A 279,047-nucleotide genomic window follows, 5' to 3' on the forward strand; every position below is an offset into this window, starting at 1 on the left:
TTTCATGGACTCCCCTTTCCCTCTTCGTTGAATGCTTTTTTTGCCCATGCATCAGTTACCTACAGCTGAAAGGCAAATGGTATTATCTCGGGTAGCTTCTGAGGGTGAAGCACTGGGGAGTGAATGGGGGGCGGGTGGTATTCTGACACAGGGTCTCTTCTGAATCAAGCTGCCGGGCAGGGGCTGCAGTTACCTGGAGGCTTGAGTAGGTGAGGATCTGGCTCTTGACAGGAGGTCTCATGTCACGTGGGCTCCCCAATGACAGGACAGCTGACTCCCCAGAAGTAAGTGGAGGGAGGGGGAGAGGCAGCGAGACTGTATTGGTTACTGATACTCTATACTGTATAATAAACGACCTCCAAACTGCTCCAACAGTCGTTTTCTCGCACTGCCTGTGGACCAGGAGTCTGGCAAGGCCTAGCTTGTGTCTCAGGCACTGGGTCTCTAAAAAGGCTGCCATCACGGTGCCACCTGGAGCTCATGTAAGATTGTTTTTTAGCAGTTTGTGATGAAAGCTGTTGTGAGAGAACACAAAAACACAGAACCCTTTGCAGATTTGTGTGCCATCTTCGTACGGGGGCCATGGTAATCTCTGTTACCATTCCAGTTTTAGGAGACGTGTGGCCGAAGTGAGCAGAGTCTAAGATTCTTAGGTCTCACCTGGGTGATGCTCTTCCCACACACCCCTGTGGGTGTCAGGAGGACTCAGTTCCTCAGGCTGTTGGACTCAGGGCCTCAGTTCTTTGCTGGCTCTTGGCTGGAGGTCTCCCTCAGCTCCTTGCCATGAGGGCTTTTCCAGCGGGCAGTGTCCTTCTTCAGAGCGAGTGAGCAAGAAGGCAAGAGAGTGTGAAGCAAGATGGAAGCTGTGGTCCTTGGTTTCCCATCCCTTTTGCCGTTTTCTGTTCCTTAGATTCGAGTCACTTGGTCCAGCCTACATTCCAGGAAAGGGTTGTACAGCAGGGCATGAATCCCAGGAGGTGGCAGGGATCCCAGGGCCATCTTAGGAAGCAACATGCCACAGCAACTAAAACCCAAACTGTAGTGCCTTTTCATAACCCACCCAACGAATGACACGTCATCATTTCTGCTGTATTTTAACTGGTTGCACAGACCAGCCCTACTACAACACGGGAGAGGACTACACAGGGGGTGAATTCCAGGGGGCAGAGGTCAGTGGGGGCCATCTTAGAGGCCGCTACCACAACCCAACCAGTGAATTTCTTCTCTTCATCCTGCACGGAGACCCCAGAGGCTGGTTCATGTAGACGCAGCAATGGGCTCTCTGTCTCTTGGGCGGATGCAGCCAGTGGGGAGCACCGGCAGGGATGGGGTGAGCTCGGGTACTTCTTGCTCCAGCTCCCTCATGGCAGGCTGGCTGCACCTTCACTCAAAGGCCACAGTCATCTGAACTGTCCTTCATGAGTTGAGCGTCATCTGATCCATCAAATTGGATGCACACAGAGACATCCCATTGTAAAAAGGAAAGCAAGTGTGTCTACAGGAATGAGCCTGAAGATTCCCAGAGCACCTGCTTTGATGGCACTGTTGCCTCGTCCCCGAGCCACACCCACAGACTCAGGAGATTTCCCCACGTCCAGTCTCTGACACCTGTGTAATAGGCTAGCACAAGCCAGTGTTACAGCCTTGCCCGGGTGTGGCTCTGAAAAAGTAGTGGGATGTCCCTGGCCATCTGATGGTTAAGACTCTGTGCTTCCAACACACGGGGCACAAATTTGATTCCTGGTCAGGGACATGCCACATGCTGTGCAGTGCAGCCAATAAATAGATGAACTAAAAATAAAAAATAAAGATATAGTTTTTAAAAAGACAGTTTCAAAGGGGAATCGGCTTAGATGCTAGAACTCTCAGTGGATGACTGGCTTACCACTTAGGTGAGTAGAGATGGCACAAGGGACTGATGGACACGGGCTAAAGGGTTGACCAGTTAATCAGGGGCTTAGAAGGAACAAGATTAGAGGTTAGGTATGGTGGTCTGGTGGGGAAGTATGTGGATGAATTCTTCTGAATGGGCACATAATGTGAAGATATTTTGCTCCATGTAAACACCCCTTAGAAGGCATTAGGTGGAGAGGAGGTCTTTGTAAACTGGGGATGTTGGCCTTCCCTCCCCCACCCTCCAAGTCCCCCAGTGCTTGTTCAAAGAAACCATACACAAAGTGGCTACAGTAACAGGCTGGAGGCTATGAGTGGGTTCAGATACATGGGCTGTCTTTCATTAAGGCTGAACTGGCTAGCTGATTACCACTACCGAGGACCCAGCTGACAACAGAAACTGACTTTGAAGACTCTGATGGTCAGTTCAGTCACTCAGTCGTGTACGACTCTGTGACCCCATGAACTGCAGCATGCCAGGCTTCCCTGTCCATCACCAACTCCTGGAGCGTACTCAAACTCATGTACATCAAGTCGGTGATGACATCCAACCATCTCATCGTCTGTTGGTCCCTTCTCCTCCCACCTCAGTCTTTCCCAGCATCAGGGTCTTTTCCAATGAGTCAGTTCTTCGCATCAGGTGGCCAAAGTATTGGAGCTTCAGCTTTATCATCAGTCCTTCCAATGAATATTCAGGACTGATCTCCTTTAGGATGGACTGGTTGGATCTCCTTGCAGTCCAAGGGACTCTCAAGAGTCTTCTCCAACACCACAGTTCAAAAGCATCATTTGAGGACTTGATGGGACACTAATCTTTGAGGTGACCCTGTGTCCAGCTGGTGGCTGGTGAATTGCATTTAACCCCCGGGTGAGTGAAGTTGCTCAGTCGTGTCCGACTCTCTGTGACCACATGGACTGTAGCCTACCAGGCTCCTCCTGGAAATTTTCCATAGAATTCCATGGAATTTTCCAGGCAAGAATACTGGAGTGGGTTGCCATTTCCATCTCCAGAGGATGTTTCCGACCCAGGGATCAAACCCAGGTCTCCGCATTGCAGGCAGGCACTTTACCATCTGAGCCACCAGGGAAGCCCTTTAACCCCTGAAGGAGGCAGCAACATGCCCATCAACTATAGCGTAACCGTCCAGACAGGATGTACGCTCCCTGTCTACAGCGCCAGCATCTGTGGACTTAGGGAATGCCCTGTCCATCTCCACAGTACATAGCACCTTCTCTAACCAGGGAACACACTCAGCGAAGAGTGACAAGGGGCTCATACCTTCTGGGGGCACGTAGCACAGAGCCTTACACTCCGTAAGCGCTTGATAACTAGCTGTGGGACGGACTGGTTTAGTCCAGTCCAGACTGGTTTAGTCCAGTTTCTCCGGAAGCAGAACTTCCCTTTACAGCATCGCGGAAAGGAGTCACAAGAACAAACCGAAGTTTGTCGGCGCTCAGGAGGGAATGAAGGAATTCAATGAATGGCCTTGCTCTTCTCTCTTCCTCCGACTCTGGCCAGCTGGGGGTGCCCTTTTCTGTTGGTCCTGGCTGTTCCGTTCCCGCGCCCGCTCACGGTTCTTCGGCTGCCTGTGTGGAAATCCCCTTCGCTCCACCAGGAGCCAAAGGAGAGTCAGCGTTCTAACACTATAAGGGCCCCCGCGGGCCACTGTAGCCGGCCGCCGGCTTGCGCTCCGGGCTCGTGACGCCGGAGCCACCATGTTGTCTCCGGGCACTTCCGCGTTCCCGCCCCTGGGCGCGCTTTCCCGGGTGCGCGCGCACCTCCCAGGTGCGGCGGGAAGGCGGGGCCTCGCGTTGTGCTCGCGGCAACGCTCTAGGCGCGCCGTCTCTTTATTTGCTCCTCGAAACAGTTTCGGAGAAAGAAGAGGCGAAAATCCCTGTGAGCGTGTTTCGTGCACGTTTCCCCGTCCCTGGGTCGAGAATGGGGTTGGGGGGGATGGGAGGGGAGGTTAATTGTTTGCTTTCGAATCGGCCAAGCAGTCCAAAAAAGAAAAGCTTAATATTTAAAACTGGTTTGAAATTGCAGACAAAAAAGTAGGGTTATGATTACGGTGAAGCTATTGATTTAAGGAACTGAAAACATAACTTTCCTTTTTCTTGTAAAGTTAAATTTAAGCACTTCAGTTTGTTCGTTATTTCTGTGATTCCCAGAACTCCTTCATGGTTGTCAACTGCTACCTTTATCTTATCATGTCTCCCTAAAAGTGAATGAAACTATTTTGAAGTCCTGCTGTCCTTTAAGGAGGGTGAATAATGGGGCTCTAAAGCCAGATACCCCAGGATGCGTGGGGCTCTTACTTTGTGCCTGTGTGACCCAGATTGCGTTCCTTAACCTCTCCAAGCCTCAGGGTTTTCCTCCGAAAAATGCTAATAATCCCCTGGAAAGGTTCCTTTTGTGAGGTCAATATGAGGTCAGGTTACACAGAAATGCCTAGAGTGTGCTCGACATCTAGAGAGCCTTCTGAATTAGAACATAAATGGTATTGATAGTTAATCATTGTTCTTTTGTTCCACGACCCTACAAAACCAAACTTTCAAGCCTTCAAACTACTGAGGGCTGCTGGTGGGCCCTCCCCATCTCCTGTTCCACCTTCCTTCACCCCCAGTGAATTCTGGCCAGTATTCCAAGTATCTCAGACTTTGCAGATCTTTTCCACTGCCCCAACTCTCAGAAAACGCCCTCTCTCTTGCTTCAGGCCATTAAATAGGAGCTTTCTGAGTCTCAAAACTCCCAACTTTTCAGCTTCAACACCTTTCCTTACCTTATAGTTCAATGTAAGAAGTACAACAGTTGACCCTTGAACTTGAGTTTGAACCAATATGAGTCGTCATACCCCGCCCACCAAAAAAAATGCTGGCTTCCCTGGTGGCTCAGTGGTAAAGAACCCACCTGCCAACACAGGAGACACAAGAGGTACGAGTTCGATCCCTGGGTCAGGAAGATCCCCTGGAGAAGGAAATGGCAGCCCACTTAAGTATTCTTGCCTGGGAAGTCCCATGGACAAGGGAGCCTGATGGGCTACAGTCCATGGAGTTGCAGAAGAGTCTGACACGGCTTACAGACTAACCCGTAACGTGAAGGAGGAAACAGATCTGGGCTCTGTCTCAGGCCAGGCTGCGCACATCAGGCTACACGCGTAGTCACCCTCCCGATGGACTCTGAACTCTGTGCCCGGTGTCTATAGAAATGGCATACCAATGGGAAACCAGACCCCGGATAAAAGAGCCTCAGGACTTGTACTTGGACTCTCCGTCACCTAAAAGAGTATGCTCATTATCTCTGTAACAGGACAAAGTGGTAGGTTCCATTCTGTTTATTGGGATATGACCACAGGCCTATTGATAAATATCCACTGTTTAGTCTTGTGACACATGAATCATGGATTAACTTTGATCAAATCTCTCTTTTACCTTGTCCAGACTAGTTTCAAGGAATTTGGGAAGGTGGGTTTGAGCAAGTACACTTAGGGTATATAATGTTTTCACAAAAACTGGTCGGGGTCCTTGGCTAAGAGGAGACTCTGCCTTGGGCCCGCTGGTATAATAAACCACACTCCACCATCTGCATTGTCCTGAGTGAGTTTGTTTTCTGGAACGCGTGGCTACAACAAACAGCAATAGCATACGACAGTACTACACTCTGGGGGTGGTTGAATTTGCAGATGGTTGATTACAAAGTTATATTTGGATTTTCTGCCGAGTGGTGATTAGTGCTGTGACCCCCCAACCCCAGTTTCTTTGAATTGTCCTGGGTATAACATGGGATTTGGGGTAGCCTTGAAGAAAGGTGAAGACAGAGTCAGATGGAAGAAGAGCCGGAGAAGCTTTCAAGGCAGTGAATTGTGTCTCTGAAAGCAGTGAGGTGGATCTCCTCCAGGTGATTTTGAAGAGCAGTCATGGTACCAGTTTAGCAGGAGCTTAGGCTCCTAGGGGTTCTCTGGGAGTCCCAGAGGCCCAGCTGATAATTTTTCGGTTGATGATGATTGTTGTTTGCTGTTGGAGCAGATCCAGGTGAAGGTATTTTCACCCCAAGTCAGAAAATCGTAAGAAGTACCCCAGTATTGGACAAACCCAGTAAACGAAAAAGAGCTCTCTGGGTCCATGTTTACTCAGGGTGTCCTCAGCCGCTTCAGTCGTGTCCGACTCTGCACCCCGTGGACTGCAGCCTGGCAGGCTCCTCTGTCCATGGGCTTTTCCTGGCGAGAATGCTGGAGCGGGTTGCCATGCCCTCTTCTAGGGGATCGTCCCAATCCAGGGATGGAGCCTGAGTCTCCTGTGTTGCAGGCTGGTTCTTTTCTTGCTGAGCCTTGGAGGAAGCCCCCAATATCTACTCAAGATGTTTATAGTGATGAAATTCTGATGCAAATATTCAAAAAATGTGAACCATAGCTCTATTTTTAGAAATAGTCCTTAGTGTTACCTCTATTAAACTCTTCAAGAAGCCTGCACTTTATGTTGGTCACACAAAATAAGCAGAGGGTGGGTGAGAATTTGAAAGCAAATGATTACCCGAAGCCTCCTATAGGATTTCCATGACTGACTGGTTACATAGCTTGGCTCAGCACCCGTTTTGTAATGAACCTGCAAGATGACTCCCATTTGGCACATTTACCTCTAGCCTAAAGGTTGATTCTTATCACTTGGGAGAATTGATTCCTGATGCAAAATGCTAGACTGTGGAGCCCTCCTTCCTTGGCTTCACAATCCAGATTCTAGTATCTTTAATCCCTGGTGGGAAGAAACAGAAGCGTTCCAGGGCTTGTGACAGCACCTTGAGAATGAAGAACACTGATCTCCAAGTGGAGATCATAGGTTATTCTGGAGTGAGTGACCTGTATACTGAATTTGGCAAGAGCACCCTGGCCTTTTCACCACCATACTTGGTTGGGAGGTTTAGATTTCTCTCCATGTTAGACTTTCCCTTCCTCATATTTATTGTAAACACTTTCATTATAATTTGATTCAACTTTTGAGGCTGGGGAATTCCCTGGCAGTCCAGTGATTAGAACTCCATGCTTCCATTTCAAAGGACACAAGTTTGATCTCTGGTTGGGGAGTTAAGATCCTGCGAGCCATATGACCCCCCCAAAAAGTTTTGAGGCCATTTTTTTTCGCTTTCTCCTTTTTTTTTACCCCCACTATTCAGCTTGTAGAATGTTAGTTCCCCAACCAGGGATTGAACCCAGGCCTTCAGCAATGAGAGCAAAGAGTTCTAACCTCTGGACTGCCAGGGAATTCCCAAAGTCAAATTTCTGATAATTTAAAAATTTCGAGAGTTATTTCTCCCTATGCATCCTACTAATGAGCTTATCTTAGCCGCTAATTGATTGGATGGTAAATCTGTACTGGTCTTTAAATATGGAACATTCTCTCAACTTTTTTTGATGGTACCATTTATTTGACATGACCTTGGGGGCTTCCCTGGTGGCTTAGATGGTAAAGTGTCTGCCTGCAATGCAGGAGACCTGGGTTCGATCCCTGGGTAGGGAAGATCCCCTGGAGAAGGAAAAGGCAACCCACTCCAGTATTCTTGCCTGGAAAATTCCATGGATGGAGGAGCCTGGTGGGCTACAGTCCATGGAGTTGCAGAGAGTTGGACATGACTGAGCGATTTCACTTTCACTTTCCTTTTTCTTAAGATGTTAGACTCTTCTGAGGTCAGAGAAAACATGTGTGTATAAATGGCCTAATAGAACACTGCTCTCTGTAACCATGAATGGGAAACCACCATGTCTTTGGATTCCCAGTCACGGAAGGGGGCAAAGTAAACCTCAGAGGGTTGCTGGTCTAGGGAGGAATATGTGGGCTAGGGAAATCTTTTGAGAGGATTTGTGACTTAAGTAGGAAAACATATCAACTCAACTATCCTTTTTTGGTTTAAATATAATTTATTTTTTTGTTGTTGTTATAGTCATGTCTGACTCTTTGTGACCCCATGGACTGCAGCATGCCAGGCTTCCCTGTCCTTCACTATCTCCCAGAGCTTGCTCAAACTCATGTTCATAGAGTTGATTGTGCCATCGAAACATCTCATTCTCTGTCATCCCCTTCTGCTCCTGCCTTTAATCTTTCCCAGTATCAGGGTCTTTTCCAATGAGTCGCCTGTTTGAGTCAGGTGGCCAAAGTATTGGAGCTTCAGTATCAGTCCTTCCAATGAATATTCAGGGTTGATTTCCTTTAGATTGACTGGTTTGATCTCCTTGCTGGCCAAGAAACTCTCACGAGTCTTCTTCAGCATCACAATTTGAAAGCATCAATTCTTTGGTGCTGAGCCTTCTTTATGGTCCAACTCTCACATCTATACATGACTACTGGAACAGCCATAGCTTTGACTAGACAGACCTTTGTCAGCAAAGTCCTGTGGTCACTGCTGAGTTTTACAGATTTGCTGGGGCTTCCCTGGTGGCTCAGATGGTAAAGAATCCACCTGCAGTGCAGGAAACCTGGTTTTGATCCCTCTGTTGGGAAGATCCCCTGTAGAAGGAAATGCAACCCACTCCAGTATTCTGGCCTGGAGAACCCCGTGGACAGAGAAGCCTGGTGGGCTACGGTCCGTGGGGTCACAAGGAGTCAGACGTGACTGAGGACTAAGACTTTGAGTGCAGCACTGTAACAGCATCATCTTTTAGGATTTTAAATGGCTCAGGTGGAATTCCATGCCCCCCGCCCCCCACCACACACGCACTAGCTTTGTCCGTTGTAATGCTTCCTGAGGCCCACTTCACACTCCAGGATGTCTGGCCCTAGGTGGGTGATAACCTAACCATTGCGGTTATCTGGGTCATTGAAACTTGTTTTGTGTAGTTCTTCTGTGTATTCTTGCCACTTCTTCTTCGTCTCTTCTGCTTCTATTAGGTCCTTGCCATTTATGTCCTTTATTGTGCCCATCTTTGCATGAATATAGCTTTATAATAATTCTTGAAATCAAGTGATACTAGCATCTCTGACTTTATTTTTCTTTCTCCTTTTGGCTATCTTAGGTCCTTGGCATTTCCGTTTGAATTTTAGAATCAGTTTGTCAGTTCTTAGCATAAAAAAACCCTATGAAATTTTGATCGTGAATGTGAATCTATAGATCAGTTTTATCTCCTTCCCCTCTGCTGTTTTGTATATAAAAGGGTGGCCACCACACACAGAGTTCTGTACCTGCTCCTCCCACGTCACGATGAACTATGGAGATCTTATTCTCTGGTATCTCTGCTGTAGTTTCATGTCGTTCTGTCGTCAGCACGTACTTGACTTCATTTAACCAGTCCCCTGTGACGGATTTCTAGTCCACTGCCAGTGTTTTACAAATAGTGCTGCAGTACATGGTTGTACATGTCATTTCCCCTGTGGGAAAAATTTAGCTGCAGGATAAATTTGAGAAATGTGAATGCTAGGTCACAATATATATATATTTGAAATTTTAATAGATATGACTAAGTTGCTAAGAGTTTTAGCAATTTATATTCCTACCAGTAATAAAATAGGGGGTTTGTTTGCCATAGTATCAATATTGCATTGCCAGCCTTTTTCTTTTTTGCCAAGTTGATAGGTGGAAGTGGTCTACTAAAATCATTTTGATTTGGATTTCTCTATTACAGATACGATTAAACATCTTTTTGTGTGTATGAGAGCCATTTGTACATCTTTTGCTGTGATTTCTTTGTGTGCTTTGCCCATATTTTCTTTTTTCCTGTTGGATTATTGGAGTCTTTCAGATCCAAGGAAGTCTTTATTAGGATAATTACCTTTTTGATGTGAGTTGCAAATATATTTTTATCCACTTTACCATCTATCTTCTTGTACTTTTTTTTTTTAATAAGGAAGGCTTTTAGTCTTTTTTGTTTTGGATGTGCCACCGGGCTTGTGGGATCTTAGTTCCCCTACCTGGGACTGAAGCTGGGTCCTCAGTGAATGTGCAAAGTCCTACCCACTAGACCACCAGGGAATTCCCTAGTCTTAATTAGAAAGCCTTTCTCTACTCACTGTATATTTGAATTTTCTCATGTTTTTCTTCTAGTGGTTTTATGAGTATTTTTACATTTAAATCTTTTATTTACTTGAAATGTATTCTACTATAGTGTAAGGTATTCAATTTGTTTTCCTGTTGTGCCAGTACAGTTAATTAAAAAGCCTGTCTGTCTCCCAGTGACCCTTTGATATCACCTTTATGTGTAGTAAATTTCCACACATGTTTGGAGCTATTTCTGGATCTTCTAAACTGTTCCATAGAATGTATAATCATGCATCAGAATCACATTGTTTAAATTGCTTTTTAAATTATGATTTAATATATGGTAGGGGTAGTCTCTCCACATTGCTTTCTCTTTTAGTTTCCTGGCTTTTATTGTAATAATTTTTCATGTGAACTTGAGTCTGTCTATTAAAGAAAATTACTGGCATTTTTATAGAGTTCATATGCCTTTTATATACTAGGAAGACTCTGCTCTTTATGGTGTTATAACTTATCCAAGAACACAGCATGCTTAAGTATTGCATAGTAATAGTTAAAGCATGCTTAACTATTCAGTTGCTTAACTATTCTTCTGAATTCACTACTAGTTTAAAGCTTTGTTCATATAGGTCTTAATTGTAAACTTTATTCCTCAGTATTTTATCCTTTTTTTTTTTTTTTTTGAAGTTGTAGACATAGTTGGGGAGAAGGAAATGATGACTCCCTCTAGTATTCTTGCCTTGGAGGGTCCCATGGGCAGAGAAGCCTGGTGGGCCACAGTCCATGGGGCTGCAAAGAGGTGGACACGGCTGAGCGACTCAACAACAGTGACGGCAAACATTCGACCTGGAACAGCACAGGTCTGAACGGCACAGGCCCACTTATAGATAGATTTTCTTTCGGTTAATACTGCAGTCAGTACTGCACGGTCCATGGTTGGTTGAACCCATGGATGTGGAACTACAGATACGGAGACCCACCTGTCAGGTTTTATGGGCATTTCCAGCTGTGCAGGGGCTGGCCTGTCTAAGCCCTGCCTTGTTCAAAGGTCAGCAGTACTGTCTTTTCCCGTTATATCTTCTGTCTGTTGTTGCTGATAAATGAAAGTTATCCTTACGTTTGTTCTGTTCCCACTATCTTGTTGAATTCTTACTGTCATAGTTTCTTTCTTTTTTTTGTCATAGTTTCTTTAGTTGACCTTCCTGTGTTTTCCAAAAATACAACCGTTATCACCTTCAACAATTACAGATTTATTTCCTTTCCCACAATTATTATGTATCTAACTTATTTATTCTTTATCTAATTGTATTCAGACTGTTTTCCCTCTTTAAACTTCTTTCTTTTTGTGGATTTGCTGTTATTTTTTGCATTGTGTTATTTAGAATTGCTTTCAGCCACAAGTAGCAGAAACCCTAACACAGCTTAAACAAAGAAGGATTTATTGTTCTCATACGGAAGTAGTCTGGAGGTCAGTAGTCAGTTAGCAGTTCAGCTATGTCAGTAATCTAATCTTCCCTCTGCCGTCTGTCAACCCAAGTTGACGCATAAAATTAACCATCACAATGGGTATGAAGTTTTCTTCTGTTGTAATGAAAATGTTTTGGAACTTGATCTATGTGGTGGTTACACAGCGCTGTGAACTACTGTACTAAATGCCTGAGTTGCACACTTTAAAATGGTTACTTTTAAGTTACATGAATTTCACATCAACTGAAAAAATACTAGAAAAATGGATTTTCTTTTTATACAAAACAAAAACAACGGTAAAACTACCATAACTTTCAAGGTTATAAGTGCTTATTTTGGAATCAGTTTAAATGTCTTCTCTGCATATAAATATGAAGAAGTAATGATGCCTCTGATGGACACTGCTGATTGGGTAACTCACTGTTCAGTCCCAGTGTGATGGTTAATTTTATGTGTCAATTTGGGTAGGCTGCTGGGGCCACTATCTAACATCATACACAGAAATTAACTCAAAGTGGACCAAATTATTTGAATATAAGACCTGAAACCATAAAACTCCTCAAAGAACACGCAAGTGGTAAGTTCTTTGATCTCAGTCTTGTGATAATTTTTTGTTTTTTGATTTGACACCAAAAACAAAGGCAATAAAAGCAAATGCAAACAAGTGGGACTATGTCAAATTAAAAAGCTCCTGAGCAGCAGAAGGCATCACTGAACGGGAGAGAATATTCGCCAATCATTCTCTACATGGGTTAGTATACAGAATATATAAAGAATGCATACACTTCAACAGGGAAAAAAAAAAAAATCACCCAAAAAACAGTTAAAAAATAGCCATTTTTCCCAAAAGAGACACACATAGCCAACAGGTACATGAAAAGATACTCCACATCACTGATTGTCAGGAAAATGTAAATCACAGCCTCAATGAGATACCACCTCACACTTGTTGGAATGGCCATTGTCGAACAGATAACAAAGGCTGGCAAGGAACAACACCGCCCCCACCCCACACACACAGTCAAAAATCTGTGTAACTTTCAGCTGGCCCTCTGCATCTATAGGTTCAACTGTCAAGACCATACAGTGCTATAATGTATTTATTGAAAAAAACGTCACGTATAAGTGGATTCATTCAGTGCAAACCTTTGTTGTTCAAGAGTCACCTGTATTGATACTGTATCCTGCAACTTTACTATTTTTTGTTTATTAGTTTTTACAGTTTTTTGGGTGAGTCTTTGAAGTTTTCTGTATGTATATCACACCATTGGCATCGACTCATTGGTTGTTGAGTAGCATTTTATTTAATGTTCACATATTTGTGATTTTTTTCCAGTTTTCTTCTTGTGATTGGTTTCTGGTTTCATACCACCGTGGACAGAAAAGATGCTTGGTATGATTTGTCACCTTAAATTAAGAAGACTTGTTTTGTGGCTTAACAAATGATCTACCCTTTAGAAAGTTTCCTGTGCACTTAGGAAAAACATGTATTCTGTTACTTTTGGGTGAAGTGGTCTGTGTGTGTCTGTTAGGTCCCTTTCCTTTAACACATTGTTTAAAACAAATGTCTCCTTATTGGTTCCCTGTCTGGGTGATCTATCCATTCATGAAACTGCGGTATTGAAGTTGCCTACTAAGAGAGATCGAGCTAGGGCAGTGGGACTCTCGTCATCTGCCTTCACGGACTGGTGCCTCTTGCTGTGCCCTGGAGGTGGGAGCCGGTGAAAAGCTTTCTCTGTTGGTTACAGTCCTGTGGGACCTACTGAGCACAAGCCCCACTTGGCACCACAGCCAGATAATCGAGGGCGCCCCCTAAGCTGTAGTCACGAAAACCAAGGTACCTGATGCAAAGCCGGATACCAGATACATGTGGAAGCTCCTTCCTGGGACACACTGGTGCTCTAGACTGCGGCACAGGGAGGATGTAAAGATGGTGCTGACTGCGGGGAGAAAAGGAAACCTCGATTAAAAATAAAAAAGATGGTGTCGGCCAGCCTCTGCGTGGGAGGGCGCCCCAGCAGGCCCCTAGACGGGCGTTAAACCAGACGCCTGCCCCTCGGACCGACAGGTGAACATAAGCTGTGAGCCTCTTACATAAAGTCCGGGTGCATCTCTGTCGGCTCCTTCTCCGCTGGGCCCTGGTGCGGGTGAGTCTGAAGGTATGAGCTCTTTAATAGCAATTTGTTTGCTGTGACCTTTGGGTCTCATAGATGTGAGTCCCGTTGGCTTTCAAAGCTAGATGTGTCCAGGCCTTGTCTCAGATGCAGGTCTTAAATGTTGGGATGCCTGATGTGAGTTATAACCTTGTGTTCCTTGTGGAGCAGCTCTGAGTTTAGGGTACCAGCGGTGGGCTTTTCAGTAAAATTATGTCTCAGCTTTTCCCACCGGTTGCGTTTTGTGCTTTTCCTTGAGTCCCTTAGCAAGCTGTTTTGATTTATTTCAGAGGAAATTGTTCCATATATAACTACAGATTTGGTGTGTTTGCAGGCGGAAGTGAATTCAGGGTCTTCCTATGTCACTATCTTAAACTGGCCTCATTTTATGACAAAGTAGTATTCCATTATATGGATATATACCCCATTTGTTTACCTGTTGGTGGATATTTAGGTTGTTCTTGCTGCTGTTTAGTCACTCAGTCGTGTCCGACGCTTTTGCAGCCCCACGGACTGTAGCCCACCAGGTTCCTCTGTCCATGGGATTGGGAGTGGGTTGCCATTTCCTTTTCCAGGGGATCTTCCCAACCCAGGGATCGAACCAGCGCCTCCTGCGTTGGCAGGCGGATTCTTTACCACTGAGCCATCAGGGAAGTCCCAGGTTGTTTCTATCTTTAAGTAATATCTTTTTCCTTTTTTTTTTTATTTTTGGTTGCACTGGGTCTTCGCTGCCGTGTGCTGGCTTTCTCCAGCTGGGGTGATGGAGCTTCTCGCTGCGGCGGCTCGTGCTGTGGCAGAGCATGGACTCCAGGGTATGTGGGCCCAGCCGTGGCACACTCGGGCCTTGCTGCCCCGTGGCATGTGGAGTCATCCCAGAGCAGGGTTGGAACCCGTGTCCTCTGCGTTGGCAGGCAGATGCTTAACCACTGGGCCACCAGAGAAGTTCCTGTTTCTACCTTTTTGGCTATTGTAAATAGTGCTTCTGTGGACATTCAGGTGTTTAAGTATTTGAGTACCTGTTTTCAGCGTTTTGGGATATACGTATATACACACTACACACACCTAGGAGAATTGCTGGGGCATGTGGTAATTCTGTTTAACTTGTGAGGCGCTGCCAAACTGTCTTCCATAGTGGGTTCAGTGTTTGACATTCCCATCTGCAATAGATGGGGGTTACAATTTCTCCATATTTTTGTCAACACATGTTATTTTGTTTTAATAGTCATTCTAGTGGGTGTGAAGTGGTATCTCATTATGGTTTCAATTTGTACTTCCCTATTGAATAATGATGTTGAGGATGTTTTCATATGCTTGTAAGACATTTATAATCTTTAGAAAAATGACTATTCAGGTCAAGGAAATTATTTTTACAGTGTTTAAGGGCCCAGTCCAACCTCTGCTTCTTCCTGGAAGTGCTGTTTTCCTCTCAGTGTTTGGTCAGGCCTTTCTGTATTTATAAATGCACCACAAGTTTTATTGCAGCTCTAACTTACTAGCAGATTCTGACAAGACTTTTAGAAGCTGTCTTAAAATTTTCCTAAGCTTCGTTCACATCATATGAAGGCAGCAACTGTTAAAACATATTTAGGTTCCATTAGGGTACATTTTGCTATCACGTTGGAGTCTCTTAAGAACCATTTTATCTCCACCAGTTATCTTTACTCAACAGTTTCCAGTCCTGAGCATCAGCAAGAACCTTTAGGTGGTGCTCTTTTGTTAAAAACATTTATTCCTCACCAATTTAAATACAGTAGTATATCCTAAGGAAAAGTGGCCTTTTTTTTTTTTTTTAAAGGGGACCATCTCCCAGGTCTGCTGAGATTTTCTCATGCCATTTCTATTACAGAGGCTAATAATCTGTCCTATCTCCTCCCCCGGCCCCACTTCCAGTGGGTTGCCTTGATGCAGACATGAAATTCTGCTCCGGAAGCAGGCTATCTGGTGTAGGATAGCAGACAGCTGGATCCTAATTTCCTACCTTACAAAACACCCCTAGAATGAGAACTCTCTCATCACCTGCTACTACTACTGATACCGCCCCCAAAAGTCCTCCACTTCTGTCTTCCTTCTAAGAACCTCCTCCTCTGTAAAGTAGAGGGGTCATTTCCCTAATGGGGTCCCAGCCTGCCTTCCTGTCCAGGAGCTGACCACCTGTTCTGCAGCCGTGCGTCAGACTTGGCTCTCCTGGTCCCTACCTGCTCTCCTGCCCTTCAACACCCTGATAATTTCCCTTTGCTTATTTTTCTGCCAGCCCTTCCCCCTGTATTTCTGGACTGCCTACCCACTTCCCAGCCCCTGCTTTTTGGTCAGGGGTTACCATTGCTTTTATTCCACCTCCAGAGAGCTGAGGTCACTTGGATGAATTGTGCCCCTTCTCATATCCTAAGATGCACTCTCCCTGGATATAGTTGTTCTTACCAACTGTTAATCCATACTCTGACTCTGTAGTCGGAGCCTCTTGTCTCAGCCACTTCGCCCCTACACTTAGTACCCCATCTGCAACTTACTTCTCACCACAAAGGATCCCTGTGTTCCTTTAGAAACCACGCAGGCCTAGATTCCCTATCATCTGCCCCACTCTAAAATAAAGAACTTAAAAAATACTTTAACAGATTGTACTTCCCCAAAATTTTACCAAAGTGTTTATTTTTTAAACAAAAATATACATTAATCTCAGATTTACAGAATATAGAAATAATTTATCCAAAACAATTTGCATTTTAAAACTAATATTGCACCCAACCATGGAAGTCTTTGACACATTTACATTGTCGACCTTTCCCACAATTCGCAAAACGGGAGAGAAATCTGAAACTGACAGAATTACACAAGCTAACTTTTCTTTACAAAAAAACCTTACAATTTTTTTTTATTTACAAGATAAAAGTTGTAAACTTCCAGAAATTTACTTCCATAGAATAAAGAGCTAAACATTCTTTGCTTATACCTGCACAATGAACTATTTACACACTGCGATTTCCTCATAAGGAACTCGAATGAATATTGTGAACATTCACAACCTAATGGTAAAGAACAGAATTACTGCAGACACTTCTGTGTCTTCACTGGAATACGAAAATGAGTGTGAAACACAAAGAATGAGAAAAGCCCCTGGATAAATAACTCTTATCTCTTTGAGGCCAGTTTCCATAACTGCCAAAGTCATCTTCAATTTTAAAAGGATACACTATTAGCCTTAGGAATATAGCTACGAACAGCCGTTAAGATCTCTTAAGTAGAAAAGAATGAGGTCTCTGTTTTATGTCCCTTATAAAAACACTTAACACATAGGCAGGCACAAAAGTTTGCTTTTCAAAAGAAAGCTTTGCAGAACATTCTGCAATTTATCACTGATACCCTCAGTTTTTAAAAGCTTTAAAAAAAAAATCCATAAATATTTAAATGCATCGTTTTTTAGACAACAGACAATAAGCTCACTTGGTTCTACAGGAAGTGGCTGAAATAATACACAATAGTAAGAGTAAACGTAGGTAATGTCCTTTTTTCACCTGGTAGTAGACGGAAACAGACCCAGACCTTGTGTTTATGAAATGTGAAGTCACTTTTGTTGATTGAGCTGAATTAAATCCACATGAGAACATGAAATCATGCGGTCCCATTATCAACTCTGAAAAAGGCAGACCACTTAGCTTTTAGGAGATGAACATTCATGAGTCTTCTGTCATTACTATTATAAGGTCTTTGTTATAGTAAGATAGACTCCAGGGGGAGAAAAAGAGCCTCTGGGAAATTCCTGACAAAGATCCCAGACAGGAAGAGCTTCCTAATTTTATAAAACGATACCATTTGAACTGAAATAGAAGACGTTTTCAAATTTTCTTGTCCTAGATTGAGACGGGGTTAAAAATGTTCACTTTGAATCATAACAAAGCATCAGCATCTGAATAATCTGACTTTTCAAAAGGTCTTCTTGGGTTGGATGACTGCCACAGCAAAAGCAAGTCGTTTGCTGAAAAGGTTCTTGTCTTCAGCATCCTCGTGACAGGTTCAGTTTTCTACAGAAAGTTCCCAGTCTCTCATTTAAAAAAAAAAAAAAAAAAGACAGAGGCGTTTCCTCCGTGTGACTGTTTTTCTGCAGGTCCCCCGGGAGCCGAGGCCTCAGCTCTCGGCGGTGCGCCGGTACTCCGCCGAGCCGTCGGCGATGACCCCGTCCAGGGGCGAGCGCTTCTTGCGGATGCTGCGGCCCGAGGAGATGAGGTCGGCGTAGCCGCGCTGGTGCGAGAAGGCGTAGGCCGAGCGCCGCGTGGACACGTCCCGGCGGAACACGTGCTTGCGCCGCTGCCACTGCGTTTCGGCTTTTAGCTGCTTGCGGTGCTTCTGAATCTGCAGCAGCGGGAGAGGCAGGGTCAGGTGAGGGACAGCCGGGAGGCCGAAGGGAAACGCGGGTCTGCGCCCGCAGAGGGGGCCCCTCGGACTGACCGGGGCCCTGGACCAGGCTTCCCCACGCCCGCCTCCCTGAGGGGCTGGCATCTCCATCTTGGCTTTAGAGAGGAGGAAGCAAGGGCAGAGGTTCCAAGAGGCCTGCAAGCTCTCAGAGCTAGAAACAGGCCTGCAAGCTCTCAGAGCTAGAAACAGGCCTGCAAGGTCTCAGAGCTAGGAGCGGGGCCACCAGGACTCCCACTCCTCAACCGGCGCTCTTTGCAGCCCATAGGGCGGACTGGCCCAGGTGTAGCAAAGACCCTTAGTGCCTCTGGGTGTTGTGATGCACACACTGGTCAGTGGGGGTGGGGGGAGATACAGAGGACATGAAGGCTCCTTGCCTGCCTGGCAGCGCCTCTCTCTGTTCTGATGGAGATGGAGCTTATCCAGGTGCCCTCCTCCTCCTGCTCACAGCTACACTCCTCCCGGGATGTGGACTGCACCCGCAGGGTGGGGCCGATTGATTTCCCTTGTTCTGGACTAGTCTGGGAATGGGCATGTGCCCTAATTCTGGCTCAGGAGACACGAAGGAAGTGTGCTGAGCCCTCCCCCAAAGTCCCCAGGCTCCTGAGGGAAAGCTCCAGGAGACTCAGTCTTGAATCTTCCCCTGGATACAGACTTGGCAGGGTGCAGTGTCAGGAACTGCTGTAGCCATCTTTCAGAAAGACAGCAGAGGGGAGAGCGAGAAAGAAACCCAGGCCACTGCTCATCACCTGAGCCTGAAGCCCGTTCTGTGAGTGGAGGTGGTATGTGATCACTGAGCCCTTTTGAACCGTATCTTCCTGATACTTGCAGCTCAAAAAAAAAAAAAAAAAAAGTGAAGTCGCTCAGTCGTGTCCGACTCTTGGCGACCCGGTGGAGTGCAGACTACCAGGCTTCTCCATCCACAGGATTTTCCAGGCAAGAGTATTGGAGTGGGTTGCCATTTCCTTCTCCAGGGGATCTTCCCGACCCAGGGATCGAACCGGGGTCTCCCACATTGCTGGCAGACGCTTTACCGTCTGAGCCAAAGGATCCTGCTATAAGAGGTGACATTTTTCTTTAAATGGAAAAAACAAAATCCTAACCTGTATGCAGGGCAAAATACTAATAGTATAATTGCTGAATATATAATTGCTAAATTGAGAGGGTAGATGTATATACTGTTCTTCCTTTTTTATAATAAAAAACAAGCAAACAAAAATTCCAATCCCAGGGGACTTATTTGCAAGGTGGAGTTAAAGAGTAATCCTAAAAACAGACCAAACTTCCTAAGAGCTAAGAATTTTGCAGGAAAGCTGCTTTGGAGAAAGGCTCTGATTTCTGTGAGAGGCACTCAGAGTTAGGAGAAGTCTGTTTTTGTCTATACCTTGTCGCTTTCTGATGGCCAGATGGTCATTGACAAGAAGCGAATGGCAATAATGGGCAGCAGGCACACAGCAACGGTCAAGATGATGGTCAACCAAATATACGGCTGTCTCAGAGCATTTGAAGCTGTGCCTGGAGGAAGCACAGAGAATGACTCACAATGGTCCTTTCATCCCAAGGAGGGGAGGGCATGGCTAATATTCCACAGTCCACAAATGGATTCTCTCCGGTAAACTTTTACAACCAGATTGCCCTCCCCAGAACATCCCATCACCATTCAAGGAATAAACATTTTAAAACCAGACTAAGCAAAGCAGAATAAGGAACATAAATTCTTTGGAACAAGGCAAATGTATATAAGTGACTAAATAAGGAAAAAAGGTACATTTGTTGGCACTGAAGTAATTAGAAATGCAAAGATAGGCAATTTATACTTGGATTTTTTTTTTCAGGAACCTAAAAAAGCACTTTCCTATATATACCTATGGCTGATTCATGTTGATATATGGCAGAAATCAACACAATACTGTAAAGCAATTATCCTTCATTTAAAAATAAATTTTTCAAAAAAGCACTTTCCAATTTATACCTTTGGTTTGAAACTCCACATATTAACAGCAGGCAGTACTATTTGTGGGTAAGCCTTATGCTAGGTGTTTTATACAAATCATGCAGTTTACTCAGTTCTGAGAGGTGAGTATTGCCGTCTTTACTGCGTGAAGAAACCAAGTAGTGGAGCAGTATTAATAAAAAATTGGTCCAACGTAACAGAACTAGCTATGCAACTCCTGAATTAAAATCCATATCCATCCAGCTGGAGCTTGGCTTTTTCTACTGAACTCAGCTTCTAGTTTTTTATGTCAGAGGAAGTAACAATTCAATTCTCTTAATACAACCAGGTAATCATATATACTACTTAATTTTAAAACTGAGCCAAATTTGTTACAATATTTTCTGTACTTAATACTGTGAGTTTATAAAAATAATAGTGTTTATTTTTTAAATGTAGTTTTAACACTGATAAATGTGTATGGGTTTAAAAAACACTCCCTATGGGAATACCCTAAGTAACTGAGTACTAAAATTTTAAAACACAGTCACAGTAAGGAAGAAGACAGACAAAAAAAAAAAAAAAAAAATGAGCTCAATTCCAATTAGAAAAGGGTTATTACCACATATGTGCTCAGTTGTGTCCAACTCTTTGTGACCCCATGTACTGTAGCCTGCCAGGCTGCTCTGTCCCTGGAATATTCCAGGCAAAAATACTAGAGTGAATTGCCATGCCCTCCTCCAGGGGAACTTGCAGACCCAAGGACTGAACCCACATTTCCTGCATCTCCTGCATTGCAGGTAGATTCTTACCACAGCTACTGCCTTTTATAACCAAACAACTGGTCATTAAAAAAAAATTATTTTACAGGGAAACAAGTTTATGGGGCATTTTTTTTTTCCATTTTGAATCCAAGCTACACATCCATAGTAAGTTCATAAATTCTAATTTATGCTATAAATTTTATGATATTAGTTCATTCTAACATTTGTCCATTTGTCATATTATATACAGCTGTAAACTATTGTTTTTTATAAGTTTACTTACTGCTCTGTGTGCATATTTCTGATGATACAAATCCACTTTTTTTCCCCCATTTATTTTTATTAGTTGGAGGCTAATTACTTTACAATATCGTAGTGGTTTTTGCCACACATTGACATGAATCAGCCATGGACTTACATGTGTTCCCCATCCCGAACCCCCCTCCCACCTCCCTCTCTAACAATCCACTTTTAAGTTCTAGAATTCCATTATAATTTCTTTTGCTAATTTGATACTCTTATGTCTTTGGGTTATTTCCAGTTTTTAAAAGACAGAAGTATTGTAGTGATACAATCTTTTTACAGATTACCTTTCCAAAATTTGGTGTGTTTCATCTTAGGGTATATTCCTCATGTGGAAATAACTAAATCAAAATGTACCCCAAATTTTATTATGTATTTCTAGGTAGTATTTTAGAAAGATTAAACTATCGTACTGTATTGGGAAACATGTATCCCTAGTTTCCCAGTAACCTTCCAATATTAGATTTTATGGAAGAAATAAAAAGCACAGTTATAGCTTAAAGTTATTTAATTTGCTTTCCTCCCATCATGTTACCCTGCTTCCAACCCACTAACCACCATTCAGTCTCTACTCAGGACATTAATTTTCACTCACAGTAATTCACACTTTGTGTTTTTACTTACCCTGAAGTTATGTCAGAATCTAAATTAATGACATTTTTCTATTAATTTATTTTTGGAATTTAGAAAATACCAACCTGTAAATTGAAATGAAGATGGAAAAAGAACATGTATCCCAGCACTATGAAAGTCAAACATGATGCCAAAATAAAGTGCAATGCTTCCAAAAATTGAAAAAGCATTCACAAAAGTCCAATAAGAAGTATCCAAGCCAATCTGTTGGGAAACCAGAGAAAAACAGAGCATTCATTTTGGGGAGTTAGCAAGAAATAAAGGATCTAAGGATTCTGAAAATAGAATTCAGCAATTTAGGCATGATTTGGCTTCTGAACAATCAGAAGCTGCTCTTGGCTCAGGCAAGAAATGGGAAATACGTTTGTTGCAAGAGATGAAAATAGCATCCATTCATACTTGCAGAGCGGCAGAGGCTCGGCTGGAGGGAGACTGGGAGCCAGGCAGATGTGCCTGCTGGTCTGCGCACAGAAATGGATGCAGCGGGCACTGGACACGGTCAGCTAAAGCCACATACCTGGAAGTTGACTGTTATTATGAGAGCAGAGGCGATCGTAACCGCGAAAGACTGATAGTCCGAGGGCGCCTCTCCGTCCTGCCCCATGGTCTGCGTGTAGGCTCCGTAAGGTATGAAGAAGAGGACCAGTGACGTTAAAGCCCCGTGCAGCAAGCTGACAAAGAATCTCCTGTAGTTGAAGAGCAGGTCTCTCTGTCCCACCACGTATAAGCCGGGGAAGCGGAGGCTCAGCTTGTCACTCACGTCCTTGAGGGGAAAACACTGGAGTTGAGTGTACTGCCCGCCAGGATCCAAGAACTCGGATACATTCGTTACAACTTGTATCTCACAAAGAATTGCGACTTGTTAAGTTTTCAGGAAGGCAGAAACCAAAGAGAAATCCTGAATAATTTCATTGTGCAGACAGCAGCTTCAATACTGTGCTAAGTTGATTCAGTTGTGTCCAACTCTGCGACCCCATGGACTGTAGCCCGCCGGGCTCCTCTGTCCATGGAGTTCTCCAGGCAAGAATACTGGCGTGGGTAGCCTTTCCCTTCTCCAGGGGATCTTCCCGACCCAGGAATTGACTCCAGGTCTCCCACATTGCAGGCAGATTCTTTACCATCTGAGCCACTAGGGAAGTACCCCACCACTATTTGATATTTAATTTTGACAGACTAGGTAAACTACTATTTTCTACTTACAGAAAGCAAATTAGTAATGTTTAAAAAAAGTATAGGAAGCCTATTTTTACTTCCTGAGAGATTATTGTTTCTCATTCTTTGAGAAAGCATTTTCACATTCATGATGAGCTAATTCCAGATTATTCTTTTTATTCTTTAAAGCAGCTTCTATAAAAATTGCAACTACAAAAAAAAGAAATAAAAAAAAAATTGCAACTAGATAGAATGTAGATTTAATTAAACCAAGAAGTTTGGGGAGGTATTAAAATAATTTAATGTAACTAAAAATGTAATGTAACTTACATTACATGTAAAGTTACAAGTAATGTAACTTTAAAAATGCCTAAGTCATTATCATAGAGACATACTATATTGTTAGGTATCTAACAAGAAAACCTCAGCATCCAAAATGAGGATAACAAACTCTCTTATTGATGGATTCAACCCAGGCACAGAAATCTTCTTTTCTTACTATAAAACCAGAAGCACAACAGTTGTTGCCTGACAGCAGAAATATAATAGGGCTCACTCAGAAAGAAGTGAAAACCAAGAGAAGACACTGAAATATGTGCTTTGATACAGGCGCTCAGCCTGTGCAGAGCACCCCTGTCCACACCGGGGTCCTACCTGGTCGAGCAGCCCCATGAGGAGCACGGGCAGGCTGGAGTAGAGCACGTTGTACAGGGTGATGAACCAGTCCTCGTACGCGGTCTGTGAGGAGATGACAGGGTCTGTGTCACCAACCAAGAAACATTGCCAGGCTAGTCAACACGCATGCACCTGCCCTCTCAAAGCAAGGACATCCCCAGGGAGAGGACGCCCGCCTCCCCCATCAGCTATGCCCGCAGTAGGCATGAGTTTGTTTTTATAGAGTGGGCAGAATCAAAGGGCTTCTCACAGTCCTCTCCCTCCTCAAATAAGCAGGGAAAAGAATCTGGTCTATTTGAAAAATGCTGGAAAACATATCCATGTTCATCCTCTTTTATTAATGAATGAGATTACATCCAGCTGGCTCAAAAGTACATATGTACCATTCAGATTTGCTTTTATCTTGCTGGTCCAGCATTTCCAGTTAAACATTATCTAAAACATTTTGAACATAAGAAAGAGGCTTCTGAAAGGGATAAGCAAGACTGTGCACACACGAGTCCTCAGGGGGCGGGGGGAGGATCAGAATGGGTTGAGGAAACGGGCTGACTTGGCACCAGCATTGATGCACAGTCCTGCACAGAAGCAGGAAGAAGGATCCAGTCTTGCTCAAGACCTCTTGGCCCAGTTTCTACATCGGCCCTCCTCTTGTTCCAGTTGTCTGTGGCATAGCATCAAAGAGGTTTGGACAAGCACGGGCATTGGCTTAGGTTCATATTTTACTAATGGCATTTTTCTGCCATGTCACCAATTTGACATGTTAGATATGTTCCTATTCCTATTTCAGCAAAAGACAAAAATGTAAAACCCAACAGCAATGGAGACATAATGGGTCTATGATCACCTGAAATTTATAGAATCCCTTTAGTCACAATATAATTTTATACTTAAATCTGAAGAGTTTGTTCAAAGCTGAACAATTTCTTAAAGGTAAGATGACTTGGGAAAAAAAAATCTAAGGTGAAGGCAAAGACACACGAAGTCAACAGGCCAGGAACAAATCCTGCCTTTTTTAAAGGCAAAGTAAGTTCAAAGCACCAGAAACATTTTAGAAAATTCATAAACTTAATTGATCTACGTCTCAATTACTAAGAGACACAGCATCAAAACTGTGAACACGGAAGGGAAAAATAGAAATTTTTTTTTCAGAAGTAGTTTTATTCATGTAAGAGAAGAGCATTACTCATTTAATAATAATGATGGTGGTAGTATATTACCTGTGCAGAGTACCCATTGAAGAAGGAGTACCAGAAATGAACCAAAGTAAATGCAAAGTTTTTATAAAAGAAGTATCGCAGGAACTTGCACATCCTTATGTAAGACCACCGGCCATGCACCAACAGCAGTCTCTGCAGGTATCTGAACTGTGCAAAGGAGTAGTCACTGGACATGACAGCTTGCATGCCTTCTTGTCCACTTATCCCAACACCGATGTGGGCAGCTATGGGGTGAGGAAGCAGACACTGTGAATCGTACGCTTATTTTAAACCAAAACATTGAGACGATAAAAATGTTTCTATGGCAATACAAAAAAAAAAAAAAAAAAAAAACCTGACATTTATGAACCAATAAATGTGAAAGCTATTGCTCACAATCCTCTACCCCAGCTTCTGAACTCAAAGTCACAGGTACAGGTTGCTATACAGAGCACATGGTTGGGCCTCCATAAATATTTGTGTAAGGATCTCAATGGGTGATGAACTCCATTTGGATTATCTGCCCAGCTCATAAGCCATCCTTCCCAGCCACAGGGCAAGCCCTAAGCACCCATTTATATACCATATCTCCCTGCCTCCCTGGCCACAGCTGAGTCAGCTATGGGCAGATATGTAATCTGTGGTAGTTACTATGAATTGGCTCTCATCCTTCATTCTAAAATTTTACTCTAATTAGAGAGGTGGGAAAGCAAATAAACCCCCTACATTGCTCAGACTCTCTTGCAGCTAGGTCCTCTTCGTGAATTAGGTTCCACTTGTTTGGACTCACTTGTGACTTGGAAGCAGAAGTAGATGGGAGCCCAGCATCCCTTTCCTGTTTGGCATTCCTGCAGCAGACTCTGTATATCCATTCTCCAGCTGCCTGGATGCTGATAAACAACTGCAAGGGCTTCTCGACTGGACAGCTCTTCAGAGGAGCCTCAACTCTAAAAACTCCTCTGGCAAGTGACCCGGACTTGGAGACACCACCCAGAACCAACCTTCCTCGGTCCATCGAGAATTTCTATGAGCACCTGACCCCCTGTATTAATCACTTCCCACTTAGAGTATCCGTAGGGATTTGTTTCCCTCAGTCTCTCTCTCGGTGTTTTGGAATTAGGATTTGGGTGTGTTGGTCTGGAATGTTGGCATGTAAATTCTTGAGTTGTGGGATGGATGTACTTCTTTCTGAGGCACTGAGAAATAGAGTAATCTAGAGAAAGGATGAGAGAGACAGACTCTGGGTTCTTGGTACTGCTTCTTGGTTCTAGCATTATCCAGAGGCCTGGCTCCTTGAGCAGCACATATTTGTAGCTTTTTAAATTAGGTTTCTTTTTCTTGTATGCTAACTTTAATTGTTCTCCAAGACTTGCAATCAAAAGTGTTTTAACTTAGATACGATTAAACTTTCAAAGGCTTATTCATGGCCCACTGAGACCTGAGGGGGGGCCAGTTGTTTTAAGGGGAGGAAGGTTTCCAGAATGGATAAAAATAATAGTTCCAATTTTATCCATCTTTCCAATAGTCATTAAATTATATGTTCCACTTAGAGAATTATGAGTTTGATCTAGGTCTTAAAAGTCATGGAAGACCAATAGTGAGATCATTTTGAGAACATGTGTTGGAGAACACAGTCTACGGTTGCTCAGACCCTGAGAAGTGTCTGCCAGTTCAGCAGAGTTTCCAACTAAAAGCTCCAAAACCCCTGCCCCAGTTGCAGAATATAAGGTCTGACAAATTCAAGACGTTAACACAGTGACTTGTCCGAAACCTGTTTTTAAATAACACTCTGCAACTCTAAAAAAAAAATATAGAATAAACTGCATCTCGATCAATATTTATGACCTCTCTCTAAACACATAAATAGTTCTTAATGACCAGTCATGGTTGCCAGACTGCTCTTTCCTACCAAACGGTGGCCTTCTTTCCTGAGCAAGTAACGGAAATGTTGCGATTCTTTCAGAGCCAAGGTCGAGGAGTCCCTGAGCCCCTGTGCTAGGCCATGACATCCAGGCCAGCCTCTGCGGTGCAGACCAAGGACAGTATGTGAAGTGAACATTGCCCCAGTTCACAGGGTGACTCAAGGCAACTAAACAGATGGACTTTATAAGACCACACTGCTTGTGTTTTCCTGAAACCTAAATATAGACACCTAGATTTTCCTGAAGTTTCAGATGTGGTTTTAAATGCCTTCCAAGTAGATTGCTTCATAATTCCCTAACAAACTGATAGTTTCTTCCTGCCACTTTAATGCCTCTTGTTTATTCTCAGGGTTTCAGCCAAGTAAAGCTCCACCTACCAGCCCTCTTCAGGCACAAAGGAGGACGAGGGCAGCCTCTCAGGGTCGCTGGGTCCTTACTAGGGGCAAACTGGTGGACTGCAGTTCCTTCCACTTCTACTGGCTACACCACTAACCATGAAACAAGTTAGGAAATGGTCAGATTTTTTTAGACACAGATCCCACTGTACTTCACAAACAACGATTTCTGTGTATTGTTCCTGATGCAGGTAAAACAACAGTTTTCACAAAGTTCAAAAGGTGCTTAACAATACTTGGATTAAGCTACGTTCTTCCAAGGAGACCTGAGATTCTCTGATTTTCATCCCAAAAGGATGCCTCCTACATTATATATAAAAGCATCTACCATATAACACAGCTTAATAAAATGCTTAAAACCACTTAAGAAAAAACAGTCTCTAGGAGATTCATGTATGCTGACTCTGTGATCCCTTTTGCTATCAACTAGTGAGCCCAGAGCAACAAGAGTCTTCAAGTCTCTTTCACATAGTCAGATGGTAAGTCTGTAAAGGAACCCCCCTTTCTCCAGTATCTAGAAGTCTTCGTTATAACTGAAGAAAAATCATGTTTGAGTTACTTGCTTTTTTGGCAGAGGCATTTATGTTAAGGTACGTAATGGAAAATAAACTAGAACTGGCTGCAGAGGAAAGAAACATCTGATTCAGAGCAAGAAATGCCATTCGCATGGCAGGATGAGCGTGTGCAAAACTGCGGAGAAATTAAACCGGTAGAGGCCACAGACATACACGGGGTAAAGAAGCAAGAAGACGTACATTACAGAGCCGAGTCCTGTTGAGGAAGATAAAGTTGGAATATTCTTAGTATATATCAAGGAGGAGGAGGAAGAAACTCTAAGGAAAGAAAGAGACACATGAGTTAGAAAATAGGTTGAATTCAAAGTCTAGTTATATATATAATCCCTCTAAGCTACCCAGCACCTACAGGACATGTGCATACGTGCCATGGATTGTTCATCTTAAGAATAATATCACAAAGCTAGAGATGACATCAGAGACAATTTTCTTGTTCTCAAATGAGAAAGCTGACGCCTGAGCATGAGCCCAGGGTGACACAGCATGTTGGTATTAGGATGAAGGCAAGTATTCAGATCTCATTAGTTCAGGCATTTTCATTACAAGATACCCTATACAAGTTCTACAGGGAAACAAAAGGACCAGGATTCAGACATACTGATACAGATTTGGTTCCGAATGCTTTAATACCAGCAAAACTGTATTTCCACAAGATAGGACTCAATCCTTTCATTTGTGGGTACCTAGGGTCCTCCAACAAGCAAAAAGACCTTGGGAGGTCAGGAAAATGTTGTGGCCACATTGGAACTTTGCTTCAATGCCAAGTGTTACTCTGAGCTCACACGAGGTCACCCAATGGTGAAGTTCAACAATTTACCAACAGCAGGAAGAAAGCCCCAGAAAACAATGCTTAGGTGTGGGAGAGTAATATTCCCCAAACAAATAACAATTCAACAATTTATGCCAAGCTCAGCATAGATTTTTGCAAAACTTATTATATGGTAGGGTTTTCAGTAAACCCTAAAGAAATACAGGAGGAGAAGCAGCAAGAGAAAATAAAAAGCTAAGTCCAAACATATGCAATAGAAGGAAACAATGATAAGGTCACCCACATGAAACTCATCTCCTACTGAGCCAGCTAAAAAGTTTGTGTGGGTTTTTCCATTAGACATTATGGAAAAGTCTGATCAAGCTTTTTGGCCTGTTTGGCCAACCTGAAACTTGGCACCGTGCGTGGCATAGTCATGCCTGCTGCACTCTCCTCCTAGAAGGACTGGAAGCTTCCTGAGGGCAGGGTCACGGGTGTCGTCATCACAGGCAAGTGCCTTTGCCCAAGGTCTGCTTCATGAGAGCCCAAGCAGTGAAGGACTACCCCCGAAAGGGTCCCGCCGTTTCCCCTCTGGCAGCTGGCGGCCCTGGCCTGTGGGCGAGACTCACTTTTGATCATGTTGACGTCGTTGGCGCCGTCCCCGATGGCCAGCGTGATGGCCTTCTTGTAGCGCTTCACCAGGTCCACCACCATGGCCTTCTGCTTGGGGGTGACGCGGCAGCAGATGACCGCGCTGCACTCGCAGGCCAGGTCCACGAAGTTCTGCTGCTGCTGCTCCTTCTTCACCTCCAGCTTCCTCATGCTCTGAGTCCGCAGGCGCCTCCCCTCCTCCGTCCGGGGGAACTTCAGCTTCAGAATCTTGCTTCTCTTGGACTTCTTCTCGAGGAGGATTTCATTCTGCGAAATTAAGGAGGGGAAAGGATTACAGTCTGTTTGGGGTTTCATATCAAGAGTGCCATTCCCAAGATTTTAACCATCTGAGGGATAATTTGGGGGCTGCGTCACTGATGATATTGTTCTGATTATAAAATATTTACTATAAAATTATAGAAAGCTTTTAAATGTACAGTGAAGAAAATTAAAATTTTCTGTTGACAAACTAGTAGTAACCACTGCTACCAGTTTATATCATATAATAATAATATTACATATATATGATCATATTGTATGTAGCATATATATATCACAATATTATATATATCATATATTATATGTATCACTTATTTTATGTATCATATAATATTAACTCTCAGGCTTAGGAAATCGTCCTCTCATTTATAGGCTAACAGATTTTCACATTGGTAATTAATATGAAACTGTCTAAAATTGGTTCAGAATGACCTGCTTTAGTTTGAGCCAAAGGGAGAGAAGCTAATGATACGTACCAACCAAGAACCAGTGATTATTAAGGCACGGTTTCCACCAGATGGAAAAAAAGGTTCATACACTCGGGGTACAAATTTTGCATAGACTCCTCCTCTATTCCTCTGGTTTTCCATCCTTGTATGAAGAAGAGCGCTGGGGGAAAATTTAAGTGTGTGTAAGACCATGAACACACCCTTGGCTGGGAGATAATTTTGACATATAATCTTTTTAAAATAACAATAAAAAACACAGTAGCATAAAAGTTATCACCTTTAACTATATGAGTATACAGTTCAATAGTATTATGTATATTCACATTGCTAATCTCCAGAACTTTTTCATTTTTCAAAATGAAACTCCATACTCATTAAATAACAACTCCCCATTTCCCCTTCCCCCAGCTCCTGGTAACCACTTCACTTTCTATGAATGTGACCGCCCCAGATAACTCACATAATGGAATCATACAGTACATGCCTTTTTGTAATTGGCTTATTTCACTTAATAGTGGCTCATTTCACTGTTCTCAAGGTTCATTCATGTTGTAGCATATGTCAAAACTTGCTTCCTTTTTAAAGCTGAATAATATCCTGCATTGTAGGCAGATCCTTTATTGTCTGAGCCACGAAGGAATCCCCAATATTCACTGTATGGATATACCACATTTGTTTGTCCATTCATCTGTCAGTGAACCCTTGAGTTGCTGCCACCTCTTGGCTATTGTGATTAATGCCACTGTGAACATGGGTGTGCAGATATCTGTTCAAGTTCCTGCTTTTCATCCGTTGGGGTATATATATAGAAGTGGGATTGCTGGATCATGATAATTCTATTTTACAATGTTTGAGGAATCATCATACTGCTTTCCATAGTGACTGCACCATTTTATATTCACCAGCAGTGCACAAAGGTTCCAATTTTCCATATACTTGTACAAACACTATTTTCTGTGTTTTTAAAATAGTAGTCATCCTAAATCAATATTAGGTGAAACTGTGGTTTTAATTTGCATTTCTTTAGTGATTAGTGATGTTGAGCATTATTTCATATGCTTATTGGCCATTTATATGTCTCTTTGGAGAAATATCTATTCAAGTCTTTTGCCCATTTTTTAAATCAAGTGACATGTTACTAAGTCTTGATTCCTCTACCATGGAGGCACCATGTTCTGGGTACTTTATTATTTGCCAAAGGTGGCTAAAAGAAGATACAGTTGAAAATGTGTTCACAAGCAACAGAAGGAAGGCAACCTTAATCAGAATTATAGTATATTGGGGTGAACCCTAGTGTGCTATAAACATTAGTGACCACTGTTGGGCAGAAAAAAAAACCAACTTATTTCCACATAAAGTTATGTCTGCCTTTGAGTTATTCTGCATGCTTTATATTAACAAATTATTGAGAAGACCACGTACAGCTCACTCATGTGATATAAAAATGAGTCATGGAATTCTGGAGTAAAAAGGACCATAAATACCCAATCTCTTCATGTTAACAAACAAGGAAATTAAGTCCGAGACAGATAATGTGATTTGCCTGCAACAAGCTGATGGGGAAAATGCAATGAGGACTCAGGTCTCCTAACTCTCAGCCAGGATTTTCCATCTTACACACATAGAGCCTTTAGTCTTCACCTTCAAGGATGGGTTTCTCAACCTTGGCGGTACTGATTCTTTGTTATATGTGGCAGTTATAGGTACTGTAGGCTGTTTCGCAGCACCCCTGGCCACTACCCCACTAGAAGCCAGGAGCACCCCAACTTCCCCACTGCGACAACCAAAGACGTCTTCAGACATCGCCAGATGTTCCCCAGAAGGCAGAGGCCCCGCCTCCCCCACCCTGCTTGAGAACCACTGCACGAGGAGATGCGATAGTTATTGTTCTTTTTCCACATTAACTTCTCATTTTCAAGTTGAAAATAAGGAGTAATCAAGACAAATCACTAAAGGCTGGGAGAGACAAAATATGAAATCTAATTCGTAATTAGTCAGTGATGTCTCAAGCCCACTTCCTTTTTCAGCAGGCAAGCGCTGAGGGCTTCCAAGGGATACAGAAAAACAGCCCCTGAAGGGGCAAGGCAGGCCTCAAGTTTCTCTACAACAGAAGGTTGAAGTGTGGTGACTTGGAGCTGCCTGCTGTCTCCTGTTTCACTTAGACTTGAGGAGACTGTCGCAGGTGACACGTTCTAGCTCCATCTCTCTGTCTGTGTCTACTGTCCAGTCTTGTTTTTATAAAAATGAGATGTTACATATTCTCACACTGCAGGCCCTTTACTCACCTGATATCTTCCCCGTAGCAGATAGTGGTATCTTCAGTAAGAAGTTCACAGGCAAATCCTATATTTTCAGCAGTTTCTACAACAGAAAAAAAAAAAAGTCAAATGTCATTCCTACTGATGAATTTAATAACGGCCTTCATCTAGTAACGATTTTCTCAATTAATAGGACAACCAGATTCAATCAAATACACTTTTTGATTTTTTTGGTAGCAATGTCTAGACATCACTAAAGGAAAAAAATCCTTTTCTCTGTAATAGGTCTAATAAGTCAAAGTCTGGTCGAAACGTTTTTAATAATGAAATATGCTATAATATCAAATATGTAAGCTGGTTATTTAATAAAATCAATGTTCATTGAAATACTGAACACATCTAGTTCATGTGGTTTAATCTGGGTCGGGAAGATCCCCTGGAGAAAGGAATGGCAACCCACTCCAGTATTCTCGCCTGGAGAATTCCATGGAAAGAGGAGTCTGGTGGGCTACAGTCCATGGGGTCGCAGAGTCGAACATAACTGAGTGAGTGATACACACACAAGGTGGGAAGGATAACCATTTCCACAAACCCTCACACGTGGCTCCTGGACATTTTCTCCCCTTTTCCACCACCCCCACCATTTGTTTGAGGTCGAGACTTAATTCCTTAGCTTATCTGAGTGTGTAATCCATCAACAATGTCAGGGTAAAACAAATGATCTAGTTTCCCATGGAAGGCTTCTGGAGTAAAAAAGCAACAGAAACATAACACAACATTCAACTCCTTGTTGAGCTCTGAATTTAAACATTAGAATCTTCCCGTGGGGATAAAATGACAATTTTCAAGCAATAAAAGAGGTAAGAAAACCAAAGCTGCTATTCAGCATGTTATGCTCTTTTGCTGTCTGCCCAACAGATGGTAAAGTGCTGGGGAAGACAGAAGGGACCAGAGGGCTGGCCCTTTAGGACAGGAGCCCATGTCGGGCAGAGAGATAAGACTGAACACAGCCAGCAGGACATAAATAGGAGCTCAGTTACAAGGAGTAAATTCTGCCACCAAGGGAGTTTCAGGAAGGAGGCAGTCAGGGTGGGCTGGAGTAACACAGGATTTCTCAGGGAAAGCATCTCTGCCCTAGAGAAATAGACAGTGCCTGTGCAGGATGGGAAGTCTGAGAAGGTCACCTTGGGCAGGGGAGACAGGAGCTGTGGATATTTGTGAATTAACAGATAACGCTTCCCTGCACACTGACTTACCCTTTTTGTCTCCAGTGAGCACCCAGATCTTAATGTCAGCTTTTGAAAGTTTTGAAATGGTTTCTGGGACTCCATCTTGTAGCTTGTCTTCAATAGCTGTTGCTCCTAATAGCTGGAATGTACATTCACAGAAAGGAATTAGCAAACAAGCCAAAAATGTTCTGTATTTGCAGTCTGCCAAGCTGTAAAAAAGCAGACGGGCTAAGTACACCCCAGCCGCTGCACCACAGGGGCCAGCGGCCACCGTTAACTGGGAAGGCTGCCGTGTCCCACATGCACCAAAACCAAGCGGCCAAAGTCTTTTTCCTTACAGTAATTCACCAAGACAAAAATGGAAGTACCAATCAAGGACATTAAAAATATATAATTTTGTTGTGTGTATACTACTTTACATGGATACAAACCAGTTTCTTTTGCTAAAAGTCAACACTCACTATCTGTTAAACATTTCCTTTCCATCAAAACTCTACAAACAATAAGAATTAAACTTTGGAAAGTCTCTATGAGTGGTGTATTTTTCTTATTTCAAGATTTTGCACAATATAAATCATCTCAGTAATTCTCATAGTGTAATAAGTATATGCTGGCTTATTATTGTATAAAATGAATTGTAATAAGTGATATAAAAATAATAGAATCAGAATCTCACAGTGTTTTCTGTCTTTTGGTTTCTCATAATGGCCACTGCTATTTTGCTTACTGAAAAAAATTCAAATGACAGAGTTCCACTGTACTAGTTTCAAATACTACAGTTTGAATTGTATTTCAAGAGTGAGATCAAAAATGTAATAAAACTTAGTAAGATTTCCAATTCTGTTCAGAATATCAAGGGAAAAGTTACAAAGGTTAAAACTCACAATTAAATCTTTTTCAATCTCCTCATATACTTTATCCAGAGCTTCGTCCCGGTTGGTTGAGGCTACACTGGCAGCCATAAACTTTTTATTCCATTCTTCAAATTCTTTTTCTTCAATTTCCTTATAGCAAAGGCACAGTGTTCTAAGCGTCTCACTTGCAAAGATCTATTAATTTAAAAGACAATCCAACCACCCAAAGAACAGTTATTTTTATGTAAGTTTGAAATCTCATTTTGCAGTAATACAATAAGATAATTTAAAAAGAGACTGTGAAATGATTCTGTACACATACATTCCATAGAGGAAAGTAAACAAATATTAATACTTTGTTTTCCTAAGTATTCTCAAAATCTTAGGACTGTTTATTTGTAGTTCCCTAATTAAGGGGAAAAGTATAACTTTCTTCTAAATCAAATCATGAGAATGAACAAAATACCCTTAACAACTAAGAAAATAAGAGACCAAGGATGGTGCCTTGTGGTATAAAGGTTTTGTAAACCAGACCTGACAACTTTACAATTTGTTCCCATAAACGTTCAAAGACTATGAACTCTCAACCAAGCATTATTCCCTCAAACCAGTTCTGAAAGACACGAGCCACTGTTAAAGCTGAGATAAAACATTTTCATGAAAAACAGTCTGTAAATTTTAATCATGGTGAATAGATTTAAAGCCATTTTAAATAGCTTAAATGTGAGCCAGTAAAAATGGTTCATTACTTCACAATCACATCTTGTCTAGTCAAAATAGCAGAACTGGTTCACCCAAGTGAGGGTTTGCTTTCAAAGACTCTTTGGCAAGTTCTGCATGTATTTGATTAGACCGCCCTCGTTCAAATTCTCATGAGGAATTATCCACTGTAACTGCTTCAGCAACACATATATAACCTTAAAATGTGACCCCACTTAGTAAACAACATATTCATCGGACTTTTTCTGAAGGAGCTTTGGCCTGCAAACTCACACGCTTCAAGTGGAGGGAAAAAAGACCCCTTTATTGAGTGCCAACTAAGTGCTGGGCACTGTGCAACTATCCCCATGCGGGGATAGTTCATGCAGGCAATTAATGATTCATCCTCCAGGCTTCACTGCCCCCATGATATAAAAACAAAACAATATGAGGGTGGGTATACAATTCTCAGATTTCCAGAAGCATTCTGAAAAACCACAATATTACTGAACTGAGCACATGTGTGCATGCTTAGTTGATCACCCCTGTCTGACTCTTGCGACCACATCATCCCCTAAAATAGCAAGTCTGAAGTAACGAAGACCAAACTGATTCTCTAACAAAGACATCGATTATCCCGTGCACTGCTTTCTCATGCCCCATCCTATAGGAATGTTCTCTTGACTTCACTGTACGTAGGACACTGGAATTCTTGGAGGCCACACAGATGCTGAGACTAGAACACAGGATGGTTATGGAACTCGCTGAAGGTCCCCGGAAGAAAGACCAGCCTTTCTCCTGGGTCAGTCCTGCAGGTCCTGCCGACCTAGATGCACCGAGCTCGCTTCCTAGGAAGTCAGCCTCTGTGGCAGGATCAGAACCAGCCTGCCGTATTCCTACTTGGGTGCTCTTTCCTCTCAACCACACCTAGACAACAGAAGGGTCGACAGGTAGCACAGAGCTTTCACTCTGGCTTCAGAGATAGTACCAGAAAATAAGTTTGGAATCCGTGGCATAAAAAAGAGTGGAAGTGAGACTTACATCCAGGGCATCCTGCGTTTCTTGTCTCGTAGGATTCGTTCGATGTAACCGTTCATAAATCACAATGTCGGCACCCTTACAGTAAAGCCTGATATTGCCTTCTGGGGTTCTTACTAGTAGCAAGAGAAGGAAAAGCCAATAATCAAGTTAATGTTTGATTTCTTAAAACTATACAGTTAATCTTCTGAAGGGTTACAGTGCTAATCATTCCTAATTAGTTTAAAATAAGCAATGGACCTAGAAAAATGTTGCTCTCAACACTGGTAAGCCTACATAGAATGTAGTAGTGAAATATGAAAAGATTCCTTTAGTCAGCTCAGTTTTCCATATGCTTGCTTATTCTTTCAGCAAATATTTGTTGGCTCCCTACTGTGTGTTGGAGAAGGCAACGGCACCCCACTCCAGTACTCTTGTCTGGAGAATCCCATGGACGGAGGAGCCTGGTAGGCTGCAGTCCATGGGGTCGAGGAAAGTCGGACACGACTGAGCAACTTCACTTTCACTTTTCACTTTCATGCACTAGAGAAGGAAATGGCAACCCACTCCAGTGTTCTTGCCTGGAGAATCCCAGGGAGGCTGATGGGCTGCCGTCTATGGGGTTGCACAGAGTCGGACATGACTGAAGAGACTTAGCAGCAGTACTGCGTGTTGGTTTTCTCCATATAGACTACTTTGTCCATGCCAGCCAACAGAAATCCTTCTTATCTATAAATCCACAACACTCACTGCCTTTAATTCTCAGGTCATTAACACGACTCCTTATGACCATTTTCTTGGCTTTTTTGATCTCCGAAGTACTTTAATTGCATCACGTGTCTCACCACTAACTAGATTTTAAGTTCTCTAAGGTAGACGCCAGGCATGATCATCAGCCCAGATCAGTGTTAGGCCCACAGGAAGCACTCAGTAAAATGAGACTAATCATTTAACTCAGTAATAGTATCAGTAAAAAAATGACTAAGTCAGGAAGCAGTTAAACCTATACACTGGTTAAAAAGTCAATCTCAATTCCTGCCCTGCAGATGGAGCGGGCCTGTGGACGTGGTGGAGGAGGGGAGGAGAGGGAGGGATGGACTGGGAGCAGCGCTGACACGCACGCCCTACCGCGGGTACAATGAACAGCTCGCGGGAACCTGCTGCACGGCACGGGGGCCTCAGCTCTGCGCTGACCTCGGCGGGGGGACGGCAGGGTGGGAGGGAGGCCGAGAGGGAGGGGACGTGTGTATGCATGTAGCTGAATCACACGGTTGTACAGCAGAAGCTAACGAAACATTGTAAACCGCTTATACGCCAATTTAAAAATAAAATTTAAAAAGTCAGTCTCATGGTGGAAAATCTTACAGATGTCACTTAACCAAGTGATCCAAGCTGATGTGACCTGCAATCACGTCCCTTCTGATATGCTGTTCTGGGAAGGTCACGGCACCAATCTAGGGATCGTTTCTGCCGACAGGGCACCGTCTGTACCTAGTCATGAGGGAACATCAGACAGGCCCAAACTGAGGGACTTTCCGCAAGGTAACAGCCCTATGCTTTTCAAAAATGTCAACGTGCAAAAGATCAAAAACAGGTTGTGGAACTCTCACAGAAAAAAGGAGACCAGAGTAATGATCACTGAATGCAATGTGGCATCTTGGGTAGAGTCCTGAATCAGAAAGAAAATCCCTGGTGAAATTTGAAAGCGCTCTGTAGATTAGATAATAACACTGTAATGCTGAGTTTTCTGATTCTGATCAGCATACTGGACATAACAGTAAGTGAAGTTTCTTGATCTTAAGAAATACCTACTTAAGGATTTGGGGGAAAGGGACATTAGACCTCAATGCCCTTAATCAACTCTCAAATGATTCAGAAAACAAGAACCCATAAATGACAATGACAAAGAACTTGTGACCAGTGCTGACAACTGGACATGGAAGAAACTACAGGATTCCTTAAAGCGTTCTTGCAAGTTTTCTGTAAGTTTGCAATGATTTCAAACTATGAATTTAAAACATTTCAATATCAGGAAGTGATCATTGTTTCTACTTGGGTTCCTGTTACGTTGTGCCTGAGCTGGAGGGAGGAGTTTCATTCATAAGCACAGCCTGGCTGTTCTCAGAGCTCCTCTCCTGCTACTCTTTTCCCTTCCCTGACATCCCGCAAGGCCCCAGCAGAAATGCATGGAGCAGCTTATGGTAGAAAAGCTCATGCTGTGGGTCTACCAGCCACGGAGCCGCCACGCAGATTTCACAGCTGACAGCCCACATCGTTCAAGACGTGATGCAAGGTTCAGATCTACTGCGGTTTGTCCCTTTGAGTGATGGACATTGTGTAGAATGAAGCAAGGAAATACTAGTTTCAACAAGTCTGCGGAAGTCCTCCACGAGCCAAGGGGCTCATTCATTGCCTGTTTTATCCTGGTGTTGCTAAATAAAATGTGCAAGAGGCAGCATCTCAGTGAAAGATTGCCAGACATACTCTGAGGGAGACCTACCAATTATAGACATCCGCTTCCGGTCACTGTTGAAGTCTAAAAGGGCGAGAACATGGTAGGTCCTCTCTGTGCCCAGCTCACTGATGGTGATCGTGTTCTGGGTCCTGGCGAGAAAGACAAAGCCGAAGTTCCTGGCGGCGCTTACAAGAGCACCCTCGTCAGGAGAGGCCGCCTGGTAGTTGAGTTGACCTAAAAGAAGAGGCAAAAGAGAAAACCAGAGCTGAGCTGGCCAGCAAGTGTTCATCAGGGTGGTTCACATGGGGGGTGAGGATGTCCAGTTATCCCTTGAGACCAATGGGGGATTGGTTCCAGGACTGTCCGCAGATAACAAATGCCATGGATGCTCTGGTCCCTTCTAGGATGTGGCAGACTATAGTAGATACAGTTGGCACCCTGTATCATGGACACAGAGGGCGAACTCTGTTGCAAAGCCCAAAACATCCCCAAGAAAACACATCACTGATTCTTAAGGAGTGTGCCAGCGTTCAGAGTTTTTAAACTTTGATTTCTAATTATAAACAATATAAACTAGAAGTGGAAAAAAAAAACTGGCCAAGAATAGGGAAAAAACAAAAAAAAACCTCATAACCCCACCATCCAGAGGAAGAACAACACTATTCATAGCTTTTTATAATTTCCTTCTGTCCTTTGGAAATGCCTGTTTCTCTAATAGTTTCTAGCATGCTAAATATACATTTATATCCTGATTATTTTAACAATGTATTTTGAGCATGTTATCACAGCTTTAAAAATTCTTTCTATGCATTATTTTAAAGAAATGTAATCTGTGAATGTAATGTGTGACTGCTTTCCTATTACAGGCCCCAGGTGCCTTTCCATAATATTTTTACTCCCCAAAATAACACTGTAATAAGTATTCTATACGTGTATAAAGGTTTTCCTATTTTCTAAGGATAGCTTCCTAGTAATGAAAGCACTGAGGTTAACAACACTGATAATTTTTAAGCCCGCTGTCACATGTATTACACACTTGTTTTCTACAAGGGTTATATCAGGTTATCTTTCCTCTAGAACCTTCTTCACTGTAGTTATATTCTCCTAATTTAAAAAAAAAATCTCAAAATGTATCAATCTGTTCAGTATCTTGATTTTGAAAGTTAAATAATGGGAGACCACATTGATGTCACAACTTGCTTCACAACAGAAGCAAACCTCTCAATGCTGAGGGAAGAAGCCAGACACGACAAGTACATAGCCACGTAATTCCATTTACACGAACACCGAGCAGACAAAGCTAACCCACACTATTCCAAGTCAGGACAGCAGTCACTTCTGGAGGGGCAATGACAGAGAGGGAACAGGAAAGGGCGTCTAGGGGATGTATGATGTTGCATTTGTAAAAATCCAGGCGTTCATGATAAGGGAGTATTCAGCTGGTGAAAATCTACTGAGCTATATGCTTATCTTTGTACGTCAGTTAAAAAAAAAACAAACACACACACATTTTTTTAAAAAAGCTCTGCCTATCCAAGAATTTGTGTTTTTTGACTCTTCATTCTTCCACCTCCAAGTAGAATGAAAAATATGTCTATGGTCAGACGAATTTTCACAGGAAAAGGCATTTCATTTTCCACCACGGTTTGTCCAGGCTGCAGCCCACAGACCGGCAGATCTTTACACCATCTGTCCACAGGGGAGGGCAGATGCTCCAGGGTGAAGGGCTGTGTGCTTAATCACTCAGTCATGTCTGACTCTTGGCGACCCCGTGGACTGTAGCCCTCCAGGCTCCTCTGCCCTGGGATCCCCATGGGGATTCTCCAGGCATTCTCCACTGGAGTGGGCTGCCATTCCCTTCTCCAGAGGCTCTTCCCAGCCCAGGGATCGAACCCAGGTCTTCTTCATTGCAGGCGGATTCTTTACCATCTGAGCCACCAAGGAAGCTGGCTAAATGCCCCATCCCTACACTCTCCTCCCTGGACAGACATACTCAGATGGTTCGCTCTAAGCCAATATTCATCACTCCCAAATACTAATTAAAGATGAGGCTGGTATCTGCTTGTTCACCCAGAAAGACACACACCAGAAGTTACAAATGTACTTGCTAAATCCAGTCGTTCTACAAACACACATACATGCCAGAGGGTAAAATATTTAACCAGAGCTGAACAAGCAGCAGTGAGAACACAGTCCCCTACCTTCGGCAGGTTTCACTGGTGGGGATATATTACATCATACTGAAGGCAAACTTACGCCAACAGAAAAAAAGGAACAAAATGATAAAAGGTGGTAAAGTTCCCATGAGTAAAGACAATCCTATCTGGAGCAAACACTGATATTTTTATCATGAAAAGAAAACCCTTCCATTTTTGCTCTAGTAATGGACTCACAGAATTGCTGACTGACAGAGATGGGAGGAACTTCAGAGATCTGGTCCAAACTCCAACTTGATGTTTGCAGGAGGAAATCCAGACTAAAAATTAACCCCCTGAAACCTTTCCTGTAAGAAAACTCACTATTTATCCCACACCGAGACACAACCAAAAAGACTTTCTTTTCTTGTACAAGCTAATTTGTGCATCACGGAACTGATTCAAATAAAAAAGATGCTCAAACAAACCCCACCACTTATTATCCTGATTGCATAGCTTTCTCTGGCTGATAATTCTAGTCACCAGTCTTAAAGCAAGTTAACTCTCAGACTGAATATCTCCCTCATTTGTAACTTGCTCGTCCTTCCTAAAGACTCCTACTAATCCAGGTCCTAAGTTTCCTTACTGATTTGATGTGTCCTGGCTCCAAACTTCTAAAACTCAGCCCTCATGGTGCATCCATACTTCAGGCCTTCAGGAGAAGACAATATCTCCAAGCCTTTCAAACGCTGGAGATGGCAACTCACTCCAGTATTCTTGCCTGGAAGATCCCATGGGCGGAGGAGCCTGGCAGGCTACAGTCCATGGGGTCACAAAGAGTCAGACACTACTGAGCGACATCACTTTCTTTCTTTGTTCTTTCTTTTCAAACTCTGTTCTCAGCCTCTGCAAGGGCAGGAGTCTATGATGGCCCACACCCTGCCCCTGTGTACACACACACTTTCTCCCAGTTATTCAAGCAAACTCTAATCACGGTACTGCTGGGAAGGGATTTTACAGATATAATTAAGGTTCAAATCTGTTGACTGTAAGATAAGGAGATTATCTGAGTGTTCCTAAACTAATTGGGTTAGTCTCAAGTTCAGTCAGTTCAGTTCCATTCAGTCAGTCAGTCAGTCGTGTCCGACTCTTTGCGACCCCATGGACTGCAGCACTCTGGGCTTCCCTGTCCATCACCAACTCCCAGAGCTTGCTCACACTCATGTCCATTGAGTGGGTGATGCCATCCAACCATCTCCTCCTCTGTCCATCCCCTTTTTCTCCTGTCTTCTATCTTTCCCAGCATCAGGGTCTTTTCCAGTGAGTCAACTCTTCGCATCACATGGCCAAAGTATTGAAGTTTCAGCTTCAACATCAGTCCTTCCAATGAATATTCAGGACTGATTTCCTTTAGGATGGACTGATTGGATCTCCTTGCAGTCCAAGGGACTCTCAAGAGTCTTCTCCAACACCACAGTCCAAAAGCATCAATTCTTCTGCGCTCAGCTTTCTTTATAGTCCAACTCTCACATCCATACAGGACTACAGGAAAAACCATAGCTTTGACTAGATGGATCTTTGTTGGCAAAGTAATGTATCTGCTTTTTCATATGTTGTCTAGGTTGGTCATAGCTTTTCTTTCAAGGAGCCAAGTGTTTTTTAATTTTAAAGTGAAGTGAAAGTCGCTCAGTCATGTCCGACTCTTTGAGACCCCATGAACCATGGTCCATGGAGACCCCATTCTCCAGGCCAGAATACTAGAGTGGGTAGCCTTTCCCTTCTCCAGGGCATCTTCCCAACCCAGGGATCGAACCCAGGTCTCCCACACTGCAGGCAGATTCTTTACCAGCTGAGCCACCAGGGAAGCCTTAGTCCTCAAAAGGGACTGGCTTCTTCCCAGGGACAGAGAGATTGAAGCATGAAAGGGGTTTATGGGAGGGAGATTCTCGGTTGCTGGTTTTGATGACAGGGGGAACCACGAGGCAAGGAAAGAGAGAGAGGCCTGTGGGAGCAGAGAGCAGCCCCAGCTGACAGCCAGCAAGGAAACAGAGACCTCAGTCCTGCGGGCCCAGAGCACTGGATCCTGCTCTCAGCTTGGAAGAGGTTGCTGATCTCTGGACGACAGAGTGGCTGGACCTGATTTTAGGGAGGTCCTTGACAGAGAACCCTGTCATGCCCTGTGCAGACATCCCATCTAAAGAGCTGTGAGCGAAGGAATGGATGATTCAAGCCACTGCGTTGTGGGGATCTAGCGTAGAACCATAGAAAACCAACACAGCTGCTCCACACTCAGCCTCCACGTGCCCTCCTACACATACTCAACACGTGGGCCACGCCCACTGTCTCCTGAGCGTGCCTGAAAGAATTCTGTCCCCTCGTTGCTCACATTATGCATAATGACCGAAGAGCCAATCTCCACTGTTATAAAAGCGGGAAAACGAGAGTGGAAAAGCAAAGGCACGCCAGCCTGGCAGAGCGAGAGGACTCGGCTAAAATGAGTTTTAACCCGTCGTCCAAGCTCAGGGAGGTATTGGGTGCTTTCTGGAGCTGAATTTCCTCAGCTGTAACATGGGGAGGAGTTATCCCCAAGGTCCCGTCCCATGGACCCTTCCAAGGTGCTTTTATCAGTTAGAGCCAAAATCAGCCTCTCCTTCCTGTGCTTCAAAATCCAACTCACCTCCACTTTCAGCATCCACAGCAATTTGCCTGTGATGTGCTGAGTGGGGGAGGATGCCTCAAGGTGCACAATTCTGCCGAGGAGGACAGTGGGACAAAGAGCTGCACCATATCAGGCTGGAAAGGACTTTGAACTCCAGCCCTCCTCCCGCGACATGCAGGAAGACGCTGCCCAGCAGAAAATGCTGGTCTGTCCTGTGTGTTATGGCAAGAACCCAGATGGGGACGGCCCACTTCCAGCATAGAACCCAGGAGTCTTCCCATGAGATCCCAGTGGAGAGAGAAGGAAATGGAGACCGTAGATGTATACACATTTGCTTAAGTTGGCAGGTTAGCTTTCAAAATAATACCACCACACACTCCAAAAAAAAAAAAAAAATGTAGAATAAATTTACAAATGAGCCAAAAACTAAGAGAACCCAGTTGCTTAAAAATATCACACTTGATTTATATCATACGAGTAAAATGTGCTTAGCTAGTCAAACAGATTTCGACCTCTGCTTCAGTTATTCGTGACCTGATCTTATCCTTTTCTATCTCCCTGGTTTGGCCTGTTAATAGCCCCTTCCATGTATCTACCCCAACCAGAATTCTGCTGTTATCTCAGCTTTATTGCACAATTAAATTCATCCTTGGAGAATGAGTGTCTTTGAAATTTGCTGCAAGATATACACATAGCTTCTATGCATTTAGTTTTTTATGTCTATTTCTCCTCTGAAGATTTCATCCTCTACATATGAAACCTCAGAATCAGAAAACAGGAAAGGACATTTGTTCATATGCTGGGCTGATTAAAGTGGAGAATAAGTAAGTGACAGTCACTCAGACAGGTCCGACTCTTTGTGACCTCATGGACTGTAGCCCACCAGGCTCCTCTGTCCATGGGATTCTCCAGGGAAGAATACTGGAGGGGGTTGCCATTCTCTTCACCAGGGGATCTTCCTGACTCAAGGGTCCAATCCTGGTCTCCTGCATTGCAGGCAGCTTTTTTACCATCTGAGCCACCAGGGAAGCCCGAAAGTGGAGAATGCACATAACAAAGGGGCACTTTTGGCTCTTTCCAGAACGCACATATGTATCTGTGTAATGTACCATTGTGTGAATAGGTGATAAGATACCTAGCTTTCATTGATACTGGACCATCTTGCTGTGACAAAGCTGGCACAAGCTGCACTTAAGAATTCTGCAGACATGGAAACAACATAAATGCCCGTTGACAGATGAATGGATAAAGAAGATGTGGTGTGTACACACACACACACGCCAGAATACTACTCAGCCACAAAAAAGAATGAAATCATGCCATTTGCAGGAACATGGATGGACCCAGAGGTTGTCATACTAAGTGAAGTCAGTCGGAAGAAGGACAAACAAATGTGGTATCACGTACATGTGGAATCTAAAATACAACACGAACGTATCCAGGAGGCAGGAACAGACCCACTGAGAGAACAGACTGTGGTTGCTGAGGCAGAGGGAGTGTGGGGGAGGAATGCATTGGGAGTGTGGGGTCAGCAGGTACAAACCGCTCTATAGGATGGATAAACAACCAGGTCTGACTGCATAGCACCAGGAACTATATTCAATATTCTATGATAAACCATAATGGAAAACACTATGAAACATAAAAATGTATATACACGTGTATCACTTTGCTATACAGCAGAAATTAACACAACATTATAAACCAACTATACTTTAATTTTCTTTAAAAGTTTACAACAACAAAAAAAGGAATTCTGCAGAGGAACCTACAAGTCAACTTCCCATGCAAAAGCATATGAATTACACGCCTTCAGATCAAAAAGGTACCTTCAGGAGGCCTAGGTTTGGCGGCTATTATTTCAAATGCCAAACATATCTGAATCTAGAAAACAACTGTCTCTAAAATTATTTCGTAGTAAAAGATTGTCCAAGTTTAAAGTCCACTTATGATCCAGATAAGGTTTGACTCTTCATTCTCCATAAATATGAAGTCCTCAGATAGTGAAAAGATTTTGATTCTTCTGTTATAATGCAAGAGTCAGTCACAGTAAAAAAAAAAAAAAAAATTTTGCTGATAAAAATTTCCAAAGTGATACACACATCTGGAGCTAGAATTACAAAGGAGATGAATATTTCCAAAGGCCAGGAGCCTGTTTCATGGTCTGCTGTCTCCTATACCACACAGTGCAAGGGGCCCACAGAGAGTCATCACTTGGGTGGAGATTTGACAAACTTGTCATGCACACAACTCTATTTTCATTCTTCCTTTGGACAGTAATTGTTATTGTTACAGGAAATATACACATGCCTTATTATATCTGTATTTTTGAATTGATTTAGCGATCATGCAATATGATATGTGGATTCAGACTGCAATCATTTGAAATCTTACTTGATGCATCTCATAATTCACATGATCCTACGATTCTAAAGTTTAAATCTCACCAGGTTGAGATGGGAATTTTCAGAAGTCATTTAATTTGGGGGTGTTTGGGTTCTGTGAAGGACTTCACGACAGTTGGACTGCTATCCATTCAATCCTTTTCTCCAGGTGCAGGGAGAAAGGAGTCGGTGACCTGGTCTAATTGTTTTGTCCACTAGCCTTCTGGGTAAACAGACCAATGACATTTGCTAGGAAGAAGAAGCCTTACATCCGAAAAGCCTTTTGCAGGATATCTACGGCAAAGACCTGCCTGTAGGAAATAGAACCCAGGATCTAGAAGGCAAGTCTCCCTGGAGGAGGCCACGTGAGCCAGGTACTTCTCTGGGGTATAAGATGAAGACGTGTCAGGAATTGAAACCTAACTCAAACACCTCTAGCTCACACAACTCTTCATGTGCATTCGAGTCCCAAGCATGAGTTCCCTGTCAACTAAAAAAAGAAAAACCGGTCTCCAGTGTCCGAGCCGCGACGGCCACACTCACCATCGAGCCTGTCCGCCATGACCGTGTGACATACTGCCAGCAGGAAGAAGAACTGCTGCACCTCCGGCTCCTTCCCCGACTGGATTTGCTCAATGAGATAATGGTCGTAAAATGCAAGCTTCCCATCGGCGAACGTATTCCAGCTAAAATCCACGGGCTGAAGAAACCGAGAAGGAAAAACGGTCATTTAAAACAGACGACTCGGGCTTCACAAGTGATAGGACCTGTTCTCGGAAGCTGAGTCTTCATGCAAACATCACTTGAGGATTTTAGTATGTTCTGAAGTGTCAAGAAGCTCATATCCGTTTTTTTTTTTTCATATTTGTTTTAACATAGCCTGGTGTGAGTCAAATTGTGTCCCCCCCAAAAAAGATATGTTGCAGTCCTAACCCCTGGTACCTGGGAAGAGGACCTTCTTTGGAAATAAGGCCTTGGTAGATGTAATCAAGAGGAAGTTTATACTGAGCACAAGGAACTATACTAAATACTCTGTAATAACCTAAACGGGAAAAGATTTTGAAAAAGAATAGATACATGAAGATATATATATATATAAAACTGAATGACTCTAGTACACCTGAAACTAACACAACATTATTAATCAACTATACCCCAAGATAAAAAAAAAAATGAGGTTAAATGGATTAGAGAGACCCTAATCTAGTGACTAGGGGCTGGTCCAGTGGCTCAATGGTAAAGAGTCCACCTGCAATGCAGGAAATGCAAGAAATGTGGGTTTGATCTCTGGGTCAGGAAGATCTCCTGGGAGAGGGCATGGCAACCCAGTCCAGTCTTCTTGCCTGGAGAATCCCATGGACAGAGGAGCCTGGTGGGCTACAGCCATGGGGTCGCAAAGAGTCAGACATGCCTGAGCATGCACACAGCACACACACACACAGTCCACTGAGTGTATCTTTATAAAAGGAAGGGGATCTGGACACAAACACACAGGGAGAAGGAAGGCCATGTGATGACAGAGGCAGACTTCTGAGTAATGTGTGTGCCAGCCAAGTGCCCAAGACTGCAGGCAAGCACCAGAGCCTAGGAAGAGGCAAGGACGGATTCTGCCCCAGAGATTCCAGAGGGAGGGTGGGCCTGCTGACTCCTCCATTCAAACTTCCAGGCTCCAGAGCTGTGTGGAATACATTCCTATTGCTGTAAGACACCTATTCTATGGGAGCTTGTCACAGCCCAGGAAAGTCATACACATCCCCAAACGACTTCGTCAGTGAAAGGACTCACCTCTATTTTGCTGTGACTGTTCTGAGAAGCATCTCGATGGTCTCCTGGGAACAAACAGGACAAAACAAATTGAATCAACAGGTCTCATAGCCCGTCTGGGCAGCCCTTGAGTTAAGAATGGTTGTCACATTTTTCAAGAGTTGTCAACAAACAAACAAAGCATAACAAGGGAGACTATTTGATACAGACCATATGTGGCCTGAAAAGGCTTAAATATTTCCTATCTGGCCCTTAACCAACAAAGTTTTCTGGCCGCTGGTCTAGAGGTTAACATACTGACGCGCGTGTCCCCCTGCGTTGTGATTTCCTCTGGGGCCAGGACCACGTCCTGTGAAGGGCTTTACCCCCGTCCTCCCCCAGCTCAGAAGAAACCACCACGTATGGCAGAGCCCCTTCCTCAAGCCCTCAGCATCCCGCCTTCCTCACTGACATTCTGTGAACGTGCAGCTCACAGCAAAACGTTTCCTCCAAGAGGGAAGTTCATGATGTTCTCATAGCTTTTAAAATAATTATACTGTTTTTAAATATTTAAATGTTAGGGGCATCCACTTTGAATGCAGCCCTAGCCTTGTTATTTTGACAAGTATATAGCACATTTCAGAATATTAGAATGGGAATCAATTTTTTAAATATAATTGTGATGAAAAACAAAGTTTACCATCTCAACTATTTCGTTGTTTGTTTTCTGGCCGTGCCTCAAGGCTTGTGGGATCTTAGTCCCCTGATAAGGGATGGAATCCAGGCCCCCAGCAGTGGAAGTACGGAGTCCTAATCACTGGACCACCAGGGAATTTCATCCCAACTGTTTTTAAACAAACACTTCAGTGACACCAAATGCAATCACACTGCTCTGCAGCCTTCACCACCATCCATCTCGAGGGCTCCTTCATCCGTGAAAATGAACTGCTATTTTCACTAAACACTAATTCCTCATTCCCTTCTTCCCTTAAACCCTGGCAATTACCGTTCTACTCTCTAGCTCTCTGAATTTGACTTCTCCAGATACTTCAAAGAAATGGAATCATCCAAATGTTTCCTTTTGTGTCTGGCTTATTTCACATAGCATAATATCCTCAAAGTTCATCCATGTCATAATGTGTCACATTCTCCTTCCTTTTCAAGACTGTATAATATTCCATTGTGTGTATACATCACATTTCCCTTATCCATTCATCCACTGATGGACACTCCAAGTTACTACTACACCTTCCCTATTTTGAATAATGCTACTACGGACATGGATGTACCTATACCTGTTTGAGTCCCTGCTTTTGGTTCTTTTGGGTGTGTAACCAGGAGCGAACTTCCTGGATCACATGGCAAGCTAACTTTTTGAGGAAAATATACCTAAGTCTGACTCCTGACCTCCTCACATGTGTGGTCTCAGTGCACCGGTGATGCTGCTTGAGAAACATCAAGAATAACCACCAGAGCTTTGCGCTGGCAGAGGACCACTCCAGGGAGGCAGCCTCTGGTCACACACGTCCAGAGACAGAGTAGTAGATTCTTCTCACCGTAAATCTGCCCGTTGATGCAGCACTTCTTAAAGGTCATGACGTTCTGCGTGAGGGTCCCCGTCTTGTCCGAGAAGATGTAATGGATCTGCCCAAGCTGCTCATTCAGCGTGGTGGTTCTCGCCTTTGCGGGCGTGTCCTTCTCAGGATAGTACATCTGCAGGTCCCAGTTGATGAAGTAACTCTGGCCAAGACGAATCACCTCCACACTAGCAAGATAAAAGATTACTTTCGATGGAGCTCTCAGATATGAGCGGCAGGCAGTAGATTTGTGATAGGAGCAAGCTACTTATCTACAGGGAGACCAGCCCTGCAGGGATCCCTGTGCCCAGCCTCCGGGTTCTCCTGACCAAACACATCTTTCTCCTGCTTCAAGGTCAAAGTGTCCTCTTGAGGTGATTTCCTACAAACTCCTGAGCACATCCAGCCACGGAACCCTCTGTTCAGAACATACAACCCATGTGGGTGACAAGGTAGCTAACCCTGCAGGGGGTACCCCGCCATGGGACATTATTTCTACCCTCTTCTCTCAGTCCCCATCGCACCCAGGGACGACGGAAAGGTGTGTTCAACTCTGCCCTCAGTTGGAGGCAAAAGGAGTGACAGTCACTAGATTATGCACCCCTGTGTGCTCTCCAATAGCACAAAGGACTTTTGGCAAATAACCCATAAGTTGTCATTTCATACTGTTAAAAAATAATTCTTTTTTAAAATATTTTTTAATTGAAGTACAGTTAATTTACAGTGTTGTATTAGTTCCCAGTATATAGCAAAGTGATTCAGCAATACACATTTTTTGAGGAATGTGTACATATATATATATATTTCTTTTTCAGATTCTTTTCCATTAGAGGTTATTACAAGATATGGAATATAGTTTCCTGTGCTAAACAGTTGGTCCTTGTCGTTTATCCATTTTGTGAGTGAAAGTGTTAGTCGCTTAGTTGTGTCTGACTCTTTGGGACCCCACGGACTGAAGCCCACCAGGTCCTCTAATTCTCCAGGCCAGAATACTGGAGTGGGTTGCCATTTCCTTCTCTTCCCAACCCAGGGCTCAAACCTCCATCTCCTGAATTGCAGGCAGATTCTTTACCATCTGAGCTACCAGAGAAGTCTATTTTGTATATAGTCCTAAATTCTTATAAGATTATAGAATGTCCAAAATATAGTACTCTAAAAGGATCATTCCTATTTGAAAACTACAATTGATTAAATCTATCTCAGTTTTAAGGAAGGTGCTTACACATCCAGCCACTGTTCAGTGGGCAAAGGATGGAACTAAACAGATGAAAAAATAACTCCCTTCTTCTCTGCTCCCTTATATGCTTCGTGAGTGCCTAGTATTACCAGACATCATCCTAGTGGGATACATTAATAAATAAAAGAGACGAAAATCCCTGCCCTCAAGTAAACATATACTATATTAGATGGTGAGAATTGTCTGCAGAAAATCAAAGTACCGTGAAGAGAGGCAGAGACCGACAGGCAGAGGAAGTGATATTTAAGGCAGAGAGGGCCAGGAATAGCCAGGGGCATAAGGTGAACTTTGAGCAGAGATCGAAAGGAAATGAAAGAGCAACCATGTAGATATGGAGGGGAAAAGATATTCCAGGCAGAGGTCAGAGCAAGTGCAAAGGCCCTGGGGCAGGTGCTGATACTGAGACATTCAAGGAGGCTCAAGGCGGGGGAGCCTGGGGAGTGGGTGGAGGTGCAGGAGGTCAAGATGGGGCATGCAGGGCGGTGCGGTGGGTCCCATGGGCCTTGTGAGCACAGTGTGACCTTGGTGGGTCTATTCTGAATGAGACAGAAAGCTACTGTAGGGCTAAAAGCAGAACAGAGATACTATCTGAAATGACCTGACTGACTTAAGCTTCAAAAGGACCTTCGCCTCCAAGGGAAACAAACCAACAACAAAAAAATCCTATTAATCACATGACATGACTTTTTAAAACCTAAAACTCCATATATGGTTTATGTATAATATACATGTGTGAAAGTGTCAGTCGCTCAGCCATGTCCAACTGTTTGTGGCCCCTTGGACTGTAGCCCGCCAGGCTCCTCTGCCCATGGACTTCTCCAGGCAAGAACACTGGGGGCTTCCATGGTGGCTCAGACGGTAAAGAATCCGCCTGCAATGCAGGAGACTCAGGTTCAATCCCTGGGTCGGGAAGATCCCCTGAAGAAGGGAATGGCAACCCACTCCAGTATTCTTGTCTAGAGAATGCCGTGGACGGAGGAGCTAGTGGGATACAGTCCATGGGTCACAGAGGCATACAGGACTGAGCAGCTAGAACTTCTACATTCAAGAACAATGCAGTGGGTTGCCATTTCCTTCTTCAGGGGATTTTCTCGACTCAGGGATTAAACCGGGGTCTCCAGCACTGCAGGCAGATTCTTCACCATCTGAGCCACCAGGGAAACCCTAATACATATGTACAGATACAGACAAAACAGTCTGTGTAATAGTTCCCCTAACAAAGGTAAGTCATCTCAGTTTTTTTTTTTTTTTCCAGAGTAACTGCAAACACATGGCTCCCCAGGGCTTTACTTCGTGTGAAAAGAGCAATAGTAACTACAGCTAATAAAATAAAAAATAAAACAAATTCACATGTAATAAAATTAAAATAAAACAAATGCTTCTAATTACAGGTTTGCATGTAGTCCTATATGCCTCTGGGCTATTACTTATTGGAACCAAGAGCTGACTCTGGCTGCTGGGTATATTTAAGGCACAATTTCTCTCCCAGTGGTCTAAGTTCAACTGACCAGAGACAGTGAAACTTGATATTTAAAAAGTAAAAAAAGGAAGAAGTATCAGAAAACAAGGTGATGACCATCTGTCAGATATATGACCCTCTTTTATTACTCTTTTATCACAGTTGGGGTTGACACGAGAAAGAGAACACTTTGAGAGGCTTAAATAGGGAAGGCAGCATTCAGGAAGCCCAGAGAGTTTTACAAGCTGGAGGTACACCAGGTGGTAATACAGAAGACTCAGAAAAGAGGTTAGGACAGCCCCTGAAACGAAAAACAACTAAGTTATCCCATGACATCTAAATCTTCATCCAGCTCTTTCTGATGCTTGAGCTCGAGCTTTGGAAGCCAGTCAGAAGGAGTCCTGCCAAGAAAGTGACTGCAGGAGGAGAGTCTGACCTCTGAACTCCAGTAGCTTTATCTGCCAAGAGGTTCTGTGCCTAGCACAGGGCAGACATGCAGTATCAATTCCCTTTGCCCGGATCACCCTCAATTCTGAAGTGAAAGCTCTTTTCTTATATGTTCCTTATGACCTTTAAAACAAGTATTGCTAAAATTGAAGGTGCTGAATTGGCAAGGTGTACCAAGTTCTCTTAAAGCAGAAGGCCAAAGAGAAGACAGTCTTACCTGACATAGAGAGAGATGGGCACCAGGGTGTTGAGAACAATGATGTAGCCCCAGAAATTTAGGAATCCACGGTAGGAGGGCGCAGAGTCTTCTCCATCATAGAGGTACCAGGAAAAATTGCCAACTTGAGCTTCCCAGTAAGCATGGCCAATGGCAAGACCCGCAGAAAGCAAGATGAGAACAACAAAGATCTGAAAGACACACAATGGTTAGGTTTAACTCTAAGGACACATTCCCAATCCCATGCATTGTATAGACGCTGATTTACTTTACTCAATACTTTACATGTGTATGATAATTTAGTACTCTGTAAAAGCAACACGAAAGATGCTGATGCTGGAAAACTGAAAGCAAGAGGAGACGGGGATGGCAGAGAATGAGATGGTTAGATAGTGTCACTGATTCAATGGACATGAACATGAGCAAACTCTGGGAGACAGGGGAGGACAGAGTCCATGGGGTCACAAAGAGATGGACACAACTTAGTGACTGAACAACAACAACAAACACGCTTAAAATAGAAACACTGCCATAACAACACCTTGAGGGGACTTTTCTGATGGTCCAGTGGTTAAGACTCTGTGCTTCCACTGCAGGGGGCACAGGTTCAACCCCTGCTCAGGGAACTAAGCTCCCGTATGCCCCATGTGGCATGGCCAAAAGGTAGATAAATAGAAAGAATGCTTTGAAAGCCTATTTATTTCTGTGGTTGATTAATTTATCCTACCTACCATATACAAGGTAAGGTTTTATTCCTAAAATTATCTTTCAGAAGAGAAGGTGGTATTTTATATTCAAATCCTTAAACATTCTCATAATATGGAACATTATCTCCACAACTTTTCCTTTGAGCAATAACATAATGTTTGGGGAAGATAACCTTACTTTAGCATGAACAATTTTAAAGAAGGCTAAATTGGGCCACTTATAGAAAATGTTCGATGGAAATGATTTAAAAAAAAAAAAAGAAGGCAAGGAAATTTTACGCAAATTTGGGTAATTATTCCTGAAGGTTTAACGATCACTTAACATTTAAGATCCTTTAAGAAGCAATACAATAAGTATTCTGTTGTGGAAACTGAGTATATACCTAAGGAATGAATAAAAAAAGTCAACAGCCCTAGGGCTATTTGGGTATTTAAGGTAACTGCAAACACTGGGTATCTGTGAGGAGGAAGAAAATTTCCAAGGCAAATTTAAATTTCTGGGCACAGATTACAAAAGCGCTGTATTTCAAAAGAACTTGGCACAGAGGAGAGATGACAAACTCCCTGTGAGGGCCCAGCCATAACCAAGATAGTGACATGGAAGATGCACCAGAAAAGCTCCAATGAAGATTTCATGAAATGTGAGAGCAGGGAAAAAAGAAATTTTTCTTAAATTAACACATTGCTATTATATGCTTTTGACCATATAAAAGTACTGGAAGTATTATAAGTCCCTAAAATGTTTTGTGTTCAAATTAAACTGGATCAGATTGGTTAAGATGCTGGAGTAGACAGACAGGGACATCACCTCCTCTCGTGAACATATCAAAACTAAATACTTGAAAAAAACCCTTACTGGCGAGTTGGAGGACTGTCTAATATTTAGGGCCACTCTATGTGCAGAAGAGCGGACACAGCAGGTTTAAGACTGCCATCCTTAGAGGCTTGTTTACACAGTGGGCCATTGGCTGGCAACAGGAAACAGATTTTGGAAGGGCTTCCTGGTTCCTTATTTCTTATTCTCTGATAAGAATGACTCATTATGCCCAACTGTTTGTGTAAAACAATATGGTTTATACTGACTACCCAGATTCCTTTAGGGAGTCTGGAATTTTGGTACACGCCAGGCAGACAGTGCCTACATGGCCAGACCCCAATAAAACCCAGGCAATGAGTCTCTAATGAACTTTCCTGGAGAGCCAGCATTTCACACTTGCTGACACGGATTGTCGCTGGGAGGATTCAGTGAGTCTGTTGTGAGTGACTCCACTGGGAGAGGACTCTTGGGAGCTCACCCCTGGTTTTCTCTGCACTTTGCCCCATGAACCTTCTTCCTTTGCTATCTTGCTTTGTAATAGGTGATACTTATCATAGTAAGTCCTAACTATGAGAACAATTATAGACTGAATTCAAGTCCTCCTCATGAATCATCAATACTGGGAGTGGTCTTGGAGACAGACCCTTGACTCACCTTACACCTAAACTTGCCTTATAGTTGGACTTACACAGTATATTTTGGGGGATAAAGGTTTGCTTTTAAGAGAACTATCCCTATGGGAAATTAACAGCAGTAAAATCAATCCTACATTGACTTCAGGGGCGTAGTCCTACAAACTTATCTAAGACTCCCTAGTTTCCCAACTGATGACTCTATAGGGTGAGCAACTCAGGTGTCAACTCAGGGTACCCTACAACTGGGATTCACATTCCCAGAGAGATTCTCCTATTAGAAATGTGGCATTTCTGAGAAAAGGTGAGGGAATCTCTTCTCCCCCACCTTGTGAATTTTTCTACTTGGCCCACAGAGGTAAAATTTCTTTGCATTAGAAAAACATACAAGAAAACTAGAGCAAAAGATAGCAATCTACCAAAACAGAAAATAAATACCGTATAAACCATGTAGTTCATCAAGTAATCAATTTTAGTTCTTTTAAATCTGGTTTTCCCACTATTCTTCATTATTTTAGAGTCAGCACCTGGAAATGAATAATTCAATCTGATCAACGATTGGGAAAATCAATTCACTAGCATGTCAATAAAATAATTCTCTTGGGTTTCAATAGAGAAAGGACAATCAATTTCCTCATTTACATCTTTAATGAGCCTACAGATCAATTTCCCAAGAGACTTCAAAAGTACCTGCAAAAATGACCAATCCATGGCAGAAATCGGTGTTCCTGATGACACAACCACGTAACAAAATTTTATCAGCGTCCAAAGGAAAACTTGTGTTTTTCCAAAATAGCGTTCCTGTAAACTTATCTAGTCGGTTATTCGGTTCCTCACATTCAATAAAACCTTTTAAAAGAGATATGATTCACATAAGTACTCACATATGAAAGGTTTTCTGGTTTTAATTAATATACAGACTGAACCAAGCAACGAAAATTTAATACAAAGTAAGACAAGTTAGGGTTTTCCTGGGGACTCAGTGGTGGAGAATCCCCCTGCCAATGTAGGAGACGCAGGCTTGATCCCTGGGTTGGGAAGATGCCCTGGAGAGGGAAATGGCAACCCACTCCAGTACTGTCGCCTGGGAAATCTCATGGACAGGGGAGCCTGCCAGGCTACAGTCCACGGGGCTGCAAAGGGTCGGACACAGCTTAGTGACTAAACAACAACAAAAAGACATATTTGCACAAACCATCAAATGCTGCCAATGAATTTTCTTCTTGGAGATATTGGTGTGTGACTTCAAGTGCCATTTTGAACTTTAAGTTGGTTTCTCTAAAGGGAAAGGAAAAAAGAATTAAATGAGCAAATTTCAGAGTTGGAAAAGGAATATGAAGAACACTGTATGAAGTAATATTAGGTATACCAGGAAGTGAAAGCTAAATAATCAGCCTTTTCTGTTTTCAAACTCTCTGTTCTCCTTGGAACTTCAGGTTTGGATGAAGTTATCCCCGGAACAAGAGAAAAACTCCTGACCCAGGAAACGTTGGCTCCCTTTTACTGTTTGTTACTATGAGGCAACCTGGGTAGGCCTGAGGCACCCAGAAGCTTCCTGTCTCTCTCCTTCCTAACTTAATTCTTACCACCAGCCCGGACTACCAAACTGCTATTTAAAACTTTCTTTCTAACATTTAATCACACTAAGATAATTCTAGGATACATATTTGTTACAGAAAGGGTTAAGACTCTATCAACTTAATATTTCCCAGAGTGAATAACCGGATCCTACGTCTGTGAAAGATGAATTCTCTCTAAGGAAGGAGGTGGTCCCCTTACCCCCAGGACTGAGCATGCGCCCCCTGCACACTGTGGAAGGCAAAACACAGCCAAGAGGACCCCCAGGGCCAGGCTGGGCACACGCCCTCTGGGGAACAAGCCACGCTTCCTGCGGTGAGTCAGTTTTCAAGCCCCACGAAGACCGACTGGGGATTCTCATCTACTAAGAACTAGACCCGCAGTTCTCAACTTTCCATTCTGTTTGCTCCGACAGGCACGCTAGGAGTTTATACCTCTGCAAAACTTCAGGATCTTCACTTGTGGGAATAAGAGCTGTTTTACAGTTTAGGTTGAACGATCAACTGATTGATTTATAGACCAAAGACAGACCTCGCTGTTACTCGGATGATCTCAGCTCTCCATAGAAGCTTATGCTCGTTGTGGGTGTGAGAAAGGGGCTGACGCCAAGAGAGGAACACAGGCAGCGGCCTCGGGAGTGAGCAGAGGGGAGCAGCGCCCCAACTCTGCCACCCGCTGTGTGATCTTGGGCAGGTGACCTCACCTCCAGGGCCTCAGTTTCCTCACGGGTTACATCAAGGTGATAACACACATCTCATAGGGTTGCTGTAAAGATTAAATGAGGAACTTCCCTGGTGGTCCAGAGGCTGAGACTCCAAGTCTTTAATGCAGCGGGCCTGGGTTCGGTCCCTGGTTGGGCAACTAAATCTTATGTGCTGCAACTAAAGATCCCTCATGCTGTAACTAAGACCTAGTACAGCCAAATAATAATGCTTTTCTTAACTTAAAAAAAAAAAAAAAAAAGGATTAAATGACCTACCATGTAAAACTATTGCAACCTAGTAGGTATTCCATAAATGTACTGAAAACTGGTCAAAATGGTCAAAAAAATCCTTTCAAGTGGTAGCATAGTAACAAAAACCAACAAAGGGAGAAAACTGTCTACTGGCAAAGACTTTAAAAATCTATTTTTTTCCCCCCAGTTACTAGCAGCCATTTGTCGGTGTCTGACACTGCTCAGCAGCTGGTAAAGGGCTCAGGCGCACATTCTGTCATCAGAGCTTTACTTTCCCTGAAAGACAGGCTCACAAATACAGAATGAGGCAGGGAAGTTGGCCTACTAGGGAGTCAGACCACTGCCATCTTCCTGCTTGTCCTACCGGGTACTCACTAGGAAAAAGGCAAAGACAGAGAGGCTGGTCTCCTACAAGGAGAGGCTGCTGGATATCCAGGGGTGGAAGTAAGGCCAGACCTCAGGGCTTCCTGTCCAAGTGCACAAGTTTCACATAACAACGGTCAGCCTTCCACAGGTAAGCTTCCCAACCTGCCCGCCTAAGGCCCACTCACCCATCCAGTTCGGCCGTCTCCACGTAGCAGAGGCTGTTGGGTTCGGAGCTCGACAGCAGCAGGATGTCAGCCTGTTTGAAACGAAACACACCAGTAACACAGACCCCCAGGCCCACGGCAGAACCGAACGCCAGGTCAGAGGGAAGGGTAGGCAATGAGACAGCAGAGCTTGAGCCCACTTACTGGGATGAAGTCATTTTTTTTCAGGCGAATGACATCTCCGACTTGAATGTCTTTCCACTTGGCAACTTTGAACCTGAATATAGAAAAGAATGATAGTTCAGTGGCACTCTTCAAGTTACTGGCAGGGGATTTGGAAGACGCTGTCTGGGAGCCAAAAATTCTGGGAAAACATGCACATCCCAGGGCAAGGTCAGCCAGCTGATGATTAAGGGGTCATGAGGCTCATCTTCTCCTCTGGAGGAAGAAACAAAGGCGGCGCTAACTTTGGTGCGTTCCTTTCCATTCTACATTGTATAATCGGGGGTCAGTGGGGGCTCCTTAAACGTGCAGGAAGGAGATACACGCCACCCCTTTGTTTTTGCTCGTGTCCTGCGTTCCCAGTCATTCTGCTTCCTTCCACTCAGCTATCCATCACCTGCTGATCCCAGGAGAGGGAAGCATTATGGATCCCACATAGCCATCTGGAATGCTCATGATGCTTTAGTTTTTATACACATTTGGCTGCATTGGGTCTTAGTTGCAGCACTTGGGATCTTTGATCTTTGTTGCAGCATGCAGGATCTTTAGCTGTGGGATGCAAACTCTTAGTTGCGGCATGTGGGATCCAGTTCCCCAACCAGGGATCGAACCTGGGTCCCCTGCATTGGGAGCCTGGAGTCTTAGCCACGGGACCACCAGGGAAGTCCCCAACTCTAGTTCTTGTCTCCTCTCTATTGTTTAAACTTATCTTTCTAATGAGTGTATCACTTTTCTAATAAATCACATAAGAATATTGATAAAATAAAAAGATTGCTTCCTTTGATATTAAATTCTCCTGGAAACACCCGTTTGACTGTCTAACAAATGAACATTTAAAAAAATTTAAAATATAGCATGGGCAGACCTCAGAGATACTATAGATGATGAGATTCCTATACAACTAATTCTTTTTTTTTTTTTGAGATTCCTATACAACTAATTCTAATAAAACTCAGCTCATAACAAGAAAGATGAAAACAAAAAACTGTGAAAGCCCAGCAAAGGGAGAGACCACTGTGGCTGGGGATTCAGGAAGGGTTTCAGGACGTTCGGGTAAATCGCTGGGGGAGAGCGGAGATGGAGTCGCACACTCCTGGCTGAAGGAAACCCAGGCAGGCTGAGGACACAGACCTCCAGCAGGCAACTGCCTGGACTGCAACCTGGGGATAGCCTCATCTTCGGAAGTGGCGAGAGGCCTTTACAAGGAAGAGGTTAATGTGCCGTTAGATTTCCAATTTCAACTAGTTATCTCTAAGGTTGCTTCTAGACACATTTGTACGTTACCTCCTTGGTGAAAAGTCACACGTTCAGAAAGGCACATACCTGCCATCCTTAATGACTTCACACGTCCTGTTGTTGATTTCCTTGTCCATTTTATGGCGCGCCTTGAGAGAAGGGATGGGGAAAGGTTATTTTAATCATCTCAAAACGGCGAGTTATGAATGCCACTAGAAAACACGCTTGCTGTAGTGAGGAGGCGGTTGCATGAGGAATCCTTACCACATCATCCACGAGGTCTTTGATGGCCGTGATGCCCAGTACCACAAGCAAGGGCACCAGCGTGGTGTACCATGCCAGGGTCGAGATTTGAGGGATTGCCTGAAAGAGATTAAATAAAGGCAGGCGTGTGTGCCCAGGAAGACACAGCAGAGCTACAGGCGACCGCTGACGCTAAGCCTAATCTCCACCGTCATCCAGCTGGCGTCCTGCACCGCAGGCATGGAGCGGTGCCGAAGCATCCAGCTAGCCCTTCTCCTGCCTCTCTCTCTAGCTTCTGGCTTCCTGGATCAGAGCCTAGAGACAGAGACAGACGTTACAGAAAAACCCACAGGAACTTTTCGGCCAACCCAATCCTTAATCCCGCAGACTATAAGAATTACGTGAAGAAAGAGTGTGAGCAAAGGGCTAAGGCTGTTGCCAGCATCCTCACCTGGATCTCTGTGCCTTCAGGAAGGATAACCAAGGTGTGGGGAGATGGGGGGAGGAAGCTCATGTCCCACGTTACTGTGACTGTAATAAGGTAGAACACCCCTTTTCCTTCTAGAAGGAAGGAAGGGAAAGTAGCCCATTCGTCATGCAGCAGTGCTGTAAGCTTGGCAGTGTTTCTCTCTACACGAGCCTGTCCCTAAGGTCCCGCTCGACAAGACCACCTTATGATCACGTCAGCAGGTCTCAGGTTCCACTAAACCTGCTGAGGGTCTAGTTCTCCCTCCTGCGTCTTCCCTCCACCTGTGCATCCGCCATCTCCACTCAGACACACAGGTTACAGTTCCACTAAACTACACTGGGCGAATCCCAGCAGGTGAGACTATTTTCCAAATCAAACACTTGACATAAAGAATCTGATGAAACCAAGTGGAGATGCCATCCTTTGAAACCGGCATATCAAGGCTAAAGGTGGAAACTCCGAGTGGCAACTAGAGGGTGTATAGTTTCTTTGATCGTAAAACAGTTCCGAGACAGATAAAAGTAATGCCCTCCAGATTAAGTGGACTTCTTGACCAAGTAGGAAAAGAAGAAAAAAAAAATAGGCCTTTCTGGTATAAAACCAGGTCAGAAAAATAATTATGAGAATTATGACCAAAATCCTAATAAAAGTCAATGAACTTTTGGCAACTAAATAAAAAATAAAAGCCAAGCATAAAAAATAGATTTAATTTTAAGGTACAACTGTTTCACAAAGTGAACATTTGAACTTGACTCACTTGGGGAAAACCAGTTTTAACAATGACATCAGTATGTTTTAACTCTGACATCAGTATGAAACTGAACTTTTTAAAATACAGAAGTAAAATAACATTCACATGTGCTCAGGTTCAGTGTTCATGTAACACTGTTCATGAAGTGATTCTGGGTATTAGTCTCTTACATCCAGAACCCAGATGACCACATAGAAAACTTTCAAGATTTTATATACAATTTAAACACCAACAACCTGAACGTTACTGAGTCATCGTAATTCAAAACAGATTTAAGATATCAAAGGGTATTATTACCTGTAAGATGAGAAGGACCAGGAAATAGAAATTGGCCGCTCTCTTAAATTGCTCAAACAAATTCATTGGTAGAAAGGTCAACGCATTGTACTTGTATGTTTTAATTGCATTATTCTGTTGAAAAAAATGAGAAAATCATTCTAAACGGTCCCACACTTACCACAATACACAATGTATGAAGTGAAAGTGAAAGTCACTCGGTTGTGTCTGACTCTTTGTGACCCTATGGACTATATAGTCCATGGAATTCTCCAGGCCAGAATACTGGAGAGGGTAGCCTATCCCTTCTCCAGGGGATCTTCCCAACCCAGAGATGGAACTGGGGTCTCCTGCATTGCAGGCGGATTCCTTACCAGCTGAGCTACCAGGGAAGCCCAGACACAAAAATCAGCCCTGTGACCTACAGGCACACTAGGATATAATTTGTTTGAAAGATACTGAGATTTTCTTTAAGTTTTTACTTTTAACTGGGCCTCGAAATGACACCTTGGAGGCTTATGTCAGAGAAAGTCACAAGACACAGACATTTCACCTCAGAGGCCTCTTTGGCAACTCCCACTGTGAGCAAACAGATCCTGCTGTTGGTTCCTTGATCTCGTAGGGCCTCTTAGAAAACAGGGCAAAGATGAGCAGTAAATGAGAGGTGTCAACATGGGTGGAAAAGGAACATTCTTATAAAAGCAATGGAGGGTGTGTAAGAGTAAAAGACACGGGTGTGGGTTGAATTGTGTGCCCCGCAAAGATACACTCAAGTTCTGACCCTGTGACCCGCGACGGTCATCTTACTGGGTTGGCCAAAAAGGTAGTTCGGGTTTTCCCATCAGATGGGACGGAAAATATCCGAATGAACTTTTTGGCTGACCAAATATTAGGAAAGACGGTCTTTGCCAAGGTGATCAATTACAGTGAGGTCACACTGGCTTAAGGTGGGTAAGGCCTAATCCAATGATTAGACCTGCTGGCCTTCGTAGAGGAAAACTGGGCACAGAGAAATATACAGGGAGACAGAGACTGGAGTGGTGTGAAGCCCAGGAGCATCCGGGGCTGTCAGCCAGAAACCAAGGAGAAGTCTGCAGCAGTCTCTCCCGCGGATCCCCCAGAAGGAATCAGCCCACCGACACGTTGATTTTAGACTTCGGGCCTTTTCAATTTGTAAGAGAATAAACTTCTGTTGTTTTACACCGCCCAGTTGGCGGTATTCTGTGGAACAGTCCCAGGAATCTAACAGACCACATTTCAGCCCAGACTTGGCTCCTGTTCTTTATATTTCAATGGTAATAAGCATTTTTGGGGCGAAAATATCTTCAAAGTCTCTGAATCCATCATAGGCCAAGGATGGAGAGATAAGTTACCAAGATTCCTTTCAAATTCTTATTACTGTCAAAAAGCAAGGCATCTGTGATATTACTGTATGTGCTTTTATAAAATTTTTTAAAAAGAGCTTTGTATATTCAGAAGGAAAATTTCAGTCAACTTTGTTTTGTTTCACATTGCCCCATACACCCTTAAGGTAGTTCATCTTACTGTGATGAGAAAAAAGGACATTCTAGGAAATCTGAAATAAGACACAAATGACCTTATCTGTGAAATAGAAACAGACTCACAGACATACAGAACAGATTTGTGACTGCCAAGGAGAATGGACTCGGAGTGTGGAGCTAGCAGATGGAAACTATTATATATAGGATGGATAAACAACGAAGTCTTATTCAATGTCCTGGGATAAACCAGATGGAAAAGAATTTTTTAACGAATATATATATATATGTGTGTATAAACTGAATGACTTTGTTGTACAGCAGACCCTGATACAACATTGTAAATCAACTACACTTCAATTTAAAAAATGACATTCTAGAGAAGTAACAATGACTGTCAGTGGCCCCCGGCCAGGAGTTACCTGAAAGGCAGATGTCACACAAAGCAAGTAAGCAGCATGGCTATTGGGGGGGAAAAAAACTGGCTTTTAATAAAGCTAACTGATTAAAATCAACTTACCGCATATTTGCTCTCCTTAATGCAAAAGAATACTGTGTTCATAAACTGAGGTTGTTCATGGAAGCGTCGATCATTGGCTTTGACTTGCCATGTACAGTCTTTAAAAAAGAAAGAGAAAATTAGCCTGTTGCTATGGGTTGAATTATGTCTTTGCTAGATTCACACATCAAAGCTCTAACCCCATCCTGTACCTCAGAGCATGACCTTATTTGGAAATAGAGTCACTCAGATGCAATTAAGTTAAAGTGGGGTCATTAGAGAGGACCCTAATCCAATATGACTGTTGTCCATATAATAAAAGGAAACCAGGACACAGAGATATCCACGGAGGGAAGACAGTCAAGCCAAGGAGAGAGGCCTGGACAGACCCTTCCCTCACAGTCTTCAGAAGGAATCGACACACCACAACACACCGATCTCAGACTTCTAGCCTCCCGGACGGTGACATAACACACTTGTGCATTCAAGTCACTCAGTTTGTGGTAATTTGTTAGGGCGGCCTGAGCAAACCAATGCCCATGTTATAAATTGACCACTGTTCATAGAACATTTGATTCTAAAAGAGAAATCCTCATTTAAACATGGCCTGAACAAAAACTCCAGAGCCCCACAAGGTCACAGCCAAATTAAGTTAAATTATTTCTTCAAACTCCTTCACTTGGTTTATAAAATGTGTGTGTGTGCTGTCGTTTCAGTCGTGTCTGACTCTGCGACCCTATGGACTGAAGCCCACCACGCTCCTCTGTCCGTGGGATTCTCCAGGCAAGAAGACTGGAGTGGGTTGCCATGCCCTCCTCATGCTATTTTATGGTAATCTGCAAATTGTTAACAGTTTCATCTGGCTCTCAGATGACTCGTGACATATCCCTGGTCACCAGTGTTCTAGAACACCTCTGAGAATTGCTGTTTGAAAATTCAGGAAGGTCGAAAAGAAAAATCATTAAGATTCCTTAAAAAGGGAGAAATGATCAATGAGAAGGGATAAAAACCAAAGTCAGAAGTGCTCAAGAGGAAAAAATAAGCTGCCCTGTTCATGCACTGGATTCTTAGCCCCCCTTGTGGCTCCTTAAATTTGCTTCATAAATAAATAAAAATAAAAAATAAAAATTTGCTTCATAATTAAGTCCTGCGGCCAACGGTTCCTCTGTCTCCACATGACCCCCTCACCTCCAGCCCGGTTTGATTGGGATGCTTCAGACTGAAGGTGGTATCTGACCTCAAGTAGGGCAGTGGAGGTCTATCAGAAATGACCTTGGTCTCTTAATTTTACACTGTGAATAACACCTTGGAGAGCTTGGAGAAAGTAACTGGTGTCTTCGTCTGCTGCACCCTGAGCTTAACTATAGCAGCATCTGTAGTTAATTTCAGAAATCTGATTACTGTCAAGTAATCAAAATAACTATTTCTAATAGGGTTCCTCATTTGGCCTAATTCAGACAAATTTGGCCTAATTTCAGTTGAAAAAGAAACCAGTTGCTTTCCGTGATGCTTTCCTGAGTTTCATGCTAATTGCTTGAGGAGCAGTTCAATGAGAGACCATAAAAAAAGTGAAAACACAGGATGGGGAACACAGTAAATCCATGGCTGATTCATGTCAATGTATGGCAAAAACCACTACAATATTGTAAAGTAATTAGCCTCCAACTAATGAAAATAAATGAAAAAAAATTAAGAACAAAAAAAAAAGAAAGTGAAAACGGTTTCTGTGGTCAAATACATTTGTGAAACACAGTATCCAACATCCTCCTCTTGGACATTCAATGGACCCACTGGTGTATTAAAGTCTCTGAGAAGTCCTATAGTAAAGGACTTATTTAATTTTCTTTAATCCAATCTTTTCAAAATTAATGTGACCAGGGGCACATTTAAAAAAAAATCACAGAACACCTATTAATATCATTTGAGAAGTGTTGTGTTAAGCACATGCCTTTAAGAAAGGTGGCAAAATAGCACTTGGAAATATTCACGTTTTGGATCAAACATTTACTAAGTACCCAGTTAAAACCGAGAACCTTACTGGACACTTGGACCCCAAGGCTAATTTATAGAAAAAGTAGAAATCTTGTACCATTTTCTAGAATGGAAATATTGACCAAGAAAACAGAAGTAATATACTAACCAACAAAAAAATTCACCTTCACCTGATGACCCTTTGGTTAAAAGCAAGAAGGAAATTAATTCACAAGGGTTGTGCCTAATAAAATCTTCAATGCATTTACCATCAGCCACTGGCTCAAAATCACCTGAAAAACATGTATTTAATACATGTAAATATGTATTTAATACATGCAAAAATGGCCAAATGATGTTAGGTGTTCTCAGGGTCACCAAGTCCTTTGATCATCAACATCTGGCAGAGAAAGTCAGTTTTACCTGACCCCTCATTCTGAACTCTCGATTATAGACAACTTTGCAACCAAAAACCTGTATTAGTTGGTACAGGCTACAGCAAACCAGGAGAGTTAAATGATCAAAATTTAGCATCAAAAAACAAACAAAACCAACCCAAGAGGGAAATGGGTAAAGAACAAATAGACCATTCATACAAAGAGAAATTCAATGGCTCTTAAAAATATGAATAGATACCCAAGTTCATCAAAAAACAAGGACAGTTCTTCAGTGAAGTACCCATTTTCATCCCACAAAGGCAAAAGAAACAGGCCCTCTTAGGTGGCCTCTGCAGAGGACAAGTTGGCCGCATCTATCAAACTTCAACAGACATGCTCACGAGCGTGTGTACACTCGGATAAAGAAATAACTTGTCTCAGGGCTATTCAGTGCAGCCCTGTTCATCAGGGAGATTAGAAACAGCCGAAATACCACTGTGAGCAGCTGGTTAAACATCCACACGATGAAAGTCTGTGTGGTCCACAGACAAGAATGAGGGAGCTTTATACGTACATCATGACAGGGGAGATCGTCAAATAACCCTGGCCACGCAGGCATGTAACACACAACATAAGTGCACAGTAGGGGTGCAGGCATGCACACACAATTGCACACGTGTGACCATGTGTATATGTGTCTATGGGTACGTAAGGTCTTGTGTTTGTAAGCAACCTTTGCACAAAGTGGTATGTGTATATCTCCAGAAGGACACAGGAGAAATGGGCAACAGCAGACACAGAAGAGGCAGGGTGGGGGAGTTCATTTTCTTTCTGTCCCCTTTTATCAATACTATTACCTTTGGGGAAAAAAAATCCTTTGTAATTCAATTCTTTCCCTTTATTGGATCACAATAAATTTGTTTATAATAGGTTAATTAAATAATAAATAGGTTTAAATCAATATATGTAAGTTGCCCGATTTTCTTATGGTCATGATGCCATTATGTTTAATATTTTTGAAAATATTATTCAAGGGAATCCCCTGGCAGTTCAGTGGTTAGGACTCCAAGTTTTTGCTGCCAAGGGCTCAGGTTCAATGCCTGCTTGGGGAAATTAGATCCCGCAAGCCATGTGGTGCAGCCAAAAAATAAGTCAATTAAAAAAAGTATTATCCCAAAAGACAATGGGATGGTGGATGGGAATAAATCAAGAGAGGAGAAGACAGGAAAAGATGGAAACTTATGCAGTCATGGGGAAGAAACACACCTGCATCCAACAATGAGTAAATCTTAAAAGTTTATCTTTGAATAAGTCCACATACATGCACAAATACATGCTGCATTCCATTCCGAATCAAACATGCAAATAAGGCTGCAAGCTGCACGCAGCCGTCTCGGTCGGAGAGGAAGACAGGGCCCAGTCACTCGGGCCTGAGCCACCAGGGGAAGCAGGTGGAATCAGATCCCAGGGCAGGGCAGTCCTCTGCAGGGATGGAGATGGGCGAGAGGAGGAAACAGCAGCAGAGCGGCAGCACTGGGAGGAGCCCCTGTTTTCAGCCTAAATTGCTGGCGTGGCTCCCCAACGCCCCCAGCAAAGTGTCCAAAATCTTCAGCAGGGGCATCGCCCCACCCATCATCAAGCTCCAAAATGGCTCGAAGCTTCCTGAACTCTCAGCCCCAGGGAGCCCTCCTTCCCGCTGCCTCACCCTGGCACGCCCTGCCCCTGAGACCACACGGGTCAACTTGCCGCTCGCCTTTACTCAGGACTCAGCACAGGTGTCCTCACCTCCAGGAAGCCTTCCTTGACCAGGGGAGGCCTCACCTGGTTCCCCATTCATACCTCTGCTGAAGCTTCTCCTGCTGTCAGTCACAAATGCCCCCCAAGCCTGCTGCCCTGACACCAGCTCAGAACAAATAAGACAGGCTGGACCTTGGGTCCTTGGAGCACTTGCAGATTAGCTGGAAGAAGGGCACTGTACAACCTGTGTGAAATAAAAACCACTGGTTGCCAAGTCACACTGTGATGGATGCTGAGAAGGAAGACAGTGAGATCAAAACCGTCCTCTCCCTATGAGGGCCTCACTCCCCCAGGCTGAATTCCAGCCCCTCCACGTGCCACAGGTGTGCACGCTGCCTCCTGCCACTGGGCAGCCTCCTTCCTCTCCCTGCCCCTAATTAACGCCTCCTCATCTTTCTCTTGGCAGCTCAGGCATGCCTTTCCACTAGGAAGCACCCACTGACTCCCACCCAAGGGTGGCTCTTTCGTCACAGCTCCTGGAGAGGAACCACAGGTCAATCCATTAAAAGACAAAGGCACTACATGACCGAGACTCTTTTTGCAAACTTTAGCTTTGTCCCTGTCATTTAAAATGTGCACAGAGAGACTTTTCCATCAATTCAGCTGTCTTCTCTGTTTGAAGACACTGTGCCTTGCCCTCGTGCAGGTGAGCTGAACGACCCAAGACTCAGTCTAAGGTTTCATCTGAGAAGCCGGTGAGGTACGGGAAAGCCTGGGGGTGGGGTCAGCAGGACGGCCACAGGTCTGCAAAAACAGAGAAGGCTGGAGAAGGCTGAACCAACAGGAGAGGCTTCTAAGATGGCAGAGGTAGGGAACACACTAAGTCACCGAAAGTTTCTTTACATATGTGGGTGAACTCATTGCTGAGAAATTAACTGTTCTTCAGCCCATCCATCTCTCCATCCGTTCACTGTGCTTAGACTTGAGGATGGAAGGATCCGTTAAAAAGAATGACCCAGCAGCTTCAGCCTGGGGGTGTTCCAGGAGAATCTGAACACCCCAAAGGGAAGCAGAAGGGTCAAGAAGATGATCTGATGGTGGAAAGATGAGACAGGGGATGACAGGTGGGGGTGATAACAGCCAGTATGGACTGGGCATTTATGGCATACCTGAAACTGTTCTCATTCCTTCCCACTTACTTTCTGATTTAATCCTCAAAATCAACCACCCGATGAGATCAGTACTCACATTAGGTCCATTTCACGGATGGGGACATTGAGGCACAGAGAAAGAAGTCCTTCCCTCAAGGTCACAAAGCTAGAAAGTGATGAAGCCAAGGCTGAAATCCTCACAGCCCGCACCCAGCATCCTCCCTGCATACCAGCACATTCACCACCTCTCCGGGTCACAAACAGAGACGCAGTAAGTGAAGAGAATGAGCTTGCCACAGGCAGCCCTGTAGACAGAGAAGGAAGCGTGACCGGGAGTGGGAACACCGTAAAGGTGGGGTGGAGAGTAGCCGAAGAGAGGAGGAACAGGAGTGTCGGGGCCAGAGTGCAGTCCCGTCAGGGAGGCCCGTTTCCCGAAGGAGAGGCTGTCCAGGTCACATGCTTCAGAGCAGACGGACGCGGGAAGAGAAGGTTGACAAAGAGCCCCTGCACTGGGCTCTGGGGTTCTTGGTGATCTTGCCGAAAGCGTCATCCTTAGGGAGCTGGGGTGTCCCCCGGAGGGGAGGGACCGGGGGAACAGAGGGCTGTGATGGTAGAGAAATGGGTTTGCAGAACAGGAGACAGGACAGCCACCCGAGGCAGAAAGCAGGATCCAGGTAAGAGTTTGCTGCAGGAAAGGGACGCGGTTACATTCGTTTGTAAGCCAGCCAGTGCGAGAAGAGGGCAGGGTTAACTCACCAAGCCACACGGCCTCGGAGGCAGGAGACGGCTTTCTCGTCCCATCCCCAGGCTCAGAAGAGTGAGCCAGTGTGTTCATTCCCAAGGGCCTCCATCTCTACGCTGGTTCCCGACTGGCACAGAGCTACCCAAGGGGGTGACCTGGGGCTACCAGGAGGGTGGAGGGGTAAGCTACATATGCAAACAAGCCAACAAACCACCCAGAGTCAAGGAATTTCAGGAACCTGCGACTGAATAAAATTAAACTGGTTTCTTTAGAGTCAAAGCTTTCTGGGATTCTTGTATGCTAATGGATAAACTTAAACTTCAACAGGATAAAGAATTCTGGGTTTCCAGTCTCAGGGACCAAAGAATCTCTGTGTCCAGAAATATCTGGTAGAAACAGTGTTTCCCAGAACATACTTGGGACATACCATTCTTGTGTGTTCACAAGAGAATGTCCATTCCATTGCATGGAAACATTCCCCCTTAGTTTTGTCAACAGTTGCACAAAGGAAACCAAGGGTACACGGATATTAGTAAAATCTGTGGGTTTTTCTCCCTTCAAGGCACATTCTGACAGCAGGCTTACATCTGCTCTTAATTCTTGCAGCACACAAGAAATGTCCTTCAACTGAAAAGTACTTGCAATGGGCCTCTCAAAACACTTGCTTACTAAAGTGGGGCTAAGCATCTTTAAAAAAAAAAAAAAGAGAACCAACTTTCTGCACTAAAATATGGTTAAGAAAAACGAACGTGGTTCACACACTCTTAGACACTGCTCTGCTGGAAGAGGCCCAGGTCCCTGGTATCACTCAGCTGGAGGGCACTTCAGAGTGACTCACGCTCTTTGTTCTAAAGAAGCAAGCTCTTTGAAGAAAATTGTCCTTCATGTAAAATGTCAAGACAGACAGATGACAGTTAAAAAGGAAGTCAAAAAGACAATGATCTGTACTGGGAAAATGCCCAAGTAGGAATATGGGGGAAAATTAAGAGGGGGAAAGAAGGACAAAGAGGAAGAAGGGGGTGGGGGGAGAGGAGAGGACGCGGACTGGTTGCTGGGATGCAGGGTAGAAGCAGGAGCGAAAGGAAAGGGGTCAAGCACTTCCTGAGTGTCCTCTGTGTGTCTAGGAAGGGCATACAGAGGGGTCAGAATAATAATGCTTGGGAATGCCACTGGCTGTCCACTGGTTAGCTCTTGGCATCGCTGGGGCCTGGGTCCCATCCCTCGTCAAGAACTAGTGGTCTCTTGGTCAAAATAATAATAATGATATATTAAAAGTCACTTGAAAGGGATTTTGAGAACCACCAAATTCCCCTATCCTTGGAAAAGACTCTGAAGAGCCAAGATCAAGTCTGAGCTCCCTGCAATGCTTGTGTTCTGAGGGTAGCAATCTACGAGAAATGACCTGGGAGCCGCATGACCAGCAAAAAGCCCTCGGCAGTAGAATGTGAAGGCAGAGCTGGAAAAAAACAGAGGTGAGCGTTTCCACCCACTACGTGCCCCTCCGACAATTCCACAGACACCCAACCCCGTCCATTTCCTTGTCCTGGACCACACATCTGATAATATGGCAGCAAGCCCAACAGCAAAGTTCACCCCTACATGCACCAAGCCCATTTTCAGCCAGCTCATCAGATACCTACATAGGGTAGATTCCATGATGGTTATATAAAACTCAAAAAGTACAGTGGGAGAAGGAATGAGGAAGAAACACGTTATTTACTATCTGGGCAATCAACTAGAACTCCCCGTGCTAACTCGTTCGGCGACTTCTGCCTTACTTACCCCCTTTCGAACACTATCCAGTCTGGACCTGTTATGACAGAGGCCACATTCCTCATCAGACTGGCAGTGATTCCATTTCAACAAAGCTCAATTATAGTGATTTCAGTGCCTTCTTAGAAGGCACTGATGCTCAATAGCTTAAAATCACAGCCAGACATCCACAGGAAGACCTGATGCTGCTCAGTGTTTGATGCAGAAAGCTGAGGAGGGGAAAATGATGTAGTTGAGCAGATGGCCTCCCTAAGTTTCGGAGCCTGTGGTGGGAGGCAGTCCTCGTGGGTACACGTCCACATCACCTCCCCATCAAGACCTCCCCACACAGCGGGGCAGAAGATGGACACCATCTGAGCAGAGTAGGAGGACTCACTACATCAGTGGGATTTCATGCTGTACCTGTTTTTCTACAGGTGAAACCTCTTTGGAAAACAAACAAACAAACAAATCAGCTTAACAGGCAGCAGAATCCTGCAGGGAGAGACCATGGGCAGGGAAACGTAAGGGAAGCAGGCTTCTGGCAGGCCTGGAAGGGGGGTCGGCAATGACAGGGAAGCCAGACAAAACCAGAGGTTATTCTGACTGAGGCTGGAACGAGGTGTAGCGGGAGAGGCAGAAAGAGAACAACTTCCTGGCGATTTCTGTGAATGGGAAACCAGTTATGTCACTGGACCGGGGAGGAAAACATTTTCAACTTGAACTATGGTGTAAATCTGGGGTGTAAAGACCAAAGGATCGGCTTCCTCCTGGAGCGGAAGCGCTAGAAGAAAAGACCGCATGTGTTCGCAGGGTGGGAGAACTAGTAGGAAGTGAAATAGAAAAGTCATGGGAGAAAAAAAGCACAACCATGAAAGTCAGCTACATTCTATAACCCCAAATGACCGGTTGTCCATGGCCATTTTCAAGAAACATCAGCGGTAAGTTGTGACAGAGACTGTATGAGCCACAGAGCCTGAAATAGCTACTACCTGTCCCTTGGAAAACGTCTGCCAATCCGTGGTCCAGAGCCGGCCTTGAAGTGGCCCTGATTCGGGGCAGGGAGCACTCTTTGCTGCATCATAGCCCCTCGTGACAATCAGAGACCTACACATTCTGCCCCTGTTACTAAAAAGTCAAAACCATTTTATATTCACAAAGGACTGAACAAACGTTACGGTGACTCCAAGTTTCCTGGGTGTGGCAACAAGCAAATTCTTCCAGACTCAGCTCCTTTCTAAAAATAGAGACATGAAGCAAGAACCTTCCGTTTTCTCTGCAGAGCTTGATAGCCACGGTCCACCAGCCTACCACACTGAGGACAGCGTGTACTTGTCCCAGCCCATCAAGTTTCATCCGAAGCTGAAAGAAAGAAGATGCCTCCCGGAGCATCCGTCCTTTGTACCTGTTGCTACTGCCCACACGAGGACAGACGGGTGCCTGGCCTCCAGATCCCAGCATGTTACCTTTTTTGAACGGCTCCCGCGTTTCCTCCGCTTCCTTGTTAACCCGATTCTGCTGTGGTTCCACGGCAGGTTCCTGGTCATCAAGCTCATCTTCTGTTTCATCGTCACTGTAGGGAACCACTTCATCGTTAGGCTGAGAATCCTCATCAAACGTTGTTTCTGAGTCTCTTTCTGTACTCATTCTGCTGGCAAATTGGAACTACCTGGTTTAAAAGAAAGGGAAACCAGGGTGAAATAGGACCCGTGCCTAGTTGTCGGTTGAATTCTTCCTGCATTTGCTTATGACGCTTTTGACAGAACGTTATTTACCCACATGGAAATAAGACTGATGAAGGACCCCCAAAGTTCAACTTATCATGCAAATAAGAACAAAACCATTCATTACTGATTAAATGCTTGGGTGAGAATTTACAACAACAGTAATGTAGCAGCCAACTTTTTTTTAAGGGTATACAAGCTTTAAGGTTTTATTTCAAATTGTGTGTCTCTACCAAGCAAGTTTAATCGGTTCACAACCAACATTAAAATAAAATGAAACAGATTTAAAAATATCAGAGTACAGCAGGCATGGAAAGTTTTTTTCGGCTAAACACAAAGATGACACAAACATACGTTTATTTGCATTGGGGGTCTTATTGGAATTGAATTTCTCTTGGGAAGTGTGCCCTGCTTTCAAAGTTTGAAAACCACTGTCTTACAATATCTGGTTGCTATTAACATTAATATTCTGAGCTTTTACTGTGTGATGTACTTTAAATACCAGCTTAGTCCTCAAATTTTCCTAATGGCTTCTTGAAAACGCATTCTAGCCTATTTTCCTAACTGTCACCACCCACTCCATATATTTAGAATTTGTGTTTGTGTATACACCACTGCATAAAGTGACACTATACAAGTTCCAAGTGCAACCTCAGTTATATACAAATTAGGAATATATTTACACTAATACTTTCTGGCATTATTTACTGATACATAAGCATCATACCTACCTACATGTACTCGATATCATTAATAATGGCAGCTCACATTTATTTAGTGTTAACTGCATGAGGGACTCTGAATGAAATGGTTTATAAACACTGACTCCTTGAAACTTTCAGCATAGTGAAGGTATTATTATTCGGAGGCTACAGAGGAGAAAACCAAACCTTTACAACACTGGACAACTTGTAAAATATTTACTGAAATTTGGAAGCAAGAACAATTGCTTTCCAAGGAGATATCTTTTATATTCCATTTTCATGTTATAGTTTGTTAGATATTTTTATCAAGGTGAGTTGCCTTGAGTGGAACTATTTAGCTGGCTGCAGGCTTTATACCAAATCTAGCATCTTAAACATCTAAATTTTTATAATCATAAGTGTACATCTAAGAAATGTTCAAATATTTAAGTGAGGATTTTGTCCAATATTATTTAAAATAAATCCCAGAAGCAACATGGATATCCAACGATTATTGCTGTTGTTTAGTCGCTAAGTTTTGTCTGACTCTTACAATCCCATGGATTATAGCCCATCTGGCCCCTCCAGTATTCTCCAGGCAAGAATACTGGAGAGGGTTACCACTTCCTTCTCCAGGGGATCTTCCCAACATAGGAATTGAACCCACAACTCCTTCATTTGCAGGCAGGTTCTTTACCACTGAGCCACCAAGGAAGCCAGGTAAAATACTAGACTACTGCAAAACATGAGTAGCCTTAAGGACAGGCAGCTTCAGGGTTAAAACCTTTAACTGCCAAGTAAAACATTTTCTCTCTTTCCTAATTTTCTATGGGTTAGTAAATGGCTGTTTCTTGAGATTTTACACTTGCTTAATGGGCCTTACTTGCAGCTTTATGGTTTGAAGTGAAGTGAAGTCGCTCAGTCGTGTCCGACACTTTGCGACCCCATGGACTGTAGCCTACCAGGCTCCTCAGTCCATGGGATTTTCCAGGCAAGAATACTGGAGCTTTATGGTTTAGCTAGTATTTAAATTTAATACACTCCTTAGGGCTTCCCTAGTGGCTCAGATGGTAAAAAATCCGCCTACAATGCAGGAGACCTGGGTTCGATCCCTGGGTCGGGAAGATCCTCTGGAGAAGGGAATAGCTACCCACTGCAGTATTCTTGCCTGGAGAATCCCATGGACAGAGGAGCCTGGTGGGCTACAGTCCATGGGGTCGCAAAGAGCTGGACACAACTGAGCGACTAATACACACACACCCCTTAAAAAATTCTCAAACTCTTAAGGGCAGACTTTCATCAGAAATCTTTCAGAACAAAAACAATAAAAGTGGTGACCATGTACTGGACACCTATTTTATATCAAGCAGGACAACCCTGGGAGGTAGACATTATCTACCCATCTTTCGCATGAGGATACTGGGGCTCAGCTGGTAAGTGACAGAATCAGGATCTCATCTCTCCATTACAAGGGCGCACAAAATAGAGCAAGGTCTGAAAGCACCACGGAGAAAGTTTCCTTATTGTGTTAATAGTAAGTGTGTGAAAGCGTGTTAGTCGTTCAGTCGTGTCCGACTCTTTGCGACCCCATGGACTGTAGCCCACCAGGCTCCTCTGTTCATGGAATTCTCCAGGCAAGGATACTGGAGTGGGTAGCTATTCCCTTTCTCCAGAGGATCTTCCCAACCCAGGGATCGAACCCAGGTCTCCTGCATTGCAGGTGGATCCTTTACCATCTGAGCCAATAATATGGGAAGCCCATATTATTAATAATAAACACACACAACATACATTTACCATTTTAACCATGTTTAAGTATCCAGGTTAGTGGCATAAATGCACTCTATAGAAACACTTCGTAAGTGACCATTTTGTCATCATTAGTGCCAGTGTCTGTGTGTTTATTTCCCATGTTAAGATTGGATCCAGTCCTTTGAGTTTGAAGGAGACAAACAAAAAGGCATAGACTCAATAACCACAAGCCATGTGATCCAAAGAAAATAAGCCATTGCACAACCCACCCACTCACCACCCAAACATCCACTCCAGGCCAGATCTGTGTGGCTGCCTTAGAAGGCTGGGCGGGGAGCTCTAAGCTGAGCAGGAAGCTCTCTGCTCTGTGTGTGTGTGTGCATGATATTCAGACACTCAAAGAACAGTTAAGCTCTGTCGTCTTAGACTACCGAAGAAAAATTAATTAGAAATCATTTCCTTGAAGCCCTTGGTGACATCAAGCAACTTTCCAGGTCTAAATCATAATCCTTGTCAGGCAGGCACTACGTAAAATACACATTTGGAAATTTTATGTCTCTCCCCACCACTCCAGCCCATCACAGACACCTGTGCATTTATTCAATCTTCACTGGGCATCTGCTAGGCACACAGTGTGACCTTAGACACTGGGAACTGAGCCGCCACCCAGGTTACTGAGGGATGAAAGTGAAAGTGTTAGGCACTCAGTCATGTCTGACATTTGTGACCCTATGGACTGTAGCCCACCAGGCTCTTGTGCACGGGATTCTCTGGGCAAGAACACTGGAGTGGGTTGCCATGCCCTCCTCCGGGGGATCTTCCTGACCCAGGGTTCGAAAACCTGCGTCTCCTATGTCTCCTACCGAGGGATACAGATAGGTAAATTATGTGTGACAGCTCTGAGACATTTCTCCCCACACACACGCCTCCAACCCACTCCCTCCTCTTCACCCCCGCAGCCACCACCGTGACGCAGGACGCCACAGTCCTGCTCCTTAGACACCGCAGGTGGGATCCAAGAGGACTTCCCACCGTCAGCTGCACATGTCCATCGGAGTCATGCCTCTCTCCTGCTTAGACCCTTCTTGTGGATCATGGACTGAGCCGCGTCCGCCAAACTGAAAGGTCAGCCCTAACTCTTAACGTGACCGCACTTGACGACAGGGCCTTTAAAGAGGTGCTGTTGCTTAGTCGCTCAGCCATTTCCCACTCTTTCCGACCCGCCAGGCTCCTCTGTCCAGGGGACTCTCCAGGCAAGAATACTGGAGTGGGTTGCCATGCCCTCCACCAGGGGATCTTCCTGCCCAGGGATCGAACCCATGTCTTCTTTAACTCCTGCATCGCAGGCGGATTCTTAACCCACTGAGCTACCTGAGAAGCCCTTTAAAGAAGTGACTGAGGTTAAATAACACTGTACGGGTGGGGCCCCAATCAGACAGTTCTCGTGTCCGTATAAGAAGAGGAAAAACCACCTAAGGGCTCCTTCTGTGTCTGCACAGAGGAGAGGCCCCGTGGGGACACTGCAAGATGAGGGTCAAAGAGAGAGTCCTCCCCAGAAACCACACAGGAGGCGCTTCTGTCTCTGCCGTTGAGAGCTTACAGTCTGGACAGGAGTCAGCAAGTGACAGCCTGAGGGCCAGATTAATCCGTTTGTGTAAATAAAGTTTTATCAGAACACATCCTTGCTCATTCCTTCAGGTACTGTTTATGGCCAATGTTACACAATAACAGAGTTGAATAGTAGTGATAGACAATGAATGGTAAAAATATTTACTATCTGGCCCTTTACACACAAAAAGTCTGCTGACCCCTGAACTAAAACCAAAGATAATAAGAGAACAACAAAATAAGTGATCAACAACAAATGCCCACAGCCAGATATAATTATAACTGACCTGGCAACATCATGCATGTTTTTTGAAGATGTGAAATAAACTACCAGGGCCAGTGGTCGGAAAACATCCCTAAACCATACAGTTGCCTTACTGATTGTTAACGGTACTCTTTCAACTGCAGCGTGGCTGTGTAGCTGGAGAAGACACACAATCCAAATACTGAGGGAACAACACACCGTCATCTCTGGCTTCATGTGAGGAAGCAGTGGTTATGTGTCTTCTCATACCCAGTCCAATACAGCATTTCATCATCAATCCAGGTGCTTATAATCATGGCATCAGATGGAAAGGTGAATAAATGTTGGAGCAAGGCAGCAAAAATTTTATCAGGGTTTTTGAAAACTTATCAATGTGATACAGCATTCAAGGATTTTTCTGGTCACATGATCTTAGGAAAACATCCTTAGTTCCTGCTCAGGCTGAGAAGCAGCTTAATTTCATTGAAAAGAACATAGGTCTGTATTCAAATCGTGGCTCTGCTGTTCACCAGTTTATCACTTGGGTGGGTTGTTTAACATTTTGGAAAGGAAGGGGAGAAGATGTTTCATTCTCCGTCCTGCCTTCCGCAGTATTCAGCCCTCTTGGTCATAAACCCCAGAAGACAGGAGGAGTAAATGGCAGGATTTCCAAACTTGAACCCCTAACATCTATCATTTGTCATCTTTGAATACTTAGCTATGAAATACTTGTCACGTGACTGAATGCCTGAAATTCTCTGTTCCTTTTGTAGGGGACGAGGTGCTAAAGGAGAGAGAAAAAGGGGACTCAGGCGCAAAGAAATACCTTTCTGCCCTTGCAATAAAACTCTGAAGTCAGAAGCAATGAAAGCACAAACTTTCACTGCTATCCCAAGGTTCCTAGATTCAAATGAGGGGAAAGGAGGAACAACGAGTGTTCTGACACGGCCAGGGTCTGATCTGTACACAGACACACTCAGAGGCTGGGGAGGCAAGAGTCCCTGGTCAATGACATCTTTGTGGTATAAATGGATTCATGTCCACAGTGACCCAGCCTAAAACAGGAAGGAAGACTCACAATAGTCGTGTTTGTTCATTCTTCATCTTTTTTATGGCTCCGTAAAGTCCTCAGCAAGAAAGGGTATTTCTGAAATGGATTTTTCCTCATTTCATTTGCCTATTTATTTATTAAAGACAAAGCAAAATATTTAACATGAGATATTATCATGATATGGGGATTCCCCGGTGGTTCAGCAGTAAAGAATCCATCTACAATGCAGGAGCTGAGGGTTTGATTCCTGGGTCAGGAAGGTCCCCTGGAGAAGGAAATGGTGACCTATTCCAATATTCTTGCCTGGGAAATCTCACGGAGAGAGGAGCCTATCAGGCCACAGTCCATGAGGATACAAAGATTAGACACAACTTAGCAACTAAACAACAGAGAGACCCTAAAGCAGAGGACACAGGTAAACAGTGCTCAGATTTCTGATTCACAAAAGTCGTGAGATAAGTTTAAGCTGCTGTTTTGGAGTCATTTGTTATGTAGCAATAAAAACTAATACATGTACCATTAATCACAAATAAGGAGAACTCTATGGTGAGATACCTAATACGGCTGCTATTGTTTCCATTTATTCCAAGAGGAGCCCCATTAAAGAGGCAGCAGGAATCTTTATCACCTGAGTCAGTCCAGACACAGGCCACACACCCTATCTGGAATCTGCTCAATACTGTTGAGAGCAAAATCTGACAAGCTTGATGACCGTTGTAACTAGACAAGAATAATCTCATGAACCAAAAGTAATAAAACCTATCTAAGATCTAGATTAAATTCAAACTTTACACTGTTCTAGAAACAACACGATTATCGTTCCTAGGACAAACAAGGTTATAGTTTTTATTTTCTTCCAAACTGAAGCCTAGAAAACCCAGACGTTTGGGACAACTAACATAAAATTGTGCTCAGTCGCATCCAATTCTTTGCAGACTGTGGACCATAGCCCGCCAGGCTCCTCTGCCCATGGAATTTTCCAGGCAAGAACACTGGAGAGGGTTGCCATTTCCTACTCCAGGGGATCTTCCCAACTCAGAGACTGAACCCACGCCTGTTGTGTCTCCGGCGCTGGCGGGCGGGTTCTTTACCACTAGCGCCACCCAGAAGCGCCAACATAAAACTAAGGGCCCATCAATCTCACCGTTGTGGGGACAGCTCAGTCAGGCTTTTACTCATGATAGAAAAGGCTTCTCTGTGTCCATGGCTTCGTCCTCTGTTCCTCGGAAAGCCCACCCCAGAGCCCTTTGTCACAAAGGAAGACTGACCCCCACTTCATATCACACAACTGGGACGACTGCATTAAAAAAGGTGCAGGGTGGAGAAGGAAATGGCAACCCACTCCAGTATTCTTGCTTGGAAAATCCCATGGACTGAGGAAGCTGGTGATCTACAGTCCATGGGATTGCAAAGAGTTGGACACGACAGAGAGAATGAGCATACACATGCTGCTCCTGGTTTAAAATCCTGCCATGGCTCACCACTGCCCTCAGTACAACTTCTTGGCCTACCCATTGGGTCCTCCAGCATCATGTTGGGACATTCCCATCTAGAACCCTCCCAACAGTCCTACTCAAAGACCCTGATGCTGGGAAAGATTGAAGGCAAGAGGAGAAGGAGGCGACAGAGGATGAGATGGTTGGATGGCAGCACTGACTCGATGGACATCGAGTTTGAGAAAACTCCTGGAGATAGTGAAGGACAGGGAAGCCTGGCGTACTGCAGTCCATGGGGTCTCAAGGATTCAGATACGACCAACCGACTGAACAACAACAGTCCTACAAAGCCACTTGGAACTCCCTCATTTCCCTACACCTTTGTGCTTGTGATTTCCTGTTCCTGGGGGGCCCTCTCCTCCCTCATCTTTTGGTGACAAGCTCCCGTTATCCTTCAGGTGGCAGTTCTGCTTCCCTTGCAGGGAAACACTGCCTCCTTTCATGTGCCCAAACTCGAGATTCAGTGCTGGAGGGACAGGTTCTCAGGGTCACAGGGTGGCGGGACAAAGTGTCTCTGTCACGTCCCCTTTGGGATCTCTGGTGACCTCGGAATGGTTGCCTACAGCTGTGGCCCAAGTCTGTGCACAAATGCCCAGCAAAGTGGACCCTGGCTGGATCTTTCCACAATGGCAAGCCGCTGGAAAGTAAACCCCTCCAAGTGGTGGGTCCTGATGCTGTCGCAGGAGCCCTCCCTCGCACCCCTCCTGCTCCACCCTCCACTGGAGGGGTCTTTTCTGCAGCTCAAAGGCTGGCACACTGCCTCCTGATGGCAGTTCCATTCCCTGCCCTTGACAGAGTGCACTCTACATCCTATCAGAGTCCCTGCGTGAATTAATGAACTATCTGGCATCACCATGCCTGGTCTCCCTGTGCCCTTGCTGCCTTCATTCAGGGGGGATACCATCGACCTCTCGGGGGCACCCCTGGCACTTTGACGTCTCTGAGGTCAAGCCTTGGAGAGGCAGGCAGTCCATGTCCACTAGGTTCCGGCATGCCCGCCCCAGCAAAAGGCTCATCCCCTCACATGGCAGTCCTGCTGCGCCACACACGGCGAGCCCCTTCCTTCTCGGTGCTCCCACCACCAGTCCACTTCTCGTCCTTCAATGCCTGGCACTGATCACACTTGCGACGACGAGAATTCTCCCAGAGGCGAGAACCACAAAGGGTCCCCGGTAATCAGCCGAGGTGTGAAAGCGCCCAGTGCCTGCTTTTATAGGCCCTGCTTTCAACTGATTGGGCACCTGACACAAGCCCACCCATGACTTCATCGGCAGCCTATGAGGTGACTGAGAACAGAAGCTCTGGCCAATCAGGGAGGCCAGACCTGAACTGGCCAATCAGGTTTCTCTCAGTCGGCTTTTGAATACAGAGCAGGAGGGGAGCCTCTGGGAGCAGGTGCCACGTGGAACAGGGACAGGAGGGACCGAAAGGGGAGTTAGCAGAGGGTGTCTGGGCTCCTAGTACGGATGCGCCTGCTCCACAGGGGATCGCTGCCTTCACTCAGGATTCCTGTTGCTTTTATGTCCAAAATAAACTCCCCCTTTCCTGAGGACATCTGAATCTTGGATACTTACCACCGAATGGCTTAATTACCCGCCTGTTTCTCTTCCTGCCTCCTGTCTTACAATATGCTGTGTGTTCTGAACATCTCAGTCCTGAGGAGAGCACCAGTCCCAAACTCAGTGCCTGCAGCTGTGCTGTGGGTCCGGGGGCAAACTAGGGAATCTCTCTGCGAGTGATTTTCCACTTTGCAAAATCCTACTAGAGGTTACATTTCTCAGGTCTTGATCATCGTGTGAGGTATATACATATATATATATATATATATATCTCACACACGTGTATATGTTTGTATACTTTAATGATCTGTGTGTATCATTATTGTTTACTTAGTATTTTTCTTTAAATCACTTCAATTTTTGTTTCAATACTTTTATTTAAGGAAAAATCTTTGTTGATTCTGTAAATGGAAAAACCAATATTCACTATAAATAAAAGGCAATAGCACAAAGTAAATACAGTAAAAAAAAAAAAAAAAAAAGGCGCAGGGGAAACCTCGAAATTTTGCCCTCTCAGAGAAAGACAGTTTTGTCAGTTTCCTGATAAAACTTAAAAGGATTTCTTGGTGACACTGTCACCCCAGCTCTGTCACGGGCTCCCTAACATATCCTAGTAATGGCGGCTACTTCCTGTTAATATGAGGCTGCCCCTTGCCCTTCACTCCCAAGTATTTGTGTACACATCGTCCTGCACAGTCGTCGTGGAATTATTCTGAGACAGGTGGTCGGGTGCTACCATTGCCTTTTTGCCAAAGAGAAAACTAAGGTGCTTAAGGAATCTTCCCGAGGTTATTTAGCTCCAACTGGATTCACCCGCTCAGCACATCCCCAGCTCTGTGCTAGGTGCGGTGCAGTATACGCATCGAGGCTTCAGACTGGAATTGAAGAGCCATCCAGCAAGCATCAGGCTCCCTCGTTGGCTTAGTAGTAAAGAACCCACCTGCAATTCAGGAGACTCGGGGTTCAATCCCTGGGTCGGGAAGATCCCCTGGAGGAGGGCAGAGCAACCCATTGCAGTATTCTTGCCTGGAGAATCCCATGGACCGAGGAGCCTGGCGGGCTACAGTCCAAGGGGTTGCAAAGAATCAGACATGACTGAGCACGCACGGAAAAGACTCTGATGCTGGGAAAGATTGAGGGCAGGAGGAGAAGGGGACGACAGAGGATGAGATGGTTGGATGGCATCACCGACTCGGTGGACATGGGTTTGGGTGGACTCCGGGAGTTGGTGATGGACAGGGAGGTCTGGCGTGCTGCGGTTCATGGGGTCGCAAAGAGTCGGACACGACTGAGCGACTGAACTGAACTCAACTGAGCACGCACACCAGGAAGCATCAGAGCCCACTTCCCAACTGCAAGTGGCAACTGCTCTCCTTGTCTACAAACCAACTTAGCGCCTCCTAAGTCACAGGAAAAATGTAAGCAAAGGATACAGACAGGTTTCTCCTATACCACCGAGTTGCAAAAATTTAAAAGCTTTGCCCTTTATATCATGTTCAAGTATACTGAAATCAATAATCATTTCCTAGCTGTCTTGAGCTGGGCAGGGTATGTGGGAGTCACAGAGCAGATCAGGAACTCAGGGTGGATGGAAGAGAGATTTTCAGAAATGAGGAACAGCTGGAGTGAAGACCCAGTCACAGGAAAGTATAAGATACCCACCCAGCTGAAAGGTTTAGGGGGCCGGGCTCATGAGCATCTGGCTGGAGTCCACTCCCCCGGCCTAAGAGGACCTGACAAGGACTTCAGTCTAGCGACTGGAAGGAAGCACTGAGCATATCTACAAGGAGAGACATCTGATCTGCCCAGTGCTTCAAGAGGATGAATCTGATAGCGGAGAGGGCGTGGGTGGCCAGGAAGGTGACAGCCGGGCAGGGAGACCATCCCGAGGTCACACTGGACACCGAGCATCTCACAGTTCTGTCGCCTGTAAAACCAAGCAGCTCGGCCCGATGACCCCTGCAGACACATTTAGCAAGAACACTCGGTACGTGGATGTAGCTGCAGCAAGAAGGAACACACGCCTAACTTAGGGTGGTGGCAACTAGAAAAATGTGTTTCAAATTAAGATCGGGTGGGGCTGCCATTCTTTTGTCTGGAAAACTAAGGGGGGAAAAAGTAAAATAAAAGCTAGAATGGATTCTCATAGGAAAACAATGCCAGAATTCCCCAAATGTTTACTTTGGAGATTCAGTTTCAATCCACAATGTGTTTTTATAACACATACTGAAAGTTACCAGGAGAAAAGCATGGTTATTTTTACATTCAAGCTTCATCCTTGCTTATTAGAGACAATGGTCCCATTTTACTTCATTACTATTGCTTCTATGATTAGGTTTTTCAATTATGTTCATGTTTGAGTGATATAACATCATTGCGGCTTTACAACTGACAGTTTGCCCGGAAGCCAAAGCTCCAAGGTAAAATAAAAAGTTAATCTGTTGAGTTGAATTCATTTTAATATTTGAAGAATCACTAGCCTATTGATAGATGGATGCAATTAACAAAATGATTACACTATAGAAGGCTATAAGAATCCACTTCATTTTGCAAAACTGAACATAAATCTTAGAAAGTTTGAAAAGAGATGATTTGTATTCCCCATTCAGATTCAAGAGGAACTGTTTGTTTGAATAAAAGGGTGGGAAAAGGGCAGATATGATAAGTAAATGGGAACAAGCACACAGGAAAAGATTACTCTTGCAAGTAATCAAAGGGCATACTGATGAAACGGTAAGACACCATTTTATGTCTATTAAGTTAACAATATTCAATGACTATATCTAATGCTGGGCAGTGTAAAGCTCTCTCTCACACACCTACATACACACACACACGCACACACACACAACCACGGCTGCTGGCATTGAAACTGATACATTCCAATGGGAAACAGGAGGAGAAGGGGACGACAGAGGAGGAGATGGCTGGACGGCAACAATGGACATGAGTTTGAGTAACTCTGGGAGTCAGCAATAGACAGAGAGGCCTGGCATGCCGCAGTCCATGGGGTCGAGAAGAGTAGGACATGAATGAGCCACTAACACTTTCACTTTCCTGTACCAATACACTAAAGATACAACATGTGACCCAGTAAGCTCATTCATAGAAACTGCCAACAAAAACAATTCAACAAGTAAAATAACCACTCACAGAAAAATTTTAGATTGTCGTTGTCAGCTATATAAAGCCGGGATAGAAACCACCTGAATGTCCACCAGTATAATAGTTTTATAAGTTATGGTTTTAGAGTAGCAATAAAAATGACAGCCCTAGAAACACAGGAAATGCCTTAAATACAATATTAAGTTGGAAGAAAGACTGAAATCAGAATTGTGTCCTATTATAGAATCTCTATAAATAATGCATACATGTATATTTTGGAAAAGAATGTTTGCTCTGGAAAAAACACCCAATGTGTGTGTTTATTTTTCTAGAATAAACAATCAATCAAGGACTTCCCCGGCGGCTCAGTGGTAAAGAATCTGCCTGACAGCGCAGGATACACAGGTTCGATCCCTGGTCTGGGGAGATCCACATGCCGCCGGACAACTAAGCCCACGTGCCACAGCTACTGCGCCTGCGTCTAGAGCCCAGGAGCCGCGCCTACTGACGCCCACGCTACCCAACAAGAGAGGCCGCCGCAGTGAGAAGTCCATGCACCCGCAAACAGAGGGGCTCCCGCTCGCGACAACCAGAGAAAAACCCAAGCCGCGGTGAAGACCCAGCACAGCCAAATAATAACTCAACAATTGATGATACCTACCCACCCTTATAACTGAAGACCATTCAGCAGTCACCCAGGCGCTGGGCTCTATTCCCGAAAGCCTCACGATGTAACTAAAAAGCAGGAGTTACCCTCATTTTGCAGGCTTTACAGGTAACTGCTCCAGGGTCATAAATGAGATTTCAATCAGACGTTTTGCCCTCAAATCTCTTAAGATCTGTCTCAGACCTGGTCAAAGGCAGAGAAAAGATGTGTCAGAGCGCCCACCCATACCTTTTTTCTTACTATCAATCCTACTTCTTTGCAAATGATTGCAAAGCCAAAAGGGGCAGCATGAAAGGAGGTTGCTTTTACCCAGAGGCAGTCTGAGACCAAAAGAGGGATGCTTGGCATGTCAGGGCAGGAGACATGAAACCTACCTTTTTATCTTTCATATCATAATCGTAATCACCTTCCCAGTGCATTAGTCAACGTAAAATCCCAATTTCCTCCTAAGGATCGTGTGGGTGCATGCGTTAGTCACTCAGTCCTGTCTGACTCTTTGCGACCCCATGGGCTGAAGGATTATGGGATGTCATGACATCTAGTCTAGGTCCTTCTTTTCCTTAGAGCCCTGGCTGACCTGTACTCTGCAGGTGGAGACCCCAAACCACCAGCCTCACTAAGCTTCCAGGCTTCCTGCAATAAAAACAATAGACCTCAAGAGCCCTGGGCAGAGCTCCAGTGACAAGATGATTTAAAATGTTAGTTGTTCCTCATTCCATTATAATCCACATCTGAAAGGTCTGTTGTTCACTCGCTCAGTCGTGTCCGACTCTTTGCGACCCCATGGACTGCAGCACGCCAGGCCTCCCTGGCCTTCACTGTCTCCCAGAGTTTGCCCAAACTCATGTCTATTGAGTCAAGTGATGTCATCCAACCATCTCATCCTCTGTTGTCCCCTTCTCCTCCTGCCCCCAATCTTTCCCAGCATCAGGGTCTTTTCCAATGAGTCGGCTCTTTGCATCAGGTGGCCAAAGTAGTGGAGCTTCAACATCAGTCCTTCCAATGAATATTCAGGACTGATTTCCTTTAGGATGGACTGGTTGGATCTCCTTGCAGTCCAAGGGACTCTCAAAAGTCTTCTCCAACACCACAGTTCAAAAGCATCCATTCTTCAGTGCTCAGCCTTCTTTATGTTCCAACTCTCACATCCATACATGACTACTGGAAAAACGATAGCTTTGATTATACAGACTTCTGTTGGCAAAGTGATGTCTCTGCTTTTTAATACACTGTTTAGGTTTGTCATAGCTTTTCTTCCAAGGAGCTTCAACTGAAAATACAAACTCCCTCCTGGTACTTTTTTCTAGTGTAAAGATGTCATAAATTTTCCAAATATTCATATGTAAAGATGTTTCAAGGTTTAGTAGATGGTATGTATGACTGACACATCAAGGATGATCAGTCCCATGTTTGGTATCTTTTCTAGATACTCATGGTTTCATGAATGTCTGCACTTGGTCACAGAGTCTTACTTCTTGGTCCATTTGAATGTTAACATCTTCACAAATTCTGGGTCCCAGAAGTCTAACGGATGAAGGCCACACCTGATATTTAATCAATGTCTCCTGTACTATATTTAAAGTCAGCTTAGAAGACTCAGCTTAGATTACAAACTCTACTCAGCTGAATTCACACCCAAAGCTTGGGACCAGGATTGTCCTGCAAACATGTGGTTAATATTTCACATGTCTCCCGGACACTCATTTGGTTTGAACAATCTCCAGAGTTTCCTACAGACAGTCAGCTATACTATCTGTTCTGGCTTTCAGATTTTTAACAGGTCAACTAACAGAAGAGTCTAAGTTTCTACATATTCAATAGGTTTAAGGATTTATGAGAATATTTATAACATTGTTGTTGTTCAGTCACTAAGTCATGTCCGACTCTTTGTGACCCCATTAACTACAGCATGGACAGGCTTTCCTGTCCTTCACCATCTCCCAGAATTTCCTCAAACTCATGGCCATTGAGTCGGTGATGCCATCCAATCAGCTCATCCTCTGTCGCCCCCTTCTCCTCCTGCCCTCAATCTTTCCCAGCACCAGGGTCTTATAATATAGAGCTTCTGTTTTCCTGAGATGATGCTGGTGAGTGTTTAAAAAGACACTACACATTCTATAAGGGCTTCCTCAGTGGCTCAGTGGTAAAAAAATAAAAAAAAAAAAATCCACCTGCAATGCAGGAAATGCGGGTTCATTGTCTGGGTTAGGAAGATCCCTTGGAGGAGGAAACGGCAACCCACTCCAGTAATCTTGCCTGGGGAATCCCACGGACAGAGGGGCCTGGTGGGCTTCAGTCCATGGGGTCGCAAAAAGAGTCAGACACGAGTGAGTGATCAAAAACAAAACAAACACATCCTGTGTATCAGGCAATGAGCTGAATGCTTGGCAAGTAATATTTTATTTCATTTGCTCAGGGCCCAATTATTAGCCCCATTTTACAGATGAGTAAACTGACAGAGACGTTAAGTTCCCTGCCCAAGGGCACATGGGCAGCATGTGGGATCAGAATCCTCGTTGAAAGCCTATGCTCTTAGTCACAACACTCAGTGCCTTAATTGTGCCTAATAACATTACCATGGGGTTAAGCCGGAGAAGAGATAATTAATCCAATTTATAGCTGAGGAGACACATAACTAAGAGACACACAGTTAACTTTGTGCTGGAGCTAGAATGGGAGCGTGTCCAGTCTGGATGCCCTTGACATCCTCTGGTATCTCCGCTCAGGGTCCGACTTCTGTGGACACTGAGCAGGGGGAGCAGCATAAACCAGAGGTCGTTACGAGCAAGCAGGGTCCACCCTTGCCAGGGAATCCTCAGTGTCACCTAGAACCCAGGTCTCTGCCTTACATGGACTGTCTTTTGCCCCCCGTTCACCTGGAGGGAAGCAGGTCTTGGAGCTGCCTGTTTCCCGCCCTCTCTCCTGCCCAGCTTCCCACGCCGGTTTCCCCAGGGTGCCCACTGGCAGCGTCCTGAGCAGAGCCCTTGGGGCAGCAGGAGCCAGCAGTTTGGCTGCCATCTCTTTTAAATCTATGGTGCACAATAGAATTTTTATTTGAAGAACTATGGCTTTCAAAAAAAAAAAAAGATATAATGGCCACTGCCCTGCCCATTCTCCCAGAAACTAAGAATGAGAGATGTGTGTGATAGCGTGACTTAAATAATAAGAAGTAGCTCTTTGGTCCTTGTCCTATTCCTGGTATTCAGTTCAGTTCAGTCGCTCAGTCGTGTCCGACTCTTTGTGACCCCATGAACCACAGCACGCCAGGCCTCCCTGTCCATCACCAACTCCCAGAGTTTACTCAAACTCATGTCCATCAAGTCGGTGATGCCATCCAGCCATCTCATCCTCTGTTGTCCCCTTCTCCTCCTGCCCCCAATCCCTCTCAGCCTCAGGGTCTTTTCCAATGAGTCAACTCTTCGCGTGAGGTGGCCAAAGAATTGTAGTTTCAGCATCAGCATCAGTCTTCCCAATGAACACCCTGGACTGATCTCCTTTAGGATGGACTGGTTGGATCTCCTTGCATTCCTGGTATAGATCTCCTAAAAACTTGGGATTTCCTAAGTGGTAAGAGTTACAAAGTATCTTTTGCTATTTAATGAGGTGACTTTCAGAAAGCATCGATGGATTGGGGAAGGGGCTGATCGTTGAATCAACCACCAATAGCAGTGATTTAACCAATCATGCTGTAAGATGAAGTCCCGTAAAAGTCCTAAAGGAGATGGTCTGAAGAGCTTCTGGGTTGGGGAACAGGTGGACACATGGGGAGGGTGACGCACCTCATGTCTTGCCCTGTGCATCTCTTCCATCTGGCTGTTCCTGAGTTACAGCCTTTTGTAATAATCCAGTAATCTAAAATAAGTAAATTATTCCAGTCCTGTGAGCTGTGTTAGCAAACTAATTGAAGCCCACAAGGAGGTCGTTGGAACTGCCCATCTACAGCTGGAAGGTCAGAAGCACAGGTGGCAGCCTGGACTTGCCTCTGGGGTCTGAACTGGAGGAAGAGCCGCCTTGCAGGGCTGAGCCTGTAACCCGCGGGATCTGAGGCTCTCTCCAGGGAGATGGTGTCAGAATGATGCCAAACTTCAGGACGGCCAGCTGGGGTCAGAGAATTGCTTGGTGGTGTGGGAAAAGCACACACATTAGAATTGGGTGTAGAATCGTCTAATGTGACTCATCCAAGTTCCCACAGCTAGTCAGGGGCAGGCTGCAACCGCAGAGACCTGCAAAGGGGATGGGTTGGTTGGCCCAGCTTTCAGGTAACAAGGAAGTGTATTCCCTGTAGAAGATTCAAAAACAGTATCAAAACCAACTAAAAAGTCATAATTTTTATTGCTTTATTATTGCCTTGAATGGATGTTAGTGATAAAATACTCCTCAAAGATCTTTCTATTGTAGTTCCTGCTCAATTTTAATTATTATAGAAGTAAACATTTTAAAAATACTTTTTCTACAATAAATGTGGGATTCTGGGGGCTTTCCTGGTGGTAAAGAAGCTGTTCTCTTCTCCAGCGGATCTTCCCAACCCAGGAATTGAACCTGGGTCTCCTGAATTGCAGGAGGATTCTTTGCCAGCTGAGCTACCAGGGAAGCCCCCCCAAAATATAGAAGTAAACTTTAAAAAAAATAGTTTTTCTTCAGTAAATGTGGGATTCTGGGGGCTTCTCTCTCATGGCTCAGTGGTAAAGAATCTGCATGCCAACGCAGGGGACATGGGTTCCATCCCTGATCTGGGAATATTCCTCATGTCACAGAGCAACTGAGTTCAAGCACCACAACTGGTATTTAATGTAAATAAGGGCAGCCTGCTCAAACAGAAATGACTAACGCAGGCCTTGCACAAACAGCTATTCTGATTTGCGTTATAAGAGAAAACACCAACCCATAGAGGCATTCAACACTTATTAAAACAGCCTCAAAATGCTCCAAGGTTTTAAAAAGTACCAATTAAATAAGCTCTCCACTCCATCTCCTAAAAAACATGGCCCCAGGAAAAATGCCAATTCTTTCTGAAGCTTTCCTTTCCCCTCTCGATCAATACTTGCTTCTCTTTAAAACCTCTGTGTACCTTCTGAGAGCATGCACACACAGCGACCAGGCCGGCGTCTGACTTAGCAATGCCTGCCCCGCTCCCTTTCTGCCTTCTCACGCTCTGGCCACCTGATGTGAAGAACTGACTCACTAGAAAAGACCTGATGCAGGGAAAGATTGAAGGCTGGAGGAGAAGGGGGCGACAGAGGATGAGATGGCTGGATGGCATCACCGACTCGATGGACATGAGTTTGGGTAAACTCTGGGAGTTGGTGATGGACAGGGAGGCCTGGCGTGCTGTGGTTCACAGGGTCACAAAGAGTCAACACGACTGAGAGACTGAACTGACTGACCCCACTCCCGCCTCAGCCCCAACAGAAAGGCATTGTAATACAGAGAGAACATTTCCTTTTTAAAACACTGAAGTGAAATAAAAAGTCAATACATTTGAATAGTTTTTGCTCTTTCCCATGCCCCCTGCTCTGAGGGCCCAGAGTTCAACCCCCACCTCCTGCAAGGACTTGCCCTAATGAACAGAAAATTCACTTCCTTAGGCTTGTTGTTATCAACATACTATTCACAACTTTTATCATACTGCTACTAATGCTAATAAAGTTTTGTAATAATTAATGTGTGACTTCCCCTGGTTTAGGGGCAGGCCTCCTTTGGAACTCTGAGTTGAGGCGGGAGGATCGTTCCTCTATTTAGGAAACAAGGCTCATGGCCAGTGTCCCCTCTGGGTCTAGGGAGGAAGCAGGCTCTGACTGAGATGTCCAGAGGACTCTCTCCATCACCTCCCACCCCCACCTCCACTCTCCAGAGTAGATCCTCAACTGTCCATCATCAACAATGATGGGGATAAACACCCAACAACTAGCAAATCTCACTGTCCTGAACTTAACATTTCAACCCCATAATCCTTCGAACTGCCCAGAGCTCTTTAAAAGAAAAGAAAAAAAACAGTGTAAGAATGAAGAGAAGAGCACCAATCATCAATCACTCAATCAATGAGAGGCTTAAATAACCCATCAATCTCCATAGCCAAGTCAGGAATGAATATGTGAACGTGGTACACAATCCAAGAAAAAACTATACAAAAGCCTTTCAATACTACATGGATTTGAACTTTAGATATCTGGAACAAATTAAGATCTTTTCAAAGCATGTTTTTAAAGCACTCTATAAGCCTGTGCTCTGGATTTACAATCGGCCAGTCCTTAATATTTGAGTTGTGACACATGCTCAGTCATCCTACAGTCAACGAGAAGCCAAGCTACGATCAAGACCCAAAGTTGGTTGTTGGCCACAAAACAGGCCACCTCCGAACACTCCTCAGCCGGACCTGCCTAGCAGGTCAGCCCGTGGGCTCCGGGCTGGCTACAGTCAGACTCAGAGGCCACGCCCTCTCCTCCTCTGCTTTTTCCAACCTCAGACATCTGGCGATGGTGACTTTGCGTGTTAGATTTCCAAAGTCTCCGCACCACACACAGAAAACAATGCTGCCCGGCCCTGATATGGCTAATTCTGCGTATGTTTGCACATGCCACATGAGGATCTACCTTTATGAATGCTTGCCTCAGTTTAAACACTTAGGCTATCAGTAAGAGGAATCATTTCTAGAGAGTGAAATTTTGCCATTGAGACCAAATACAAAAATACAATGACCATCCAATACATTCTGAAATCTGCATCAGTGACTCTCAAGAAACGGCTGACCTAGGTCCAATGGAGGAATCTGGGCGACCATTCAGGTTGTCTTCAAAAGCTATGGACCGATGGTTTCTGTCGCACTCCGTTCCAGAAATGATCAGTTTTGCATCGGACTAGAAATGAGAAAGGCTGTGTGGCTCTCTGCTCTGGGCCCACCCATCAGGCTCACCCACCCCCAACCCCAGGACGGCCTCCTCCTCCCAGCACACAGGCACACACACTCACAAAGGCACAGAGCACTTCCATCCCTTTTGCAGATCCTCACATCCTGAGGCAGTGGCTTTTTCGTTTACAAACCACTTGGAGTCTGCCCAACCCTTCCCTTGTATTCCACCCTGTACTGTGGTTGCTTTTGTCTCACAGGGAGAAGTAAATTCCAAAGGCTCAGGACCAAGCCCTCTTTCTCTTATTTCCCAAGTGAGGCAGGATCAAGGGATGGTTAAGGGCTTCTGTCTGAAGACCAAGAGACAGGGCTAACATCCCAGCTCCACCTCTTACTGCTCCTGGGACCTTAGGAAAAATAGCCTCACTAAGCCTCCTCATTTGTACAATCAAGGTAAGGCCTATCTTACAGGTCCCTGTGAAGCTCAATCTTGATCTCGTGTAAAACCCTTAGCAGAGCACCAGTAGCTCAGACTAAAGTACCCATTGGTAACAAACTAAGCAAGACAGTCCAGCTATGAGAGAATGAATAATGTTTTTCTCCTCGATAAAACTTAAGCTTATTAAAAACTACTATAAGCCTAGAATACTTGTGAACTAAAGTTTTCAAGTGAAAAGCAGTGCAAGAAAATAAAGGTAATAATAATAACCATCATATTTCACTTGAGAGTGTACAACAAGTTTTCACGTACCATTAATGCCCTTGAGCTATACAACGTCACTGAAAAGTAAATTATTTTTATTTTATTCTCTGTGATATTGCCATGATCCAGAACAGGGTCTGATAACCCAGTGGACCTTTGAATAGAAGGACTACCAAATTAATGAACTTTATACATAAAGAATCAAGCTTACAGTTCACCGTTGTATCCACACTCTCAGAGCTTGTAGCAAGCAGGGGACCAGAACCAAGTCTTATCTGAATCCAAATCCTGTATCCCTTCCCCTCATCACCTCATCCCTGGACACTGGGGTGAGGTTTCAGAAAACTATGATCATTTAAGGCAGTATGTATTTTCTAGAGGATAATAACTCCAACACCCCCTAAAAGTGGACCCCATTGAAACAAACAAAACTATCACTCTGGTATCATCTAGGGAAGAGTTACAGCTAGTAATCTAGCTACTTACACTTAATGCAGATGTTTGCTTTTCTCAAAGTCTGCATGGCAAACAACCATGATAGGAAAAAGTGAAACAAACAAATTTCAAAACAGGTTTGATGGAAAGACACACTGAATAAGATTATTCTGAAATAACATGGGGGAGGGAGGAAACAGAGGTATAGATGAAAGACCATCAACCATGGCCATGAACAAAGAGGGCTGATTATATGACGCTATTTTTCTACAGGTTACAATCTTCCTCAATTAAAAGTAAAGAAACAAAACCAAAAAAAAAAAACAAAACCTTAAAATTAATGTATTACCATTAAGTCACCATCATATGCAGCACACCATGTCCTAATTCATAACATAGGCTCTGAAGGGACCCCATGCTGTCATCATGAGAACTCAGATAGATATTAAATAACTCATGAAATAAGCCTTTTCATGGTCAAAAGGAGAGTATGTTTAAGCAAACCTGAATATTTCATATTTTCTAAAGTGAAAAGTGAATTTCACTGAATATTGCATAAAGCGAAATGGCACGGAAAGCTTGTTCTAAGTTAGGGCTGCCCTACTTGTATGGGACCTGGGGAGGCACATGTGCTCTTTGGATCACTAAGAACATGTAGCATTTACTTTGCTTTAGTGCATTATAACTTTTAAAAAAAATTTATTAGAGTACGGTTGATTTACAAGGTTCTGTTCGTTTCTGCTCTATAGCAAAGTGTATCAGTTATACATGTACACACACCCACTCTTTTTTGGATTTTTTTCCATATAGGTCATTACAGAGTAATGAAGAGAGTTGCCTGTGCCATACAATAGATCCTTATTAGTTTTCTACTTTATATTTAGTAGCATGTATTTGTCAATCACCATCTCCCAATTCACCCCTTCTCTCCCGCGTAATTTTTTAAAGAATCACTTCTAGCTCAAACACCGTGTGCTCAGTTGCTCAGTCATGTCCGACTCCCTGAGATCCCACGGACTGTAGCCCACCAGGCTCCTCTGTCCATGGAATTTTCCAGGCAAGAGTACTGGAGCGGGTTGCTGTTTCCTTCTCCAGGGGATCTTCCCCACCCAAGGAGGGAACCCACATCTCTCAGGTCTCCTGCACTGGCAGGCAGACTCTTGACCATTGTCCCATCTTTTATTATTTTTGTCCTCCCCCATAAGTGAGTAGAGTATCAGCCCCATCCCCATTTCCAGGACGCACAAAGAGGCTGGGAGAGGTGGCAGGGAGCCCTGGAGGCCCACAGCTGGTTGCCGCAGGGCTGACACTGGAACCAAGTCCAAACTCTCCAGTTGCCAAGGTCACGTCCCTGTGCCAGGACCCAGCGTCCCCACCCTGCGCTCGGCAAAGGGCGTGGGCTCCGGAGACACACCTCCTGCAGCCGGGAGCTCAAAGGAGCTCCTCAAGTAATACTGTTTTCTAAATGGGCAGGATAATAATGTCTGCCTCTGGGGGTTGCCGTGAGGCTGAAATGAGCAAATATTTAGAAATTCCTGGAATACAAATTCCAGGAAAAGACCCCAAGGGAGGGTGCAATAAACACGAGCTGTCCTAATTATTATGCGAGAGGAGTAAACACGAGAAGAAACGTGTGACGAAAGCAACAGGTGAGGAACAGATGCGCAGTTACTACAGCCCAGGCTGAAGCTCAAATTCACCTTCATTTGTTGAATCATTAATAGGGAGGGGAATGCCCAGCTCGTAACCTGCCATGCTCCGGCCACAGGGAAATGTCACCCTGGTGGTGAGGGAGACATTCAATATTTCACTCTCCAGCCGCTCACAACAAAGCAGCCTAGGACGTATCCATTACCTGCTTTCTCAGCTCTCCCAAGTAAAGGAAAAAGATGTCACAGAAACGAGACTCTGGAACTCAAAATAATCTCGACAATACTTCCTCTGGTCTGGATCTCTGCATAATGGATCAAAGTGGGATTTTTCAGAATGAAAGTGTTATTTTCAGAAATAGAAACTGTCTTGACATCTGACACCTCTGCCACCATATACGGTGTGTATCTTGCCAGCCAGAGACACGCTATACCCACCAGCCCAAAATAGTCTTGGGTTGTTTATCAACAATGTGTAATTGTACATTGGAGATCCCCAAGCTGAATGTATTCTTATGTTCACTTATTACACTCCCACCGGAACTGCTTTATTAGACTGCTCCTATGATAGCATCCTCTTTCAGTAGTAAAACTCATGCATTATATAATCACACTGACTTTGGGGAAGGGAAAGATTAGAACACAGACTGCTCTCATTTTTATTTTTCCTACCAAGATAAAAATCCTTGGTAAAATTTCCTATGGTTTTGGCAATTTCACATCAACTGCTTCATCAAGTTAATCCTTGATTATTGGCATGTTTAATGATTGATTTCTTCACAATCTATGGATCCCAGGCGGGGCTCCCTCCCTGGTCAGTCTCATGGACTCACCTGTTTACACAGGCAAGCTCCCAGAGGGACGATCTAACTTTTAACTGTTTGAAGAGTGGGCAGAAGTGGTCAACATCATAAATACCCTAATCATTTTCAGGCCTTAAAAGCACAGAATCGTTCTATGTTCTCTTATGTTCTCTACAGAGTCACAGCACAGTTATCCAGTTATTTCCTTAGGATAAATTCTAAGGCTGGAATAGTTGTCCAAAAAATCTCTAAAAATGGAGTTCTGTTGCCACCGGTTGTATCAGAAACTAGTAGTAACATGTCAGCGTTTAAATTTTCATATGCTTTTTTCACTTCTCGACCTTTTGGCTAGTGTGGTATGGGGGCTTTCCAGGTGGCACTGTGGTAAGAAATCCCACCTGCTAATGCAGGAGATACAGGTTCAATCCTTGGGTCAGGAAGATCCCCTGGAGAAGGAAATGGCAACCCGCTCCAGTATTCTTGCCTGAAAAATCCCATGGACAGAGAGAGGAGCCTGGTGGGCTATAGTCCACAGGGCTGCAAAGAGTCAGACAGTACTGAGTGAGCACAAACACACGTCTTTTTTTTTTTTTTTAATCAAATTCTAACACACATTTTCAAGGACCAACTGGAATAAACTCTACGGATTTTATTTCTTTCAATTTAGCAATTTATTATACAATAGGTACTCAATGTATAAGTTTTAATTGATCAAAGAAATACATTTAAGGAAGTTAAAGGCTCTTTCTCTGACGCTATCCTAGTTAACTCTTCTCTTTCAAGTACTCTAGTATCAAAAACAAAAAATAACAAGTGTTGATATGAGGGAGGGATGGATTGAAAGTTTGGGATCAGCAGATGCAAACTATTATATATAGAATGGATAAACAACAAGATCCCACCATATAGCACAGGGAACTATATTCAATATCCTGCAAGAAGTCATAATGGAAAAGAACATGAAAATAGTATACATATATTTTGAATATATTATAATGTATATTCAATATACATTGAATATATTAGAATGTATATATAGAATGTACTTTTTCTTTTTTTTTAGAAAAGGTACTCAGTTCTTCATCTCCTCTGGTGAAAGGAGAAGAGATTTAAATTGGTTTCAGGTAAAAATTTCCTTCTAGGATAAGGAGCCCAAAGCATAACCAAAAAACCATGTTTGGAGGTCTTTCTTGAAAATCTATTCCTCCGAGCCATGCAGTGTGCTAAGGGACACAGTGTCAAGTAGGAAGTCATAGATTCCAACCCTCATGAAGCTTATGGTTTAGTCAGTGGTTCTGTAACTTGAACTGGCGTCAGGATCCCCTGGAGGGCTTACTAGGCCCAGTCTTCGATTTAGGAGATCTAGGCTGGGAGCTGAGAACCTGCACTTCTGGCCAAAGCCCGGGTGATGCTCCCATGGCTGGTCCAGGGACCACACTTTGCAAAGCTTTAGTGTAAGCCCGGGGCTTCCCAGGAGGCGGTAGTGGTAAAGACCCCACCTGCCAATGCAGGAGATAAGAGACTTGTGTTTGATCCCTCGGCAAGGGAAGATCCCCTGGAGGAGGGCATGGCAACCCACTCCAGTACTGTTGCCTGGAGAATCCCCATGGACAGAGGAATCTGGTGGGCTACAGTCCATAGGGTCGCAAAGCATAGGACATGGCTGAAGAGACTTAGCATGCACGCACAGAGCAAAGGGAGAGACTTATGGGAAGATAAGTGACTTCACTCACGCGTGGTAGGTGGTGTGATCGCGATCCACTGAGGATGCACACCAGGAGGGGCATCTACCTGTTCGAGGAGGGCTCCAGAAAGCTTCTCCCAGAGGAGGTGCTACGGGAACTGACGTCCAACCTGAGACCCATGGGACAGGGGGCAGTGAGCCAGGTGAAGGGGAGGGAAAGGGCATTCCAGGCAGAGGGCACAGTGTCGGCACATCCTTACAGCGCTAAGGATGCACACAGCCCGATGGGGGAACGCAAGGCTATCCGTGTGATGAGAAATGACCGGATGATGGGGAAAGTGATGGGCAAGAAAGGGAGAGGTGAGCAGATAATAAAAGTCATTAGGGGCCTGGAGGTCAGCCTCAGAGCAGTGTGGAGCCTCAGGAGGGCTTTCACAGTATTAAAGCTCTGAGGACTAAGGGTAGAAAAACACTTCCCGAGGAGGCTTACTTCCAGCACAGGCACTGGCCGAGGGGTTGCGGAGGGGACAGTGGCACCTGTCCCCTCTGATTCTTGGTTCATCCCACCCCTAAGGAAGCTTGAGTTCCTCAGAAAGCCAGCTGCTGCCTGAGTTACAGGCCATTTCTGATGGGAACCATCCAAGCCCAGGGCGAGGTCCCACACAGACATGTGAGGGTGTTTACACACTATTAACTCAAACCAAGTTAAAAGCCAGTTCTTCAGTCAGTTACACGGGCCGCATTTCAACTGCTCAGTAGCTACGTCTGTCTAGTGACTAGACACAGGACACTTTCATCATCACAGGAAGCTCGAGGAGACGCACTAGTCTGGGAGATTAGGCAGGATGGGATCCAGAGCTTGCGAGGCCTCTTGGTTTTATTGTAGGAAACTGCCACACAACTGGTTTGAGCCTTCATTCATGAAAACACACACACATACAGCTCTAAATTAATTTTTTTTTAAATCACAGAGTAAAAACTTAGATAATCAGCAGTTCTTAGTAACATATATTCAAGCTATAAATACCCACATCATTTACATAAGAAGAGACAAGGAAACTTTTTTCCCGAGTCACTAAGAAGAATCCTAGAATCACACGTATTCCCCAAAGCCATTTTGAAATCCTCAGAGTCACTGGCCAAGGGAATTGAGGGACGATAACATGCCCTAGACTAAAATTCTAAAAGGCCATTTTTACTGCTTATGTGTCAAAAAAGTTAAGCTTTTATAGCTTTTTCTTTATTGCGTATTTTACCTAATTTAATTCACCAGATTCTTAATATTACATTGCTAATCCTTACTCTAAGTTCTAAAAATAAAAGTCAAGAGGCATTGCCTGCCAAGTTGGTAACAAATCCCAAGCCAAGGACAGAACTGGAAATTGGGAGAGAATGAGTTAGGCTGTAAAATGAAACACACGCCCAGCAGAAAGTTTTAACCCTTGCGTTAATCATAACAGCCATCATTGTTTGCCCGTTAAAAAGCCCAAGAAGCCAGAGGTCAGTGATAATTTCTGCAAACAAAAATGCAGAGACATTGTTATTTTCTCAGCTGGGAAACTGACCAGGATGTAACTGACCAGCCTGAGTAGAGAGGCAATGGCCAGGAGCCCACCCTTCAAACCTGCTGGAGAATCTGGTGGGTGAATTCCCAGTGAAGAACTGGGTCCTCCCACGTCACCCAAGCATTCTGGTCCTGATGCCAAGGGAGGGGGGCTTTGGAAAGCACTGACCAGTCAGGAGACTGTGGCCAAACCCCCACCCCCAGCCCTGTTTTCTCCAGCCTAAGTGCAATTCCAGGTCTCCCTGGTGGCTGGGCAGTAAAGAATCTGCCTGCCAGTGCAGGAGACACGGGTTCGAAAGATCCCCCAGAGAAGGAAATGGCAACCCACTCCAGTATTCTTATCTGGGAAATCCCATGGACAGAGGAGCCTGGCGGGTTACAGTCCATGGGGTTGCGAAAGAGTCGGATACAACTGAGCGCCTAAACAACAACAACACGAAGCTCCCTCCTCCTCAGCGCTCCATCTCCGTCGGGGTCTGTCCTGCCGGGATACAGAGGCTGAGCTCTAATCGGTTTCCTCCTTCACACTCTGTGAGTAGAATCCTTCCTCACGTTAAGACCAGTTATCTAGGGCAGAGGTCCCCAACCCTGTGGGCACCAGGGTCCAGTTTCATGGAAGATGGTTTTTCCATGGACCGGACGAGGAGAGGGGGCATGATTTTGGGATAATTCAAGCACATTACATTTACTGTGCACTTTACCCCTCTCATTATTACATCAGCTCCACCTCAGATCATCACTCATGAGATCCAGGAGGCTGGGGACCCCAGCTCTAAAGCCTTTCCAGAGATGCTCATGAGACTTCCTACAACAAGCCACCGTGAATGGAAGGTCATTTATTTACCAATTCCTGGCTTACTTAAAACCAGAAACAACCAGCAAGAAATGGCATAAGGCTCTGTGGAGGTGCGGGGGTAAAGCAAGAGGGAGTTAATATGTGGATTATCTCAAGTGGCAGGGAGAAGCCAGACAGGATCTTGGGACAGACAGTCAAGATGGGAGTCGAAGAAGGAAACTGACTCATAGTCTGATGCTTACAGCATTCCAGATGCACAGCAAGTGGCATGTACTCTCCAAGAATAGATTATTTGTAATTCTGATTTAGTAATGTATTAATGATAACACTAGCCAGCATTTATTGAACTAGCTCTTGGAGCCAGGTGCTGGTCCAAACACTCACATGTATAAATGCATACAGAGCTCACAAAGACCCACTGAGGTTGGTCCTGTCATTCCCATTTTACAGATGAAGACAGAGGTCAAGAACTCAGCTAGGATCTCACAGCCCTTATGTGGTAGAACCTAGATGCACATCGAGTCAGTCTGGTTCCAGAATGCTGGAAATCAGCACGTCTGGAACTTGCTTTGTTCTCAGGCAGAAGCACCTTAGCCCAGCGGTCCTCCCCACTACACTACCCCCCCACACTGCCTACAGGAATCCCACTCTAAGACTGTTTGTTGTCTGGAAATAAGACAGGATGGGGTTCCCCCGTGGCTCAGTGGGTAAAGAAGCCACCTGCAATGCAGGAGACACCAGAGATATGGATTCAATCCTGGGGACAGGAAGATCCCCTGGAGAAGGAAATGGCGACCCACTCCAGTATCCTTGCCGGGAGAATCCCATGGACAGAGGAGCCTGCTGGGCTCCTCTATGGTCGCAAGAGTTGGACAGGACCCAGCAACTAAACCACCACCAGGGGCGGGAAGCCAGGTATGAGGGACAGTCAGCCTCGCGTAGCATACTTCAAGTGCATGGCAATATACCTACTGGGGGAACCACTGACTGGACCACCCGCCCTGAGCAGGCACCATAGTAACCACTCGCACGAGTTATCTGAAAACAGGAGGTCCCGGTAAGGAACGCAGAACTAACAAGCTACCACCAAACAGAAAAATTTGGGAAAGGTCAAAAGGAGACTTCAGTCCACATGTCCTGCCAACCTCCCAGAATCCTTCTCACTGGAATCCATCTTGGCTGAGTCACGCACGCCCCACGAGGAAGGCCCCTGAGTCAGAGGGATCGGCCAGAGACTACCCGGAAACTAACCCCATCACCATAAAACCCAGGGCTGTGGGCCGCGTGGCACAGAGCTTTCCCAGGTCCCCTCACACGGCTGCTCTCCACCCGCGCACCCCTTCCCAGTAAAGCCTCTTGCTTCGTCAGCATGTGTGTCTCCTCGGACAATTCATTTCTGAGTGTTCGGCAAGGAGCCCACTCTCAGGCCCTGGAAGGGGTCCCCCTTCCTGCAACATGCCTACAGGTGACAACATCTGGACACATTAGAGAAAGAGAGAGAGAAAAGCGACAGGCAGGTGTGGGTTATTCGGTGTCTCCCCTCCACTAAGAATATGAATTTTCATTTTTATCAGGAGGAAATGCGGATTCAGTGCTGATACAACTGATGGGAGTATTAAGATAGTAAATCTTTTCTCATAACTACCTCATCGAATCAAAATAGAACCATTTCTATTGGAGTCAATTCCCTCCTTTAAAGGATAAGTCAGTCATCCTTCACACACTCAGAAGGTGGTTTCACCGAGCATGACACAGCTCACCCTCGGCAGTGGACTTGGATCATCTCATATCATGAGATAATTCCTCCTGTGGCATATTCTGACTCTCCAATTTGCCTCTTTACAGTTCCCATGAGATCCGAGATAACCAGTTTTCCATTACTTAAACTTCCAAGAATCAGGCTGAGGAGTCCTTTTTAGGCATGCGCACTTTAAAAGCCCATTGTACAGTTTCCTTTTCAATAAGCGGTGAGCTGTCAGTGCCTCGTGAGTCACTCGGGCCACACGCAGAGCAGTGTGCCGTGGAGTACTGGCCTCGAGACTAAATTTTACTGCAATCTCTGATGATAGAAACCAATGAGCTGATCGGAACATACCCAGTTTCCGAAGATCTGAGTGTTATCAAACAAGATAAATTAGTTTTCCAGTAATGTTAAGAGGCACACTGGGTATTTTGCTTGGAACAACCAGAAAAACCACATTCAAAAGGGAACACAGCCTGGGGCCCAGAAATTCATGATAAATAGCTGGGAGGGGAGACCTCTGGCTTTGAGATAAAGAAGCCAGATCCTAGAGTCCCAAGATCATAAAGAACCTTCCTGGGCTCTCTGATGTCACACTTAAAATTTCGTTCTTTATGTCAGTGCTTTACGAAAAGAGTAAAGATTAATCATAAGCAACACCCCTCCTGAAATACAAAATTGCACCATTTCTTCTGTGTGTGTGTGAATGGGTGCTCAGTGGTGTCTCTCTGCAACCCCATGGACTTTAACCTGCCAAGGTCCTGTGTCCATGCGATGATCACTTCCTCTATTAGCCCCCAAATTAATGCAATAAACAAGTTATTAGTTATATATAAAGTATATAAAGATGTAAAGGACATATAGCGTGTGAAGCATATCTAAGTATGAAGCGTATACAGAGATATAAAATACAGGCCTTGCCCTCACAAGCTTACAGCCCATGCAGTAAGAGGGGCAAACACATGCTTTACCGGAAGGTAATTCACTGTGACAGATGCGAGGAGGGGAATCCATGGGCGGGAGCAGCCAATTACAGTTCCGCCTGGAGGGCAGGGGCTTCAGGGGAGGACGGAGAGGAGAGGACAGGACTGAGCTGGGCCTTGAAGCTCAAGCGGGTCTGTGATCGGGCTAGGAGAAGCCAGACGTCTCAGGAGAGGAAACCACAGGCAAGAAGGTTCTGCAGCCCAGAGGACTCAGGATTAGTTCAGTCACGGGAGCGAAGGCAGGTGTAGGAAGAAGATGGTTGGAAGGGGCTGGAGCAGGCGCCCCAGGTAAAGCTGTGAAGGCCCAGCCAGTCAGAGTGGTTTGGATATTTGCTGAATGGACGCAAGGTCACCCAGCGAATGAGGCACCCAGTCACCTGTATGAAACAGGAAGCCCTTGCCTCTTCTATCCTAACTCTTTATCGCCCTCGTGCCAATTTATTTTTGTCTTTGCATTTATCACTGATAGCTCACATTCCACTTCTTTTTTTTTTTTTTTTTTGACATTCCACTTCTTAAGGTCCTTATTCCTTGTCTCTCCACACGAGAAAGGAAGCTCCATGTGGCCAGGGACTATATCTCTTGTTCTCCCCGTGGTATCCAGAACTTCTAGCTAGTGGCTTGTACATAGCATTTGGTGAGATGGAACGAAAGAAGGTAAGGGAAAAAGAAAGAAGAGAAGGAAGGAAGGGAGAAAAAAGAGGTAGAGATGGATGGAGGGAGGGAGGAATTCTCACTGTATATCTATCATCAGGGTCCAGATGAGGGGCCTAGAACAAACCTTAACTGGTTCTTCTACCTAGAAAAACAGCTTCTGTCAGGGAGCAGTGAAATAATTAAGCATTCCTTGAAAATGAGTATCTAGCAACAATGTCAAGACAAAAATAGACAACACTTTGGATTCCAAGCAAAGCAATCATGCATCACCAAATCCTTTAAGGCCACACTCTTCTACGGTGCTCTGAACAATTAATGCAAAGAATTGGCCAATCTTATGAGTCAGCATAACAAACCAGGGGAGCACACTTGATGCTTCAATTCCATTTAAAGTCAATGCTACCCGTTACGGAAACACATCTGGGCTCAACTGAACTCCTGCCCAATTGTTCTTTTGCCTCCATCGCAACTTGTTTGGCAAGCCATCTAGAATTTTAAAGGGAATGACTGGAGTGACGATACTACCTCCGATTCATAAGGCGCCTTTCTTCTAAGGCATCTATTAGTCTTCCAATACCAAGTTAATGAGGTTTCTGCCATTCTTGAAAGTTATGGTGTAGTCACCGTCACCTTGTAGAACGGAAATGGAGACGTGATCAGGTTAAGGTGTGGGGTCAAGGGCTCAGGGCCGGCCAGGAAGGCGTTACCTCCTGTCCTGGCAGCCTGGAGCACCACCAACATAGTTACCAAGTCTCCTCCACCAGCCACCACGACCATCAGGACCACAACCACCACCACGGGAGTGACAGCAAGAAGGAGGCATAAAACAGCAGGAGCAAGCCCGTCACTTTCTTCTTCATTAGCTGTTCTCAAGACTCATTACATGTAATTATCATATGTGGAACAGATCGCCAGTCCAGGTTGGATGCATGAGACAAGTGCTTGGGGCTGGTGCACTGGGATGACCCCGAGGGATGGATGGGATGGGGAGGGAGGTGGGAGGGGCGTTCAGGATGGGGAACACATGTGCACCCATGGCTGATTCATGTCAATGTATGGCAAAACCACTACAATATTGTAAAGTAATTAGCCTCCAATTAAAAAAAAAAAAAGACTCACTACACATCTAACCCAGGGTCATCTTAGTTCCCTAAAGGTGACCAGAAGCAAATCACATACACACACATACACAATCTAACTTCATAACATAAAGGGCTCTTGGGAAGAAAATGGCTGGAAGATAAGGGGAGAAAAGGCTGCTGAAACAACTGATTTTTTTCTGATATTTATTTTCTGTTTTTGTTTGTATTTATTTTTTATTTACTTTCTGGTATGGAGAGTTATTTTAACTGCTCCTTTCCCCACAGATCAACAAGATGCCTCCCTGCGGAAGTCTCGCAAAAGCAGCTTTCCTGGCTGTGTTAAATATGTACCATGATAACCACGGGGCTTCCCCAATAGCTCAGCAGCAAAAGAATCCGCCTGCAATGTAGGAGACACAAGGGATGAGGGTTCGATCCCAGGGTCAGGAAGATGCCCTGGAGGAGGAAATGGTAACCCACTCCAGCATTCTTGCCTGGAAAATCCCCTGGACAGAGAAGCCTGGTGAACTACCGTCCAGGGGGGTATCGACTAAGCACACAGGCTACCCACAGGCAAGACAAACCAGATGGCTTCTCTAGGTCCCCCTATCACTCTCCATCATTATGCAATATGTTATCTTCCTTTCTCTCAAAGGTCCTCAACTGTTTCCTCAAGTTAACTTCTTATCTCTTAAGAGCAGAAACCATTGGCAGAAATTATGTAAGTTTTCAATCTGCTGTGTATCAACCTTATTCCCATTTCAAGAAGTTGACAGTCAAATCCCACTGCCATTTGTGTTGGGGGAAAAAAAGAAATATGGGTGTTCACATCTGTAAATGCAAAGACCAAGACCAGCTCCAGAAGGTACGAGAATCAACTCAGGACAGCTGTTACCTTGGAGGAGGGGAATGGGGGGCTGGGGGGGTAGGGGGCAGGATAATTAACTTTACACTTCACATTCTCTCATACCTTTTGAAGGTTATTTAAACTTGAGAGCAAAAAAATTCGTGGGACAAAAACTGAAGCCTGGAAACCATTCTCACTGGAGCCCTTCATCAGAAAACAACAAAGATGATGACTTGGCATCTTGGTTTACCTGCAGTTTGGCAACTGAAGAGCTTACTAGACAAATGGTGAACAGGGGACGCTTAAATTGCACCTGAAATCTTTGTCCTTGTATTAATTATCCATTGCTACATAACAGTCCCCTAAATTGAGCAGTTAAAAGCACAAGTATTAGCTCAGTGTCCGTAGCCCAGGAACTCCGTAACGGCTCGTGGCCTCTCACAGGCCACTGCCCAGGCGTCAGCCAGGATGCAGTCCTCTGGGCTCACCTGGGAGGGCTCTGAGCTCACTCAAGGGCTGTTGGCGGGATTTGGCTCCTCAGGGGCTACTGAATGGAGGCCACCCTAAGTTCTCTGCCACGTGTCTCTCCCGAGGGCAGCTCACAACCCAGCAGCTGGCTTTGCTCAGGGCAAATCCAAGGCGGGATCTTTTTGCACCCTGACCTTGGACATGACATCCCACCCCTTTTACTATATTCTGTGCATTAGAAGCACATCACCAGGTCCAGCCCACACGCAAGGAGAGAGGATGCCCAGAAACATAAGCCACAAGTTACACTTAATGAGAATCCTGAGATATGTTAGCCTGGTCTCAAATTTAGTCAAAATTTGGTCAAGACAGCTCCCATGGAATAAGTGTGAGGTCTCAAATTAAAATGAGACCAGACTAGAGAGACACAACTTCACTCAGACCAGCTTTGGGAGATGAGAGACACAGACGCACTCATGGGTGGAGCTGGGGGGTAACCCAGAAGAGACAAAAATAAAACTTACAATTAATTTCTAACATCAGAGTTGATATCAACTATGGTCCGATGTTCCATTTATGTTCACAGCACCGGACATGATGTTTATATCTTATTCTTTGGGGGATGATTAACTACCAATCCTTAACTTACGTTGTGCAATGAAAGAGAAAGAAAATTCTCAGGAATAATGCCAAACATTATCTTTCTGGGAAGCCCATTGTAAATCACTGTGGAATTTAAAGGCTAGAGTTCAAAATCTGAAGAAATCAAGTGACCTTGAAGTCCGCATTTCTGATCGCCATGTTTGATTACAAAGAATCTCAAAATCGCAAGTTTATCAGTCTATGTAAAACAGGTTTTAAAAAAAAGCAAACAAGATTTTTTTCTTTTACTCACTTGAGTAAATCCTTGAGAGGGTTACTAAATATTCAACTTGTCAGTTTCTTTCAAAAGTCCTTTTAAAATGAAAATGCCTACATTTGCCTTGACTCAAAACAAAGCTGAGGGTTTTACAAGATTCACTCTGTAAATGGTTCCCTCTGGCCCAGCTCCCAGGTCATCATGTGCAGCTGCAACGAACATCCTGTTGTATGTTGACATATATTAACAGCTTCGGGAATATAACAATTAAGACAGTCAGATCTTATCATCCTGCAAAAATATGGTAGGCTGGCTTCCAATTCAGGGCAGAGCTGGGGGAAGCAAGAAAACTTCTCGGAAGCTGTGTGTGGGTGGGAGCAGGAGTCAGTTATATTGGCCATTTACCTCTGCATTGGCATGAGAAATTATTTTATTTAAACTTTCAGAAATGCTTGCCCAGATTTCACATCATATGCCCTCCATATCTGTTCACTGGTTTAGCCAAAGGGGTTGCTTGATAGCAGTGATATTGCACACAAGATGTGAACAACTTATTTTCCTGTGAACAGTTTTATCCTAAGAGAAAGATGAGGTTTCACCTTTCCTTTTCCAGCACACCCACCCCTCCTCCTTCACCCTAACTGATTAGGAGATGATGATCTCTAAGTGGTCAAGAGTCCAGTTTCAGCAGCCACGTCCCTGATTCCATCATGATTTGGACAGACAACTTCCTTGTCTCAGCAATGAGAGGACAACTTATGCGGCCTGGCAACGCTGGCTGTGCAAACAGGCGGCTCTGGGGTCAGCCAGGTGGCTAAAATTCAGAAGACAGACTTACAGACTATTCACATGTGAGCAATCTCCCAAACAGCAAAAGGCAGGCCTTGATTTCAATAGATTTTGAAATCATTTGGGGAACTTCAGAAAAAGAAAAGGGCGAGGACCCAGGAGAGTCGACTTTCTCAGCCTCCAGAGAAAGTAGATTGTGTTGATGAACAAGAATTGGGACTGTGTTCCTGGCCTAGGCTGAAATGTTAATATGAATTTCTGTTCTTGCCAATAGATGAGTTACCTTGATCATATTCTTTACTCTTCATCCTTAAGACTTTCATACGCATCTGGAGAGCTTTGCTGAGTTTTTATACCACTATCAAGCAGTTAAGATCTTAAAATAGAAATACCTGTTTTAGAGTCATGAGGATTGTTAAAGAAAATGTCCAAACTCTTCATTTTTACTAAAAGAATCTGGAGCTCAGAAAGGTTAGAGGAAGGGGCAGTGCCGGACCTGTCTCCATCAGTAAAGTGGTGATTAATGGATTAACTAAATTTCCAATAGTTACTGAATGCCTACTAGACTATGGACAACGTAGGATGAATAAGATATGATGACCTCCTCAAGAGGAGAGAAACCATCACAGAGATTATCATAGTTCAATATGCAAAGTGCAGGGGAAGGTGGCATGCCACAGAGGGCAGACTGCTGTCTTGAAGAAGTTGTACCTGACCCAGCCTGGTACTTAACCCAGCCCAGTACGTACCTGGGAGGGGCTCCAGGCCAGAAGAACACTGAACCTGAACCTTAAAACAATAAAGCATTGTGCTCCCTCAAAGAAAGGGCAAAGAGGGCAAAGGGGCTCTGCCCTCCCTTTAGAATTATTGTGAAACTAGTGTCCAGCACGTGAAGGGGCTGGGTAATCAGCAAATCACTACACAGATGTAAGCTATGAGGTTAAGGGATTCAATCAAGGCCATTCATAGCTGATGCTTTACAGAATCCAGTCTGATGTCCTTGAGTTACTCCCCTCATTTATTTCAATCACTTCTGTCTGTGTTTATACCTAGACACTTCTGTAAGCCTGAGTAAATTTTTGATATGCTAAAAGACATCCTGTAGACAGCAGACTCTTAGAGCCTCTACCTTCTGAACAGTTCTCTGCCTTGACTTCGTATTAGAATGCCCCCAGAGGAACTTCCGTTGGGTGATCAGAATCTCCAGCATCAATATAATCGATGCTCCACAAGTGATTCTAATTTGTAGCCAAGTTTGACAGTCTCATGCATTGCAAAAGCAAGAATGGACTGTACCCCTCCCCCCCACAGACAAGTCGACAGTCACCTCTGGTTTATGCGTCTTAAGAAGGTTACAGAGAACATGAAATCCATTTGAGTCTGGACTATAATGTGGTTCTTTAAGGAAAGCAATTTACCCCCTGAAGGATGACTGGCTTAGATTAATACTAGTTTGTCTTTTCTGAAGATACACAGGTTGATAGGGTAGGAGGGGGGAATTGCCCAGAAGTATGACAAGCAGCAGAGAACAGACTGTCCCGGCTAAAAATGCCCTACAGAGAAGTCATAAAACAGATGATGGTCAGATTAGAGTGGAGAGTGGGGAAAAAATGCTCCTGGAGGAATGCAGTCATGGAGACAACAACATCAAAGTGAATTCCTATCTAACAGAGTTACTACTGTATTTATTGGGGTCCTTTGAAAAGGATGACAGTCATAAAATGGGATGGATGCATCTATCTCAAAACAACTTTATGTTTCCATTTCTTTTCATCGTATAGGCAGGCCCATGTAAAATAAGAACTTTAAAAATATCAAATACACCTGGTAGATGCTGCTGAAAATGAATCTTAAAATACTTCTTGACACAATTCACAGGAAAATCTAAAAGAAAATTAAGTATTGAAGAAAACACAGAAGTCATCTTTTCTACTGTTTATCAAAGGGCTCCGATGCCAAGGCTGTTGTTCTTTCATCAATATGTCTGGTCCTCCCCATCCTCACGATCAAGGGCTCATGAGAATCATGGAACTTTGCCACCAATCAAACCCAGAAGCCACTTATGAACAGGAACCCCCCTGGAGATTCACATGCACATCTATGTTTGAGAAGCCATTGGTCTACGTTGTAGAAGCAGCCACTTTCTAGAAGGTCCTTCTCAGCCATCGGTGGGTGCAATCAGGCACCAGATTATCTTTAAAATCCATTTAATTCCCAACATCACCCCACCCCAATCAGAATTTTATTATTACAATTTCCCAAGTCATTCTTCTGAGGAACCCCAATCATTCTTCAAGAGGCCCTCCAACGTAACCTCTTCTTGGGAACCTTCCCGAACTTTCTAAACTGAGTTACTGTTTGATAACTCCCTCCTCTGTGCCCCCATAGCCTTGAGTTTCAGGCCCCCTCCCCTCACCCCTGCAGACTGGTCTCCATTCATTCCCCGCTCATCCACTCAGGCAACACCTGCTCCCACTAACCTTCCACCGAGAGTCATCAAACCACAAGCTTCGGCCGTTCTGCAGGCCGCTGAGCTGTAGCGAGCGGGACAGAAGATTCCAGGCTCACAGGGCAGCACCCCAATCACCCCACACACAAACAAAGGGTCTCACTCTCATGAATACAAGGAGAAAGAGCAGAGGGCAACCCTCAGGAGAGACATATTTCACTCGGGTGATCAGAGGACACTCTGAAGAAACGACACTCAGCCAAAAAGCAAGAGATCAGTGAGACGGAGCAGGACCCCACGGCCGTTGCCTACCCCCCACGTTTTCAGCTTGCCTTTTGTCTGTGGAAAAATGCTAGCCCAAGAACAAGCTTCATCAGAGAAGTGAAAAAATGCATAAACAAAGGAAAACAGTCAAAGCAGGCCAAATAATAATAATGTACCCATTAAACACAGTCAGGGACCTTAGTTCTTCCTCAAGGGCTACAGATAATATTCCGAGCTGTATTCTGTGAGTTGTCTTGTAACTAGACTGTAGCCATACATAAACTGCCATCATTCTGAGAACTGGCCTCAAAAACAGGGAAACAAACAGATGCTGGAACTTAAGGTTAACTGTACCTAAAGCAGTCAAGATGACACTGGTCAGACCATCGATGACCAATTTCAAGATGACAGTCAGAACTGACTGTGCTGTTTCTGCATGTAGACCCCTCTCCCTGTCTATAAAAGCTCTTGCCCACTGATTTTCGGGCAGGGGGGAGAGATGGAGTAGAGTAGGCCTTTGGATGGACATCCACCCTCCCTTGCTGGTTGCGTGTATGTTAGTTGCTCAGTCGGGTCCAACTCTTTGCGACCCCAGGGACTGTAGCCCACCAGGCTCCTCTGTCCATGGAATTCTCCAGGCAAGAATACTAGAGTGGGTTGCCATTTCCCTCTCCAAGGGATCTTCCTGATTCAAGGATCGACTCTGGGTCTCCTATATCGCAGGCAGATTCTTTACCCTCTGGGCCACCAGGGAAGACCCCACCCCACCCTAGTTGTCAGCATTCAAAATAAAGCAAACTTCCCTTTCCACCAACCTGGCCTCCTTAATGGCTCTGACTGGCAGGCAGCCAGACCCCACTTTCAGTAACATGAGGAGGAGTCATTTGAGGGGAGCACTTTCCCGGTGAGAAAGCAACAAATGTGTAGGTGCAGAGACAGGAAGGGGTTCGTGGTGCTCCAGAAACTGAAAGAGGACAAGAATAGACCTGGGGTGGCGGGGTGGAAGCCGGGCCTGGTGAGCCCTCTTAAGAAGGGAAATGTTCTTGAAACTGCAATGCTGAGCTGCAGACAGGTTTTGCATCTGGGCGTCGAGATGCTTCAGGATAAATGGCTGCTCTGGGTCGGAAGGGGCAGAATGAAAACAGAGACACCACTCAGGAGACACCTGAGGTGGTCCAGGAAAAGGAGGGTGGGGGCTGGAAGTGAGGGGATGGCAATGGACAGAAGCGGGCAGATTCAAGACCTTCTGGCAGTAGAAGCAACAGATCTTGGAGATGGACTGAAGTGGAGGTCAAATGGTGGAGTGTGGGAGAGAAAGCGTCACAGATCAAGTCCAAGTCCAGGTAGAGAAGTGTCGTCTAAACTGATTGGGGTTCAGGGCTGGATGTGCTGTGGCATCGGGGGAGGGCTCTGAAGATGCTCAAGTGGAGAGAGCAGGCTGGCAGAGAGAAAAAGGTGGCTGTAATGGAAGGTCAGCAGAAATTGGCACACTGAATTAATAGTATTTAGTTAGTTACTGGAGAAGGGAACGGCAACCCATTCCAGTATTTTTGCCTGGTGAATTCCATGGACAGAGGAGCCTGGTGGGCTACATGGGGTCACAAAGAGTCAGACAGGACTGAGTGACTAACACTAACTAACAAAGCCACAGAAACAGAGGCAATTACCCCACAGAGGGGAAAACAAGGCTGGGACTGAGTCCGGAGGAACCCCAGGGTTTCAGAGCAGGACTTCTCAGCCTTAGTATTACTGACGTTTTGGGTGGGAGAGATCTTCATGGTGGGGGCTGTCAGAGGTTTAGCAACACCCCCGGCCTAATCACTAAACATCAGCAGCAACCACTACGTTGTGACGAGCAAAACTGTCCCCCTGTGACCCAAGTCACCTGTGGTTGCTTAGGCTGGGGGATTTCTGCAGAATGTTTTCATAAACCTGGTGCTCATTTCTGTCTCAACAAGTTCACAGCCAACTCAGGATAAGGGCTCTACAAATGACATCAACTTTCTCATGTTCTGACTTTGTGGACAAGCACATAAAATTGAACACAACCGGACCAAGTATTAAACTTGACTTTGCTCCACCTAGTAGGAAACAAATGTAGTTATACTAACCCCAAGATACTTTCAAGATCCTGGAAACTCATTAGCATCTTTTGACAATAACATAAACCCAAACCAGAACAGTGAGTGAATATAGGCATTAGTTGTCTTCCCTTGGATGTAAATATCTTCTAGCTCAGAGTTACAGAATGACCTAGAAGTTTCCAAGTACCATTAGTAAAAAGATCTTTAACCCAAACCAAGATGTCACAAGAGTCCATTTTTCCCAAACAGGAGTTAACTAAAAATAATCCCTAGTATTATGTGGCATTTGCAAAGGATGGCAATAAGTAACAAAAGCTGGTACCAAAATCTTAAAACATCTATTTTTGTTTGTGACTGTTCTGCTAAGTAATAAGGTCTAAGAACTTGGGTCGTCTCATCTGGCATCTTTCTAAGAGAATGAAAGCCACACAGTTCGTTTTCAGTCCCCACTGGGTTCTTTCCACCCCAGTTGCTGTCGTGGTTCAGTCACTAAGTCACGTCAGACTCTCTGTGACCCCATGGACTGCTGCAGGCCAGGCTTCCCTGTCCTCCACTACCTCCTGGATCACTGCAAAAACAGCTGAAGAAGTAACTGTAGACGGCATCAGAACCATCTGGAAGTTTTGTTCAGCCACAGGATGCTGGGTCCCAGTTCCTGAGTTTCTGACTCAGTAAATCTGGATGGGCCCTCACCTGTGTTGATGCCGCTGCCCCCAGGACCATACTCTGAAGACCAGTATCCAGGCAACCACTACACATCATGCCATGTTGGCGTGTGAAATGAACAGTCAGCCTCTGAGATGGCGAGATCCAAGCTGGGACCGGAATATACTGAGAGGGACTGGAGCGAAGGAGGGGCCGCTCACTTTGACCCGCGAGCGTGAAGAAGCAGAAAGTCAGCCAGGAGGAGGTCACACCTGGTCCGCTGGGGGAGGCGGCGCGGGAAAGAACGTCGCAGGTGAAGGACCCGGTATAGCGAAGACCCGTGCGTGCGCTCCGTCCCTACAGAATTGTAGGTAAAAGGGGAATGCCATTTGTTACCAGGTGGTTAGGAGAAGCAACTACACAATTAACATCAGGAATGAAAACGTTCCCTTTCTGTGGGAAGTGTTTTAACGATCAAATATTTCACCATCATCCTTTTTCCTTTTGCAATGAATACCTTCCTCCTTAAACAACGGGCTGTGCTTTAAAAGAGTCTATCACCATACCAGGATTATTAAATACGAATAGCATGTGCAAGCACAGCATGTCTAAAGATGGCGCCTGCAACGGACCAGGAAACAAAAGACAGAAACATCTCAGGAGCACCTTTTAAGCAGCGCTTGGGCAGAGGTAGAGGGAAGGATCTAGTAAATTTAACATAGGAGTGTTAGAGCTGGGAATTCTGCGGGATACTTTTATTCTTCTTATTTATCTATTTATTTTTGGCTGTGCTGCACACGGGCTCTCTCTAGTTGCGGTGAGCAAGGGCTACTCGCTGGCTGCAGCATGTGGCTGCTCACGGCAGGGGCTCCTCATGTGGCAGAGCGGGGCTCTGGGGCTCACGGGCTTCAGTAGCTGTGGCGCATGCGCTTAGCTGCCCCGAGGCGTGTGGGATCTTCTGGGACCAGGGATCGAACCCATGACCCCTGCACTAGCAGGCAGATTCTTAACCACTGGACCACCAGGGAAGCCCCGGGTATCTTCTAATCTAAGCTCCTACATTTCAGAAATGAGTCTAAAGTTCAAGAAAACTAGGAACTCCCAAAAAAATATTAAACTTTTTTAAAAATCAAAATTTGCTTGAATGCAAAGGAAAGATACTATCATCTTTGTCTAGTAAGCGGGGTTAAAATAAAGCCAGATAGGGAACATTGACTTTGAAAATGCTGGGGCAGAAAAATGTTCTCCAACAACTCAGAGCTTGTCAGACAAATTCTAAAGTATACAAGAACTGCCCAACAGGATGTGAGAATATTTAAAAGGTCTGAAGTATTCAAGGATACAAGTTTGAAGACAATAAATTAAGATTAAATTCTAGGAGTGCTCTGGACTGGAAATCCTTGCACAATGCCTACGACAACGTGGCAAACTAAATTTTACTAGCAAATAAAATGTACTGTAGTTCTTGCAATGGTCGCCAGCCTCATATTCCCTGAGTTCTGTGCCAAGTGCAATAAAAGCCATATTATGCTTACTTATTTCCTTATGACACACGCAAAGGAGCCCATATATAAGAAGACATAACTTCATCGGATGAAAGGTGGGCATGAAGTCCCAGCTAGGACTGAGACTGGGCAGCAGGTTGTCTTCTTATTCCAGCTCGGTCTTTGCCATGAGCTGCTTCTCCCAAACTGGTATTTAGTGACTTGTTGATTTCACAACTTTACTGATATTCAACTTTTAAAAAAGTAGTCTCTTCATTTAAAAATGGTCTACCCTCAGTGGTGAAGTATACAAATGTTGGTATTATTTAATCTTTCTGAAGATTTAAAATGTCTCAAAATAGCAGGAAAAACCATTTAAAATAAAAAGATCTCATTTGGAATTTTATAAATTTTCTAAAGGGACATGTAGTATTCACTGTGTAGACAAAAAAAAAAAAAAAAAAAGCTGATAAAAACGAATATGTAATGAACAAAACAGAACCCACCAGGCATCTCTGCCATCAGAAAAACATGTTTCTTAAAAAGAAATGAAAAGAAAAGCATGTTTCTTTTCTACTTTGTGTGAAGACCATACTGCCCTGTACTTTAGTTAGATGTGGTTTTGTCTGATTCCCCTATTAAATATTAAATATCTGAAGGGCAAGGACTATGGCTAACACAGTCATAGTTCCCTAAAGTCAGTATGGAAACTGAAATTAATGACTGTCCAAGCTGGTCGTCAAGGATAGGGTGTTCTATTCATTCACCACACATTTGTTGAGTTCCTTCCATGTGGAAGGAACAGTGGTTAGCACAGACTGCACACAGCAAATTCCAAGAAAAACAAAGGAAAAACTCCCTTCAAAATAGAATATGCTCCATCCAGATCGAGCTATTAGCGGTATCCACTGGGACTGCTATACTAAGTAGCAGGATTTCAAAAATCTGAATGCATGTCGTTATTAAGACAGTGCTTCACCCCAGAAGAAACTGAGCTTGCTCTTTCAGAATATTGGACCCTAATTCTTCCCCAATACCACCCACAATATCGTAATTCCTGGAAATCTGGCTGCCAAATGCCATGGCTGCCAGTGAAGCATGTGTTTCATCGTGTTCTTTACCTACCATGCTTGACATTGTTTCCACCAGGTAAATTTTCAAAACTGGAATCCTATGACAGATGAGATCACGCAGAGTCATGGAATCACATCAAGAAGATATCCTTGTCCGACTCTGTGACCCTATGGGCCACAGCCTGTCAGACTCCTCTGTCCATGGGATTCTGAAGGCAAGAATACTAGCGTGGTTGCCATGCCCTCCTCCAGGGGATCTTGCCCACCCAGGGATTGAACCCACAACTCTTAAGTCTCCTGCATTGGCAGGGGTTTCTTTACCACTAGTGCCACCTGGGAAGCCCATAAAACATCAGAGCCATGATTTGAATCACAAAGAAATGGGATCTTAAAAAAACAATGGGCTGATCACTGAACTAAAAGTTGAGAAGAGTGTCTTAGCCCAGTTTTGGCCACCCACCTAAACGTTACTTTCCCTTGAGTTTCTTTTCTGTTCTATGGAAACAATACCTGTCCTAGTAACTCCAACTGAGAAGGTTTTAAAACTATGAAGTGATCTAAAACTACAAAACACTGTTATTCCCTGTCAAGGTCAAAAAACTAACTGGTCAGGGACCCAGTCAGATCTGCCAGCTCCTGAACTCAGGGCCTGTTCCCCAATACCAGGCTGCTGCTAATTACAAATAAGGGATATTCACTAAAATTCAGGAAAGTAACACAACACAGACATTTCAAGAGACTAGGGGGAAGAAAATAAATTCTCTTCTCATGCCCAACACCAGATTTTTAAAAAATGCATGGAAGATCCAGGAGTTGTCAAAGGGAGCTTGAATATACACATAGTCCTTAAATTCCAAACATCTCTGTGTTCCTAAATTTTGATTCTGAGTAGTGTTGCCAAATAAAACACACAGGATGCACAGTCAAATCTGAATTTTAGATAAATCATTTTTTAGTCTAAGTATGTCTCAAATATTGCATGGGAGGGACATACTTCTGTTAAAAAATGTATTTGTTGTCTAGTTAAGATTCAAAGTTAATTGTGTGCCCTGTGTTTTTATTTGCTTCTGTATTTCAGAATTGTTTGTACTGCTTTTCCAACCATTAACTGTGAGGTCCTGGAGGGAACCCTCACCTTGGGTGTCATGAAATCCTCAATTGGCTCAATTTCTGCTTTTGTCAATGACTAGTTTTGAGACTTCAAGCCACCTACAGTTCCTCCACTTGGGAAAAAAAAAGAGGCCAGTAAATACAGACAGGGCTTCCCAGGTGGCTCAGTGGTAGAAAATCTGTCTGCCAATGCAGGAGATGCAGGTTCAAACCCTGGGCTGGGATCTGCCCTTGGAGAAGGAAGTGGCAACTCACTTAAATATTCTTGCACTAGAAATCCCATGGACAGAGGAACCCGGTGGGCTACAGTCCACGGGGTCACAAGAGTAGGACACGACTTGGCAACTAAACAACTACAAATAGAGACAGCACAGAACTGAGTGGGTAAACGCTGCCTGTGCGAACACAGACCTCTGTCAGCAAAGGCAACACCATTCCGTCATACACCCTACATGCTGGGCTATGCTTAGTCGCTCAGTCATGTCCGACTCTCGTGACCCCATGGACTGTAGCCCACCAGGCTCCTCTGTCCATGGGGATTCTCTAGGCAAAAATACTGGAGTGGGTTGCTGTTCCCTCCTCCAGGGGATCTTCCCCACCCAGGGATCGAACCCAGGTCTCCCGCATTGCAGGCGGATTCTTTACCAGCTGAGCCACCCGGGAAGCCCAAGAATACTGGAGTGGGCAGCCTATCCCTTCTCCAGTGGATCTTCCTGACCCAGAAATCAAACCAGGGTCTCCTGCAGGTGGATTCTCTACCAGCTAAGCTACCAAGGAAGCCCCACACACCCCATACACATATTTCAAAGCACAATTTGGTTTTTAGACAAGGCCACACAAGCCAATTTAAATACCCTACTGTTGAAATTAACACAACATTGTACATCAACTAAACTGCAATAAATATCTGTAATTAAAAAAATAAATACTGCACAGTCCATGAGAAATTCCCAAACTTTAGCGAGTTCCCATTAAATATACCAACTGCCCCTCTCCCATGTCTAATACAAACATTTGACCTGTGTATGGTGGTCCTGCCAACTAGATAATACTGTACCAGCGTTCCACTGTCATTCTCGTCCATAAAGCAACACCAGAGCATTTCCACAAGTGCTTTCTTTGCTCAAATTTAAATGCTTTATTGCTTAAAAAAATAGTTGAATGTACTATTTCACACACACACAAAAAAAGTCAAAATTAAAAGGATGACCCTAAGGTTAGAAAGCATTGGTTTCATAAGGATTCCAGCATCCCCGCCCGTCCATGCTCATGCTCAATCATGTCTGACTCTTTGCGACCCTTAGGATTGTAGCCCGCCAGGCTCCTGTCTGGGGGATTTTTCCAGGCAAGAATATTGGAGTGGAATGCCATTTCCTCCTCCAGGGGATCTTCCCAGCCCAGGAATCAAACCTGCATCTCCTGTACAGCAGGTGGATTCTTTACCACTGAACCATCAGCGAAGTGCTCAGCTTTATAAGGTTTCCAATGTCCCTGTGGAATTCACTAAACCAAACTCCACGCTGCCGGTTCCCAAGGTTGCATTCTCCAGGCAAAATTCCTGAATTTATCAGAGCTTGACCTCTGGCCACTCCTAGATGAAAGTGAACACGACCCAAGCTAAATTCCTAATCTTCCAGCCTGCTCCTCTGTCTCTGACATCCTCATATTCCATCCCTTATGTCAGAAACCTGAGAATCAACTGCTCCTTCCTTTCCACAAGATCCTGGAATCTGATCTGTCACTCAGGCGGAGACTCCACAACCAAACCGCAGCTTCCGTCCCCTGCTTCACACCTCCACCGTCATCCTGGCCCCAGCCCCCCACCTCTCATCTCTCTCTCTCTCAGACCCTGGCAGTTGCCTCCTAACTGGTCTCCTTGCTTCTGCTCTTGGCTCCCTATGCCCGCCCATTCTCCACATCATAGTCTGAGTTTTCAACTGGAACTCAAAATCAAATCATGTCACTCCACTGCTTACAAATACATCGATGTCTTCCAACCGGCTTGGTCCCTGCCCACCTCACCCCGTGCTTCTCGGTCCCAAGCATCCCACCCCTCCAGCGAGCCTGGCCTTCTCGCAGGTCCCAGGACACAGCAGGAAGCTCTCACCACCGGGTCTTTGCACATGCTCTTGCCATGAGCTGGACCAGGAAAAGCCTTACCTGATGCCTTCTCATCCTTCAGGTCTCAACTTAAGAATAATCTCCTTCAAGACATCTTCCTGGGCTAAATCTTTTGTTGTGGTAAAATATATACAACATAAAATTTACCATTTTAGCCCTTTGTAAAAGCATACTTCAGTGGTATTTAGCACATTCACACTGCTGTTCAACCATCACCACCACCCGCCTGGGGAACTTTCTCATCCTCCCAAACTGAAACTCTGTCCTCTCACACAGTAATTCCCATTCCCCCTCCCTCCACCTCCGGTAACCATGGTTCTCCTTTCTGCCTCTATGAATTTGACTATTCTGTGTACCTCATAGAAGTGGAATCACACTGTAGTTGTCCTTTTGTGTCTGGCTTATTTCATTCAGCATAATTCTTCAAGGTTCATTCATGTCATGGTATGTGTCAGAACTTCCTTCTCTTTTAAGACTGAACAGTATTCCATCACATGGATGTACCACTGTGTATTTGTCCATCCATCCTTCCATGACCATTTGGGTTCCTCTGGGGCCATCCTAAAGTCAGCCCTCATTATTCTTAGTCATGTCTTTTCGTATAGGTGCTTATCACAGATTCCAATACCAGTGCATCTCATCTCTTTGGTTCAATATTGACTCCTATGACCCCTCCTCCAGCGGCCCCGTAAGCACCGCAGGGGAAGGTCCCTGTTTTGTTCATCCTGGCATTAACCACCAGGACCTGCCATGTGGCCTGGAGTGGAGTAGGCGTTTAATAAGTAAATGTTGACTTTTTTAAATAAAAGAAAATGATAAGGCCACTCAAAAGCCACCAGTTTTTAGACGCAGTCACAAATTCCATGTACTTTGTACTTAGCTATGAAAGAACAAATTAATGCACACACACACATATACATACACATACACCTTCACAGAGAAATATTTAGCTCTCTGGGCACAAACAATTCCTTTTCTAACAATGTTAATCGATCTATTTGTGACTAACACACATTTCCACTCCCTGTGACCCTTTCAAGAATGCGTCACATGCAAAAGTAACTTGTGTACTCAGCAATTAAGGATTTAAACATGGCTAAATGCTACAACGTGGATGATTACGCTAAACAAAACACCATAAAAACATTATGTTAAGTGAAATAAGTCAGCTCACAAAAGAACATGTGTTGTATGCTTCCATTTAGAGAAAAGGTCCAGATTGGCAAATACATAGATTCAGAAAGCAGAGGTTGCCAGGAGCTAAGGGGAGCAGGAATACGAGTGACAGCTAAAGGGGACCAGACTCCTTTTTTGAGGTTATAAAAAGCTTCCAGAATAGACTGTGATGGGACTTCCCTGGTGGTCTAGTGGCTAACACTCTGTGCTCCCAACGCAGGGGGCCCAGGTTTGATCCCTGGTCAAGGAACCAGAGCCCAAACACCACAATTAAGAGTCTGCAAGCTGCGATGAAGATGAAAGACCCTGAGTGCCACACCTAAGTCCAGTGGGGCCAAAAAAGTATTCAGATATTTAAAAAAGAAAAAAAAAGACTGTGGTGATGGTGGTACAACTCTGTAAATAGACTAAGAACCACAGAATTGTATACTGTAAAATGATGAATTGTACAGTACAGGAATTATATCTCAATAAAACTGTTTGGAAAAAAAACCACCCATGTGTGTGGAGATGGGGGTGGCCGGCCTGTGTTTGTGGGCGAGAAGACGCTTGCCTTCCCCACTAGACGATGCGTGGTAAGGCTGGGAGCAGTGGGAGCAGGGAGCAGGGAGCAGGGCCTTACCAGCAACTTCACCTGCTTTCTCTTGCAGGAGAGGTCTCCGTGCCCTGCGCGCCCCGTGGAATACAGACCATCTTCCTTCCCAGATGGAGCTAGCTGTAAAAACTCTGCTCAGTCCCTGGGTCAGGAAGATCCCCGGAGGAGGGCATAGCGACCGACTCCAGTATTCTTGCCCGGAAAATCCCATGGACCGAGGAGCCTGGTGGGCTACAGTCCACGGGGTCGCAGAGCCAGACATGACTGAGCACCTAACACGGTCACTTTCCTTCCAATACAAGCAGAGGCCTCTGCTGCCTGGAAATCGTCTTTTCCAGCACCTCCCCCCTCCCCACCAAAGAAGAAAGACATGCTCTGATGATATAAAGTTCTCTGCACGAAAATCTTATACAAATGTGTCTTCTGAAGAGCCTCTTTAGAATCTATCACGAGTGATCTGAGCACAGCCCGTTAAATTTACCCCATTTTGAAAATTCAGATTTCCGTTTGCGACCCAGACTTTGCCAAGAAAGTTACTTCTGGCTCCTCTTTCTCTTACATCCCAAGTTCAATCCATCCAGAAATCCTGTTGGCTCTACCTTTAAAAAACATCCACAGCCTTCTCTCTCTCGCAGACGACTCCAACATAGTTCACCTGGTTCTGCTTCCTACACCCTCCCGATCTAAGAGCCCTCCCCTGGCGTGGGCTCCACATAGCAACCAGAGCGACTGAACCACGAGTCAGAGGACAGATCATGACCCTCACTGGGCAACGTCCTCAGCCGACTCCCTCCACCGCCCAATCCAGCTTGCACAACGTCAGGGCCAAAATCCTCACACTCGTGGGAAGCCCGGTGCGGGGGGGCTCCACGCCCCCTTGCTCTGTCCTCCCGGGCCCTGCCCCTCCACACCCCCAGGTCTGAGGATCAGCCAATGACCTGCTCGCCTTCATCACCCCAGCCAGGCACCGAGTCAGCTGTGCCCAGGACACTCTCCCCATCCCTGCTCTGCCAAGATCTTCCTAACTCACTCCTCCCTGCTGAGTCTTCACCCAGATGCCACCCTCTCCACTGTCCAACTGCATCCTGCTCCCTTGCCCAGCCTGCCCAGATTCTTTTGCCCTGCTCAGCTCCTCTTTCCCTGCAGCACCCGTCTTCACACACACCATGTAATTTACCTGTGCACGGGGCTTAGTCGCTCAGTCGTGTCGGACTCTTTGTGACCCCTTGGAACATAGCCCGCCAGGCTCCTCTGTCCATGGGATTCTCCAGATAGGAGTACTGGAATGGGTGGCCATTTCCTCCTCCAGGGGATCTTCCCAACCCAGGGATGGAACGCAGGTCTCCTGCACTGCAGGCGGATTCTTTCCTGTCTGACCAGCAGGGAAGCCTGTAACTTATCTATTCACTATCTTTATTATCCACTGTCCTCATCTTGCTAGAATGGGAGCTCCTTAAGGGCAGGCTCTTCATGTCCTTGATTAATTGACCGACGCTGAGTGCCTGGCACGAAGGATGTGGTTTGTAAGTAGCTGTTGGCCAGCTGTCTCAGACTTTGTAAGGCTAAGGAGGAGTGTCCACGCTGCAGAATGACTGAGGAGACAGGAAATTCCCTAAGAGAAGCCACAAGTTGTCTTCTCTGGCCATTCAAGAAGCTTGTTCAGTCATGTCCGCCTCTGGCAAGCCCATGGACTGTTGCCTGCCAGGCTCCTCTGTCCATGGGATTTCTCAGGCAAGAACACTGGAGTGGGTTGTCATTTCCTTTCCCAAGGGATCTTTCCAGCGCAGGGATCCGAGCCCTTGTCTCCTGCATTGGCAGGCGGGTTCTTTACCACTGAGCCACCTGCTAGAACTCAGGAAATGAGACCAGTAGCAACTAAGAGTACAGGGCCTGAGCAAACTTTCTTCAGCTTTTTTTTTTTTTTCAAGTGTTGCTCTGAATGATCTCAAGGATCCAAGTCACACTGGATGCTACTTATGTGACCTTTGAGAATTTTCACCATATTTCTCTATGCAAGGGGGGAAGGCTAAGACTGATTTTAAAATAATATTCTAAATCTCAACCAAGTCGAGCTAAATAAAGTAGCAAAACTCCGAGAGATTAAAATCCTTTCTGTGGTTGGCACTGGCACAGGATAGGAAAATGGAATGATATCCAAGGATAGTGATATTGGGGTCAGTGTGAAATGTGTGTATGTTTTACTTAAAAAAAAAAAAAAAAGTATTGCTTTTAAAATATGCAAATCCTTATCTCGGCTAATTTTCAAGACACTCTATGAGCAAAAGGTCCCGTAAGAATCTATTGTTCTGATTAAGATGCTTACAGCCTACTACTACTACGACTGCTAAGTCGCTTCAGTCGTGTCCGACTCTGCGACCCCATAGACGGCAGCCCACCAGGCTCCCCCGTCCCTGGGATTCTCCAGGCAGGAACACTGGAGTGGCTGCCATCTCCTTCTCCAATGCGTGAGAGTGAAAAGTGAAAGTGAAGTCGCTCAGCCGTGTCCGACTCCCAGCGACCCCATGGACCGCAGCCTACCAGGCTCCTCCGTCCATGGGATTTTCCAGGCAAGAATACTGGAGTGGGGTGCCAAGCCTAATAGACATCTAATCATGATCAAAAGGGTTCTGGTTTTGATCCTGCTCCATGAATAAGCACATTAGTACACGGACGCAACATCTGACAGTTCTACCACCCTGTGAGTGATCTCTTGCCTTGAAACCTATTTTGAAAACCATGGGTTCTACCCTAAGATAGAAAACAATCTGCTTTTTAAGTATCCCATTTTCAAACATTACATGTAAGTTTTTCTCTCATTCTAACCCTCCCTCCATCCACCCCCCCAAAAAAAAATTTTTTTTTTTTCTTTAATTCAAGTCAATTCTGGAGGAAAGTTAAAGATTTTTACCTCTGCCAGGAAATAGCCTCCCTGGAGGGCAGTGTGGCCTGCAGAAATCTTCAGATGGTGGAGCCAGGCCTCCTGAGCTTTTATGCCCACCCTGGTACAGAGCCCGGTGTCACCTACACCGCAGGGCAGTGGGTGATGAGATTCTAAAGGACCACCAGCTCTGTGAGAGCAGCTGCAGGTGAAAAGGAGAAATGTGGCTGCCCCCCACGTGTCTTCCATGTAACCAGCCTCCTCGCAGTTTCCCACATCCTTATCTCCAAGATGCTTTGGAGCAAAATGTGATACTAAATTCTCCATGTCCCAGGTCATCTGAGCCAGGTTCTATGTTCTATGAATGACATATCTCACAAAACTGAATCACATCTCAACAGCTCCCAGGAAGAAACAGATTTCCACATGCCCATGTTCACAACAGCCAAAGGTGGACACAACCCAAATGCCCCTCATCAGACAACTGGATAAACAAAATGTGGTATACACACACCAGGGAATATTATTCAGCCTTGAAAAGGAAGTGAAAGTAAATTCTGACTCATGCTGTGACGTGGACGAACCGTGAGGACATTGTGCTGAGTGGAATCAGCGTCATAAAAGGACTCGTGCTGTGTGACGCAGCTGAGGGACCTCAGGACAGCCAACTTCATGGAGACAATGCAGGACAGAGGTTATTAGGGGACACAGTGAGGGCAAAGCAGGGAGTGACTGTTTAATGGGTACAGAGTTTCCAAATGGGATGGTGAGAAACTTCTGGATATGGACAGTGGTGAGAGCCGCAAGATATTGTGACTATGCTTAATGCTACTGAATTCACACTTTAAAATGGCTAAAATGACAAATTTTATAAATATTTTACTGTGATTAAATCAAAACTCCCATGAAATAAACTACTGCACTAGGATGACATCATGAGGAACCTCCTCTCCTCCCAGTGTTGTTCTGGTACCAAAAACAGAGGGTAGATTGTCACTTCATTCTCACCATCTCAGCAGCTGATGAGCCCACACACACTTATATTTCACTGTTTTATCAAGAGTTCTGAGGCTTATAGAGCATCTGCCGGTACCTGGCTTAGGGGCCCACATGTGTGATTTCTACCATGGTGGCTGGGCTGATCTGTTCCAGGGTGAAATATACACACCCAACCCACCTCCCCACATGACTGTGTTTCAACCACCCACGTTCAATGGTTATCTGTTTTCTCAGAGAGAATATTAAATGTTTCTTCCGGATCCACAGATCCTATGCCAATCTCAGAGAGTGATCTCAGTTTCCTGCATCACAAGAAGACAGGGTAAAGGTCTGTACATGAATCACAGCACCGCATGGGTTTCCCTGGTGGCTCAGATGGCAAAGAGTCCGCCTGCTATGCAGGAGACCAGGGTTCAATCCCTGGGTCAGGAAGGTCCCCTGGGGGAGGGCATGGCAACCCGCTCCAGTATTCTGGCCTGGAGAATCCCATGGACAGAGGAGCCTGGTGGCCTACAGTCCATGGGGTCGCAAAGAGTCGGACACGACCGAGTGACTAACAGTTTCATATCACACCATAAAATAAGTCATGCACCCAAGCCACGGGACCCTCCCCAAACAGCAGGAACGGGCAATCATGCTCAGTGCCCGAGTTGTTCCGATGAGGATATTCCAACTGGGCCCCATCTGAGTAAAGGTTAGAAAACTGGTTTCCAGGGCTTCCTTGCTGTAAATCAAACAAACTTCAACTCTGGTGAACAAAAGCCACTCAGCAGAGAGACAAAGCCATAAATGACAGCCCTGTAAATAAAGACCATAGCTTCGAGCCAAAGGTCAGGCCACGCGTGTACTTGATGAGAAGCACCAGGCTTCTCAATCACACTAGGGAAGGTGGTCCTCACTACCGAGGGGTGATCCTGGAACAAGGGTGACCTCTGATACGCAGGGCCGCCAACCCCAGGAGTCTGCTCCCCAGACTGAGAGCCAGCTTCCTACTGCGGATCCGCCACAGCCTCCAGGCCCAGCTCTCCCTTATAAAGTGTAAATTCACTGGGCTTGACGACTGATAATGAACACAGAGCTTCAGAGCTGGGAGAGGCCCAGGCCACCCTCCATGGTCTAAGGCAACCACCTCTGCATGTACAGAGGGGCGAAGTCCAGAGCAGGAAGAGAGAAAACATCCGATATACTGTCTTACCAAAGAGAAAAAGACAAAAACACAACTCAGGCCCTCTGAGAACCTCGCAGGCTTCCACATCGCCGGGCCAGTGCCGGGAGAGTAGGCTTCAGCCATTTTTTAAATGAATGGATGGAATGGACGGGTGGGTGGTGGATAGATAGGTAAATGGGATTGCACCAGTCGTCTCTGTCACTAGTGATGCTCACCAGGTGCCACAACTCAGAAACCAACAGAAAGCACTGATCCTTTAAAAAGAACGCAAGTTTGGAACAGAGAAGAGTTTTTGGTTTTTGTTTTTTGTTTAAGAGAGAATACAGGGCTTTCTCGGTAATCCAGCACTTAGGAGCCACCTTCCAATGCAGGGGGTGCAGGTTCGATCCCCAGACAGGGAACTAAAGTCCCACATGTCATGGGGTTCGGCCAAAAATGTAAAATAAAGAACAAGAGTACAGAGGTGAGGGAGATGAAGGACAGTCAGGAAGTGGGGGTGAAGGAGGCCAGCTATGTCCCAAGGGCCACCCTCCGCTCTGCAGGAGAGCGCACCCAGGTGGGGGCGGCCACCCCTCCCGGCTGTGACAGGGTATGCATACCCCTAGGTCACCGTGCTCCCTGGTCCTTAGACACCTGGACTCCAGAACCCAAGCCCTAGATCTGGAAGTTCAGAACCTCACCCCTGCTCTAGAGGACTTTTTCTTGCCACTGGCTGGCGCAAATACACACCTATGTTTGCTAAGCGAACAGTAACATACGGAGTGATGCCCATTTCTCGAACCATCTAGGAGAAGGCAAAGGTGGCTTGAGCCATGAGTATTTACTGACAGGTATCAACAACACACCAGGCTTCCCTGGTGGCTCAGAGGGTAAAGAATCCCCCTGCAATACGGGAGACCTGGGTTGGGAAGATCCCCTGGAGGAGGGCATGGCAACCCACTCCAGTATTCTTGGCTGGAGAATCCCACGGACAGAGGAGCCTGGCGGGGCTACAGGCCATGGGGTCGCAAAGAGTCGGACACGACTGAGTGACTAAGCAGCCATCATCAGCACAACGGTAGTAACACTGACTACATTTGACTGAGGCAGGTGCTGAGTAAGCCCTTTTAAATTCTCTCAATTGGAACTTATCACGTGACACTCTGAGGTAGTACAGTTCCCCTTCCATCTTACAGATGAGTACACTGAGGCTAGAGCAATTGAGTTAACGACTCGCTGCGGTTATACAACTAGGGAGCCATGAGGCCAGGATTCCAAGCCAGATCACAGCCTCCCAGCGCACTTGCACCAGTCTCTAAATGCTGCCTCTGGCCTCAACGTCCATGGAACCACTTAACAAACATAGTTCCCACTGTGCGTGGCTTTGGTGACAATTTAAAGTGCAATTATCCATGGGGTTGCAAAAGAGTCGGATATGACTAAACAAATTTGTAACAATTAGGAAAAGTATTAATGTGTTCCTTAATGATCAGAAGAGGAAAAAATCCTTTGTTTTCTAATAAAAATGAAATACCAGACTGTTTTATATATATACTATTAATTGTGTGTGTGTGTGTGTGTGTGTATGTGCGCTTTCTAGACTCTTCCTCCATACTGCCAGCTCTTCAGCAACACGGGACCTCCGAAGATCTCATACTGGATATGACTTTTCGCTGGGCACAAGGATGGGGATTTGGGAGGACCTATCTTCTTTTCATGCTATAAAAACTCTCCTGGGAGCAAGTTAGCTTTCACTGTTGCTGTTCAGTCGCTCAGTGGTGTCCGGCTCTTTGTGGCCCCATGGACTGCAGCCCACCAGGCTCCTCTGTCCGTGGGCTTCTCCAGGCAGGAACTGTTGGTCAGTCGCTCAGCTGCGTGCAACCCCACGGGCTGCAGCACGCCAGGCTGGAGTGGGAAATCTTCTCCAGGGGATCTTCCCGACCCAGGGATCGAACCTTGCAACGGCAGATAGACGCTCTACTGCTGAGCCACCAGAGGCTGAAAACTCTTCTGGTAGCAAATTAATTTTTACTTATCTCAGTAGGTAACAAAACAAGACCTACAGGCATGAATACAATTAATCTCATTGAACAATGCCAACAAACAGGCCTGAAAACTCACAAGACACTTAAAGATACCACCTATACACACAAAAAAACTTCCCAGGAGACTAACCTAGAGGGAGGTAAAGAAGCAAACTCTAAAATTAACTGCCTGATAAACTTTAAAGGCACCTCTTGAGAGACACAAAACATGAACAGACCCCATAAAACTTGTTCTGGTATCTAAAAAGCAAGTTCTTCTGCATTCATAAGCGAACAGGCATTTTCTTTTTTTTTTTTCTTTTTTTTTTTTTTTTTTGTAAAGAAAGAAGGCAGTTTCAGTATGCGAATGAGAAAGCACAAGCCTATCCAGGATTAAGCATACATGTAGGCAGCCAAAGGCAGGCAAAGGAAATGAACACCCCCTTTCCTCAGACACCTGAGGCGTGCCAGATTTTATTCCAAGTTGCTACTTTCCTGAGGAGGGGCACTAGTAGGCCCCTTGGAAGAGGGAATCACCTTGGATTCTTTTTTTTTTTTACACAATGATTGAAACTAAAGAGCAAAGATAACTAGAAGATTAAAATCTCAGTTGTAAGAATCACCTGGAATCCATGAATCTACTGAACATCAACACTGGAGTCAAGCTTTAGTAAGGCAATAAAATACAAAAAACACACGAAATACCTGGGCATCATACTATTTTTTTTTTTAATCCATTTAATAAAGAAAACTAAGAAAACAACAAACACCTACTATGTATAAGCAAGGTTTACTTGTTTTCTTAATCCTCCGCAACCCAAGGAGGTTGAAAAACATTTTTTTCAGAAGATTTAGGAATTCATTTAAAGTTACACAGTTTCAAAAATAAAGATAAGAATAAATTGTAAACATTAAATACAATTTAAAGTAAAAGAACTGAAATCTGTGGGAATCTAAATCCATACATTTTCCACAATTCCTTGCTTCAGGAAAAAGACAGTGGAAGAGGAAGGAGGTAAGAAGGGAAAAAAGGAAGGAAGCAATGAAGGACAAGCCAACAGATGGGGAAAAAAACATTCCACAGCTGGATATGGTCGGAGCTGTTAGTGCCAAGACTGGAGAGAAACCCAGGCAAAACAGAACCAGTCCTGATCTTGCTTTATACCTGCAGACTACTTACACATGCAACTTTTTACCAAACTGTTTTAAAGCCTCAATTATTACAAAAATAAAAAGAACCCCTCCGAGCTCTATCGCTAACGGGTATCACTACCAAGAGCATTGTTTAGTGGCTCATGTCCTGTCTGACTCTTTGTGACCCCATGGATTGCAGCCCACCAGGCTCCTCTATCCATGGGATTTCCCAGGCAAGAATACTGGAATGGGCTGCTATTTCCTTTTCCAGGGGATCTTCCCACCCCCCAGGAAATCAAATCTCCCTTATTGCAGGTGGATTCTTCACCACTGAGCCACACTGATATGCATTTTCCTTAAAATGAAAAAACAGAAGGAAAACTTCAAAGTGGCCAAGGCTGCTTTCACACATGGTGTTCCTGTTCACTAGTATTAAGCTGAGTCTTGTTTGGCCCCTATAACAGACCAAAGGATCCCTAAAAATTATCCAAGCACAGTCACTAGAAAATGGCAAGTGAACAAAGGTTAAGATTTCTTACCTAAAATTAGAACAAGGAGGCCTCCACTCCCTAATATTAAGAGGATTTAGAGGAGTAACTGCAGGCAGGCAGACGTCTCCCCCACAAAGTAATCAGCATCAGCTAATAACCATTCATCAACTTTTGCACAGTACATGCATTTATAACACGTTTTAATAAAGCCTTCAACAATAGGCCCGGAATTAATGAATGGCATTCTAAGGTCTAACACAAAAGTACTCCCCAGACATGAAAATTAGAACTTCTACTTCATACTTTGTGCTGTTTTCTCTTTTTATCTGCCTCGGGTTTACCATCACTGGAGGCTTGATCACGCATCCTTTTAAGTTCGTTTCTAAAAGCGGATAAACCGTCCTCTGTAACCTAATGTGCCGGGCGGTCTTCCAAGCGGTCGCCTGTTGTCTCATTTCATTCTCGAGGAATGGGAGCAAGAGACTTGCAGACCATGCGACCAGGAAGATGGGAAAAATCTTTTCTTAGGCCCAGAGGGCGGGCAGTTTCCGGGAGGGGAAACTGGCGGCGTCCGGAGCTACCCAAGAAGGACTCGGAGAGCGCCGGGGGCCGCGGGGGCAGGCCGAGGGAGCCGGGTGGGGTCGAGCCGGGCTCGCTAAGCGGAAATGGAGCTCAGGTTCCCCTTGCCCGCGCCTGTCAACCCGCCTCCTGCGTTCGGCATCCCCCGGGCACCTCGTCCTCCCCCCAGCTGTCACCGATCAGCGTCCCAAGCCTCCCCACCCCACTCCGGCGGGGCCCAGGTGCGCACACTCCCTCGGAGAAGCTGAGGGGACGAGGACAACTCTTCCCCAACGTGGGGAGGGGTGGGCAAGGGGGCGGGTAAAACTCTCGCCCTTTTCTGCAACACCCCTTCCCCGCAGGTGCCACTCCGCAGCCAGACAGCGAGGTGACAGCGCCGGGCACCAGGCTGGAGAGGGAAGGAGCTGGGCTGTTGGCGGTGCCACGGGAGCTGGCGGACAAGCCCCTACAGTCCCCGGCGGAAAACAGGATCCGTCCTCCCCATCACCTCCCAAACCGCATTAAGGCTCTCGGAAGCCGTCTGGAGGGCGCCGGTCCCGCAGCAGGCGCGGCGGCGGCGAGCTCACTCCCCATCCCTCCTCGAAGGCGCGGCCGGTATGATCAACCCTGGAGGTCTTTTCCGGACGCGTGGGCATCGGCTCCCAACGGGGCCCCCAGCAGAACCCTGTCAACGGGGGCTACCCGAGGGGCGACAGACGTCGCAGGGAAGCCAGCGGCGCCCCTCAAGGAGTCACAAGCCGGGCCAGGTTGGACCTTCGGCGCTTAAGCCGGGACCTGAGCGCAGCAAACGAGCGCAGACCCCGGACGCCTGGCGCACCGGTGAAGAGCCCAGGGCCGCCGCGGTGCCGCCTGCCCCGCCAGCTGCGTCTTCCCATCCCCGAGGCCGCGAAGGCTCCCGGCACCTCCGCCCAGAGCCCACCCGTGTGGGCTCCGGAGCCCGCGGGCGCCGACAGCTGCTGCCCCCGCGTCCCGGTTCCCCGGGGTTCGTCGCCCCCCGGGACTGCAGGGGACCTGCGGGGCACATCGGGGGTCCGGCCGCCGCGCCCCTCCTCACCTGGCGCTCGCTGGGCCCCGGCTGGGGCATCCGCCGGGTGCGCGCCTCGCCGCGCGCTGAGTGCGCACCTGCCCGCCGCCGCCCGCCGGCCGCAGCGCTGGCCGCCGCGCTAGCGCTTCATGGCGCACGGGGCTGGCCGGGGCCCCGGGAAGCGTGTCCAGTTGGCGGCGGCTCCTCGGGCTCTCGCAGCTCTCCAGTGGCTCCCCGCCTTCCCCCGCCCCGCGTCCGCGCCCCCCTCCTCTGCGGCCGCCCTTTTCCCTCCGCTCTGCTGGACCGGCCAAACTGGTTTCTCCGCTCCGGGGTGGTGCCTCTGGTCTCCTTTTAGCAGCCGCAGCTGGGGTCGGGGCGGGCCCGGCCGTCGGCCCTCCCTCGGTCCCTCCCGGGGGCGGAGAGGAGCCGGACGGCGAGCCCCGAGACGGGCCGATGCGGCGCGGGTCCAGCCCCCGGCCCTGCGCGCTCCGGCGGCAGGTGGGCACCCTGGCCGCGGCCCGAGCGCGTCCCCCGCCTCACCCGGGCCGCTCTCGCCTCCCAGGACGCCCCCGCCTCCCTGGGGACGCGCTTGCCACCCCGCCCAGTCTGCCCCGCGTCACTTTCCCGCTGCCCTCGGCCAGCCCGGCCGCCGCCTGGGGTCGGTGACCGCGCCAGCCCGGAAAGCTGGCGAGGCCGCAGCTCGACCCGGACCTGAGCTCCCTTGGTAAGGGGAGCTGTACCCTCTCGATGCCAAGTCACGTTCCAGGACCGGTGACCGAATGCGCGTCGCGCCTCGCCGCGCAGAGGGTGGGGAAAGACACGGCGCCAAAAGACTTGACTGGTTTGGAGTCAAAACAGCCGGAGTGCAGCGTGCAAATGGTTTGGTGTCAACTGGAACTTTAGGACTCACGTGCGTGATTGCTGCCTGGTGTCTGGGCGCTTGAATCACCCCTCCCTTACATCAGAAACTCAGCCCCGCAGAATGTTACTGCTCATCTGCTACCGCAAGTCTCTGGGATAAACAGGGAGGAAATTCAAAGCTGAATCAGAGAGTTTGCTGAAAGTGTAGTAGAGAAGATAGGACTCAGACCCCAGTAACTAGTTATCTGCAGATCAGAGAGGCCAAGAGTTCAGACTCCCAACTGGGAGCTTAAGACGTCACTGAAGTGGCAGGCTTGAGTGGGGACTCAAAGATCCCCACATTCAGGAATCAGGGCTGCCTGGGGAGGGTGTTCCAAAAGTGGGCCACCAACTTGATCTTCAGCAGATGGAAGACTCTACTGATCTTGTTAAACACTAGCCTGGCTTTGGTTTCTTTTTCATTAACTACATTTGACCTTTGACTCAGTGGTGCTGGTCAGTCATCTAATCTCTCCGGCTCTGAGTTTTCTCATCCCCTGAATGAGTCTGCACCACATGATCTCAAATGGTTCCTTTCAGTGCTTATTTTCTGATCCTAGCAATAGAGTAAAGGTCCAGAAGCCAGAAGATACAGCGACTGTTCGGTGACAACGAGGTAGACCTGACTGGCACTAGGGTGGGGGCTGGAGCCTGGAAGCAGGCCAAGATTGAATGTAGGCAAAAGAATTGGGTACATCATACAAAATGCCCAGCTGGATGAGTCACAAGCTGGAATCAAGATTGCCAGGAAAAATATCAACAACCTCAATTATGCAGATAATACCACTCTAATGGCAGAAAGCAAAGAGGAACTAAAGAGCTTCTTGATGAAGGTAAAAGAAGACAGTGAAAAAGCTGGCTTAAAACTCAACTTTCAGAAAACTAAGATCATGGCATCCAGTCCCGTCACTTCATGACAAATAGGTGGGAGACAATGGAAACAGTGACAAACTTTATTTTCTTGGGCTCCAAAATCACTGCGGATGGTGACTGCAGCCATGAAATTAAAAGACGCCTGCTCCTTGGAAGAGAAGCTATGACAATCCTAGACAGCATATTAAAAAGCAGAAACATCACTTTGCCGACAAATGTCCATATAGTCAAAGCTACGGTTTTTCCAGTAGTCCTGTATGGATGTGAGAGTTGAACCATAAAAAAGGCTGAGCACCGAAGAATTGATGCCTTTGAACTGTGGTACTGGAGAAGACTCTTGAGAGGCCCTTGGCCAGCAAGGAGATCAAACCAGTCAATCCTAAAGGAAATCAACCCTGAATATTCATTGGAAGGACTGATGCTAAAGCTCCAATACTTTGGCAACCTGATGTGAAGAGCAGAGTCATTGAAAAAGACCCTGATGCTGGCAAAGATTGAAGGCAAAAGGAGAAGGAAGCGGCAGAGGATGAGATGGTTGGATGGCATCATCGACTCAATGGACATGAGTTTGAGCAAACTCTGGGAGATGGTGAAGGACAGGGAAGCCTGGTGTCCATGGGGTCACAAAGAGTTGGACACAACTTAGGGGCTGAACAGCAAAAAAGATTTGGGGGCTTGCTTTTGGCAGCACCTGCAAGTGATTCAAAGTTTATGGCCACTGCAGTGACACAGTCAGGTTGCGTTTTATGGGAAGTAATGGGTATAGTTTGGAAAAATAAGACTGAGGATTAGGGTGCAACTTGGTACCTCATGTCCTAGAGTGGGCCTGAAGGAGCTGCCAGTGGGGGTGAAAAGGAGGAGGAGCTTCCAGGGACAGGAGGGAGGAGAAACGGCCAGGGTGTGTAGTGCCTAGAACCTGCGACCAACTGGCAGATCGAAGCACGGAAGATGAGCCAAGTTCTCCAGACTGGGTGATGGTGTTAGTAAGAACAAGAGAGCTGGAGGAGAGAGAGTCTGCTGAGAAAGGCAAATGCCAGTAAACCGAGGAATCAAGAGATGACTCCAGACTAACAGAAAGATCCCTTCCTCCTTGCAGACATCCCAGCAAGAGCTCAATCTGTCCAGGAAAGCATTGCATAGGAGAGAAACTATTCTAAGACACATAGACTCCAGTCCCATGCCCAGATCTGATAAACACCATTCCCATGGTTGCGTTTAACTTCCCTGTCCAGGGCTTCCCAGATGGCTCAGGAGTAAAGAATCCCCCCCCCACCCACCCACCCACCGCAGTGCATATGATGCAGGTTCGATCCCCAGGTCAGGAAGATCCCCTGGAGAAGGAAATGGCAACCAACACCAGTATTCTTGCCTGGAAAATTCCATGGACAGAGGAGCCTGGTGGGGTCCAGTCCCTTGGGTCACAAAGAGTTGGACATAACTGAACACGCATGCACAGACGACAGGTGACCTATGGACAGAAAGTGTCCTCACAGTATCTCTGCCCAGTTCCCTGAGGGATCCATGGGATTGAAAAAGAGCTGAACACAACAGCGTCTAAACAAGTAGACCCTGAAGATTTCAAGCTAGGTTGCTTCTCTTAGAGGCCCCAGGGAAGGGGAAGGAGGTGGGGATGGGAAAGTGTGGACAATGCAACATGATTGTTTCAAAGATTTATTCATTTAACAAATGTTTACTGAGTGCCTACTATGTACGAGGCATGGTTCTAGTGGCTTGAGTACATCAATGAACCAATCAGGCAAATTGTACCATAAAAGGTAACAAATGCTTTGAAAAAATTGAGCAGGACTGGCTGGGAGGGGGGGCCACTGAGGACGCCTTCTAGGGTGCTGTGAAAGTTCTATATCTTGATCAGGTGGTAGTTATACTATTAACTGTGTGAGTGTGTGTGTATGTATACATATGTATATAGAGAGAGACAGATAAGTTTATTTACCTGTGCACTTAAGATTTGTATACTAAAAAATGAAATAATAAAAAAGGCCAAAATCAGACACTAAAACGCCTTGGAAAAAACATAAACAGAGCACTCTTTGACATAAATTGTGGCAATATATTTTTTGGTCTGTCTAAGGCAGAAAACGAAAGCAAAAATAAACAAATGGAACCTAATTAAATGTAAAGGCTTTTGCACAGCAAAGGAAACCATTGACAAGATGAAGACAATGTACTGAATGGGAGAAAATGTTTGCAAATGATATGACCAAAGGGGTTAATATATAAAGAGCTCATATAACTCAATATCAATAAAACAAACAACCTGATTAAAAATGGACGGAATAAAAAAGATTAAAAAAAAAAATGGACGGAATACCTGAAGAGACACTTTTCCAAAGAAGACATACAGATGGCCAACAGGCACATGAAAAGATCTTCGACATTACTAATCATCAGGGAAATGCAAATTAAAATGCAAATGAAGTATCACCTCACACCTGTCAGAATGGCTATCAACAAAAGACCACAGGTAAGAAATGCTGGCAAGGATGTGAAGAAAAAGGAACCCCTGGGTATACTGTTGTAAATGTAAATTGGTACAGCTCCTATGGAAAACAGTATGGAGATTCCTGAAAAAAAAAAAAGCTAAAAATAGAATTACCATGTTAGTGTGGCTCAGTCCTGTCCGAATCTTTGCGACTCCATGGACTGTAGCCCACCAGGCTCCTCTGTCCCCAGGAATCTCCAGGCAAGAATACTGGAGTTGGTAGCTATTCCCTTCTCCAGGGGATCTTCCAGACCCAGGGATTGAACCTGGGTCTCCTGCATTGCAGGCAGAGTCTTTATCATCTGAGTCACCATATGATCCAGCAATTACAGTCCTGGGTATTTATTCAAAAAACAACACTAATTTTAAAAAGATACATGCATCCCAATGTTCAAAGCAGCATTATTTATAATAGCCAAGACATGGAAGCACCCTAAGTGTCCATCAACGTATTACTAGATAAAGGAAAAGTGGTATATATGTATGTATACAATGGAATACAACACAGCAACTGAAAAAGCATGAAATCCTACTATTTGCAACAACATGGATAGACCTAGAGGGTATTATGCTAAAATGAAATGTCAGACAAAGACAAATACTGTACATTATCACTTACGTGTGGAATCTAAAAAAAAAAAAAAAACAAAGGAATGAATACAACAAAACAGGAACAGATTCACAGATATAAAAAAAAGCTAGTGGAGAAGGAAGAGGGAAGGGCAAACTAAGAGAAGGTGATTAAGAGGTACAAACTAGTCCGTATAAAATATGATACACTACAAGCATATATTGCACAGCACAAGGGATGTAGCCAAACATTTTGTAATAACTTTAAGTGAAGTTTAATCTATAAAAATTTTGAACAACTATGTTGTACACCTGAAATTCATATAGTACTGTAAATCAACTATACTTCACTCTCTTTTTTTTATTTTTCTCTTTTTTTTTAAACAGCATCATGGAGGGGAAAAAAAGAACAGGGTTAAGGATTAGAAGTAGGGGAATGAGATGGAATTTTGAATAATGCTGTCAGGGTAGACTTCATGAAAACTCACATTTGGCTTGCCGGGAGGTAAAGGAGTTTCATCTTAATTGAGAGAAATTCTTGGAAAACTCTCATCTCACCTGGAACCCCCCAGAAGGGACATGGTCAAACCTTGTCCTATTGCATTTCCCCCACGTAAGTCTCCTGCATCTTCCTGGTTGCGATGAATGAGACTCAGTGCATGTCTGTTGATGTTCCTGATACAGGTGGTCATTCACCTGTAAGCTCCGTCTCTTGACCTTTCTGAAAGAACTGCCAAATTTCAGGGTGCCTTGTCAGGGCAATGATCAAAAGTGTCTCATGGATGCAGCAGAGATTGATGTTGAAATGTGTGTTTTATGAGCCCTTTGAGTGATGGCTCTTTGTCCAGGAGGGGGGCCCTGATCCCACCAGCCTCAGCCCACACTTGCTTGGCGTCCCAAGATGGAACTGAGTAAGTGTTCCGGTTTTGTTTAGAAGCAGCTCCCAATCAGTAACCAACACCTTTGCCTGTGAGCTGCTGGGGGGAATTATTGAACAATCATTTCTAAAAGAGGATGGCAATGCTTTTCAGCTTTCGTAGTTCATAATTCCCTCCGGTTTCTTTCACTTTCTTTCTTTCTTCCTTTTCTTGGCAACATTCCTGTGTATTTCCATGATGTAGGTAGGAAGGCTGGGGAGGTTGCCAAAAGAACATTCTCAGTTTTACTAAAAGTTCGTTTCCTAAAATTTTTTTCTATAAGAGCTCAAGGATAAAAGATGTGCTTAGAGAGGCGATACTGCCTGTACTCAGTTCTTTGCTAAGCTCCGTGGTCATTTAAGCTAAAGCATTTAATGCCAATGGAAAGGTGACCTTTCATGCCACACCAGGTGCTATTGTAACCCGTGCTTGGCAGTTAAGATGAATTCACTGGAAGGAGAGTTCTTCACAGTCAGTCTAGACTAGCTCCAGAATTTTAAACATGAAAAGAAGGTACCTTTTATGGGGAGCCTGTCTTTGCAATAAGTGAAATTAGAAGCTTCAAATAGTCTGTTTTAAACAACAGCTACAGATTATATATTCTGCTGTTCCTGCACAACTAATTTTCCAGATTCCTTTGGACTTGTATGCTTTCCACTTCTTTTACTGCTAAGTGACTATTTTTTTCGTGACAACATTTTTTATTGGGTTTGCAAAAGCAATGTTAAGCGTCAGTTAACAATATATCTCAGTCAATTTGTTACTTAACATGCAAGAGATTGTAGGGCAGGTATTATTCCTGAGTCTATTATAAAAATTCACTGGTCTTTTTTTTTCATACTCATGAGTTTGTAAATGTATGGAACTAGGCTACATCCTTTCTTCAGGGAGGAGATTTTAGTAATCTCTTGTTGCTGTTGTTTAGTATCAGGCTCTTTGTAACCACATGGACTGTAGCCTGCCAGGCTCCTCTGTCTATGAGATTTTCCCCAGCAAGAATAATGGAGTGGGTTGCCTTTTCCCAGGGATCTTCCCAACCCAGGGATTGAACCTGCATCTCCTGCATTGGCAGGCAGATTCTTTCCATTGAGCCACCAGGGAAAAAATGGAAATATGTTAACTGTTCCCTCTGACAGATTATTTTGTGATGTTACCAGGTCACAAATGTTGAAGTTAAAGTTCAGAAACAGGGATGTCAGGGACAAACTCAGGGTAAAGTATTAACAGATTGAAAAAATACTATATGTAAAATAGATAAGCAACAAAGATTTACTGTATAGCACAAGGAATTGTACCCATTATTTTATAATAGCTTATAATGGAATATAATCTGCAAAAATACTGGATCTCTATGCTGCAGGCCTGAAACTAACACTATATTGTAAATCAACTATGCTCCAATTAAGTAATAAAATAAATGACTTTTTACCTTAAAAAAAAAAAAAAAGGAGTAGAGATCAGTGGCCAGCCAGCAGCCCCGGCAAGACTCACAGGGTCAAGGACCCGTGAGGAGTTTCCTTAGCTCAGTATCTGGTCCTGAGTGTTGTGGGCCCAGAAACTTGATTTGGCCAGTGTACCCCAACAGCAATCCATATTTAATACATTCTCAAGGGACTGATCTATAAACCCAGATGCAGATTTACTCCTTTATAATGGTCAGAAGAGCTTGGGCTATGAAGTCAGCAGACCTGGGTTCTGATCCAGGCTCACCAGTAACCTATTTTCTCTGTGAAAATATAGTCATTACATGATATATCAATATTTAATATATTAATGATAGAACACTAATTAAACTGAATATAGTTAATGTAGACATTTAATCAGCAATTTTTGAAACTACCTTGGCGTCATAGTTAGTATACATAGCCATGTTTTCATGTAACTGTAAGAAGTTTGAATGTATTGTCTTATGCTCTCTTTTCATCACTGACCATTGGGACATGATAACACGGTTACCTTTCCACCTTCGTGTCCCGTCCTTGGAGACCTAACCTCCACCCGTTCCTAGCTGCTTCTGATTCACTGAATTCTGAATAGCACATGTTCCCTCTGCTTGAAATGTCCTCATCTGCTGGGTCTCCAATTCCAAAGCGACTTCCTCTGGGAAAGCCATGCCCTCGTCTCCCCCAGAGAGTAGTATCCAAAGCACTTTGCACCTAAAGTCTAGAGAAACCTTTACCCATTACATTTTATTTGTTCATCTTTCTCATCCCACACTGCACTGTGAGCCCTTCAAGACCCCTATACTGGATCTTATTCTTTTGGTGTCTCTTGGTCCAGAATATTCCGTTGGTATCCCAAGTGCCTATTCCTTCTTGTAGAATGAATGAATGGTCTGCAGAGTTCTATTCTCAAGTAGTTGTATAGTATTTTCTTCTGCGGCTTCTCGTCTAAGCATTTGCTATCATTGAATATTTATGCATTTATTAGATCAACTTCCAGAAGTGTCTGATCAGTCACAACCCACCAACTATTTTAAGGACTTCTGAACATCTTCTTTTTCTCTGGTTCCTGTTATTCAGTGGGTTGTGATTTGTCCTTTACTTCTTTCTAGAAGCAGTGTGCCTCCTGGACAAGAGAAGTTTTTGTTCTAGTAGTAATAGAACATGAGTAAGTCCGTGATGCTGTTATTGGAACAATAAGAAGAATGATATTCAAGTTTTCCATTAAGTCATAGCAGCCTATGTTTTGTATGAGTAGTGCCTTTTTATTTTCCTAAACTGGCAGCCAACATGAGTGATTATTATTCCTCCAAATTAAAGAAAAGCAGATTAAATGCAAAAAAACCTCAAACAGTGAGAAAAAATTTTTTGCTTATCACATTGGCAAAGATAAAAAAAAATAGTCTCATATTGCACTGCATTGGCAGTTTTATAAGGAAATGGGCTTTCATACATAGCTGGTGAGGTGCAGAATATACAACTTCTCTGGACGGGACTTCAGAAACACATATCAACACTTTAAACATACCTTGTACCATAAGAACTCGTATCTAGGAATTTATCTTAGAGTTGTATTTGAGCATTTACACAAAGGTAAATGTGCATAGATATTCACTGCAGCAGGCTTATCACTGCAAAAGACAGGAGGTGACCTCAATCCAGTAACAGAGATTACATCCATACAATGTATAATAATCAAGGAGATCTTGTTAGGCTGTTAGGAACATCTCCAAGATGTAGTTACATGAAAATGCAAAGTAAAAAAGAGTATGGCCCTGTAAATAACATCTATGTATGCTCCTTGATTTCAAACTGTATTACCAAAGCTATAGTGATTAAAACCATGAAATATTGGCATAAAAACAGACACATAGACCAACAAAACAGAATAGAGAGCCCAGAAATAAACCCACACATCTTTGGTCAATTAACTTACCACAAAGGAGCCAAGAATATACAATGAGAGAAAGGACAGTCTCTTCCGTAAATGGTACTGGAAAAATTGGACAGCCACGTGCAAGAGAATGAAACTAGAATACTATCTTACACCGTAAACAAAAATTAACTCAGAATGGATTAAAGACTCAAATGTAAGACCTGAAACCATAGAACTCCTAGACGAAAACATAGGCAGTAAATTGCTTAACACAGGCCTGGGTTATAACTTTTTAATCTGACAACAAAAACAAAAGAAACAAAAGCAAAAAGCAATAAGTGGGACAATATCAAACTAAAAAGAATCTGCACAGCAAAGGAAAACATCAGCAAAATGAAAAGCTAATCTTCTGGATGAAAGTGAAAGTGAAAGTTAGGTCTCTCAGTTGTGTCCGACTCTTTGTGACCCCATGGACTGTAGCCCACCAGGCTCCTCCGTCCATGGGATTCTCCAGGCAAGAACAGAAGATAATTGCAAATCATGTATCTGATAAGGGACTAATATCCAAAATACATAAAGAACGTACACAATTCAGTAGCAAAACAATCTGATTTTTTTTAATTGGCAGAAGATCTGAATAGACATTTTTCTAAAGAAGACATACAGATGGTGACAGGTATAGAAAAAGATGTTCAACATTATTAATCATCAGGAAAATTCCAGTCAAGACCACAATGAGATACCACTTCACATCCATCAGAATGACTGTGATCAGAAAGCTCAGAAACAACAAATTCTGGGTAGAATATGGAGAACAGGGAAAACTTTGTGCATTTTTGGTTGGATCATATATTGGTGCAACCACTATGGAAAACACTATGGAGGCTTGTCAAAAATTGAAAGTAGAACTATCCTATGATCCAGCTTCTTAGTATTTATCCAAAGAAAGCAGAAACACTAATTTGAAAAGATATATGCACCCCTGAGTTCATTGTGGCATTATTTACAATAGCTGAGACATGGAAACAGTCTGCACCCATTGATGGATGAATGGATAAAGAAATTCTGAGGTTTATATTTATATACATAGCAATATATATTTCAATGATAAAAAGTGAAATCTTGCTATCTGCGAGACTACATGGATAGACCATTATGCTACGTGAAATAAGCTAGACAGAAAAATACAAATACAAAATTGCTCTCTTTTTTTTTTTTTTTTGGCCATGTCACACAGCTTGCATGGTCTTAGTTCTTTGACCAGGGATCAAACCCAGGCTTCAGCAGTGAAAGTGTCCAGTCCCAACTACCGGACCACCAGGGAATTCCCTAAATGATTTCTCTTATATGTGGACACAAAAACAAAAAATAAGCTCATAACACACAAAATGTTGTGTAAGCTTTGGGTGTACAATTTTATGATTTGATGCACATATATATTGTGAAATGTTTACCACAATAAAGTTAGTTAATCCATTCTTCCCCTCTTCCTCTTAAAAGTTGGGTATACAAAGCATTGAAACATATTACATACCTTTATTCAAAGACACCACAAATGGGAGTAATACAAAACACATCTTCTTTTTCTTACTGTACAGAGTTGCCAGGGTGTCTTTGCTGTACATTCAACATGTATTTGTTCCATGATACCTCCAATTCATCCTGTAACCAAGCAGGACCCTATGTGTCCTTGCCAGGACAGAGTCCTCTCCCACACTCTCTGTTTTAGCATCTCCCTGAAGCATCTAGATAACACTATCAGATGCACATTTCCCGAGATGTTATGTAGAGGCTAAAACCTCCACCAAATGGAAGGCTGTTAACTACTTAATGACCATGAACTGGTAGCCCCCAGGCCTGCTGAAGCCTGAAGATTGATAAAGTTAAACCCTGTGACTCCACCCACCATCAGCCAACCAGAGAATGTGCATGAGCTGGTCACACACGCCACAACCCTTCTCACCGGGCCTTTAAAAATGCTTTCCTGAAGCTCATCATGGCGTTTGCGGTGTTTTCAGTACCAGCTGCCCTGGACTCCTTGCTCAGAGCCCTGCGGTAAATGCTGCACTTGCCTTCACCATAATCGGGCATCAGTAGATTGGCCTTATTGCACCCAGGCAAGTGGATTTGTCTTGTTTTTTAGTCACTAAGTCGTGGCTGACTCTTTTGCAACTCCATGGATTATGGTCGGCCAGGCTCCTCTGTCCATGCGGTTCTCCAGGCAAGAATGCTGGAGTGGGCTGCCATTTCCTTCTCCAGGGGATCTTCCTGACCCAGGGATCGAACCCGCATCTCCTGCACTGCAGGCAGATTCTTTACCCCTGAGTCACCCAGGAAGCGTGATTAGAATAAGACGAATGTTGATGGAGAGTGTGTTTTGGGAATTTTGTCCCTTTGTTTTTTGTTTTCTTGGTTTTATGTGTTTGTTTGTGTTTTTCCCTATGTTACATATTTCCCTTTAGAACAGAATTTGACCAGAACTGTAGAATTTGAATCTGAGATGACAGAGAAATCACCTCTCCTATGTTTCCAGGGCTGACCCTCACCTGCCAGTATAGAGTTCCATAAATTCCTCAAACGAGTTATGCAGTCCCTGGAGGTCAACTTGCAAGAACACACTGACACAGCCTAACACTGGTTATGCCCTGGAAACAAGTCCCTCTTTCTGGGGCTCCTGCCTCTAAATAGGCTTTCCTGGTGGCTCAGACAGTAAAGAATCTGCCTGTACTGCAGGAGACCTGGGTTTGATCCCTGGGTTGGGAAGAGCCCCTGGAGGAGGAAATGGCAACCCATTGCCATATTCTTGCCTGGAGAATCCCATGGACAGAGGAGCCTGGCGGGCTACAGTCCGTGGGGTCACAAAGAGTCAGACACAACTGACCGACTAACACTTCCACTTCTCTTTCACTTTCATCAAGACCCAGCATCTTCCATCAGCCACTGCTGTCTGCAGTCCCCTGAAGATTCCAAGCAAAGAAGACCTGTCCCTGGGTCTGCGGGAGAGAAGGGAGAAACGTCATCACAGAGGCAATGCCTTCCCCGCCTTTCTCTTGTCGCCCTCTCAGCAGGGTCCAGCAAGGTCTCAGTAAGGTCCAGGGTGGACCCTGATATCTCATAGCACTTACAGAATCCAAGAGCAGTCCACAGACTAGGGATGGAACTAAGCCAGAAAATCCACACTGCTCTTGGGACAGCTCTTTCCTCTAGATTATCAAGGGTGTGAAGGCGCATAGAGCTCGTTGCTCTAATCTCCCTCTTTTTCATTAGGATGAGGACAGTCTCAAGATGTTCCTCACCTCGTCTGAGAATGCACTGAGAATTCTAGCTGACACACCTTCACCCACCCACTAATGGGAATAAATGTCAGTATTTGAAACACCCACCATGGGACATCCCTGGTGGTCCAGTGGTTAGGAATCTGCCTTGCAATGCAGGGGACGTGAGCTCGATCCCTGATCAGGGAACCAAGATCCCACATGCCACTGAGCAACTCAGCCTGAGTGCCACAACTCCCCGCGTACTCTGGGGCCCATGTGCCACAACTAGACAGTCTGTGTGCCATAACAAAAGATCTCACATGACACAATGAAGATCATGCTTGCTGCAGCTATGACCCAATGCAGCCAAATAAATAGATAAAACACACCAAAAAAAAAAAGTGACTTTGGAAGGTACGCTTCATTTGAAAGTAATTTTTAAATCCACAGGTTTTAAAATCTTAACAAGCGAGACCTCTGATTGTGGGGACCCTGATCAAGAGTTACTCAAATTCCATCTTGTGAGTCAAAGGTCACTGTGCTTCCCTGAGTCCCAGCACGCATGTCCAATACAAACATAGGCCCACGACTCACTCAGTTTAATTTCTCAAAAATGTTGACAATGAAACTCTGGTGGGTGACTGTTCCTGCTACCGTGGCTCATCCTGAGCAAGGCTGAGTGCACAGCGAATGTCGAACTTTTTTTACACGGGTTTTTTTTTTGGTTTACATGGGGTTTTTTTTGTTGTTGCTGTTAACTGTTGTTGTTAACTGTCACACCCGAAAGCAGGAGTGTCGTGTAAAACAGAGGTGGGAGGAACTGACCTCTTTGAATCCATGGTGGGACCCCCAGTGGCAGGTTCACCAAGAAGCCAATGGTAGTGAAACTTCAGGGTCCCTCCAAGGCCTTCTGCCTGATTTTGTATTTTTAATATTTTTTTTAAGGAGCTCACCCCTCCACCAGTTATATAAACTTCAGGCCCCATAAAACCTGGTTCTACCCCTGGTAGAGACCCTCAGAGCCTCACCCCTTGCCCTCTTCCCTTCAGCCCTTCTCCAGCAAACCCTAATCCACTGTGGAACAAGGTGAACGGCACGTAAGGTGGAACCATCCCTGGACTCGGAGGCAGGAGACAGGGTCTGAGGCCGGTGCCTGCTGCCAGCCGTGTGTGCGCCTCCATTGGGCCGTGGGCCCTCTTTCGGACTTGGTTTCTGTTGAGGCCTGCCCCCAAGGTCGCAGGTGCGAGGCCTCGCACTGAGGCCACAGAAGCGGAGCCCAGAGCCAAGGTCACCTCCAAAGCCGACTGAGCCCCTTTGTAACCATTGCCAAAGACCCTCCTGATCATCACCAGCAGGCTTCCTGACCCAAATTAGGCAAAAATGCCCACCCCAGTAGTCACCCTATAGCGCCCTAGCCAATCACCTAATGCCAGCCTTCCAGCAGGAATTTTGTCTTGAGGTTATAAAAATTGGCTGCTGCTGCTGCTAAGTCGCTTCAGTCGTGTCCGACTCTGTGCGACCCCATAGACGGCAGTCCACCAGGCTCCTCTGTCCACGGAATTCTCCAGGCAAGAATACTGGAGTGGGTTGCCATTTCCTTCTCCCCCAAATTGGCTACTAACCCACAAAAAGCATCAGCTCGCCCTGGTCTGTCAGGAGGCCAGCCCACTGCGCTTGCAGTGCCCACGTTATCTCTGCTCTTTGCTCTTAATAAACTCACTCCCTCCTGAAAGGCTCTGTGTCTGGGAATTCTCTTCCAACCCTCGCTCAGACTGCCTCAACAGTCTCCTCATCTGTAAATTGGGTATGTGTGACAAGATGATCCCCGAGGTCCCTTTCCCTGGCAGCCCAGTGGTTAGGACTCCACGTCTCCACTGCAGGGAGCATGGGTTCAAACCCTGGTCAGCGAACTGAGATCCTACAGGTCAGACACTGTAGCCAAAAAAAAAAAAAAAGAAAAGAAAAGAAACAACAACAACAAAAGAGCAAAAGCAACTTAAAAAAACAACAACAACCCTCAACATCTTTGATCCAAAATCCACAGGGGCTACTTCTTATATTCCTTCCCAGCAACTCCCATGCCCAGGCTTGTTCTTCCTCCCTGAGGTGCTGGAAAACCTCAGGCCCTGTCTGATGACCCACCGGCCGTAAGAAAGGACCTCAGTGATAGTGACGAGATAGGACCCTCTCCGATTCACTGCCCCCGCTCCCCCTAGATGTCAGCTGGAAGAGAAAAATGATCGTTGCAGTCCTCTGTGTTAGCCCCTTCAATGGTACCTTCATTTTAAACAGAAGTCAGTTTTGTCTCAGTGGAATAACTCCTCGGCGGAGGAATTTTAGGCAGCAGCTACAGTCAAGCCTGAGGAGAACTTCTAGGAGCAAGCATTCCTCAGAGGCCCTCACGTCACCTGGGGCCATTGCCCTCTGTTCCAGAAGCAAGAGACCAGCCTGGACTGAGGGACTCGTCAGCCTGGGCACAAGAGGAGCTTTACCGCACTGGGAAAGCCATTCACACTAGCGGCTGTTTGGGTTGAACACTAGCGTGGTGGACACTTCAGGCACAATTCAGTTCTCACCCTGGAAGGGGAGACTAAACGGCACAACTAAGATCTTCATCTTTTTAAGAAAGGAGTCGGCAAGCAAAAAGGGAACACAGCCTTGGAGAAACAGAAGCCGCCTTAAAACACCCAAACAATTCCCCCCGCAACTATACGCGGAGGAAAAGAGTGGCCCCAGGGGAGGGTATAACACAGCCAAGCCAGACAACCAAACAACCGTTTCAAAAGCCCCAGCGCAGTCACTTTGCCCTTTTAAAGAGGAGGTGAGTAAAAGGCACTTCAATTACTTGCAAATATGTTTTCAGCTATTAATAATGCCAAATGATGACATCAATTATGCTTCAATTAAAATGTGTTCTTGTAAGCAGGGAAAAAACAAAACAAAAATAATGTCAAATGACACTGTGTTGCAGATGGTGGGAGCCTGGAACTCTTGCAGCTTTAAAGAAACCAAAACAGGTTCTTATGTGTTCATTTTCCTAGGTAAGGTTTTATAGGGACCTACTCAAGAAGATAGCTTCACTAGTGGCTCATTGGTAAAGAATCTGACTGCAATGCAGGTGATGCATGTTCAATCCCAGGGTCAGGAAGCTACCCTGGAGAAGGAAATGGCAACCCACTCCAGTATTCTTGCCAGGAAAATCTCATAGAGGAGCCTGGCGGGCTACAGTCCATGGGACTGTCAAGAGTCAGAGGTGACCGATCCGATGAGCGTGCACACACACACACACACACACACACACACACACAAAGACATTCATTCAAACCCAAAGTCCCAGAAATCCAGAGGTATAGGATGGGAAAAGAAAGGGAAAAAAAAAAAAAGGGAACCAGCTTGGTGTCAGCATTGGTGGATTATTGCTTCTCCCCCACAGGGAGAAGGAGGTAGGTCAAGTGTCACAGCTGTTACAACCTGGAGTTGTTTGGGAAGGGAGATTCCCAAAGCATGAGCAATTCAAAAGCGATTGTTGCTTTGGGGAAGTGTGATGTCATCTGCACGTGCTGATTCCTGTTCTCTCTGCTCTGTGAAGGGTCCGGCTCCCCAGCACCTCCCTCAGACCCATCTCTGTTTTGGCCACGGCAGCTGCAAAATCTTTTCTGATCTAAGATGTCATGAGCTGTTTTTGGAAAGGAGGGATTTTGTCTCCCTTGTGAACAGATCCAGGGCTGTGTTTGCTTCGTTCACTCAGTAGAGACTCGTATGCACAAGCCTGCAGAACTGGGGAGTACAGCTAGTGACCCAGCCCCCACGCTTGCCCTGAAGGACGTGACAAAGTGGGAACTTAGGTAAGGAAACAAGCCACCCTGGCCCAGGAGGGTTAGTGCCTGTAAGAAAGAAAGGCAGGTAGGAAGGCAGGAGGGGCCCCTGACTCACACTGAGAAATCAGAGAAGGCTTCTTGGAGGAGGTGACCTCCAAATGGAGACCTGGAGGATGAGTAGGAGTTTCTGTCATCCCCGAGTCACTCACTGTTCAGTGGCACCTGATGTCATGTGACAGTTCTTCACTCCAGACTCACAGAGTGAAATATATAGCAATGAGGTAGCTAAAAAAACAAGTGCCCTCTCTCTTCCTTCCCTTGAAGTCTGCTGGCAGTACTATCTCATTTGTTCTGAAGGAGTCAGAAGCCAGGGTCAAGAATGGGGCCAAGGATGCTGGGTCCAATCATGCCAATGTGGGCTCTTTAGAGGTCATGCCCATTGGATTCTTCTGGCCATGGGTGGCAGTGTTTACGACTGTGGGCTTCTCACCCCTGTAAATACAAAAATGTGTGTGTGTGTGTGTGTGTGTGTGTGCATGCTCAGTCACTCAGTCATGTCTGACTGTTTGTGACCCCATGGACTGTAGCCCACCAGTTTTCCTCTATCCATGGGATTTTTCAAGCAATCATACTGGAGTGGGTTGCCATTTCCTTCTCCAGAGGATCTTCCTAACCCAGGGATCAAACCTGGGTCTCCTGCATTGCAAGCAGGTTCTTTACCACTGCGCCACCTGGGAAGCCATAAATATAAAATATATAAACTTAAATATAAGTATGTTGGGGGCTTCCCCTGGTGGCTCAGTGGTAAAGAATCCACCTGCCAATGAAGGAGACCTGGGTTTGATCCTTGATCCAGGAAGATCCCACATGCCAAGGAGCAACTAAGCCCGTGTACCACAGCTACTGGGCTTGTGCTCTAGAACCCGAAAGCCACAACTACTGAGCCCTCACACTGCAGCTATGGAAGCCAAGAGCCCTGGAGTCCAGGCTCTGCAACAAGAGACACGACGGCAATGAGAAACCCACCGCACCACAGCCAGAGAGTAGCCCCCACTCCCTGCAAGTAGACAAAAACTGGTGCAGCAAAGACCCAGCGCAGCCAAAATACATAAATAAATAAAATTTTAAAACACACATGCATATCTAAGTATGTTTTCATAACAGATTTATTGAGATATAATTTTAAAATCATTAAATATAATTTTATATAATTGACTCATTTAAAGTGTACAGCTTGGGACTCCCCGGGCACTCCAGTGGTTAAGAATCCGCCTTGCAATGCAGGAACAACGCGTTCCAGCCCTGGTCGGGAACCTGAGGCCCCCGCGCACCACGGAGCATCTAAGCCAGCGTGCCACCCCTACTGAGCCCTTGGCACGCAGCTAGAGAGTCTGTGTGCCTCAACAGAGATCCCACACGCCCCAGCTAAGACCCAATGCAGCCAAACAAATAAACACATAAAAAAATAAAGTGTGCAACTTAATGGTTTTTAGCACATTCATAGCGGTGTTCAGCCATCTCCACATTCGATTCTGGAGCATTTTCATCACTTCAAAAAGAAGGCCCTGGGGCTTCCCTGGCAGTCCACTGGCTGAGACTCCATGCTCCCAATGTGGGTGAAGTGAGTGAAGGTCGCTCAGTCCTGTCCGACTCTCTGTGACTCCACCGACTACACCGTCCATGGAATTCTCCAGGCAGTAGCCGTTCCCTTCTCCAGGGGATCTTCCCAGCCCAGGGATTGTACCCAGGTCTCACACACTGCAGGCGGATTCTTTATGAGCTGAGCCACCAGGGAAGCCACCCCCCCGCCCCCCAATGCAGGGGCCCCCAGTCAGTCTCTGGTTGGGGAACTAGATCCCACATGCCGAAACCAGGGGTTCAAACACTGCAGCTAAAGATCCCACATGCATGCCACAGCTAAGACGTGATGCAGCCAGATAGACAAATGAATATTAGAAATCAGTAAGCCCCATGCTCTTTAGCTGCCACCCCCTAATTCTCCCATTTCCCTCAGCCCCTGCAGTCACTAATTTACTTTGTCTCTATGGCTTCTGCCTATTCCTCACATTTCATGTAAGTGGAATCATATACTATGTGGTCTTTGTGACTGGCTCCTCCACTTAGCATAGTGTTTTCAAGGTATGTCTGTGTTAGAGCATGTGCTCTGTTCTTTTTTACGGCCAAGTTACACACACATATCACTTGGCGTGTGTTTCAGATTGTCATCTGGGCTAGCCATCAGTCCTATACGTTAAAAAGGCCACCAATTGATGGATTTGTTCTGTAAACACACAGAAAACGTGAAGCCTAGGGTTGTACATCCCCCCCTCAAAACTTTCCATTTCATCTCCATGTTTCCGTCTCCATCACCACCATGCCAGTCCACCATCATCTGTTTCCTGGACCAGGAAGGGAGCTTTCTAAAAATGAAATGGTAGCCTTCAGCAGTGACCTGCCCACACGCATGACTTCCTTTGGCCTCAGAATAAAAACAGACTCCTGGGTGTGGTCACAGCCCTCCCCCGCCCAGCGCCTCCCCCACGCCTGTCCCAGGGTGTCCCTGGCTTCTGGCTGTCCTAGGGTTCTCTCAAGTCCTCTCACTTGCTGTGGCCCACCCTTCTCCCCCATCTGGAAGCCTCTGCCTGGAACACTGTTCCATCTCTTCCTCTGGCCAACGTCTATTGATTCTTCAGACCCCAGGCCAGTCGTCCCTTCCAAGAGAAGTCCTTCCTGAGAGTCCCATCCACCCGTCTCACCACCTTCATAGCATTCTGTGCCTTTCCTTGTTACAGAGCTTGACCAAAAAGGAACTGGACATTTGAGACTGTTTGATTAAGATCTGCCACCCCGCTAGATGGTAAGCTCTTTAAGGGTAGGTGGTTATCTAGTTTTGCCACCCCTGGATCCTTTTTTTTTTTTTTTAATTTATTGCTTATTTAATATTGGCTGCACTGGCTGTTCGCTGTGGTGTGGGCTTTCTCTAGCTGCGGAGAGCAGCAACTACTCTGGTTGGGGTGTGTGGGCTTCTCATTGTGGTGACTTCTCTTATTGTGGAGCACCGGCTTTAGGCACACAAGCTCAGGAGTGTGGTCCAGGAGCTTAGCTGCCTTGCGGCATGTGGGATCTTCCTGGACCAGGGAGCAAACCCATGTCCTCTGCATTGGCCGGTGGATTCTTAACCACTGGACCCCCAGGGAAGTCTTGGATGCTCCTATTTAACCGTGGCTGGAGTATAAACACAGAGAGGATGTGGGTACCAATATTCACAGAGTACCTCCTATAATCAGACACTTTTACAAACACTACCACATGTAATCCTCATAATAATCTGATGTGGCAGGTAGCCATAGCTTCATTTTACCAACAAGATCAGTGAAGCTGAGACAGTATAAATAAATAACTTGCCCAAAGCTGGTAAGTGGAAGGGGAGGATTCTTGAATTCTAAGGCCGCTAAGATCTTTCCACTAACACCAAGCTGTTTCTGGAATCAAAAGCACAAATGCCTGCCACTCCAGTCATTAGAGAGGCCCGTGTTCACAATGAGAATTAAACAGAGAAAATGAGCAACAGGTCAAAAGTTTATGCTCCGAGGAAGGCATAAAACAAGGGTTGCAGAGATCACAGATTTATGTGAGGATCAGGCCTTCAAGCAGAGCTTCCTGATATTTGAGACTCATGAGAAGAACCTCCCCACTTAGTCAGTTTGGTTCTTGTTGGTTTTCTTGAAGTAAAATCTCACATTTTTAAACAGAGACAGAGTGTTTCCTTTGGAATATTTTTTACATTGTTTCTTCTTGGGTGTCAACCTTTCCACTTCAGTCCAGCAAAGTCGGCACTGTTTATTTCCTTTGGGTTTTTTTTTTTTTTTTAATCCTTTTTTAGAAAGACAGTACTTCAACCAGGAAAAAATGGTCACCAGAGCCATCCCTAGAGGTCAGCTGCTTTTGAGCAGTTGTCACTGGGCGTTTCCCCCTAAAAGCGTCTCTGTCACTCTGAGACAGCCTCAGAGCCCAGGAGCCGATGCTTGGGGGTGACATCAGCCTTCTGGATCTGGTCCAGAAGCCGCTCCTGATCCGGAAGTCTCGTCATCACGGGCGGGTGGCTGCCTTCTTTCTGCCATGCTTGTTGTTGTTTTAGGTTAGTCACTAAGCCGTGTCCGACTCTTTGAGATCCCATGGACTGTAGCCCACCAGCCTCCTCCATCCTTGGGATTTCCCAAGCAAGAATTCTGGAGTGGTTTGCCATTTCCTTCTCCAGGGCATCTTCCCGGATCAGAGATTGAACTGCATTGGTAGGCAGATTCTTTACCACTGAGCCACCATGCAAGCCCACTACCATAGCTAGGTCATTGATAATTCCTTTTCAAACTAGGAATTTCCCAATTAATACTAACTGGGAACAGAATGTCAGGGTCCCTGGCAGGGTCCCTGGCAATAGCTGGTTTTCATATTACAAAGGGCAGCCCATTTAGGACAGTGACCTTTGCCCTACCTAATGGGTGTGCTCTTCTGTAGTCAAAACTGGTGATCCTGTTCATTCCCTCAGAAATAGATTTACTAAAAAAAAAAATGTCTGCTGAAGCTGAAACTCCAATACTTTGGCTACCTGATGAGAACTGACTCCTTAGAAAAGACCCTGATGCTGGGAAAGGTTGAAGGCAGGAGGAGAAGGGGATGACAGAGGACGGGATGGTTGGATGGCATCACCAACTTGATGGACATGAGTTTGAGCAAGCCCCAGGAGTTGGTGATGGACAGGGAAGCCTGGTGTGCTGCAGTCCATGGGGTCACAAAGAGTCGGACACGACTGAGTGACTGAACTGAAACTGATCCAGACAATGGAATTTCAGGACCGAAATTCTGACACATTCCACAACATGGATTAGCCTTGAGGACAATGTATCAAGTAAGATAAGCCAGTGGCAAGAAGACAAATATTAAAAGATTCCACTTACAGAGATTCCCAGAGTCAAATCCATAGAAACAGAAAGCATCATGGTGATTGCCAGGGGCTGAGGGGAGGGGAGGAATGAAAAGCTAGAGTTTAATGGGTACAGAGTTTCAGCTGGGGAAGATGAAAGATGTGAAGACGGATGATAGTGATAGTTGCAAAAACCATGTACTTGATGGCACTGTTTTGTTGCTTAGTTGCTCGGACTCTTTTGCAAACCCAGGGACTGAAGCCCACCAGGTTCCTCTGTGTTTGAAATTTCCTAGCCAAGAATACTGGAGTGGGTTGCCATTTCCTTCTCCAGGGCATCTTCCCAATCCAGGGATTGAGCCTACATCTCCTGCATTGGTAGCTGGATTCTTTACCACTCAGCCACCAGGAAAGCCCTGCACTGAACATTAAATATGGTTAAAATGATACATTTTAATTTCTATATATTTTATCACAATGTAATAACAATGTGTCTGAAGAGCTTTCTCTAAAGTCTCGCCTGTTTTCCTTATAATTGTTCACTAGTTGCACCTCTATGTAGGTGCCACTTATTATCTTGAACCTTGCTACTCAAAGTGTGGTCCCTGGGCCAGCAGCATCAGCTTTATCCCGGACCTTGTTAGAACTAGAGAATCTCAGGCTTGCCCCAGACTTACTGAACTGGAATTTGCATCTAACAAGACCCCCAGGTGCAGCAATGAAACATGTATATTATCTAAGGTGAACAGATCACCAGCCCAGGTGGGATGCATGAGACAAGTGCTCGGGCCTAGTGCACTGGGAAGACCCAGAGGAATCGGGTGGAGAGGGAGGTGGGAGCGGGGATCGGGATGGGGAATACTTGTAAATCCATGGCTGATTCATGTCAATATATGACAAAAACCACTACAATATTGTAAAGTAATTAGCCTTCAACTAATAAAAATAAATGAAAAAAAAAAAAAAGACCCCCAGGTGATGGTGTGAAAGTTAATGTTTGAGAAGCAGTGCTCCAGACCAGTGTCACACAAGCTTGACTGCACACTGGAATCACCTGAGGAGCTTTAAAAGCACTGATTTAATTGTTGGGTGTGGCCAGGCATCAGGCATTGCAACCACTCACCAGGTAATTCTAACTGGCAGCCAGGGTTGGGATCTACCAATATGGAAATAGACTGGAGTAACTCCCACACCAATATCCTTAACTTCATCATATTTGCAAAGTCCATTTCACAGGTTCTAGGGTTAGGACACATGGACATCTTTGCGGACCATGATTTTCTCTACCACAGTATAACTATGATTACCAGCCAGTCTCTACATTATCATTTCCATATACAACCATCAACACGCATCAACAAAATTTCCCCCCAACTTCTGACCTAGAGTTGAAGCAATTAGAAATGACTGAGTTTAGGGTACCAGAGACCTCCAACAACGAGGGTTTTTCTTCCAAATGCCTCTTTATCATGTTGATAAAGATGATATTGATATGTTGAGATTGATATGTAACATGTTCCTAAGGCAGGAAAAGATGCAAGATTTGCAAATCTAACTCAAAATGATCTTTACCAGATTTGCCTATATCTTATGAACATTTTATTTTCTGCAGTACCTCAAAACTTCCCTGGTGACCCAGTGGTTAAGACTCCATGCTCACATTAGGGGGCGTGGAGTCAGTCCCTGGTGAAGTGGGATCCCACATGTCACATGCCAAGGTCATTTAAAAAATAATTAATTTTTAAAAATAGAAGGTAGTACATCAAGATGTTTTAATGATTTTTAGAATGCTATTAATAAAAATGTAAAAATATACCAAACTTGATTTTTCATCTATTTAGAACAAGAATTAATCACACCTCCAGTTAGAAGAGAGCTATTTACAGAGTATCCTGTCAAGGTTCCTTTTAATTTGTCATTTAGTAACAAATCACTGCGATTATTTTTAGAACAAAGTGAAAATGTCCAAGCATGAGAAAATTAATTAATACAAAGCTTTCTTCCCTATTATAACCAACAATATTAAACTCTAGAAGAGGCTTGATTAAGAATTTAAAGTGATTATGTGATATATTATAAAAGATAAGCACATGCTTACATTTTCTACAAATTTTTTTTTAATATTTTGAGTCACAGTTGACAGTGAAAATGAAAGTGCTAGTCACTCAGCGGTATCCAACTCTGTGTGACCCCATGGACTATAGCCCACCAGGCTCCTCCATCCACGGGATTCTCCAGGCAAGAATACTGGAGTGGCTTGCCATTTCGTCCTCCAGGGGATCTTCCCAACCCGGAGATCAAACCCAGGTCTCCCTCATTGCAGGTGTATTCTTTACCATCTGAGCCACCAGGGAAGTCCTACACTTGACAAGCTAACCTGAAAATATCACACAGCATCATGAAGTTCCACTAGCATTTGGTGCAACCGTAAGTGACCCAGCACCTGAATTCAGCCACACCGGAACTCCTCCTCTAAACCCTGAACAGTGAAACAAATCCTCTGATCATAGTCTTGGATGTTGTAAGAGTGTCAACATTCTGGAGGAAGACCCCCAAAACTTCTGTGCTTAACTCATAACAAACCAGTAAACAAAACAAAAAAAACAGCTCCAGGGTGCTGCCCCACTTTGAGCAGCATCATTTTAAAGAGAGTGGTCAGAGATTGCCTTTTGAAAGAGGTGACATTTGAGCAGAAACTTGAAAGGAGTTGGGGAGAGCCAGCCTAGTACATAACTGGGGGAAGAGCAATCTAGACTGAAGAACAGCAAGTGCAAAGTCCCTGAGGCAGAAACATGCTCTGTGTCCTGTAGAAACACCCAAGAGAGCCACAGTAAAGATGGGATGAGGCGATGGGAGATGGAGTTGGAGGATCCAGGTGGGAGCCAGATGAACAACGGGCTTTGTGGCCAAGGTAAGAACTTTTGACTTTGCTTAGAGTGTAGAATTTGAGCTGAGGAGTATCATGTTTTGACTAAACAACATAATTAATTCACTCCTGATGTAAATTTTGCAGGGACTCCCAGGATCCCCCTGCACATAGTAATCTTGCAAATGGTCAGGAAGGTCTGAGTGGAAAGGAGAAAGGGAATGCCACAAGCCCCCTTTTCGTAAGCCCCCCAATTTCTCTCCTTTACTTATGGCTTCTCCTTCCCAGCCACAGGGTCGCTTCCTGTCACCACTGAATCTGTCGGCATCTTCTTAGCGCACTCGGGTCTTCCAGCCCTCCTCCATAGCACAGTCTCAAATTAATCACCAAGTTATCACATAGTGAACAGACGTAACCTTTTCTAAATCACTTGGGTCTTCATTTTGAACCCAAATGAGTGCTCTGTGCTTTAAACTAACCCTCCCCTTACCCTTTGCCTCTTAGTGTGAGCATAGGACTAAATTCTGGCCAATGGGGCTTCAGTGGAAGTGATGTGTGTAATTTTCAAGTCATGCTTTTGACTGAGCGAGTTAGCAGGACGAGGAGTAGCTAGGTTGGATCGTGAGATTAAAACAACTGCAAGTTGGGGATTTCCCTGGTGGTCCAGTGGTTAAGACTCTGCCTTCCAATGAAGGGGGTGTGGGTTCGGTCCAGGGGGTGTAGCCAAATACAAAAAAAAAAAACCCACATATTGAAGACTGCAAAGTAACTAGGTAAGCATTGGGGCCCTACTAGCTTAGACTTTTCTGTGTCAGAGAAATAAACCTCTTACCTGAGAGTGTCTTACGTAGGGCAGTATTGTCTTGGGTCCTCTATGTTATGGCAGATGGCCTGATATCCTAAGTAATTTCACCATCAAAAGAAGGTAATAAGGCAAGCGGAGGGAACCACGAATGAAGAAACAAATGTGAAATTTTACTCACTTCATAGTTCAGCTTGAAAGCAATCTTGAATGTTTGGAAGAATGAAATAAATGACTGTAATTCATCCAAAGAAACAAAAAAATTTCTTAAGTGACAAATGCTTTTGCCCTCATTTCCTCTCATGTGAATTGATAGAATAAAATGCAGATCCATGTACAGATACCCAGCTCATGTCAGGGACCTCAACCGTCAGGGTGGACCATGACGATCCCATCCTTTCATCTCTATCTGAGGATAGACTCATGGCCAGTATGTTTCACAGCTGATGGCCACAGGTACTGAGTTCTCCTCTCAGAACGAATGGTCTAAGTCTGTGATGTTTGTTTGTCCTCCAAAGCAGGTGAGCCTTGCGGTTACAGTAGACTTTTCCATAAGGGATCCCTCAACGTTCACATCAGGGCTAAGCTGAAGGTCCGTGTCATGCCCAAGACCTTATCAGGTTGGAGTTTATGTTCCACGTGGCAGGAAAGGCAACGGAGGCTGAGTAATCAGACCTGGCTCTTCACGAGGTGGTTCAATGGCCTGTCTTGTATCTCAGAGCAGCATCGAGCCTCCCTCTCTTTGCTGTCTGTGGCCAGGGTTGGCTATCCGTTTCCAACACTGTCTACTCCAGCTCTCTTAAGTGAAGGATTCTTGAAAGGGTCATTCCTTTCTTAGCTGATGGGTAGAAAGAGCTGCAGGCTCAAGTCTGGCGTTTGTTTTTTCTTTTTAAGATTTTTTGACGTGGACCATATTTATAGTCTTTATTGAATTTGTTACAGTATTGCTCCTGTTTTATGTTTTGATTTTTTGTCTGCAAGGCATGTGGGATCTTAGCTCTCCAATTGGGGATCGAACCCACACTCCCTGTTTTGGAAGGCAAAGTTTAACCACTGGACCACCAAGGAATTCCCATGGTGGTGTTGTTTTTAATTCCTTGGACATTTTAGCTATGAAATAGTTAAGACAATTGCAAAGGGTGAGGGGCACCATAACAAATATCCTTGCACTCACTACCCAGGGGAAGGAATAAAATGTTACAAACCATTATAGGAGCCTTCTCTATATTCCTTCCTTTCTTTTTGAATTTGGCTTATCCTTAATTTGGAACTTACCATTCCCAGGCATTTCTTTATATTATATTTTAATACATATACTTCTAAACAATATGTTACTTAATATGGTGCATGTGAAGCATTTTATAAATAGAGTAAGACTACCTGCATTCTACTCAAGGTTCCTATTCAACCTTGAGTCATCCATTGACTTGACATGGGTAGGTCTGTTTCATTCGTTTTCACTGCCTTGAGAAGGAAAAGACAACCCACTCCAGTATTCTTGCCTGGAAAATCCCATGAACAGAGAAGCCTGGCAGGATATAGTCCATGGGTTCACCAAGAGTTGGACACGACTTAGCGACTAAACCACCATATAATATATGAATATTGTATCTTATATATGACATATATACTACAGTTTGTTTATCCATTCTCCTGCAGATATGCATATAAAACATCTTTAAAAGATAAATGAGTCTCTGAACACCGTGTAAACTGCGGCACCTGGAACTGTGTTTCCTAGAGCCGTACCATCTCAGACAGTAGCCATGAGCTGTGTGTAGCTACTGAACACTCGAAACCTGCCAGGTCCAAACTGAGACGTGTCGAAGCTGGGATATACGCCGCAGATACCAAGACATAGTGTGACGGAAGGAAAAGAAAAGGTCTCCTTATTAATCACTTGGCTATACTGTTAAATAAGATATATTATTATTATAAATTTCTCCTGTTTCTTTTTGCTTTTTAAAACTGTACTAGAAAATTCAAAATTACATATTTGCCTTGCATGTGGATTTCATGGTATTTCTATCAGTCAGCCCTTCTCTAGGCTGTAAGCTTTTGGTGGCCTGGGGCCCAGTTTGTCCCATTCATCTTTATAAAGCCAGTGCTCAGAACAGCAATGATGCAAAGACGAGCATGGGATAAGCTACTGAATAGATGAATGAACTGATGAATGACCACAGGAGATGATTACTGAAGATGATTAAATGGAGACAATTGCTTCCATAATTCCACTTGGTTCAACCCTTCACCCTCAAGAAGTTTGCAAATGGAATTCTTTTAGGAATCACATCTGAACCTCATTTTGTCTGTCAACTCCTAGGTTGACCACAGATAGACACAAGACCCTCCCCACACGCAGGTGGGTGGAGGTTGACTGTTGTTCCTGGGGAAGGCCCACCAGCCAAGGCAGCCTAATGCAACTGTGTTTGTGCTCAAGTCTATTACTGTTATATGGTGTCACTGAGCCCAACTGTGTGTGTGTGTGAGTGTGCGCACAGGTTGAAGTGGTGGGGAAATGGGTATATTTTCTTCCATCCAGTAAACCAGAGAGAACCATTCATCCCCTGGAGTCTGACATCCTCATTTTTGTTCTCAAGAACATTTCAGTCAAAAATAATAATCTTTCTTTCGCCTACCCTCGACTCATAGTCTTTACTTGACTCAACTGTTGGCAAGAAGACCAGTTCTTTCTGCTGCCCTTGCACAATCCCAGTGTGTTGCCCTGATCCAGTGTATCAGGGGGTTCCTGAGCCGCGGTGGAATGATTGAAGTTAAAAGCACTTGAAAACATGGAGAGTAATGTAGACACCAAGATAACCATGAAAGTGGCTTGTGCCCAAACACTGTTGTATTCTTTAGAGAAACCCAGCAGATGAAGAGCCAAAACTTACCAAACAAATGAAGAAATTTTTTTTAAAAAGTTATATATGACTCTACGCACTATTTAAAGAGTGCATGCTCCTTGGGCATTTAAAACACAATTGCACTACTTTAGAAGTTGCTTCAGATTTCTTCAGGGACCTTTGACTGCATAGGATTGGGGTGGAGGCTATGTCCCTGTTTGGCCCAGGGTGAGTGGTGTGGGTAGCTTCTTTTACCAGGGTAAGTGATAAAGAAAAAGGTGGACTTGTGTTTTTTTATCCAAGTCCAAGGAACATCTTTATGGGTGTGGGGCAGGAAAAGAAGCAGATAAACCTTTTTCTCCTCCCTGAATCCACAAAGAAGAAGAGGGAACCACAGTTTTGGAGGCCTGGCCCAAATCTAGGGAAAAAAGGTCTCCCTGAGAAAGAAAATTACAATTTCAAAGGCTGGGACACTTCTCAGGATGACCAACAGCATATTACTCCATTTCTTTCACTTCAGTGAACTCAATCATGAAACCAGTGAGGGCATAAAATGTTTCATGTTGACGATCACTTAAGAAATTCAGGCAATGCCCTGGCAGTCCGGTGTTTTGGACTTGGCACTTTTACTGCCGGAGGCCTGGGTTCAATCCCTGGTTGGGGAACTGAGATCCTGCAAGCCAACAGTGAGCACCATCCGCCCGCCACATCCAGCCGCTCACTCTGTTGCACTCCAGGGGCCCCTGGTTCCTCGTCAGTGTAATGAGAGGGTCACCCCAGCTGCGGGACAGGCAGGAGGTTGTCTAATGTCACCAGTCCCCTCCTGAGCGGCCGCAAACGGCACTCTGCTCTGAGCCCAGAGCCAACCTCTGAATCCTGGTCAACGCTATGATCTCGGAAGCCACCAGTAGTCGCTGAGCAGTCACAAAATTTCCATTTTTCATGAAATAAGCTCAGAATCTTCTTTGACAAAGCAAAAGGGAAGCCTATTGAATGGGAGAAAACATTTGCAAATCATACGACTGATAAAGGGTCGATATCCAAACTATGCAAGCAGCTTATACAACTCAGTTTTAATAAAGGCAAACAACTTGACTTAAAAAAATGGGCAGGAGACCTGAATTTGAGATTTTTCTAAAGAAGGTGTGCACATGGCTAACAGCACATGCAAAGACGGTCAACATTGCTAATCAGAGAAATCAAACCAAAACCACAATGAGATATCACCTCACACCTGTCAGAACGGCTGTCGTTAAAAAGTCTAGAAATAACAAAAGGAGAGGATGTTGGAAAAAGGGAACCCTAGCGCACTGTTGGTGGGAATGTAAATTGTTGCAGCCACTATGGAAAACAAAATGGAGATTCCTCAAAAAAACTAAAACTAGAAAGACCATAGGATCCAGCAGTCCCACTCTCGGGCATGTCACCAAAGAAAACAAAAACACTAATTCAAAAAGATACATGCCCCGCAATGTTCACAGCAGCCTTGGTTTTTTGTTTTTTTTTCTTACCATTATTAATAATAGCCACTATATGTAATCAACATGGGTGTCCCTCAACAAATAAATAGATAAGGAAGATGTGGTACATATAGCCAGTAGAATATTACTTAACCATAAAAAGAATGAAATTTTGCCATTTGTAACAACATGAATGGACCTTGAGGGTATTATGCTTGGAGAAATGTCAGACAGAGAAAGATAAATACTGTGAGTTATGAAATAAGCGGAACTAAAACACAGAGCCAACAAATAAATAAAACAGAAAGAGACTCATAGGTATAAAGAACAAACTAGTGGGCAGAGGGAAGAGAAGAGGGACAAAGCAGGCGTAGGAGATCAATAGGTTCACTCTGGGATTTCCCCGGCAGTCCAGGGGTTAGCAGTCCCTGCTCCCACTGAAGGGTGTCTTAGTTCTGCATGCCACATGGCCAAATATATAAGTACATATAAAATCAAACCAAGCAACTGGCTAGTCTGCAGATTAAAAAAGAGAGACAGAGAAGTATAAACTACTATGTATAAAATAAGGTACAAGGATATATTGCACAGAGCAGGGGATATGACCAATATTTTATAACAACTCTAAAGGGAGTACAAGCTATAAAAACACTGAATCACCGTTGCCTACCTGAAACTGATACTGTAAATCAACTATACTTCAATTTAGAAAAAGAAAGATAAACAGACATTTCATTTCAAAGCATATACAATGACAAAGCATGCAAAGAAATGTTCAGCATCATTAGCCATGATGGAAATGCAAATTAAACCCATCACGAGATACCAGAACACACCTATCAGAATGAGTAAAAAATTTGTGATAAGACAAAATGCTGGCAAGGATATGGAATCATTGGATCTCTCATGAACATTGCTGCTGCTGCTAAGTCACTTCAGCCGTGTCCAACCCTGTGCAACCGCATAGACGGCAGCCCACCAGGCTCCCCCGTCCCTGGGATTCTCTAGGCAAGAACACTCGAGTGGGTTGCCACTTCCTTCTCCAATGCAGGAAATTGCTAGTGGGAATATAAAATGCTGCAGCCTGTCTAGAAAACAGTTTTTCAGTTTCTTAAAAAACAAAACAAGCGTTTACCATATGATTCAGCACCTGCACTCTTCGGCATTTACTCCGAGAAACAAAACCTTACGTTCATGCAAACCTGTACACAATGTTCACAGCAGCTTTATTCACAAAAGCCTCAAACTGGAAACCCAGATGTTCAGCAGGTGACTGGTTAAACCACCTGTAGTATATCCATGTCTCGGAACACCATCCAGCAATAACAGGGAACAGACTCCTGACTCACCACAACCGGGATGGACCTCAGGCGGAAAAAAGCCAATCACAAAGGTTCCACACTGTCCAATTTCATTTAGGTAGCATTCCTGAAATAACAAAATTACAGGGAGGGAAAACCGACTAGTGGTTGCCAGGGCTGAGGGTAGGAGCTAGGGAGATATGAAAGGCAACGAGGCCGCCTGGGGTGATGGAACAGCTCCGGATCTTAATTATGCTGCTGGTTACGTGAGGGCAGACGTGTGACAAAATTGCATCAGATGCCTCCTACCCACGCACGCACACACACACAACATACACACGTGTGTGTGCCTGCTCAGTCGCTTCAGTCGTGGCCCACTATTTGCGACCCCATAGACTCTAGCCCGCCAGGCTCCTCTGTCAATAGGGATTCTCCAGGCAAGAATACTGGAGTGGGTTGCCATTTCCTTCTCCAGGGGATCTTCCCGACCCAGGGATGGAACCCAGGTCTCCTGCACTGGCAGGTGGGTTCTCCATCTCTGAGCCACCTCGAAAGCATCTTCGGTAAGCGTGTCTCCTTGTAAATCTATCCCGCCTTTTCTTTTCCTGTGGTCTATTCTGCCAAATGTAGCCTCAGACATTTGGTATGATCCTTGTAGACTGTTGTATGATTTTCTACATTTTTGCTAGATGGATCTAGATGTGATATGTGGGCAGTCAACTGGATCAACTGGGTTGAACACTGTGGTTACTTTTGTAAACATCTCATGGGAAATCTTGTTGCAGCATAAATAGATTCTGTGATTCCACATAGGAGGAGTGAGCTTGCTCAGCCTTGTGGAGGTCACAGGGTTATGAATATCTTTCAAGACTCTCGCTTCCCGAACTCAACCTTTATTGTGCTCTCCATGTTTGCCGATACATCTGATACCCTTGAGGTGTGTCTTTAAAATAATGTGACTTTTTAAAAGTACATAATCCCATGCTGATCTCCTGTTAGGTGCAAGCTGTATTGCGCGTATTATTTACAACTCACACTAATCCAGAGAAAACACATGTTTTCTAATTTTCCTTAAGATGTAGACATGAGAAGCTGTTTGTCTTAAATCATTTTGGATAGCATTCCAGTAATGCTGTTCCCGCTCACAGCACTGCTGAAACTCTCCTTCAGGGCTTTATTTTTATTTATGTTTTGACTCTGTGGCATATTCTTTTTTTAATTGATCTCAATTGTGGAGATTGTTCATCTTTTTAGTTTGGAATTTAGTTATCTACCTACCTATCCATCCATATTTATCTTTCATCAAAAGCAATTCAGCACAAAGTAAAACACCAAGGCGTTATTTTTTTCACTTGCCAGGTTAGAAAAATTTATCTCTGGTACCAGTAAGGATGCTGAGGAAAAGGAAATCTCTGCTTGCTGGGTGTGTTTTGCTACAATATTTTGGAAATCAGTTTGGCAGTGTATGTGTCCAAAGCTTTCAAAATGGTTCACTCCTTTTCATGAAGGATTTCACTTCCGGGCATGTATGCTTCCCAGGTGGAGCTAGTGGTAAAAACAGGTTGGACAATACAGGAGACGTAAGAGACACAGATTCCATCTCTGGGTCGGGAAGATCCCCTGGAGGTGGGCATAGCTACCCACTCCTGTATCCTTGTCTGGAGAATCCCCATGGGCAGAGGAGCCTGGCGGGATACAGTTCATAATGTCGCAGAGAGTCGGACAGGACTGAAGCAACTTAGCACGCACATGATACGTTTTACAGTTTATCCAAAGTGATGTTCATTGCAGTTCATATGAAATAGAGGGAAATAAAAACTCAGTCCATTGCCAACAGAACGTGTTCCAACCCCCAATTTACTGGAATGGTACTCTTTTTGGACCACACTGCATGGCTTGCAGGATCGCAGCTCCCCAAGCAAGGACCAAACGTGGGCCCTAAAGGGTCAGAGCATGTGTCATGCTCAGATGTCTCGACTGCAGCCTGCCAGGCTCCGGATCACGGGATTTCCCCAATGGTTTGCCATTTCCTCCTCCAGGGGATTTTCCCAGCAGGGGAATGAACCCACATCTCCCGCATTGACAAGCAGATTCTTTACTTCTGAGCCCCAGGGAAGCCCAGAGATGAGGGCAGAGAATCCTAACCTCGAGGCCACCAGGGAACCCCCTGCAGTGTTAACCCATCTTCTCACCCAGGGAGTCACGGTGGGGTGATCACAGGAAGAAATTAAGCCATGCTGCCAACCGCAGCTAGAGGTGGTTGGGGAAAGTCACCACCCCTACTGTGCAGCAAGTGTTATAGAGTTCCAGCTGATACCATTTGCATCTCAGAGTGCAAGGTATTTTAGCTGACTTCTATTTTGCGTGTGTATAGGGCCCAGCACACATCCTGCAGTGAGAGTTCAATACATTCAGATTTTGAGCACGTGTATCATAAATGCAGACCTTCCAGGACTATTCTGATATAAACAGCTATTTAGATATGTATATTATCACATGCTCATTTGCAAATCAATCTCATTCAAAGGCTTTTCTGCAGTGCCTTTGGTAATGTTTGCCTTTCTTTCTCTTCCTCCACCCCCTCGCTACCAGTGAGTTCATCCTTCTTATTCATCCTGCCCTTTTCATACAAAACGACTGTGTTCTTCAAAGATGCCAATACTGGGAAAGACAAAAGCAGAGGAACTATTGCATTCTAAAGGAAACCAAATGCATTTAATGACCCTGCACTGGACTCCATACAAAAAAAAAACCTAAAATTGCTGTCGAGGACATTTCCGATACAACTGGTACGATCAGGAGATCCACAAACAACAACTATATTGTGTCAATGTTAAAATTTTGATTTTGGTAATTGTACTATGATAATGTATATTCTTAGGAGGTAAACATATTTAATCTTTCAGAATTAAAGGCTGTGATGTCTACAACTTTGTTTTAAATGTTCAGAAAAATATGTATAACATGTAGTATCTGTGTTATGTATAATATAGATAAAACAAATGAGGCAAATGCTTTCCATAGATTAGACTGACTAAAGATACTGGATAAGGTTTTTAAAATGCAGCCTATAAAATACTGATTTATGTAGAACCATGCTGTGAAATCCGGCTCAGTTAAACCAGCGTCCTTAGCAGTATTGAAAGAAAGAAGACATCTTCATCACTTCCTTAGCAATTGCCCACAGAGCTCTTCTATGGCTGGCTCCTGGCTGCCTTTTCAGACATTCTAGATATCCAGAGAGGTCTCCCAGTAAGATGTCCAGCTGTGTGTGGTAGAAAGCACTGAAGTTCAATACACTTTGGCTAATGATAGTGATTAGCCTTTCCATCCTAAAGGAAATCATCCTGAATATTCATTGGAAGGACTGATGCTGAAGCTCCAATATTTTGGCCACCTGATGCGAAGAACTGACTCATTTGAAAAGACCCTGATGCTGGGAAAGATTGAGGGCAGGAGGAGAAGGGGACGACAGAAGATAAGATGGTTGGATGACATCACTGACTCGATGAACATGAGTTTGAGTAAACTCCAGGAGTTGGAGATGGACAGGGAGGCCTGGCGTGCTGCAGTCCATGGGGTTGCAAAGAGTCAGACATGATTGAGTGACTGAACTGAACTGAATGGTAGTGATATTTGCAAATAATAAAAGAGGTTTGGGTTGATGAATTCATTGTCAAGATTATATCTGGGGCTTCCCTGGTGGCTCAGTGGCAGAGAATCCTCCTGCCAGTGCAAGAGACACAGGATTGATCCTTGATCCGGGAGGATCCTACATGCCTTGGAGGAGTAGCCCCTACTCACCACAACTAGAGAAAAGCTCTCATAGCAGTAAAGACCCAGCGCAGCCAAAAATAATTTTTTTTTAAAAAATTATATTTGATAGCAGCGTCTTGCTAGCAGTGTTTCTGCTTTGCAAATCTAGTTTATAGTTTTGAGGTACAGTTTAAGGCTCTTTATCCATCAAAGGAATGTTAGAAGATATCATGGTCCTTATGAAGGCAATCATTAATACCTTCTTTTTGCCCAGGAGCTTATACATTTCAAAGCAATGATACATCCGTGTTAGCCATGTTTCCATTTTCCCTGCATACAGATTCATAGTCTCCTTCTCATCTGAAGGAAAGAACTGCAGTCAGGGTTATAGTTTAAACTGACAGCACATTTCCTGATGCCTAGCCCAGTTCTGTTTACTAGGCTGGGCAATCTCTTCTATTGTTAGAACAGTAGAGCCATATAAACATTAACTACAATGTTTTTTTTTTTCCTTATTCCAAAAAGGAAAAAAACTCTGAAAGAAAATCATTCTCACTAGGTATCATGTTCTTTAGGTGATCCATAGCTTAAAATATGCATGAGGTCATATGCAATTATATTTGCCTGAAGAAATTCTGGGAGAATACACTTGAAACTGATCAAACCAATCAGTGACCTGCAAGGGCTTGGAGATGAAAACTGGACTCCACAAAAGTTGGTTTCTTTTCTCAGATGGCTTTAATTTTATTTTTAAATTTTTTTTCTGAAAAAGTTTTTGCCGCAAAGTATTTCAAATTCATGAACCATGTGTATTTATTATTGAGAAGAAAAAAATCCACTGCTATCTGATGAGCTCAAAGAAGCATCCTTGACTTTCAACTGTGTAACTGTAGTTCTCTGCCCCTGACTACTTCTTTTGTTACATCCATCAAGCAGGTGTTGTCAATAACAGATGGCAAAGAATAAGTTGACTTTTATGAGGCTAACTGCATGTAAAGTACAGCTGCCCTCCCCACTGTTCTTTGGCAATCTTCTGTCCAAAGGTAAACATAATACATTGAAAAAGAAGTCTGTGGCTTTGTTCAAGAGAAGCAGCATCATATGAACACTTCTTAATGCCAAATGGAATTTTTTCAACTCTGATTTTTCAAAAATCACATGAAAGAAAATTTCAGTCTTTTTCCTTTAAAAAAACTTCTGTTATACTCTTTTTCTAATGGCAAAAAGACGATTAAATGCATTATTGTAGAAACTTAGGAAATTCACAAACATTAAAGAGGAAAGTTCACCAAGTCAGAACTTCACAGGGCTGAAGTTAACCTTTTATAACAGGAACCCATTTACAAGGCAGGGAATGAATTTCAATCCTTGTTGTGATAAGATAATTTTTTCACATAAGATGTGATACTGAAGACTAAACTACCGTATGATCTGGCAATTCCACATCTGGGTATTTTCCCAAAGAAAACAAAAACATTAATATGAGAAGATATAGGCGCCTTCATATTATTGCAGCATTACTTACAATAGCCAAGATATGGAAGCTATCTAAGTGTCCACCAACAGATGACTGGATAAAGAAAACGTGAATATATCTACAAGGGAAATTTTTCAGCCGTGAAAAAGAACAAACTAGTGCCATTTGTAGCAACATGGATGGACCGCAAGAGCATTATGCCAACTGAAATAAGACAGAGAAAAGATAAATACCATATGAGCTCACTTACGCATGAAATCTTTAGAAAAACGACGACAACAAAAAAGCTCATAGAAGCAAAGGACAGATTGGTGGATGCCAGAGACAGAGAACCGGGGAAATGGGCAAAACTTGTGAAAGGGTCAAAAGGCACAAACTTTCAGATACTAGTAAGTCATGAGAGTGTAATATACAGCCTGGTGACTACAGTTAGTAATACTGAATTGCATATTTGAAAGTTGCTAAGAGTCGATTTTGAAAATTCTCATCCCAGGAAAACAATTCTAGCCAGGTGTGATGCGTGGTACGAGCTAAGACTTATCGTGGTCTGGGCCCCAGGGGCTCAGCGGTTAACGAATCCCCCTGCAACATAGGAGACAAGGAGACGTGGGTTTGACCCCTGGGTCAGGAAGACCCCCTGGAAGAGGGCATGGCAACCCACGCCATATCCTTGCCTGGGAAATTCCATGGACAGAGGAGCCTGGTGGGCTCCAGTCCGCGACCTGCAAAGAGTCAGACGCGGCTGAAGCACCCTGAGCGCTGCACCGCACTGTGGTCGTCGTTCCACAAAATGCACAAATGCCAAATCATGGTTTCACACGTGAAACTAATAATGTTGTTTCTCCACGGTACCTAAAAATAATCTCGTGTATAGAAAACGCAAAAGTTGTTTTTACCCCTTGTGGAGTGGGGGGGCGGGCAGTCTCTGTACCTTCTGGGGGGCTGTAGTGTGGTCTGAGTTCCCCTTCTCAGCAATGAGTGTCTCAGAAACATGAACACCGGCAACAAAAATAACTGCAACAGTGGTGAGAATATGAGGAGCAACGACGTGCCTTCCCAGGTGGCCTGGTGGTTAAGGCTGCACCTTGCAACGCAAAGGCTGTGGGTTCAACCCCTGGTCATGGAGTGAAGGTCTCACACATGCCTGGGCTCAGCTGTTCAGTCAGGTCAGACTCTCTGTGACCCCGCGGACTGTAGTCCACCAGGCTTCTCTGTCCATGGAATTCTCCAGACAAGAATGCTGGAGTGGGTTGCCATGCCCTCCTCCAAGCGATCTTCCTGACCCAAGGATCAAATCTCCATCTCCTGCATTGGCAGGCAGATTCTTTACTGCTGAGCCAAGATCTCACCAACCAAAAAACCAGAGCATAAACAACAGAGGCAATATTGTAACAAATTCAATAACGACTTTAAAAATGATCCACATAAAAAAAAAATCTTAAATTATGACCACTTAGAGCTCACTTACCCTGTTACAGGCACTAAATTTAAAAGAAAAAGTGCTTTTTTTTTTTCTGCCTAAGTCATAAGAATCACCCTCTCAAAGCAAAAACAAAGGCCACCAACTGTCTCTGGGTAATGAGTTACTTTACGAGGGTTATCATACAAGATGGGCTTCCCTGGTGGCTCAGACTGTTAAGAATCCGCCTGCAATGAGGGAGACCGGGGTTCAATATCTGGGTTGGGGAGATCCCCTGGAGAAGGAGAAGGCTACCCGCTCCAGTCTTCTGGCCTGGAGAATCCCATGGACAGAGGAGCCTGGTGGGCTACAGTCCATGGGGTCACAGAGAGTCCGAGTTAGATGCAGCTGAGGGACTAACACACACACACCATACAAGATACCACCTACTAGAGGGCGAAGGCAATGGCAACCCACTCCGGTGTTCTTGCCTGGAGAATCCCGGGGATGGGGCAGCCTGGTGGGCTGCCGTCTATGGGGTCGCGTAGAGTCGGACACGACTGAAGTGACTTAGCAGCAGCAGCAGAGGGCTTAAACAGCAGAGATTTCTCTCACCGTTCTGAAGGCCACACATCTGACAAATTGGCGTCCACAGGTTTGTCTCTCCTAAGGCCTCTGGCTTTCGGGCTTGCAGGCAGCACCCACTCCGGGTGTCCTCACCTGGCCTGTCCTCCCCGGCGCCCGCCTCTTCCTATAAGGACAGCAATTCTGCTGGAGTCGAACTTCACCCAGAACATTAATTCCAGAACGTTAACCTTAATTACCTCCTTAAAGGCCCCACCTCCAAATGCAGTCGAATCTGGGCTTAGGGCTTCCACGTGTGAGTTTGGGTGGAGACACAATCCAGCCTATAGCAGTTAACACACTCCTTCACTTTCTCTCTGCCCCTCGGGCCCCCACCAGAGCTGAGTAAACCTCTGGCCCGCGCAGGGTCTCGGCAGAGGTGTTGGCTGTCTCTGCTGACTGCTTCCCTGCGGGGGCTGCAGACCAGGGTTGGGGCGGGCCGGCCTGGAGGTTTACATCTCAACAGCAGCAGCGGCGGCAGCATGAGTTCATACGTGGTGAGAACTGTTCCGTTTTTTATATGTGTGGTTTTCTTTGATTTTAACACTAAACCCTACGAAACACTATTAGTATCTCCAATTTATAGTTATGTAAGGGAAACACAGAGAAGTTGAATAATTTACCCGAAGTCATCCAGCTTGAATGTTAACTTTACAAAAAGAAGCAGAGAAAAATATGAGCGAAAGAGAGAGAGAAAGACTGGTCGATTGATGGAGAAGATCCACAAACCAGAGAAAGAAAAAGATTCACAAACCAGGAAAGGCAAGAATTCAGGCAAGCAGAGAGAGAAAACAATAGCTAGATAGACGTGGGGACTTTCTCCGTGGCTCAGTGGTAAAGAGCCTGCGTGAAATGCAGGGGACGCAGGTCTGCACCCTGGGTTGGGAAGCTCCCCTGGAGAAAGGAAACGGCAAGTCACTCCAGTATTCTTGCCTGAGAAATCCCATGGACAGAGGAGCCTGGTGGGCTACAGTCCATGGAGTCTCAAAGAGTCGGACATGACTCAGCACGCACAGGAACACAACAACAACCAATAAAGACATAACTCTGCCCCCATAGGACTTGCAATATATCAGAGGAGGCAAACATTGAACGAGTAATTACAACGAAGAGTGGGTGGGAGAGGGAGAATCTCCAGTCAGCAGCGCAGCAGAGGCAGAGGCCCAGGGCGGAGGGACAGAGTCTGCGGGAAGGCTCTTTGTTTAATTTTTATGTTTTAATGTAAGTATAGTTGATTTACAGTGTTGTGTTAGCATCTGGTACACAGCAAAGTGATTCAGTTACACGTAATGTGTGTGAGTGCTCATCGTGTCCACCTCTTCATGACCCCATGGACAGTAGCCTACCAGGCTCCTCTGGCCATGGGATTTTTCAAGCAAGAATACTGGAGTGGGCTGCTGTTCCCTTCTCCAGGGGATCTTCCCAACCCTGGGATCAAACACAGGGCTCCTGCTTCTCCTGCATTGCAGACAGATTCTTTTCACTGCACCCCCTGGGAAGCCCCAGTTACACATATGTAACAAACCAAAACAAAGCCATTGTGAATGCTATATACATATGTATTATTTTTCATATTCTTTTCCATTATAGCATATTATAAGATATTGAATATAGTTCCCAGTGCTATACAGTAGGACCTTGTTGATTATCTATTTTATATATACTGATTTATATCCACTAATCCCAAACTCCTCATTTATCCCTCTCCTATACCTTTTCCCCTGGGTCACCCTAAGTTTGTTTGCTATGTCTGTGAATCTGTTTCTATTCTATTAATAAGTTCATTTGTATTATTTTTTTAGATTCCACATATAAGTGACATCATATGATATTTGTCTTTGGCTTACTTCACTTCCACAAATAGATGGGGAAACAATGGAAGCAGTGACAGACTTTATTTTTTTGGCCTCCAAAATCACTGCAGATGGTGACTGCAGCCATGAAATTAAAAGACGCTTGTTCCTTGGAAGGAAAGTTATGACCAACCTAGATAGCATATTAAAGAGCAGAGACATTGCTTTGCCAACCAAGGTCCGTCTAGTCAAGGCTATGTTTTTTCCAGTGGTCATGTATGGATGTGAGAGTTGGACTATAAAGAAAGCTGAGTGCCAAAGAATTGATGCTTTTGAACTATAGTGTTAGAGAAGACTCTTGAGAGTCCCTTGAACTGCAAGGAGATCCAACCAGTCCATCCTAAAGGAGATCAGCCCTGGGTGTTCATTGAAAGGACTGATGTTGAAGCTGAAACTCCAATACCTTGGCCACCTCTTGCAAAGAGTTGACTCATTTGAAAAGACCCTGATGCAGGAAAGGCGGGAGGAGAAGGGGATGACATGGTTGGAAGGCATCACCGACTCAATGGGCATGAGTTTGAGTAAGCTCTGGGAGTTGGTGATGGACAGGGAGGCCTGGCATGCTGCAGTCCATGGGGTCAAAAGGAGTTGGACACGACTGAGGGACTGAACTGAACTACTTCACTTAGGATAATCTCTAGGTTCCTCCATGTTGCTGCAAATGGCATTATCTCTTTCTTTTTTATGGCTGAGTAGTATTTCATTATATATGTATAACATATATACACATACACACATGCACACACCACATCTTCTTTATCCATTCATCTGTCAATGGACATTTAGTTTGTTTCCATGTTTTGTCTACTGTAAATAGTGCTGCTATGAACACAGGGGTGCATGAGTCATTTTGGATTAGAGTTTTCTCCAGGTATATGGCCAGGAATGGGACTGCTGGATCATGAGCATGCATGCTAAGTCCCTTCAGTTGTGTCTGACTCTTTGTGACCCCATGGACTGTAGCCCGCCAGGCTCCTCTGTCCATGGAATTCTCCAGGCAAGAATACTGGAGTGGGTTGCCATGCCCTCCCTCCTTTAGGGGATCTTTGCAACCCCAGGATCTAACCATGTCTCTTATGTCTTCGGCATTGGCAGCTGGGCTCTTCACCTCTAGTGCCACCTGGGAAACCCTTGCTGGATCACATGGTAGCTCTATTTTTAGTTTTTTATGGAAACTCAGACTGTTCTCCATAGTGTCTGTACCAATTTACATTCCCAGCAACAGTGTTGGTGGGTTCCCTTTTTGGAAGGCTCTTTGGACGTGAAGCGATGGGACTGAAGAAGCAGTAGGATCCAGATTTCCAAGCGCCTGGTAAGTCATATCATGGCATTGGTTTTATCCTGCCAAATGGCAGATCCCCTGCACAGAGTGGTCAGATCTCCATTTCGGAAAGTCCACCTGGGCTGCATGGGTGCTGGATTGGAGGAGTAGAGGGACTGAGTCCAATCAAAAGACTGTTGCCCCAAGCCAGTGAGAAGGGGCGGTGGTCGGGAAGGGGGGGCCCGGGCAGATACTCAGGCTCTAGGAGAGTGATCGCCCCATCCCACTCTGGTCTAAGAAGGGATTCTTCCTCCTCTCCCCCATCCACTGAAGTGAAAGAGGCTCCCACTAGGCCCCACTCCTGAGAAGCAAGACTTTGTGCCTGCCTCCTGAGCCAGGGACAGACAGACTCCCATCTCCCTCGTTCTGGCAATGAGACAAGACTCCTTTTCTCCTATAATACCTCCGTCCCCTGCAAGAGCATCAAGCCAGGAGAGGCTTCTCCCACTCCTGAGACAAATAAGTGCCTGTGGAAAGGAGGGGTGGGGGAGCCCCAGACTGGCAGTTGAGAGACTCAGGTTTGGTTTTTTTTTTTTTTTAATTTATTTTGTATTGGAGTATAGCCAATTAACAATGTTATGACAATTTTAGGTGGACAGCAAAGGGACTCGGCCACACACACACGTACCCTTTCTCCCCCAACTCCCCTCCCACCCGCTGCCACGTGACACTGACCGGTGCTCCCCGTGCTCCTCAGGAGGACCTTGTTGGTTGTCCATTTGAATTACAGCGTGTGTACAAGTCCATCCCAAGCCTGGGTTTTACTCCCCAGTGCCCGGGTCCCTAGAGCAGGTCCCAGCCGCATCACTTTGCCTCATTCTCCTCCCTGATGAAGCCAAAGGGTAAATTCAGATCCTGTAACCTGTAAGCCAGATTTCAGAATAGCATTCATAGAAAAGAAAGCCTTTTCAGAAGCTACTGTTTACTCTGGGGGTTGATAAAAGAACATAAAAGGCTCTGATTGGCACTATTTAAATATTTGTTCCAGGACTGATATTTGCATTTAGGGTGAAATGAATTGATGCATATTATTTATGATTAACTCAGAAACTCAGGGGGAAGGGGGATAATATCCTGAGTTAGAAGGCAGGTAAATCAGCCTGATCATGAGTAAAATAAAAGCCCTGGCTATCCTCCTGCTCGCTAACTCTATCTCCATCTTTCTTGTACATTTTCAAGTGACTTTAAAAACCTATTCTCAATGCTTTTAAAGGTTTACAACCTCTAGAGGGAAAATGCATGTGATTGCACTATACAATAAACAGTAAACACTAATTGTTCCCCTCAATGAAAAGCTAATGGTCTTCTATATTCATCTACAATAGATTCCACTTAGCAGCTCATATTCTCCTGCTAATGGTCAATTCGCTTTCGGCAATAAGGATCAAAGCAAATGACCTAAAATTTTTAAAACAACAACGGGTGCAATAAATGGACTGCAAATTGCTCCTTTCTCCATAAGCAGCACTCTCAGAGGTAAAATTTCGAATTGCTAATGGCCAGCATATTGGACAAGTGGGGATTTTCCTACTGAGAGACCAGGGAAGGTGACAAAATATAATGGCTTTCACAAAGAGCTGGCTGGAAGCTGGGAAAATTAAATCCTTGGATCAGAGGCAAGATGGGAGCTGTGAAAATAGGATCAGAAAATTGTCTAGCTGTCTCTGCATTAGCCTGGGAAGGAGCTTTCTGATTGCTTGTGGCTTAAATGGTATACTGAGAGCAGAATCGGATACACCAACCACAACCAAAAATCTTGGGTAAATTTAACAAAATCCACAAATCTTCCAGGGAAGATACATTAAAAATCACCTTTTTTGCACTTGGGTCTTATAGGTACTTCTGACTCATGATGGTAAATAGCCAAAACTAATTTAATGACATGAATTGATTAAACCCTCTATCAAAAAGAATTCTTAAAAAAGGAATAACTGGAAAGGGGAAGTCAAAGTATCATGGGGACATTATTGAGCTAGAAACAACTATGAGATCCTTCTCTGGACAAAGGAGCTGAAACCTAGGCATGTGTGGGTGCTCAGGCACTCAGTCATGTCTGACTCTCTGTGACCCCATGGACTGTAGCCCGCCAGGCTCCTCTGTCCTTGGGATTCTCCAGGCAAGAACACTGGAGTGAGTTGCCATTTCATCCTCCAGGGGATATTCCTGACCCAGGCTTTGTTCTGTAATTGTCCCTCTTTTTTCCCCCAGAGTCCTCCTTCTTACTGGATTCTTTGGATCCTGTCTTTAAAAATTTCCCCTTTACCCACATTCTACCCAAGTTATGTTTCATTTTTCTCTTCTCCTTTACATCAAAATCTCTCCAAAGACTTGTCATAGTTTCTGGCTTGACTCCCTATGTGCATTCTCCCCTGCATTCACTCCAACCTGGCATTAGATCCCAGTACTCCCTCCAGTTCCTCTCATCAGATCCATGAGGCAATGCTTATCCCAACTGAATAACAAATCGGGAGTGTTTCTACCAGTTGATCACTGCATTCTTCCTGAAGTTGGCAATCATGATGATTCTCCTCAGCTTCTGCAAGAGCCTCCTTATTTATCTCCCTGCTTATTTCCTTCAATATTTTATTCTTCTGACAACAGCCATGGTGATCTTCTGAAATCGTAAATCGGGTCATGTTGATTTCCTGTGGGGAAAAAAAAAGCCTTCCGATTCATTTTTTATCATATATAAAATAAAGTCTAGGATACTCGATTATGGTCTTTAAGGCTCTGCAAGTTCTGGCCCTTGCCAAACTTCAGCTGTATACCAACCGACTCACCACCCACCCCTTCATCCAGCTCCTTTCTCCTTGGCATCGTCCTCATCTTCACTTCAACAGGCATGCCATTTGCTTGGGAGACTTTGCAGTTACTGTTCCCTTTGCCTGGAACATTATTTTTGCACTCAGTTCCCTTCCATACACTTGTTTGGGGTTTTATTTTCTCCTCATCAGGACTTCAGTTTTCCCTCCTGTTATGGATTGAATTGTGTCCCCCACCCATCGAATTCATATGTTGACTCTAACCCCCAGTGTGACTGTATTTGGAAATAGGACTTCCAAGGAGATTTTATACTCTCTCCTCTCCTGCTGCCACCAAACCTATCCCCACTTCCAGTCTGTGCTTTGTCATAGGACTCGTCACTTTTAGGCAATGGTCTACCTCTTCCACATAGTCTAAGAATCAAAAAGGGCAGATGCCTTGTCTGTTCATCAGATTCCCATTTCTAACACAAAGTCTGCACCATGGGAGGTTTTAATGAATATTAGTTGAGTGAATGAATGAATGTGTATAGGAGGGTAAGAGGATAGAGTTCCCTCAACATTTTAACCAATATCTGACATTCAAAAAAATTGCATAATATTTTTTCAGTAGTTATTTCTACTTCCTTTAAGATGCCCAGTAGAGCTGACACATAGGAAGCAATTCTGAGAAAAATGCTGATGAGCCAGTAGAGGCTTGATTGTCATCATAAGACTCCTTAATCAGGAGAAGGAAATTGTAGCCATTGCTATTCCCATCACTATGCTACACAAAAGAATGCAGACGCTTTCTGTGCAAGGCCAACCAGGATGTGATAATCTTCTGGGCTGTGTCTAAAATATTTCAGATTATTTCCTTAGGACAGGATCCCACAAATGGAATTATCGGGTCAATGTGTACAGACATTTCTAAGGCATTTGGCCTAACTATTTAGTTGAAGGAATTGAAGGACTAAATTTCAGTATTTGTAAGATGACTGTTAGTGACTTATTCGAAAAGGTGTAGAAGGATTCCAAACAATCATTGGCCAAGGCTAAACTAGAATGAAAGAGAAATATTCTTTTCATTGGGGGATCATTTTCAGATGCTCTCAAGCTCCCCATCATTGGAACTATTTAAGCCTTCTTTGACGGCTCCTGATTGCATGAGAAGTGACTCTGACCCTAGGTAGAAGTTGATCCACAGCAGTGTTTCCCAAACCAGCTTGTCTACCAGAACCATCTAGAGGGCTTTTAAAATTTAGACTCCAGGGGACTTCCCTGGTGGCCCAGTGGTTAAGACTCCACCCTTCAAATGCAGGAGGCCAGGGTTTGATCCCTGATTCAGGACTAGGATGCTACATGCTGCACAGGAAGGCCAAAAAAAGAAAAAATAAATTTTAAAAAGTTAAGACTCTAGACTCTGTCTACATAGTAGATCCTGCATATAACCCTTGCAAACCATGGAGCTCTATGCCCTTCCAACCATGATTCTAACATTGCTTGCTCCCAACTGTCATTCCATGACGTGACAGGTCTATCAGCTATAGGTGACGGTATCAGAGAAGAAAGTTCATGACTTTTCCTCTCATCCAAGAAGAGCTGACTCACTGGAAAAGACCCTGATGCTGGGAAAGATCGAAGGCGGGAAGAGAAGGGGGTGACAGAGGATGAGATGTTTGGATGGCATCACCGACTCAGTGGACATGGGTTTAGGCAAACTCCAGGAGACAGTGAAAGACCGGGAAGCCTGGCGTGCTGGAGTCCATGGGGTCACAAAGACTCAGACACGACAGCAATGACTGAGCAGCTAGAGATGCGGCATGCCCTGAAGGGACTCAGGAAAATTGCATGCTGTCTCCGTTGTAGAGTCTGCCGTCGTGTAAACGTCTCGCCTCTCCTAAACCCTTGCTCTCTTGACTGAATACACGGGGATCTTGCAGCAGTGTACATGTTCAATGCCTGTTTATGGACGTGTGTCAGTGGCTTCTTTCCCCCTCCTCCCACCCCTGTCCACAAGATGCCACATCGTGCAGTGGTTCACGATGTGTGGTCCCAGGTCGCTCAGCTCTCACTCTCCAAGCCCCACCTCCCCTTCCCTGGCTTCGGTCTCCATTAAGGAAGTCAGAGCGGTGCTGTTCTCTCAAGGAGCTTCAAAGGCCTAAGAGCAGGAGCCCCAGGTGAGGCGTGAGCAAGCTCTGACCTGCGGCCTCCTCAAGCATAGAAGAGGACATTTGGCCCAAAGGCTCTCTAAGAAAACTTCTAGAGCTAACTGCACGGGTCAGTTTTTCCCTTGAGCTTTTAATGATGGTGTCTGGTATCATGCGGCTATGAAAAACAAAACACTTGTACCCTAGGGCCCACGAGCCGCAACTGCTGAGCCCGAGAGTTGTTAATGACTGAAGCCCAGAGCCTGTCCTCCGCAACAAGAGAAGCCTGTGCACCGCACCTAGAGAGGAGACCCCACGCCCCACAGCTAGAGAGAGCCTGCATGCAGCAGCAGAGACCCAGCTCAGACAAAATGAAAAAGCAAGGGTCAAAATAAGTTACTCAACCTGTTCTGAAAGTGGTTTTAATGATAAATGTTTAAATGAATTAACATGATAGCGGCTCAGGTGGCCCACACCAAGCCAGGAGTCCTTTCCCGGATATGCCGAGTTTGAGGGCAGAGAAGGAGCTGTGTACATCTCTGGTACTCATTAACTATGACAAGTGCCCACTGTTGTCAGGTGGTTTGAGAAAAACAGTTTTCTGAGACATGAATGTCTTTTATAATTTTCTCTCATTGTCTTAGAACTGAATTTTGCTTTTACTGGGGTTCCTTTTCCAAGATTTCTTTTGATATTAACATTCCTATTAATACTCTTAAAAAACTGTCAATTTTGTATTGACTGTAGGATGAAGACAGATGCTCTTAAAACACAGAATTAAGATTTTTGTTTTTGAGAGTCAAGGATCTATCCTGGTTCAATAAGAAAGAGTTTAGATCTTTTCTGTTCTCTTCAGGACTTCCTAGTTTTGAAAACACTGGAGGTGTTTCGAAATGGACTTGTAAGCAAGCAGGAATTGGTACATTTTTGTGTTCTCGGTATTAAGGAGAGCAAATGGCTCAGGAAATATTTGTTGAATGAACGAATGGATATATGGAATGGGCATGTGAATATACATGAAGGAATCTATGGAAATACATGGCAAGCGTTTATGGAATGTATTTATCCAGAGTCTGACAGACCTTTATGAGCTTTGTGGCAAAAATAATCATTTTTCTATAATCGTACTTTTCACTTGTAAAATGGAGGTGATGGTTGTTCGATAAGACTGTGCGCTGCCTGGGACTCTGCTGGCAGCCCAGCGGTTAAGACTTTGCTTTCCAAGGCAGAAGGTGAGGCTTCAATCCCTGGTTGGGGAGCTAAAATCTCACATGCCTCATGGCCCAAAAATCAGAATGTAAACAACAGAAGCAGCACTGTAACAAGTCCAATAAAGAGTTTTTAAATGGTCCACATTAAAAAAAAAAAAAAAAGACTACGCAGGCCTGATATAGAGTGTGACATGTGAGCTCTGACTCTAAAGGCTAAAAAGGAGCTCTGCCCTTCCCATTCAAAGTTTAAACCTATTTTTATGAGAGGGGGGATTATCAACTTCGAAATACATCAGAGTTGTTGACATTTTGCTAGGAATTCTTTCTAATTCTGTGATTAATGCAAACTCACAGTAAAGCAGAACTCTCCCTCACTAGCCTCTGTGCATGCTCAGTCACTTCAGTCGTGTCCAAGTCTGTGTGACCCCAGGGACTGTAGCCCGCCAGGCTCCTCTGTCCCTGGGATTCTCCAGGCAAGAATACTGCAGTGGGTTACCATGCCCTCCTCCAGGGGATCTTCCCAACCCAGGGATCAAACCTGTATCTCCTGGGTGACAGGAGGATTCTTAATCATTGAGCCACCGGGGATGCCCCTTGTTAAGCCTGGTATATGCTAAAAACTTGATTGTCTTGATTCATGGATGAATGGGTTGGTACACAGTGGTGCCTAGGTTTCTGTATTGAGTCAGAACTTGGGGGTCAGGAGGAGAAGCCTCTGTTTTTTCCCTAGCTTTCCAGGGGATTTAGAAGATGTCTGGAAACTCCTGATCCAGCTTCCTATGTCACAGGTGGAGACCTGGAGAGAGCTCTCCACAGATAGTCAAGGTGCTTTCTGTCAATTTCTGGTCGTCTGCCCTCACTAGATCACTCATGCAGTTTCTCATTTCAGTGCCCATTTTTACCCTGTCTGTTGTACGTTCTTGTGATTTGGGCCCCAGGGCTGTTGAGAGTCTGAACTAAGGACAGGCTTGGGTGGTATTCTGCGGGGCTGGACTCTGGGCTATGCAAATCCAGCGACTGGCTCCAGGCCAGTAGGTAAATTCTATAAAAACAAGCTCACATATACACCCTGGCAGAGGAAGCTGGGCAAGACCCCTCCCTCTGCCTATTCAAACAGGTGACCTTAGCACTCTGGCGCCATGGATCAGGCACAGGGGAGAGCTGCTGGTGACGTGGAGCAGCCCAGGGCGGAGGCTGAGAGCCTGGGCCCCAGGGCCAGGTGGCGTGGCCCACGTTCCAGGCCACACTTACTGTCTTTGCACCATGGGTTAGTTCCCTCTGCCATGAACCAGGGACAATATTACCCACCTCTTAGGGTTATTACGAGGATTAAGTGGGCTAATATTTATAATGAGCCCAGAACAGGGCCTGGCATTTTGTAAGTCCTAGGTAAATGCTGGTCAGTGCTCTGTTAAATGTTTCTTGAAGCACTTTCCATCTGTCTGGATCAGAGGTCCCTGGTGCCTCTTCAAGGGATGGGGGATTAGACCACACCAAAATACTTGTTGCAGGGAATTCTCTGGTGGTCCAGTGGTTAGGACTATGAGCTTTCACTGCCAAAGGTCTGCACTCAATCCCTGGTTGGGTAACTAAGGTCCTGCAAGCTGTATGATGCAGCCTATGTATATATATGTATATATATACATACATACACACACACACACACACACACATATATATATATATATATACTGCTTTGAAATGTAACTTTCTTCATTGGGTTACTGGATGGTCTCATCCTTTCCCATCTCCTGAGACCTCCTGACCAAAGGGCTGGTCTTCCTCCAGTGAGACAAGCTGGGATCCAATTTTCTTTGAAGACACCTAGGCTGTTGTATTGAACTTTCCAGGAGGCACTAGTGGTAAAGAATACATTTGCCAATGCAGGAGACGCAAGAGACGTGGGTTTGATCCCTGGGTTGGAAAGATCCCCTGGAGAAGGAAATGGCTACCCACTCCAGTATTCTTTCTTGCCTGGGAAATCCCATGGACACAGGAGCCTGGCGGGCTACGGTCCGTAGGGTGCAAAGAGTCGGATGGGGCTAAGCACGCCCACAGGCTGTCACACTCGATCGTACCCATTCTTCTCTGCAGTCAGTATGTAGCAAGCCCTGCTAGACTTGTGAGAACTTGACTCCTTCACACCCTGCTTTACCAGAGAGCCCTGGGGTCCCAGAATGACAAGAGGTGGCGATGAAGCCCTCATAGTTTGTGAGTCAGTGTCCCTGAGTGAAGTCTTCGTAACCATGGAAGAAAGCTTCTGATCCAAGCTCCACCCCTGGAGCTAGAAAACTAATGTCTAATCAGACCAACGCATCATCAGTTATTACACCTGATCATCCCCAAAGTGCTATAAAGCAATGAGGACAGCTGTCCCAGGGAAACAAAAATCCTAAATTTCACTGGTTTTTTATCAAGTTATTACTTTAAAAAATAGTAATCACTATTCTGGATTTTGTGCTAATCATTCTCTTGCTTTTCATTATAGCTTGACTTTATATGCTACACCCTAAAATATATTTTTTAGTTTTCTGCATGTTTTCAAACTTTCCATAAGTGGAATCATACTGTATGTGCTCTTTTGTGTCTTGACATATTTCTCAGATTCATTAGCATGGTTGAGTGCAGTGAGGTATTTATTCCATTCCATGCCTATATCACTATTTATTAATATCTGCTCTGCTGTCAACAGAAATTTTGATTGTTTCTGTTATTTGTTTGCTTGATTGCTATTGCAAAGCAGGGTGCATTCTAGGGAATTCTCTGGTGGCCCAGTGGTTAGGATGCTTTCACTACTGGGGCCTGGGTTCAATCCCTGGTTGGAGAACTAGAATCCTGCAAGCCTTGCAGAATGGCAAAAATAAATAAACAAATAAAGCCCCAACAAATCATAACGTGTTCCTGCAGATCTTACCTGCTGTCTTTGTGTAAATGGAATCACTTTCATTTCTATGAAGACTATAGAGTCTTTCCAATGACTGCACTTAAATTTCTTCATTTGGACTTCAGAACACCTCTGTGATGATTCTTCTACTGAAAGTTGGAAAGAATTTGCTCCTACCCTAAAATAAGGGAGGGCTTCCCAGGTGGCTCAGACAGTAAAGAATCTGCCTGCAATGTGGGAGACCTGGGCTCAATCCCTGGGTTGCAAAGATCCCCTGGAGAAGGGAATGGCTTCCCATTCCAGTATTCTTGCCTGGAGAATCCCATGGACAGAGGAGCCTGACAGGCGGTCCATGGGGTCACAAGGAGTTAACATGACTGAGCGACTTTCACTTTTAAAATAAGGGAAACTGGGTAAAAGACAGCATGATACCTTTCCTTGGGCATTTCACACAGTAGATGTTGCGAGGCAGCTAAGTTGTTGGAATTCCAAAGAGGGGAAAGGACCCGCCCTGAAGTGGGATATGTGGACTGTTACACCTGTGGCCCAACACAGGAGGGGGAGACACCAGCCAGCATATAACAGGTAAGAAGAAATCAGCTCAAAAAAAATAAAGAAATCAGCTAAAATTGTAACCAGAGGCTGAGTATCGGCGGGTATGACAGTACAGCACCTCAGAGGAAACCCAGACACAAGGAGATCCGGCCCTCACCTCCAGTTCTTCTCCCGGGGCTTCCACGGGGTGCTCACGAGAGCACTGGGGGCCTGGCGGGAGACCAGGGGACACACCCTCGCTGGGCTCTGGCCACCGTCGTCACAGACACAAACCTCCACGTCCCCGCCTGGACCCTTCTAGCTGACGGAGCGTTAAGTTTCAGCCTCTGGGGAATGAGCAACGAGCCTCCACCTTCGCAGACGGTAAAGAAGGGGATAGCAAAGGGAATCGTCAGAGGACTCACAGGCATTCCTCAGTGCCGTGTGAGATCCTAATTGTGGTCACGACTTTGAAGTAAATTGAGTCAACTGGGTTTGTGTAATGAAATAAAAAAGCATTCAGCTGTTTTGGTGTTAGGTGCAGGTCTAGGAGCAGTAGCAGCAGACCCGGGCTTGGTTTTTCCTAGCTGCCTCAGCTAAGGTGTCTTTTGATTGCAAGTAACAGAAACCCTCTCTGGAACTAGCTTAAACAATAAGAAAATGAATTATTTAACTTAAAGGAAAGTTCAGGGGTGGGTCAGGCTCCAAGGTTGGCTGATTCCGTGGCACAAGGAGTTCATCAAGGATCCAGGTTCTTTTTTTTTTTTTTCAGGTTTCTCATCTACTTTGTTGTCCATGGATGGGTTTCTATCTCATAGTTTTGTCTTGCTCATGACAGGTCTAAGGGAGGCAATTAGGCCTGCTTGTTTCCTCACGCATGTAGAGCAGGAGAGAAAGAAAAGCTTTATTGCTTTATTTTTGGCCATGCTGGGTCTTGGTTGCTGCAGGGGCTTTTCTCTAGCTGTAGCAAGCGGGGGCTACTCGGGAGTTGGTGAGCAGGCTTCTCATTGTGGTGGCTTCTCTTGTTTCGGAGCACAGGCTCTGGGGCACAGCCTCAATGGCTGTGGCACATGGGCTGAGTTGCTCCTTGGTTGTGGGATCTCCCTGGACCAGGGATCGAACCTGTGTCTCCTGCATTGGCAGGCAGATTTCTTTACCACTGAGCCACCAGGGAAGCCCCAAGAAAAGCTTCTTTAGCCAGGGAACACAGGGCTTTTCCTCCAGATGCCAGCAATGATCATGGGAATGCCATGGGCTTGCTGGGTTCGGTCAGGCCTCCTTCAGGAGGGACATGGGGTCACTAGGATGGATTTAGACCAGTGGTTCCCGAGGTGGGATTTTGGGACCAGCAGCATTAGCATCTCCTGATCGTTTGTCCAAAAAGTAAATTCCTGGGTCTCCGTGGAGACCTATTAAATCAGAAATTCTGGGTATGGGGTCCAGCAAGCTTTAGAAGCCCTTCAGGTTGATACTGACTCACAGTAAAGTTTGAGAACCCCTGGCTTAGGATAGCCTGGCGAACACCATGGATGACAGGAGGCTTCTGTTAGGAAGGAGAGTGTGGGTAACAGACCAGGTGAGCATCTCAGAGTGAGAGGCAGTCGGCAGAGTTAAGGGTGCTTGTTAGGGAACAGTTCCAGGGATGGGCTCTGAAGCCTACACAGGGAAGGGAAATGAAGGTTCACAGGAATGATGGATGGTGAGGAAGTGGGGCTAGTGAACCAAGGAGCTCAACGAGGCTGCAGAATTGAAATGAGCCGGCAGTGACGGCCACGAGAATGGACGCGCATACCTCCAGCTGTGGGAAGTGTAACGGACCAAGGGTGCTCTGTTTGCACCAAGATCACACTGACCACAGGCTGCTTCCAGCCAACAGGCGGGGCTGGCAAAGGTACTAAGGCCTGCAGGTTGCAGGTTCAGGGGCGTAGCTGCAGGTTCTTGACGTAGCTGCCTTTGGCTCGTGGTCTTGAAGGACTCCCCCTCATGATCTTGACGAATCTTCCTTAGACGGCAGGACAATCCAAGCATCTCCCCAGCCTTGTCTCCTATCCTCCTGCATTCAGCATCACCCAAATCTCTCCTTATCATTTCTCACCAAGGCACTTCCCCTGTTAAAATCCTTGCACAGGTAATTTCATCTTGGCAGCTGCTTCTCGGAGGACCCAGACTAACACGGAAGGTGATGGTTCTTGAGTGGAGTGTGAAACCGAGATTATGGGTCAGACACTGTGCTATGTGTGGAGCCTGAGAAACAAGTAACATGGTCCCTACCCTGCAGGAGAACCAGTGAAAGAGAAAAATAACCTCTGACTGCAGGATGGTACAGGAAGGACTATAGTAGGGACTGCCCAGCAGCCCTGGACGTTATTTGGGCATGCACAGGGGGTGAGGAAGATGGTGACACTTTGGGGAGGTGGATACACCACCTGCTAAAAACAGACCCAATAGGAAATTCCCTGGGAGTCCAGTGATTAGGACTCGGCACTTGCATTGCAGAGGGCAGAGGTTCAATCCTTGGTAGGGGAACTAAGACCCTGCAAGAAACAGCGCTGCCACGAAAAACACATTAGTTTAGTGCCAGGCTTGGTGTTCAGTTGTTAGTCTCTTTGACGTCCCCACAAACACCCGGCTAAGGATGTCCCAGTTACTCCTTTGAATGAGCACAGCCTCCTCGGATGTCACCTCCCCAAGGCATCACAAGGCAATCCCCATTCCTGTGGCTTCACGGAAATGGAGAAGAGAGGCAAATGTTTTATAACAAGGTGGTTATGATAACGACAGTCCCTGCTTCCTGTCTGCATTTCTCTGATAGTTCCCTCAGTGGGTACCACCTGCATTGCCCCTGCTCATCCCACGGGTGGTCGTGAGGTCATAAGACAATGCCGTGAGCCACCCTGAAATCGGTGAGCTTCTCTATCCTGCATGTGCTGTTACAACTCAACCCACTTTGGCCACATACCTAAGGAAAGGATGGAGCGCCACTCTAAACAGGCTTCCACCTCCACGCTGAAAGGCCATCATCCCCTTTGGATTTTTAAAAAACTTATTTATTTTTAATTGAAGGATAATTGCTTTACAATATTGTGATGGCTTCTGCCATACATCAACATGAATCAGCCATAGGCACACGTATGTCTCCTCCCTCTCGAGCCTTCCTTCCCATCCCGCCCCTCTACGTTGTCACAGAGCACCAGCTTTGGGATCCCTGCATCATGCAGCAAATTCCCACTGGCTCTCTCTTTTACGTATGGTAATGTACACGTTTCAATGCTACTCTCTCAGTTCGTCCTCCCATCTCTTTCCCCCTTTGGATTCTTAACCCAGAACTGGATTTCACAGAGACTGAACCTCCTGGAGTTATATGTGCATTTATGTTGTGTGTGTGTGTGTTTATGCATTTGAGGGGCATAGAAAGGGGTTGGGTTCACGGCTTTCATTATTTCTCAAGAGTTCATGACCTTAGAAATATTAACAGTAAGCCACTTCTTTTTGAGAGAAAACTATTCGAACAAGACCTTAGAAGGTAAGGATATGAAAACTCTGCCCTTAAAGCAGATTTGTTGTAGTATTGATAGTTCTCCAGCTTTAGGTTAAAAGAAAAGTCACTTTAGCTTTGTGGTCATACAAGAGATATGCTGGAACTTTGTGGGAAAATAATAAAGGGGGGGATGGTTTATGCAATAAATAGGAATTAATTTTGCTCCTTAAAAAAATCCTATGTTATAAGAGGACTTTTACCTCTGGAACACTATCCTGGGAAATTGAGAAAGAAAAATAAAAAAGCATCATCGTTTTTCTTTCCTTTCTTTCTTTTTTGTGGACACTTAAATAGTCTTAGGTGTTTTCATCATAATACGTGAAAGTTTTCATGAGAACGTTATAGGTACAACAGACAGCTATTGGAAATCACAGGACAAACCTAAATGTGTGACAAAAAGGCCAAATACAAGAGGAAAGTCTGCAAAGCCTGTTTTCCTGGCCTGTTCTTGCCAAGAAACACTAGAGGGAGCAACACACCACAGGGACGCTGAGGTTCTCTCATGGTCAGGATTCAACTGTGGATACGCTGAATTATATACAAGAGATCGGCAACAACACGGAGGAAGAGCACCTCCTTCCTTGTATACTTGTCGCGAGGGGCCTGGCAGACCGCTCCAGGTGTCTGTTCTGGCTGGGAGGCAGGTGCGGACCCCAGAGGGAGCGTCTCAGGTCCGAGCAGGTCCTGACGCCGAAGCCCTCCACCAGCTGTTCTTTTTTTAGAATGAAAAGCCAACCTCACTTCCTGTCCTTGACAGGTGACCAAGCTGGTAAATTAACAGACATACTAATAGATTCGTGAACACGCTGACATTTTTACGATGAGAAGAAAATGATGATATAGACGGGAAATTGACATCAGGTTCATCTACTTATTTTTATCCACAGTTATCTATCACCTGATCTGAGCTGCAACGGTTACATTCCAAGCGTAACGGTGACTCAGGCATGATACCTGGAGGGAGGTCTCTAGAGGCAGCCTTCAGGCTGTCTTTGTCGTTATTTTGTTAATTGCGGCAAAAGATAAACAACATAAAATTTACCAACTTAACCTTTTTATTTATTTATTTTTGGCCACACCACCAAGCTTACAGGATCTCAGTTCCCTCAGGGACTGAACATGGGCCAATGCAGTGAAAGACCAGAATTCTAACCACTAGGCAACCAGAGAATCCCCTCCATTTTAACCATTTTTAATGTATGTGCTCAGATGCTCAACCGTGTCCAACTCTTTGTGACCCCATGGACTGTAGACCCTCAGGCTCCTCTGTCCATAGGATTTTTCAGACAGTACCAGAGTGGGTTGCCATTTCCTCCTCCAGCAGATCTTCCCCACCAGGGACTGAACCCTCGTCTCTCACATCTCCTGCTTTGGCAGATGGATTCTTACAGGCACTTATGGTGCATTAAGTACATTTTTGTTGTACAACCGTCCCCACCATCCACCTCTAGAACTTTTTCATTTTCCCAAATTGAAATTCTATATCTGCATTCTCCCTTTCCCCTCAGGCTTTGGTAACCTCTAATGAAAGTGAAAGAGGAAAGTGAAAAAGATGGCTTAAAAGCTCAACATTAAGAAAACTAAGATCATGGCATCTGGTCCCATCACTTCATGGGAAATAGAGGGGGAAACAGTGGAAACAGTGTCAGACTTTATTTTGGGGGGCTCCAAAATCACTGCAGATGGTGACTGCAGCCATGAAATTAAAAGATGCTTACTCCTTGGAAGGAAAGTTATGACCAACCTAGATAGCATATTAAAAAGCAGAGACATTACTTTGCCAACAAAGTTCCGTCTCATCAGGGCTATGGTTTTTCCAGTGGTCACATATGGATGTGAGAGTTGGACTGTGAAGAAAGCTGAGCGCCAAAGAATTGATGCTTTTGGATTGTGGTGTTGTAGAAGACTCTTGAGAGTCCCTTGGACTGCAAGGAGATCCAACCAGTCCATCCTAAAGGAGATCAGTCCTGGGTGTTCATTGGAAGGACTGATGCTGAAGCTGAAACTCCAATACTTTGGCCACCTCATGCGAGGAGTTGACTCATTGGAAAAGACCCTGATGCTGGGAGGGGTTGGGGGCAGGAGGAGAAGGGGACGACAGAGGATGAGATGGCTGGATGGCATCACCGACTCGATGGGCATGAGTTTGAGTAAACTCCGGGAGTTGGTGATAGACAACTCCAGGAGGCCTGGCGTGCTGCAATTCATGGGGTTGCAAAGAGTTGGACATGACTGAACTGAACTGAACTGAATGTTTGTCTGTTTGTATTTGCCTACTCTAATTTCCCTGTATAAGTGGAATCATTTCCACTCTTGTGTCTGGCTTATGTCACTTAGCATAACATCCTCAAGACTTGTTCATGTCAGAATTTCATTCCTTTTTAAGGCTGAATAATAATTCCATTATATGTATGTATGATGTTTTGCTTAGCCATTCATCCACTGATGGACATTTGGCTTGTTTCCATTTAGCAATTGTGAATAATGCTGCTATGTACATGGATGTACAAATACCTATTTGAGAGCTTGTTTTAAATTTCTTTGAGGAGTGAAGTTGCTGGATCATATAGTAATTCTGTGTTTAAATTTTTGAGGCCCTGCCATGCCATTTTCCACAGCAGGTTGCATCATTTTACATTCCCACCAACAGTGCATAAGGACACCATTTTCCTTCACATCCTAGCCAACACTTGCTTTCTGTTTTTTGATGAGAGCCATCCTAATGGGTGTGAGGTGGTCTCTCACTGTGGTCTTGACAGGCTCTGATTTAGACTAATTTTGTTCACAGTTTTATCCATGATTTTGATGTACAGAAAATCAAGTACACCATATAGAACTGGAATCCATGGCTTGGTAAAAAAAAAAAAAAAAAGTAGTGATTTTTCTAAATGTGACTTTATGATGAGTGAAACAGCAAATGTTGATTGTAATGTCAGACCACGTTAGCTGGGAACAAGCATCTAGCACAGTTCTTCCCTGTCTTGGTAGCACACCAGAACCACCTAGAAGATATGAAAAACACTGATGTCAAATCCTCAAGAAAGTCAGCGAAAATGGTCTGGGATGCAGCCTGAGCATCAGGATTTTTAAAAGGTTCTCAAGTGATTCCAACGTGCAGCTCAAGTTGAGACCCTGAGCTGTTGCTGTTCCATTGGGTTCAGGCCCAGTGGGGCTTCCCTCAGAGATCAGTTGGTAAAGAAGCCGCCTGGTTCGATTACTGGGTCGGGAAGATCCCCTGGAGAAGGAAATGGCAGCCCACTCCAGTATTCTTGCCTGGAGAATTCCATGGACAGAGGAGCCTGGCAGCTACAGTCCACGGAGTCGTAAAGAGTCGGACACGCCTGAGCAACAACACTTTCACTTTCATACCTTCATCGTTGTTTATAAAATACGTCTTAAAAACAGCACTATCCAAAGAGTGAAGCAGTGAGTCCTCTTTCAAGGGATGTGCCGTGGGGTCCCATCCACAGACCACTAGCAGGGATGTTACAGGGGAGATCTAGAGGAAGATGGGTGATGGCAAGGGTCCAAAGAACCCAGTCCCTGCACTGAGGATCTATTTGTGCTTTCTGGTTCCACTCGTTGGGCTAAGACACTGCACTCCCTTATTACGCTAAGCCCAGAGGGAGGAAATATTACTTTTCCAGTTTATATTTGAAGAAGTGGAGGCTCCAAGGCTGGGCCAGTGTTGCATATGACCCACAAGCACCCTGATGGATGATCTTCCAACCTGAGCTTCTCAACAAGAACGTCCAGTGTGTAAATAACTGGAAATACAAGGTTGAGTTTAGCTATTATGAGGCCATATTGAAAATAAACACTCTGGCACTGACCTGGGCAGGCGAGAGGTGGTATTTGAAACTCTGTCCTTAGCACTGCAAGTGTCAGAGCTTCCAGGAAGGCAGGCAGCAATGTAATCCACCCCCTCCCTCCTCAATTTACAGATAAGGAGACCGAGGCCCAGGGAGGGTCCCAGGTGTGTCCTGCTCATACATTTATATTTGGATGCTCTGACACCAAGAACAGCTTTCTCCCTCCCTCTGCCTTCATCAAACGGTCCTGCCCTGGCTCAAAACACCGGGAGCTCAGCACCTTTCACAGAACTGCTTGCAGAGCTGATTCAGAGGGCACACAAGTGAATCAGTCTCTTCACTTTATTGATAATTTTGACTTTGATTCTAAACTGTACGACCGAGTCTCTGCTTGATACTCCAGACTCAACTCTGAATGACTCACGCTTAATTTGCGAGTATTAAATCAGCTCACAAAGAATGCATATTGCCACCTTTGCGGGGTTTGCCGAGAAAGATCTTTTGTTCCCCCCTTGCTTTAAAATTTCCAAGGAAGGATTGCCAAAGATCTGCTGAGCAATGTCAGCATCAATGAGGTAGGGCATACCTGCCGGGGAAGCTCCACAGGGGAGCCCAGCAGTCCCTGATGGGCGCCTTCTGGTACCTGGGCCACAAGTCAGCCACACCAGCTGCCACCCAAGAGGGAAGCTGCCCTCTGAGAAGAGGCTGCCAAGCTGGGGTGACATTCCTCAGCACCCCACCTCCATCCACTCACCCCAGACCCAAGATCACCACCAACATGAGTAGAGGGGATGTGTACTTCTGGGAAAAGGTGATTATGGAAAAGGTGTGGCTTCTCTGGTCTGGCTTACTTCCCATCAGGCAGCTGAGTGTAAATTATTCCCACATCTGAGGGGAGGGTGGAGTCACAAGAGGGAAAGAACCTGGGGCAGAACAAGTTTTACACTTACCTGAATGAGAAATAAACTTTTACCTGTTAAGTCATTAAAATATGGAGATTTTTTTCTTTTTGCGTTTTTGATTATTGCAACTAGCAAACCCTCATTGAGCTGCCCAAATTGGATTGCACCGATATGTAAATATATAAACACAGAATTTATCCCAGTACCTGGGATGAGAGGCTCTCAAGAAATGTGCATTGGGCAAAGGCAGAAATGAATCTAAAATATAAAATTTCATGATGTACTTTGTCAAAAGGAGGTTAGGAAATCCTCATAAATAGCTCAGGATGTCAAAGGTGTTTTAATTCCCTGGTAACTCAGCTGGTAAAGAATCTGCCTGTGATTCAGGAGACCCCAGTTCAATTCCTGCGTCGGGAAGATCGCCTCAAAAAGGGATAGACTACCCACTTCAGTATTCATGGACTTCCCTGGTGGCTCAGGTGATAAAGAATTCACCCGCAGTGCAGGACACCTGGGTTCGATCCCTGGGTCGGAAAGATCACCTGGAGAAGGGCATGGCAACCCATTCCAGTATTCTTGCCTGGAGAATCCCATGGAGAGAGGAGCCTGGAGGCCTACAGCCCAGGGGGTTGCAAAGAGTTGGACACGACTGGCCGACTAAGCACACAGCAGTCAGAGGCGTTTTAATACACCTTGTTGAGCCCTGGTTCTCCAGCTGCACATGGAAGTACAAGCAGGAAGTGAATGGTAGTTGGCACAGGAAAAGGGAGCTGTACCATGGAGTGGATTTCTGAGTCAAATGAGATCAGCTTCACACCCGGAGAGCACCAAAGGCAGACTGAGGAGCCCTTCCTCATAGGCTGACTGGAGGCTTCCTGGCTGGCTCTCGCGGGTACTGCAGAGCCTTGTGCAGACACAGCGTCACAGCCTGGAACTTGCTGCTTCCTGGAACCTTGGAGCTGGAGGTGGCCGAGAACCTAGACAGGTCTTCACAGATGAGGAAGCCGCAGCCCAGGGAAGTGGGTAACTCACCTAGGAACCCTCCATCATCAGCAGACCCACAGCTCAAGGCAGGAAAGTGTGGATTCAGAGTGGGAATAAGAGAACCAGTTATCTGGATTTAGGGCTTCCCAGATGGCTAGGTGGTAAAGAATCTGCCTGCCAATATAGGAGACGCAGGTTTGATCCCTGGGTCAAGAAGATTCCCGGGGAAAGGAAATGGCAACCCCCTCCAGGATTCTTGCCTGGGAAATCCCATGGATCTTGAAGCCTGGCCGGCTATAGTCCATGGGGTTGCAAAGAGTTGGACATCACTTAGCAACTAAACGACAAACCTGGATTTGAATCCTTGCAAATTACTTAAGGTTCTCATGCTTCTATTTCCTCATCTTTAAAATGGGAATAATTAGAACAGCACCTACGATGGGGTTGTTATGAAGATGAGATGAGTTTATCTACTAAAGTAGATTTAAATGTACTGATGTAGAGCTCTTTTCCTGTGTCGGCATTCTCAGGCCTTCAGAATGAAGACATTCAACACCATGGAAAATGGGGAATCATAAAGAAGCAGAGGATGCCAGGAAGTTCTCAGACCAGATGCTCAGAACACACAGCCCGAGAAACCAAAACCTCATAGTAGGATCAAGTGTATGAATTGATGCTTGTTACCCATGGAGTCATGCAAGAGGAATGGAGCATTCAGGCCTTATTCATGTCTCAGGAATGCTCTAATGAGAGTGTAAGTTCACTAGTGTTCCTTGGTGCATGAAAGAAAAGAAAATATAGCAAATGTAAAATTAGGCCTAAATGAGAAAGAGAAGCAGCCAGGAAGAGAACATGGTCAAATACTGCTTTTCTCTGGTTTGAATGGTAAGATTCAGGAGACATTGACTGTTACGGATTGTATATTGCAAAGGAGTTTATTGGGCTCTAGAAATCATAGAATGCCAGGTTTTTATAGAATTGCCTCGAATCAGTTACGTGTTTCATTGAACAAAGCACACACAGCCTCTCCTCAAGCTTTCCTGGCCCAACCTTCATGCCAGGGAGGATTTCCTTAATACATCCACAGCAGATGGTTGCCGACTTCTGCTTGGACGCTCCGTGACGGGGGCCTCAGGGAGCCATGGGCCGCCCACTGGTTACCAGGCAGCTTTAACTGTTATAGAACTCTCCCCTGAGCAAAGCCAGCAATCGGCTTCCCCGGAATGCTGGCCCATTGTTCCTGCCTTCATCTTCTGCTGAAACATAATACATGTCTTTGCTCTCTCCCTCTTGATGGTGATGGAGTGGAATTAGACCTTTCCGGGGAAGAATGCTGGCTTTGACATTAACTTAGCTATTGGATCTCAGATCAGTTGATGAAGCTCTCGTTGTCTTGACTTATTTATCTTTAAAGAGGGGCCTTGAATTTTCAGAAGGTTCTTGTGAAAGGTAAAGGAAATAAGCATGATGTCCATAAAATATGGAAGACAGAGCCTGGACCAAAGAATTTATCCAAGAGATGGCAATTGGAATGATCATTGTTTGGGTTCAGCTCTTGGGACCCCAGAGTCTGCTCTAAATTGAATAATCTCCGTTTCCCCCAGCAGCTCCCACTTGGCCCGGTGGTCAACACCCACCCCATTCTGTCTGACCCTCTTTCAATGCTGACCATCAGGATTCATGTCTCCTTCCTCATTGGCCTTCGTCCTGGAGAGACCTGCAGTGCAGAGAGACTCAAGGAAGAAGGGCTGCAGTGGGCTTCTGGAGGAGGAGTCAAAGGGCTGTTTAGAACTTGGGGGAGCTGGGCTATTCTTGGTGGGAGGAAGTCTCTGGGGTGGAAGGACCCTGGGGAAAGTCAGGGTCAAGACCTGGAGCTCAGAGGTGACTGCTCCAGGCCTGTAGTACATGGAGGGAGAGAAAGCTTAAAGGGGGACATTCAAGATTTTCTCCCAGAGCTTTCAAGCCTTCTCCAAGGAAAAGGAAGCCAGCTGGGAGTCAATGGAGATATTCTGATTACTCAACCATAAAAAAGAATGAAATATCGCCGTTTGCAGCAACATGGGTGAGCCTGGAGATGATCACACTGAGTGAAGTGAGTCAGACAAAGACAAATATCATGATATCACTTATCTGTGGAATCTGAACAGTAATACAAATAAATCTATATACAAAACAGACACAGACAGCAAACTGATTGTTACCAAAAGGGAGCGGGGAGGGATAAATTGGGAGAATGGGATTAACAGATACAAACTACTATACCTAAGGTAGACAAGCCACAAGGATTACTACATAGCACAAGGAACTATATTTGGTATCTTATAACAACCTGTAATGGAAAATAATCTGGAAAAAAAATAGATTTAACTGAATCACTTTGCTGTACCCCTGAAACAAACACAATATTGTAAATCAACTATGTATTTTTTTAAAAGACCAAAAACAAGGTGCAAGAAGGATCCTCTTGCTATATTCTGTTTATCACCCTTGATCTGGATGCCACAGGGTCATGAAAACGGTTTAAATTTGTGGCCCCCTTTCGCACCCACACTGCTGAGGATGCTACTCCGTGACTGAGCTTGTGGCCAACTGACACCTTTAAGTTTGTTTCAAAAGAACCACTTTTAAGCAAGTTTTCCTTGTCCTGAACATGAATTTCTGATTTTGAAGATCAAATGGGGAAATCTGTAAGAAACTAGCACAGTGCCTAGCCAGTTGTAAGCACTAAATAGATGATACTATTTTATTAGTAATATTAGTATAAGACAATATTGCTAATTAATACTGTTAATAAATATTACCATTCATATCGTATTAGCCTTGTTAGGTTTAATTTTCTTGATTTCAGCAATTTAGCCTGTTGAGGGTGAGCTGTCTATCACACCTGCTACACACACACACACACACACACACACACACACACACACACACAGAGCTTTCCAGCCTCAAACTGAACACGGGTAGCAGGTGGGAGTTTCCCTGACCAGGGACCAAATCCATGCCCCCTGCATTGAAAGTGCAGAGACTTAACCACCAGGGAAGTCCTAGACCCATTTTTAACCAGTGTGCTTTCTGAGTCTATCCCAGAAATTAACGTAGTGACACAATCTGATAGAACCTGGTACATGGAGTGTTCACTCATTTAAAGGAATTTTGCCACTAACTTTCCTCTTCTATTCCAGAAATATATTTCTCTTCAACGTCCAAAATTTTAAAGAACTTTTCCCCACTGGCATTAGCATTACCCTCTGTATTATATAAATTTAAACTGGAAATATCTGTGGAGGAACCACATACGGATCCCTTAAAACCTTAGACTGAGCGAGGCAGTGAACAGGAGTATCCGGGGCTGTGCAGAAAAGGCAGAAGCAGCGGGCTAAGAGGAGGCAGACCAGTGAAGAAAGCGGCAACCGGTAGACTACAGACTTCGTTCACATCCCACATTTGTCCTGGAAAGAAGTTTTCATAAATCTTATACACAGAGTATAGTGGGTCAAACGGCAGCTCCTGCAAAGGATATCGTCCTGTCCTGATCCCTGGAAGCTGTAGCTGTGACCTTATTCAGAAAAAAAGTTCTCCACAGATGTAAATAAGTCAAGGGTCCTGAGAGGAGCTCCTCCTGGATTATCCAGGTGGGCCCTAAATCCAATGACGTGCACCCTTATAAGAGACGAGCAGAGAGAGATTTGAGACACGGGAGGAGAAGGTCACATGAAGACAGAGCAAATGTTGGAGGGACACAGCCAAGGAAGGCCAGGGGCCGCCAGCAGCTGGAAGAGGCCAGGAAGGACTCTCCTCCTGAACTTTCAGAGGACGTGTGGCTCAGAGGACATCTGGAGTTCAGACTTCAGGCCTCCAGAGCCGTGAGAGAACACATTTCTGTCTGTTTCGCTTCTAGTCACCAAGCTTGTGGCACCTGTTACAGCAGCTACAGGTAACTAATAGGGTATTTTCCTTCCCTGAGGAGTCCCTCTCAGAGTCTGAAGGGCCACCTCCCTTCCTGGAGAAGGAGTGAACCACGTCTATGCTCTCAACACCTCATAACCGTGAGGAAGTAGGACGTGAGGTTTAACGTTAATTGGAAAAACTCAAACAGGCGATTAAGGGATTACTCTGTCAGAGTCAGATGATAACATCTCGGTGAGCAAGCGGCATCCCGAGTTCAGAACCACCACGGAGGCCTGACGGGCTCTGAGTCGCTGACAGGTCTGGCCTGAGGGGAGGAAATGCTGCCTGGGTGACTGGCGGGGTCATCCGGGCTCCTGGTGAGGTGGGAAGGAGGCCGGGCTCCAGGCACCTGCATGTGACTGGGAGTCATCCTGGGGCTGGGACTTCCCTGTCTGCCAGAGTTCACTTCCATTCCTGAAACAGGCAGGAAAAAAGTTGCAGCTCTAAAAATACTGCTGAAGGCTATGTTCATGCCTGTGGCACCTGTGAATATTTTTAAAAGTAAAGTCCCCCATGTCGTTTTTAATAGGGCCATAAATTGTTGTTATTGGTCACTCAGGTATGTGTAACTCTTTGCAACCTCGTGGACTGTAGCTCACCAGGCTCCCCTGAGCATGGGACTTCCCAGGCAGGAATACTGGAGTGGGTTGCGGTTCTTTCTCCAGGGGATCTTCCCAACCCAGGGATCGAACCCGAGTCTCCTGCATTGGCAGGCGCATTCTTTACCACTGAGCCACCAGGGAAGCCAGGGCCGTAAACATGTATAGACAACTCAAAGAAGCTGTCATTCTGAGTCTACGGGTGACTGTTCCCTTGTTAGTCAGGGTAGTCTCGGTCGTGCTGTGGTGACTGACACCCCCCAAATCTCAGTAGCGTAAAACAATAAAGGTTGTAATGGGTTGAGTTGTGTCCCTCCCCTCTCCCACCCAAATTTATATGCTGAAGTCCCAGGTCTCAGTCTCTCAGAATGCGACCATGTTCGGAGAGAGAGGGTCTTCACGAGGTAATTAAAGTGAGGTCATTTCAGTGGGTTCTAATCCAGTATGATGCAGGTTCTCATGAGAACATTTGGACACACAAACACACAGAGAGAAGAGGATACAAAGATAAAAAGGGAAGATGATCCTCTGTAGGCCAAGGAGGGAGGCTCGGGACAGCTTCCTCCCTCACAGCCTCTAAGGATCCAGTGGAGCCGGGGCTTTGTGCTGGCACTTCTAACCTGCAGCACCATGAGAAAGTACCCGTGGTTGAAGCCAGCCAACCTGGTGCTTTGATATGTCAGCCCTAGCAAACTCACCCAAAGGTTCATAGCCTGCTTACGCTAAGTACCCAGGGTAAGAAGGCTGTGCTAAGGATGGTCACTTAGGAACCCTGGCTCATAGGACAGCCACCGTCTTGAATATCACCAATTGTTCGTTGAAAAGAAAGAGTTCCGGAGGGTCTGGCACTGATCATTAAATGTACCTGCTCAAAAAGGCACAAATCACTTCTGCTCAGGACTCCTTCACTGGAAGAGTCACATGGCCCCAAGCAACCCACAAAGGGAGTTAAGAAGTACAGCCCTAGGTGAGCTGGGGATGTGGCATTACAGGTTCTAGTCCAAATGCAGACGTGTGCCTCCCAAAGGGTCCTACTGAGGACCCTCAGTATTTTGGGCTCCAAAATCACTGCAGATGGTGACTGCAGCCATGAAATTAAGACACTTCCTCCTTGGAAGAAAAGCTATGAACAACTTAGGCAGCATATTAAAAAGCAGAGAGATTACTTTGCCGACAAAGGTCCGTCTAGTCAAGGCTATGGTTTTTCCAGTAGTCACGTATGGATGTGAGAATTGGATTATAAAGAAGGCTGAGCACTGAAGAACTGATACTTTTGAACTGTAATGTTGGAGAAGACTCTTGAGAGTCCCTTGGACTGCAAGGAGATCCAACCAGTCCAACCTAAAGGAAATCAGTCCTAAATATTCATTGGAAGGACTGATGCTAAAGTTGAAACTCGAATACTTTGGCCACCTGATGCAAAGAACTGACTCATTTGAAAAGACCCTGATGCTGGGAAAGATTGAAGGTGGGAGGAGAAGGGGACAACAGAGGATGAGATGGCTGGATGGCATCACTGACTCAATGGACATGAGTTTGCAGAAGCTCTGGGAGTTGGTGATGGACAGGGAAGCCTGGCGTGCTGCAGTCCATGGGGTCTCAAAGAGTCAGACACAACTGAGCGACTGAACTGAGGACCCTCAGAGTGGGTAATAACGCATTCAGTTTACAGATTCCTCAAAAAAGAAAGAAAGAAAGAATGCTTTGTTTTACTCTCCTTTCAATGTCTCTAAAATACTCAGAGCCTGCATCTCCTGTAACTAACTTCTAAAATGTTTCTCTACTGACATCCACCTCCCCTGAGTTTTCTATGAGAAATTATATGTTCTACTTTTGATGACAGTCTATAAAAATAAAATGAATACAATGTATTTCATCTAGAGAGAGCGTCATCTAACTCTTTGTATAAAGGGCCAGATAGTAAATATTTGAAGTTTTGGGGGGCCATGTGGTTTCTATTGCAACTGCCCAACTCAGCACTGGAGTGCAAAAGCAGACAGAGACACGTAGATGACACAAATGAATGAGCCGGGCTGTGCTCATAATCAAGCTCTAGTTACAAAATCGGGCAGCAGGCAGGCTTTGGCCTATGAATCACGGTGTGTTGATCCCTGACTTAAGTAATCTTAGTGCCAGCGTGTGCAGTTGCATTTTTCATCTATGCTAGTCCAGTGGAGGTCAAATGACTTAAAGCTTTGATGGAGAAACGAATGTTTCTCAGTAGTTCCCGGGGAGAAAACTGGTGGAGGAATGGAGTCATCACAAGGCACCCAGGCCCGTCCTCCCGCCTGACTGTGAAGGACCTGTGCTGCGGTGGCTGGCACCACGTTCAGCGGCAGCATGGTGGGGTGGGTGGGCTTAGACGGGAGGCTGTGGCGCCAGACTTGTCTGTCACTTACGCTGTGACTGACCGCGGGCAAGCTAGCTGACGTCTGTGTTTCAGGGCGCCCCGACGGCCTCTCTGTCTCCCTGCCTCTCTCCTTCTGTTGCCACCGTGCCGCCCCCATCCTTTTTCTCTCTCTCTTTCCTGCGCTTCTTGTTCTTCACCGCCTCCCTTCTCTCCTCCTCTCCGCTCCCGCAGACCGACCGCCTCCGCACGCACTCCCTTCCGGGCGCCTGACTGTCGGCCCCTCCTCGTGGCTCCACTTCGGAGAGGAACCTCCCGGGACCTTCCGATCGCTCCGCCGTGGGATGGGCGCGCTTCTGGCCGCGTCAGCTGCGGCTGCGGGGCCGAGGACTCTGGCCCAGCTCCATCGGCTGTTTGTCCCCTTCCGCCGGAGTCCCATCATCTGTGGGCCGTGGCGCGTGGCACGGCCATGGCCACTGGCCGCCGTCTGTCTCGCATTCATTCGAAGAGAAACCAGGGACCCGCCAGAGTGACGTCCGCACGCAGACCTGCTCTATGCTTGGCTACGGCTTCCTGCTTCACGGTGGATTCCCTGATGCCGCGTCGCTGCCTCCTCTCACATGCACGGCACTGTGCCTTCTGCCGATCCCCGGCAAGTCATCGAAGCGCCTGGAAGCCCCCGACCTCAGTACAAAGCCTGTGCCCACTGCGGGCTCGACGGCACCTGGGATTGGCGGTGCTCGGGGCTGGGAGCAGCGTCGCGTCAGGGGCTGACGCTCAGCAGGCCTTGTACCCAGCGTTCCATGGAAGGGTCAGCGCGAGAGCCGTGGGAGGGGCAGGCCCCTGGGAAGAAGGTCCACGGGGCCGCCGCCTCTTCCCGTGGACCTGGGCGCTGAGGGCAGTGCCTCTGTCCTCGGTGAGTTTCTCCCACATTCCCTGCTCTTTCCTCTGGTGCTCCTGCCAGGGTTGGGCTCCATTCAGGGCGGAGTTGTGTGTCCGACACCCGTCCCCTCTCCCCATTGCGGTGCCGCGCTCCATGGTGGTGGGGGTGGTGGTTTAGTTCCTCAGTCGTGTCCGACCCTCGCAACCCCATGCACTGTAGTCCACCAGCCTCCTCTGTCCAAGGGATTCTCCAGGCAAGAATACTGGAGTGGGTTGCCATTTATTTCGTAATTAGAGCTGCCAAATACAATTGTCTCATATTTCTTTGTAAGGTCTAGGTATGCTTTTTTGGTTTTGTTTTCTTTTTCTTTTTTTGGAGAGTGGATAACCAATTGTTAAAACATTTCCCCAATGATGAAAACCTAATCTTAATTATACGTTGTTGTTTAGTCGCTAAGTTGTGTCTAACTCTTTGGGACCTCATGGACTGTAGCAGCCAGGCTCCTCTGTCCGTGGGATTCTCCAGGCAAGGATACTGTAGCGGATTGCCATTTCCTTCTCCAGGGGCCCTCTCTCCATAGGGGCCACTTTCTCCTCCTCACGCTGCGAGCCTGACATCTGGCACGGTTGCATGGGACATATTAGGTATTCAAATGAATGGATAAGTGAATGGGTGCTGGGTGCTAAGGGTCTGCGGGGCAGGTGGAACGTAGCAGGGGAATCCACACTAGACTCTGGGGCAGGAAAGACATCCCTGAAGGATGGCATGAAGGTTGGAATCTGAGGCTCTGGGGTGAAGAGTCAGGTAGAAGGTGGGACAGAAAGCTCCAGGCACAGAACTCCCAAGGGCAGAGAAGCCAGGTAGCAAATTAACAGCAGAGCCAGACCTGGAATTCGACTCTGTGCCTCCTGGGATAGTCACTAGAGCCCCAGGTTTGGTTCTGTTCTGGAAGGATTATAGTAGGTTGCTGTCTTTTCAGCCTCAAAGTGATTAAAATCATTACCCAGGGAATTCCCTGGTGGGCCATTGATTAAGACTGTGCTTCCATTTCAGGGGGCATGGATCTGGTCCCTGGTGGGGGAAGGAGGGCCCTATGGCTTGGCCAACGAAAAAAACATCATTACCCAAACACTCACACCTAATTGGAAGACTCTTAATATTTAATATTCCCTTGACTCTCAAGAGGAAACTGTAATTGCCTACTAGTCACATTGCAGCTGGGACCAAGTTATGAGGGACACCACATGCTGTGTGTGTGTGTGTGTGTGTGTGTGTGTGTGTGTGTGTGTGAAAGAGCTGATACTTTAGAAAAGCAAAATAGCTTAGAAGCATTGAGAAGATAAATAACTAAAAAGATCAGTAAAGGAGGAAAGTGTTGAGTTATTTATTTGAACCCATCGACTCAGAATGGAATAAACACCACAAATGGATAGAGATGATGCTTTTAAAACCCCCAAGAAAACCCTTTATCCACCATCTGTGTTGGCTCAAAAGAAGAGTTCAGTGCTAATCCAAACACAATGCGAGGCTGCCTGAATTAGAATCCCAGAGCTCTTAGCACGGTAAATGTCAGGACAGAATAAAAGGGATTCATCATCTACCCAAAGTAAAAAAAAAAAGAAGTGCTTTGCATGGCTGAGGCCCTTCTTTCCAGAATGGAAGCACCAAGGTATCAACAAATGTTTAATGGGGACTTACCGCATGCTGGGTCCTCACAGAGAAGTTTCCAAAAATAGCGGCCCATTTGTGTGGCTGTCCTGGAAGACATTAAATAGTAGCACCTCCAGTTCACTAGTGCACTGGAAGTGCCGCAGGGATGGAGGGTCTCCACTGAGATTTCACACCTCTCAGTGTCCGGCTTGCTTCTGCACCAGCATCCAGGTCAGGGCATGAACTCTCACGCTCTTCTGCTTGTGGCTTCCTTTCTCTCTTTTCTCATCGCCATTCGGGGGGCATGTTTAGGGTTACAGACTGACCACCTCAACTGGCCTAGAAAATCGTCCTTCCTCCGGCCAGAAGCCCCCTGAGGCCACCTAGGCGTCCAGGACTCCCTAGCCATTACGAAGTGACATTCCTGGCTTGGAGCAGTGTTTGGTGAGTGGGCCCCCCTTTCTCCTCTGCGGACCCACACCATTCCCTCTCAAATGAGGTTCTGGAACCCACTGACCTATTTCCATCCATACACCCACCCATAACAAGGCTCTGAAGTATTTTCCTCCCACTTTCTATCTCAGGCAGACACCTGGAGTTTGCTGGGCCGTGAGGGCTGTTGGTAACTGGAGGTAACCCTGCACCACTAGGAACCCTAAATGATGTTATGACCAGCGCCCACACAGTGGATACATTCCCATTACTGAGGAGCCACTTGTTACAACCAGGCTACCATCACTTCATCAGGTTTAGCCAAATAATAACTCCCAAAGATACCGGGTCCTAACCCCTAAAACCTGTCAGTATTACATAGTTTGGAAAAAGGGTCTTTGCAGGCATGATTATGCTAAGGATCTTGAGATGGGAATATTACCCTGCATTATCTGTGCCCTAAAGGTAATCACTGTTAGCCTTAGGAGAGAGAGAGAGGGAGATTTGACACACCCACCAAGGAGAAAGCAATATGAAGATGGAGACCAGAGATTGGAACGAAAAGGCAAAGTAAAACTGCATTTGAAATGAATATGTCAGTGAGGTAGATGAAGGGGTGAGCTTTTGTGTTTTTTCCAATGAACTCACTTATTTGGGGATGCATGAGACAAGTTTGGCAACGATTGTATTCTCATGCTTTGTTTTATGGACTCAAGTGCTGGCAAACCTTGGCTTACATTGAAAGTAGGTAGAAACAGAGGAATTCTCTTAGAGCAGCCCTCAATTCTTTGAGCTCCTTCTAAGGTATGTGCCGAAAATTATATTTTTCACCTATCAGATGACAGCTCAATTAAGAACTCCTTCAGTTTTGCTCAAGACAAAGAATTGGAAACTATTTGACATGCGGGAGGGTTTGTTATCCAATATTAGAGTTGCTCATTTTTCTTACTCTCTAGGAAGTACACCAAAAAGTACACCAAAAGTCATTTACCCAGTGACTGTTAATTATACCAGTTACTATTACTCGGTTTTGTTTTTTTATTCATTTGAGATGCAATTGACTTATTGCACTGTGTAAAGTATAAAGCATAATGATTTGATGCACATAATCATGAAGTCAAAGATTTCATACTTTTTCTTGTGGCTGAGCAATGTTCCACTGTGTATATACAAATCTTTATCCATTCATCTGTTGATGGAGCTTAGGTGGCTTTTGTGTGCTGGTTATTTTAAATAATGCTGCTACTTCTTACTCTTACTTTCGAAGCTTATTTTCATTCCTCATATACTCAGGAAGGGCTGGGAAAACTGAAATATCATTCATCTCAATTCTTGCTTATCAATGTGATTAAAAATACAGAATTTTTAAACTGCACGCTTAAACACACGGAGCTTTCTTCAAGATCTTGGAGCTGTGAATTTAGCTCACTCAGTATACAGAAAATGCCTACCATGGAATGTAAATGTTCTCAGCATCAAGTCTACCAGCCAAATCAGACTTACTTTATGTTAGAAAAAGGCCAACTTTATTTTTTAATTAAAATCATCCTGTTAATGTGTGCCCTCCATGATATTTCTAACTCTTCAGTGTAGGAGGGATGCAGACCTAAGACACAGAGCCCGTCATGAATGTGGAGCCTGAGTGAACAAGGCTCAGAGGGCGAACAAGGTCATCACAGGGCTCCACCCAGGAGGAGAGCCTTTGACCATCAAGTTAGGGGTGAGTTATGGTGGAAGAAGTGAGCTGTGCCATTCTGGGTTCTCTGAGAAACAGATGTCAAGATCGGCTTGAAACGCTAAGACTTCATTAGAGGAAACAAGGATGGGAGAAAATAGAGGCTGGCGGAATGCAAGGAGACTTCTTGGGCCACAATGTGAGTCTGAGACCACGTGGAGGGAGAGGGTGAGTGTCCAAGGCTGCCATGAGGATTGAGGAAGGACCATGCAAGTTATCCTTGTAGGCCGTCAGAGCAAGGCCATCAGAGGCTTCTGGGGCCAGAGCTGGGAGCCAGGGAGCCCAGAGTTTCTCAGGACTGACGTGGTACCCTGGCCACGTCGGTGGTTGGCTGAGCACAGCTGGTGGGAGCATGGTGATGGACTTGAGAGTGCAGTAAATGAGGCCTCAGTCAAATGAGCTCCCTGTCCTTGGAGGTCTGGGAGGGGCATTCTCATGACCACCCCCTGAAATACTTAAATGGAAATTGTCATCGCTTCTGTTGTCCCCATCTTCAGTAGATTTGAAACAAGAACATGATGACCGGAGCCAAAACACTCCATTTCCAATGCCATGGTTTGAACCTTAACAGAAATATGCTTAAGAATGGAACAGGGACTGCCCTGGTGGTCCAGTGGTTAGGTCTCTGTGTTTCCACTGCAAGGGGCAAGGGTTCGATCCCTGGTCGGAGAACTAAGATCCCTCAAGATGCACCATGTGGCAAAAAATGAACAGAATGAACTGGTTTGCAGCGATGGGGTTCAGGATGCACCACCCCAAAATATGATACCTTGGCTTACTGGATATTTTAAACAGAAGGAATTTGAGGAAAAACAGGAGCAGGCAGGACTCTGATTTTCCTTGTCTCCTCTGAAGTAGGCCTTAAGGCCCTCTGTGTGAGGCACCTTCATTATTATGCCTGAAGAAGCATCCTTCTCTCTAAGAGGGACGGTTGCTGAGAAGAATCTGGACAGGTCTTGCTAAATTTCCCGCAGTTTCTTCCCCTTATCTCATTCTCTGTCCTAGCCTATCCTTCCACAGCTGTGTGCTGTTCATCAAATCTGCCATAAAGACACTCAGGACACTGACACTCAAGACCCTTTAACCATGTCTTTGGGCCCTCTTTTCCTTATGAAGTTTCCATCTTACATAAAGCGTATATTAAATTTCTTATGCTTTTTTCCTGTTCATCTGTCACAGTCAGTTTAAATATCAGACCCACCAGAGACCCTTTTCTCCCCGCTACAGGAGTGTCTTGATTAAATGAATCAAATACTGATATTTCAAATTATCCTTTTGTCTTGGCACCTGGGACATTTTTAATACCCTCTGGGGCCATGATCCTAGTAAGATGCTGGACACAGGCGAGGTATCACTTTTATTTCGTACATTAGGAGAGCGGCGACTGTGCATGGGCAGATGGAAGGGACGGACATGGGGACAGCTGCTGCAGACGTTTCCTTGACCTTGACCTCCCAGTGGCTCTGTGTCAGTTTGGGTCCTTTGAGAAGCAGACCCCAGAATGGGATGAACCAGGCAAGAGATTTACTGGGGACATATCTATGAAAGAGCAAGGGGAAGGGACACAGGAGTAGGTGAGGGTCTGGTCCGACACGTGTGAGAGGAGAGAGGGAAGGGAGGGGTCCTGGGCTGACGGGGTGCAGCCAGGCATGCGGGGAGCCCCCTGCCAGGCCCCGAACGGCCAGGCGCTCCCGCCAGGTGTGGTCGCTGGCGGGGTGGGTGGGAGGGAGGGGCCCAGCGTGAGGGCTGCGGGGTATCAGAAGATGCCTGTGAAGGGAGCTCAGAGCACAGCGCACGTGGAGCTGCCAGGGTCTCCTCCCAGGGATGTGTCCTTGGCCCCACCACTTCCATCTCCTTCTCCTCCCGCTGCGTGGGTCCCTTAGACTCTCTTCTCCTTCAGGTCCCAGGGGCCCTCTCCCGGGCCATCCCCCTCTCCGGCTGCCCCGTCCCCCACGTGTGCCTGGGAATCTTTGGGCCCCGCCCAGGTGTCCAGGAGGCACAGACGCTGTGTGGAGGGAGAGAGGGTCGCCTTGAGGCTGAGTGTTCAGAAGGAGAGGAAGGCCAACCGCATGGTCCTGACTCAAAGGGCAGTTCGCTTTTCTCTTCCTGATTTTCCTTTGTCAGCCCTGGGTACCTAGAAATGAACGGCTCCTCTGGCACCGCGAGGGTTAATCTCTGCCCCTTGCCCTCTCCGGGCCTGTAAGAGCTGTGTCCTTCCTACAGATAGAACTTGGGGACCACACGTTTTCTAATAGGCTGTCTGTAGCATCACCAACCTGAGTTGCGTTACAAACTCTCTTGTGGCCATTTAACTTTGGGAAGTACCATGCCTGATGCCGGGGATTCTTCTCTTGTGTGTAGCAGGTAGAGAAAGAAGACTGTCTAGACCCTCACAGCTCCCGAAAATCATTATCTCCCGTTCAGAAGGCTGGACTTGCTTCCCTAAAACACTATGCCTTTTCACACTTTCCCAATCCTAAGCCAAATATTTAATACAAAAGAAATTCTATACCAACATTAAGTATTATACTGTTTATCCCTTCTAAGAGACTCAGAATACGTTTTATCAATCTGTGTATCTGGTTTTAAACTACAGTTCAACTTGTGCAAAAGAGAAGCAGCAAAGGTCCAACACCAATTTACAATAGGTATGCTATTTTGTGATAATGCTGTTCGATTTTTTTTCCTATAAAAACATGCACTAACAATCCTTCTCAGCCAATGAACACAAAATCCCTTTGGGTATAAAATTAAGTTTATGACACATATTGCTGAAAAGTTAAAATGAGCTCAGCGTGGTTAACTGACTGACCCAAGGTCATGCAGTAAGGAATAGTAAACACTAGAACTCCAAGTCTTTGGGCTGCTAGACCAGATCTCCATGCTGAAGAGGAACCTCAAGTTTCAAGTCTAGAAGCAGTGTTTGGAACAGGTTGTGTCCTCCATAGCTCAAGATGAAATTCTGTTCCAGGAAGATGCTCAGATTTCTTCAATATCAAGATTTGATTGCAAGTCTGTGACCACTGAAATTTTTTTTTCCTGCAATAACAACAGACTTGGGTCCAAGGGTTTGATCTTTCTAAACATATATTCAGTACATTATTCAAAAGAGAGATATCCAAAGAGTATACTTAAAGGCTCCAATATTCCAAGTAGCAAAAAGCATAGGTTAAAGTAAAGCTTTGAAAACTCCTGGAGGTGGAAATGGCCGTCAGGTGCCAGAGGAGAGGAAGGTGATGGGTTTGCCCAGAGCATGGCGCATCAGACCTCTGGAGAGGTCCCTTGGTTTTCAGAGTTGTCTTTGGGGCTCTTACGTCAGTCTGCATAGTGCAGTCATCTGGGAAGTTTCTCAAAGTTCTAGTGTCCAAGCCAACCCCAGGATCAGTTACATCAGAATCTTCTGGAGATGGAAGCCCAGCTGTGAGAGTTCTCAATCTCTCCGGTGAATCCAGCGTGCCGCCAAGGTTGAGTACAATTGGGTCAGTGGCCGAGGCTGAATGCCACTGCACCGATGCCGAGCACATAACCGCTTCATAAATATGTACTGAATGAATAGGTGGATGAATAAGTATCAGCAACACAACTGAAATGAAAAAAAGAAGAAGCCCATTAAGGAGCTAAACATGCTTTTAACTTAGATGGAAGGCCCTGAGATCCTCACTTAGAAGACAAACACTCTTAGTTTAGAAACAGTTCCCACTGAGCTCAGATGTCAGGATTGTCAGTGCACAATGAGGCTGAGAAGGGAAGATCATGCCTCGGAAACAGATTCAGCAACAGCAGCAAGAAGAAAACAATATGACAGCTTGAAAGCAACGTACAGGAGACAGCAAAAGCAGGAGACAGAACTCCAAGGAGAGCTGTCTGGGGCCATTTAATACCGGGGCAAACTGACCCGCCCAGCCGAGTTTCCCTGAAGGCATCATGGTATTAGAACAGCGCAGTAATTGATGTTCACAATGCTGGCTGAGTCATTCCGCAAAGGTGAGGTTCTATTCGTCTACACAGTTTCAGGGGCCAGAGGGATACAAGGCAGAGTGCTGGGCTTGCGTCATCCCCTGAGTAAAAGCACGATCTGATTTTGGAAATCTTGATGAGTTTAGTAGCTGGGAAAAGCATCACTTTAAAGCTAGAAGGAGGTGCTACTTCCTAAGAAGTAGATATTAAATGTCTTAGTGGGGCAGGCTGTCCCTTGGTCAGAGAAAGCCCCTTTGCTGCGGGTAAACCAAAGGTCAGGCTAGTGGGGCAGAGACTTCTTTGGGGAGAAAATCTGGACTTGGATAGTGGTCCAGATACAGATTTCTCAGACTGAGAAAGGTCAGCTTTTTCTTGGTTTTACAAACCAAGTGTCTTTTTAAAGCAGAGATTTGTTATTTGCTTAGGGGAGATTTCCTTTTTCTCAGCAGGGAGTTAGATAGCTCTGTGTCTGTAAGATATTGCCTGTTCTTGAGAGTTGTGTATATTCTGGAACAAGGAGGAGATCTAGGTCTGAGTGTCCGTGGGAACAGGAGGGCTTTGAAGACTTAAGGTTGACCCTGCAGGAAGGGGGTGGGGGGAGTGGACTCATTTGAATCTGGATACCCCAGAATGAAACTGGCAACCCACTCCAGTGTTCTTGCCTGGAGAATCCCATGGATTCTCCATGGGGTCGCAAAGAGTCAGACACGATGGAGTGACTAGATGATGAGATGTGACCCCAGGATGAAGGGATGTTGGGTTACCACTTTCCAGGGTAGTATTTGTCCTGCTCAAGGCCACGCACGTTCTCATGAAGGAGAAGGTCCTTCCTTTTTTTAATTTTAATTTTATATTGGAGTATAGTTTATTAGCAATGTCGTGTCAGCGTCAGGTGTACATTAAAGTGATTCAGTTATGCATATACACGTATCTATTCTTTTTCAAATTCTTTTCCCCTTTAGGTTGTTACAGATACTGAGCAGAGTTCCCTGTGAGGTACAGCAGGTCTCTTTGGTTGTCTATTTTAAATAGAGCAGCCTGTGTGTCTGTCGATCCCAAACTCCTGACTTATCCCTCCCCTCCACTCTTACCCTTTGGTGACCATAAATCTGTGGCTCTGTTTTGTAAGTAAGTTCATTTGTGTCATTTTTTCAAGATTCCTCATGTAAAGCAATATCGTATGATGTTTGTCTCTGTCTGACTTACTTAGTAGGATCATCTCTAGGCCCACCCATGTAGCTGTAAATGGCATCATTTCATTTTTTCTCAACGGCTAAGTAGCCTTCCACTGTACGTATGTGTCACATCTTCATCCATCCGTCTGCCGATGGATTATCAGGTCGCCCCCATGTTGGCTGTTACAGACAGTGCTGCAGGGAACACGGGGCTGCAGGTGTCCTTTTGCACCATGACTTCTCGGGATATATACCCAGCAGTGGGGTTGCCAGGTCGTGTGTTGATGCAGATGTGCTCAGTCGTGGCCGACCCTTCGCGACCCCATGGACTGCAGCCCGCCAGGCTCCTCTGTCTATGGACTTATCCAGGCAAGAACACTGGAGTGGGTTTCCATGTCCGTCTCCAGCTGGATCATATGGTAGCTCTGTTTTTAGATTCTAAAGGAACCTCCATACTGTTCTCCATAGTGGCTGCACCAATTTTCACTCCCACCAACAGTGGAGGAGGGCTCCCTTTTCTCCACACCTTAGAGGAGGAGGAATTTCTGAGATGAGTAGTCATTCCCATTGTCAATTCCATTAGTCCACTTTAGGTCAGGAAATGAGAACCTGAAAGGTGAAGTCCATGACAAAGGGAAGGGGGAAAGTCCCTTTTTTCTCTGCGCTTTCATGTCACTTTTTTCTAGGCCTCCATATATAGCAATCTGGGAGCTGACATTTACATTTGGAGGTAGGTTGAGAACCTACCAAATGTGTTTAAAACTCTGAAGATGGGTCCAGGCTGGAAGCTCAGCCCATAACCACATATACTTTTGAAGTTCTTGGTTGCTCTTTGTTTAATCTTTTTCTTCTGTCCCATGAGCAGCACTCTGGTAGAGTTTGGTCGAGAGTGGCCATTTGGTCCCTGTGATGCTTTGGGTAAAGTAGGGAGGGCAGATGCCACGTTGGAAAGATGCCCCAAAGGTGGTCAGAGAGGTGCTATGAGCAAAGACCACCAGCAGAGGGCAGAGGAGCCTGAGGGAGCAGTGAGCTCACCAGCGTGGTTAGAAGCCCAGGGTGGAGTCACATCTGAAGGCAGAAGTTGGGGGCACCTGTTCCCGAGCAAGTGGGAAGTAGCATCGGGATGCTCAGAGAACTCTCTGGAGGGCACATTGAAGGGGGCTTACTCCTGATAATTAGCAAGACAGGAGTGGAGCCAGGGTAATTTATTTGGTGGAAATGATGTCTAATTGGGTTCCCCAGGTGGCACTAGTGATAAAGAACCTGCCTGCCAATGCAGGAGACATAAGAGACGTGGGTTTTATCCTTGGGGTCAGAAAGATCCCCTGAAGGAGGGCATGGCAACCTACTCCAGTATTCTTGCCTGGAGAATCCCACGGACAGAGGAGTCCATAGCATTGCACAGAGTCAGACACAACTGAATTGACTTAGCACACATGCACGATGTAACACTGTTGGGCTTAAACTTTTGAGAGGCATTTGGAATCAGAATGCCTGTGTTCAAAAATATGTCCACCACTTACTTGCTGTGTGACTTGAGGCAAAACACCCAAGTCAGCCAGTCAGATTTCCTTACACGTCAAGAGGCATACCTAACATTTACCCTCGGGATTTCTTACAGTTGTGTTAAGGATCAAAAATAAGTCAAGCTCAAAGATATTTTGCAAACGGTATGTGTTATTTCACCTCTGAAATTTTTCCAAGTAAAATGATAAAGTATTAAGGTTTTTTGGTTGGTGGTGGTGGTTTTTTTTTTTTTCCTTTACTGATAATCTATGTCTCTAACGAGCACTTCAGGGGTTCTATACGACACGTGTGGGAAATGCAAGTGGCATCTGTCATGGGTTGTTTCCCACTGTCCCCCCCGACTCTGGGATCATTCCTGAGAGGCAGAGTGTGGAGGAACAGGGAGGTGGAGCAGAATTGCATCCTCATTCCTGATTTACAGGAAAGATAGGGGATGCCTCTAAAGAAAGCAAATAAATACACTGCAGGAAAGCAGATCGGCATGTACCCAAGATAATTAAGCAGAGAGCAACATACATTTTTAAGTCACAAAATGACACTTTAAAGAATAGTAACATTTTGAGTAAAAATTCAGGAGGCTAAATTAGTTGATTCATCAATGTTTTTATTCAATTACGTTTAGCTCACCAGTGTTTGATAAACAGCCCTTTTAGGCAGGGTGCTGTGGAGGTTACAAGGTTATTAGATGTCCATCTTGCCTTTAAAGAACTTCAGCCTTCTGAATGGATACAAAAACAAGACCCCTATATATGCTGTCTACAAGAGACCCACCTCAAAACAAGAGACACATACAGACTAAAAGTGAAGGGCTGGAAAAAAATATTTTACGCAAACGGAGACCAAAAGAAAGCAGGAGTCGCAATACTCATATCAGATAAAATAGACTTTCAAATAAAGGATGTGAAAAGAGACAAAGAAGGACACTACATAATGATCAAAGGATCAATCCAAGAAGAAGATATAACAATTATAAATATATATGCACCCAACATAGGAGCACCACAATATGTACGGCAAACGCTAACGAGTATGAAAGAGGAAATTAATAATAACACAATAATAGTGGGAGACTTTAATACCCCACTCACAACTATGGATAGATCAACTAAACAGAAAATTAACAAGGAAACACAAACCTTAAATGACACAATGGACCAGCTAGACCTAATTGATATCTATAGGACATTTCACCCCAAAACAATCAACTTCACCTTTTTCTCAAGTGCACACGGAACCTTCTCCAGAATAGATCACATCCTGGGCCATAAATCTGGTCTTGGAAAATTCAAAAAAATTGAAATCATTCCAGTCATCTTTTCTGACCACAGTGCAGTAAGATTAGATCTCAATTACAGGAAAAAAATTGTTAAAAATTCAAACATGGAGGCTAAATAACACGCTTCTGAATAACCAACAAATCATAGAAGAAATCAAAAAAGAAATCAAAATATGTATAGAAATGAATGAAAATGAAAACACAACAACCCAAAACCTATGGGACACTGTAAAAGCAGTGCTAAGGGGAAGGTTCATAGCATTACAGGCTTACATCAAGAAACAAGAAAAAAGCCAAATAAATAACCTAACTCTACACCTAAAGCAATTAGAGAAGGAAGAAATGAAGAACCCCAGAGTTAGCAGAAGGAAAGAAATCTTAAAAATTAGGACAGAAATAAATGCAAAAGAAACTAAAGAGACCATAGCAAAAATCAACAAAGCTAAAAGCTGGTTTTTTGAAAAAATAAACAAAATTGACAAACCATTAGCAAGACTCATTAAGAAACAAAGAAGAACCAAATTAACAAAATTAGAAATGAAAATGGCGAGATCACAACAGATAACACTGAAATACAAAGGATCATAAGAGACTACTACCAGCAGCTCTATGCCAATAAAATGGACAACTTGGATGAAATGGACAGATTCTTAGAAAAGTATAACTTTCCAAAACTGAACCAGGAAGAAATAGAAGGTCTTAACAGACCCATCACAAGCAAGGAAATCGAAACTGTAATCAAAAATCTTCCAGCAAACAAAAGCCCAGGACCAGATGGCTTCACAGCTGAATTCTACCAAAAATTTAGAGAAGAGCTAACACCTATCTTACTCAAACTCTTCCAGAAAATTGCAGAAGAAGATAAACTTCCAAACTCATTCTATGAGGCCACCATCACCCTAATTCCAAAACCAGACAAAGATGCCACAAAAAAAGAAAACTACAGGCCAATATCACTGATGAACATAGATGCAAAAATCCTTAACAAAATTCTAGCAAACAGAATCCAACAACATATTAAAAAAAATCATACACCATGACCAAGTGGGCTTTATCCCAGGAATGCAAGGATTCTTTAATATCCACAAATCAATCAATGTAATACACCACATTAACAAATTGAAAGATAAAAACCATATGATTATCTTAATAGATGCAGAGAAAGCCTTTGACAAAATTCAACACCCATTTATGATTAAAACTCTCCAGAAAGCAGGAATAGAAGGAACATACCTCAACATAATAAAAGCTATATATGACAAACCCACAGCAAGCATCACCCTCAATGGTGAAAAATTGAAAGCATTTCCCCTGAAATCAGGAACAAGACAAGGGTGCCCACTCTCACCACTACTATTCAACATAGTGTTGGAAGTTTTGGCCACAGCAATCAGAGCAGAAAAAGAAGTAAAAGGAATCCAGATAGGAAAAGAAGAAGTGAAACTCTCGCTGTTTGCAGATGACATGATCCTCTACATAGAAAACCCTAAAGATTCTTCCAGAAAATTACTAGAGCTAATCAATGAATATAGTAAAGTTGCAGGATATAAAATTAACACACAGAAGTCCCTTGCATTCCTATATACTAACAATGAAAAAACAGAAAGAGAAATTAAGGAAACAATATCATTCATCATTGCAACAAAAAGAATAAAATACTTAGGAGTATATCTACCTAAAGAAACAAAAGACCTATACATAGAAAACTATAAAACACTGATGAAAGAAATCAAAGAGGACACAAACAGATGGAGAAACATACCATGTTCATGGATTGGTAGAATCAATATTGTCAAAATGGCTATTCTACCCAAAGAAATCTATAGATTCAATGCAATCCCTATCAAGCTACCAATGGTATTTTTCACAGAACTAGAACAAATAATTTCACAATTTGTATGGAAATACAAAAAACCTCGAATAGCCAAAGTAATCTTGAGAAAGAAGAATGGAACTGGAGGAATCAACCTGCCTGACTTCAGACTCTGCTACAAAGCCACAGTCATCAAGACAGTATGGTACTGGCACAAAGACAGAAATATAGATCAATGGAACAGAATAGAAAGCCCAGAGATAAATCCACGAACCTATGGACACCTTATCTTTGACAAAGGAGGTAAGGATATACAATGGAAAAAAGACAACCTCTTTAACAAGTGGTGCTGGGAAAACTGGTCAACCACTTGTAAAAGAATGAAACTAGAACACTTTCTAACACCATACACAAAAATAAACTCAAAATGGATTAAAGATCTAAATGTAAGACCAGAAACTATAAAACTCCTAGAGGAGAACATAGGCAAAACACTATCCGACATAAATCACAGCAAGATCCTCTATGACCCACCTCCCAGAATATTGGAAATAAAAGCAAAACTAAACAAATGGGACCTAATGAAACTTAAACGCTTTTGCACAACAAAGGAAACTATAAGTAAGGTGAAAAGACAGCCCTCAGATTGGGAGAAAATAATAGCAAATGAAGAAACAGACAAAGGATTAATCTCAAAAATATACAAGCAACTCTTGAAGCTCAATTCCAGAAAAATAAATGACCCAATCAAAAAATGGGCCAAAGAACTAAACAGACATTTCTCCAAAGAAGACATACAGATGGCTAACAAACACATGAAAAGATGCTCAACATCACTCATTATCAGAGAAATGCAAATCAAAACCACAATGAGGTACCATTACACCCCAGTCAGGATGGCTGCTATCCAAAAGTCTACAAGCAATAAATGCTGGTGGGAATGCAAACTAGTACAGCCACTATGGAAAACAGTGTGGAGATTTCTTAAAATACTGTAAATAGAACTGCCATATGACCCAGCAATCCCACTTCTGGGCATACACACTGAGGAAACCAGATCTGAAAGAGACACGTTCACCCCAATGTTCATCGCAGCACTGTTTATAATAGCCAGGACATGGAAGCAACCTAGATGCCCATCAGCAGATGAATGGATAAGGAAGCTGTGGTACATATACACCATGGAATATTACTCAGCCGTTAAAAAGAATTCATTTGAATCAGTTCTAATGAGATGGATGAAACTGGAGCCCATTATACAGAGTGAAGTAAGCCAGAAAGATAAAGAACATTACAGCATACTAACACATATATATGGAATTTAGAAAGATGGTAATGATAACCCTATATACAAAACAGAAAAAGAGACACAGAAGTACAGAACAGACTTTTGAACTCTGTGGGAGAAGGTGAGGCATGTATATTATCTATGGTGAAAGAACAGCATGTATATTATCTATGGTGAAACAGATCACCAGCCCAGGTGGGATGCATGAGACAAGTGCTCGGGCCTGGTGCACTGGGAAGACCCAGAGGAATCGGGTGGAGAGGGAGGTGGGAGCGGGGATCGGGATGGGGAATACGTGTAGATCCATGGCTGATTCATGTCAATGTATGACAAAACCCACTGAAATGATGTGAAGTGATTAGCCTCCAACTAATAAAAAAATAAATAAATAAAGGAGAAATTGAAAAAAAAAAAAAAAAAAAGAACTGCAGCCTTTCCTGAAAATATATTTATTAATTTGACTGTGCCAGGTTTTAGTTGCAGCATGCATGATCTTAAGTTGCAGCCTGTGGGGTCTAGTTCCCTGTCCAGGGATGGGACCTGGACCCCCTCCACTGAGACCGTGGAGTCTTAGCCACTGGAACACTAGGCTAGTCCCTAAGGAGCTGCATTCTTGAGAAGAAAATACGCGTGTGCAAAAGCGGTGCCAGACCAAGCTTGAGCAGTGAGAACGCACATCCGTCTGTCCAGTACGGCAGTGGCCATGAGTGCGTACACATGTGAGCTGTGTGTGGCTCTTGGGCACTTGAGATGCAGTCCAAATGGAGAAGTGCCCTATGTGTAAAATACACATCTGATTGCAAAAGATCAGTATTTAAAAAAAAAAAAAAAGGACATAAAATGCCTCAGGAGTAAATTTTATGCTGGTTATATATTGGAATGATATTTGGGGTCTATCGAGTTACAGAAAATATATTATTATATTTTATTCACTTGCTTTTTGAAATAGATGAGAATCAGTTGTCTGCTGAGTTTATTTATGTGGGAGCCCTCACACTTGAACCGTGCGTGATTAGATGTCATTGTGCCCCTGTTAATTTCCACACCCTTGCATCAACGCCATTCTCAAGAGCGTCCCTCCTTCTTAGCACACTTAGTATACTTTCTCCTCCACTTTGCCACAGCTCTTAAAATGTGTTTAGAAAGCAGACTCTTGTTTTCACCTGAAATCTAATCTCAATTGGATTCTGGTCAAGATCCAAATAAAATGCTTGGCCTTTCCCCCTGCAGTTTCCCAGGCTCAGAGAGTGACGCAAAACGCCTTCCCAGCAAGCAGCGGGTTTCCAGTGCTTTGAATGCCCTGCGCTAGGGGCTCTTCTGTCACTATTCACTTTCCTTGGCTACCTTGCATGCAGAGTTGACTAATTAGATGGAAAAACCGCCTGTTTAGAATCTGTTAAGCTTCCTGATGATGTATGCTATGCAGCTATACATTTACCGTGCTTGTTTTAGACGCTGAAACGTGGTAGGTGCTCAGTAAGAAGTTGCACTGGATGAATTATAAACGCTGTTCTTCTTTAGGATGACTGGCCCAAGTCCAGTCACATGGAAGAAACCTTGAGCCTGTAGGGGATTCACTTTTAAATGCTTGGTGATGACTTAGCCTTTTGGAGATTCTTATGTTGCTCTGCTTTCAAAAGCGACACCAAACCTGAACTTGACATTGAACTTGAATAGAGCCCACCCCACCCAGCCTTCCAGCCCTGTGCTGCTGAAGCCGCTGTACGCTTCCCCTCCCTCCCTTCCCACCTGCTCTTCTCAAAGCCCACAAGCCACCCACTTCCTTTCCCCTGCATGGCCTGAGGCTGCCAGCTCTCTGAGTGTTTCCCTTTTGTAACACCAAACCACACAAAGAGGGTTCTGGCAGCTGCAGGCCTGTTCACCTCAGCAATTCTGAAAAGTGCTTTGTAATTACTAAGCAGAGAGTCTGGGAGGGTTAAGAGCCTAAATGTTTGAACGCAAGATTCATTTCCATTTAGCATTTTATATCCAGTTTTCCAGTGTTAAAGGGGGAGTGGGGGCCTACCAGAAGAATTTCACATAGAAATTTTAAAAATTGGTTGACAAGGTATTAAGCACTTTTCTTGCAAATTGATTTGTCTTTTCCACATCTCTTGTGAAGTATCTAAGTCTTCTGCCATTTTTAATTGGGTTGTCTTTTTATTGTTGATTTGTAAGCATTCTTTATATATTTTGGTTACAAGTCCTTTATCAGACACATGTGTTATATTTAGACCATCTGTGATTCGTCTATTCCTTTTGTGTATTTTAACTAAATGTAATTAAAAATTTTGATGACACCCAACTTATGTCTTAATGATTAGTGCTTTTTGTATGTTAGGACCTTCAAGGTCATGAAGTTATTACGCTTTATTCTAGCAGCTTTGTGGCTGAGGGTGTTACCTGTCGGTCTGTGATCCATTCTGAATTAGTTTTCGTATATGGAGTAATTGAGTTTTTTTCCTACCCGTGAATTCATTTGTTCCAGTGATAATGTTAAAAAGACTTTCCTTTCTCCATTGAATTAGAGCCAACAGTTGGAAACAATCCAATTGTCCACAGAGAGATAACTGGGTAAATGATAATATATATGATAATATATTCTTCTAATGGAACACAACTCAGCAATTTTTTAAAAAATGCAAACTCTGAATACATGCAACAACCTCAGTGAATTACTCAAAAACAATATGTTGAATGAAAGAAGCTAAAAACCATGAAACAGTTGTCACTGCATGATTCTACTTGGATGACACTCTGGAAAAGACAGAACAAACTCTACAGTGATAGAAAGCAAATCCGTGGTCACCTGGCTGGGGACGGGGGGGGGGGGGGGGGGGGGGTGGGTGGGCGGGGAAACCTGTCTTGGTGTGGTGGATATGTTCTTCATCTTGTGTTGGGTGTTGGTTCCACGTGTATTTGACAATTGTCAAAATTCATCCCTGTGGACATCTAAGGGCTGTCCCAATTCATTGTATGTTAATCAAACCTCAATTTAAAGTATGTTAAAGAAAAAAAAAAGAATTAGAATGTGAACCTTCCTGAACTCTGCCCAGGGAATAGCCAAGTTCCTCCATCTCTGGCGTGGGCTTGCAGCTGAAGTCTGGGAAAGAGAAAGAATTCCACACCGAGCACCCTGCTGCTCCCTGTTCCTCAGCCCGTGGGGTAGATTCTTCAAAACATTGGCTCGGATACTCGCATCCAAAACCAGCTGAGTAAATAATGGGACTTGGGTGAGCTGTTTTTCCCCTTCTGTGTTTGGAAATTTGAGCCTGTTGTATGTCTCTCAAGCACATTTCATTTAGGAGATAATTTACATTTGCACGAAATCATGGCTGTAGCCCATCTGCTCAACAATTGTATAAGATCCGACACTTAGAAGCTGTCGTGTGTTGATCTTAGCGAGCAGGAGAACTTGAGTGCCCAGGATCCAAGTTCTTCTGAAATAATCCCCAGCTCCATCCAGCCACAATAGCTTGTCATTTCTGACATTTTCTTTGGAACATCACAGGTCATTTTAGACAGTGAATCACTGGGGAAGGGAGGGGACCTTCAGTCCCCCATTGCTTCACCAGATTTTCTACTGTACTTAAAGAAGATTGTGTTGGCAGCTGGGGAGGCATGGGAGCTGGAAGGGGGTTGTTTGGTTATGTATCCTGAAGGTTTTATCACCCAGGATGATTTGTGACAATGAAACAGCCGGAGCAGTAACGCTATTCATATCAATGCCTGCATGTCAATGGGTTAGGAATGGAATTACCATCATTTCTGCGCTTCGGTTTTCCCTCAGAAGTTGAGACTCCTGGTTTATTTACAGGCTGCGGTACGCACAGCCAGGCAGCTAAGCTGCTGCACAGATGGTGGGAAGGGGAGACCGTGTGCTCTGGATCAGTGAGTGAACATTAACAGGATGGTGTCAGAGGCCAGAGCCCGCAGGAGATGGCAGAGGACCGCAAAGGCTTCTTTTGTCTCCTGCAGTTCTTAACCCTTCCGCTTAGTCCCTTTGTCCCAGTTTCATCTGCCAGGACTTTGGAGAGGAGGAGGAGGATGGGGTAGCTCCAGGGTTTCCTGGGCAGAGCTCAGGGAGGGGCAGTAACCCAGGAAGCGGCTGCCCCAGCCAGGGGCAGGGGGCACTTGTGGGAAGCAGGGGCGGTGATCTCATGGGAAGGTGGGTTCTGGGTATCGGAGCCAAAGCACAGGCCAGAAGAATGGTCCGCAAGCCAGACAGACTCTGCAAGCTGGCATGACACAGGAAGCCTCCTGCTCCCAGGGTGGAACTGTGTCCAGGGAGGCAGGAAGTGGCTCTAATCCAGAGAGGAAGTTCCAGGCCACTCGGGAAAGAGCAGAATTCAGCCCCAGCACTAAGAGGCTTATGGGTGGAAAGTGAGTGTCAGGCCAGGACGCCTGGGGAAGTGGCCCAAGATGTTGGTGGCAGGCCCTGGGCACGCTTGTGTGTTCCCTTTTCTGTCTTCCATTCAAGTCATCTGCTGAGGCCAAGGTCACTGCCGCAGCTGGAGAGATCAACACCCTAGATACACAAGAGGAAAAGCTTCCATCCCCCGGCCTGAGTCTCCCTCTCAATCATGCATGTGTGTCTGTGTGTGTGTCCGTGTGTGTGTGTGTGTGTCCGAGTGAAAAGTCAGAAGTGTTACACCGATGGTTGTCTTTGCACAGGAGGAGTTTTCCTTGACCTTTTCAGATGGGGTCTGAGAATTTAACAGTCAAAGACAGAATGAAAGAAGAAGAGCATATAGATTTACTTAACATAAGTTTTATGTGACATGGGAGCCTTCATAAGGAAGTGAAGACCTGAAGAACTGGTTAAACCTGACTGTTTTATGCTGGGTTTGATGAGAGGGGACAGTCGTGGAGGAATTTGGTAGAACAAAATGTAGGAGGGAGCTGCAGTGAACCAGGGACATTTAGCAAGGTCTGTTTGGATTCTTCTTGGTGTCCCTTTGTCTCTGAGATAAGAATGTTCCTTTCTTCCACAAGAGAAATTTATGACCTGCTTAAAGGGAAGATCAGAAATGCACCTGTCATTCCTCAAATTCCTTCAGCTTGTGATATTTGGGGGTGGTGTGTTCTGAACCCCATTGCCTCCCATGTGGTGGAAACGTGAAGTGAAAGGGAAAGTAGTTTTGGCCCCATATATTATAAGTGGTCTTCAGGGCTTCCCAGGTGGTACTAGTGGTAAACAACCCACCTGCCAACGCTGGAGACACCGTCTCTGGGTCAGGAAGATCCCCTGCAGGAGGAAATGGCAATTCATTCCAGTATTCTTGCCTGGGAAGTCCCATGGACAGAAGAGCCTGGTGGGCTACAGTCCATGGGGTCACATAAGAGTCAGACATGACGGAAGCGACTTAGCATGCTTGTACATAGTAGTCTTCATGTATGTGTTTGAATGAATGAATAATTTAGAAGCCTTTAGTACAGATGATCCTTCTTCCCAAGGCCATCTTTATAGCTACCTGGTTCTTAATATTCTTAATCTTCTATTTCTTGGGATAGAATCTGTTGACTCTGCCCTCTGAGCCGTCATGAAATGCACATGCTTTAACTTCTTTCACAGAATCTGGTGTTGATTTTTTTTTTTTTTAAATGAAGTTAACTGAAGTGGAAACTGTAGAATCCTGAAAACAGAAGGAGGTCTTCCTACCAACTGAAGACGTAAGAACAGAGGCTTGACCTGAGTCTAGAAGAGCAGACTGTGCAAGAGACTTCACACTCAGCATAACCATCTTCAGACATGGACTCAGCCTCACGCTGGGTGTCCTTTAAGTCTCTCTTGGCCTCCAAGGTCTGTTAGGGGTGTCTGGCCTAACTCTTCCCTGGGTACCTGCTTCGGGCAGTGACCAGGGACATCTTAGCCTGTAGCTACTGTCGCCTCAAAGTATCTCAGTGTCACTGATGCAGTCCTACACCAGATCCATTTACTGAGTATCTACTAGATACTGGCCCAAGCACTGCGGACTTTACAAATATGACCCCCTTTAGTGCTCAGGCTGACCCAAGAAGTTAAACATTAACCTTATGGTCAGACACAGACGATGAGACTCAGAATATGAGAAACTTACTGGAGGTCAGAGTTGAAATTCATATTCAAGACTGTCCTTGTCCCAAGCCTGCTCTGTTTCCACCATACTGCTCAGACTTCCTGTCATAAAAGCTTTTTCATTCTCAGTAGTTTCCTATTACAATTAAATACCCTGGAACAGTATGAAACCCTAAGAGCTAATGTCTTGGTTCTGCCAATAGAAATACAGCTTGGCAGCAAATGGAGATTTAGTAGAGGCAGTTCTCAGGGAACAGCTGAGGGGCAAGGAAGTCATAATTGGGAGGGAGGACAGAAGCTGTGCTTTAGATTGTTTTGTTCTTGTCTGCAGAGGTTCAGGAAAAGTCACAAGATAAATGTAATGCTGTAGACATCACTGGCCATTCTCTTCTGGCAGTTTAGCAATTGACCTGTGGTGTTGTCTTTGGGGTTCCTCACTGATGAGTTTGGTGGTCTGAGGCACTCTTGCAGCCTTCCTTGCACATGCTCTAGAACTTTCTGATCAGACACTCTACCCAATATTTTGAATCAGGAACACTCAAGGCAGCAGGTTGGACTCCCGGGGCCACGGGAGTGCATTCAAGGCACGGTGACATGCGGGCCCTAGCACACAGGGGCCAAGACAGGATGACTCTGGTAGACCCATTCTGCAGCAGTTTCTAGGGCACTGTTCCTTGCTATTTCACCCTAAGCAGGGTTCTTCCACCTCTCCAAGGACTCTGTAAATCTGAAAATGTAATTCTGTATATTCTGTAGATATGATTTCTTTCTCTTTTAAAAAAAAAAGGTAGTTACATTGAGATGTACTTCGTATACCATAAAATTTATTCTTTTAAGGTGTGCAGTTTGGTGTTAGCATATTCTCACAATTTGGTAACCATTGGAAGTAATTATAGGAGATTTTAAACATTTCTCCCCCCTAGACCACAGGCATTAGCAGCTCCTCCCCATGCCCTTGTCAGCCACTAACCTACTTTCTATGTCTACAGATTAACCTATCCTGGACATTTCATATAAATGGCATCATATGCTATGTGGCCTTTTGTGACTTTCTTATTTCAGTTAGCATGATAATTTCAGCTTGAAAATGCATCATTTGCTTTTGTGACCAAATAATGTTCCACTGTAGAGATATATCATAATTTGCTCATCCCTTCCTCCATTGATGGACATTTAGGCTATTTTCACTTTGGGACTTTTATGAATAATGCTGCTGTGAACATTCATGGACATGTGGCAAAACTGAACCTCCATTTATAATAATTTTTTTTTAAAAAAAAGCTCTCAACAAAGTGGTCTTTTTGTGTCCTTGAGTAAGAGAATACAAAGGAACTAAAAGGCACTGAAAATAACTGCACTACGCAGCAGCTGGGGCAAATTACAAATAATAAAACACAAAAAGATGGAAAGCCAACCACGGCTTCTGAGGTGCTAGGAGCTAAAACAGGGTACCACACCTGATCCCTGCACTCAGAATCACCTGAGCCACCCACCAGCCCAGTCTACAATCTGCCCCTACCCTCACCTCATTTAATGAATGAGCCCGCCCCCTCAGAGAGTGAGCAGGGATACCTGCTAAATTGTTTTCACTCCCTGGGGCTAAAGCAGAAGTCCCAATAAAGCCTTGCTTGCATTTCTTCTATGGCCTCTTATCAATTTTTATTGAGTAAACAATCCAAAGACCCAAGTGGGTAACAACTTGGGAAAATGAAAGATCTGAATCTCTTCTTGTAATAATCAGAATTTTGGGGCAAGGGGTAGGGGGCGGTGGTGGTGGTAGGGTGTAGAGGGGAAGGTCCTGGAATCTGGTCCTTAATAAGAAGAAATAACTCTTAAGTGCTGAAAAGTTCCCAGGCAGGAGGACTGTGACTGGCCTATTTGAAGAGGCTCAGGAACACTGTATTTTCAAAGGTTTTTCACAATTTCTTTTTAGTCACCTACGAGTGTAAATGAAATAATCATAACCATCATCATGGGTGGAGACCCCAGAATCATGGAAGACCTGAGGGGGCAGATAGATTTCTATTCACTGATCAGCTGTGATGTTGGTAGTGGCTGCCTGGCTCCTGCCGCTGAGATGAATTACCAGGTCTTGCCTGGGCTGGGACAGGAAGAGATCAATGATTGATTAGTGATGTCTGCCATTGATGTGGGGCGGGGCGTGGTTGTGGGGGAAAGTCTGCCTTCTACTTGCTGGTTCCTCTTAGAAAGACTTGGCTACCCTTTCTCATTTTATGATGAGACACACATAGTACAAAAGCCCAGATGGAAACATATATGTACACGTTAAAGGACAAAAATAAAACACCTTCTTTGAAGCATTTCTCTAGATAGCAGCTTCCAAAAAATCTCCCCGGGGCGACACGTGGCATTGTCTCACAACTTCTTTAAGGTCTGATTTAAATAAATCCCTTTTGGCACAGCTCAAGCCCAGGCCCTTTCATTCTATCCTCAGAGAAAAACAGAACAGCTGCTCCTGCTCTTTATTCAGTATGCCTCCCTATTTTTAAGAATTCCGTTCTCCAGAAAAAAAAAAAAAATTAATGAGACTCTTCTATTTTAATGAGTTCCTTGTTTGGTAGATTGGCATTTTTCCTCCCTCAAGCTCAAAATTCTTGGTTATAGCGGACAAATTAGAATAGAACATTGAGACTAGAAGGAATTTTGATATCATCCAACTCTTCCTTTCACAGATGGCACCAGAGGCCCTGGACCCTGGGAGGCCTGGCCTGCCCACACAGCAGAATCAGAGCTAAGACCCAACCGTCTGGCCTGCTAGCTGGAGGTTTTGCTGTCTGACCACAGTATGTCAACAATCAGTATGTGCTTTTGTTTTGTTTTTTTTTTGGTCAGCACCACATGGCATGTGGGATCCAAACCTCGTGCAGTGGAAGCACAGAGTCTTAACCACTGGATTGCCAGTTGTTTTTTTAACAGACCCTTTGGTTCTCTCTTTCGTTTTTAGCCACACCATACAGCTTGAGGGGTCTTTGTTCCCTGACCAGGGATCGCACATGCCCTCCCTGCAGAGGAAGCACAGAGTCTTAACGACTGGACTGCCAGGGGAGTCCTATCAATGTGTTCTGAAGTGAGAATAAACCCAGGACCAAATGTGTTGGGGTTCATTTTGACACACATCACTGACTTCCTATCTCAAGGCCTTGGGTCTTCTTGACACTGGGCTTCAGACCACGCCTGGCACACACCAGAAGAAATGGTAGATTCACGTCTCAGGAGCAACACTTAACCAGTGAGGGATGGAGACAGGCAGAAAAGCACCCCTCGTTCCTCACCTCTTCCTTGAAGGGACAGTTCCGAGGTCTTTGTGACCTAGTGTCTAAGAGACTCCCCAGCAGGCTTGAGCCTACACCAGTGACTCTCTCGTGAATGGATCCTTTATTCACCATTCTCTTACCCTGTCTTACTGCCCTGCACCCTCATGGTGCTTCTCAAATAAACACCTTGCACCCAAGTCCTTATTTCAGGATCTTCTTTTTGGGGAAATAAAACTAAGATCATGCTCTACAAGAAAAGAGCTTTATTACATGTTCAGCAGGAACTGTGAATTTAGGAAATTGACTATGAATGAATTTCCCATGTGGAGTGATCGTCAGGAGCATCTTTATAATTTATGGAGCTCAGTGCAGGATGAAAATGTGGGGTCCCTTGTTGAAATATTACTACAAATTTCAAGATAATAGCAGCAGAGCATTAATCCAATGGTAGAGTCTCCTGTGAGGAGGCCTTTGTGACTGTTCAGTTCAGTTCAGTCACTCAGTTGTGTCTGACTCTTTGCGATCCCCTGGACCACAGCACACCAGGCCTCCCTGTCCATCACCAACTCCCAGAGCTTGCTCAAACTCATGTCCATTGAGTCGGTGATGCCGTCCAACCATCTCATCCTCTGTCATCCCCTTCTCCCACCGTCAATCTTTCCCAGCATCAGGGTTTTTTCCAATGAGTCGGTTCTTCACATCAGGTGGCCAAAGTATTGGAGTTTCAGCTTCAGCATCAGTCCTTCCAATGAACATTCAGCACTGATTTCCTTTAGGATGGACTGGTTGGATGTTCAGGTTATATATATCCAAGAAGATATGCATATATGGTCAAATTATGAAGAAAACTAAAGGAATATTCACAGAAATATTTTCCTCTAATGGGGGGATGTCATCAGAGAGGCACAAAAAGGGGGTTTTAAATGATATAAGCATTATCATTCTATCGATTTAATCTGAGAGGTAAGACTGTGGATATTCATTACCATTCTTTGACGATGCCGGCACGCTTGTTGAGCCCTTCCTGTGTGCCAGGCACACAGTATGCTAAGCCCTTTAGCTGGCACAGCACCATGTGTTCCTATGACAGCTCCATGGAATAGATATCATTTATTGGGAAGTCTGTTCTACTGGAGGAGCAACATTTGATAAGATGCTGAGTGGGACTTGTCCTGTGGTCCTGGGATCACGAGTAAGGTTGAAAGCAACAACAACAAAAGTAACCAATACTAAGGCAAGCCAGGCACCACGGCCTGCTATGGTAGGCAGAATAATGGTGCCCCAAAGGTGTCCACATTTTCTTTTTAAATAACGTATCTTTAAAAATTAATTATTGATTTTTGGCTGTGATAGGTCTTTGTTGCTGCACATGGGCTTTCTCTGGTTGTGGTGAGCAGGGGCAACTCTCTAGCTGTGGTGTGTGGGCTTCTTATTGAGGTGCTTCTCTTGTTGTGGAGCATGGGCCCTAGGGCCTGAGGACTTCGGTAGTTGTAGAACGCAGGCCGAGTTGCCGCATGGCACGTTGGATCTGGTTCCCTGGCCAGGGATCTAACCCACGTCCCCTGTGTTGGCAGGCGGGTTCTTAATTATTGGGCCACCAGGCAAGTTCCAGTGTCCACATTCTAGTCTTCAGAACCTGTGTGTTTACCTACGTGGGAAAAGAAAAGTTAAACAATGATCTGATTTTTTTTTCACTGTAAAAATGATGTTTCCCCTCATTGTAGAATGAACTCATGTTCATTTGTGTTTTCCAAAATATTTGTAGGGCATAACAAAGAGAATAAATCTAACACTACCCAGCTGCAGTCACTGTAAATATTATGCTGCTTCCTTCAAGTCTTTTATTGACCGTATGCTCTATCACATCTATTGCTGTCAAAACTAAGATCATGTATAGCCTTTTTCATTTAACAATGAATTAGTATTGCTGCATTAGTATCTTCCTGCATTATTAAATATTTTTAGAAGACTTTCCTGAATAGCAACATATTATTATCCAACACATAATAATCTATCTCCCATACTCATCCATGTGGAGATTTGTTTCTACTTTTTCCAATTTATTAACAATTTTGTGATAAGGGTCCTTGCATTCCCAGCACAATATAAGATAGTCCTGCACCTTATCTTTTTCCTTTCCCTTTTTTGTGGAAGAAGGCTATCTTTGGATAATTTTTTTAAATCTTTGTCATCAATCTATCAAAAGATCATGTAACTGTATATATATGTGTGTGTGTGTGTATATATATATATATATATATATATATATATATATGTTTAAAGAATGGTAATGAATGTCCGCAGTCTTACCTCTCAGATTAAATCGATAGAATGATAATGCTTATATCATTTAAAACCCCCTTTTTGTGCCTCTCTGATGACATCCCCCCATTAGAGGAAAATATTTCTGTGAATGTTCCTTTAGTTTTCTTCATAATTTGACCGTATATGCATATCTGACTAAACTATATATTGTCTAAATGTAGATGACTGTCCTCTTTGTGATTGGAGTTGTAACTTCTGCTTATATTTTCGTTTATAGCTTGATTCGTTTTGTCAACATAGAATTTTTTTTTTTCCGCACCACATGGCAAATGGAACTTCACCAACCAAGGATCGAACCCATGCCCTCTAGAGCAGAAGTGCTGAGTCTTAACCACTGTGCCACCAGGGAAGTCCAACATTGCATTTTTGAGGTCCAGTCACGCAACACTTGCAGCTATCTGGTGTGTTTCATTGCTGTTTCATGCAAGTCAGCAACCTACCTTGTCTTTTTAAAACTGGTATTCAACATTTTTTTTAAAAAATTGGAGTCAATTTTATGGTGACTGCTGGACCACATGTCTATGAGGAGAGTGTTGAGCAAATGCCCAACTTGTTGGAACAAGCGTGCAATCCACAAGGTGGCAGCTGGAAAGGAAGACCACAGACATTTAGACGTAAACAATTTGATGTGTGTGTTTAAAAAAAAAATTCATCTTATTACTCTCCTGACACATCTGTAATTAATACTGCGAGATGATTGATAAAAGGAGAATGCATTATGTGGACAGTGATTATCCTCAGCTTTTAAGGAGATCTGCAGGACATGTGACTGGGTTGAATCACTTCAGAATACGATTGCTCAGTGCAGTTGAAAAATGCCTTATACCAAGCATAATGTCAATGTTTGGGACTGTTCTGCCTTAAGCTTGCCACTACACCAAGGATAACAGATTTGTTTTCTTTGGAGAAGACCTTTTTGTTGTGTCTTCATTTGTTTGTTGTGTTGCCTCTGAATACCCTTCCTGGTTGGCAGTAATGTTACATGCATACATGCTAAGTCACTTCAGTCGTGTCCAACTCTTTGCAACCTCAGAGACTATAGCCCACCAGGCTCCTCTGTCCATGGGATTCTTCAGACAAGAAGACTGGAGTGGGTTGCCATGCCCTCCTCCAGGGGAATCTTCCCGACCCAGGGATTGAACCCACGTCCCTTATGTCTCCTGTACTGGCAGGCGGGTTCTTTACCACCAGCGCCACCTGGGACGCCCAGGAAAGGAATTACTTGCTCCCCACCATGGGAGAGGGAGAGTGACAGCCGGTCCCTCCCGTTGCTGCTGGTGACAAAGGTGTGAGTGTGGAGCCCAGGCTTGGCCAGCTGTGTTCTGGGACCTGGGATGCTCACCCTCAAGGAGTGAAGCAAAGATGCAGTGGAAGATGACCGCCAGATGAGGCTGCAGGGCAGCCAGCAGCCCGTGGTGATGTCCAGCGTGCGGGGCCATGTGGCAGTGGCACATTCCCGGCTGGCCGTCCCTCTCAGCAGAGTCTGGCGGTGTTCCCAGCTGCCAGTGCTCTCTTTTGTTCCAGCCCATTTCCCAAGCCTTGCTTCTCAATGTTCCCATCAATTCTCTGGGTTACTCGTTATCCTTTCAAGGCACTGTTTTTCCTTCTTAAGTCTGCCAGAGGTGATTTATTCTTGTTGTCACCACGAAACTCAGACTGTCCCACTTGGCAGTTATGGTTGTTTAGTATAATTCAGTTTTTTCGTTGCGCATCAGGCATTGATCAGGACCCTCATTTCTTATTAAAACTCTGTGTAATGGGGAAATGAGATCCACAGCAATTTTGAAGGATCATAAGCCATCATATACACAGCCTATTCATGAACTGGAAGTTCTCCACTTTAATGCCTTTTATAAATACAAAGTTCCATTCTGTTACTGTTGCCTTAGTGTCTTTTATACAGAGCCCATTTTGGGATTTATTATTAAAAAAAAAATCTAACTTTCTATCTTAGGCTTTGTGACACCTCTGTGCCCACTTCCTTAGCTGAGAACCCTGGTGCATATTTCCCAATTCTGCTGCCTGGACCCCGCGGGGTGTTGACCATAGAATTTCTATTCTTTCTAGCTGTTGGTGATTTCCCTGGACCGGATCTCCTCCTACTAACTGTCCCCCACCTCCAAGTCAGGTCCCAGGTCTGACCTACCTGGCATGGACCTGAGTCCCCTGTGGCCAAGTGCTTATGAGTTTATTACCAACCAAATATAGACACTTTATGAGTGCTCTTTCAGAAAAGGAGTGCGTATCCAAACAATGAGTCATTGTTTTAATTATCAGATTGGCAAAGATAAAAAAGATTGATAACCAACAATGTTGGTGAGAGTATGAGAAATAGACCTTCATTCACTTTTGGAGAGTGTTAGTAAAGTTATCTTGGGAAGGAATTTGGTGATAATTATCAGAAGATTAAGAGTCCATTGCTGGTAGAGTGAAAAAATGGTGCAACCATTGTGGAAACTAGCTACTCTCTTATAAAATTAAACATATATCTACCATATGACCCAATCATTCCACTCCTAGGTACCCAAGAGACATGAAAACCCAGGCTCACACAATGCCAGGTACCAGAATATTCACAGCAATTAAATTTGTTATAGCTCAAAATTGGAAACAATCCAAGGGTCTGTCAACAGAAAAATAGGCACTACTAATGTGTGCAGCGACATGGATGAATCATATTCACCGTGTTTTCCTCCCTTACATTTCTTTTAGGGGCTAAGAGGGGGTTTTTTGAATGGGAAAAAATAAAGCCTAAGAGTCAGTTATCTGAGATGTGGATTGTGAGTCATAAACAGTCTGAATTTGATGAGAAAAGGACATGGGCTATAGTATAAGGGTCTGGTCCTTTTGGCAGATCCTCTTAGCCCAGAATATTACCTATTCTGCCTAAGGCCAGAGAGGAATTTATAATCCTAAATCAGTCTGCAAAAGCAGAGTCAAATCAGTTCAAGTCCAAAAATATTTCCAGTGTGAATTCTTTGCTCAACTCTGGTTCATGTGCCCCGGAGGTGGGGGTAGATGGAGGTGGGTGAGGAGCAAGTGTTATAAGTAAACAGTGATACAGCACTTTTTGAGGTGCTGAAATATAAATTATGGTAAAAAAATTTTTTTTTTCTAGAGAATACTTGGAGACAGATCATAATCAAGCTTGAAATAGGGCAGGAAAAATATCTGAGCACCAAAGGTAGTCGAAAAAGAATGAATTGGGATGAAATCAGGATTTGAGAGCGTGAAGGCAGAGCAACAAAAACCAGCCAAACGAGAAGAAAGTAACAAATTATGAAGGCCACGTGACAGGCTTGGTTTTGTTTTCCTAGACATCTTTCTTTGAATATTCTCACAGTCCTTAGCAGGACATCACTTATTTTTAGACGACTTAATCAATATTGATTGTAATGGCAGAAAATGTAATAAAGAACAAAGATGCCATTATTCTTAAGAGACTGAACCTCACTTCCTAGTATCACCTGGAAAATCATTGTGACAAAGTGAATTCTTCAACACCATCTAGACAGCTGCTACATTGTGTTGTTAGCCAACAGGTGCGTTTGCCCCGCTTGCCCTGCACGTGCGTGCTTGTATGCCCATTTGTGTCTGACTCTCTGCAATCCCATGGACCATAGCCTACCAGGCTCCTCTGTCTATGGGACTTTGCCAACAAGGATACTGGAGTGGGTTGCCTTTTCCTCTTCCAGGGGATCTCCCCAACTCAGGGATCAGACATAGGTCTCCTGTTTCTCCTTCATTGCAGGCAGATTCTTTGCTACTGAGCCACGAGGGGAGCCCACAGCAAGCCAAACACTGAGATAAGGAGGTCTGCAGCAGAGAGAAGTTTTATGAGTCAGCCAAGCGAGGAGACAGGAGAAATCTCAGAAATACTTCCCAGAGGGGAAGGGGCTCGAAGGTTTTTATGCGACAAGGAAGCAGGGCAGGCTGAGGCATGGGGGGCATGGGGAAAGATGGTTGGAAATAAGAAAAAGATGAGGTAATCATTCTGTGAAGGTTTGGCTCAACTACAGGCTTCTTCACAGGACACAGGTTCAGAAACGGTGGCACTGGGATGGTCTGAGTGTGGAGGCTTTGGTCCTGTGTCATCAAGAGGTCACCAAGGGGACGTTCGTGCATGACCAGTTGGAGAGTCAGGGTCCTAACCTGTCTTAGGTGCCTGTTGGGCAAACGTCTTATTGTTTAGGCTCTGTGCTGCTTTGAGGGCGCGCAAGTTTTTGTCACAACAGTTAAAGAAAACGAGCTTGGTCTGTGAAGGCAGGTTACGGGAGGAATGGATCCAACGGAGGATTATCCTCAGTTTCAAAGGCACCACCAAAAGGAGTAAACTTTCCTCCATGGGGCATCAGCTTCTGTTACATTTTAAAAGGCCCCTATAGAAAATTTTCATGGGATTCCAATTATAAACTTGTAATTTTAACTGTTTCCCATTAGTCTCTATTTTTACTGTATCTAATGCAAAGTTCTGTGCATAACTATTTTTGTTTACATTACAAATTTGACTGTAAAGTCAGTTTTGCTAAACCGAATCTTTCCTTTTATTACTTCTTTTGATAAAATTGGAGGAGCATTCCCTTGAAGAAATGCTTTCAAAACCTAGATTGGCAAACTTTCTGTTCAGAATGATGAGCCAAAATGAGCATTTGAAATATAACATTGTAAATCAACTATATATCAATAAAAATATTTTAAAAAGAAGTTAAGAAAATTGGCATTTAAATTTTTTATGATTTTAAAAATGATACATGTAATTGTAGAAGGGTTGAAAAACATAGGAAATTATTTAAAAGAATAGTAAAAAGTTGCAAAAATTAAGAAAAGGAAAGTATACATTGTGAAAGACATCCTCAGTGGTTAAGACTTTACCTTCCAAAGGTAAAGGGTTGGAGGGGGTATGGGTTCTATCCCTTATTGGGAAGCTGAGATCCCACTTGCCTCATGGCCAAAAAACCAAAACATAAAACAGAAGCAACACTGTAAGATTCAATAAAAGACTTTTTAAATGATCTACATTAAAAAAAAGTATACATTGTGAAATTATTACCACAATCAACCTACAGTTGACCCTTGAAAAGCATAGGAGTTAGTGGTGCCCAATCCTGTGCAGTGGAAAACCCACATGTAACTTTTGATTCCCCCCCAATTAACTACTAATAGCCTACTGTTTATCAGAAACCTCCTCAGTAACAGAAATAGTTGATTCAGCAGGGAAGTCACTCATGTCATGATAAATGAATGAAATTCCAGTATGTGTTCATTGTTTCACTTCCACCTTACGTCAAAGCACATGAAAATATTAACCAACATTCATGTTAGAACTACACTCATTAAAAAAAACTACACTCATCCATCAATGATGTGAGCAACTTGTCCACTGAATTGAGTTATAATCAAACATTTAGCCATAGTCTGACTTCATGACATGGTTGTTGCTGATAGAATTATGAAAACTGATGGCAGACTTTGAAGAAACAGCAAGTCATGCTGATACAGAGGTGTAAACTTAAAAATAAGGTCAGTGTTTTAATTTAAAATTAATTTCATTTCTAAAATTATATAAAGAAATTACTTACAAAAATTTTTCTATGAACCTCTATCATGACTTTTACTAGTATAACATAATATTATTTTTCAGATTCTGATCCCTCAAATGCCAAATTGTCAAAGTGATCTTGTGGTGAAGCTGAAAGAGACTTCTGCTTAATGCGTATAACTTGTACCAGAGTGAGTTTAATGGTACACCCCAAGTCATAATTAAGGACAATAAATTTATCAGAAAAATAGTGGATTGGAATGTAACTCCACTTATCAAAAAATGGTTGGCTTACAACTACAGGTGACTGTGGGTATAAGGATTTGACAAAAACAACAAAATTTTTTGTGAGAAACTCAGATGGCTATATGAAATATATAATCGAGTATGGTATATGTTAGTATTATTTGTAAACTGGGTGCTACACATCCTTTTTATCAGTAAAATTGACAAAACACAGAGACATGTATTTTTTCTAGAGAGCCAGTTGTTAAACGTGTACCAGCACACCTGTGGCTCCTCACTCCCCAACCCTGTGTTGGCTACTCCTCCACCCGAAAGGTTAACTTTTCTGTCTAGAGCCCTTCTTCCCGGTTCTGATCATACCTAACAGGGCAGGCCCCTGCCTTCAGACAGGGCTCCAGGGTCAAGGCTGTTGTATTTGGCAGAGGCCATGTGCCTGCAATGCGGCAGACCAGGATTCTATCCCTGGATCAGGAAGATCCCCTGGAGAAGGAAATGGCAACCCACTCCAATACTCTTGCCTGGAAAATCCCACAGACAGAGGAGCCTGGTAGGCTACAGTCCATGGGGTCCCAAAGAATCAGACATGACTGAGAGACTTCACTTTCACTTTAATGTGCCTCTCTTGGTTCTGCACAGCACTCTTCCTGGGGTTGGACTGGACCCCAGTGTCCTCAGGTCTCCAGTTCAATTCCTATCAGTACAGAGAGCTCTTCCAAGATTCAGTCAGTTCCTCCAAAGGATGGACTCTGAAATCCTTGATTAAATTTTAAAATAGTTACACAAATGTTATATCACATTTTTCCCCCGAAAGAATTGCCAACTGCAGGTTCTCTAGCCTAAAAATTATTATGCTTGATGTTTTAACTTCTTGTTTTCACAATGTTGCATTCTAAACAGTTCAGATGAAGTTGCTTTACTTGAGTGTTTGTGAAATGAAGCAGGGTCTACTGAGTCCACCTGTGCATATATGTGCTGGTGTAAAATGATAATTCATAAGAATGTTGCTTTTGCTGAGCCAAACAAGTTTGTTAACTTACTTTATCAGTGAAGACTCACAGGGTTTGGTAAGAGAGAACTTCTCAGGTGACCACAGTTGAGAAACTCTCAAGGAATAAGGAAGGCCAGAATAATTACAGTCTTTATTTCACTACTCTCTTCTTTGGTATTAAATTTAGCTAAGATCATTGCCTTGGGTGGCTCAGATGGTAAAGAATCTGCCTGCAATGCAGGCGAGCTGGGTTTGATCCCCGGGTTGGGAAGATACCCTGGAGGAGGGAATGGCAACCTTCTCCAGTATTCTTGCCCAGAGAATTCCATGAACAGAGGAGCCTGGTGGGCTACATAGGGTTGCAAAGAGTTGGACATGACTGAGCTTTCACTTTCTTCACACTTTCAAGATCATTGGCTCAGACAACTGTAAGTTCTTTATTTTATTCATTTTATTCAGATTTATTTCCAGAATGGTGCATCTCCAGGGAAGCCCCAGAGAGTTGGTTGCGTAGTGTTTGCCGAGAGAATTTACAGTCCTCTGAGGGCACTCGCACAGTCTCCTCTGCCCAGGTAACACAGAAACCGGCTGAGATTTTGTACCAGACAGATGTTGTCTGGAACGTAAAACAAAATGCTTGTGCTGCAAAACCAAACAAGAGCTGAACAAAGAGACAACAAAGTGCTGCAAAATAAACAAGGTCTGAACAAAGAGAACAAACCCGTCATTTCACCATAAACACAGCATGTGGAGGAAGGAGCAGGCAATGGAGCAGAGTTCAATCTAGTTTCTGGGCCATAAGCATTTGATATTTGTTTGAAATGGTTATATTATCTCAGAATCACTTACGTTTTAAAAACAGCATGCATGAACCATCTTAGGCCTCAACTTGGAAGCATATTGAAGTATTCTGAGTAAAAGTACACCTCTTAGAGACAGCTGTCAATAAAAATTCAATACCTCTTGCTGCTCAATCTAAAATCTCATAGAGAATTTCAAACACCAGAAGGAGTATAAAGTGTTGCTAATTTTTTTCTGGGCTCAGTCATGGACTTAGGGTGAACAAAAACTTGAAACAGATGACAAGCTCTGTAAAGATAAATCACCAGAAGAGTTTCAAAAAGGAAATTCTTGCAGCAGCTCCATTAAGAAAATTAGCCTGGTTGTAAATATTACCTATTGAATCTTTCCATCTGTAACTCTTTGTTAGTTCACACAAAGAGCTGCACATTCATATTCAGAAACTGAAAAGAGAAAACAACATATGGTTGACAGAAGACATGTACCCAGAGCAAGATTTTTTTCAGAGCATGTTCCCAGCAAACACAGTGTCCTGATAGCAGTTCCAAAAGCCTTAAAATAACAGGTGCTACCAGGGCAGGGCCAAGCTGCAGAGGCTGGGCCTCCACCTGCCCAGATTCTGGGGGGTGGCTAGGAAGAGGGGATGCCTCTTTCCCACCAGCTCTGAAGTTTCCCCTTTCCCCTCAAGACTCAGTTCTATTCAGGCCCACCTGACTCTAGTCAAATAAGTCTCTGCCTATTGATAAGCAACTGTGAGGGAGAACCTTATAATATTTATTGTTGGTAGGGAAAGTTAGTAAACCAGCAGGTGATGAACCTACTGACTGCGTGCTGAAAATGAAGATTTACTATCTTCCCATTTCTTGTCAGGGCTTTCCATGTGGCTCAGTGGTAAAGAATATGCCTGCCAGTGCAGGAGACACAAGAGACGCAAGTTTGATCCCTGGGTCAGGAAGATCCCCTGGAGGAGGAAATGACAACCCACTCCAATATCCTTGCCTGGAGAATCCCATGGATAGAGGAGCCTGGCGGGCTACAGTCCACGGGGTCACAAAGAGTCAGACACAACCCAGCATGCACGCATGCACCATTTCTCATCACATACTGACTCTATGTTAGAGTATGTGAGAGCTTGGACACACAAACATAAAAACAGACACCCTTGCACACATCTGGAGTCAGTAGACTGGGCTCTTTGCCACTTCTCTGCCCGTTACAAATTATAATCTAGAATGCCTCCATCCATTTCAGACCGATGTGTCCTCTTCTGTAAAATGAGGGGGTGGGATTAGATGATGGCTGGGGACCCACTGAACTCTAACAACTCAATGACCAGAAGTGCACGTCACACCTTCTAGAGAATTCATTGCGGGCGTGGGGGAGGGAAGCGGTAAAAACAGTCCAAACACACAGCCGGTTTCTACAATGGGGACAATGAAAGAGCTTGTTCCAGAACCCTACCCACCCGTTAATCCAGCCTCACCCTCCTGACTGGGGCCAGCACACTGCCAGTGCTGGGAAATTTCTCCAGGCAGTTTCATGTGGCACCTTCCTTTCCAGAGCACCTTTCTGCCCTCATTCAAATCTTTTGATTACTATCTAAGTTCAATTCAAATAAAGCCATAGATAGTCACTGTAGAAGAAAGGCATGGATATTTTCCTGGGGGAGTTTTTAAGGGATGATTTAAGAGGCTGAAGCTTGTGAAAATTAGAATTCTTACAAGAGGTACCAGAGGTACCCAGAGGTACATGATTCCTATAGATACCAGAAAGAAACTCACCAAGAAAAGAAGCCCAGCAACTTTTCTACACAAATAAAGAACAACTCTTGCAAAAATAGATAACATTCCACTGTTTAGTTATCTATTGCTGCATAAAAAGCTAACCCAAATGTACTAGCTTGAAACAACATATTTCCCAAATATGTGTCAGGAATTCAAGGAGGGTGTGGCGGGGTGTTTCTTCCATTTTCTCTGTTATCTGTAGAGGTCATTTAGTAATCACTAGAGGAGGTATCGGAGAAGGCAATGGCACCCCACTCCAGTACTCTTGCCTGGAAAATCCCATGGACGGAGGAGCCCGGTAGGCTGCAGTCCATGGGGTCGCTAGAAGTCGGACACGACTGAGGTGCTTCACTTTCACTTTTCACTTTCATGCATTGGAGAAGGAAATGGCAACCCACTCCAGTGTCCTTGCCTGGAGAATCCCAGGGACGGGGGAGCCTGGTGGGCTGCCGTCTATGGGGTCGCACAGAGTCGGACACGGCTGAAGTGACTTAGCAGCAGCAGCAGCAGCAGAGGAGGTATGGTGGGAATGTGCTTGAAGGGGTCCAAGATGGCTTTTCTTGCACATCTGTTGCCTTGGCAGAGATGGTTGAAAGGCTGGGTTCAGCTGGTACTGTTGAGGGGAGACCCGCAGGAGACTTCTCCCATCATGAGTGATAGTGTTACTTGAGCCCGAGCTCGTTCGGCTTGCCGCAGATAAGCGGAGAGTAGGGAAATGAATTTTAAGAACAAGGAATAATGACTTTAATTGAAAGTCATTTTAGCTTTAGCTAAATTTAGCTTACTCATTTAGCTTTAATTGAAGGCTAGCAGACTGAGAAGATGGCAGACTAGCATCTCAGAAAACCACCTTCCCTCGGTCGGGTTGGGCTCCTTTTATTTACGAGAGGAGGGGGCGGGGCCACTGTGGCACCGACCAATGGTGGAGCAGGACCACTAACGGTCGTGGTTGACAGTTACTCACTAACGGTCACTTGCTTGGGGGCGGGGCCACTGTGGCACGACCAATGGGGAAACAGGACCACTAACGGTCGTGGTTGACAGTTATTCATTAATGGTCACTTGCTTGCGGGTGGGGTGCACTGTGGCACCAACCAAAGATGGAGCAGGGTCACTACAGTTGGTGTCCACCTCCCTGCCACTGCACCTGGAGCAGAAAGGTGCGACTCCAGAAAGAGGCGGTTCTGAAGAAGTACCCAGCTGCTCCGGCATCCTTGTCCTTCCTCACAGGAGCGAGGTATGTAGGCAGTGGAGATCATGGTGGCCACATAGAGACAGTTGAAAGGTATCCCTGTCAGAGGTCACAGGCGCCCTGGGCTCAGTCTGCCGCTGGTCCCCCAAGCCAGCTGATGACTGATGAGGTGGCCCCAGAGCTGGCGCCCCAGGAGAGGAGCTCCCGCCTGCCCGCTTGGACAGCGGATGGGTGGCAGGAGTAGGCCAGCCTGGTGGACTAGGCGCGGCGTTGAGCAGAGAGGTGTGGGGGAGCAGCCCCTGGCTTAATGCAGGCTGGCACCACGGAGGGAAGGGCCCATCACGCCTCGGGTTGGGGCTGGGGAGGCCCCCGCTACAGCAGGATAGTTGGACTTCTCTCTCAGCTCCTCAGGGCTCCCTCAGAATTCTAAGAGACCTGGTGAAAACTAATGCTGCTCACGATTTAGACTCTGGAGGTTCCAGGATGTCATTTCCACTGCACTCTACTGAGGAAGGAAGACATGAAGGCCAACCCAGGTTTAAAGGGTGATGAATTAAATTCCACCCCCTCAGTTGGAGGAGAAGCAAAGTATGTGCAGCCATCTTGAATCTATCACACCTACCCTGACCCTAAGAATAACAATGCCCCTAGCAGGTCCAGAGGCTTTTCAGCTGCATCCTATGATTTAGGTGCTTAATCAGAGTATAGGTGCTTAATCAAGGGCACAGGACTTTCTCCTTCATGCCCATAGCACCTGACCCAAATGCTAGTGACTTAACTCTAATGGCTAAGTCCTGGGGTCTATTTTCTTCTTATCCCTTGACTGTCTATTCCTCACTCTTCTACTTTGTGTGTGTGTGTGTGTGTGTGTGTGTGTGTGTGTGTGTGTGCTGTGCTCAGTCATGTCCAACTATTTGTGACCAACTGGGCTGTAGCCCACTAGGCTCCTCTCTCCGTGGGATTTTTCCAAGCAAGAATACTGCAGTGGGTTTCCATTTCCTTCTCCAGGGGATCTTCCCAACCCAGGGATCAAACCCTCTTGTGTCTCCTGCATTGGCAGGTGGATTCTTTACCACTGCACCATCTGGGAAGCCTCTACATTTTGTACTGATAATAAATAATATGGTGTTTGTCTTAGTCCATTTGGACTGTTGTAACAAATATACCAGAGAGTGAGTAGCTTAAACAAAACATTTATTTCTCACAGCATGGAGGTTGGGAAGTCCAAGATCAAGACACTGGTGGATCTATTATCTAGTGAGGATCCACTTCCTGGTTTGCAGGCACCTGTCTTCTTTCTATGTCCTCACGTGGTGGAGAGAATTAGATCATCATCCCTCTGGTGTCTCTTCTTATAAGGACATTTGTACTATTTGTAAGGGCTCCACCCTCAAGGCCTAATGATCTGCTAACGGCTCCACCTCCAAATACCATCACATTTGGGGTTAGACTTCAGCTTATGAATTTGAGGGTTGGGGCACAAGTGTTAGGTTTATAGTAGAGTTATTTTTCATCATGAAGTAACACATGGTCATTGTGGAAAATGTATCACCTTGCCACAATCTGGAGATAACCGCAAGTAACATATCTTCCAATTCTTTCTTCTGTGCATACATGTTTATATTTGCAGTTTACATTCCTGTGATCACATTATATAGAGTTCATATCTTGTCTTTTAAATAAACAATTCATGACCATTTTCTTAAGTGATCAAATACTCCTTGCATCATTTTTAATGCTCACATGCAGTTCCATCACTGGAGTGTCATATTTTAACTGTTTCCTAATTAGAGTTCAGTTGGTAAAGAATCTGCCTACATGTAGGAGACCCAGGTCCGATTCCCGGGTCGGGAAGATCCCCTGGAGAAGAAAATGGCAACCCATTCCAGAGAATCCCATGGACAGAGAAGCCTGGCGGGCTACAGTCCACGGGGTCACAAGAGTCGGACACGACCTGGAGACTAAACCACCACCAATTATAGTTCATTTAGGTTGTTTTCCAATTTTGGCTTTGATAAGAAGTACCCTGAACAGTCTCACACATCAAAATATTGGCCATATTTTTAGTTATTTTAAGGGAGATTCTGAGAGGTGGAATTTTGGGGTCAAATCCCCTACCTTGAAATCATCCTTCCATTGACTTCTGGGTCACTTTTCTCTTCAGAATCCCATTATGTTAAATAATTGGTCCTTACAGTCAGCCTTCATCTTTTCCTCTGCGTATGGCTGGTTGTTAAAACCATGAGACCTGGTAGGAAAGGCCTAGGAGAGTTTAAAATCCTAGGAAAAGAAATAAAAAGATTATTTCAACTGACAAAAACGCATTCCTAATATACCCAAAGAAGTCAGCACAAACATTAGTAAAGACTACTTAAAAGTTCATTAAAATGTCTGGTTATGAGAGCCATCTCCAAACTTCAATATCAGATGTAAAAAGAAAATACAATTAAAACAGCTTAATGCTCTTAAAATTAGGCAAAAATATAACATGATCAAGAATCATCTAAGCAGTTGGGGCAAAACACATGCAAGGAGGAGGAAATGTGGTAGATACTAATTCTCTCCAATTGTAAATCAGAGTTTTAACTCTATTCCAATTAAAATTCTAATTGCATATTTTTCAGAGCTTCATATAATAAGTGTAAAATTCATCTGGGAAAATAAAGACCATGCTTATAAAAGGAACAGTGAGAGAGAACAAATTTTACCTGAACATCGATTTTATTGTAACAAGGAAAGAGTCGAAATAGTATCTTGGGGATTTATTCTGAAACGTAAACCTAGACCAACAGAACAAAGTAGAAATAGAATAGGTTCTGAAAGAAACACAAAGTCTAATATGAAGAAGTCAAACAAAACAATGGAGAGATATTCTTAAAATAATGATACCTGTGGGGCTAGAGGTCAATAAGTAAAAAAAATTGAGTTCACACTTCAAATCAGGGATATTAACCAAAAATTTTAGATGGTGAAGATTAGCAAAAATAGAATACAGAGAGATGATTAAAGAAATGGATGAACAAACATGTTTCAAGCTACAGAAGTATTTGTCCTTCTCAATAAAAGACAAATTAAACAAATTCTAGAAAATCAGAGGAGAAACCTAGGAAAGGCTATACTATATGTCACTTTTATTTTTTTTAATGTCACTTTTAAATGAGAGAATTTATTTTATGATCTGAAAAGTTCAAGAAATTATCATATCTCTGGGTCCCTGGAAGCCATGGCTCCTTATTTTCAGGAGAATGATATGTACGTGGAAGGGTTAAAACCTGCCTGCAGACCTTGCCTCTGGTAACAGAGAACCTGTCCAACTTCAGGTACTGACACAATTCTTGATGGTCAAGTTCATGTCCAGGGCTTTCATTTCCAAGATAAAGTGGCTCCTATCCCAGAAAAGTGCAGAGACCAGCAAAGAGGTCTGTGGGGCCACATTTCTGAGGCAGTCAGGGAGTTAGAGGGCTTCCCAGGTGGCGCTAGCAGTAAAGAGTGAAGTTAAAGTCACTCAGTCATGTCCGACTCTTTGTGACCCCAGGGACTATATAAGTCCATGGAATTCTCCAGGCCAGAATACTGGAGTGAGTAGCCTTTCCCTTCTCCAGGGGGTCTTCCCAACCCAAGGATTGAACCTAAGTCTCCCGCATCGCAGGTGGATTCTTTACCAGCTGAGCCACAAGGGAAGCCCCAGCCTGCCAGTGCAGGAGATGAAAGAGATGGGGGTTCAGTCCCTCGAGGGGAAGATGCCCTGGAGGAGGGCATGGCAACCCACTCCAGTATTCTTGCCTGGAGAATCCCCTGGACAGAGGAGCCTGGCGGGCTACAGTGAATAGGGTGGCAAAAAACAGGACATGACTAAAGCAACAGAGCATGCATGCACGCAGGGAGTTAGAGAGCAATTGAGGACCCTGTTTGTGGATAACAGGGAGGGCCTTGGAGGAAAACTATGCAACTGGGATTCAGGTTCATATTGTTTCTGCATCATGCTTCTGAGATTCCAGGGGTGACCACGAACCTCAGGGACAGCCTGGGTAGAGAAGTTTTGATGGGGAGAGGATCGGACCATCATTAACCAGGACCAGGAAGCCACATGCTGACTAGGTGTGCATCCTGAAGAATTCAGGGTAGAGGTGCCAGCAGTTTTGGGAACCAGGCTGGATCACACTCAGGTTGATCCCAGCAGTAATTCTGTGCCTACCAGAAGGCAGGACATTAACCCTTTACCGGTTTCTGTTGTAGTTTGAAAAGGGGAGAGCAAAGTGGAAAAGATACCCTGTATCATTCCCCATCTCCATGGGCCTCTTTAAAAATGCAACAGCTTTACCTCTAAGAACAGCAAATACTTTAGGAAACCTGTTTATGTATCAGATATATTAGATACATTCTTAACACTGTGTGTTCTAAGTTGGGATTCTATTTTAAATACACACAGTGGAGCTAGTACTGCTACCCCATGGATTGTAACCCACCAAGCTCCTCTTGTCCATGGGATTTTCCAATACTGAACTGGGTTGCCATTTCCTCCTCCAGGGGATCTTCCTGACCCAGGGATTGAACCCTTGTCTTCTGTGTCTCCTGCGTTGCAGGAGGATTCTTTACCCACTGAGCTATCAGGGAAGCCCAATATTATGGGAACCCTTTGGTAAAACTGTCTCTAAAGCAAATAATCACTAAATAAATCTGCCTCTAAATGTGGATTTTCATATTCTAGATCGGAGTTGTCTGAAAGAAATGCTCTCTACAGATTTATCTTCTGTTCAAATTAGAATTCATCTGTATCCATGCAACCTTTAGAATATTACTTCTGTAACAAGTCCCCAAATACATATGCTATACCAGTCCAACTCCAGCAACAACTTTAGCTCATTTTTTGTCTTTTATCCATATTTGAGAAACTGTAGCTGTCTTACTTTACAGAGGCATGTTCTGTTTCTTCGACAAGGCTTAGGGCTTTACACAAAGGATACACATGGCAATTATCACGTAAAAAGAAGCTCAGTCTCACTAGTAATAAGAGAAATGCAAATTAGTGTGCCCTGGACACCTGTCTCTTCCCCATTTACATTCTGGGCGAGGCAGCTGACAAGTTTGTGAAGAGAGACCTCAGGGCACCTCTCTTTAAGCAGAGCTATGCTTATGCACCTTAATGGCAGACTGGGCAAAACCTGTCAAAACAAATGCTCAATAGTTTTAACTTGTGGAAAGGAAATGTTATTTGGAAGAAATAAAGTTCTTAATGCTCTGCAATCTTTTTACACTGTGGCAGGGCTAGAGTGCTGGAGAAAGCACTCTGAGATCAGAAATCCAGCCACGTTATTAGTAATTCATTTGAGTTAGCACATATGGGAGATAATGCGTTCCTTGGCCCTGTGGTCCAGGTGGTCAGCTCTGCCAGCAACAATTTGGAAGCGCGTTTGAGCCAAGCGCCACGTGGCTGCCCTTCTGCTGCAGCCACTAGAGCAGCTGGGTTGGCGGCCTCTCCTTTCGTCCTGGTTAGAGCACGTTTCCAAGTTTAGCTGACAGTAGTGTACTCTGCAGCCAGACCCACTGCATACACACGGGCATGCTCTTGGCCAGCCCTTCTAGGAGCAACGGCCCATTTTCATCTTCTACAGAAGACCCAACTGAACTCAGGTCTCATGTTCTTTAAAGATCACATGGCATCAGGGCCACAGGGTGGGGTCGGGCACAAGTTCAGTTCAGTTCAGTCGCTCAGTCATGTCCAACTCTTTGTGACCCCATGGACTGCAGCACACCAGGCTTCCCTGTTCATCACCAACTCCTGGAGCTTGCTTAAACTCATGTTCATGGAGTCGGTGATGCCATCCAAGCATCTCATCCTCTATCATCCCCTTCTCCTCCTGCCTTCAGTCCTTCCCAGCATCAGGGCACAAGAGCCACATATTAAAAACTAGAGTGGATTCCTTCCCTTTCCAGCATATTCTGTGCCAGGTTATAAACATGAGTCCACTAAAATAGGAGACAATAATGCTAGTCAATTTACATGAAGCATAAATTTTACTTATTCATCTCAATTAGGCTAATCAGGTAATCAATCTGCCAAACATCAATATTTACTCAGTGTATGTTCAGTTGTCAGTGGTAATGGAGGAGAGCAAAGATACCCAACACAGAGATAGCCAACAGATACTTGTCACTGACTGATTAGTGTACAAACTACTAGTTGATCAAAGAAAATTTTGGACCCATAGATTTTCAACAAATACTTTTCACTGGTTGAGTGTTATACATATCAGTGGTTGATTTTTAAAAAAGAAGAAGAAAACCACCAACTAGTTCATCTGCAGACTTGTTATCTCAAGGTTGATGTGCCCTTCTTTTGTTTTGCTCAGGCTGGTACTGAAACGAGTTTGCATTTTTTCAGTATACACCAATTAACACTACAGAGAAGTGGCCGGGAAGTGTGCTCTGTAAGAAGAAGAACTGAATTTGGGATTAGCATTGCACACATTAACTGCTAGCACTACCTGCAAAGCCTGAAAACATGATTCTGGGCTGATATTTCAATGATGAATGCTGCCAGTTGGGTTGCAGACTGAGATTAGCAGACACGGTGCTGATGAGGGTGTGCTCTTGGGATGGGCACCCATGGAATGGAATGGAAGGAAGCAGCATTGGTCAGGGGAGGGGGTCAGGCTGAACCCGATGCAGTCCCACTGAAGGCCTCAGTCAACCCCACAGGGGACCCTGAAAAAAGTCCTTCACTTCTGAAGAGGGATCTCAACGGTTTGACACAGCATCTACAAGGATGAAATATAGTACTTGCAGGGAGCACTCCAGATGTAGGACACAGCAAATACAACAGCCCAAGATGAGAGTTCTCTGGGTGCGTGTGTGCAGTGGGAAGGGGACTTACCAAGGCATGAGAGAGAAGGTGCTGGAAGACAAGGAGAGGCAGCCTTTGGCCTATGAGTTCACATTTATTCCAGTAGCAATGGGAGCTATTTGAGGGTTGTAAGCAGGAGAGTAACAGGATTTATTTACTCTTTTAAAGATCACTCTGGCTGCAGCGTGTTAGGTAGGGAAACAGTAAGGCACAATTGCAGCAGGGAGGGGTGGGGCCCCAGAACCTTGGATTAGTATATGGCAGTGAAGCTGGGATGGCACCCCTCTCCAGTACTCTTGCCTGGAAAATCCCATGGACAGAGGAGCCTGGTGGGCTGCAGTCCATGAGGTCGCTGGGAGTCGGACACGACTGAGCGATTTCACTTTCACTTTTCACTTTCATGCGCTGGAGAAGGACATGGCAACCCACTCCAGTGTTCTTGTCTGGAGAATCCCAGGGACAAGGGAGCCTGGTGGGCTGCCGTCTATGGGGTCGCACAGAGTTGGACACGACTGAAGTGACTTAGCAAGCAAGCAAGAAGCAAGTGAAGCTGGGAAGAAGCAGTCAAGTTTGGGATTTAATCTTGAAGGCAGAGCCAATGGGTCTTGTTGATCAGTTGGATATAGATCTGAGGTTAACAACAGAACTCAAGTTGGCGTCTAGGTTCGTAGGCTGTCCAGTTAGGGTGATGGTTGGAGCTTCAGGTGGGGGAAGACTAGGAAATATTCTGGGTGTGAGAATGTGTGAGTTGAGGACAGAGGGACAAAGGAGAGTTAAGAATCATTCTGATAAAGCCATTTGCAGCAACATGGAAGGACCTGGAGATCACCACACTGAGTGAAGAAGCCAGACAGAGAAAGACAAATACCGTAAGAAACCACTTGTGTGTGGAATCTGAAAGATGATACAAACAAACTCATTTACAAAACAGAAATAAACTCACAGACACAGAAAACAAACTTATGGTTACCTAAGGGGGGAGGAGAGGGATCAATTAGGAGTTTGGAATTAGCAGACACACGCTATTATATATCTAATAAATAACAAGGACCTACCGTATGGCACGGGAAACTATATGCAAAGTACTGTAATAACCTGTCATGGGAAAGAATTGGAAAAACAATATGTATAAGAAGCAATCACTGCTATATACTGAAACTAGCACAACATTGTAAATAAGCTCTACTTCAATTAAAAAAAGAAAAGAATTGTTCTGGACATGGTAAATTTGAGATTCTTGTCTTAGTCTTACTTCCCCAGAAACAAATATTGAGATAGGAGTCTGAATGCAGTAGTTTATTCAGGAGATAATCTAAGGAAACACAAGCAGGGAGATGGGCAAGTGAGATAAGGAAGAGAAGGCATCCAGTAGGGTGTCCTTTATCCAGCAAGTTACTAATGTTTAGAGAACTGGAGCTTAATATCCCTGGGGGCTCTGGAAGACAGTATGCATTTCAGATGGGGCCTACCCAAAAGGCAAGGTTGCTAGAATATTTGTCAGTCACTCCTATGAGTGCTCCTGGAACCATTACCTCCTTGGCACTTCCAACCTGCTGCAAGCTTGAGCAGAGCAGGCACTGTTAGCTGGAGAAAGTCCTCAGACAAAGAGGCAGCGGCTGGCAACCAGAAGTCAGGCTGGTAGGCATTAAAATGGTATGAACTGAGGGGATACTGGTGGGAAGGAAGAAATTCAGAGTCAAGACCTAGTTAAGACCCCAGATAACATAAGAAGGCCTGGGAGTATTCAAAAGAGCCAAGTGCAAGGGCCGAACTCTTAGTTCAGTCTAGAGTCACAAAGAAAAGAAAAGACCAGTGGCTGCATGAGGCAGTGATCGGATCAGAGTGAAGCCCATGGGCAGAGCTGATTGCCTCTGTCTTTTGAAGGCACCAAGTCAATATGAATAGTAACTCCCTATGGTTCCAGAATCTCAGTGGATTGATTGGGACTGAATGGATCATCAAAGGATGTCAGAGTTGCTTCTCTGGGGATCTTGCTTGAAGACTGAGTAGGTGACTTTCTCAAGGTCATCTATAGACCTGAGATTCTTTAAATATCCCTCTTTTACAAATGCAGAAACTGTGATGTGGGAAAAATAATATTTTTCTTAGACTCTATAAAAAGTTTGCTGGTTCCTCTGCTAGAGAGCATGACACACACGAAAGCTCATCCAGTAATTTTTCCATGAAGGGGGCTTGAGTATTTTATCAATATTCATGAAATATTAAGATAATAAGCTTGTCAAAACATCTCAAACATGAAAGCCACATTCTTCAGAATTCTTTTCTGCTGCTATCATGCTTTAATTCTGTGTCATGACAGTCCAGATCCAGCTCCCCAGGCAATAGTAATACTCCATTACTTAACTGAGGTCCTAATCAATTAGGATCTATTGTCAAAGGCAATCATCTATTTATTCTAAATAGGCCCCCTTTACTGAAGCCACAAGTACTGAATGGAAGTGTTGGGATTTTCCTAAGAGGAATAGTTGAATTTAACCTCTCACAGTTCTCCTCTCCCAGCCTCTGGATCATTTTGTGTTTTAGAACCAGTAACTGTTTTCAAGGCGTGGGTCTTTCTTAAACCAAAAAAAGCAAAAGGATTGCAATTTAAATATAAACAGTGTCCAATTGAAGAGATACTCCTCAAGCATCTCCATGACACCCTGGGAGAGTTGCTATTTTCCTCTCAGCTTCAACTCCTGATTTTAGCAATTTCTACTTGGATCCTTTGTGTTTGGCTTAACTTTGCTCTTGAAAAGTGTTTATAATCTTGATCAGATAAACTCCACCCTTTAGGTTCTCATTAACACCCAGTCAGAGAGATTCTTAACCTGAAGGTCAAGCATAGCCCTGAGAATGTATTGGGCTAAGAATTTACAGGTTGGTTTCAAGGATTCCATGGACAATTTGAAATTACAAAACCTGGTGTGGCTCTACATTTAGGCTTTTCCAAGGTAAAGGTCTTTCCGTAACTTCTTAAAGGCACAGATGACCTAAAACAAAGCTAAATACCATTCTGTCTTTCTTGTGTGTGTATGTTCAGTTGCTTCAGCTGTGTCCCTGCTCTTTGTGACCCCATGGGCCGTAGCCCACCAGGCTCCTCTGTCCATGGGATTTCCCAGACAAGAATACTGGAGTGGGCTGCCTTTTCATTCTCCAGGGGATCTTCCTGACCCAAGGATCGAACCCACGTCTCTTGTGTCTCCTGCATTGGCAGGCAGATTCTTTACCACTGTGCCACCTGGGAAGCCCTTTGTTTTTCTTATCCCCATTTAAAAAGAGGTTTTGAAACCAACTCCCTCTAAAAGCAAGTTCCCTTACAAGTGCTTGATTAACCTCTCTATCCAAAGCCCCATTCCCTTTCTTTCTCTTCAGACCACAACCCAGTTTAAAATAAACACTGATCAACTGGAGTCAGATAACTAAAGTCTGTAGTAGAATTGCTCTTAATAGATGTCATCATTAACGTGCAAACTCGGGTTGTTTCTCCAGGGCAAGATGAGTTCCTGGATCCCCGGAGCTGTGGACCATCTGGTCAGAGAGTCGTAAACCAGAGACATCCTCACTCCCAAAACTATGATTAGGAAACATGACAAAAATGTCACGAGATGACGATTAACTCCAACCTCTTTGTTCTTTCTCTTTGAAAAACCCTGAATTCAAAGACCAAATTGGAAAGAATCTGAAGCTTGTCTCCTACTCACTTGCTTGGTGACCTGCAGTAAATCCCTACTTTGCAGCTAACTCCTACTGTCAGAGCTAGGCTTTCTGTGCTGCAGGCACCCAAGTCCTTTGCTCGTTACAGTTTCATACAAATAATTTTCCTTTGTTCAGTATTTTCCCTTTAAAGCAGCTCTTCAGGGCATCAGCCGGCTGCTCTCCTTCATTGAACCATCCCAGACTAGCATCTGTAAATCTTCCTTTTGCTTTCATACTAGGTAACTTGCATTTAATCCTCCAAGCCCATACTGTGAGGTGGAAAATTATTTCTCACCCTCTGATTCTTAAAAGTGTTTAATTTTTTTTTTCCTGGAATGGATATCATTAAGGGTTTGTCTTTGTCCTCATTTCCTCAGCATTTCCTTCTGTTATTAATGTAAGCAACAAAATGTAAGAATCTCACCACCTGTCACCAAGAGAAGTGAGATATTTTCAAATCATGTAACAATTGTTTCAGATATTTTGAAATTAGTTTGTGCACTCGTTACTACTATTAAAATTCACACTAATTATTAACTTACAGCTAGATTTTTTTTTTTTTTAAGTACACATATAGCTGTCATTCAAGAACAAAATTCAACTGTGTAAAATTTGAAGAGCTGATTGGCTTTGTTGAACCAGTTGTGAGTCGGCAGCATCCTGACTAGCAAATACAGGGAGGCGCCAAGGGGCGACAGAGGGAAAGTTTTTAAGGACAGGACAAGGAAGCTGTAAATGGAAAAAAAAAAAAAAAAAAAAGGTTTTATTAGGTCATCTCCCTTTTGGGAAAAAAAGGGGTCTTACAAGATGGGGTATCACAAATTTCTTTGGGAGATAAAGAAGGCTCATATGACCTCTCTGGTGCAGACCAGAAAATTCCTGCCTGACCAGCTAAGACTACATTTCTGGGGAAGACTGACACATCAATTAAATTAGGTAGTAAGTCTTGGTTTGCTGGCATGGCCTAGCATAACTGACTCCATATCAGGCCTGTGTTGTTTGTTTTTTTTTTTAATAATATATGACAAATGTATTTCTTGATGTTTTGTTAATTGTATTTCAGCATAAATGTTTTCCTTCGTAATCCTAGGCATTTTATTTTATGCATTTAAAAATATTATTGTGAAAAGGGGTTCATGATACCAAAAAAGATAAGAAGCTTTAATTGGAAAAATAGGAGTCCCAGAAAGAAACAAGATAGAAGAGAAAATTAAAGAAATGAAAGAAAAAAAATTTTTTTCCAGAACTGAAGGACATTAATTTTCAGATGCAAGGGACCTCCATGTATTGAGACCAATAAATGAGAAATTCCACATCAAGATCTAGAGTCACAAAGTTGCAAGAACCTATGTGACAAAAATCCCCAAATTCTTCCAAAGAAGAAACAAAATAATATACAAAGAATTGAGAATCAAGAATTCATCAGGTTTCTCCTCTGCAATACTGGAAGCCAGAAGACAGTGGTGCAAAGCCTTCAAAATTCTGAAGGAAAATTATTCCCAGTAAAGAAATTTACATACAACCAAATCATCCATCTTAAATGATAGTGAGTGCAGAGTATGAAAATTTTCAGACAATCCAGGAGTCGAGAAATTTGTTTCTTTCAAAAACACCAATGCTTCTGCTCCAGCAAAATGAAGGAAGAAGTCACAAAAGCACAAGACATGGGACCCAGGAGGTTGGTGGTCCAGCCCAGGGAGAAATGAGGCAGATTCCCCAGATCATAGTGAGATCATGCTTGCCCTGTAACCAGCTAGTTAAACTGCACAATCTGAGAGAACAGTCCTCCAAGACTCCCCTCCCTTCTGACACCAACTGCAAGTTTTGGAGGTGCTCACAAAGTCACCCTCAGATGTGATCATTCACTAGAAGGGCTCACAGAATTCACGGAAGGCTGCTAGATTCATGGTTACAGTTTATTACAAGGAAAGGATCCAAATTTAAGTCAGTGAAGGGAAAAGGCACGTAGCGTAGGGCCCAGGAGGGGGTCCAAATGCAGAGCTCTGGTCTCCCTATGGAGTCACAGACAGCATGGCCTCCTCCCAGCCACAATGTGGGGCAATATACAGGAAGACTGCTGACCAAGGATGCCTGAGCTTTTGGTGTCCAGCGTTTTACAGGGGCTCAAGCATCTCCTGCCCACATGACTGACCTTTAGTCTCCAGCCTTGGTGGAAGCTGGGCTAATACCTTTAGCCTCTAGTTCCTCTCGGATCAGAACTGACACAGCGCATGGCCCAAAGCCTCCATTAGAGATCACACCGTTAGATGGTCAACAGCTGAGGCTCCTAGGCAGATGAAGACATCCCATCGGGCAGGACGTTCCAACCCTCTCTACTTTCTATTACTGCCTCACCTCTTCTGAGGTGTCTCTGTTGTGTATAGTTATGGGAGTTGGTGATTACCACTATGGAAATCAAAGGAGCCATATGCCCCTTGTTACCTGAATAGAATCACATGACTTAGCCTCAGCCAATTGCATGCTTTCCCCTGGGAATGTAAATCTGGAGCAAATATCACAGGCATTGATAGTTGGAGGTGATCCCAGAGCCAGTCCTGTGCTGTGGAATTTCTGCTTGGGTTCCTATTGCCTCACCCTCCTGAATTCCCTTTGCTTTTGATTGTTCCTAAGGTAAATTTCATCATCTCTCTCTTATTTTGTGAGCCTCTAGTATTCTTGCGGTAAATATCCCTTTACAAATTTCATGTAAGATTGCCAGGATTGATTTTGTTTCTTAAGAAAAACAATAATACTTGACTGAATCAGAATACTGTTTATTTCTTTTTTCCCTTTTAAAAAAATATTTATTTATTTTTTACTTACTTATTCGGCTGTGTTGGGTCTTAGTTGCGTCGTTGTGGACTCTTGTTGCGGTGCATAGCCTCTCTAGTAGCAGCCTGTGGGCTCAGGAGATGTGGCACTCGGGCTGAATTGCTCCTCAGTGTGTAGAATCTTACTTCCCCCACCAGGGAGCAAACTTGCTTCCCTGCATTGCAAGGCAGATTCTTACCACTGGGCCACCAGGGACATCTGGACTACTATTTATTTCTGAGTTTGTTGTTGTTTTGATATCAAGAAAAGTTTGTTAAGTTTTTGCAAATGATAAAAATTTCACAGCTTGTTTGTGCTCTCAGGTTACACTCATGTAAAGTCTACCAGATGCTTAAGAGTAGAGGCATAGGAAACTGCCACGTCAAAGTCAAAGCTTGTAAGATATATAAGAACAAGTCATAATCCTTTTGGTGACTGTTTAATTTTGAATGTGTTCATAAACAGCTTTCTCAACCACTTATAATTCTTGCTGTTCATAGAAAATACTTTCCAAATATAACATTGTGAAACGTTCAGTGATATAAATAAGAAGAAACTCAAAAATCTCAGTGCTCATTTCTGACACTTATTTACCAAAGTTTTAAAACAACTGATGATATTTTAAATTGCATATTAGGGATAAACGTCATTTCATTTTTATTCTTGGTACATTATTACAGGTTATTTACATAAGTATATTAATAAAGACACTGAGATCAGCACAGAGCAGATTCCTCTTTTGGCGCAGTTAACACATTGGCAGTCTCCATTATGTTTAAATTTGTTACTATCACATCGGAATATATGTGAGTGTGTGTTCTTACAGTTCTAAAACAATCGAGTTTTTTTCTTCCAGTTTTATTGAAATATAGTTGATATATAGCCCTGTGTAAATTTAAGGTATACAGCATAATGGTTTGACTTACATGCATCATGAAATAATGATTGCAAAAAGTTTAGTGAACATCCATCCTCTTGTAACGATATAAAATTAAAGAAATAGAAAAAAGTATTTTTTCCCTGTGATGAGAACTCTTCAGATTTACTCTTAACAATTTTCATATATAACACACAGCAGTGCAGAGAAGGCAATGGCAACCCACTCCAGTACTCTCGCCTGGAAAATCCCATGGACAGAGGAGCCTGGTGGGCTGCCGTCTATGGGGTCACACAGAGTTGGACACGACTGAAGCGACTTAGCAGCAGCAGCAGTGTTAATTACGCTTTATCATGTTGTTTATTGTATCTCCAGTACTTATTTATCTTATAATTGGAAAGTTGTAGCTTTTGACTTTCTTCATTTAATTTCCCCCTCTCCCTTCCCTTGCTTCTGGAAATCACAAATCTGATTTGTTTTTCTACGACTTTTTGGTTTATGAAGTATAACTGATACAGTAGAGCAGTTTATCAGCTCCTGTTATATAACATTGTGTTTCGCTATTTCTATGCATTTCAAAATGATCACCATGATGAATCTAGTTATGATAAGTCACCATACAACGATATTACGTAGTTATTGACTATCTTCCCCACACTATACATTTCATACTCATGACTCATTTGTTTTGCAACCGAAACTTTGTACTTCTTAATCTCGCTCACCTGTTTCCCTCATTCCCCCAATCTCCTTCCTCCAACAACCACCTGTTCTCTGTATCCATGACTCTGTTTCTGTTCAATTCTGTTTGTTCATTTGTTCTAGGTTTTAGGTTCCACATATGAATGAAATCATTCAGTATTTGTCTTTATCTAACCTATTTCACTTAGCATAATGTCCTTTAGGTCCATTCCTATTGCAAATGGCAACAGTTCATTCTTTTTATAGCTGACTTTATGTTCCATTGCATGTGCATATATATCTCCACACCAATTCTTTATCCATTAGTCTATTGATAGGCACTTAGGTTGCTTTCATATCTTGGCTATTGTATAATTACAATGCTGCAATGAACATTGGGACGTATATTTTTCTGTATTTGTGTTTTTGCTTTCTTTGGATAGACACCCAGGAGTAGAATTTCTTCACCATACACTAGTTCCATTTTCAATTTTTTGAGGCACTTCCACACTGTTTTCCATATTCGTTGCTCTAATTTACATTCCCACTAACAGTGCAGGAAGGTTCCCTTTTCCCTCTTGTCAACACTTGTTTATTGTTGTTTTTTTTTACAATGGCCATACTAAAGATGTGAAGGGATATCTCATTGTGATTCTGGTTTGCATTTCCCTGATGATTAGTGATGTTGACCATCTTTTCATGTGCCTGTTGGCCATCTTATGTCTTCTTTGGAAAACTGTCTTTTCAGCTCTGCTGCCCATTTGTTAATCAGGTTGCTTGTTTTTTGACGTTGAATTATAGGTTTTTTAAATATATATTTTGGATATTAGCATCTTGTAGAATAGATCTTTTGCAAATATCTTCTCCCATTCAATAGGGTGCCTTTTCAGTTTGTTGATAGTTTTCTTTGCTGTGCAAACACTTTTTAGTTCAACATAGTCTCATTTGTTTATTTCTGTTTTTGCTTCCCTTGCCTGAGGAGACATATCCAAAAAACAAACAAACAAAAAAATTGCCAAGACTGATATCAAAGAATGCACTGCCTATGTTTTCTTCTAGAAGTTATGGTTTCAGGTCTTTAATCAATTTTGAATTTATTTTTCTATATGATGTGAAAAAGTGGTATAATTTGATTTTATTTGCAGTTGGTTGTCTGGTTTCCCCAATACCATTTATTTGTTTGTTAAAATTTCCTCCAAAATTTTTAAAATAAGATTTATTTTATTTATTTATTCATTGGCTGCACTGCATGGCACATGGGATCTTAGTTCCCCAACCAGGGATTGAACACATGCCCCTGCTTTGGAAGGGCAGAGTTTTAACCACTGGACCACTAGGGAAGTACACCTGCAAACCCCAAAACAAATGCTGACACTCTTTTTATATTCTTTTCCATTATGGTTCACCACAGGATATTGGATATAATTCCCTGTGCTATACAGTAGGATGTTGTTGTTTATCCTGATACTATTTGTTGAAGAGGTTGTCTTTTCCTCCATTGTATATTCTTGCCTCTTTTGTCATAAATTAACTGCCCGTATAAGTGCAGGTTCACTTCTGGGCTCTCTTTTCTGTCCCATTGGTCTGTATGTCTGTTTTTGTTCTAGTACCATACTGTTTTGATGACTGTAGCTTTGTGGAATAGTTTGAAATCAGGGATCATAATACCTCTAGTTTTGTTCTTTTTTCTTAAGACAGTTTTACCTATTTAGGGTCATCTGTGTTCCCATACAAATTCTAGAATTATTTGTTATAGTTCTGTGAAAAATGCCATTGGTATTTTGACAGAAATTGCATTGAGTCTATAGACTGCTTTGGGTATTATGGTCATTTTAACAACACTAATTATTCTAAATCATGAGCATTAGCTGTCTTTCCCTCTGCTTCTGTCATTTTCAATTTCTCTCTTCAGTGTCCTATGTAGTTTTCCAAGGATATGTCTTTTACCTCCCTAGTTAGATGTCTTCTTCTCTTTAAATTTTTAAACTGTACTTTTCTAGGCTTGGATAAAGTCCTGCTTCCTGCTGACACCTTCCCGATGTCCAGCACAAGGGGCGTCTCCCTTCCATGTGCTTAAAGCAACTGTGTGCCTTCCATGATAGGACAAGAGGCAAGGCGGGGCTTTCCCTGGCAGCTCACCGTTTGGACTTGGGTGTTTTTATTTTATTTTATTATTACGTATATTCTTCCCCCACGTGTGTTTTAAGCTCCTTATGGGTCTGAGCTAGTTCTTGCACAGAAGCTCTGTTTGTCACTTGATCAGTGTCAGACTCCACTTTTGCCCTCAGACCCATTTTTGTCCACTTACTGCAGTGTTCCCAGTTCTGTCACCCACCACCTCTCCCACTTTGCCTCAACTTCATGCCACGTGTACTATTTTTATCAGAGATTTTTCTTCAAACAAAGTCAATTTTTTTAAATCTTAATTCGTTTATTTTTAAGAGCATTGGGAAGGAAATGCTTTTCTTTCTCACTGTGGGAGTCAGTGGGATTTAAGTTATCCGCATCAGCCAGGACCAGCTGGTGCCATGGGAGGCTGACGCCCCCTGGGTTGAGAAGCACTGATACAAAGTGAGCAGTGAGTTCTTGCTTTTTGTGTTCCTGCTTCCCCACCTCACTCATGTAAACTCTTCTTCACTCTCTCCTTCATTTTATTGTAGACCTACTTCTCATCCTTCTCTGGGCCTTACTTTCCTTATCTATAAAATAAGAGAAGCCTAACAGACTTTCCTTCTGGTTGCTTCCAGCTCTGACTTTAACCAAAGTCTGTGATCACAAGAGTTCATGGAACCCCAGGCATGTACTCCCTTTTACAATTGCCACTCAGTGATGAATTGCTGTTTAATTGCCCAGCACAGGCTCACTTATCTTCACCACGAAGGAGGATGATGACCTCTATCCTCCCCCTTCTCGAAGGACCCAAATGAAGTAGACAGAGATCCTTTCACTTGCCCAAAGTGTTCAGGGAATATAAGAGGCATGAGCTTGGCTCTACCCCCCAGTTTCCATTGTTTCAATGATTGCAGACTTTCTCACATTTTATTTCCATAAAGGGAAGAGAATCCTAGACATGCTAAATATATTTTAGCGTGTAATACTAGTTTAAGTTAGCTAAAGGGCAACTGAGCTATAAAATCATGCTGAAACCACCCAGAAATCATGTTTGTTTCACAAAAAGAATATGGGGGCCTAGTAGGGTTGATGGCAGTCAGGATATGTGATTGAAAAACTGGTCCTCCTTTTTTCCAGCATCGTGAACTTCTGGAAGCCCCAGATTTCTTATCCATTAGATGAGAGTTTTGGGTTACACCAAATCATCTTCATTTTCCCTCCTACCAATCATCTTAAATATTTATCAAACCTCTTAGTTCTGGAAAAAAAAATTCAGGAATCAAATTTTTAATTGGTTCTAAAGCTACAAAATTTGAATAGGAGTTAAGGTTTAGAAATTGACCTCATATAGTAGTTTTTTTTTTTTTTAATTGTAGGTGAATAAAATAAATGGAAATTCCTTATAAAATGAGAGAAAATATACTTCTCCAAGAAGGTTCATATTAATATATAAAGTCATCATTTCATATAATGCTATTCCTGAATAAGGACCTCATATTTCATTCTGAGCAATATTAGTGATGAAATTATGTGCCTGAAAATACATCTGGGAAAACTGTCAGCTATCTGCCCTATTGGCAACCCTCAACACTTAAAGCTACAAGGCTGTTTGAGAATATGTCATATTTCAATACTAAATACTTAGGCCAACTCACTTGTCTAGTCATTTGCTGACAGCAAAGATACAGGGACAACTTGCTATCAGGTTAGCAAGGGCTGCTGCTGCTGCTGCTGCTGCTAAGTTGCTTCATTCATGTCCGACCCTGTGTGACCCCATAGACGGCAAAGGGTTACACTTAGAATTTAGAGAGCAAATTACTATAGGGGAAGAAAACAACCTTTTTCTTCCACCCTTCTAGGTTATCAGCTGGGACTCTGTAACAAAAGATGGATTAACAAGAGAAAAGCATATACAATTATTTAATATAGTTTTATGTGACATGGAGCCTTCATAAGGAAATGAAGACCAAAAGAAATGGTTAAACCCGAGTGTCCATATACTAGATTCTGTGAAAAGATTGTGGGGAAATGTGATAGAGAAATGGGAATGAGTGAAATAAATAAAACTAGGGAAACTTAGTAAGGCCTATTCATTTGGATTTTTCTTGGAGTCCCTCCTTATTGGAGATAAAGATGTCCACCCCCTCTGAGGATAGGGAAGGCAGCTCTACACGGAGGTCTTCGACCTGCTTTAGGGAAAGGTCAGTGAGTCCCTGCTGCACCTACTGTTTCTCAATTTCCTTCAGCTTAAAATACTCAACATGGCACCATATTTGCTCTGAACTCGGTCACTGCAAAGCTAATATGCTCATCATCCTAGGAACACTGGAATGGTTCGGCGAAAAGCAAGCCTCTGGGATTCTTTGGCATAAGTGAGTGATGAAGCTTGAGCCACTTCTACATTATGGGAAATGAGAGTCCAGGTTTTTATTACTCTCATGTTACAATCGCTGATGGGGAAGGAATGGATAATGAACAGAGAGTATAATTTTCTCTAAGATCTGTCCCTGTGCAGGAGCAAGTTCAGAACCATCTGCAACATGAAGTGGTCATTCTCTGATTTGTCTTGCAGACCTAGCCTTCCCAATTAACAAGAGCTGAAAAATTGGTTCGAGTTATACATGCTTCTTCTCCACTTTAAGAAAACACTTACCGAAATATATATAACCTCATTCACTCTGACCAGAGCTGGGTAGACATCTCTTTGACTTATCTATGCAAACAGGTTTTGCTAAGCAACCCAATAAGGTAAAAAGCCCAGGGGAAGTTGTGGGGAGGAGGAGGGTGGGACTTTTCCTACTAGAGAGAAGTAACTTCTAATCCCGTTTTTGTTTTTTTTTTTTTTGGCCACACCACACAGCTTGTGGGAACTTAATTACCCCACCAGGGATCGAACCCAGGTCCCTCTGCAGTGCAAACTCGGAGTCCTAACCACTGGATCGCCAGGGAAGTCCCTTAAAGCCCTTTAAAAAGCATTGATTTCTTTTACAGTCGTTGGTGCACTGATCTGTTGTTGTTGTTGTTGTCATAGTTCATTAAAGCAGATAAATTTGGGGATTACTATTCTAACTACTGAAGATTCATGCTGAATTCCTAGAAAGATGACATGCGAGTGGAGTTAATGTCTGAGCTGCTTACAGATGTATGAATCTAGCCTGGGTACTGAATGAAGGGCATGTGCCGTTTAAGTGAGATGGCAAATTGTCCTAGGGGATTATTAAAAAGCTTCCAGAAATGATAGGCTGCCTGGAATTTCCTTCAAAGTAATCTGGGAGAAGGGGGAAGAATGGGAAGATGGATGAAACAAGATTGGCCAAGTGTTGATCATTGTTGAGCCTGGTGATGGCTACGTGAGCCTTCACCACTCTGCTCCATACTTGTTTGCATGTGTCCAGGATGAAATATTTAAAAGTCTTTTTTCTTTAAAGCTCACACAGAGAACGTGGTCAGGGAATTGAGGAGGATCAGCAAAGACACAGACGACAAGGTGGCTGATGGGAAACTGGGGCTGGATAGAGGAAGCAGGCGGCCGGGCAAGTGTGGGCAGAGACTTGCCTGCTGCTACCACTTGCTTTCGGCCCCTGCTGGGCAGTCAGGAGGGATCCCGAGAGGTGGGCCAGTGCCTGCTCCTGGGTCAGGCTGTGATGACAGCCGGAAATGCCTTCAGTGCCGCTTGAGAGCTCAGCCATGGACTCCCAGCCATGCCCTGTTCTGCCCACCTCCTTATCAAGTCCCACTCAGCGAAAATTCTAGCTCAGAATCTTAACGTTTTAAAAAAACAGGAACGGTGCTTTCCTTATTTGCATGTTTGTTCATGGCCTTCTCCACATGGGCCTGTCTGAACGTGCGTGTGGGGGGGAGGCGGAGGGGGAATTCTAAGCAGTGAAGTGGGTGTTAGAACAGGGTGAAAAGAGAGAGTTCGTATTCGGCTTCTGGCATCTAAACATTTTTACCCACTTTGTTGAGAAATAGGATTTACATTTTCTTTTTATCTCTTCTAAAAAAAAGAGATATCAAAAGCCTGGTCCCCAGCCCAAAGAGTTTTGGATTAGAGAGGTCCCAGTGGTACATACAGGGGAGAGGAGAAAACCGGGCTTCCCACCCCAGCCCAGAGCCGGGGAGGGATGGGGACAGAAGGGAAGGCAGAGGCTAAGATCCTCACTTCCTCTCCCTGCCCCGTCAAGGATTAGGTTGGAGGGCTTCCCAGGAAGTGCTAGTGGTAAATAATCCACCTGCCAATGCAGGAGATGCCAGAGACAGGGGTCTGATCCCTGGGTTGGGAAGATCCCCGGTAGGAGGAAATAACAAGTCACTCCAGTATTCTTGCCTGGAGAATTCCATGGACAGAGGAACCTGGCAGGCTACAATCCCTAGGGATGCAAAGAGCCGGACACGACTGAGCACACACAACAGCTTTAGGAATATTTAGAAAGGTCTTGAAATCTAGATGGCAGCGGGGCGTGGTTCCTGCTCATGTTCATGGCTCTAGGCTCCTGCTTGCATCAGGTTGCAGGCAGTTTCTCCAGAGTGAACGCAGTCACACAGTAGGGTTAAGCAGAGGGAGGATGTAGTTCCAGGTGCCACTAATGGAACCTCGAGGGTCCCACCAGCACATGAGGCTGAGGGGGCGTGCAGGAGACTGCTGGATGAGAGTTCAGGAGCCCCACAAGCTCCCCACCCCTACCTCCAAGGCAAGGCTGGATGGATAACACAGCAGAAACTCTGCCAGGTCCATGGTGAAAGGAGAAGCAGAAGTTAGGCTGGGCTGGAGTGTAGGGAGCAAGCCGCCAACCTGGACCAAGCTGGACAGCAGCAATGGGGTACCCGGGGAGCATCACCACGGCGACCTGACCGTCCTTCCCCAGAATCTCGGGGGTTTATAGTCCAAACCCGAAGGTGCCATCTCAGAAGCGGATGGAGGGAGGAGGGGATGGACGATTTCTGACATGCTCACTGTTTTTATGTGAAGAAAGCTGTTAGCCTTATCACATCATACTTAGCTTACCTGATGACAGGGAAAGGTCATTCATTTCTTTGTTACCTGTGAGCGGGGGCTCTTGAAGGCCTTACATTTTATCTGAATGTCTCAGGGTAGCATCAGAGACATTGGGATCTTGCATTTTTTTCTGTGTATATTTTCTGTGAATTTCGTTTCAGCTGCTGCCCTTGTAGAAGTTGTTGTTGTTCAGTCAACAACAGTTGTTCAGTTGTTCAGTCCCAGAGCTTGCTCAAACTCATGTCCATTGAGTCGAGGATGCCATCCAACCATCTCATCCTCTGTTGTCCCTTGTAGGAGTAGCAACTTTATGACCGAGGAAGGAGAGGCTGTGGGCACAGGGGCCTAGGCACCTGCCCCTGCCAACTGCCTCTCCTGGGATGCTGAGTCCTGTGTCGTATACCTAGGGCCTTCCATGAATAGACTGTCCACCTCAAATGCCACTGATGTGACTTCAGTCCCCACCTTTGTCCAGACCCATCCACTCGTACCTTCATCCTCAGTGGATCTGAATGCTGACCCTTATAATGACAATAAGGACCATATTGTACTGACGCAAAGTGCCAGGCCCTGGACCAAATGCTTTGCATCATCATCACTTTTAATCCTTAACGGTCACCTTATGAGATGGGTACAAATGGGAACATGGAAGCTTAGGGAATATAAATATCTTGATCCCAAATAGTAAGTGGCGGAGCTGGGTTTTGAGCCTTTAGCTCTGAACCACCACACAGCTTCCACTTAACCTGGGGAACACAAGCGATGAGCTTGCTGCGTTGAGTGCAGTGTCCTCCTAAGCTTGGACCTGGGTTTGGTCAACATCCAGCCAGCTGTGCCCTGTTGCACCTCTCAGCTCGTCCCTCCTCCTACCGACCTGGTTGTTGAGGTCCCTGCATGTCTCGCAGCCTCTGTGATGCTCCTCCACCTTCACCTCACATTCACCACTCAGACGCTAGGGTCACCCCCTGGTTTCCAGAGCCTTCTGTGACTCCCTGTGGCAACGAGTCCCTCTTGTGTGTTTCCATGGCTTCTGGCACGTGGACAGGACCTCTCACACAGAATCATAATTACAAAAATATAAGACAGTCACCTGAGGTGGACTGGAGGGTCCTCAGTGACCAGTCAATACCATCTTCATTTCTGAGGCTCCACCCAGAGCGCGCATGGCAGAGACTGTGGGCTGCCTCGCTTAGGCCTCTGCCAGTCCTCCACCAGCGTGTCTTTCAGCACAGCAGAGGCCAGAAGCAGAAAAACAACATCCAAAGCTAGGTTCCCGTGATGAATTTAGGTCTTGCCAATCAAATGCTTTCATGCAGGACTGATTCAGGACTCAGCTATGTTTGGCAAAAGGCAAGGGGCAGGGCACTCATTTTGCTGGAGTGGATTTTGGTTTTTAAATTGTGACAGCAGTTCTTCAAGTCAGATGGATCCACACAGTATGTAGTCCGCATATATTTGTCATGGGCCGAAAAAAAGAATAAATTTAATGAAACTGCCCTCTTAAAAATTGCCAACAACCTCAAAGAATCCAAATCAGTCCCTTTTCACCAAATCTGTTAACCATGATTTTCTCACTTGCCTTTTCAAAGAAAGAGGGCTTTGTGTTATATTTGATTTAGACCTACTAGAAATTCTGTTAAATTTGCATAGATTTGGGGCTTCCCTGGTAGTCCAGAGGTTAAGAATCTGCCTTGCAATGCAGGGGACACCGGTTCTATCCCTGGTCCAGGAAGACCCCACAAGCCTTGGGGCAACAAAGCCAATGTGCCACAACCGCTGAGCCCACGCTGCAGCATCCTGTGGTCTGCAGTGAGACACGCCAGGCACCGGGAGGGCGAGCACCGCGGTAGAGAGGAGCCCCCACCTGCCGCAACTAGAGGAAGCCCTCACACAGCAGCGAAGGCCCAGCACAGCCAAAACTAAAACAATGAAGGTGAAAAATTTTGCATAGATTCTCGGTGATGAGAAGAGGGTTGACATAGTAACCCAGAAAGACAGGATCATCAAAAGGAAGGGTTATTGCTGGGCAGCAAAGTGTGGAGACAGCCTGGGACCTGAGACCCTTACAGGCAGTGCTTGCACCTGGACAAAAGTCTCTTTGAGCAAAAGAAGACAAACGATAAGTGACTAAAAAAAACTGCACACGTGTGCAGTTGGGGCAAAGTATGAACAATAAGACACAAAACAGTCAAAACCCAACTGCCACTTCTGAGGTGCCAGGAGAAAAAGCAGGTCACAATGCCTGATCCCTGCTCACAGCACCACTGAGGGGGTGGGCGGACCACCTCCCACCCTTCCAGCCCAGCCCAGCGATCTGCCCCTACCCTGACCTCTTTTAAGGATCCAGCTCACTGCCCCTTGCAACCAGGGGGTGAGCAAGGGAACGTATTACTTATTTTCTCTCCCTCGTGATTCCCAACAAAACCTTGCCTGAATTCTCATCTGGCCTCTTGTGCATGCTCAGTCACTCAGTCATGTCTGACTCTTTGTGACCCCATGGACTGTAGCCCTTCAGGCTCCTCTGTCCAGAGAATTTCCCAGGCAAGAATACTAGAATGGATTGCCATTTCCTTCCCCCAGGGGATTTTTTTCAACCCAGGAATCAAACCCACATCTCCTGCATCACCTGCATTGCAGGCAGATTCTTTAGAGCTGAGCCACCATCTGGCCTCTTAAGCAATTTCTATTTAAGAGTTCAAGAATCCAGATCTGTAACAAAGTCAACAGATTCTGTTGAATCTCCCAAATCACTCCAAAGAGGCAGGAATCTCACCTTCCATGCAGTGCTCACTCTTAACTTTTCTTTGCGTAAGGTGGATTGTGTTTCTCTCCACCTCTAGGGTTCTGTGCTTCTGTGACATCGGTGGTGTACAGTAAACTATGAAGTGCACCAAAGAAGCTCCTGGGGACAGAGGAGTGAGGACAGAGTGGAAAGTCCTGGCAGAATTTCACCAGTCAGGCAAAGGGGAAGGAAGCTAAGGCATTTGCTGAAGATCCCAATGAGCTGGTAACCAAACCAGCTCTCTTTCTACCATGCACCTCATAAAGCAGCCATATTTTCAGTAAACTTCTTGGTAGGAGTTGAGAATGACCAGAGCAGGCACCCCTAGAGTTAACAAGCCAAGCATCCTGAAATGTTTCCCGCCTCTGGTGCAGCCAGATGGGAAACGCACACCAGAGCTTCAGCAGAGCCACAGGGATTAGAGGCAGCGAGTCATTCAACAACAAGGCCTTTGGCACATCCCCGTGGACAATGGCACCGGGGATGGATGAATATTTGTAGGAATCTTCATTTAAGAACCATGCAGCATGGAGCAATTAGTCCTTTGCAGCTCTATAGTAGTAGTAGTTTAGTTGCTAAGTTATGTCCGACTCTTGAGACCCCCATGAGACCCCGCCAGGGTCCTCTGGTGCTTGGAATTCTCCAGGCAAGAATATTGCCGTGGGTTGCCATTCTTTTCTCCAGGGTATCTTCCCAACCCAGGGATGGAACCTGGGTCTCCTGCATTGCAGGCAGTCTCCCGCATTGCAGACAGATTCTTTATCAACTGAGTCACCAGGCAAGCCTCACGACTCTATACCCAATGCTAGAAATAAAGTCTTCGCTTTGAGGGGCCGCTGACAGTTTTCTGCATTGGTGTGCAGGGGCCTTCCTGCACTGTGAATATTTACATCGTGTTTTTAGTACCACTGGCAGTTGGGGCCGTAGCAAGCATCCATTTAGTGAGTGCCATTTAGTGAGTGTTTAAAGAGAACAGTGTACCCACGCTGGGTCCTTCCTTTAGTGCTAATGGACGGGAGCAAGCTGTAAGGTTTCTTAAATAATGCAGCAGCCTCCTGTGACCTCCCCCTTCTCAGGCAGCTCCTGCCACCAACTCAATTATTAACTTCAGATGCAAGGAACATTTCAGACGTTACTCAAGTATTCATCATCCACCCTACCCCCACAATGATATAAAAGGAAAACAATCAAAGACACTTGAATAATCACAATTTTTTTTAAAAGTATAGTTTAGAACAGGCTATTTTATTTTAAACTCTAGGTGGAAGTGGATTACTGTTTTCCTTAGAAAGTATTTGAGAATTTCAAATCAATTCCTACTTGCCCCCCTGGTACTGAATCCTGATTTTAACCTTGTCTCCACAGATTCATGCCTTCTTCTTCAATTGTAGTCACTATCACAGGTCTGATCCTGAGTGACTGCTACTGGACTAGATAACCAGGATAGTCCTACCTCAACGTGCTGGTAAAATTTGAGATCAAACCACTCTGTGATCCAGCTTCAGCGTGGGCTAATTTCTCTGGCCTAGAGATGTTTATTTTTTCATCCACCAAATTTCTAGTGAGCCCTTCTCTGAGGCAAGCACTGTTTATATCACAATTGAGATTCAGTCTCCGGTCTGGGGTGGGGTGGGGTAGGGTTCGTGGTCGAAGACCCAAGCGTGCATGTTCACAAAAAAAAAAGACAGTACTTATTGAATTCCTAAAGTTCAAATGCATGTGAAACATGAATGCAAGATGCCATTGGCCACCCAGAGCATAGAATAGCTGGTTCTGCTGGATGGAGCCCCAGAAGGGTTTATATTGGAGGTGACAACTGAGAGGCTTTGACAGATGAGTTGATTTTTGCCAAAATGAGCTGAAGAAGCTCATCCAGAGCTGGGAAGGGTCTGTGGGGCTTAAAGGCAGATCAGAGAGGGGTGGTGTTGGAGAAGGGACCAGCCACAGAACACAGGGCCAGAAAAGGGAAAGAGTCTCTAGAGCCAGGAACTTCAGGCATGATTAATGTGACCGAGGGAAGCTGGGGCCCAAGGGGATTACAAAGGAGGCAAGCTGCTTACCTGCTCTGTGCAGACACATTTTGCCCCGACGCTGCTCAGTCCTCTCAAAGAACATTCTTTTCTTGTCAGGAGGAACAGGGAGAGAGTAAACAGCCCACACAAGTCTATGGCTCCTACGGGAAAATAAGTAGATGATATCCTGCCGGTGTGAGTCACCAATGTCATCTTCAGACTTACACGACAAAGCGCTGTTACTATCGTTTTTACCCTGCACGCTTGAAACCTGAAAGGCCTGAGGTTAACCCGGGTCATTATCCTGCTTGACCAGAGCATGATCTTGGCGCCATCCTGGTGATATCTTTTAATACCTCCTCAAGGTTTACGTTCTTCTCTTCCTCCTTTTCAAAATCTGCTGGGTATTTTTTAAGACAAGCTTTTGTCCCTAGAGCCTGCCTTCCAACCACTATTTGGGGCCAAAAGAGTCACAGTAAATGAGCTCTCTCTTTTCTGGTAAATTTTCACTGGCTCTCAACTGTTTTAGCACTGAATCAATTATGTGTGTTATGGGAACCTTTGAGACCATTTCTGCTTGGAATGGAGATTGAGTCTATATTTCAGGAATGACAGGCTCATGGAACTCTCCCAGGCTCCTCATCATAGATTCCTGCCAATAGGATTCTGTTTGATGAATAAGAGCCCCAGTACTGGAAATCAGTGATGCCACTCCCCAGTCTTTCAGGATCCAACACAAGGTGAAAGTGAGACTTGAACAAGATACGTGAGGAGCTGAACTGGGCAATGCCAGAGACATCTGTCCTCCAAATCTAGCACGTCATCTACCTTTTGATCCTTTAAAGACTGACAGAAGTAAAGTGAACAATTTTTGTGATTTAAGAGAGCTTTTCGAGTGTCAAGAGTTATGATACATATGGCCAACTGACTGAGATATAGCCAGTCCAATCTCTGACAAGCGAGATCCCTACTTAATTTACCCAGTCACCTTTGCAGCTAGAAACAATCGTGGTACTCTTCTGAGGACCCCCATGATTAAAAAGCAATAAGAAAAAAGTAATGAGAAGGAGGTTTGCTTATCCCTAATAAATCAGTCACCTGGCTTGGCAGTCATACTGGGACACTGGGAATGTAATGCTTGCTGACTCAGCATCAGATGGGCTTTGTATTTAGCCGAGTTTTCAGCAAAGATCAGTTCCCAGTGATCCATCAGTCCATCCAGATACCTGTCCCAGGCTCCCATTTCTAGGTGAGCTCAGGACCCAGGACAAACTACATGGAATGAGCCTATATGCACTTTTATGCTGATGAAATCAAGTTGATATAAAGGCTGAGAGATGCAGAAGGGAGAGGAATGGTCCCATATACATTTCTTTGGTGGTGGAGAAATTTCAAAACAAATGTGTGTGTGTGTGTGTATGTGTGTATATATATATATATATATATATATATATATATATATATATATATATATATATATATAATCCTCAGGTGCTTTTTCAGAAGGTCACCCAAGAGATAACAATGAGCTTTTCTATTTTGAACTACTTTAACAGCTTTGGAATACTTTAGAAAATTGATTATTAAACACCTGTACACCTTTAACCCAGCTGTCAGACCTTAACATTTTGCCATATGTAATTCAAATTTCCCTTATTTTTAATAAGTAAAGTATAACAGAAGATTTTTAGACTAGTGAAACTACTCTGTATATATTGTAGTGGTAGATATATGCCATTACACATTTGTGTAAGCCCCATAGAATGTGCAGGCTTCCCTGATAGCTCAGATGGTAAAAAATCCACCTGCAATGCAGGAGACCTGGGTTTGATCCCTGGGTCAAGAAAATCCCCTGGAGAACTGAATGGCTACCCACTCCAGTAGTCTTGCCTGGAGAATATCATGGACAGAGGAGTTTGGTGGGCTGCAGTTAATGGGGTGCAAAGTGAATAAGTACGAACACATAGAATATGTAACACCAAAAGTGAACCCAGAGATAAACTATGTACTTTGGGTGATTATGAGGTGTCAGTATAGGTTTATTGATTATAGCAAATGCAGCACTCTGGTGGGGATGTTGACAATGGATGTGGTAATGGGGGTGTCTGGGTGTACATGAGGGTAGAAGGTAAATGGGAAATCTCTATACCTTCCTCTGTTTTACTATGAACCTAAAACTGCCTAAAGGAAATCAGTCCTGAATATTCATTGGAAGGACTGATGAGGAAGTTGAAACTCCAGTACTTTGGCCACCTGATTCAAAGAACTGACTCACTGGAAAAGACCCTGATGCTGAGAAAGACTGAAGGCAGGAGGAGAAGGGGACGACAGAGGATGAGATGGTTGGATGGCATCACTGACTCGATGGACATGAGTTTGAGCAAGCTCTGGGAGTTGGTGATGGACAGGGAAGCCTGGTGTACTGTAGTCCATGGGGTCTCAAAGAGTTGGACATGACTAAGTGACTGAACTGAACTGAACTGAAAACTGCTACACCAAAGTTTATATATATATATATATATGGCTTGCCACAGAGAAGGCAATGGGACTCGGACATGACTGAGCGACTTCACTTTCACTTTTCTGCATTGGAGAAGGAAATGGCAACCCACTCCAGTGTTCTTGCCTGGAGAATCCCAGGGATGGGGTCGCACAGAGTTGGACACGACTGAAGTGACTTAGCAGCAATATGGCTTGCCAGGTGGTGCAGTGGTAATGAATTAGATGCCAGTTTTATCCCTGGGTTGGGAAGATCCCCTGGAGGAGGAAATGGCAACCCACTCAAGTATTCTTGCCTGGAGAATTTCATGGACAGAGGAGCCTTGTGGGCTACAGTCCATGGGGTCACAAAGAGTTGGACATGACTAAGCACCCACACACATATATACATATATATGTATATGTAATATATATATATTTGAAGTACTTTATGTATCTCTCTGTAATAACATATTCCCCTAGAAGTAATAGCTATTCTGAATTTGAGGTTTATTACTCTATGCATTTATTTACAGATACATATATACATAAATGTATTAATATATGAAGAACTCATTAATTAATATATGAAAAATTAATATAGTTTAGAATGTTTTTAAGTTTGTTTCAATGGTATTCTTCTGAAGCTTGCTTTGATTGTTTAAAATTTGAGGTTTACCATGTTGATTCACAAGGCATTCTAGTTTCCAATCATTTGGTTGTGGTCTGCTTTTGCCCTCTGAGTTTTAGGGTATTACCTTGTTCCAAGTGGTTTTGCACTTCCTGACAGAGTGCCTTGGTTGTGTTTTTATTTTCAGCATTGTCCTGGGTACTTGATGGGCCCTTTCAATTTGGAAATTCATATCCTTCAGTTCTGAGAAATTTTCTTTAATTATTTCATAGATGATATCTTCTCTTTGGTTTTTCTGTTCTCTTTTCCTATGGACATCCTATACTAATTCTCCAATTTTATTATATTTTCTCCTCTTTTCATTTACTTTTGTTCTGCCACCTGAAAAATATTCCTAACTATATTAATTTTCTAACCCTTTTATTATTTTAAAATTATGTCTTCATATTTTAAATTTTTAACAAAATATTTGTTCCCTGAATGTTCTCTTTTGATAGCATCATGTTTGTGTTTTGTGGTTGCAAGCTTTTCTTTATATCAATAAACTTTTTTAAAAAGCAAGTTTTCTTCTACCTGCACAGTTTGTTTCCTCCAGGTTTCATTTTTCTATTTGTTCACTTTGGCCTATCTTGTTTGAGACTTTCATTGGCAGGCAGTAGACTTTGGCTGTTGATTCATACATAAGAACTGGAGACTAAAATATTCTTAGAAAGCTCTGGGAATGTGTTTAGGGTTTATCAACCTATGATCTGGCAGGACCATTGCACTGGGAAGCCTAATATTATCCGTGCCTTTCGGTGTTTCTTCTCCATCTGCAGATTCTTTACAGCAGACTCTGGTCTCTGGGGCAGACTCTTCCAGTCTCCTGCCTGGAAGGTGCTGGTCTGGAGCCTGACTTTCTGGTATCCCAGAGGAGGTGAGCAGGGGGTGCAGAAGGCTTGCATTTACCTAATGCCCCACCCTTTACAATACTCATGTTCTTCATCCAGAGATCACCTTCAGAGAAAACCTCTGAGTCTTCTGCCAAAGGGAGGGAATAACGAGGGAAGATCTGTGGATCTGACTGCTTTTTTGGTAGATTTGGACAAGCCTCCTTAGCCATCGGTTTTTTTCCCTCAATTTCAAAAGTGCCTGCGGCTGCCAATTTCTGGAGCTCTGAGGCATTCATTCTGAGTTATTAATCAGATTGGGTCTCTATTTTCCCCGCTGCCAGTTTTGAATTCAGCTTTCTTGGCTCTGCCAAGCAAGACCCTTCACCAGCCATTTTTCCAACTTCCAAAATCTGGTTGCTGCTGTCTCCTCTCCCAGGCTCTCCATTCTTCTGGGTTGTGTCTTTTCAAAAACCCCTCCACTGTTATTTCAGTGAGGTTTCAAGAGGCACCAGAAGTAAATGCGTATAAGTCCCCCCTCCTTGTAGATGGAAATCAAGCTTCCCCTCTACTCATCCTCCCTTCAAAGCCAGCTAGTTCTGAAGTTCAGTGCCTTTAATTGCACAAACATTTATTGGGCAGATACTATGAGTCAGCCCTGGACTTGTCTCAGACTAGCACCATCCAAACGGATGGACTCTGAGCAAAGGTTTGCTGAATTGCACTGCAGTGACATTTGCGTCCTGAAGCAAGACTTGGGCTGGCTGCCTGGGGTCCTCTGGCCTCCGAGTCTGTCCTGACTCTTGCCTGCTCCCCTCAGTGGCCTTAGTGTAAGTTCCCTACATACAAACCTTCGAGTGACAGACTTCAAATGTGCAAACATGCATCTGGTTCCAGCAAGGAGCCAGAACCTGTGCCATCGATGTCCGGCGTGAGTTCAGCTGCAGCTCGCCCTCCGCCTGCTGCTGCTGACGGCCCTTCAGCTCTGCATCTTCCACCTTCCCTCCCTCCTCAGTCAGCGACACTTCCTGCCCACTCACGTGAAGCCAGCCCCTGTCTGCCAGCTGTCACAGTGAACTACCATACTTGTAAAAGTACTGTAAGGTTAAAAATATTTTCTTTGCTTTTTGTGTTTTTTTTAATGTATTATTTGTGCAAAAAGTATTAAAAACTTCATGCAATACAGTACTATAAAGCCAATTGTGTTAGTTGAGTATCTAGGCTAACATTGTGGGACTTAAAAGAGTTACTATACTTTACTTTTCATGAGCAGCAACCTTTCTAAGTCCTGGGCTCCTCAGGTTCAAACTGATTGGTCTTAAACTTTATTAGCGCTCTGCTCTGACTCAGCATTCAAATGAAAAAGAATAGGCTTTGAATTCTTGCCCCCTAAAAACACTTTCCACAAACACCCCATGAAGGAAAAAGCGGAAGCAGCGGAAGCTTAATACCAGTCTATTGTGCCACTCTCATTAGTTAGCCGAGTCCTTCTCATTTCTGACCCTGTGGGATTGAACTGCTTTGTTCTTTTCCAAGGTCACTCACACAGTACTAAAGATTTATTGTATGTAATTAATTTAAAGTCCTGATGACTCATTGTTTAAATGACATATTCATTGTGACCTAAAACCTTAATAAGTCTAAACCCAGAGATATTGCTGCATATCTCAGGCCACTCTAAAAAGAGATGCTTTTTTTTAAAAAAAATCTGAGGTGTACTTTTATACATTTTCCCATATGCCAGGTACTGTCCTAAGCACTTTACAAATATTGTGTTTCCTCATTCAGTCCCTGTGACAACGAGATGACAGAGGTGCCCTCGTTTTACATCTGAGGACACAAACGCAGAAAGGTGAAGTAACTTGCTCAAGGTCACACAGCTAGTAAGAGAAAGAGCGGAGATTCAAAGCTTCGCAGTCACACTGCGGAGTCCCTAAGGGTACAGACTGTGACGCGCAATGTTCTCAGCCACTGCAAATGGAATGCGCTGACATCTTTAGTCATCACCATTCCAGGCGGCTGCTGCTAGCATGAAGGGGTCAGAGGCCAGGGATGCTGCTAGACATCCTGTATTGCACAGGATAGCCCACAACAAAGGCACATCCAGGCCAAATGTCAGCAGTGCTGGGGATGGGAAGCCTGCTGGGGCACGCTGGTGTGCTGTCCATGGACGCTCTTCACCCAGTTTTGTCACTTCTTTCCCCAGGCATATGGTAGAATCTGCATTTCTTTATTGTTTTCTAATTTTATTGAAGTATAGTTGATTTACAGTGTTGTGTTAATTTCTGCTGTACAGCCAAGTGACTCAGTTATATGTATATATGTATTCATTTTCATATTCTTTTCCATTATGCTTTATCTTTTCCATTATTTTTTAAAGGATGTTGACTATAGTTCCCTGTGCTGTACAGTGAAAGTGAAAGTAAAAGTGAAGTCGCTCAGTTGTGTCCGACTCTTTGCGACCCCATGGACTGTAGCCTACCAGGTTCCTCAGTCCATGGGATTTTCCAGGCAAGAATACTGGAGTGGGCTACCATTTCCTTCTCCAGGGGATCTTCCCGACTCAGGGATTGAACCCGGGTCTCCCACATTGTAGGCAGACGCTTTACCGTCTGAGCCACCAGGGAACAGTAGGACCTTGCTATTTATAGAATTTGCATTTCTTTTTTAAAACATAAGATAGCTATTTTTTTATTTTTAGCTTTCCTTCATTTAGTTTTCACTACTAATTTCTTGTCAGGACTTTATACCAGTAATGTCTTTTTTCTTTTTTTTTGATGTAATTTTGATTTTATTTGGAGAATAATTACTTTACAATATTGTGATGGTTTCTGCCATACATCAACACGAATCAGCCATGAGTGCACGCTAAGTTGCTTCAGTCATGCCAACTCTGCGACCCCATGGACTGTGGCCCACCAGGCTCCTTTGTCCGTGGGATTCTCCAGGCAAGAATACTGGAGTGGGTTGCTATATCCTCCTCCAAGGGATCTTCCTAACCCAGGGATCGAGCGCATGTCTCCTGGGGCTCCTGCATAGCAGGTGGATTCTTTATCGATGAGTCACCGGGGAAGCCTGGAGTCATCCATAGATATACCTATGTCCCCTCCCTCCCTCCTCTTCCCACCCCTCTAGGTTGTCACAGAGCACCTGCTTTGGCTTCCCTGAATCATAGCAAATTCCCACTGGCTATGCAGTTTACATATGGTAATGTGTATGTTTCAATACTAGTCTTTCAAGTCATCCCACCTTCTCTCTCCCCCACTGTGACCCTGAGTCTGTTCTTTACATCTGTGTCTCCTTTAGAATTTGCATTTCTTTAAGTTCAGTAACTTGCTCTGGCCAATGTAATGTCTCTGGAAGGAATACCGGTCACTTCAAGGCAAGAATGTACAAAGCCAGTGCATAATACCATGTTTTCCTTTCCCTTGCACTGGCCATCTGGGGAATCTTGGAAACACAAAGATTGAGCTTCCCTTGGCCTGTGTCCTCTTTTTTTTAACATGAGGATAAAGCAGAATAGAGCCCTTTAGTAGATGCATGACAGAGAAACAGTCTGAGTCACTAGTACCCGGAATTTTAAGTCCCTGCGATTTGGTGTTGTTTACACAGCATAACTCAGGTTACCCTGACTGATGTGTTGCCAACCTAGTGTAGATACAGTTCTTTCTTAGTATCTGCAGGAGATTGGCTCCGGGACCCCTGGAGACACCAAACTCCAAGGATGCTCAAGTTACTTGCATAAAATAGCCTGTACAGTTGGCCCTCCTTACCCATGGGTTTGAGTCCAAGGATGTGGAGTCTGTGGATACAAAGAGGCAGGACTGGCTGTCCATATCTCCCAGAAAGGTATGGCAACTCACTCCAGTATTCTTGCCTGGAGAACCCCATAGACGGAGGATCCTCTCCATAGGGTCGCCCAGAGCTGGACATGACTGAGAGACTGAGCGTGCAGGCATGCACGTGTCGTGTAGCCCGACTCAGCTCCTTCTACTCAATTCCCATGTTCTTCCCCGGATGAGCTGTGTCCTAATCTTGTATCGTGAGGCTCGGTCACTCTTCCTATGTTAAGAACTTTGCTTTGTGACTGGGCTGAACATATTTAGATTCCATGAGGATGGTCCTGTTTCCCTTTTTATGTCATTGCAAACCTCTGATGTAAGTTGTATAATATTTGTTTGCCATAACAACATGCCACTCAGATGTTTCCAGTTAACACACACATTTGCTAGTCTCATTATACCTCAACCAGCTCTGGTGAGGCCAGGGTTATTAGCATTATAGCACCTGGGATTACATGAACTTTGTGTGGGCAGCCTCTAGTCGTGGGACTCACTTTATTCATGAGTCTCAGTGCTTAAGAAATCTGTGTGTTCTGGTTTTGCAACTGGAGACCTTAATTCATAATCAAGTTAATCTACACAGAGATGAACTGGAGTTTCATTGAGTTGGGGTTGATATGGAATAATTTGGTGGCATCGCCACAAAAGGTTGATAAATAGCCCACACAATAGTTAACAAGCATTGTTCCTACAAATGAAAACTCTGGGTATTCAGTGGACGATATATCTAGATGATAGAGCTGGACCAAAGCACATAAGCATGTGCTGTGGAATCCAGTAGTGAAGAAGCCACAGGCATTACCACTTCTCCCCAGAAGAGAGCTGACTGGAGCATTTCTTTAAGGTCCTTAAAATGCCGGTCTTGGGACTTCTCGGCAGTCCAGTGGTTAAGACTCCGTGCTTCCATTGCAGGGGGAACAGGTTCCATCCCCAGTCAGGGAACTCAGATTCCTTATGGGGCTGCTGCACAGCAAAAAACAAACAAACAAACAAAACCCAAACCACCAGTCTGCTCCTCTTCTCTCCCCCATACCTCCATAATTTTGTCTTGCTGTTCTCCAATTTGAAATGTCTTTTGGTCTCCTTTGCTCTCAAAATCCAACAAATTTCTTCCCAATGTCAAGTTCAAGTTTCTCTTCTCTGAAGTCTTCCAAGCCAATACTACTGTCTCTCCTCTCCTAGCATTTAAAATTGGGGCCACACCTTTTACTACCGGATTGTAAGTTCCTCAAGGGCAAAGATGCTGAACAGATCTTTACTTTCCGTGCAGCAAAAATAACTTATATCCATTTATTTACTCATTCACGCCACAGACTGAGCATCTTACATCCTGAGTTAGATCCAGAATTACAAATCCACTGACCTGGAGGAGCTTAGGCCTGGATTGAGGCTAATGGACACTGACATAGATAAGTACATTATGTTAAATACACAGAGGCAGAGTGCTGTGGTCCATCTGAAACTTACCTGTGCTCCAAGAATGGTTCGGTTGGATCAAAGTAGAAATAATGTACAAGGTTTGGGACATACACAAAAGTCTGCCGGAGTGGTAACCAATGTTCCACAGTCAGAAAGCAAGATCTGATGGGTGTTCAACACCAAAAGGCTAGAAGCGTCATCAGAGTGACAGAAATGAAGAAACACGCCAGGAAAGGCAGGTCAGGGTCAGCGAGGAGCTGAGCTGGGAAATCGTCTAAACCTGTCTTATTGCTTTGACTATATAACAAATTATTCCAAAATTTAGTGGCTTTAAACAAAAACAATTTAAAATTTTGTTCATGAATCTATAGTTGGATGTGGCTCAGTGGGAAGAGCTTATCTCTACTCTTCTTGGCCTCATCTGACAGGGCTCAAAGTCTGGGAACTGGAATCATCTGAAGGCCACTCACATGTCTACTGGTTGATGCCGGGAGCACTCAAACAACTGGAGGCTGAAACAGCTGGGCTTCCTGGGGTGCCTCTTTATCTTCATGTGATCTTTCCACATGGCCTCCCCAGCAGGGTGACCCATAGGTGCCCCGCAAATTCCCACACACTTGGTGACTTAAACAGCACAATTATCTCACACTTCCTATGAATCTGCATGGCTTAACCTGGTTCTCTGCTCAGGGGCTCCCAAGGTTGCAGTTAAAATGTTGGCTGGGCTGCACTCCCATCTGGAGACTCAACTGGGGGAAAACATGCTTATAAGCTCATTCAGGAAGTTTCCTTGGTGGTCCATGGCTAAGACTCCACACTCCTAATGCAGGGGGCCTGAGTTCAATCCCTGTTTAGGGAACTAAATCCCACAAGCCACAACTAAGTGTTCACCTGCCACAGTGAGAGATCCCACATGCTGCAGCAAAGATTGAAGACTCCCAGGGCCGCAACTGGGACCAGTGCAGCCAAATAAACAATAAATGTAATAAGTATATATATTAAAGAAAAGCTCATTCAGATATTTGGTGGAATTAATTTCCTTGAGCTGTGAGACTAAGAAGCCTGGCCTTTGCTGGTTGTCAGCTGGAGGCAATCCTGAGCTTCTGTCTAGATTCAGGGGGAAAGAACGTTGATCTCATGTTTGAATAGAAGAAATATGTGTTACATTTTGAAGAAAACACATGGGAATGGGTATCTGTTGGCGTGACCATTTTAGAACTTAGAATCTGCCACTGTTTGCTCTCTGGCCACAATTCACAGACCTTCCATTTATAAAGTATACTTATTTCTTCTCTCCTGGTCTTTGACATTCTTACCAAGCTATGGCACAAGCAAGCCCTGTCACATGTTAAGAGTCAAGTGGAAAAAAATTATAAGCATTGTCTGGGAGAAAACCTTTCAAATGGGGGATTTTAAACCTGAGCTGAATTTTGAAATGGAAATGGGTTAGTGTTATGTAGGAGCTTGTTAAATGAATGATCAGAGATAGGAATACCAGACCACCTTAGCTGTCTCCTGAGAAACCTCTGGGTCAAGGAGCAACAGTTAGAACCAGACATGGAACAATGGGCTAGTTCAAAATTGGGAAAGGAGGATATTATACAAGGTGTATATTCTCGCCCTGCTTATTTAACTTATACGCAGAGTATGTCATGTGAAATGCTAGGCTGGATGAATTACAAGCTGGAGTCAAGATTGCTGGGAGAAATATCAACAACCTCAGATGTGCAGATGATATCACTCAAATAGCAGAAAGTGAAGAGGAACTAAAAAGACTCTTGGAGAGGGTGAAAGAGGAGAGTGAAAAAGCTGGCTTAAAACTTGGCATTCAAAAAGTAAGATCATGGCGTCCAGTCCCATCTCTTCATGGTAAATAGATGGGGAAACAATGGAAACAGTGACAGACTTTATTTTCTTGGGCTCCAAAATTACTGAGCATGGTGACTGCAGCTATGAAATGAAAAGATGCTTGTTTCTTGGAAGGAGAGCTATGACAAACCTAGGCCACATATTAAAAAGCGGAGACATCACTTTGCAAACAAAGGTCCATATAGTCAAAGCTATGGTTTTTCCAGTAGTCATGTATGGATGTGAGAGTTGGACCATAAAGAAGGCTGAGTGCCAGAGAATTGATGCTTTTGAATTGTGGTGCTGTAGAAGACTCTTGAGAGTCCCTTGGACAGCAAGAAGGTCAAACCAGTCCATCCTAAAGGAAATCAACTGTGAATATTCAGTGCAAGTACTGATGCTGAAGCTCTAATACTTTGACAACTTAATAAAAAAAGCTGACTTATTAGAAAAGACCCTGATACTGGGAAAGACTGAAGGCAAAAGGAGAAAGGGGATGAGGTGGTTAGATAGCATCACCGACTCAACGGACATGCGTTTGAGCAAACTCTGGGAGATAGTGAAAGACAGGGACGCCTGGCATGCTGCAGTCCATGGGGTCGCAAAGTATCCGACATGACTCAAAGACTGAACAGCAACAGCAGTGTGGAGTCTGACCCTGCTTTCTGCTTTAATTGTGTCTGTTTCATCTCCCCGACAAAACTATAAAGAGCATCGAGACATTATCTTCTGTGTCTTCCGTATCTATATTCCCTCAATATTTCGGGTCTCAATGGAGGGACTGGGCTTGTTCCTACTAAATATACAGATTCCTCAATTCTTCTGGGGCCTTCATGTGTAAATTACTGCCAAATCTTGGAAAAGTCTAATCTGAAAAGATGTCTACCTATCAGCCTCTCAGAAAGAACTGTGGATTAGGAGATAACAGACAAGCTATGTGGCATTGGGGAAGTGACTTCATCTAAATCTTGGTTTCATCATCTGCAGAATGATGGGATTGATGTTCTAAGTCCATACTAGAGGCTAATACTCCACATAATAAATGGAAACAGTTATAAAGTTCTTGAACCTAGTTTTCCCTTCTCATCGGTCTTCCATCTTTATCTGCGAAGAAGTGAGTGGGTCCCTGACCACAGCCTCTATCTTTAGGAATGGAGCAAGTATAAACTCCTAAAAACCGAAGAAAACAGCCTCTTACATCAAGAAACGTAGTGTGATTTTGAGGAGGTGGCTGAAGGTCCAATGAAATGTCTTCCTTTTAGGATTCTGTCTCAACAAGGAGTAGCAGGAGAAAAGGAAAGAGAAACACCCTAGGACTTTGGTTGTGCTCACCTACATGTAGACCTCCCCATGGAAGGTTTAATCTTGAAAATTGTATCAAGGCTCTCCCCCTCTCTCCTCACCGCCACGGGAAGTAGTTTGTGGTTGGATGAGTTGAGCTGGTGAGGTGGCTTCAAGAGCAGGTCCATTTCCTCATCCTATAGAATCATCTTTAAAGGGATGTTTTGATGCTGAGATACTGAAAAAAGATTTTTTTTAAATCAAAGCTAACCCTGAGCAGAGCTTTGAGAAAAGTTTTTTTTTTTTTTTTTCTTTTTTCCCCAATGCATTTGACCTTTCCATTTGGGTTATTTTTTCCAAACTTACCTTGTCCCAGAAACATTACAAAATAGCATCCTAAATTTAACCACAGTTCTCTTCCCTTTTCTTCTTAAATAAATACAACATGTAGTAAGGCCAGAAATCGAAGTCTATTTACAGAAATGTGTGAATGACTGATAATTGCTCAAAGCTAGATTCTCCAACTTGACAGTGTCTGGGAATCACCGAGGAAGCTTGGTAAAACCCTGAGTCCCTGCAATGAAAATAAATGCATGAAGAGTCCTGTCAGCAGCCTCCCAATGGGCTTTTTCTTGTCTCCACATCTCAAGTTTGCCTGTGAGAACAGCACACAAAGAGTAGGACTAATTGATGAGGATCTTTCCTGATTTAACATCTATGATTCTTTTAATTATCTCTGCCCACAATTCCCAAACGTTCATAGCCTCCCTGCAAGATTGGCTTTTTCTCTTGAAACCTACCCAGGCAAGCCACATATGTGTTCTAATTTCATAAGCTCTGTTCCCTTTGGAAATGCTTTTGATTAAACCCAATTCCCAGCTCAAATTAAAATTTAACATTGGGGATTAAAATGCAAACTAAGGAGTATCCCAAATTTGCTACTTTTCCTTCCCTCTTGAAGTCCTTAGCACCATTGTAGCTTTGCTAATAGCAACCTTACCTGAGTCACTTTGCATCCGGGGTTGAGTTCAGGAACTGAAAATGCCTTCCATTACCTCTCTGGCCAACAGCTTCTGTGCTTTCCTCTGTAGACCTATGCTACTGCTCATTGGCAGTTTGGAACTTAGTGTTTCTGATGCTTTCTTATAGCCCTGTGCTGACTCACTCACTCACTCATTCATTCACTGCACCAACAGTTCGAAGAAGGATGGAGGAAAGGATAGAACAAAGGTACTTCCTTGTTCTTCAGGAGTTTGTAATTTCTCCATCCCTAAGGATGGAGGCTGTGATCAGGAACCACTCTCTTCATCATGGGTAAAGCTGGGGGACCCAAGAGAAGGCAAGACTATGTCCAAGGATTTTATAACTGCTTCCATTTATTTTATGGGTCATTAGCACCAAAATGGACTTAGAGCATCAGCCCCCTCACTCTGCAGATGATGAAACTGAGACTCAGAGAGATGAAGTCACTTGTCCAGGATCACATAGCGTGTTATTTTGTCTTCAAATCCACAAATTTTTCTGTTAGAGCAACAAGCAAGCTGAGAGAAGCCAATACTTAGCTTATATTTTCCAGTCTTTGTCATTAAAATCTTCCTGGTTATTAAAATGGAAAAATAGTTCTCTGTTTCTTTATTAAAAATTTCTAGCACCTTTTTTTTTTTTTTTGAGTGGGCAAGCAAGGAAAAAAAAGTGCTAATCATCACCAGAGCTTCCCAGGTGGCTCAGTGGTAAAGAATCCACTTGCCAATGCAGGAGACGCAGAGAGGCAGATTTGATCCCTGAGTTGAGAAGATCCCCTGGAGGAGGAAATGCAACCCACTTCAGTATTCTTGCCTGGAAAATCCCATGGACAAAGGAGCCTGGCAGGCTATAGTCCATAGGATCATGACGAGTCGGACATGACTGAGCAGCTGAGCACAACGAATGACATTAAAATGGAAATGGCTTAAACATGGTTTTAAAAAATCTCCCCAAGAAGATGGTCAATAAACAAATCCCTTAAGCATTATCTATCTCAAAACACAAGAACCGGCAGCAGATTCAATACTTGATATAAGGTCCCAACTAGTTCAAAATCCATACATGATGAGATAGAAAAAGGCACCATGAATGCTGACAGCAAGGAGCCTGGGAGAGCTCTTTTAAAAGCACATAGCCATCTACAACCTTGTTATTCAGTGTGATCATGGACCGCCAGGAGCAAGTTCATTAGAAATGCAAATCTCAGGTCCTTGCTAGACTGACTGCTTCAAATTTTCAGTTTCACAAGATCCCAAGGGAATTTCCTGCAGGTAAAGTTTGAGAAGCATTGCTCTTCAGTGCTGTTTGTCCGCTAACGAACAAAGCGTCAGGTGGTAGTAAGAGTTGTACAGTGATGGGAAGCCTGGCAAACCAGAGCTCCACTGTCCCTTGCAGGACTCTTGCAAGGGTAACAAAACTTTTCTGAGGTTCAGTTTCCTCAAGTATAAACTCAGGTTTTGCTTGAAAAGGCCGTTGTAGCTTCTGGAGAAAGCTTTTTTCAGTCCAAATTGTGTAGGATGGTTTGTGTGATGAGAGTTGAGTGACATGCGTATCCCACGTTTGGTGTGCACGATGAATGCTATTAATAAAGATGTGAATCACAGATTTTACTCCCATTTACTTTCCATCGCAGGGAAGAAACAGTCGGCATTGCACAATTCACTGAATTGGGCAGCCGAAGTCTGATTTTCCTTCTGGAAAAAACCCCGAGAGTTGGCGTCAGCAGGAATCCTGATTGAGATTTGCAAAGCAAAAGTGTTGCTGCTATAAGTCCACCTGTGGGTTTTTTTTGTTTGTTTCCTCATTACATTGCTTTAGTTCCTCCATGTCTGAAGCTTCTTTAATCTGCAGGCTTTCAGCTCCACCCTTAAAGTTTTTTTTTTTTTTCATCCTTAAAGTTTTGACTTGCGTTATTGATCCCAAAGTAAACACTGACTAACCTGGTGGCAAAGTCAACATATTCTTTGAAAGGCAATTAATCTGGGTGTCGAATGAAGTCAGATGTCAGCGACCTAGACGTTAGGATTACAAATTCTATTATACAGTAGGGCTTTGAAGAATATCTTTCTCCAGGTAGCAACTACATCAGACCAGTTACTCTGGGTGAGGAATGGAATCTATGTTTGGCAAGGACTGAGGAATAATTCGACTTCATAAATCAATAACTATTCTCAAAGCCTCTCTTGACCTCTGATCAGCAAGTCTAACAGCAAGGCGAGGTTGTGGTAGCTATGCTGCTGGTAAAAAGCAAGCCTGTTGGTTAAACATTTGCGGGAAGCCCTGGCCTCTGATAAACGCGCCTCATTTGGCCATGTGTGCTTGCTATTGTTCTGGAACTTCCGGGGACTTCGTTGCCTGACTCAACACATCCTGGCAGCCGGAGGAAGAGGGTGATCTGGGCTGGAAGTGTTGGGCAGAGAGAACTCTTTCTTCAGTCTCTCTTTTCCAGCATTGGGCCCCAGGTAGTGGGATCTGTGTTGGGAGATTTTTAAATAATGACAGTTACCATCCTTAACCTTTCCCAAGAGCCTCAGAACAATATCCTTCTCAAGCTTGCTCCCACCTCGACAAAAAGGATGCCTGACTTATTCCTTTAGTATGCATACTAAGTCGGTCAGTCGTGTCTGACTCTTTGCGACCCCGTGGACTGTAGCCTGCCAGACTCCTCGGTCCGTGGGATTTTCCCAGCAAGAATACTGGAGTGGGTTGCCATGCCCTTCTCCAGGGGATCTTTCCGACTCATGGATTGAACTCAAGTCATTAGCAGGCAGGTTCTTTACCACTGTGCCATCTGGTAGCTACTTAATAAGTATTTTTTAAAATTTAGTTACATTTTTATTTTTAAAGACTTTTTATTTTTTGAGCAGTTGTATGTTCACAGAAAAACTGAGAGGAAGGTACAGAGAATTTCCATATCTGCCTCCCCCCAACCCTGACACACACACATGGAAAGCCTCCCCCATTACAGTGCCTCCAGCAGAGTGGTACGTTTGTTATACTCTCTGAACTTACATTGACACATCATTGGCATCTAAGTCCACAGTTTACATTAGGTTCATTCTTGCTGTTCTAGACTCTATGCATTTGAACAAATGGGCTTCCCCACTGGCTCAGAGGTAAAGAATCTGCCTGCAGTGCAGGAGACAGAGGAGACACAGATTCAATCCCTGGGTCAGGAAGATCCCCTGGAGGAGGGCGTGGCAACCCACTCCAGTATTCTTGTCTGGAGAATCCCGTGGACAGAGAATCGTGGCAGGCTACAGTCCATGGGGTTGCAAAGAGTCAGACATGGCTGAATTGATTTTGCAAGCACCCAAGCACGCATAATGTAATCAGGAGATTATCAGACAGGGCATTTTCACTGCTTTAAAAATATTCTGCTCTGACAATGCATCCCTTCCCACCCTCCAACATCCCCTGTTTTTCCTGTTTCCATGGTTTTGCCTTTCCCAAAATATCATATAGTTCGAATCATATAGTATGTGTACTTTTCAGATTGGCTTCTTTCACTTAGAAATATGCTTTTAAGTTTCTTACATGTTTTTTCATGGCTTGATAGCTCATTTAATTTTAGTGCTAAATAATATTCCATTGTCTGGGTATAGCACAGTTTATCCATTTACCCACTGAAAGATATCTTGGTTGTTTCCAAGTTTGGGTAAATGTAAATAAAGCTGCTGTAAATATCCATGTGCAAATAAATACTTTAAATAGAACACTTTAAAAAGAAATAAATTACTCTGTCGTGCTTCAACTATATATAATCATCTATTTGAGCACTTACCGTATTGAATTGCATTATTTATTTATATGTCTATTTCCCTTTCAGAGCTGCATCTTTTTAAAGAAAAAGTATTGGTCTTGTTCATCAGTGTTTCTCCATCACTTGGTACCAAATCTATGGTCATAGGTTTCGCTCATAGGTCACAGGTTTCTAGTTTCTGGGTAAGTGGGGTTGTGGCTGAAAGTAGGATAAACCCTCTTACAAATACCTTAGTGATGAATTTAACAAGCGCTCCTTTAAAAATATAAATACAATAAGACCTCAACTAAAAGAGTAAGTTGAAGAATTTCCCCATAAAAGGAAAATTAGGAGATTAAGTACTCTGAGCTATCTGGTAAAAGAAGAATTGGATTCTAAAGTTTAAAACAATTCTATGAAAGCCTTTATTAATATTTTCTGTGTTCATGGAAAGAAAATGAGCAGCCAAGAGCAACCTAAATAGGAAAATACCAGTGATGCATTCATTACACATCTTTAATTAGTACTAATGGGTGCTATGTAATTAATTCAATTCACCCTTCCTTCTTCAGTAGAAACATCTCTCTTCCCTGCAGCTTCCAGGAGATGCTGTAAATTTGTCCTGATTTGCTGCAAATAAGATGCTTTCACTTCCTGATGCTGGTTCTCTGACATGCAAATGTTTGTTTTCTTTCCATTTTATGGATAAGGGCTGACCTCTTGGCTCTTTTACCGGAGAAGAGCCCAGATGATTAGAATATTTGACCTGTCTCAGTAGACCTTTCTCAAACCCCTTCCCCAAGATCCAGGACTGTGTAGACTTACTGTTATTCCTGCTAGTTTCAGCTTCAGAGGGACCCACTCCTTACCCAGATCTCAACCTCTCCCTCCTAATAGACATCAGGGTGGATTCCGGCCCCTGCTATCCTCTCCTTCAGTGTGTTTAGCACCACGGTAACGTGTCTCTTTATTTCCTGCCTTTAATTCCTGTTCTGAGGGTTGTAAACTATCTCGACCCTAACAGTCTCTCTTTCGTAACATTTCAAGTTGAGCCATTCACCATCGTCCCTCATTCACTGAAACACATGTAATATAATGTGTCAGCTGATGAAATATCAAACTGCTCTTCTGATTAATGACTTCAGATAACATACAAGGTCATGAACAGTGTTTATCTTTAGGATATGGAAGGTAAAGAAAATAGCTTACATGTTTCAGAATGCAGTGATGGCCACTCTGCAGTACCTATTCCACCAAGGTGGGAAAGAAGATGAAATTTCCCTTCTACTCCAAGACGTATTCTGGAGGGCTGAGAAGAGAAAGTAAACAGCTATGGAGGAAGACAACAGCAGAACTCTGCATAAGGCAAAGTGCAGATCAAGGACAAAATGGCTTTAGCCACCGCACAGGAAACAAATAAATATGGCTGTGTGTGTTTCTTAACAGTTTGACCTTCTGGTTGCATATGGAGGAGAGTCTGGAAATCTAACCTAAACAGAAATAATGAAAAAACTGATCTGATAACACTTTTTTTTTTTTTTTTGGGAAAAGTAATTTTCGACATTACGTGCAAAGAGAAAAACGTAAACCC

General features: G+C 44.5%; 1 protein-coding gene, 1 long non-coding RNA gene and 2 other non-coding genes across 5 annotated transcripts; 2 read left to right on the forward strand and 2 right to left on the reverse strand.

Annotated features, from left to right (window-relative positions):
- Positions 1-7,329: 7,329 nt before the first annotated feature.
- TRNAC-GCA (transfer RNA cysteine (anticodon GCA)) lies at positions 7,330-7,401 on the forward strand. Its single transcript has one exon. It is a non-coding gene; the product is annotated as a tRNA-Cys (tRNA).
- An 8,682-nt stretch (positions 7,402-16,083) lies between these two features.
- Positions 16,084-166,887, reverse strand: ATP8B1 (ATPase phospholipid transporting 8B1). 2 transcript variants are annotated; one of them, XM_061130887.1, is made up of 28 exons: positions 166,733-166,887; positions 71,530-71,732; positions 62,355-62,452; positions 60,357-60,470; positions 58,861-58,959; positions 58,684-58,745; positions 57,343-57,415; positions 57,160-57,230; positions 55,271-55,353; positions 54,766-54,924; positions 54,514-54,602; positions 51,920-52,110; positions 48,539-48,747; positions 47,025-47,068; positions 45,783-45,939; positions 38,107-38,295; positions 35,631-35,743; positions 33,921-34,085; positions 33,064-33,175; positions 31,835-31,910; positions 29,577-29,709; positions 28,800-29,088; positions 24,552-24,775; positions 23,314-23,397; positions 22,025-22,270; positions 21,573-21,711; positions 19,259-19,389; positions 16,084-17,814 (listed from the first exon to the last, which is right to left on the reverse strand). In XM_061130887.1, exons 2-28 carry the CDS (start codon positions 71,708-71,710, stop codon positions 17,590-17,592), a joined length of 3,756 nt encoding a protein of 1,251 aa, XP_060986870.1. In that variant the 5' UTR covers positions 71,711-71,732; positions 166,733-166,887; the 3' UTR covers positions 16,084-17,589. The 2 variants fall into 2 exon arrangements, with proteins under 2 accessions (XP_060986870.1, XP_060986871.1); XM_061130888.1 differs by lacking the exon at positions 166,733-166,887 and adding an exon at positions 129,164-129,270.
- LOC133047871 (small nucleolar RNA SNORA67) lies at positions 126,307-126,449 on the reverse strand. The gene has a single exon (XR_009690878.1). It is a non-coding gene; the product is annotated as a small nucleolar RNA SNORA67 (small nucleolar RNA).
- A 195-nt stretch (positions 166,888-167,082) lies between the features above and the next one.
- LOC133047534 (uncharacterized) lies at positions 167,083-176,397 on the forward strand. Its single transcript, XR_009690766.1, has 3 exons — positions 167,083-167,238; positions 168,544-169,906; positions 174,192-176,397. It is a non-coding gene; the product is annotated as an uncharacterized LOC133047534 (long non-coding RNA).
- The last annotated feature ends 102,650 nt before the right edge of the window (positions 176,398-279,047 follow it).

Source organism: Dama dama, chromosome 27 (genome assembly GCF_033118175.1).
Source record: "Dama dama isolate Ldn47 chromosome 27, ASM3311817v1, whole genome shotgun sequence".
NCBI lineage: Eukaryota > Metazoa > Chordata > Mammalia > Artiodactyla > Cervidae > Dama > Dama dama.

Coding starts and splice junctions, on each gene's coding strand:
- ATP8B1 (XM_061130887.1), bottom strand. CDS start 71,710: ATGAGTACAGAAAGAGACTCAGAAACAACGTTTGATGAGGATTCTCAG. Junction 45,940..47,024: donor ACAGTCACAGCAAAATAGAG/GTGAGTCCTTTC, acceptor CGGTTTCTTCAG/CCCGTGGATTTTAGCTGGAA. Junction 22,271..23,313: donor TCATGGGGCTGCTCGACCAG/GTAGGACCCCGG, acceptor TTTCCCCTCAAG/GACGTGAGTGACAAGCTGAG.